Source organism: Patagioenas fasciata, chromosome 3 (assembly GCF_037038585.1).
Source record: "Patagioenas fasciata isolate bPatFas1 chromosome 3, bPatFas1.hap1, whole genome shotgun sequence".
Taxonomy (NCBI): Eukaryota; Metazoa; Chordata; class Aves; order Columbiformes; family Columbidae; genus Patagioenas; species Patagioenas fasciata.
Window position 1 is genome coordinate 74,684,552 of NC_092522.1, and position 222,609 is coordinate 74,907,160.

The 222,609-nt window shown below is 38.8% G+C and overlaps 4 protein-coding genes and 1 long non-coding RNA gene across 9 annotated transcripts in view; 3 read left to right on the plus strand and 2 right to left on the minus strand.

Moving 5' to 3' along the window:
- Positions 1-11,521: 11,521 nt before the first annotated feature.
- On the minus strand, positions 11,522-45,957 carry DSE (dermatan sulfate epimerase). Of its 5 annotated transcripts, none has more exons than XM_071806615.1 (7): positions 45,893-45,957; positions 45,042-45,111; positions 31,877-32,345; positions 20,292-20,545; positions 16,586-16,825; positions 15,240-15,447; positions 11,522-13,283 (listed from the first exon to the last, which is right to left on the minus strand). In XM_071806615.1, the coding sequence occupies exons 3-7, from the start codon at positions 32,290-32,292 to the stop codon at positions 11,522-11,524; spliced, it is 2,880 nt and encodes a 959-aa protein (XP_071662716.1). In that variant the 5' UTR covers positions 32,293-32,345; positions 45,042-45,111; positions 45,893-45,957. The 5 variants fall into 5 exon arrangements, with proteins under 5 accessions (XP_071662716.1, XP_065690757.2, XP_071662715.1 ...); XM_065834685.2 differs by lacking the exon at positions 45,893-45,957 and adding an exon at positions 45,714-45,836; XM_071806614.1 differs by lacking the exon at positions 45,893-45,957 and adding an exon at positions 45,450-45,554.
- Positions 45,958-56,039: 10,082 nt separating this feature from the next.
- NT5DC1 (5'-nucleotidase domain containing 1) lies at positions 56,040-193,683 on the minus strand. The gene is made up of 12 exons (XM_065835827.2): positions 193,523-193,683; positions 191,489-191,580; positions 189,764-189,835; positions 188,176-188,282; positions 186,761-186,840; positions 182,987-183,068; positions 106,305-106,479; positions 101,668-101,765; positions 78,468-78,586; positions 77,490-77,648; positions 70,930-71,098; positions 56,040-59,107 (listed from the first exon to the last, which is right to left on the minus strand). The coding sequence occupies exons 1-12, from the start codon at positions 193,613-193,615 to the stop codon at positions 58,989-58,991; spliced, it is 1,365 nt and encodes a 454-aa protein (XP_065691899.1). The 5' UTR covers positions 193,616-193,683; the 3' UTR covers positions 56,040-58,988.
- Positions 141,043-163,712, plus strand: LOC139827595 (uncharacterized). Its single transcript, XR_011738410.1, has 3 exons — positions 141,043-141,180; positions 161,354-161,442; positions 163,616-163,712. It is a non-coding gene; the product is annotated as an uncharacterized lncRNA (long non-coding RNA).
- Positions 170,156-177,401, plus strand: COL10A1 (collagen type X alpha 1 chain). The gene is made up of 2 exons (XM_065835257.2): positions 170,156-170,304; positions 175,360-177,401. The coding sequence occupies exons 1-2, from the start codon at positions 170,166-170,168 to the stop codon at positions 177,213-177,215; spliced, it is 1,995 nt and encodes a 664-aa protein (XP_065691329.2). The 5' UTR covers positions 170,156-170,165; the 3' UTR covers positions 177,216-177,401.
- Positions 193,684-208,858: 15,175 nt separating the features above from the next.
- Positions 208,859-222,609, plus strand: part of FRK (fyn related Src family tyrosine kinase) — a 55,306-nt gene continuing 41,555 nt past the window's right edge. Inside the window, exon 1 of the mRNA XM_065834074.2 lies at positions 208,859-209,715. Coding sequence (XP_065690146.2) covers positions 209,285-209,715 — 431 coding nt within the window. The 5' untranslated portion in view covers positions 208,859-209,284. The remainder of the gene's footprint in view (positions 209,716-222,609) is intronic.

The window sequence follows — 222,609 nt, forward strand, 5'->3', positions numbered from 1 at the left end:
CGGGGCTGGGAGCAGGGCCGGGGGTGCAGAGTGTTTTTCTCTCAGAGCAACTCTTCTTGCCCTCTAAATTAACACTTGTCTGGCTGCAACAGCTGTAAAGCATTAACTGGAAAGTGTTCAGAAAAATAGTTTTCTGTTAAAGAACCCAGAATTCCAATGTAAGGGTTGTTTTTGCAGGGATTCGCATTAAATTTTGTGCCTTGCAAGGGGGGTGAAAACAATGCCGTAATAGAAAAGATGGCCTTTTTAAGAACAAAATTATTATTTTTGTTATTTGAAACACCTTTTTCTTTTGAAATATACTTTATTAAAAGAAGAGGCTTAGCTGAAAACGAATCGACTTGTTCAATATTTTGTCAAGTCTCTCCTTGATGTTTTTATTTCTGCCCTTTCATTTACAACTGAATGAATGTCAAATATTTTCTAGCTGGAAAAACCTGTAGTCTAGTTCTGTGGTTTTATCAAATGCATAATACTGGTCTTGAATGCAGCATATGTGTGTGTGTACACGTGCATTGTGGGGCTTTGAAAGTACCCGTTGAGTAAATCTTGTTTTAGTGATGTTACTGAGTCCTCACAATATGTTATTTTTTTTTTTTCTTTCTGGGACATTTGCTATTTGTTTGAAATAGCAAAAGACCGGTTTTGTTTTTCTACAAATCATTATCTTTGTAGCTGCTCCGACCAAGGCCCATCCTCTGTCAAATTCCACTCATTAGTCTTATCAAGCTCAGCTTTCTCTTCACATTATTAATCTAAAATCTTGTACATCCGTGGATGCAATGGAAAAGAGCACCTCAGCACTGTTTGGTTTTTTTATTTCTCTTTTTTAACAACTGGACTTGCTTTTTCAAGTAAAAGAGTTGTAAGCTGCATTTCTCAGTGCCTGCTTCAGAAAGACATATGGAAAAGTCTTTTTTATTCTAGGAAAATTCTTGTGACATCTTTTGTCTCGTTCCAGGTGAAATTAATGCTAAACTAGCAGTGGTCTTGTCTGCAAGCAGATCTGCCCCCACCTTCCAGGTGGACTGACCTCCCCTGGAGGCCCACTACCTCAGTTTGTGAAACGGAGGAAGTTATTCTGACTTTACGGTTGAGACAGTCTTCTTACATGTTTGTGAAGTGTCACACAGCTCAGCAGCACCACATCAATCATTAATAGTACTAACACTTAGCAGAGCGGCAGCCTGAAAAGGAGCACTGTGACTGAGCATGTACAGCTTACAAGCATTTGTGTACATTACACTGCTGTTTTAAGGCATTACATTTATGAACAGCTTTTGGCTGAAAATGAAATGTAGTGGGTAGGGAGGAACCAGGTCTGCAAAACCAAATGCAGCTGTGAAGGAGGCTCTGATGGATGAGCTCTGGTATAGTCACACAAGCCATTGCACTAATTTTCTCTTACTACTATTTACTGCTGCTCTTTTAACAACATAGTTCCACTGCAGGTCTTGTTTCTGGATGAAGAGGTCCTGGAACCCAGTCCAAGTGTCCTACAGTGACCAGCAGCGTGAGGGCTTTCCTGTTCAGTCTACACTAATCTACAATATATAAGTGCCATAAATAAGTCTGTGCAATTCTTTAAGCGTTGTTTGGGGACCGAGTGAAAAATATTTGCTGAGATTATAAGAAAATACATTATATTTTCATAGGATTAGAAAGGTAGAAGTTGTCAGGTTTTGTGATGAAATTAAGGAAACTTAGTGAGGCAGATTATAGAGTTAACTAATTTGTAATTGTGTAAATTAGCCTTGGTAGTCAGCTAGCCAGTTCTAAGCAAAGAAAGCTCAGTTTTTTTTTTTTATTTACTGTGGAATATGAAATGCCATAAAATTACTTTGCAAATATAAGTGCATTAAACTAAAAATATTTCTGTACTCTTATTATAAATGTTTTGTATTCCATGTGTCCTTGCTTTCTTCAGGTTGTGCCATCACATCTTGCTGTCTTGGAATTGCTGAATAGCTGAGATTTGACTCTGTTCCACTCCTTTTGCGTGTGGCCTAAGGGTGTCTGATCATATGCTACAAAAGGTGTAGACATAAGGACATAAGGACAAAGCATTCCCAGTTGTCTATATTTAATGTTAGCAGTTACTTTCCAAGTCTCTGGGTCTGGCCACATTTATTCCGTAACGCACAAATACTCCATCATAATTGTCCTTTTATTTGTAAGGGGTTTGTAGCTGTATTTTATATTTTATTATTAAACATCTTCTCTATTCCTCTACTTTGCATAAAGGTGGAGTTATTTAAGTGCCCTCCCAGGGACCCTGATCCTCTGCCCATTTTCCTATTACTAACAATCTGCAATTGAGTCCACCAGAGGAAACTTTATGAGGCATACAAGGTTGTGTTTTACCAGAGTTCACCACTTCTGCTGTCAGAGCCAGATTCTCCACACAGCTTCTTTGAGGAATCTCCTACGGAGCCTTGGGCCCTCTGAGGCAAAGTAAGATATATGACATTTTAAAGCTAATCCATTGCATACTGTTCACCACTCACTGGGGAAATATGATCTCATCACTGCCAATGGGTCAATCACAGTCCCCCTCATTAACTGACAAATTCAATAAACGAAAGAATACAATCACTTTATTTGATCAAAATAAGGGCTATGCCATATAAAAAAGACAAGCACGAGATAAGTGAATATAGTTATAGACTATAAAAATCAGTAAAGATCTACTAAAACTGCTTTAGCATCTTTACTATGTCATGAAGCAACTTGGTCTTCCTTAGCATGTCCTGAAGAGTTCAGCTCCTTATCCTAAGAATAATCCCATTCTTTAGGGAGAAAAAGATGCCTATGCTGATCACCTACTTTCTCTTGCCACAGGCTGAATTAATCTAGCTTACCCTCCAGCAGTGCGACAGTCTAGTGAAGTTTCTGTGCATATCCTCCTCTATTTCCCTTCATTGAAATTTCCTGTGGGCAGATTCAATGGACCCATGTTTCCCGGCATTCCTAGCTTCCTGTGTTACAACCTTTATGAAGACAAAGTGGAAAACCAGGGATTTTATACTCATGACTTTAGAATCATTCCACCTCCTTGAAGGTTGTCTTCCAACTGGTGGTAGATACGTAGCTAGACTGAGTGTGTAATGTTTGGAGTGCAAGTGCTTACTGATGAAAAAATGTATTGGGCAAAGTAAAAAAAAAAGAAAAAAAAAAATGTATCCTTTTGATGTGGATTATTGTTCCTGGTAGCATAGCCCTGGGGGTTGGAGTGGGACAGCTTTCCTCTAGATTGTCCCAGGGTCATTTAAGAGTAAAACCAGTAAAATCACTGGTGGTTTTTGGCACGGGTCAAAGTGGGGAAAGGCTATGATGTAATGTTAATTGCCTCACACAACAACACATTTCAAATGCTAAGCAACTTTTCTCTGACTCCCTAAACCTCATCATAAATGCTATGAATGCTGTTTTCTTCTAAGAGCCTGAGGAACCTGCCAGGAAAGGTAGCATCTGGGGAAAATGCTACACTTGCACTTAGCTGAAGGCAAGGCTAGATACACTGGCAAACAGGATAACAAGATTGGGAGCTTGTTTCCTCATGGAGGCATATGACTCTGCCACAGCTCATTGCCTACAATAGGCTTATGTATGAGGAGAAAGCAAGTGTCCCTGGCTTAGGTGTCAATGTCCAGCTTTACTGTTGCAATGGGATACACTATGTATGTCATAGAGGACATACACACTTGACCCTGTCCTGTCAAATGTCTGAATGTGATACAACTCATGTGTACTAGGTTTGACACATGCCAACCTTTTTGTGGGTATGCTGTGCACATGAACATCACTATGCTGCTGCCTGCCCCTGTGTCAGAGGTTCTTAGAAATGAGAGAAGCTGGGAATGGGCTGTCACCACCGTGATGAGTCACGGAGACCCTGCTGGACTGAGGTCTTCTTTGAGGGTCTCTCATACACAGACCAGGCTACCAGCCAGACAAATGGTGCTGACAGCCCATTCTTCATGGCTATCTTTCCTAGGGGACCCTATCATGCCTTTTCTTTCTGTGACTGGTGAATATCTGCAGACCAGAAGGAGAACACTCAATGTTGGGCTGGCAAAAGTTAGATGCTGAGCTGAGGAGACCCAGCTCACTTTAACTCCTGAAACTTCAAGCTTACCTGATAACAGATGAGAAGAACACAGCTTCCACAGCATCACCAAGGCCCAGGGGGACTATAAGGAACCCACCATTTGTCTTTCAGTATAGTGAGGATTCCACAGTAACTCTGGTAGTATTGCAGGCATTTTTGTAGAAAGTACAGACATATAAAAGCATGCCAACACTGTATCTCCTGCTTTATTTCTGCCTTTTGGAAGTTTGAGTGAGAACAAATCTGTGGGTTTTTACTGAATAATCCCATTACCACAAGAACATCGCTATCACAAAGGCTGCATGATTTACATTGTTCTCTTCGTATTTTTATTAATATGAATTAAAGCAGAGAGGATATAGCTTTGTATATATGGATTCATGTGCTCCTTAGTATCTCCTCTCTTTCAGAGCATTTTTTTAGAATGAACTTAGATGTTGTGTAGTTCGGTCCAGTTTTCCTGCCTGCCTGCCTGCCTGCCCTTCCTTGAAAGGGTCCTGGGCTCTTTCTTTGAAGTGCTTTGCCATTATTTGTTCCAAGGTTGAGATAATTTAGAAAACAGTCTGTGTGCTGATGACAGTATGGACATACCCAGCACTGGATCTCATTGGACTCCTGCTGCAGAGACCTCCCGGAGTCAAATGCCAATGAAGGACAGAAGATAACATCTTGGCTTCATTAGCTGAGTCTGATTTACCAGCTTGAATTTACCCTACTGAATTTTAAAAGACTAGCCAGAGCAAAGAGATTAAAGTTAGACAAATTATGTTTGATCCCAACTAAGACTTTTGCAGACCAAACAAATGTGAATGTAATGTCCTACCGCAGAAATACAGCTGTTTTCCAAACACTCTATTCTTTAAAACACTAAGAAAAAAACCTTTTCATCCGTGGAAAATACATAGGCCAACAGAAGAATTTGATGTATTTTAGACATACAATCCTTCAGAATAAACTTTGATCTTACAAGTTTTAAGAAATGAGGTAATGTGCTCCATTCCCTTTGCTTCCTTTAGTCACAGTGATGTATATAACATACATAGCCCATTTTTAGCTGGACTCAAAAAATCATTAAAAAAACTAAGGAAAGGATTCCACCCTCAAACATACACACTGCTACCTGTGGGCTGAATTCCCATTAATTTTTGTTTGGGATACATTGAACCAACTTTAGACTAACTAGCTTAGGCTGCAGTCCTGAAATGAGGCATCCATGACTGAACATCAGTCATAGAAGGGAAGTTGAGTGAAGTCAGTGGGGTCTCAGATGAATACAGGAACCCATCCACATACACCCAGTTGTGGGATAGCCATCTTTTCCTGTGGTCAGAAATGCAGAAAATTTACATTTTTAGAAGCCAAAAAGAAGCAGAATAAGAATGGAAGCAAAGGCTTGTGCCAGAAACACTTCACTAGTGTGACTCTAAAACAGGGAGTGAAATATAACTTCACTACTGGGTACCATACAGTGACATGTCAAAAGTTGCCCAGTATACTCAATCCAGATGAAACCAGTGCTAAGTGCCTCTGCCATGGACACAGAGCTCACCGAGACTGCTTCTCTCTTGCACTTCAGACAAAGGACACAAACACATTCTCTCTTGTGTCAGGAAGTGTTGAGGAACACCAGTGTTCTCCAGCCCTCTCACCAGCCAGCAGGGCTATCTGGGCTGATCCCTTTTGTCTGCTCTCCCTCACTGCACTTTCAAGCAAAGCAAGGGCAGCTCTGATTTTTCTGTGTATGCTGCCATCTGAGGGCTTGAACTGATTCTTCATCATGACACAGATACTTTTACCCAACAGTGTGAGCTGCTGGTTGCTGATGGCATGGAACCATCTGTTCTTCAATTTGTTTCAAAATTCATTAAAAATTATCATCTTTGATAGGGAGTAGGAAGAACAAGAAAGATGGAAGCAAGGAATGGAAACAAAACTTACACGATGAGTGGAGAGGGACTTTTTAAAGGCCTTAGCCCAGAAAAGAATGAGAAAGTACACAAGATTCTTTTCACATCTGAAATATACTCAGCACAATTATAGCTTCATGACTAGCTGAAGCAAACTTTAGTTTCCCTACCTGAATCAAAGTTACATCTGTGTAAGTGAAGTTCAGTGTGGCCAGTAATGACAGTCACATGCAGGCAAATAAATTGTTAACAGAAAGGTGTCAGATGCAAACCAAGCACTGGCTGGAAAACCCTTGGATTCCCACCTTATGCTAAAATGCGTCTGGTCTCCCATTCAGGAGGACAGACTGGTACATGTCATTTCCCTTCACTCCATCACCATATGTACACTATTCAACCGAACGCTGGTCTGCTTTAAAAGCTGCTTTAAGGCCTGGCTGTGAGCATGGGCAGCTCTTGCAATTGCCTCTTAACCTTTGTGTTGCTAAAAAGGTGCAGAGAAGTGTACTGTAAATGAGAGCTAATGTGCATGACCATACTTTACTTATTAATCTCCAACTCTGCATCTTAATTTGACAGTTACACAAATCCCATGCTAGAATTCAGATGCTATACTACAAAGCAGATCAAGAAATCCAAGCTGATTGTTCAAAGCAGCAGAAAATTGACACAGGCTAAACATGATGTGAAATAAACTTGAATATTTGTATGAACTCCACTGTTGGCATTAGGCTGATAAAGGTAAAAAGCTACCACAGCTCTTCATTGTCTTGAAGGTTCATATGTCCAAGAAGAGGACATGGAGATAGAAGCACAGGTTATTCACTTGTATGGCACTATGACTCCCTGAATTACCCTAGGGTAATTTTATGGCACTGGCTACCAGGGTAGGGATGGTCCGGGCCATGCAAAAGTACCCACATCTTGATTTTTCAGCGTTTCACGGCCAATAACAGTATCACCTAATATTGAAAAAACTAACTGCGTCTTTCAAACTAAACATAACCCAGCAGTTATTTCTGCCTGTCTTCATGTCATCAGAGTGCAAAGGCAAAAATAGATTTCCAGTGATACGCAGCCTGTCACTACCCAGTCATACTTTCAGCAGGCACCACTACCACCATGGAGCTCTGCTGTGTGACACTCTCCAGGCTCAGCTCCCTCCACTTTAAGCAATTACTTGGGTAATTCAAAATAGGTGATTAACCACCCTACAAGCCTTTTGCAATTAGGGAAAAGGGAAAGGTATGTCTTGAAGGTGTTTCAAGGTCTTAGGTGGACCAAGTAGGTATCTGAAGGCTCTCTTTCTCCACTGATCCTGCATGGATCAGAAATAACTTGGAGTCCTAAACCCTTGCTTGGACTAAATGTACCAAATTTTACTGGATAAATCCAGGAGACTGCAGTAGGGCTTATGTATACAAACACAGCACTCAGAACTGGCTCAGTATCTGGAACCTAGTGAAAATCTGTTCACTGAAGATTTTAAGACAAGAAAAGCTTGTCACATTTCAACACATAGACCCACAGAAGCCTTAACAGCAGTAGTGTAGACAACAGATGATACCTAAATGGGTGTAAAGAAGAGGAAACAAATGTTTGTGGTTTGAACAAAGTCCTGATGAACAGGATTACTGTAATTATCGTGAAAAATATTTTGATCAAAGAAAAACAGCTTTTCCATAGAGACAATTAAAATGTTTTTATTTAGCAAATGTACTGGAAGAATTGTTTTTCTGTAAAGACATACAGATATGCCTCAATTCCAAAGAGTTTCCATTCTTTCAAATAGCTATGGTTTTTTGAAATCAGTTTAATGAACATAAGGGGATATATATGGAGATGTCAAACTTATTTTTGTCATAAACCACATGATTCCATTTACCACTAATCCTCAAATAATTGACCCGGGGCCACCAAGAGCTTGCAGAACCCTTGCTGGTGCTTTATAGAGAACAGGCTGTTCACACAAGTTTAACCGTCCTCTGTTTCTAGCCATATGAACAGAAAAAAACCACATTAAATACTGCCTTAATACCTGTTTTTCCATACTATCAATTGCTGAGGTTACCACAGGATCACTTTGGTTTTTTGTTTGTATTTTTACACTTGCATATAGAAGGGCAGTGATCTAGGACATTATTTTCCTACTAAGACGTGCTTCAAACTATAGAAAACTTTCGTGAAACCCTGCCTTGTAAAAATGAGAACAGACCATATAGCATTCATCTTTCTATGGCCTACACTTGACTGAAAAAGAAAGGGTTTTATTTCCTGAGAATTGTTTTCCTTTATATTTTGAGTTAGCCTCTTATTTGCCTTCTGTTGCTGCCTACTAGGCATTGTGCCTCTCACCTGGCAAGTACTGACATGATTGCCATTTCCCACCATGCCAGATTGTAAAGCATGGAAGAGACAACATGAGGTAAGGGTTTGCAATAATTATCACAGAATCACAGAATTGGCTAGGTTGGAAAAGACCTCAGAGATCATCAAGTCCAACCCTTGGTCCAACTTCAGCCCATTTACTAGATCATGGCACTAAGAGCCATGTCCAATCTCAGTTTAAAAACCTCCAGGGACGGTGAGTCCACCACCCCCTGGGCAGGCCATTCCAATGCCTGATCGCTCTCTCTGTAAATAACTTCTTCCTAATTTCCAGCCTAAACTTCCCCTGGCAGAGTTTAAGCCCATGTCCCCTTGTCCTATTGCTAACTGCCTGGGAGAAGAGACCAGTTCCCACCTGGCTATAACTTCCCTTCAGGTAGTTATAGAGGGCGATGAGGTCACCTCTAAGCCTCCTCTTCTCCAGACTGAACAACCCCAGCTCCCTCAGCCTCTCCCCATAGGTCATGTGCTCAAGTCCCTTCACCAGTCTTGTTGCTCTTCTCTGGACCCGCTCCAGCACCTCAATATCTTTCCTGAACTGAGGGGCCCAGAACTGAACACAATACTCCAGGTGTGGCCTCACCAATGCAGAGTACAGGGGAAGGATCACTTCCCTTGTCCTGCTGACCACACTATTTTTGATACAGGCCAGGATACCATTGGCCTTCTTGGCCACCTGGGCACACTGTTGGCTCATGTTGAGCTTCCTGTCAATCAGTACCCCCAGGTCCCTTTCTGCCTGGCTGCTCTCCAGCCACTCTGTGCCCAGCCTGTAGCGCTGCAGGGGGTTGTTGTGGCCAAAGTGCAGGACCCGACACTTGGCCTTGTTGAACTTCATCCCATTGGAATCAGCCCATTTTTCCAGTCTATCCAGATCTCTTTGCAGAGCCCTCCTGCCTTCCAGCAGGTCGACGCTGGCCCCCAACTTGGTGTCATCAGCAAATTTGCTGATGATGGTCTCAATCCCCTCATCTAAATCATCAATAAAGATGTTAAACAGGACTGGACCCAACACTGACCCCTGGGGGACACCACTAGTGACTGGCCGCCAGCTAGATGCAGCCCCATTCACCAGTACTCTCTGGGCCCGGCCCTCCAGCCAGTTCTTAACCCAGCAGAGAGTGCACTTGTCCAAGCCACGGGCTATCAGCTTTTGAAGGAGTATATTACGGGAGACAGTGTCAAAGGCTTTGCTGAAGTCTAGATAGACTGCGTCTACAGCTTTCCCCTCATCCACTAGGTGGGTCACCTGACCATAAAAGGAGATCAGGTTGGTCAGACAGGACCTGCCCCTCCTAAACCCATGCTGGCTGGGTCTGATCCCTGGTCCATCCTGGAGGTGCTGTGTGATTGCATTCAGGATGATCTGCTCCATCACCCTGCCAGGCACCGAGGTCAGGCTGACAGGCCTGTAGTTGCCAGGGTCAGCTTTGCAGCCCTTTTTGTAGATTGGGGTAACATTTGCCAGTTTCCAATCAGTTGGGACCTCCCCAGTGAGCCAAGACTGTTGGAAGATGATGGAGAGCGGCTTGGCGAGCTCTTCTGCTAGCTCCCTCATCACCCTAGGATGGATCCCGTCTGGTCCCATAGACTTATGAGGATCCAGATGGCTCAGTAAGCCACCATCTATTTCCTCTTGGAATACAAGGGGACTATTTGGATTCCTATCCCTGTCAACCATCTCCAGAGGCCAGTTATCCTGAGGGCCATCTGTTTGACTGGTAAATACTGAGCCAAAGTAGGTATTAAGTACCTCAGCTTTCTCCTCATCTTTGTTAACTATATTTCCCTCAAAGTCCAGTAGAGAATGGAGGTTTTCCTTGCCCCTCCTTTTGTTATTAACGTATTTAAAGAAGGACTTTTTATTATCCCTAACAGAATTGGCCAAATTAACTTCAAACTGCACTTTTGTTTCCCTGATTTTTTTCCTGCACGATCTAGCTATTTTCCTAAATTCTTCATAGGTAGCCAGCTCTTTTTTCCACAGTCTGTAAACTCTCTTTTTATTTCTGATTTCCTTCAAAATCTCCCTGTTTAGCCAAGCCGGTTGTCTTCCCTGCCGGCTAGCCTTTCGGCGCACTGGTATAGCCTGATCCTGTGCCCTCAAAACCTCCCGCTTGAAGCATGTCCAACCCTCCTGGGCCCCCTTGTTTTCAAGCATTGTTTCCCAGGGTATGCTCTGAACTAGACTTCTGAATAGGCAAAAATCTGCCCTCCAGAAGTCCAGTGTAGAGGTTTTATTGATGGCTCTCCTTGCATCTCTAACTATTGAAAATTCTATTATTTCGTGGTCGCTATGCCCCAGGCGGTATCCAACCACTACATCTCCCACCAGCCCTTCTCTGTTTGTAAACAGTAGGTCTAGCAAGGCCTTACCCCGGGTAGGCTCATTTACCAGCTGATGAAGGAAATTGTCCTCTATACACTCTAGGAAATTCCTAGACTGCCTCTTCTGTGCAGTATTCAGCTCCCAGCAGATATCTGGCAGGTTAAAGTCCCCCACAAGAACAAGGGCTGTCGATTTTGAGACATCTGCCAGCTGCTTGTAGAATAATTCATCTCCTTCATCATCCTGGTTGGGTGGTCTATAACAGACACCCACGAGAGTGTCCCATGCTGAAGCATTCTTTGGTTTGGCAAAGAGAAATGAAATCTACTGCTAAGGTCTACCTTGCATACTTGTGTCTGAATGTCCTTTTCTTAAGAGAACGTCCAGAGACATCCATAGCAGCCTGAAATGAAAACTCACTAAATGCAAACCCAGTTCTACAGAAAAAATAAAGCCCTTAGAAACAAATCTATTAAGAGGCCTCTTCTCACCAAAAAAATTAATTACAACTTTACATTGCTGTACTCTGATGAACAAAGCATAACACTCTCTCAGATGTGAGGCCCAACTCAAAACACAAAGGAAGAGTACTTATTAAGTACTTAGTTTTCTGAGATATTAATTGCTTGCCCCATTCCTCCACCCCTTCTGATCTGAAACCAATTTTTCCCCAGCTGTTTTTGGAATGTTTCAGAAAAAAAGAAGATAATCTTTGGCCCTATTAGGGTTAATGCTTTTGCATAGACGTATATGACCATAAACTGGTCGACTAGTAGAGGTCTTCTGCTAACATTGTGACTGAGAACAGGAAGAATACAGCCACAATAATATACAGCTGTCTACTAAAAGTATTGCATACAGACATCTTTGGCCATGCAGTCTCTTGGCCTTCTGAAAATATGTGAGCTGCATTGCCAACATGACAAAAAAAATAGTAATGTTGAGAATTAGAAAGAGGCGGGTATAAGAAGCTGATATTGATGGGGCACTACTTCGAGCAGTTGTCACCATCTGTGCCAGCCCTGATCGGCCTTTGATTGACACCCCAGTTTTGTGCTTTACATAAGTGATATCTGCAAAATCCAGAAGATCTTTCATTTCCTCATCTTCATCTACAGGCAGTTCTTTTTGTGCTTGAGTCTGTGCCTTTTGTCGCACTTTTCTCTCATTTACCTCAATTTGTGCAAAAATGTCAGGAACTGCATCGACAAATTTGTAGCCTTTGGCTACCTTTCTGTTTTTCTTTGCTCTGCCATGCTGCTGCTGCTGCCTTTGTGAGATTGCAAATATCCTGTCAATAGCCTCCTCTGTCTGTCTCTTATCTGAAAACCTCAGCAGGCGCTCAGCAGTCTTCCTAAAGCTGGCTGTGTTGCGTACACGAGACAAGATCTGCTTCTCAAGCTGCTGGAAAACAGGCTTGAAATGCTGCAGGTTCCTCTCCACGATCCCTATGTAGTCCTTCACTTCTGGCACTGCAGAGCTCCTAATGGCAGAGGTTCGGTCAAAGACAATTTTCTGGCGGTCTGCAATCACCTGTGCAAAGGCAGAGCGGGACCCATCCTCGACGGGCCACAGGTACACCGCGTAGGCGTGCTCGCTGGTGGTAACAAAAACGTCCAGCTGGGGAGAATCTCCACGGACGGTGAAGCTCTGCACATCAACGGAGGGCCCAATGAAAAGGTAAATGGCCCTCGTGACAGGATGCCGCAAGAGGGTTGTTACATTCACATAGTTTGTTCCGTTGTAGGGGTAGCCCCGGGGATACATCCTTGAGGCAATGGTAGCTTTCTCGCTGTGGCCAGTGTCATCCATCCAGTACATCTTATATATCCCATCACGGTGCCTAATAAAGGCCCCATGGACGTCATCAACAACTGTTTCTTCAAAAGGCACATCCACATTGTGGAAGAAACTGGTTGCTGCCTCCAGGGGGCTGTCATCTTCTAGATGGATTTGGTCCACTAGCAAGAGAAGCTGGGGATGGAGAAGCATGAGGTTTCTTTGCAATTTTCTCAGCTTCAGTTTAGGATTGTATGCACCCACTCCTTCTCCCCTGATAAAAACCACTCCGCTTCTCTCCATGGCAGCAACCACTCGGCCCTGACAGTCACCAGCCGAATCATGTTTATATTTAAGCCACTTTGAGGAACAGTCTTCTGTAATCTGCCCTTCCCATGGGGAGAAGCAGCTCTTGGACACGGCAGGGGAAAACATCAACACATTATTAAAAAAGGTATATTTTGGCCCATACAGAGCTTCTGTTATAAAAGGTACACCGTTGGGAGCAAAAGTAAAGGAGTTCTGGTCTGGGTGTTCATGGCCAGCATTAAAGTTCCTCCACCCCTTGATCCACTCTTTGTACTTGTTCTTATGAACAATATCATATATTGCACGTCCTCCCAGCTTTCCTGACTTGAAGGAAAGGAAAGGCCTGTTGATTTCAGCTGGCAAAGCACTTCCATAGGTTACCACTCCCCAGTCCTCAAAATAATGCAGCTTAGGAATTCCATAGTCAGGTGGAGGTACAGAGTGCAAACTTGCATCATACCTGCCAAAAAGACGAGGAAAACGGGTTTAAAAATCACTTGACTGATTCCATTATCAATACCTGTACAAAATTCAAAAAACAATATTTACATCAAGGAGCAAGCTAATAATGTAAATCCCACATGTATGCGTCTTGAGTGAACTAATCATACAGTTGAAATGATGTTTAGCATACTAATCCCTATACAAATTTGTTGTGTGCTTTTTACAGATTAACTGCTGAAAGCATCCACTTCACATTTAAAACAAGCAATCTTTCTGCAGTCCAAAAATAAGAGTACCACTAATTTCAAACTAGAGACTTTTTGTCTTGTATCACAAAGCTACTGACTGAAATGCAAATCTTTAAAAAAGGCACATTAGGACCAGGCTATAAACACTGTCTATTTTGCACCTATTTATTGACTACTTAACCAAGAGAAGCAGCATATCTCTTTCCCTAAAACGAGTGATTAAACAAGTCTGTAGACTTCAAACAGAATTAGCAATAAACCAAAAATTAATGAAAAGGCATTTTGAAGGATAATTTTTTATGGTTTATATCAGTTAGTGTATGTTAGTTTCCTTCTCCACCTAGGTTGAAGAAAAATTCCCATGGCTTTCTTGTATAAATTGTAAGATACAAGACATACGGTTTTAAAAGAGTTCTTCATTTCAGAAAAGGTTACAAAGCTTATAATTTTTGTTTTATTTGATCTTCGGGAATTAAAACAAACAAACAAAACAACCATGGAAAACAAAACCTAATCTTCTGGCGTTGACTTTAAGCAAAAAAAAAAAAAAAAAAAAAAAAAAAAGAAACCATCATTAAGCCCCGTAATACTTCTGTTAGATGGTTCCTCATCAGATTTGTTCTCGACAGCTAATCAAGAGCCTCTGTCAGGCCTTAGACACTCACAGCTCATGTCCTACATATGGGCCTTGGGCAACTCCAACCAGTGCCAGGAGCCTGCTCTATATCTAGTGGTTCCTGATGGAGATTCCCCTAAAAGCAGACCTCTTTCCTAAGACTCTACTGCAAATGGACGTGTTCATCATGAGATGAACTAAAGTGCTCCTAAAATACTTCTTTCCCTTTGACATTAAAAAGAATTTTGTCTCCAAGATTTCCATGGAGACACAGGAAAAAAGAAGGATGGAATGGGGTCGTAGAGGAGAGATTCTGTATTTTGCAAATAATGAGATGAAGATCCTTAAAGCCTAATAAACATGCATTGTAATGTGTATATCATAAATGTGAAAAAATATATATTCAATAAAATCTTTCTTGTAAGAGAGAGAAATAGAGCTACACTAACTCCTTGAAAATGTACTTGTTCTCTCCACAGACTGAGGGAATTTAAATGTTTATCTAAAGCCTCCTAGGTCTTTTCATTCCTTATTTTTGGAAGATTGACATACAAGTTAACAGAGATGTAAATTATAATGAAAATATAGATCTAGTAATCTATCATTATATTTTTTCTAAGCATATCTTGCAAATTAGTGCGTACAAACAACCAGTAGTGTTAATAGTCTTACTGCTTACATTACCTTTTAAAAGAAAGTTTGTATGATTACTTATAGCTTTTAAAATAAAACTACGGTTTAAATATTCACCCAATTAATTATTAAAGAACACAACTGGATTAAGAACTATTATAACAGACCAGATAAATCAAGGAATGCATGCAGGCAAATTTTCAGTCCTTTTGGAACTGCTTGTATTCTATAAAAGCAATAGACAACAGAAAGAAAACACAAAAGCAGATGTAGGACAAGATGAATTTGTTCCCTGCAGTAACACTTGCTGTGCATCTATGCTAAGTGAAGAAGTTCTTCTGAGCCAAATGACTCTCTGGGTCACACATGCCCAGCCTGATCTCAGCTTCTACAGTACAAATCTAAAGATAACGAATTATCACTAATAGCAAACAGCTGTCAGGTTCCTTTTGAGCCCACTCATTCCCTTTCATACCAGAGAAATTCAGTGTGGAGAGTGCACCACCTCTGCCCTTTGGACGGTGTCCCTGGGCCCTCCACCACTCGGTTCCTTCTGATCTGCTCTGCCAACCAGTTCCCACTGCCATTGCGCATGACAAATTTGTCAAGAAACACCAGCTGGCTCTCCGGCCCGTAGAACCAGTTATAGTTGGAATCCGCGATGGCCACAGTTCTCTGAAACCCTTGGGAAGAAAAGTGTAAAAGAATGTAAGAAAGAACAAATAAATGTACAAAGAAGTGTTTGTAGAGCATGACGGTGAAGCCAAGTGGTACAAACAGACACAAACAGAAGACGCCTTTTCAGATGTTTATAGAGCTACTTCTAAATGAGCCGTAAACAGGTTACACAGGAGCTATTTCCTTCTGCTGTAGCTCACTTGAATACTCAGTTTTCTTCTTCGGCTCTGGGCTACAGACAAAGCACTACAAAAAAAGTAAGAAGCAATGTCCCATCCACTTCCTCTCCTCACTCAAATCTGGCAAAGGTAACTTTACAGCTTTTGCCTTTCCTATGTCAGTCCAAATTCTCCAAAGCAAGAAAACAGACGTGCCCCCAGGAAAAAAGAAATGAGCTTCACCCTGAAACAGCTAGCATGAATTCACTCTGCTCTTAGGAACTTCTCCCCAGAAGATGCCTGAGGTCTCGCATGGAGTTGGCACAACTCCTCACATGCCTGTGCGGGCAAGACAAAGCTGTGCTCAGCCACCCCTTACATATACGGCTAGATCTGGGGTTCCTACAGCCAATAACGCTGTAACAATCTTCTTAACCAGGGATTTGAACAGTATAAGTTCCTAATGAATTCTTCTGAAAGACAGAATGGGTTGGGAATATTTAACTTATAACTTGTTTCATGTTTGTACATCTCCACCTTTTAGTCAGAACCGGGACTGATATTTTTACCATGGCTTCATCTTCTGCTACTCCTTTCATCTAATCTTTTAGTGTGATGATTTTTGGCAAGGGAAAAAATCAAAAGCAATCTCGAAGTATATTATTTTTCAAACAGAAAACCCCAGAAACAGGTCTGTTTCAAGCTTTGAAAACTAGAAATCAAGTACTGAAGCATTTGTTTCCTAAATGATGTTTCTATCTTTTCACTGGTTTTAAAAGCCAGAGTTTAATAAGCAGTGATCTTTCATAAGAGGTGATAAATACGGGTGCCACTGTTTTGATGGATGACGGAAGTAAAATGCAAGAAAAAGGTTATTTAAAAAAATCCATGTACAATGTTATTTTAAAATGACCTATTTCAAGTATGGCATTTACTGCAGCTTCAAGAATTAGAAGATTCATCTTCATCCATCCAAAGGACCTACCTGGCAGGACAGTCCTGTACAGAAATGCAAAGTGCTGCTTGAGCCAGGGGTGGCTGAAGTGATTGATATCAAAGTGCCTTTGGACAAGAAACATGTACTGAAACAGCGATCTGGTCGTGTAGCTGCCATAAGCCACTCCTTCATAGAGGGAGCCATCGGTGACCTCCTGCAGCAGGACTACTGACTTCTCCATGATTGCCAACACTTGCTTGGTCCACAAGTAAGCCTCCTGAAGGTAGCCTGAAAGAAATAATGTGAGATTATGCTTTCCATCTTAAAAGGAAAATTTCTTTAATGCACTTAGGACATGCAAAAAGGGAAGAGACACGGCAAGACTATTTATTTTATTGCAAACTAAAGCCGTACGAAAACAAACTTACGGTCCCCACTAGAGGGCTCCAATAATGTAAATATTCTAGACAGTAATTTTTCACTGGTATGACCACCAGTGTGACAAGGAGAACCTCAGGGTTTATAAATACAAAGAAGTTCACATTTGAGCTGCAGTTAGCTAATATTCTACTAATTCCTACTCTGTGTTAAGACATGCTCCATTCTACCTACATTTTCAGTTTGTTTTATAACCTAAGGGATTATCCAAATATAAGTTATTTTGGAAAAGTTTTGCATGGATAATTCCAAATGTAGATTCTTCAATTCCAGAATAAAATCAGTCTTCCAACTGAGTTAACTTTAAGCTTCCACATATACAAGCCCTAAACAGTTATGTTTCTTGTAAATAAAAGACTTTCAGAGGTCTTACTACTCTGGTCTGCTCTACAAAAATCAAGAGCTGGGAAGAGGTTGCAAGAAGACTTTCTCATGGCTCATCTGCTATCATGAAGGAACAAGTACAAGCATGAGAGCCTCAGCACTGCATGTGCATATTGCAGAAGTCAGCACATGGACCCCAGCAGAAGGAAGACTACGTGCCTTCTCTTATTTTCTCTTGGATTCACTGGCAAGAGAGGTAGGACTAAACAGAGACCAACCGCCTTGCACTTCTATATGGCAACTTAGTGTTTATCCAACTCAAAGAGTCTGAAGACGGATTTAACCTGACTTATTTCCACCGTACAGCAGAGCTCGGCTGGCATACCTTGCACCCCATGACGTGGTGAAGCGGTGCCTGCTGAATGAAGCGTGTGTGCCAGGCTAAGGACACATGAGCTACATTCAAACCCGCTACTGAGACTGCTCCATTTCATTGCCACAATTACTGCATTTCTACTCAGCAGAGTGATGAGTAATGCAGACGTCCTACTAGTCAAGGCTGTCAAATCCTGCTCAGTTAACACAGAAAAAAAAATTGCAATGTCTAAGTTAAACAGACAACCTGAATCTAACATGGTATTTTTATCTGCTGGCCGAGGAGACAACTATGATGGTGAGGGCCTGAGCAACAGAAGTAGGTAGTGCTACTTATTTCCACTTACTATACTCACAGCTATCTTGACACTACTTCATTACTCTGATAGAGTTGACAGCACAGCAGTCTGTCCAAATAAAATCCCAAATGCTTCTACTGATTTCCCTTGTGCACACAACAGCCACGATATCTAGCTTTTGACTACTCCTCTAACAAGAATGGTATTTTCCATGGTTCGGCCCAGTGCATTTACCATTGTTATGCATATATGTTCTGTTTACTCAGTGTATACCTATGCTATATCCCTATACTTATAGTATATTACAAGAATAATAATACATTAGAAGCAAAAAAAGTGAGAGACTGAACACTCTGTCAGGCTACACAACAAACCAGAACAAATCTCACCTAAAGTAAGCAATACCTGTATCAAGTTAGGCCCTACTCAAGTTTCTTTTTTGAATATCTGAATGTTTACTTTACTACAAAGACTTCAATATATGTGTGTGGCTGGAATTCATTTCAATCAGTTTCATTTTTCAGTCCTTTGACAATCTTTACCTGGTTTTAAAGCTGGCTATTTAGTCTCTACATGCTTCAATAGCTCAATTGTATTTAAAATTATTAGTTGGAATTTAAATCTTTTGGGAGAAAGGTCTACACTAGGATACACTATGCAATTGCTATGTATCTGATACAGGAAAAACAGTATGTTCACTCCTTTTCTCCCTCCCCCCCTCTTCTTTTTTCTCCTTTAGAAAAAAAAATTTCATCTTGGAATAAGAACTTTATACACTTTTAAAAAAATTATTTTAGACCAACAGAAAAACTCAATTTAAATTTCTATTAAAAAAAAATAAAGTCACTCTGTATTGAAAACAAATGAATTTTCATTTACACATGTACAGGCTGTTTTGACCCACCAACCTTTGGTGAAAGAAATATTTCCTGACTTTATTTGTGATGTTACCATTGCCTGACACAGAGCATACTTACGGTCCATACTCTAATGAAAAGCAGAGTCATCTTACAAACTGCCAGCTTTCTGCAGCAATGGAGGCTTGGGGAAGGACGGAATTATGAGGAATTTAGCAAAACCCAATGAATAAACAGTCTGAGTATTGAGTTTGTGGAAGACAAGATAGGAGGAAAGGGAATGACTTCCATGCATACTCTCGATGCTTTTCAGAATACGTACATCAGTGAATGCGCTTGTTTTGACACTTAACAAAAACGTGCCCCATCCAAATTCAGTAGGTGCCACACTTTTTTGTCACACTTCTTTGGGCACCTGAAAGCTCCAATGATGTGCAGATGTGCTTTTTCTTGGAAGGGCTGAACAGCTTGGCAAGGCCATCAGCATTGAGAAACTAGATTTTCCTTGACTTGCCTCAAGTAAGCAGTTCCACTGGGCATCATGTGTTCAAAATACTTCTATCACATATTAAATAATCACTTGATAAAATACTGAGGCATTCTTATAAAAGTAGGAACTGGCTCCATGACTTCCACTTCTCAGTCAAAGTACCATTCTGGTTTAAAGTCAGGATTTCTTATCTGCTCCCTCCCTCTGACGCCAAGACTCACATTCTTGTTTACATTGTGCATCACTTAGACAGGAGGAGAGGAAAGAGCCACCAGGCAGACCAGCCAAAAGCAACAGGTGAGGTTATTCCTCTGGGAACTGGGAAGGACGGATTTAAGTCTCCACAGCAAAGGAGATGGCACCTGGCACAGACACCTCTTGGAAGGCTGTGGGGTGCAAAGGCACAGTTCAGAGGGACGAAGGTAAAGCCCTGTTCATCTCCGTAGAACAGGATGCTGGAAAGAAAGGCCCTGAGCCATGGCCTTTGGGTAGGTTCAGTTACACCTTTGCAGCTGTTTCAGGGAGGCAGGACTGGTCTTTGACCAAACTTCAGGCCGTCCTGCTGTCTAGCACCCAGGTCAGAGCACGTGGTGTTTCTGACTGCTGACTTTTTCAATGCACTGTGCAAGGAGACCAAGCGCATCACTCTTTATGGATAACTACCCTGAATGACTCTGTCTCTAAAGCTGGACTAGGGAGATGATACACAAGAGGATTTCTAATTCTTTCAGTGAGGTAAGAATTCCAGGATCAGCTAGATAACTGAATTTACATACACAGATATATATGCATAAATAGTATACCTTGTAAATCTGCCCACAGACTTTTGTTCTATTCAGCGAATCACATTTTTCTAAGCGGCAAAAGAGCCAAGGCAATACAGTTGTACTCTCAGAAGCATTTGTATCAGTTCCTGAACGCTGACTGAGTTGATACACTTCAGAAAAACGTTCTTATGGTTTAGCACATACCTTGATTCATCAGAACCAGGCTTCCAGCCAGCAGAGCCACGCAGTTGGTAGGCTGGTGGTTGTGGAGGTACTGGAAGCCCCATCCACGTCTGTATGATGTTTCGTACATATATCCCGAGGCATTGGCAATGACCTCAAGAAATCTCTCCTGTTGAGTCTTGCTAAGGTAGCTGTACAAGAAGTCATAAGCAGTGGCAAAACCGACTAAGGAGTGAGCAAGAGGGACCTCATCCCATGGAGCATCCTTCACTAGCCTGTCAATAAAGAAAGATGTGAATTAATTGAGTTTCACCTACTTATTTTTCTCCATTAACATACTGTGATGTGTATATGACTTAATCTCTCTGAAGTCAGGCAATTCATGTTGCATTTTAACACAGCAGTAAGCTACTTACCAAGTCATTGAGGCCATTGCTTTTTTTTCTAAGTATGCAGAACATCAAGTTTCAAAGCTCATTAATTTTATTAGAAAGATTAAATATGAAAACAGTATCCGCAATATTCTGGGCTTTGCTAGAAGAAATAGAATATGGATTGCACAGAATTGGAATCTATTTATCTGAAGCAAGATTCACAGCATTTTTGTCAGAAAGTAATATCCCATAGTTTATACTCATCCAAAAATTTGAAACAATAATTTTCTTTTCTTTTCCAAAGAAGCCAAATGTTGATAAATTCCTGAATGGTGACTACAGGACTGACATCTTTAAAGCAACTTAAAATAACTCACAATGCTGTTTCTCCATTTCACACACATATTCAATGCTAGAAGTAGAGATGATGAAATTTACTTTCATAACTACAGTTCAAATTAACATATCTAAGAACATTAAAAAACAGTGTCACTACTCAAAATTATTTTCTAGGAAATACCTGCTTGTAGCAAATTATTATGTTGAACTTAGGAAAACAGTAAATTTGTACCAAGAAAATTCATAATGGAGGTGGAGGTAGTACAGAAAAAATATTTATCTTAAATCAAGCATATATTGGCTACTAAAGACTTTATTTTCACATTACTGACAGTACTTTCAGGTCACAGTTCTAAAAAAAAACCCATGAAGGAATACATAGTGAAAACAAAATCACTGATAAACTTAACAGTCATCAGTTGCTTTCATGTTTCATTTACTTTGCAATATATTTTTTTGTTACAGAAATGAATTTCAAGTTCTTAAGATGAGACAGTGTCCTACTGTAATCAGTGGAAATTCTGTTGCATCTTTGAAGATGACACCTTCCAGCTTCAACTATTCTATGAGTCTACAAATATGATTTAATCTTAATTGGTATAAGCAGCAGTGTGAACAAACAGATGAGGAAAAATACCAAAAGAGCAATATTTAGAAAAATCTCCTCGTTCTGCTCTAAGAGCATAATTTATTTGTATTCAAAATACACGAATGAACCATATAGAAATTCTGACGATCAACCTAGGGCACTGTAACTGGTAAAATGCAACATCTACAAGTGAGCAAAATGACCTTTAATTTTTATTTCAGTACATCCAACAGCACTGAAGAACTCACATGAATTTGGCCTTTTCACACCTGTAGGTAAAGCCTTTGTAGGCTTTTTGATTAGACAAATTTCCAACAGTTTTAAATATTTGTCTACTCTCAGCTTCAGTCCCATCTTCCGCTGAGTGAAGTTATAAATTCATTTTTAGATTTTTACAATGAAATCTCTCTCACACAGATTTTTAATTAAATACATGAATGCATTCAGCATTTACTTGAGCAGCAGGATTTGACCTTTTTTTCTGAACCAGAGTTTTTATTGGACTGGATTCTTTTGTGTGCACAATTTTGTTTCTTAGTTAACAGACAGGCATTGACAGAAAATGGTTCTGAACAATACTAAAACAGACAGCTATAAGTGTCAAAGCATCAGGAAATAGCAAATAACTGTCAAAGCATCAGGAAAAAAGTTCTAGAAATTTACTACTCATCTTCTCCGCATTCACAAGCTTCCACATGCCATTTTTTTCATTGTCAATGCTGGGAACTTCTCTGTCATTCTGTTCCTTGTTCAAACTCTAAACTTACCAGTGATGGCTTCCAGCCAGATATAATAAAATTCTTATTTACGCTTTTGCTTAATCATTGTGCAAAAAATAACAAACCTGTGAGCCAAAATATTTACATACTTTTCCTAAATGCTTGTTCTTTCCATATTTTCAGATAAACTGGAATAAAACACAGCTGAACTGGGCAATAACTCTTCCTACTCTCCAGATATATTTATACTATGTCACTGATGCAGAAAAATTGAAAATCTGTGTTAACTGATTAATTGTCAATCTGAATTCCTTCCCTGCAGCTGTTTCTGCTTTTTCATCTTTGATTATGATTGAAAAAGCTATTAAACTGTTGTTAGTCATATACCTAAAATTAAAGTTGCATTCTACACTGGTTATATGGAACACCCTGGCACTATAACTGCTGTCAGAAATCCTTTGACACATGAACACACCTTTGACCAGCTATATCATGAATCCTAATTTTAAAAGTATTTTTAGTTCTGCTTTTCACTAAACCTTTGCATATTCAAAAATTAGAGTTCAAATGGGTATAGGAAATATCACTTTAAAGACCTCTGCCTGGTACAATTAAAAAGTGATTGAGGCTAAGCTATACATAAAGAGGGAAAAAAAGAACAATGAAAGAATCTGAGTTAATTTAAAACATTTAATTCAAAGTACAGTACCCTTCTAAACACATAAAAATTGCTAATTAGAATGTGCCTAAAGCTATTTAATGATCTTAACCTGACTTCATCTTCAATGGGATTTGACAGTGGAACAGATTTATTTTAACTTTCACTTTAAGATGTACACTAACTTTATGCTTGGTTTTGAATGCAATACTGCATCAAATTCTATAGCATAAGCGTGTTTATTAGTCTCTGTGGCACCACTTCTGACAAAACAGAAAGCACTTTTCTACACAGGAAGCACTAAATCAATCAGTTATGACTGCACTTATGTTGTTGACTTCTTGACAAAAAACCCAAACTTTCGGTGTAAAAAACCTTATGTCAGGCACCCTAGGCCTAAATACTGGCATGGTTACCCACCTCAGGTTAGACAAAGTAATTTTGTCATAACTTCCCTCAAATTGCAGCTCTGTATGTTGTCTTGTATGGAATTTAACAGAGGAGATGCACACAAGTAATACACAAAATTAACGATGATTATTTAAAGACCCTCATTTTCTAAACATACTAAACCACAGCCAACATCTGTTCTTCAAGCGATAACTCTTTGGCTGATATGAATCAGTGCACCTCCATTAACTGAATTGAAATGGAATAAACAATGTACACCAAACAATGTTGAACATGATTCACGAGAAGAATGGTCAAGTAGCACACATTAAATGCTTTTTGTATCTGAATTATGCTCTCATTTTTCAAATCGCTCTCCCATGCCAGAATTGGTAAACAGCCTGGTTGACAAACTGTGGGAAAGCACAGTACCGTAGGCCTGCATTGAATACATTATATGAAGAAAGAGTTTTCAGGAATATTGCTTAACTACTCTGCTCTGGAATATTTAAAAAAAAAAAGCTTTATTCAAATAAAGATACATAGAAACATGCCAATGCTTTGCACTGGAAAGCAGCTATTTTCTAAGCCTCTCAGGAGTAAAACTTTACATCAGATAGTATGAACCTCATCTTACAAATTAACTGCATCTGAAGACAGTAAATAACCTTTACCTCAATGCTACATTAGTTGCTTTGGTCTATTAGAGGTATCACGTTAACAAAATGAATCCAAAGTAAATAAAAATGCCTATAATGGATTTTCTAGTATAGAGTAACTATTACACTTAGTTGCAAACATAAGCACATTCAACAAAAGCAACTATTCAAAAATTCTAAAACATATGTTAAAATAACTACTAAATCATAAAAGCATCCCTATGGATAGTACAAAATATATTTTTTACACTTTTATACCTATACCTGTCTTTGGAAGACTTGAGAAGGTTTATAAGAGAGTAAAAAGTGTTCAATGGGTTTGCTGCCTAACGATCAAAGTCCATAAACATCCAAAGCCATAGGCATTGTTCTCCACAAAGAACTACTGTCTGGACAACTTTTGTGAATGACACAGGACAAATAGATGGCTGGGGTGTTCTTTTAATTTCTTTTCATCTGTGTCATATAAAATATTTTTGTTACTTTGTTTTAAACATTGAGAATTTGATATAAATCCTCTGTGAAGAAACTGCAGAAATAAAGAGATCATGGATAAAACTGGTATCACGGGTAAGTCATATGGTTTTCCTACATGTGCTGAGAATTTTAGCATGGTGCAATGTGGTCATCTGTTTTAGATTTGCCATCTTCTACAATGAACAATGAATCTGAAGGTGGGGGTTAAGACCCAGTTTTTCAGTCATCAATTGATGTTGTCTAGAACCATCTCTCATACACTGTATTGTCAAAATCTAAGAGTACACGTACCACGTTCACTAAATGTGGTTCCATGCTCTAGTTAAGTATAGAAATTGTATAAAAATTTTGGATGGGAAATATAAAGCAATATCCTGTCCTCTTGAAACAAAAACAAACACAACAAATGTGGTAAGACTACCACTACATCTGCATTTCTTAAGAACATTCCTAATGCTAATAGTCTCTTCTCTCAGTAAAAATGGGTTTCTGTATTTCCCCTCAATTCTCTCTACTAATAATTGCTTTCTTAGTGAAACTAGAAGTGTTAGCATTTCTCTTAAGAAATATAAGCCAAGAGGGAGAAAACACTGTCTACCCAGTTCATGCTAGGATTTCAATCAAACTCCTCTGTTTAAGGGAATTCCCAGATCATAGTCTATGGGATGTTTAGAATCGCCTTTCCTTCACTTTGCATACGGTTCTTAAAAACAAATCGAAGTAAATAGGAAATAACACTCTCTAACTTGAGAAACTGAATACCCTTCCAGGCAGTGTGAGATCTGATTTTTAGCCTCCATGTCAACAAGTAATACGGCATCACTGCGTGCAAATTGAAGCATTAAGCACATCCTGACACATACATTACACAGGTAATCCACATCCTGAAGTTTAATGCTCCAAACTTTCCCACGACAAATAACTTTACTGCAGAATAAGTCTTGGAGGTTGAGGGCAGATTAAGCTAATGATTGAGGGAAGCCTCAGTACCGAATCTCTCACTGTCACTAGGTGGATGCAAAGGAAATGAGTTTGGGTATTTTTCAGGTGAAAATTAGTTCAAGGACAGCCCTTCAGTGCATTTCAATGCAATCCACCTTAGACATAGTAGCTAGCTAACAGCATGTTTGAACTTAATGCATGCTAAATATCAAGTGTAGATGCAAATGTGGCATGTAATAGGGCCAACCGACCTTGATCCTGAATCAATTGCGTAATTGTACAGTCTTGCCAATGCCAATACCAACACCCTGGCACTCCACAGACCCTTGATATTGTTCTGACCCACTTCTGGGGGAAGGAGCTTTAAACCTCCCATCAGGCAAAGGAGAGAAATATTATTTCATGGCCAGAGGAAGTATACGTACCAAGAGGGAGTACACTTACCAAGGGGAATGAGACCACCAACATTTGTTTTATAAACTAGACTCAATTTCTAATATTTTTCTTACAAAGCCTCCAAAACAAAATATTTTCTTGTGCTCCAATGGAATATTTTCTTCACTAATGGAAGAATATATTCCAGTTTTTGTTTTGGAGAGAAAAAAGAAAAATCCTTGAAAAAAATCTGTTTCACCCAAAACAACCTCTCAGCTTACACTCTCCCAACATTTTTCTGGTTCGCTTCCAAAACAAACCCCCCATTATCTGCACAACCTAAGTCCTCAGTCATGTGCAACAACAAAAAGATCCTTGAAACATTGATGATTTACATTTCTGATGTCTAATGTAAAACATGACAAGTTTGTCTTTATCTCTTTGCCAGTTGTGTTTCAGCAGCAGCCACTCTGACATGCTCATATTCATTGCAGCTCAGTTCACAAGAAGACAGGCAAAGTAGAGACTGAAAATAAAGGGCTACATTAACTTCATTATGGGGGAAAAAAAAACAAAGCAAAGCAAACAAACCCAACATACAGACAACATTTTTCAGAAGCTTTAAGAGCTGACAATAAAAGTAGGGTGCGTGTTGAGGAAACAAACAAAAATTTATTCCTTTGGAAACCTTCATCTGTTTTCTATCCTCTTTCTGTCTGTTTCCCCATAGGTCTATACCCATCATTCTGCCGCTTCTAAAGCTTCTTTCAGAGTCTCTTCTCTCATTTTTGTTCACAAGAGAGTCCTTTCCACACTGGGCTTGCTCTTAGTATCAATCATGATCCTTCTGTGTTGACAGATTAACAAACAAGAACCAAGTCTGGTTTAGTAGTTCTTAGTGGCATATAAAGCAGGCACAGAAATGTAGTTATGTTATTATTTCAACAGATTACCTCTAGCTCTTGTTGTAGCAAATTTTTATACGAGGCAAGCCAAAAGTGAGTTCCCTGTAGCTATCACAGAACTTCAGCACCAATTTATCTCCTAGAGATCCTATGAATTAAGAAGAAGGTATAAAAGAAACTCTTCAAAATCCACCTAGCCCTTTAATTTCACAGTCATGCACAATTTCTATTTTTAAATGCTACATATGAAAAAGATAAAAACAGCATGAGGGATTGATATTTCGCTTACTAACATAATATATATTCCAGATACCAAATTCATCCTCCTACCCTTCCTTTTTCTTCCTCCCTGTAGGAGACCATCTCAGCATCCCCCAAGCTTCTTTTATATTAACCAATATGCTGCAGTCTTATAAAACTCTCCTAAGTTTTCTCTGAATGTGACTGCTGTTTGATTATTGGGGGTCAAACAGCTGTTCTAAATTTGTGGTGTCAGCACAGAGACTCATTTTATTTCAACTCAGCACGTGTGAATTTATTTTAGTTATACATTTATCTACACATTTCGTTGTTTATATTTACATATTCTTACTTCGTAATTTATATTATTCAACATTGAGCACTATCCAGAAGCTAACAGCAACAGTCCGATAGCATGATCCAAACAGGGGCTAACAAAAGGCTTGCTAATTAATAAGAAATAGCAGAAGGGTCACAGATCTCTTATGCTGAAGCCTCCTGTCAGCCTCTTCTTACTCACTGCTACTTCCTTGGAATGTTTGCATATGCTCAACAGTAATTATCCCCCCTATGAAGCCCAGGGAGCCAGACTCACTGTCAAATCCCACACCTTACTGCACATTGCTAACATACTTGTCTTTAAAACACGTGTCAACTATGTGGCAAAAAAAAGGTACAGAAAACCCGTGTTTGGCATTTGCAAACCAGGAAACCTCTCCCGTTGTAAGAAGCTTGCAGAATTTGTGAACTTCTAAGGCATTTGTTTATAAGGTGAGATGAGTAAAGAGAGCTTTTCACTGCTGTGTCCAAAATACAGAATTTGACTGGACTCTTATTTCTGCACAATGTGTGACTCCAATTACATCACTCTGCTTGGTGCAGGAACAGGCTGAGGCAGCATATGGAAAGAATCACGAGTACAGATCCCCTCGGCCAAAAATGCACTTCTGGTGGGGAGTGCTCTAGGGGCCAGCCAGAGATAACGTGCCAGAAAACTCATCTATATCCCCTGCTCTCTGTAAAATAAGATAACAATGACTTAAATATAAGGACAAACTTTCCCTAAGATTTTAGACAGCATCTAGATATCAAATCCCAGGAAAACCAAGTCATTTATTTAACACCACCTTTTTTTTTTTAAAGGCAAAACCACTAAAGTTCCTCTATTTTTACTGAAATATTAATGCAGTAGGTTTCCCTGCTCTTGCTAGTCTCCAAAACATCGTCTGTTCCCATATTCCCATATGATTTTGAGTGATTGTTATAGTTAGCTATTAGCCATTGCCCCTTTGTTTATTTTAAAATGTAAACCTACTCCAGGATGTAGCAATTACGGATGCTCTGTTAGGAGCAGCATGCCTATCAGCAGCGGTTGTTATGACAAACAGCTCAAGCTCTGTTAGGCTACATGAATGGGAATGCAATTAAGGGTGTACTTTATTATGTGATATAAAATGTCCACTATAATGGATGAGAAAAGACAAAAGTGCTTAATTACATGCCCCTTCCATACACCTATCAGTTATCGGTAGACTTCCCTCATAATTGTATCCTGAGATTTTGAACCATAGTTGGACTATCAAGGATTCTCATAAATGTAAAGATGAAATTTAAAATGTCAGGCTCCTTAATTTTCTGACATGCTAGGACAAATAAGCAGTGACATGTTAAACTACTTATTATATGCAACTACTCCACACACTACAAAAATATACTTTTGTTTTCTGGAAAGGCTTAGATTTTGTTTAATATATCTGCAAAAATTAGAGGAAACACATCCAACTGTTTGTGTGTTTGTTTGTTTTTATTCTAGAATTATTTTAGAGTCAATGTCATGCCAGCACATCAACAGAAATCCAGATTAGACTGTTGAAAGAATGAAGCTGATGATAAGGAACCTATATGACTGCCAGATTTAACTTTCCAACACAAGCTGATGAATCCCTCAGTGACAAAATGATTTTTTTTTCAGGCAATTTACATGGCAGTATAGGCACCTACATTATAGAGGAAGTCTAGGGACAGAAAAGTTTCTCCGTCTTACTTTTCTTACTGATACTTCTCTGGACAAGCCCTCTTTCCAGAAGGTGTTTTGGCAGATGAGTGTCCTAATATTCAGGGTTCCTAATTTGGGCAACATGACAACTGCTCCTTCTTTCCACCCTCCTGATCAGAACATGTGTACCCTCAAATTATTTAATAAAGATAACATTTGTGATTTATCATCCAGAATGATCTTTTCTCCAAAGTCCAAGGTAAACTAAACATGCCTAAATAGGCTAAATAACTTTTTTTTAATATATTTCTGTTACTATGATTTTGCCAGAACAGTTAATGTACAGTCTTAAGCAGTGCTTTAGATGCCATAACATCTAAATTGCCCGCTAGTAGTGCTCAGGCCACAACTCCCCTATTTGCCATGTTTGTTCTCCAAGTCTTATCCTAAGTGTAACATGTTTTTCTAGTACTTTTTAGTTGAATTTCTTAGAAAAAGCAGATCTATGCAATCTGTCTGTTCACTCCTTCGGCTTTTGAACCTGCTGACCTATTTGAGCAAAGCCAGGAAGAGCAGTACGTGCCTCAGAGATGTTATGTTCTTACACTTTTCCTGAAAACCACAGTTGGACAAGGGAGAGGGATTCATATTACTGACATCGATCATGGAGCTATAGTGTGAACTCCATGTTGACAGCATTCAGCCATAAGTTCTCAGGGGAAACAAAAATGGAAATCAGGTCCATGTTTCTGTCACAGCATCTGAAGAGACAGACAGTTGAAGCTTATACAAAGGGCAGGTTACCCCAGCTCTATCACCTCTGGTTTTTTCCTTCTGTACCTCCCCTCCTAGGTACACTGCATCCAGAGAACAAGCAGAGAACCTTGATTAAACCTTGATTGTTTGCTGACCAACATGTCTACATCAGAAGGGAAAGACATGGAAAGCATGGCTTCTCTTTCATCAAGGTAATGCAAGATGCTTCCTTAAGAAAAACAGTAGTTTTGGGAAGGTAAATATTATCTAAGGCAAGGGGAAAGAAGGTATCTGCTCAGTTCTGATTGGTATCTGGTCAGCTGGGACAAAAGAGCGCATTACGGTAAGGGACAGAGGAACCACAGTAAAAGTAGGGCAGGAATCACTGGACAGAAGGAACTCAAACGAGGTTGTTGAGACAGTGAGTGAGACGTAGGAAACTGACAAAATGAGACACAAGTTCCGCTACTCTAAATATTACTTCCTCCTTTTTCTTATTCCATTAAATCAGATCGCCATGTAGCTATGTGTTTACACTGCTCAAAGCAAGTTAAGAAAGAATATGAACGGAAATAGGGAGGAAGATGTTGACTTTGGAGCAGTCCATAGGTCCTGTTAAAGATGGTTATACGTTCTTGGATTCATCTCTGTACAGCTATGCCCCTCTGCCAGTGTGCCAGGAGAAACACAGACTGCCTCTGGAGGTAAGTAAGACTGAAGCTTTGCATTGCTATACTTCAGTGGAAGGTTTTGGAAATTATCACCATCTTCTTGTGCCAGTACTTTTCTTCACAACTCCCATGTGTTGTCTCTTCTGTGACATGCATGCAACTTAAGCTCAGTGTATCCTTCCTCTCTCCTACCACTTCTTTTTTTCTAGTTCCTGTATTTCTGTGGCACTTTTACCACTTTAACACTCGGTACAGGGCAACCACAACACTCTGATGCCTTTTAAATCATACCCATCAGGAGAATATGAATGCCAACTTATGTGAGCTCGAATCCAGCATAATTCCAATTACTGTGCATGGATGGATGCCATTTACAGGATGCCACTAGTTGGTCTCAACCCAAAAAAGGTAGAGAATTATAGTTTGAGCAATGAATACTTCTTGAACACCTAATGCATCCTCCTGTACTAACTAGAAAAACCTGTCTCAGACTCCTGCTGAGCTGCTGTCATCATGGAGCAGCTGCCACAGAGGGGAGTGGTGCTCCATCGCAACTCCAGTTCGCTGCCCTGGGCAGAAGCCATTGTTCTGGCAAAGGCCACATTTCCATCCTTTGACCTCTTCACAGAGGCAGCAACCCCGGGGCACAGTCTGCAAGGTGCATGGAGAGGCAACTGCTGCAGGTGGGTATGGAAATGTGTCTGTCTGAGGAAAAAAAAAGGGAGGTAACTTGCTAGTGGGTATGAAAAAGGAAGGTAAGGAGAGAGACCTTGGGATCCCAATTGCCAGACTCACTGGTACAGTGAAAACATTGACTTCTGCCCCATCGAAAGAGTGTGGCACAGTGAGGACAGAGTAACCTGTGGACGACAACTCACATCCAGGTGAAGTTAATCTGGGACGTGGTCATCAACATGCTAGTTATTCAGGCAGTTCCAGTAATCAGATGAACAACTACACTTGTCATGTCCTAGTATGTCTTACGGAGAGGCCCGAGAAATGTACAGCAAAGCAGAGCTGCAGCTCTGAATGGAAGCTCAGATAGATGTTAGAGCAGACTGCAGAAACTCAGTCTCATTTTTATCTACATCTAGTTATACCTTTTTCATAGGTTCCCCTTTCCTGAAGTCTTCCTAAGGAAGAATTACCCAAACTAAAAGTACAAATCTGGAAAAAGGGAAATAAAAAAGTAACACTTTCAATGCTTCTTTCCAAGAATCAGATGTGAAACCTGGCTTCTGATTGGCAGTAGAGCAGTTAGGATGGTACACAAAGGGTCATGCACCTTCTTTCAGTATTAATTTGCAACATGGTATATTCAGTGAAGGTGAAAAACTGTGTGGCACCACTGCTGGTCCAGATGAGGGTAAATACATTCAGCAGGTTAGTCACTGTTACAGTGAATGTTAGCACAACTGAAATAATTTAGGTAATTTACTCATCCACTCACTTCTCCAACTGCAAGCAGTTTATACAGTAAGAACAACTTAAAAAAAAAGAAAGGACAAAAATCTACCAACTAGGCTGAGCCGCCATCCTCTCCATGTAATCCTTGGCCATGCTGATGGCCTCGATGTTTTCAGGGTAGAGCACACAGAACATTGCCAGGGCCCCGAGGTTGTTGCCATAAATTTCATTCCACCGAGCACTGAACTCCTTGGGGTCCCAGGGAGGAAGGTACTCCAGAGGATTCGACAGCATTGTTTGCACGGCCTCGATCAGACGAGCTGCAATGTGCTGGTGTGTGGTGGTGGCCTGGCGACGCAGAACCTCCATGTCCCCTTTGGAAAAGTAGAGCATGGGGTAGCTGTCGTAGTTGGCATTGACAAAAGGCACCATCGCGTCCAGGTCTCCCCTGGCGTCGTAGACAAAGGTGAAGCAAATCACGTGTATGAAAAACACACTTGGGGCTCCCCGTGTGTGAGTCCTCATTGTGGCATCAGATCTCCAAGTTTCAATGTCAGCCGAACCATCTTTGAAATATCCTATGGCAGATGGGCGTGAAAGAGAGAGTTAGAAAATGCATCTGTGAGACACTGTAATTCAGAAATACATTAGGAAATACAATTCCATCTAGACTTAACAAAACACCACGTATTGTCCAGATGGCTTTCAAATCTTTTCTATATGAGTACTTCAGAGAAAACATCTATTGAGCAATACATTCTAAAGAAAAACCTACACGGTTTAAAGAAAGCTCCTCCCTCCCACATCTTTCCCTCTAGCAGCCAATATGAGTAAAAGGAACACACTGACAGATCTTCTACTCTAGATTTCAAATAAGTCTAACAGTGCCTAACATGCAGCACTGCTGACTGTACTGGCAAGCAGAGAAGGGTGGGAGAGGAGGAGGAAGGGGGAGAGCCAGGGAGCTTGTGCTGGCGGCAGCCAAGCCTGCGTGCTGCCTTGGCTGATGTTAGCAGCTGGAGAGGGAAGGATGAGGAATGCTGGAGGTTTGTGCTGGGGTCATTTTATACTGTGCTCGAGGCCTCTGGTTCTGACACGTCCTCATTTCCCCAAAAAAAAAAAAAAAAAAAAAAGAAAGAAAAAAAAATTAAAAAAAAAGGTCAAAGAAAAAAAGAGAAAGACAAAGCGGCAGAGCTTTAGAAAAACAGCTGAAATACCTTGCCTTTAGGGCATTTAGGATTTTTGCATCACTATTTTTACTATTATTATTATTATTATTTTAAGGTGCTCTCCATTTTGCATGTGGAGATTTAGTGACAGCTACCAAGAAGGCTGAATGTTAAATCAAAGCGCATATTTTCCTACATACATGACTTCCCCAAATATGCTCAAATGTCAAATCTATGCAGAGGTTAAATGCAAGTATTTAAAATAGTAAGTTACTTCTTGCGAATTACCAACTATCTAGCCTGGAGTCCCAGATAAAACATGGCCGGGATTCCCCTGAGGAAAGCCAGCAAATTCCTAGAATTCTTCTAAGGGGAAAGGTTACAGAAAGCAGACCCAAGAGAGACAGTTTTATGTAAATAATGAACAGTAGTTTTCAATTATTAAAAGGAGAAATAGAAGGAAAGAAAACCTAAAAACAAATATGAAATGTTTCTTCCATGGAAAACCTGTTCCACAGGATTCAGACATAAAACTTACAAGAAGCTGAAGTACAAAGCAACCTTTTTTTTTCTCCAAAGCTCCCTACCTACAGATGCCAAAACTTTCTAACAGAAACTTAGGCTGCTAAAACCTTATTTAGAGACTCAGATCCTGATTCAACAATGTAATTAATATGTGCATAGACAATGAGGTAACCCTGATAGACCAGGTCCTTCAGCAACTACTGCGTATACACCCACGGTGCTTGTGTTCAGCTTCTAAAATTAATTTGGGAGCAAGCAAATTTGGCCAAGATGTGTATCTTTTCTTGTGCATTCCTGCCTAGGGTAAAAAGAATATTGCACCCTGTAACTGCCTACATTCATGTATCACAGTGCACAGCATAATTACTTTAAGAGAGTGTAATGAAATATGACATTTTCATAGTATTTTAATGTATTTTCCAGGTAAGTTTTTGCCCTTTTTTGGATGTAAACCAATAATTACAGGACACGTTACGGAGATCACAGGGTGGTTTATTTAGTTATATTTTTACTATATCTACATATTCTCTCACCACATACACACATACAAAGAAACATGTACCACAGTTTATCGGAACATACTCGTGTCTACGCATATTCTCATCTACAAATAAGCAAACTATACAACAGTACATTTTGAAAGGAAGGAGGCAAAACCAGCCAAACTGGTACATCATGTTTGAAATGTCTTTTTTTTTAACTGTTGAGAAGAACTGCTTTTAAAGCCCTTATGATTCTTTAGAACAAAGGAAAGAGGAAAGAACTTAAAAAAAAAATAAATCTGGAAAACAAAACAAAACAAAAGGCAAAAGATGCCTGCAACTTTTCCTGTGATCATCATACACTGGAAGAAGTTTCCTGGCTTATGCAATCAGAAAAAAATCCCAGCAAGCAGTAAGGATTAAGCACATACATAAGTTTAGGGATGGTTGTAAGAGTTCTCTAAATTTGGGTCTTTCTGACCAGAGATTAAAGAACATACAGGAAGGCTGCCCAGAACTCCCACTTTGTAAACCTGGACACACATTTCCCAACATTTCACCAGCATCAAACAACTTCAGTGTTGTCTAAAATTCATATGCTGTATTTTAAGAATTTAATAGCACCCCTCATTTTACCCTCTTATGCATGTGTGTATTTAATAAAGTAAACCCTTTTTTCAGCTTGGGCATGAGAAGCAACCACCATACCACATTGTTTAGAATAACAACAGCATAACTGGAAACTTGATCTACAGTAAATTCATAGGGAGCATATTCAGAGTCAAGATCTGGAAGAAAGTCAATATGGATTGACAAAAGCAGGGCTACAAAAATCGTTCTTTTTTATTCTTGACACCTTTCCTATGCATGAAGACAATAACCATTGGCAGCCATGACTCAATAAGGTCAGCGAGCCCTGTCCCACAACTTCTCAGGACCCAGGCTGGTGTGACAGGTGGATGGGAGGAGGCAGCAAAAGAGGCCTCCTTCCTTCCCACGCAAACCTCTGTGGAGACACCAGCCACAACCACATGGAAAGAATCCCCCAGGAAGGTCCCAGGACAGGCTGAGAGAGTTGGGGTTGCTTAGCCTCGAGAAGAGAAGGCTCCAGAAAGACCTTACTGTGGCTTTGCAGTACTTAAAAGGGGCTGATAAGAAAGATGGGGACAGACTTTTTAGAAGGGCCTGTCACAACAGGACAAGAGATAATGGTTTTAAACTAAAGGAGGGGAGATTCAGGCTAGACATGAGGAAGAATTTTCTTTACAATGAGGGTGGTGAAACACTGGACCAGGTTACCCAGAGAGCTGGTAGATGCCCCATCCCTGGAGACGTTCAAGGCCTGGCTGGATGGGGCTCCAAGCAACCTGATCTAGTTGAAGATGTCTCTGCTCATTGCAGGGGGTTAGACTAGATGACCTTTGAAAGTCCCTTCCAACCCAAACCATTCTATGTTTCTGTGATGATTCTAGGGCATGACTATGGCTCCAACTGTCCTACAGAGTGAGGAGACAGATATTGCACATTTGCTCATCTGTGATGTCCTTAAAAGCAGGACCAGCAAAAGTAATAATGAAATGTTCACAAAACTCCATATAGAACAAACATGTAGATCTGCAATAAAAACTATCACTCAGGTAGTGACAAAATACAAACTGCATGGTTCTGTATAGAGCCACAACAAACCACCCCCATAAGGATTTCAAATGGCAGAACTGCCTCCAACCATACCCCCCATCAAACACTTCGCTGCCTAGGACAAGACCTGAGCACACTGCAATGCCTTACTGACTCAACCAGGTAACTCCAAAGGGCTAATGGACATGATCATCCTTTCTCAGTTCAGTAGCTGCTTAGAAACTACACTGATTGATAAGATATATAAAAAACCACTTCAAAAATTAGCAGGTGGTTGCCAAAGAAGGAAAGTACCTTCAGCAGATGAATGTGACCAAAATAGTATCACTTAGGGACTATTCAAAATTCATTATAATGGTATAGATATACCTGTGCAGAAAACAAACCAACAAAAACCACATCCCACAAGCCAGAAACACTGACACAGAATGCATATTTAGCTGTGTTGAACGTTATACTTTGAAGTTTCCTTAGGTAACTCACTTGCATACTGAAAGCTAAAGAAACTTATAGTACTGTTCAAAAACACACATACAAACCCTGATTATCTGCAGAGCTCAGGTGAAGCCAGACGTGTAGATAACTAGCCATATTAGCTCCAACTCACCAGTTGTAAGTGAATCTGCCACAAGTTTGCTTCACGTGCAGGGCTCAGAAGAATAGGAGGTTAGGCTTTCTGATCGCTTAAAATCACATGCACAAAATAATTTTTTAAAGTTAAAAGAATTCCTTACTCTCATATTACACTACATCACTACCAGCCACATCTTCCAAGAAAAGCTCAACCTTTTCTGAATATGGGGGGTGGGTTTATTCAGCTTGGAAAACACAACCTGATAAAGTATTAAAATTGAAAGGAGGCTGAAGGATGCTTTCCCATTGAAGAAAATGCTATGAGCTTCGAGAAGGCTCTCACTTAGTCCTAGATTGAAAGAGCATTTGTCATCATTTCCACTCCATTGCCAGCAGAAACAAACAGCAAAGGACATAATTTATTCTAGAAAAAAATCAGACTAAATCTTAACTATTTCAGTTCTCCCCATCTGCATTAATGACTAGATGTTCAGCTGCAGGAAAAAAGAAATGTGAAACTGATGCCACAAACTAAACTGAATATGGATATATACAAACAAGTTGACCAAATAAACTTGGTTTAATATACAATTTAAATGAAAAAAGAGGTCCTGTGTACTCCAGGCTCTTGTGCACAGAAAGGGTGGTCCAGCGGTGACAGCAGAGGAGTGGGAGAGGGGCAGTGGTGGGGGATGAGGAAGGACAGCACCGTTAGGACCCTTAGCTGGCACAGCTATTCTTGAAACAATCTGACCTTCTTGTGGCTCATTACCAAAATAAAAACATGTAGAGAATTGTGACTTTCTGCACTATCAGTTCTGAAGAGCCGCTATGGTTTGTGGATGCTTTTTGCTAGGACACTCGTATTCTCCTGTACGTCACTGTGTACCCTGGGCAAAGCTAATGCTCAAACAGGAACAAGACTCTCCGGCCAGAAGAAGGTGGATGGAGTTACACTCTTGGTGAGAGCTGGGCTTCCCACTCCCATGCTATCTTCTCCTTCTGGATTGCTCAGGACATGCAGCAGGAAAACTCCTGGCATCTCTGCTGCAGATAGGCTGGCTTTCCTGTGAACCTCCCTGCAAAATACCGAGCTGTCTCCAGTGAAGTTAAGAGGAGTACTGAAACTCTGCTCAAGTATGAAATCTCTATGCTTGTAAGGAAAAACAAAACAAAAAACCAAACCAAACCAAACCAAACAAAACATAGGTTTTAACTACTTTAAATCTCAAAATTACCATTTAAAGACTTATTTCCACAGATTTTACAACTTTTTGTCTTCTTTTGGGCTGTTCCTGTTTTTCACAAAGGCTACAGTTCTCACTATTGCTACCTGAATTACCTCCACAAGTGTTACGGTAAGAATTATGTGCAAATATTTAATGGAAAATCTGTTCCACCATACTGACAGAAAACAAACCTTCAGGTTCAGCCTGCAAATCTTTATCTTAGACAGTGACCTCTGAATCAGCAAGGACTTAACTTTCATAAATATTTGCATCATTTCTTGATAAATTATTCAAAGTGAAACCAAGCTTTTAGAAAAAAAAAAATTTAATTGTAATGCTCAGTCAGTTCTGAATTTCATGTTGAACAACAGTGTCATTCTACTTTTGCCACAACTTAAGTTACATGATAATATCACCTTGTTAAGCTATTCAAAAGTACTAGCACTAAAAATAAAATGAGACATTTTAGCACCCAATGTTAGGAACAGCTAAGAGAGTCATAGATATCTTAACAAGAAATGTTCAACCACTAGCAACAGCTGCTGCCATACCTATACCATGAAACTAATAGGTAAGGTTGCAATAAGATGTGCACAGCATCTTGTTCCATTCAATGCAGATGGGTTTGCATCTTTTTGTACCAACGATGTTGACAGCTGCCAAAAAGTGGCTGCTTGCCACAAGGAGTACTAGGCTGGATCACAGTGGAGAAAAACAAACTTCTATAGAAAGCAACTCAAATCATTAGCAAATCTTTTCACACACACTGCAGATGACTTTGTTGCTGATAAAGAAGTAGAATCTATAAAACCGAATTTATCAGTTGGAAATAGTGGTGTTTTAAAACCATGTCATTATCAACTGGAGAGTTACTTTGTCCAACAGTGTCAGTTGTAGCATTGATCTAAATATTTTGCAAACATATTTAAAAATTGGAGAGCAGTTAAGTCCTCTAACTGAATCCCATGACATCTAAGTACTAAATAATTCAGGCTGAGTCCATAAAAACTGAGAGGTGAAAGAGTCGATAGAGATTAATTCCCATATATTGCCATTTGGTTCCTGCAGACTCACAGAAACATATCTGATATAGCAAAATTAGGCAGTAGATGGAGCAGGACCAAGAAAAGTATAAACTTATTTTTGTACTGTAACAATGATAATAAATCTACTAACCAAAGCCTCAAGCTGTATAGTTGCCACATCAACCAGCAGCACTGCTGAGTCCCTCACAAAGCTGCAGGGCTTGCCACCAGTGCAGGAAATTCTCATGTCCCCAGGCAACAGCAGTCGGGAGTCGTTCTCCCACCCCCCTTTTTGTCAGTCAGATAAAACACCAATGACCATCTGTCTCCCCAGTAAAAATGCTGGAAAGGTATAAAAGTCACTGCTCATAACTTGAAAAATAACTATTTTGACCCTAACCACCAAGGGACATGACTTCATTTCTTTCTCTGATTTTTTAACTACAAGAAATATGCCACATCACAATTATATAATGTCAAAGGTATTTAAAAGCTTAAATACTGAAATCTTGCATATAATTCAGAATTAAATCTACAATAAAATAAAATATAGCTAAAGCATAGCTCAAGTATCCAGGTGTTAGTATCGCACTTGTTCTCAAGCGATCTGAACCACCTTAAAAGAAGCTTTGGATCACCTTATATGTCTGAATAACAGCTGTGTTATGAGAATCGTAAAGGCAACCAGAAACAACCAGTTCATATAAGAATTATCAGCATATGACATCATGTCAGCAGTCAAGATTTTAACTCGTGTCTGTCCTTTGATCTATACACAAAATTCAATGGATCTATTTAGAGAGTACCCAGCAGTGCGAGACCATCATTCTGGGGGAATGGAGGGTTGCACGCATTCTCCACCATGCTACAGAGAGGACAGCAACTGCAAAGTATTTTTGTAAGTTTACAGCAGGATGTGTAAGGTATCTGTGACAGAAGCTTCATCTGCTTATTCCTTTAATTTGAAAGCTTATTTGTCTATTTTACCTCTTTATGTATAAATTAACAGGGTATATACACCTGCACACTGAATGCATAACCTTTTCTCTGCCTCAAGCAAAAAAAAGATTTAAACTGTTTGCATGCCCAAACCATAACCTGTGAATTTGGAATTTTCTTCTGTTTTATAGTTTATCCTACCGTATAAATGCTTTCGCAATAATTTTTTCATTGCACTAACCTTACTATCCCTAACCCTTACCGGGATCTTTGATTCCATACTTCACAGCATAGAATGAGTAAGAAAGTCATCTTGATATGCAGAATCCTGAAGGCAATCATTCCCAACCAGTACAGACATGCCTGCTAAGGCATCCACATTCAGTGAATGAAAGCTCAGTCACTTTTACCATCAAAAGTGTAAAACTATAAGCTAACGCAGAAAGATTTCCTTTAAATCATCAGCATTTTTTATTTTATCCTGAGCTGAAGTACTTTTAAAAGGCCATTTCAATAATTTAAAATGTAGGTTTTTCTTTTCAGAAATGTTTTCATAAATGCTAACACTAATGGAAGACAGTTTGAGAATTTTTGTATAGGCCAAAAGGATATATTAACTACATTTGTCTGTTCCATAATGGCCCAGAAGTTAAACCTGCAAATCACCCATCCATCTCTTATATTACAGCACACAGGACGCTTTTAGGGCCCTGGACTACAATTATCATGGACACTGCAGAAACACAGAATGAAAGTGCCTGTAACAATTTGGGTGGTGACACGGTATTCACTCAGCAGCTGCCAAGAAGTAGTGTAATTTTCCTGGCCCCACGCTCATGGACCCACTCAGGGGGTCTGTAAAAGTGTGAACCCCTAGGTGTGGGGCATCAGAAACCAGGCCTAGGGTCTCCTCTGACAGCAGCCTCGAACCCAAATGTGCAACCACGTCTCACAAGAGGGAGTGAGCAAAGAAAGAGATTATCCGAGGTCAGTGAGAGCCTGATCTCTGCACAGATCGGGGGGCACAACCGCAGCGCAGAGGAAGAGCTGGAAAACCTTCAGAGAGTGATTGCAATGCCCAGGAAACACAGATAAAGGGCAGAGGAAATTAATCATACATGCAAAAGGGGAAAGCCAATTTTACTGCTGTCAAAACAAAATTCCTCCCGGTGCTTAATCTGGCCTGCGCAGACTGCTGCATGCCAGGGAGCTTCCCTCACTTTTAAGGAGGCTGATTATAGCATCAGACTTCTGATACTGAAACTAGTGTTCCAATTTCTGACTTTAATTTCTATCCTCTTTCCCAACTTATACTTCTTTGTTAGTCTTGAACTCTTCCAAGTACTTGTAAATGCCATAAGTCCTCTGGCTTATTGTTCACCTCTGCTATGGATAATTAACAGCTTTAACCTTTCCTGCTTTTTGTTTTAACTGTCCTTCATTCAGTTACCTCTAAGATATTGGAAAGGAATGAAATATTCCAGCCAGAGTTTTACAAAACTAATTCTCACTCTCTGGATCTATAACGATCTACAGACTTCAGTAGCTGAAGAGATCAAAGAGATATTTTTATTTGTGAAGCACTTCCACAGGACATCATATTAATAGATGGGAATTCTAAAACACATCACATCCTTCAGTTGCTACGGGATCGAACTCATTTTGACTATGCTTCCATATCCTGTTTATGACTCAGTTTTGCACGCAAAACTGTTTTCAAATTTTACTTATTATTTATGTTAAAGTACTGTGACTGCATGTAAGAGCACCAGCAAAGCCAATGTATTATTTTAAAAATACTTCAATCTAGGCAAATTAAATCAACAGTTACTTTTATATTATCTATGTATCATCTTAAGCTGTGTGTACACAGACCTCAAATGTGTATTCGCATAGAACTACTATTTCATTTGCTACAGGATAAATGCCTCTGTGTTTGCAGACCTAAACTGCACCACTCTACCCAGCAGTCACATATCACTGCAGATAAATATGCTGTTCATTATTATTGGTGCAATTCTGTTGATACCTCTGCTGCTTTCATCTGTTATCTCTTTATTATATTTTACATATATATATGTAGATGTGGCATATAGTTTATATATCTACAGATATAATACATATGTACCCAGATGCAGATGATTTTTTTTTCAAGGTACAAACTTGGACAGACAATAAAATGTATTGTCCCATAGTTCCTTTGGGGTTATTACTACTGTCTTCACTGCTGCCCAGAATACCCTTGATAGAAAGTGACAATTACATTTTCATGGACAGAAGCCTCAAATGCAGAGTAGGCATCAACATAACCATTAAATTATAGTAAATTATGAAATTTAGAATTGTATAATCTCATTTTTGACCTTGAGTTGTGCAGGCACGGCCCTCGCAGCAGAACTGAAACCTTTGTTTTGGCAAAAAATGTGATGCATCACAATTAGAAGGATCTGATTAAAAGGCTTTAAAATGACATGACATCAACATAAATGCTTTGAAACAACGCTTTAAAATACTTTAAGAACTCTGGGCAGCCATTTGATTAGGAGACTTAAGAAAGCGTACCAGGTTTATATCAAATGTTCAGCATTTTTACTATTTCCGATTAAAAACAAACAAACAAACAAACAAAAACCGAACAAGAACATATACCAGGACAACTGTGGTAAAGGAAATCTTACGTTAAAATTATGTTTGTCTAGTTCTGAGATACAGTATCTGCCTGAGTCCAGTGACTGAGGTCCCTGCAAACCTGCTCTAGATAATGCTGTTGCCTATTTCTACTGTATACTCTGTGAATCTGGGCAAGGGGAAAACCAGAAAGAAACACCAAACAAAGGTAATTTCAGTCTGCGTACATAATGGCTGTATTGTGCCTGAGCTTTCACACCTGACTATGTCCCAAGATCAGATGAGAGCGTGATGCCAGCACCTGATGCCAGCACCTGATGCGAGAAACTATTTCCAGTGCTCTGTCCTGAATGTAATTCCCAAGATGACCAGACCCCTCCAGTCAGCTCTCTGTTACAAACACTTCGCTTCTGCTAAACTTCTACTGATAAAGTTTTAATGAGAGAGCTAAATGATTCAGCTAAATTTCCATTTTCCTAGCAGGCTTTAATTCCCTCCTCTGCTCTGTTCCCATCCTAACCAGATAAGTAGGTCCAGCCAAAGTATAGCACACAAGGGTTTGAGGTTTAGGCTAATGCAGCTCTGTCACACCTCACCACATCCCTGCTAGGCTTAGCTGGGCTAACAGACATCAGTACAACGCTTACCCGTGTAAACAGAAAAGTAGCTCAAAGGAAGGGCTCTCTGCCAAATATTGAGTCTGTTAATAATAAATACATGGCTACAGTCTTGAACAACAACCGGCACCAAGGTTTAAGAACTTTGGGGGAGTACATTATTGTAACTAAACTGTTTTATCTACCTCAGGTGAATGAAGTTTGCAAATAAGGAATAAACAGCCAGGACAAACTTGCTGCTGAGATATCATATTTACCAATGAAACACAACTTGCTAAGAAAAAGTCATATTCTCTTTCACTGTTCAGATACTTGGATACTTGGATTACCAGGAAACAATGGTTACGGAAAATTGTTCTTTATGTTTTTAATCCCTTCAGAAAAAAAAAAAAGAAAGAAAGAAAAAAAAACAACAAACAAAAAAGCCAACTACAACAACAAAACCCAGGGAAAACGACCTTTATTTCTTGCAAAATGTCCAAGAACAATAGCAGTAGTAACCAAATTTCTTTCCGCTCATTGCTAGAGTATGTTGTGGGTGCCAGATGTGCAAGTTTCCACACACAAGCCTAGGAATGTGACTCAGTTTTAGCTAAATGGAATCACTTCTGAGAGAAGGGACACTTCAGTTTCACAGACCCGTTTACAACCTCATTTAACCCTAGTTCTCACTGCTCAGACTGTCAGGTACTGAAGGATGTGACCGTTTCTCCACTAGCAAATAAGCTCACTATGATCATTCACAACCCAAAAGCTGCCTGATGATGGGAATGGCCTTCTACCACCACTTTTCTTCAAAACCATACATGCTTGCTGTTATTTTACTTAAGGGAAACAAATGGTACACAGAGACTTCATGTGTGTGGTGTCTGAGATGAGCCTTTAGAAAGTACCAAAACCAAGATGTCACTCTGAAACTGGCTTTCCGCTACTCATTTTTACTTGTAACTGTATGCAACCTAGGAAAATCACATCTAACATTTAGACAGGTAATTAAATTCCTCTCCATTGTGTTGCAGACATTTACTAAATAACTAGTTAAAACAACTAATATAAACTATAACAAAAACTCAGCTCACTTGGGCAACCAAAGTCTATTCCCTTTTACCATAGGCAATCAATTTGTTCAGCTCATATATTTCTTCCTTTGCAATCCATATTCTCTATGGCTAAAGAATAGGTTTTAGAAGAGATTGTATATGCATATGCAGTGGCAAAACAGCACCAAGTGTTTTGTGAGATGAGTCTCCACAGTAGAGGATACAGATAGGTTTTTAAACTGTCCTCAGCTCCCGCTCTTGTATTAAATAACAGCCCTCAGGTTTTTTTCATGGCAATTCAAAATTATGCAAACTATCACAATGCTTCAAACAAAACAACAACAGGCTCTTATTTTTAATAACAAGAAAAGAAAATGGGATTTTGGTAAAGTAACAGTAGTTCTGTCTCAGGAAAATATGCTGTGATTAGTATATTTTTGGTTTCACATCCTGGTGAAGTCTATGGAGAGTCAAGAATGTTCCAGTGGAGCATTGCTACTTTGTTGACTTCTACTAAAACCTTAGCTCATTTAGGTCACTTAAGAAACACACAAGAAATGACACACAGTAAAAGAACGCATAGCTGAAATAATATTTAGCGCTTCTGTAGAAAAATGCACCCAAGGATCTCCAAGTAGTTATGAAACAAATTAATTAATTAAACCTCTCATCGCCCCTGTGAAGCAAGCAAGCACATTTATCTGTCTTATGAGGAAGGAAACAGAGCCATGGAGAGGTGGAGTGACTTACCCGAGGCTACCCAGCAAGAGTCTTTCAGAGTAATAAACAGCATCTGAATTATTGATTTCCACTGCTGCCCTTCAGCTGAATTGTTCCTTTTGAGTTATAATCATTGTTGGCATGATAAACATAATGTGGCAATATGTAGCTCAGATTTTCTTTGTTTAGATTATATTAAAACTTAAGTGTCATTTAAATTGCAATTGATCTTCTTAGGGTGACCAAAAAATCTCTGCCTAGTTGAGCAATATTTCCTGTATTTCATTCACAATTGTATCTATTTCTTGTATTGCCATTGCTTATGTCCAAAAAAGCTACTCCAGCTTGAAAAGGCAGGAAAATGTCACAGCTTTATATTGTTTCAAAAGGGAATGTCTACCTTCATTCATACCAAACAATGTCAAGAGTTGGCATGAGATGCACCAAGTGATGATGCACCACTTTCATACAATAGGTAAAGGCATTGCAACTTGTCATCCTGGGGCAGAGGAGATTGAACTTTGAGAGTTAATAATTGTGGTCCCAGGGCACTTACAGCTTTTCCAACCAAAAATAAAAACAAACAAAAAAACAAAACCAAAAACAGTGGCAGGAAGTTGCATCGGGCAAATCGCTCTTTTCCTGTCTCTCAGCTTCCCCAGGTGCAAGACAAGGATGCTACCGCTTACCTTTCACACTCGCATGTTTGGGAGGCTTAACTCATTAGCAAAAGGCTCGGAGGCTCTGGCGTCAACGGTGCTACGGAGGAGCAGAAAGCTGTTAGACACGGCGCCCAGAGGTGCAGCTTTAACCGGGATGTCTCCCCGCTCGCACCTCCCCGGGAACACGGGGACCCATCCTGCGAGCTGCCCCGCACCTCCGGAAGGGTGCGGGTGTCCAGGCGGTCCAGCCCCGCAGCCCCGCGCCGCAGCGACCCGCCGTCTGCTCCGCCGGGGACAGCCCGGAAAGGCCCGTGCCTGGAGGCTGCTCCCCGCGGGACGCCCCGGGCCACCACCCCGCCCCGCTCCCGCACCGGCTGGACCAGGCCCCCGCTCCCCGGCTCCCGGCGGGCGCTGCCGCGGGGCGCCCGCCGGCACCTGGTGCCCGCTCGCTCCGCTGGCCGCAGGCAGCGCGCCCTGAGGATGGAGACGCATCTGGCGGTGTTGGGAGCGCTGGGTCCAACCTCCCCCTGCCCAAATCCGCCGGTAAACACCGCCCCCAGCCCCGCGCTGGCGGAGGGGCGCTCCCGGGGCCCTCCCCGCCGCCGGCCGCCCCGGGGCCTGCAGCGGGCAGGACAGGATGGATGGAGGGGTGGGGTCGGAGCGGAGCGGAGCGTTGCCCCGCACCGCACGGGCACTCACCGCCGGCGGCCCCTGCCTGGCTCGGCTCGGCGCGGACCCGCCGCTCGGCAGCCAGAAAGTTTCTCCACCGCAGCCCCGGGGGACAGAGCGAGGGGGGCGCGTTTTTCAACTCAGGAAGAAAATGACTCCCCCCTCCCGCTCCACCTCCCGCCTCCCCTCTCTCCGCCCTCCTTCCTTACCTCTCCCCGGTCCTCCTCCTCCCCCGGCCCCGCCGGCCCCTCACGCCAGAGCGGCACCGCACGGCCGGGCCCGGGGCGGCGGGGAGCCCGCCTGGCGCTCACGGCCCCGCCGCCGCGGCTCGCAGCCGGGCACACGGGCTGCGCAGCCTTCCGCTCCGGCCCGAGGCGCTCGTTTAGTTCTGCGTGTGCTTATTTATTTATTTATTCCTGGCGTGCACACGGATTTCACCCTTCCCCTCTTCCCCCACCCCGCTCCTCCCCAGCTCGTGCTGCACGGAAATACCCTAATTCTCTCGTTTCGCGGCAGGACTTGTTTCTCTGCGGGGAGCGTGTTGGCCCCGACTCCGGGGTGCCGGCAATTTGATTTTTTTGCACCTGGAACGTGTGGCAGCAGTACCCAGGTTCGGGCGAGGGGGTCTGTGGAGGGTAAAGCGTGCAGGGTGACCCATTCATATACAATGTCCATCTCTATTGCTGTCACCGTATTTTACGGGAGTACTAGGACCTTCCATCCAAAAATTTCAAGCCGGAAAATAAACAAAAATCCAATTTATCAATCTGCCCTTTTAAGTATGGTGTGACTACTTACATAAATGTTTCCCATGTAAAACGAAAATGTGAAACACCATGACCATTCAAGCCAATCATCCTGACATTATTTTTGCAGCCACTCGAAGATACTTAGGAAAGTCATATTAAAGAGGTTAAACTAAATGAACCTCTGGAACAGTTCTCTTTGCTTTCTCAGTCACTATAATGAAGAAAAAGCGTGAAGTGAAGAATTCCAAATGTTTGTTGGCTCCCAGAAGCTGTTCATGTTTTATCATCTTCAGACTACTCTACTGAAATGAAAATAAAAATATTTACATGTGATAGACCAGGATGGTGTTCAGCTACCTTAATTTTGCATTTCACACAGCTTATTCTTCATTCTAATAATGTGTTTACTGATGTTGCTGAATCAGTCAGTGGGCTTTGAGTGCTCAGTTCACTGGCTTTAAAATGTAAAAGCTGTGTTTTCTGAGGATGGTTTTAGACAGGGTCTTTGTGGTTTACAGTGTGATTTCCTGCTGTTCTATCAAGATTAAAAAAATTGTGGAAACTACATGAAACTAGCAACTATACATTTGCCTTCACCTCTTGTATTTCTGAGCAATATCTATTGACAGTCTCAGCATAATGAATAGAGATCCACAAGCTGTTGCTGCAAGCTTCGAGAGCAATGCCAGAGCCTGGAATGAAGCCTTGCTTTTTTACCAGTAATGACATGTCTAAAAGCACTAGGTGCTTCAGTTTCCATCATACAAACACTAGATTAATCATTAGAAGTTATGTTTCTAAACACCTATTTGAATGGTATTATGCTATACTGCATGGATGGTAGAGTTGCAAAATATTAATGTTGTGACACAAATGAGCACAAGAAGAGCTACAGACTCCCCCAGTCAGACCAGCTGTAGCCAACAGCACAATTCTACTGGAATTTCTAAAATCATCAGAATGCCTCAAGTGATGAGGAGGGAGGTGTCTGAGAATCAGTCAAAAGTCTGTATCATTAAGTATTAAAGTATATTAAGTATCTGACTCTAGGGTAAATGGAATTAGCCCTTAAAATTCTGAACAGGATAATGCCCAAACAGCTTTTGAAATTCTTACCTTAGTCTGAGGATATATCTATCCATATTGTAGAGAATCTACACTGTGCTGCCTTGTCACAACTGAATATCTGGGCAAAGCACACTGGTTCTCCTATAACCTGTGTACTTGGGTTTCTGCCTCATAGAGGATGAGCTTGGATTTGCTTGGATCTTGCTCTGGTGTGCAGTTAGACTGTGGTTGAGATACATGCGCCAAGTGGAGAGTGAAAATCCTCTCTGCCTTATGTCCTTTTGTATAAAATCGGGCTTTTTTTACTTCCCAGTACCTTATGGGGTGCTTGTCAGGCTAAATAAATAAAGTTTATAGGATGATTCAGAGATATCAAAGAGAGGCAAGATCTGTCCATTCTAGATTAATTTCAGCATTACCACTAATAATTTTGAAATGAGAATGACCCCAGTTTTAGCAAGCTTCATGCACATGGAAAGACTGAAAAAACTAGCCTAAGGATGAGAACATTGGAGGATGATGTGATAGCAGCCTTCAGCTATGTAAAAGCTGATGAAAAAAAAGATAATAATCTCTTGTCCACATCCTCTGAGAACAGCATGTAAATTGCAGTAATAGATATTTAGGGTAAATAGGGGGGAAAAAGTATCTTTGAGGGTAAATAAAACAGGAGTGAATGGCAGCTCTGTCCCTGGAGGCTTTTTAAGTACAAGTTGGACATACATTCGACAAGAACGGTTCAGGTCTAGGAAGTCTGATGGATCCTGCCTTAGAGCAAGGGGTGGACCAGATGACCTGTCAAGGTCCTTTCCAGTCTCGTTTTGTAGAATTATGTTCAAAATGCTACTTGCACAGGCAAGATTATGGCTCCTCTTTGATCTTCCTATGCCCTTCACCTCTTTAGCAATCGATGAAACCTCCCTTGCTAAGGCTGACCTTGTCTTGGTGGTTTGCTAGCCTTGCTTCATGCCAGTGAATTTGTTGCTGATGACAGCAAAAAGAAAACAATTAAACAATAAAACAATGTCAATCTGGAGCAGAAATTCTGGGTGGGATCCATCTAACCTCTGAACGTGTCATGCACTTTTGTTCTATACTTGACTGGTAACTACCTCTGATCTAGTGATGTTAGAGTCTCTTTATAACTGCAGAGAAAAAGAAATACTTTTAGGGTAGAATTCATCTGTCTTCTTTTAGACATCTTCTTTAGGATGTGGTGAATCATGTCCCCAAGCTACCTATTCTTGCCATCAACCATAAAGTTGGTTTAAATGACTGACTCCGTAACTTGCTATCATACAATTTCCACTCCCTTGGTGCTTCTCTCCCTGAAATGTCTCACTCCCTCTCTGCTCCCAAGTATCAGAACCCTATTTGATTTATTCCTTTCTTCTTTTTTTATTCAAAAGGTCCCACAGAGATAAAGAATTTTTATAGCTGTCATTTCCTTGAATTGCATCATTCGACACTGAAACATACAGCAAACTGACATTTCAGGTGGCATTGCTCCAGAATGGATTTTGGAGAAGAGCTAAATTTACCTTTTGGAGCTAAAGACCACTGACTTGGCCAGTTGTGCAGAGCATGTTCCATGGAAATTGTTTGAAAACTGTTCAGGTCAGACACTGTTCTAGTCATATATCACATGCTCTTTATTTTTTCTTGGCCTTCATGGCAAGCAACATTACAAGGAACGTGAAATGTCTGGTGTCTGTGTAACTGAGCCAAATGTATGTGGGAAATGTTGCCTGTTTCCAACAATGGCAAGTTTTTTAGGTCACACACATGAAGTCACTGCCTTAGACACCAAAGTGTACAGTGCACTTCTTGAAAACGTCCACTGCGCCAGAGACACTGTGAGCAGCCAGCTCTTGGTTATGAGGTCTTGATAACATCTGTTCTTCCCCCCGTCCCTGATAGTAAATGAAGTTTAAGAAGTGAAAATTTCCAAGAAGGCCCTGTGGTTATCTAGCTTGCACAGAGGGGAAATGCACTTTATTTTCCTGTTGCATTGACAAGCTGGGTCATGAGGATGTGAAGAGGGAGCAAACCCCATTGCTGTGCTAGGACAGTGAGAAAGGAAGGCAGCAGGGCTGCCAGTGGTGCAGGGCTTATGCTTTCTGGAGGACACACCAAGTGTCTGCTGATGCATCATACATTTTAAAGCCTTTGGTTCACAGTTGTGAAAATGGGGGGATGTTCAGTCCTTTCCACATACACAACCTTGGCTCTTTTCTTTCTTCCTGCCCAACCTATGCAACTGCATTTTTTTCTCCTTATATGTCTTTTTTCTTTTTCTTTTTTTTTTCAAGTACCTCCCTGTCACTGAAGTTCTATTCTCTGTGTGACCTGTTTGGTCTCTAATTTCCATGTCAGAGGCACTTCTACTTTTGTCATTAAGTAGTAAAATTCTTCAAATGAAAAGAGAGAAAAGTACAAAGTTCTCCAGATTCCTTCACTAATGGTCCAAAACAATTGATTTTCTTATGACCATAATCCTTGTGTTCCTTTTGTGTCCAGCTGTGAAGATTTCTGATCTTAGTACTGTGAGCTGAAATCTTTAGGGCATGACTGTTAGGCCAGTGTTGTCTTGTAGCTGAACTGCAGAACTGCAAATGTGGAGACTTGCACAATGCTTACCCTGCTCTCCTTGATCTGGGCTGTTCTGCCCAGCTCTTCCCCGTGGACTTTATTAGTGCCACATGAAGGCAGCTCTATTTTTCAAATCTTATCCCAATTCCATGGGGGGGGAATATTAGCTATCTCTTATTTTCCAGCCAGTGTGTGGACCAGACAGTGTCCTAACTTTGTTGTTGTTCCTACTACGTCCTTCAAGTTTATGAGGGTGTTGCATGATTCATACCATTTACTGCTCAGGGACTCGGGGCTCTGGCTCACTGTGTAGGCAATGGGCAGAAATATCACATCTCAAGAATCAGGTAATGAAAAGGAGTAGCCTGCAATCAGTCCTGAGAATCAGAAATAGTTGAAAAAACTGGAAATCAGGCCTAAGCTACTTAGGATACCTTCCTGGCTGGGGCACATTTAGTGTGATGTAAAGCAATTTCTCTCGAAGGAAGATCTAGCCAGCTGTTTCCTACGGGTCTGTTGGGTGCCAGGTATGTTTATGGGACTGGAAGGATGCGTTAGAGCAACAGATGCTTCTACCTTCCTTTGCTCCCATATCTACAGCCTGGAAATGCTTCTCTCCTCCTCACAAAAGCAGCATTTTACTATTCTACCTTGTGTTAGCCAAAGTGTCAGTAGGGTAGCTGGAAAGCGAAAGCACTAGATTGTTTCCTGAACAACCCTTCTTTGTATGTAAATGGAACATCTTTCTCTGCTTTACATTTCCTTTCTTTCCTTCTTTTTTGCTCTCACCATGTGTTTAGCCTGGTTTAGCCTGAGGCCAGGAGACAGAAAGATGAGAAAAAATTCCTGCAGATTTCTTCATGAATGGGAAGCTGCAGCATCAGTAACCTCAGCAAGGAGAGGTAAAACAGAGTTAAGTGGAGACAAATTGGTCCATAGACATGTCAGGAAGACAGCAGCCATAAAGCAGGTACATAGGTACTTACTGAGAAACACCAAAAAAGACATGCATCCAATGAAAAATTATGTGTATCATCTGGTCTGTGCCTTTCAACAGCAGAATTCATGACAGCGGGACAGTACCATTTTTATTGCATTTACACCACTGTAGACCTCAACTGGGTTTAGGTTTGTCTCTTTCCAGCAGCTGTTGCGTTGCCTAACTGGCCTGCTCCTTCTTTAACACTTACCCTTTCTTTTCTCTGGTGATGACCAGAACAGGTTGGAGTTGGGGGGACCCAGCAACATGTGGCTTTTCATTCAGCTGAACTGGTTGTTACTTTCTGTTCTCAAATGTGTGACCTTTCTCAACATGTCAACTTCTTTCCTTCCAAATTTCTGCGATGTTACAAACGGAGCAATATCCCCTGGAGAGCACAAACCGTTAACTCTCATGCTGAGAGAAACTTTCTAAAGACAGACTGCAGCGGAGCTCCCTGAGAGCTGATTGCCACAATCTCTCTCTGATGCCAGATATATTGCAGTAATGTTTTCCATTTGTAACACACTGTCTCCAATGACTAGAATTTTTAAGGCTGGAATGCACTTATTTTATGGAGTCACTTGATATGTGGAAAGCCAAGCAGGTAACAACTGCTGGAATTCATGGGAATATCCACAAGTTGCTTATTTAGCCCCATCCCCAATTCTTGTGTTCCATACTACTGTACTGTCTCTTCCTTCTTACACTAGAGATTTGTAAATGAAAAAGGTGCATCTTAGTAACTGTATTTGAACTTGTTGCTGACTCTCCATTTCTCACTCTTAATTTCCTGCATCCCTAGTTGCAGCCAAGACTCAAAGATGGGATATTAGATCAAACAAAACCACAGACATTAGACATTTATTCCCCTTAAAGATCACACTTACATTTGCAGCACTAGAGGCTACCATATTGAACAACTCTGCACACTTGATTCTGAAGCAATGATGCCCACCAACTGGTTGTTGTGGTTGTAATCAGACTATTTTCCCTAAAGACAGCTTCATTTTTGCTCCTAATTTTGGGGCCTTGATGAGGTTGTTGCATTAAGCTGCATCAGTAGTTGGTTATTGTGTATTGTTCTGGGGATTTTGGTTCTTGTTCCTGTGCTTTCCAGGGCACTGCTGCTATTTCAGGGGTGGCTGCAACCACCTCATGATCGTTCACTCATACACACATACAAAGACCTGTACAGTTACTTTAATAATATCAATCTAGTGATGGACATTTTAATGGTAGTTATCAAATCTATTTTCTTTGAGTCATGTACTTGTCTCCAGGGTACAATCTTTTTTTTTTTCGTTAATTTTGTGTATGCGTTAATATCAGAAATGTATCAGCTATCTCCAAATCCTACAAAATAACAGGAGAAGAGTTAGAAGAAAGAGGAAAACCCCACATAATAGATATATTTTGGTAGTTATTATTTACTGTAATATATGTAATCTCCACTCCCTGATACCCTCTAGCCATTGCCCTATCGAGCTATTAATGTCATTTTATGCTGACTTCCAACCTTATCCTCTTTGAGCTTTATCTGTACTCCATTTTCTATCATCTGTCTACTACTGATCTAGAGATTTCCCTGCTTACTGCCAGGGAGTGCCTAGTTTATTTAATTGACCTAGTGCCCCCCAGCCCCCATGAAATGCAGGTAATTTCCTCATTCCCTTAGTCTCTGCATTCCCACGTCATGGCATCCTAGCCCTTCATTGTCGCCTGTTCATGTGTGTATACATATGGGCACTCATGCCCTTTTTTTTTCTGGGCAGTTTTGAAGGAGAAAACAGGGATAGAAAAGTTCACTGCTTCTTCAACCTTGTATGCGGGAATCAAATTGAGTATTGAAGTGTTTGTACTCAACATTTAGTAGTCAATGGAAAATAGAAATACTTTTCTGGCTGGCACAATCTGCTTTGCCTGGGCTATCATAGCTGCGGTGGATGCTTTTCCCATTTGTGCTGCTGCCATTTTGTGTCTTGCACCCCCTAATTTGCGAAAAGGGCTGGAAACCATAATATCGTTTTGATGTGGCTGTGATGGTTTCTCACCTCAGTGCAAGTATTTAAAAGTTGTTACAACCGTGTGTGAGAGAACTACGTATGTGCTCTGGCAGCGTGAGTGGGCAGCACGAGGGATTTTTGAGCACAGTTCTGATTAAATCAGTTTAGCTGCAGTGGGAGCAGAAGTTAGACACGGTGCTTTTAGATGTTTGCTCCTCTGTGAACTGTGACATCTGGTCAGCTGCAAAACCTCTGTGGTCTTGCCATGCTTGCCAGAGAACTGCTGTGGCTACCCACCTCATCCTGACAAGATTTCACTTACACCTTTGTCCTATATTCAGCAAAATGATGGGTTATGCCGGCCACAGTACTAGCCCACTGATTTGCAGATAGGAATCCCTAGTTTGTAAAGACGCTGGCAAGCGTTTCGAGCTGGAAACCTCCGAGACTGTTCATCTTCCTGGATTCCATCTTATTTTGTCCCTAATCCAGGCTCTGTTTTCAAGTTAAGCATTTCTATTTATAATGCTTACAAAAAAGTGGGATTTGTTTCTTGTGCTGAAGGGGTTCAGGAGAAAACCTTTATTTTATATAAATATATTTTCTTCTTCTACTGTGACTCATGAAGGACGATTGATGTTTTCACAATTGCAGAAAACAAAATTACAGCCAACTGGATTTATAATGGCATTGAGCCTTTCCCCCGGGGCCTTCTAGATCTGCTATGTTCTTGCTGGAAGGGCTGGTTCTCGGGCAGTTGTTAGACATTTGTGGCTACACCATTATATCCATTACACCAGTAAAGCTGCCACTCTTTCCACAGATAAGGTTCCTGTAGCTTAGCTGCATGTTTTCCTTCCTAAAACTGATGCTGTGCTTCAGCTGAAATTCTATCTGCATCCAAGCATGTGTGCAAAAAGAGGCATATTTTGTTTTAAAATTCAGTCACTCAAATGGTCCAGAAAACTTGTCTTGCTCCTTCCATGCCGCTGAGGAACAGCAGCTGCCCTGTGTCATGCTCCCTTGCCATGGAAGTCAGAAGCAACATCTCCCATCAGATCGCTCGCTGTATGGTGTGGCACATGAGACTTTCACCTTTCTACAGAGAAGAAAGCTTTATTTCTAAACTTGCCTTTCTGAGAAACTCTGCTGTAAAACATCAAGGTTGTGTACAAAAGGATGTTTTACACTTATTTTTTTGTTCCCTGTGGTGGCAAATGAAAGCTGACGTGGAAGCTCAGACATTACATTTTCACTGTTGGCAGCTCCCTGCTAATTTATACATTCTTATACTCTGCTGTCATTTGCCTTGGTATGGTTTAATGCATACTTGGCCCCAGGAGGAAAAACTTAAAGGTGAAACTACAATATTTATTTGGTATGTGATTGGACAAGTCATGTCCAAACACTTTTCAAACATGGCCACTGTGAGGAATGTAAAATCGCATTTCTACTGATGGGAAGAAAGAGGATTACAAATTGTATAGTGTTCCACATAGCCAGAAAATATGACTATGCACCTACACGGAAGAGATGCACTCCAAGGCTGGGTTGGAAACCATTTGTTTTGCTGGAGCAATACATGTTGGCTGTACCCCACGCCTCTCTCAGGTTGGATTAGGACTCCTGGTAAGAGGAAAACTGAAGTTTCTACAGGATAACAACTGTTTCTCAGGAAAATACAAGTGAATGGTTTTGAATCCAGGCAATCTCAATTGTGATACATGATAACTCAGCCTTTACTGGATTATTACATGGTTTTCAGCCTGATTGTAGCCAGATTTGATCCAGGGTGCACTGGGGCCAATGAGTTGGGGCTGAGCCAGGGATTGTATTTATTTTCCACCAAACACAGATCACTGTTGTGTATTGTGTGCAGCAGATAATTTTCTGCATCCTATTTTACAATATATCAACCGATAAGTAATCTCCGACTTGCCAGTGAGATATGTTACATTTCTTCAATTTCTAAAGTATCTGTCAAAAAGATTGTTAAAGACCCTAGAGCCTGTGCAGCTGCTGGCAACAACATGACCTAGATGGACATGGCAGGTATGGTTTTCTCTTGTCATGGTGAAATGGTCATATTGTTTTCAGTTGCTATAGCCAATTGCTGTGATAATACATCACGCTAGGCAATGTGGGCAGGACTAAAGTTTATTTATTTGAACACAGATAACGTTTGGAGCATTTCAGGTCATGGCAGGGGATTGGCGAGACCAGTGGTTACACAGCATCTCAAGCCCTAGGACACTGGAGGGCCAGTCCAGACACCCTGCCAAAGAGCCCTCCTGCATCCCAAAAGATCTGCTAGTCACACATCTGTGTATGAACCCACTTTTTCATGTCACTGTGTCCCTGTTTTGTAGCTGTTTTTTTTCCCTAGGTAAATTGTCATACCAGGCTGGACAATGGCTGGTTGCTACTTACGCAGATTTAAACCACTTTTGGGAGTGCTTGTTCCTGGTGCCAATCATCAGACAAGTTTTCCTGTGAATTCCATTAGGAATCGCCCCAGTGCTGCTGCACTGTCACACACCTGAGACTCATACGAGCTGCAGAGCCCCAGCAGCTGGGGAAGCAGCAGCCTCAGAAAGGCCTGTGTCCAGCAGGGCCCTGTGCCTACCACGGATGAGCTATCTGCATTTGTTTATTTGGCTTTTACTCACTGGCGATTAAGAAGCCTTTAGTTTCCAGGAACAAGCCCTATTCAGGAAACACTTGCAGTGAGTTCTGCTTTGCATCAAAGCTGACTTTCCTATAGGTATTAAAGGTATTAATTTATTAAAGGTATTAATTTATACTAGTTTTTGTTTGATTTATATATCTTTTATTCTGAGTGGGTCAAGATTTGCTTTGTTCAAGACTGTAGCATGAACCGCTCCTTGCACTGCTCCGTGGTAACCTTGTCCCCCTTTTTTCTCTTTGCTGCTCAGCTATAAAATAAATTTAGAGAACAAACTTTTTTTTCAGAAATAAACTCTCTTTATTTTAAAATTCAGACATATATGCTTTATACCAAAACAGATGCCAAAAGAGACTTGGTATTCATCTCTGGTTTTAAGCAAACCTGTGGCTTTCAGGGCTATATAACCAAACATAGTGATTTTAATCTTTATGACTTTACGTCTCCCTGCCAATACTCAAGATAGTTTTGCAGGCACTTCAGAGATCTTTCTGCTAATGGCCTCTCACAACAGAATCCAAGAAACTTCAGAGATTTTCAGGAGTTTAAAAAAAAAAAAAGAAAGAAGGAGGAAGCCAAGTTGGTGTCTTTATAGCATCATGTTAAATATGGCCAGCTCTTTACCGGTTTTCTGCCACGTGCATATCTTCTCCCTGGTATCCAGGCCACCTCCATTTCCAGCGTCTCTCATCACCACAGCAGTGACTGCCTTCCTAAAGTTTCTCCACCGCCAACCTCCACTTCTGCAGCCACTCGGGGCAGCCAGGCCCCGCCATCAGTACTGCTGAGCATGTGCAACACGGTGGCTGAATTGACAAATACTGGTACTGCAAGTCTGTTTGGAGAGACTGCAAAAATTGCCCGGATTTATGAAACCTTTTCATCCAACCTAAAAGAAAATGCTCTGCTTTATTTTGCAGGGCTTCGTAATAAGACCTGCATAATCTTCGGAGACTCTTGACTAAGAAGAGTCTTTAGTAAGAGTCGTTAAGTCCTGATTTCACAGGAAATCTCTTTTTTGGGCAAACGCTTCCATTATTTTTCCTAAGTCTTCCTGCAGCCACAAACTGTGGTGGCACATGGAGTGGCCTTCTGTGGTTTACTTCTTTCTCTGCTACTGTGTGGTCCCTCTGGCAGCAATTGCAAATGGCTGGTGACAGCCTTTGTCAGAAACAGGTACTGTCACCTCCCAGCTGGGCAAGCCCGTAGATGTATTTGTTCTGGTAAACCTTGTGCTCAGGCTGTCCTTGAAATCAGTCACTCTCTCATGAAAAGAAAATTACGTCTTCTTCACTAGGATGCCAGGTACGAAGGGCTGACTTAGATAATTTTCACTCTAATTTCCATTAACAATTCAATATTAATTAACTTTCTTTAAAAAGCAAGAAAAAACCTCCGTAACCTACAAAAATCAGATCCAAATTCAGAACAACAAAAGCGTGAGGGCACAAAATATTGTTTTGTATCGTAATGTAGTTAGAAATTATTTGCAGAGGATTACTTGATTCAGGTCAGAATTTCAAATGATGCTGTAACCAGGGATCTGAAATTCTAATCTGGGTAGCTCCTTGCTTAGTACAAATCATACCCTTATCATGAGCCAGATTTGCTGCCCAAGACATTGACGCTAATTTAAAAATTTCAAAATATATTTAAGTGTTACTTATTGGTACATTCTTAAGTAAATATTTTCAGCATATAGTTTACAAGGAGGAGAACAGCACTTTCATTTTCCTTCCTCACCCATCTTGTTTTAGGCAAAGCTTTTCTCAATCTTTTCCTCACTTGTTTTATTTCTCCCTTAAAAAAAAATGCTTACTGTTAAATTGGAAATGTTGCATTTTACTTGTAAATATACTGGATCACAAGAATGTAAAAATAACATCCTATGCAAAGGTAAGAAAAAAGTGTGGAAACAAAAGCTGATAACTCTGAAATGAGGTGGAATGGTGTCTGTGTCTGATTCTGACACAAAATATTTTAACTGGTGAAACTGCAAAAATATAGAGTGACCTGTGGTGACCCAAGTTAAATCTTAACACAAGTTAAATCCATTCTGATAATTGTCTAGGCCTAAGAAAGTAAAATATTTTTCTTGAAAATATGAAAAAAAAAGTTTATTTTGATTGTTCTTTAAACTTTGAGGGAAATTTATCCAAAATTTTTCCATTTTAGACTGACACAACTGCTGACTAAACAAATGTCTTTGATATGTTTTTGCATGTGTTAGTTACCAAAGGTTCGCTGTCCAAAGCACTGGAGAATGGGTCTTTGGAAAGAAATCTGCAGAGAACAGGATGCCCGTTTGCTTAAATTAGTCAATAAAAATGGGCATATTCAGCTCATGTCTCAGTCTTGCTTCTCATTTGGGCTGAGGCTGTACTTAGCAAGGATGGCTCTATATAGCTGGGTGGTATGTCCTTCCCACTCTTGGAAGGATTTCCCAGGAAGGTGGAGAAACAGGGGTTCAAATCCACTCAAGCTGAGAAGGGAACTGTACACAGGCTTCCCTCCTTCTGCAGAAGAGCGCTGACTCTTGAGGTATTGAAGACTAAAGGAGGAAAAGGCGTTGCAGGGAACCTTGCTGTTGAATAGTGGTTAGGCACTTTCAGGAATACAAAGCACGTGACAAAAGCTTTCAAGACTGCCAGTGTGCATTTAGCTGCCTAAATCCCATTCAAGTCTCTTTTTGGATATGATGCATCTTCCTCTTTCGGCCTCAGTCTTTCTGTATCTCCAAGAACAGCAACAGTGACTGAATAAATTCCTCAAAGCCTGCAAAACACTGATCATACTATGGTGATAACCTGGGCAGTCCAAGGTAACTCTTAATGAAGTATGGCTTAGGGTCTGGTTCATGGCTTTTCTGGGGCTTTTGGTAGCAACAGCATCACCTTAAATAGGGATAGTACTGAAAACATCCTTGAAAATGTAGAATGTAACTTGGGACGAGTTCTTACTAGTACATTTCTCTTGAAGGATGTGGGCAGTGCATGGAAAAAGCCAACAAGCACATTGCAAAAAGTAGTGGTGGTCAGAAGACTTAGATGCGTTGCTCACCTGTTCTGGCTGGACCAGAGCAACACGTGAAACACAAGTCTACACAGGAGTCTGCTTTAATCCATCATTCTATTTTATGAAGCATCACACAGCATTTTCACCAATTAGCCTTTCATAGCAGTTTAAGTAATGGCCACAGGGTTATTTAAGGAAAAAGACGTCAACCTATTTCATAGTCACTGACTCCTCAATTGGCAGCAGTGCTCTTGGAGGGCTTGGGTAGTACCCAGCAATTGCTGAGTTATTTGAGGAAAATCGTGTAAATCTATAATCCAGTGGTAAATCTGAAAGACAGAAACGTAGCACATCTGATTAGCAACACAACCCATATCACATCAAAGATAAGCCTGTGGTGAATAGCAGTACTTCTTAAGCCAGCATTAGAACTCAATCAGATTGTGTGATTACGTATTTATTTGACATCTTCAGCTGTCTGACAGTCTGACTTTCAGAGTCTTCTCAACTGCAATAAAGGATATTCAGTTGATTGTTGAAATAATGCTAGTCATAGAAAACCATTTAATTAATGCTTAAACAAAAATCTCCATTGAGCCTAGATGGAATTTTCCCACTAGAATGCTTTCAAGTTCATTCTTCAATTTGTCACCTTTCTCCTTTGTATCAGCAATCTACTTACAAAAGGGCTATGTTTAAAACAAAGAACTCAGTTTCTTCTTTCTTTCTTTCTTTTTTTTCCTTCATGCCTATAACAGCAGGATTCCCCAAAGGCACCCGCTCTTAGGCCTTCTTGCAGTCCAGTGTCAACAACATCATTTTGTACCAAGCATTCTTAGAAATCTGCACTTGTAACTTGGCGTACTCATCACTTCCAGTCTGTAAAGAACACTGAATGCATTAAAATAGTTCTGAACAGTCAGAGCTTTCTTTTCTGTAGCTTCTTTAAAAGTCTTCACTGCCAGCTGTGACCCACCCACCCTCACGCCAGAAAACTGATACTTCCCATGCTCACCTCATATTCAAAGTTCAAGAAACCAAATTAAAATAAACCATACAAATGAAACTTCATTCAAGAAACAATTACCCTTCCAATAAATGGAAAAAAAACCAAACCAACAAAAGAGGGTTAGCTCCTTCCCAACTTGTGTTTAGAACCAAAGCAAAACATTAAAAACTATTACTCAGCTCATCTTAACAGTAAGTTATTAATGACAACTTCTAAATTTTTTTTTTATTTTTGGATTAACTTAGAGTTGATGATATCCTGTCACTATACGCTCTACTTTTTTTTTTTTCTTTTTTTGTGCTCAGCAACTTTTGTGAAACCGAAAACCACGATCTGAGCAGTTTTGGCACAAACAACAGGAAGCTCAGGTCTGTCTCACGAGTGATTCACAGGCCAGCACTAGGGCAGCATTCAAGTGCGCAGCTTTAAAACCATATTAAAGATAACTAAAGCAAGCAAATTAGTATTTAGATCCAGCTGAAAAATCAGATAGAGGCTGGAATAAAGTAAGAATGGGAGGAGACCTGGTTGGAAGTGAATTACACTTTAGAAAGTGGGTTAATTCAGCTTGTCAAAGAAAGACATTTTCTCATTTTGTCTGAGTCAGGGAAATTTCTGGAGCCTGTTGTGAGCACGGCAGAACAGGCAGATGTTATTCTAGTCTTCAGGGGCCCAGTGGATTTACTGGCTGCTGAGTCTATTTATGACAACTCTATTTAAAACAAAAGTTTCCAAAATAAGTAATAGTAATAAAAAAGAAAACAAATATTTCAGAATATCTTTATGAGCTATAAAAGTTAAACGCAACACAGTTAGTTTCATATAAAAGCTTTCACTAGTTTTTTAGCCTAGCATTCTGGAACGTCCCAAGACTAGTTTAAGCAAAAAGTAGTACAAATGGGGTAGACTTGCTTATGCTGAAGAATAGAAACAGTTGGATCAAAATGGCCATTTGTTTGATGTTTCCTGGTAAACTAGCTTTACACAACCAGCTTAAACAACAAACCCATTCTATATACAATGCACAAGAGTCTGAAAGAGAATAATGACTTTTTTACTATTCAAACCCCAATCTATCCATTTGAATATTGGTTTTATCTGAGCAAGTTGACTTTGGAAGATGATTAGAAGGTGTCTATATGTCAAAATGTTGCCCAAGACATCAGTGAAAGTTGCCTGAAGCAAATACTATTCTTCACCCATTAAGCAGACTTCATGTATCACACATAAAGTAAAAATCCTCCTCTACTTCCAGTTGTTTTTCATCAATGATTTCATTTCCTGCACCTGCTTTGCCTGGAGTATGCAATATTCTATATTATTGCTTTATTTGTGTGATATATTTATGAGAAAGCTCTGGATTGATCCAGAAAGGCATATGTGGAATCTTAGTGGCTACATACAGTGAGGAAAAAAAAAACAAATACTAATGGAAAGAGAAATAAAGACGTTTTTTTCGAGGGAATGCAAAATCTGTGAAAAAATGGAGATCCAGAAAATGTCATAGATGAAGACTTCTGTAAGTTCATTCAAACTAAGTTCTGTGAAAACTTTGTAACTTAAAATAAATCACAGTTGCCCTGGATTGCAGAGGCATCATGTGAATTGACCACCACAGCTCGATCCAACTTCTTTTGATGTAAGTGGTAATGGTATCACTAGGTCCAGCAATACTGACCAATCAACAAACAACAATGATACAGGTCTGGACTCTGCCTCCTGGACACTGCAGTAATTAATTTTGTATCTGGTCTTATTCCATGTTAGCATTGATGACCCAGGGAAGCTATAAGCAGCTCTGTTTCACTAAACTGAACTGCTTGCACAGGCCACAACTTGATGCAAAAGCATGTAAAAAATAAGGTAAAGTATTTGATAATAAAGCCAGTCTCAGGAAAAAAAAAATACTTGCTAATTTCCCAGTTGTTTTCCTAGCATTTTTGCGAGAAAATTTCTTCAGGTTCTGCTACTGTGCATGCTCACAACTGCTGCTGTCTTGGCAGATCTTTGCATCTTGGCACCCACTTCTCACCTAATCCTGATGGAGAGTCATAAATTAAGGGAGGGGACAGATACCCAGTCCTCTCTGAGATATTTCACAGCGACTCTCTAATCAGTTCTAACCAACACTGATAATGAATTCAGCACAAAATTCATCCTTTATTGCACTCTGCTAAAAAAACCCCAAACAACCCTGAACAAACTGAAGGCAACCCTGAACAAACTTGAGGCTGGAAGAATGAACTAGATGGCTCTATCAAATTGCTTGAGGACCACATACTTGGATAATTCCACCTAGACTAATTTTGTTCCCAAGACAAACAGCATATTAACTTTTACAGTCAAAGACTCCTAGAAGTCAGACATGAAGGATCGCAAAGTCTATGTCCCCTTCTAGATCTACAGCAATGTAGGTTAGTAGATGCATCCCCCTGAATTTCTGTCCCACTTATTTCTTTGCTCCCACACCAGAGCCTGAGCGTGAGTGACGAAAACCAGTTTCCTTTGCAGTGACCATTTAGCATTACCAGTGTTTCCCAGTGGCTTGGGCAGCCCTCACGAGTTACAAGCCTTAGGGTGAGCTCAGAAGCAGGACTCCTGATCTGCCCTACTTTGCCTGCAGGACTCCACAGCCCTGGTGTAAATAAAACGGAAATGAAGATGTTTGAACAGTAACCACTATCAGTTACTGTGTTTCATTTGCCATGTGCCAGTTATCCAGATCCAGGTATTACACAACATTAATTAAAACATTGTGCTCTGATGTTTATGTACACACGTATCTATGCATTTAGGTATTACAGCTGGATTTATTTCGTAGTTATTAAACTGACAACATCTCAGTGTCTCTATACATTCAGTCAGTGTGAGCAAACTAAATGAAAGCCACAAGCTTTTATCAGAAGAAAAACTAGAGTTCCAGGCATAAGGAAGGAAAAAGAAACCACAAGAAGTAGGGAAAACGTAATATTCTCGATGAGTGATCAGGAAAATATTTGAGTAACTGAATGGAAGACAATTATAATCTAATCCAGACACAAGCCTGCTTGATAAACTCAATACTCATGTCTAATCCTTTTTTGAGATTTCCTTGAACAAACCAATACATTGAACAAATATAATCTTAACTAAGCTCTTTAGATGGAAGGCATGTTTTTCAATTAAAAGCACAGTCTAAGACCGAAAGAGATTTCTCCCAAAATACACAGCAGAAATGTCAGGAATCATTTTGCAGTACTGACCAACAAAAGCAAAGCCAACATTTTTTAATCATGACACCCCAGCAGCATCCCAGTGACGACTGCGAAGCCCTGCAGAAAGCCAAACTCCCCTCCCCTCGCTGAGATCTGCTCCCTGGCAGTCATCAGGGCTGGAGCCAGATGCTGCAGAAACCTCCCAGTAAACAGCAGGGTTGTGTTCTTAAGGGAATCCAAATATATCCTCCCGATTATCACCAAGGAAAAGGCACAGGGAGGAAAACTAAATCCTCATGAGCTATATCCAAGTTTTAACTTGAAAAGTCTTCGAACTGCTTAATTGTGGCAAATCTCAGAAGACACAGAAAGAGTTACGTCTTACAGCTCAGCATCCAGGTGGTATAACTACAGAGGCAGATTGCCAGCCAGTATTATCTCTTTAGCTTTTACAGGAATTCCAGTAATTCGCATTGGCTTAGAACCTTTGCCATGAATTTTTCATGGTATTACAAAGTTGCTGTTGAAAAAAAAAGGAAAAACTTAATTTTGTAATGGTAACAATATCTAACAATAATTCAACAGTGGAGAAAGCACAACTGCTGCAGGGGAGCTCATCAGTTTGGCTGAGCTGAGTGACCTGACTTGCCAGTCTGCACGTAAACTGTAACAGGTGTTGGTTTTCTTTTAAATGCTAACTGTTTTTATCTCTTGACCCATTTATATTTTGTAACAGTCAAAGCAGCACTTGCAGCAAGGGCTCAGAATGTGAAGGAGTATACTAATGGCAAAACCAAAAAAAAACCCTCAAGGTCACAAGTGGATTTATCTGAAAGCAGTTATTTATAGCAAAACTTCTGATTTTCCTAAACAGGAGATCAGATGTTTGCTGTACGAAAACAAAGCTCCTGAAATAGTGAATTCAGCACAACAAAAGCATTCCTGTTATCAGTTAGATGAAAGTCATTGCTGGAGGAGGAGGAGGATGTAGCTGGCACTTGGAGTGTGCTATATGAACCAGTTATCAGAGGGCTGGAGCCACCTCTCCTATGAGGACAGGTTTGAGAGAGTTGGGTTTGTTCAGCCTGGAGCAGAGAAGGCTCCAGGGAGACCCTATTGCAGCCTTCCAGTACTTAGAGGGACCTATGAGAAATATGGGGCCAGATATTTTAGCAGGGCCTGTTGTGATAGGACAAGGGGTAATGGTTTTAAACTAAAGACAGGCAGATGCAGGCTGATCATAAGGAAGAATTTTTTTATTATGAGCATGGTGAAACACTGGCACAGGTTGCCCAGAGAGGTGGCAGATGCCCTGTCTCTGGAAACATCCCAGGCCAGGCTGGATGGAGCTCTGAGCAATCTGCTCTAGTTGAAGATGTCCCTGCTCATTTTTGGGGTTGGACTAGATGACCTTTGAAAGTCCTTTCCAACCCAAACTATTCTATGATTCTATGATTCCTGGGCACTTAGGAATAAAGACTAAAACTAGCCTCAGCGAAACTGCAGGTTTGCTCATTTAATTGCACCTATGTAAAAGCTTTTGCCAACACAGGTGTATTGGTGGGAGATCACACCTGTGGCTCTGACAGCAGACATCTGAACTTGTCCTGAAGAAGAGCCTTCCTGCCACTGGGGTCCTTTACTGGTTACCCTGCTGCCATATCTAACATGGAAGAGGGTGACATGGGGGAAAATCCAAGTGGCAAACTGCAGGGAGATATGGAGCAGCAGCCTCGCTGTCAGAGTTTTGCAGAGGGATGAGTGCCTGGGGGATGGAGAGCCCAGCCCATCACGGCTGTTGTGATTGCCCATGGTATGTAGTTTCACCACAGTTATCTTGGCAGTAACAATTCACGTTACTTTGGGTGTACCCTATGGCCAAGGGACTGCTGGCCCCGGCTTGTACAAAACAGCTATGTACTGAACTTGCATCTGAGCCTGACAGAGTCTGCAGTGAAGGAAAGCCTTAGAAATTCCTTTGCTGTTTTGTGTTTATATGAGAAAATTTGTACAAGAGGGAAATTTATCTCTTTTTTTGTTTTAGTTTAAATGGTCATTTTTGGAGGTCCCTTGAGAAAATAGCCCTATATGGTTCTTTGCTTGATCTGGAACTGGTCAAAATAAAATATTAGACTGTACTATTTAAAGATATTTAGATGAAGACTTAATTCTAAAAAAATCCTAAGAGAATGCCAAGATCCCACTAGCAGGTATTATTCTTTCAGGAATCTGTCAATTAATATCTGAATGATTCATCCTGGATCTAAGAGCAGTGGGAAGGGCTTCTGAGGTAAGGTGAAGAAGTTAGCCTGAAAACAAGAAATTGTTTGAGATTACAGGCATTTCTGACTGATTAATAAAAATAAATAAGTTGCATTTTGAGACTTTGAAGGAGCTGTATTAAGACAAATGCAGTGATGATATACCCCTTTACTTTCATTTTCAGGTAGACTCACCAAGATCAGTCTTACTCTCCGAACTTGGGTTAAATTTGTCACGTTCCCTTCTCTTGTAGAACAAATGTTTTCTTTCCCTTTCCCTATTCTTTCTTCTGGATGAATGACAAACATTGCTTACCTTAAGATGAAAAGCCACACACAGTCACACATTAAGCTTTTTAAGCAGTGAAGACAAAGCCTACATTGTTTATTGTGTGTGTTTTACCATCTCAATTCAGAGGGAATATGTTAGGCACCAATCCAGAGTACATAAATGCTTCCAGCAACTTTTTCTTATACATGTGACATTGCAGGTTATGTAAAATTCCAACCTGGTCAAATAAATATTTCCAATACTTGGTGACTTACTTACTTTCACTGTTTTTCACACTCAAAAATTATCAACACTTTGTATTACCACCAGGGTTTTTAAAGAAGCAATCTAAACTCACCCCGTAAGTCTACAATCTAGTCAAAACCCAATTATAGCTTCAATTACAGCCTGTAAATGAAATTATGCTGCCTGAGTTGAAGGATAACTTTAAAGCAGAAATGTCTGAGTGGTTCCCCCTTTCTTAATGAGTTGCTCATGAGTTCTCCCTTTAATCTTTCAGAGGTGGCTGTACTTTGACATCTCACAGAGCAGAATAACGATGGCAGGAACATTTCTGTCAGTTACTGGCCAGGAAGTAATCTTTTGGGTTCTGCATGATTTGACATGGCCTTCACGGGCACAAGTGAATACACCTTTCTGGAGGAGGAAGGAGAGGCTGAACAAATTGTAATACACTGAAAGCTGTCCTTTCTGTGTTGAAAATTACTACCAAGTAGTCAAATCCTTTGGGAAAGTTGGGGTTTCAGACCCTTTGGGAAATAACTGCGTGCCGAAGACTTTTTACAAGCTAGTTCTGTTTTATTGAATAATAATTTGTTATGGCTGAAATGAAGTTTATTGTCAGTTTCAGTTGTATTTTGCAGCTGAAAAAAATAAATTAATTATATCTGTCTGTCCTGCTGAGCATGTTTTTCTTTCTCTTAAATTAAAAACACTGAAACTGGTTTCTTGGGAACAGATGAATCAGATCGACATGATCTGATGCTCTTCAATTTACACACAAAGATGCTGTTCATACATTCAGAACACGCATCATCTCTCCAGTCAATTATCTTTGCTACCTGTGTCAAAAACTCAGAACCAAAAGACCTCAGAAATGTTCCTGCTGTATATGTATACCAATTTTTGAAAAATCCATTTCTTATACCAAAAGTTTCTTTATCAAAATGACCTCTTTGGCTTTTCAGTAGCAACTACCATTTATAGCAGCTAAGCCCCAAAGCAGGTAAAATCCTCAAAGCAGTCTTGAGCTGATATTGTATAGATACATTTTTACACTGAAGCTGGTAAGTAAAAGCGTGGTTGTAAGGTAAGGCTTTAAATACAAAAGATTACTGTTAATTAACAAGTAATATATAATATAGATAGTTCTGTACATTTAAGGAAATTATATGCTATTATTGTATTATTTGAGTAAGTTAGAGTACATAATTATCACTATAGTTACAGGACAGACTAATTTAATTTTAATAGGAGCTGGATTTGAATTTAAATGATGGAATGTCAATGAAAAACCATTGACTAAAGTATTAAAGTATGGAGGATTTTCTTTTTCACTTTAGCAGTAAATATGAATGATATTTTTCAGGATATATAAGGGAGTACATGGCTACCTGCTTAGTGAAATTCATGACTTTTACGGTAATAATTGATTCTTCAAGGGCATTCACTTTTAAAACACATGTTGAAGAGTGTGAAGTTTGCAATTTGTAGTTGATCTGTGACGGGCAGACCCGTGTATCTGAGACCCACACGTGCCCCAGCCACAGCTGCTGTGGGTTTTCCATTGTGCAGATAATTTGCCACTCTAAGCAGAACCATGAACTTCTTTGGCATGGTTCACTGGCAATTTCATCATTATATTTATACAGCAAGCAGGCTGATGACTCAAACTCCTGCAGCAAGTGGCAGGGTACAGATCTGTAGGGTCTTTAAAGAGACAGATTTGGCAAATTATAACAGATTTTTCTCTTCTACTAGCTAATTGAAATAATAATAAGGCATGAAGAAAAACTCATGCACCAATACCATACGGGCAAAGCATGATCAGATTTCATATAGCATGCAAGATTTAAAAGAACACATTATCCTCATGCATGACACAAGCTTGGTTATCAAATCTCTAAAGCATGAAATTAACTCTGTCTCCATAAAATATTTATATTTGCACTAATTCTTCTCTGAAATGCAATTTTCTTGAGTTGCAACATCGCTCAGTCTTGCTTGTAGTAATTTTTAATCCTATGACAAACCTCACCATTCAGAGGCTATAAGACACGTTCAGGAGATTAGGTTAACAATCATGAAGTTTAAAAGCTTCTTGGGTTCTCTTTTCTAGGATTTATGGCCCTCTTTTTTAATATTTTATTTGCAAACAAGAAACAAAGCAAACTCACCAAATTCCAGCATGAACCCTAAAATTCCACAGCTACTCATAATGGAATATTCTGAACTGGGACTTCTATAAAAATACCAACCATGATCTGAATCAAAGTAAAAGCATTAGCTTGAAATATGAATAAAACTTTTAGAATTGAGTAATTGTTAAATATCAACCTAAAATGCTAGCACTGGCTAGTTATTTTAGTGAACTTTTCTCCAAAAACTTGTTTAGTAAATAAAATGTTATCTATCTTTTATGTTCTCAGTCAAAGTGACCTTCTGCAGTTATTGTTGGAATGCCTATGTGAAATTTGATCAAAAGGCCACACACAAGTGGTCACCTGCTCCTCGCAGGTAAAGTTCAGGTTATGCAGGTGTGACAGATTAAAGTACCTGCCTCTACTTGGCTTATACCAAACTTCCTGAAGTGGAGGAGGCTGTATTAGAAACCCTGGTTTATGAAAAACACCATTTTTCAGACAGACCCCTACACCTTTTCATTTAAATGTGTGAACTTGAATGTAACATTCCTTTGGTAATGGATCCTGGTTTGGAAAATCTGGCTTCCGATATTACTGGGCTTGAAAATGGTCAAAAACTGTAAGGGAGCTGCAAATGAGGAGACATTAAATAGCAGAAAAGTGAAGAAACAGATGGACTTGTGAATGAGGCATTTAGAATAGGAGGAGGAGTATTGCGTTATTCTATCAACCATATACTGTCAACATAATCATGAGCACATCAGCTTTTTAATACTTAAGAAAAACTTTCGAGCTTACTGAAAGTGGGTAAGGAGAATTACCTCATACAAGACCTACGAAATGTTTAGCAAACTTCCAACTTAACTAATATTTTCTTAATATTACAAAGATATAACCATAACAGTGCTCTTCAGTTAAACCTTTTTTTGATGTTGTCTTAATGTCAAGGTGATAATGTCTTAAATGAAGTGGGTTAATTGACCTTTATCTGTTCTCCTCTCCAAACTGAGGAAAGTACAGAGATGGTATTACAGAAGATCCTTTCTGTTCTTTGGGAAATTTCAGTGATAAACAAAGTGTCCTTTTTCATGCACAAGAGAAATGTCAGTTCCTCTTCAAGGACGGCCAGGGGAGCTGAGATGACAAGCTGTGATGCAGTAATCTGCAATCTCACTAATACTTTCCTTGTCAGAGGTGAGATAAGGATTCAGGATTTCTGATGCACCTTTGAATGCAAACCCCTTTTGAGTCAGATACTGCATTTTCAACCAAAGATGAGGACAGAAGTGTATTAGCACAGAAAGCTACTTAAGGAGGGATTGGATTATTTTGTCACCAAGCGGTTGTTTTACTAATTATACATACAATCTGTGTCTATGGTCTGTTATTTTATACTTTGAATGCCCAAAACCTGCAAGAGCAGCATTCTCTGTGAGATCCTTTCCCTGCAATGCTCTTTGGTAAGTATCAGATCCTTCCCTTTAGTTCCATATACAAATTCTTCAGGTAAAACTATTAGAAGACATCTGCACCAAACATAAAACATGTTGGTGAAAAAAGAGAACTTTCAAACTTGCTTCTATTCCAGCTTATTTTTAACATTCTTTAAAATATTTCCTCTATTAAAAAAAGAAAAAAAAAGGAAACAGGCTTTTTTATTACCCGAAATGAATTTCTAATAATGGTCTCAGAAGAGTTTTTATATGGACTTTGATGAAAACTGAGTTATTTTGTAAAACACTACTAGTATTGAATAATGCTGAATAATTTTTGGAATAATCTTTTTCAATGAAAAATGTGTCTTGAGAAGCAAACCAAGCTGTTCTTTCTGCACAGACATACGTTGCAACCAAACAAGAATCAGTTTTATAGTTGGAGCAGCAGTTGTCTGCCTTTCACCAAATATTTTTGCAGATTGCAAGCTGTTGGGTTATTTACTTATACGTGGCACTTACTATTGCTTGTGTAGATGCACAAAGGCCAGGTCAGATATTACTAATAGTGAGTCCACAACTCAGTGGAGGGTGCAGGACACCTCCAGGGAAGGCCTGCTTTTTTGCAGCTTGGCAGTGGAAAGTCCTCTGCTGGTAATTAAAGTAGATGAATGGAAAAGGAAAAGCTGGAGCGCATCATACTCGCATAACCCTGTTGAATCTCTCTAGTTACTTATTCCTGAATAGCTGCAGCTAAGCTATGACTACAACTGCAGACAAAAACTTCAGGGCTTGGCAAAGCAGGGGCTCTCACAGCTTGCTGTGACAGGAGTCAGACAAGGTATTCGAGAGGAGTCAGGAATTCCTCAACATCCATAATAATGAACATCTGCTCTTCTGCACAAACAAACAAGAAAAAACTCTCTCTCTGAGAAACCAGAGATGTTCTCCTACCTTCAGCTTTGAGTCTGCACACAGCTGCAACTTATAAACATCATTTCTCCCCTGTCCTTTAGCTCTGGGGTATAAGTCTTCCAGACGCCAGCCCCTGCCCCAGCATTGGTCCTACACAGTAAGGGATGGCACACAGTGTCCCTCCTCATGGAGGAACAGACTCTGCAAGGGCTCCACCACCGATGACAGGCAGCGATACTACTCGCTAATTTATACAGACCTGCCTTTCTGGTTCTCACACCTTCATCTGTAGATGGAAACTTCGTGGCATGTTTGTGGTCTAAAGCCTTTGCTGGCCCTGCAAGAGGAGCTGTGGTTGGGGCAGGGTTTCACAGAGTGTGGCTGACCGATGTGCTTCGCTAGGCCAACACTTCCAAAGCAAGCCACAGCATGGCTTCTAACATAAGAATAAATTCAATATCTAACATGTGCAGAGACAAACAAAAAACTGGTGTTATCAGACAACTTTAAAAGCACAAACATCAAAGTACTTAACAGCCACTAGCATTAATGGTTGTGTGATATGAACAGAGTATTTTTGAATGTCTTTTGGATACATGTAATCTCAAAAATAGATCTACAGTATTACAAAGTTACTATGAATACTACATGTTCATTAGAGAAAAAAAAAGCCATCTTCCTTACCTGCTATTGCTTCAAGACTAGGGATTGCAATAGTGCTGTAAGTGCTTATACATTTACAGGACCACGTGCGAACTAAAGTTTCCTCTGCATTTTCCAGCCCTGGCAATCTGTCCATGAAGTAAGAGCCCCACTGTTCAGATATAAAGTAAGGAGTTTTCAGCTGGTCTCCCTGAAAGAAAAATAGAGAAATATGTAATAGAGAAAAAAAAATCTCCTTTCCTTATCCAAACACAGCTATAATTTTAAGGAATTCTAGTGTTCCTCTGATTTTCTGGGAAAACTGTATTGTATCTCAAGAGCAATGTGACTTTAAAATATTATAAAGAAAAAACAATATCAATCTTCATCCCATATCTCCCCAAGCTCTTGTTTATGCAATTTGTGGATTCCCTAAGACATAAAAAGTTGTCTTTAAATATTTTTCCCTGAAAAAATCTTCTCTTTTCCCAATTTTCCTGTTTCTGACAGTGTGAATGGCCTGCTGCCTTTCTCTGCTGGAGAAGCTGGGTAGCAGCGGCACAGCCCGTAATTCCTCCCGGGAGAAAGGAGTCTCCCAGTGCTAGACGGAGTAGCTGCAAAGAACACATCACTCCACCTGTGCCGTGCTAAATCTGAGCTGAAGAATGAGTGAGAAGAACACAGACAGAGGACCCATGGAGAGCCATACAATTGCCTAGCAAATTGTGAAAAATGGATTTTTTTTCATGTATCTTTTCGGACAACAACATGTTGACTCATTATATTTTAAAGAAAGCATTAAAGCAGCATTGGGAAAACTGTTTTTTTTAGCAGTTTATCTTGAAACTTGCTATATATTACCATGAGCAAACAGAAAAAAGCTCCAGGAGGCCTCTACAGAAAGATGAAAAAATTAGAAACAAAATTGTGAACTACACTATAGAAAATCTGTTAAAGTAATTTGTGTGCAAAGTAACTTTTCAGGCCAGCACAGCACAGAAGAACAGATATTCTAACATGTGCCTCCAGATCTGTGAACTTTTGTACTTTGTTTTCCATTTAACCCCTTTCTTAATAGTTTTGAGAATCTGCTGGAGTAATTTGTGTTTATCATAGAGGTCTGTGGGTTTTGATCACAAGAAAGGTGTTGATCCAGCCAAACAGACCACGTCAGTAAACACAGAACCATTCTTTTTGTGATTCTGCATAACAGTTTTTCTCTGAGCACAGTTGGGGGTGGGGAGGAAGTACTGACTTGGACAAATACAGTTATTGGTTTCTGTCTTCTGACCTAACTAGGTTGGAAAAAAAACACCCCCATATCTTTTGTTTCAAAACAAGTAGTTAAGAGCTGAGCTCTTTTTTTTTTTTTTTCCTTCCCTTCACACATAGGATCAGCATCTTAGTTTTTTTTCCAAATCTTATCTCTCCATGCAAATCCCAAGACTTTGCATCAGTTATAATTAAATGTAGATGCTATGCTGAATTAGAATCTGTTTGCCATCTGGACAACACATGCAGAAAATTCTGAAAGCTGTTACAGCTGTTCAGGTGATTAATCAAAACAAGAACCACAGTACTGGCTCACATAAGCATTTATACAAAAGACAGGGCCTTGTTTATTGACAAGAGAAGAAATATGAGGCTTCTGCTTTTTGAAGTGTATGATTGGTTCAACAGGCAATTTAAACTGCAATCTAAGGAAATGAATTGATTTTTTTCAGAGGTCTGATTTTCAGAGTGGGAATTTTTTCCTTGTTAAGGAAGGAGGAGTTACATTTTGAATTTACAGTCCAAGCGCTTAGTAAAACCAAACCCAGTTAGATATGAGTTGTCATCAAATCACCTGGTAGAGAGCTCCTGTAATTTTGTTACTGGCTTATCTCCACATGACAGGGGTGGTTTGGTAGGTTACATCTTGATCTCAAATCTGAAAAGAGCTGGCAAAACTTTGCCCATATCCTTAGGAAGTATCAGATATCACTCCCCCTGCCATCCCCAGCTGATGCCTAGAAGATGTCCATATGTCATCTTCAGCATTTGTAGCCTGCAAGGAAGGACAGACTATGTACCACGAATCTATAAATCTATTAAAAAAGAGGCACAAGTCCCCTGTTAACATCTCACATGCCTGGAGGCACACATTCAACAGTAGAGGTGAGGAGCTCTGGAGGCTCACCAGACATCCCTCTAGTCCCCAGACAAGAGGTTTGCTCTTGCAGCAGGACAGTAGATCCTGGGAAGTGCTGAGAAATCCCTCTTTCTTATGCAACCCCCCCAAGCATGCAGTTTTGCTCCCAGGCATATTGGTCAGACAGTAGCAGGTCAGCTGTTGAAAAGCCTCAAACACTATGGTTAGACTTCAGAGAAATGAGATGGCACAAACTATTCTCCAAGTCCCAGGACTTTTCATTAAGTTGAACCACCTGGAATATTTACTATCACTTTTGCTTTATTAACAGCAGACAAATAGGGTCTGTTAACAGAGCAGACAGAATCTGTTAATAGGACCCTTGGGTAACACTGATTTGTCAGCTTACAAATGACCTTTCTAAAATACAAATAGGAAGGGAGCTGTGCTCTGAAGTTTTTCTACATTTGGTAAAGAGATGAAAGAAAGAAGGATGTAAAGGAGACAGGAGTGAAAAATCAAGCTGTTAGTATTTTTAAAGGCATTATTTAGGTTGAGATTTGCGATTTGCATCATCGTCTTTGTATCAAGTGCAGATCACTAGGATTACTTTACCGCATCCAATATGACGGATGGTACTGATGACTGTGTGCTTTGTGCCAAGGTAGCAGTAACAGCAGCACCACTGACCCTTCGTGCCAAAAGAAAATCAATGCTCAAAATATGGTTCTTCCAGTATAACAGCAAGTATTTGAGGTGTTTCTGCTAGGACACCTGTGCTGGTCACAGCAACCAGGTGCACCGGAACAACACACTCATGCTGGGTGTGCAAATAGGAAAGCCTGCCACTGGTCTAAATTTTGCACAGAATGTGTCCCCCACAAGTCATGTGCAAATATAAAACATTTCACCTACGATCACTGTACCTAAACTGCAATATGAATCAGTATAAGCAGACTTTGAAATAAAATAATAGAATAATGGAATCACAGAATAATTTTGGTTGGAAGAGACCCTCAGGATCATTAAGTCCAACTATAACCTAACTCTAGGACAAAACCATGTCCCTAAGAACCTCGTCTAAATGCCTTTTAAACACGTCCAGGGATGGTGACTCCACCACTTCCCTGGGCAGCCTGTTCCAATGCCTGACAACCCCTTCCATGAAGAATTTTTCCTAGTATCCAATCTGAACCTACCCTGGCAAAACGTGAGGACGTTTCCTCTTCTCCTACCACTTGCTACTTGGGAGAAGAGATCAACACCAAATGCATTTCCCTTCAGGATGTTGCTTTAAGGATATTGCTTTAACTCACCAGGCTTCACAACAGCCCATTGGGTTGTTCTTGAAAGTACTGTCAGATTTGTGTTAAAGATAAATGGGAACAGAGACCAACAGAGCCAAAAGGCACAGAGTAATTAGCCTTGTCTATGGTGACAGCAAGGGAAGCCTGGAAATTTGGGGCACTGAAGGCTCTGGTCCCCTCCCCCACAACGAGTCAGAGGCAATACTGTAAGAAGTAGCTTTTCCTTCTAACTGCAAAAATATAATCTATAACTGTGAATAAATTCTTCCATTTCTGCTCCATTCATTCCTATAGCCCAAGGTTTTTACAAACTGACTAGCTCCTCTGTAATTGTTTCCCTCAAAATCCTGGGACAAATTCCAGCTTTTCTTCGAGTTTTCATTGATGGAATTGATCACACATTTAAAGAACAGAAGGCAAAAACAAAGCCTCCAGCCAAGCAAACAAACCCCCAAATCTGGGGGGAATCTTGTTTCAACACAATCCTTGGTATTTTTTTCCCCCTGCATGCTGCAATTCACTTAGGAGCCAAGTAATTGCATGAATAGCTTTAGTTTGCTATTCTCTTGCTCATTTGGTTATGACTCATACACTTGAAAGAACTGCAGTTGTTACCATAATTTCACAGTTATATGTATCTGGTTTATATAATGCATTTAATTGAAGGGAAAAGACAAAAACTAATGAAAATGGAAATTACTAGCCTTCCAGTTTTTGTGTGAGGATGTTGTTTTCTTCCCCTCTGTTAGTGATGAAATACCAGTCAAACAATTGAAAACAGTTTTTTGTAACTTCTTTCTGAAAGATGCAATTGCAAATTAGAATACTTTATTTCTTTAATAATATTTGGTAAAGACTGATAGAAGGGAGGATTGCAACTTGTATTCAATTTTCAGTTTTCTCTCTGCACACACAGCATGGCATTGAAAATCTGCAATAGTAGTGTATTTTTTAATTGCCAGTGAATGAGAAGGCTGATGAACAAGACTACATCTAATTTGTTGGCGTCTAATTTTCCAAGAACACCTGACTTTGTACAATCCTTTGAGTTGGCTTTTCTCTCCTCTTAACCAAAGGATTAATGGGAGAAGTTGATGAAAATAAAACTTTCATAGGCCTGTAAAGGGAGTCCCTTTGAACTAGTCCTGTTAAGTTAGTGGTGTCCAGTCAACTGCAGAGATATGGATGTGACCTGTTGTTCAGACTCCAGTGAGCAGCGTGGTAATGAAATAACACCACTGACCTGGCAGGGCTCCCCTGGTTCAGGTTCCTTTAATCAGCGCAATTCATTTCTCCCTTGCTTACTTGCTGTCACTGGTAGCGGATGTAAACTGAACAGGGGTTGTGTGTGGCAGGGGTGGTGTCTCCCCAAGATACTACAACCTCTTATCAGGAGTACTACAGTGTTAGTGAAATGCCAAGCACCTGTCTAAGAGTCTCAATTTCCTGCTTGATAACTGCAGTGATAGAGAAGATAGATCTTGTGAGCAGTCGACCAGAGATATTGCAGTAAAAGAAAAATGAATCGTCATCAAGGGCTTAGAAACACATCACTCAATAACTTTTTCTTTGTACTTCAGGAAAAGAAACATGTTCTGGCTGTTTGTTTACATATGTGTGCTTCAAAAGTACATATTGAACATGTTTAAGAAACCATGGTTGAATAAAAAACCCCAAACCTTGCAAGATGTTTTATGCAGCAATGCTCCAGTCAGAGAATGAACAAATTCATGGAGGAGAATGAATTATTTTTAAAGCAATAATTAATTAAGTCAAATCAAAATACATTCACCTCTGCAACACTACTGCTCACTCTTCCTTCCACCCCCTGCCTTTCTTATCATGAAATACATTTTTCTTGTTAGGAGGCTTGAGTTTGTTTGTCTTCATTTTTATTTTTCTACAACCCAGGAAAAAGCCTAAATAGTAATATATATTTCCTTTCTTCAGTGACACAAATGTCCTTGTGTGACCTTAGTTTAGAAATCAGGATAATGGCGGAAAAGAATATATAAGTCTACTACAAAAGTAGAGAAATAGATGTCACACCTATATTGTTTTAGTCACATTGAAGTAATTCTTTTCTCCATAAAAAGAGCGGCTTTTAAAGCTCTTCTTACTCAGATTAAAAATATCTCTAGTATAAAAGCAACCCACAAAAAAAACTTTCTATCAGTAAGTTACCTTTTTAAGCACAAAGAACAATTATTTAAAAAGAAAAAAAAGTTACATGCTTATCAAAGCAAAGTGCAAAAAGCATACATATAGATATCCATATATATATATATGCAATTAGAAGAAAATTACCTATTTATTTAGGAACCTAATAAAAGAAGAGAAACTCCAAATTGAGAGTGAAGCTGCACTGTAGTTTCTACATAGGACACGCTGGAGGTACAATCGATGGTGCTTGACCATCTGAGCACCATTGTCTCTCTACTTTGTTCTTCAGGAGCAGAGAGAAGGATAAGCCACAGTAACCTTCCAACATCTGTGGGAGCATTAAAGTGTGGCAGTTGTGGTAAGGCCCTGTTTCCCAGCTGCAATCAACCTGAAATTCACATTATTTATCTGAGGAAATTATCAGTAGTTTGCATTGGACCAGACTTCAGAACAGTCCCTCTTATCTGAGCGCAGCTGTCACCAAAATAAACAACCTGTGAGGGAAGCAGCAAATTAGAAGTTCTTTGTATATAAGGAAAACACAAGCAAACTGTATTTAACACAGAGGAAACAGAGCTTTAAAGCAACCTAATTAAAATTCCTCTGTGTTTACTGTTGGCCATGACATGCAGGGAAACATCATGAACTCATCAGAGTTCAGGTGCTGGACCTGTGATAAGCCACCATGAAATCTCTCCTTGTAGGGTGCAGGGCAAGTTATTGTTCCTGAAAACATGACTATGTTTTTGGTTCAGGGACTGCACATACAGCTGTCTTTCTGAGTCCACAATTTAGCTTTGGATAGAGGTTCTTTGTCACCCAAGCAATGCCAAGCTGGGACAGGATGTACCTGCTATGGCAAGGAGGGTACATCTGCAAGGGATGCTGATGCTGTGAGCAGCCTGGTAAGATAAGTAAGCTCATTCTCAGAGCAGGTGGCACGAGACTTTTTTGCAACTTACTTTCTTCTCTTCTAGTACACATCTGTAAGGAACCCTTACCTCATATTTTCCTTTCTTCTCCAAGGGTTCAGATTCAGTCTCTGCAGGCACTGTAACTTTGTCCCCTAGAAGCTCCTCTAAGATGAAGACGGTTTCCCAGTTGCTATAGTGACGGGCTGGGAAAATATCTGAGTGCATGCTGTCACCAAAATAAACAACCTGCGGGGGTAGCAGCAAATTAAAAGTTCGAAAACACAAGCAAACTATTTCCCAGAGAGAGAAACAGAGCTTTAAAATAACCCAATGAAAACTCCTCTGTGTTTACAATTGACCATGACACATACAGATATTAATATCACAGTTTGGGGTTCTATCTTCAACCAGCTCCATAAGGAAAAGTCTGGCCCTGCACACGCTCTTCACTCTCACCCCCCAGGGACATTGGACAGGGATACCCAGCTGGGACTGGCACAGGGGACACTGCTGAGATTTTTGACTGACAGTAATAAACTGCCAGGAAGCATTGGAAAAGGCTACTAAGAAAATACACTACACAACAGGGTTGAATTTTGGACAACTTTGGAAACATGAGAGAACATAGAACATCTTTTGGTGACTCAGAACTCTTCTGTGCTTAGGGAGTAGATCACCCACTAGGGAAAATATGGTCCCATCATCTTCAGTGGCATTTTCACCCATCCAGACCTGTAATTAAAAAAACCATGATCCTGGTTTTCACTGATGCCACCTTTTCATCTATTTGACCTGTTTCCTCAGGAAGAATGTTTTTCTGCCCAACCTGCTGAAATGCATGACCATGCACATGGAATAAAACATCTAGAAGTTTACATATTCTGCTGATAAGAAGACTAATATGCTATTTCCAGTTCTGGACTGCAGTTTGTTAGACAACAGCAAACATAACCTGAGTAAAAATTTGTGTTGGATCACATAAATAACTTTAAGGAAAGCTTCTCTGGTGAATATTAGATGGAAACAGGGTATTTTCAGAAAGATTTACTCCCACTTATAACACACCTTGGGATCCAATTTGCCAGTCATTTTCTTCAGTAGTTCATAAAGCTGGATAGCGTTGCCTTGGGAATACCATCCAGGCTTGTCCAGTGACAGCAGAGCCTCCTGCTCCTCGTCATTCTCTGAAATCACCAAGCAAAATCACCCACTGTTAGTAAGAGCAGCCCACACTCCTGTATTTGTGAGACATGTGAGAAGCTGCCTGTGCACAACTTGGAGATGATGGTCTATTTTGACACTAATCCAGCTCCAGTGTCTGGCTCAAGTCCTGGAACTGACTGCAGGTTCAGTCAAGGTGTTTGGTAGTTGAGGGTAGGCAGACATTTGTGAGAAAAGAAGCAGCTGAGCTTCGTCTGCAATGGCTACAGAAGAGCTGAGGAATCAAAGTCACAGGCTTTGCAGCAGTGAGGGCAGGAAACCACAGGGACCAGACTGATGGAGGAGCTGCTGCAGATCTAAGGCAAAACCATGAGAGAAGACAGGCTGTAAGAGCCGTGTACCTTTCCCCACAGATTACCTACTGCTTAAACATTGACATAAATACAACAAAACAGACTGAGGTAGCTCTTACAGCCACCACCAGCCTTAGATCAGCACACACAATAAGCAGTTCCAGTTATTATCCAGTTTTGAAGAAATGAGGAATGGACAATACCGCTGCTGGTGGTGTAATCCACATTGTCATATATCCACACTGGCAGCTGTCAGTGAACCAAAAAAGTCTGCAGAAGCTGAAACTCCCTGGTTATCACCTAACTGTGCCACAGGCTTAATTCCTAGCTGGTCCCAAAGCAGCTGTATCTGCCCTGGTGTCCATGTAACCTTATTGCTCATTCAGATGCATGTACTATGGCCAGAAGAATTCCTTTTAGCTTCTTGCTGGAGCCAAAATACTAGCCTTAGTAAAACAATAAACTAGAATTTCATCAGAAGTATGAATATTAAGGTCTTCTGTCTATTGAAGTGGTTCAACAGAAGAGTGATTTTGTTATTCAGCCTCAATCAAATACGCCTTTTTTTATGCTAGAGGGTTGGAAGCCAACACAGTACTTTGATCTAACTCAGATGGAATATCAGGACTTCAATTTTTCTTTATAGAATTTCTTGAACTACTTAAAATGTGTTATGAAGAAGACTGAGACAAAGAGAGCAAACTTCCCTCGGTTAGAGACTGCTAAAAGATGAAATGCAAATTTTGGAAGAACAGCAAAATAACAAGACAGCTTTACATTTAAGAGCACTGAAGAAGTACATGGACAGTATATTGGTCTTTGAAGAAAAAGAAAAAGAATCAAAAAGAGGGAAACAGGTATGTGGGGAGAGGCAGTAAATAATTCTTCAGTATTATGAATCTATTACTTTGAATAAACACAGAATTTATTCTTAGCCAAAATGATTGTATATTAAAGGTGTTTTATAAACAAAGACAAAACAACAAAAAAATAATAGTTGACACTAACAATTCATGTAGAACTTGTGTGGAAATGCCTTCTCCTATGATTTTTTTCAGAATCCTAATGATAAGAATAAGTATGATAGCATCCATTGAAAATCTCCTTAATTTACTGTTTTTTAAAATACTTTTGACCAAATAACTTTTGGTCAAACAGAAGTTGTCAAACTTCAGCAAATTTGTTTCATTTTCCCTGTATTTTAAGACATATTTGTAAGACTAGGTGAACAAGTAGACATGATCTTCAAACAATAGAGAAATAGAAAAAGAAACTTAGGAAAACCATTCTTTTGAGCTGCTATTAAGAGTTTCTTGAAATTTGTGAAGATTTGTATAACTATTATTCTCTCCATTCAGCCAATCAGGAAAATACTAGACAAAAATGGAACTATTATGAAGGTGATTTTCAGAGTAACAACATTGCATTTGTGAACAGGAGCCTGATGTATTGCAGCAGTATCAGAAGGCTCCGGCAAAGAGCATGACCCTGCTTTGCTACATCCATGGAAAGGCACGAGGGACAGTCCTGACGGGAAAAACACGCTAATTACAAGGTAGAAGATCTGTCAGTCTGTGAGATCTATTACTGTCACCCCTAGCGATGGGATTAATCTCACTTAACTTGATGCATCCGGAATTCAGGCTTCTATTTTGCAGTTACAATCCGAACTAGTTGGCCAGGCTCCCTCGGTAGGTAAAAGAGAGTGCAAGAAGTACTTTCTAGAGGTGCCAGGTCTGGAGAAGGAAAGGGTTTAATTAAGTTTAGGCAATGAAATGAAGGGAAATTTCAAAGCCTGTTTTCTTCCTCTATTGGAGGCTGCAAACAGCATTGATATGCCTAATTCACTGTGGGAACACCTTGTTTTTGAAAGGAGCTCCAGAAATCTCAGGAACTAGGAAAGGTTCTTTATGATAGCTGAGTTGCAGGGTTAAAGGGATAATGAATCTGGACTGGCAAACCTTGTCTCCAACCATCTTATATGGCTGCTTGTGCTCACACATTTAGGGGTGACTGTGTCAATTTTCTCTCTGTAATCTGAAGTGGGAGAAAACGAATGGTATTTTAGTCATAGTAAGTCATTAATCAGAAATAAGGGTTTTTAATCCACTTTTCCTGTGGCAAAATTTAGCCAAGAAAATTATTCTTCAATTCTGAATCTTAAGAACTCTTGTAGTAGTTCTACCATGTAAAATCTGATACTCAACAACTTAAAACCCCATTAATGATACCGCTGTCTCTGGCATTGTAATGTATTCTTCAGATAGTAGCTACATAACATGGCTGAAGAAATCTGCAAATTTCCTGCAAAAATGCCGCATAAATGTGATTATGATAGTTCCTAATATATTTTAGATATTCCAAGCCTAACATTAGCTACACTTAGACAAAAGGAAAACTGCTGCTGAGTTTCCTTCCACTTTGCTGTTTTTGATTCATGAAAGTTCATTCGAAGGTCAGAAATGCTATAAATATTCCTTCAGCAGGAAGCAACACATATATAGGCAGGGATACTAATGCTTCAGGTCTTATAAGCTGGGAGGAAGAGGAAACGTCCTGACAATTTCAAACAGACTGGTTAGCCAAAAAGAATTTCTCAGATGATTTAGATAGAGTGAATTGTTTCCTTCTGAAGTCTAATACATCACAGCTACCTGGATTCCTGGCCCTAGACTGAAAACGTGCCATGACAAGAAGCATAAAGGTAGCAAGCAAGTAAAATTAAAATAATTAAACCCAGAATATCTTTCTAGTAAAACACCCAAACCTCAACAGTGATTCAGAGCAATTCTCCTGAAAAGAAGTTACTGTTTGTTTTTAAAAACAACAAAAGCTTGACTCATGCTGGTGCAATATTAATATTCCTGGAATGGCAGTTTGCATATTGGTGTGTCTAAAACCTTGGGAAATGTTTTCTGATTCAGAAATGTACTCCCATCACCATTAGCAGATACGTTATTTCAGATAAACCAACTCACTAACAAGACTCAATATCCTTTTTCTTGTGAGAAGTTTCTTCCCTGACTTTAAATGTGAGTTGCAGGTTTAATAGCATGGTCTGGGGAACATCTGGTTTCATTCTGAAAGAATATGCAAAAAGTAATCAGTGAAGCTTATTCCCCTTGAAATGACAACTGATGGTAATTTACTTTAGCACAGAGGTGCTCCTTGGGAAAGACTCTGCACACGCTTGCTTACTGCCGTCTGCTTTGCTGCCCATTTATGGATTATACCCACCGAGATGGAAACGTGTGGTGCTGAGGCTGTGTCCACACTAAATGTTCAGCCCAGGATTTGAGCCTGGAGCTCTATCCTTAACCTGGCTTGTGTTTACACTGTCAAACCCCAGCCCATGGGAAGGGGCTCTTGTTTGGGAAGCCCGAGGTTAAGAGAGAAGCTAAGAGGTAAGGGTGCATTTATGCTTTGACAGTTACTCGCCTATGCTCAGCCACACTCAGACCGAGGTTTATTTTCATCAGCTCACCACCCCGGAGGCCCCTACCCTGCGCTGCTCCTCCAGTTGGGTGCCCTATGGCGAGTGCTGGTTACGTGCCGGCGCAAGAACCCGCCAGTGACTCACCTGAGAGCCAGAGGACACCTTGCACCTACTTGGCTGGGCAGAGACGGGGTAAGAAAGCAACTCCAAGTGCCCGGAGGCCATGCCAGCCAAAGATGTGCTAGGTTTAACCACAGTGAGTGTGTGTACATCTCCCCAGCAGCCCCTTCTTCTGCCTTCCTGTCTTTCTCCTGACAGCTTTTTACTCATTTCCATACAAACCTAGTTAAACCAGTTATTTGGATTACCGACATTTTTCGTTCCTTTGAACTGTGCAATAGAATAAAAACATGTGGTGACTCTGTCACTGCTCGTGCGGGTACCTGCTCCTGCCTCTTCCTACCCCCAGGCAGCTCTTTTGGGCTCTCACCCTGTGCAGGCATCCATGTGCATTCAGCACACTGCAGCTCTGGTTACCACCTCTGGAGGCTATTGTAAACCAAGTACACTTTATAACCCACAACTATCATACTAATATGCCTCTCTACAACTTAAAATAATGTCATTTCAGGCCCTGAGGGCATTAACATAAAAGCTGGGTTCTCTTCCAGCCTGGCCGCCAAGCAGAGTCTGATTCTAGATGGCATTTCAAGTTCAATTGGGAAACACAATCTCTCTCTTCCATAAGGGGACTCAGGGCAGAAAACCACATCATTTTACAGTTGAAGCAAAAGGACCTGCATAAGAAAAATCCTCCTGGTGGGTTCTTCCAGTTTTAAAGGTAATGGGATGGGATGACATAAGCTGTAGAGTTCCCCTGTGGGCATGCCCACCATGAAGATGGTAAGTACTACAAGCTGACTGGAGGTAAAACTTCACACCCTGTGGGCAACCTTCTGTAGAGTAGTACCCCAAATTCCTATGTATAGACCAACCACCTTTCCTGGGTGGTTTCCAGGGTTCACATAGCTATTACTGTCTGTTTTTCTATCACTGAATTACTTTTGTGCCCTGGAAGCAGCTCTGAAACCCATTTGCCCAACACGTGGACCAGCGCTTGCCAGGCTCGTGTCTGACTGGATGACTGCAGGGAAGTGACAAGGAACAAGTTATTCCCTTAGCGTGATGTGCTGAAATATAAGGTTAAGGCTTCCCAAACTGACTAGTGATTTTGGCCATCTCCATTTCTGGCTGTCCAATCTGATTTTTTTTCAGAAAAAGCCTGAAGATCAGTTCCCCTTCCTGCTGTCTTTAAGGTGGCTTATCATTGGTGAGACAAAGGCTGAACCAATCAAAATTAAAACTCACTTTTGAAAACTGCAACATTATTTTTAATTTTACATAGGTAATGATACATCTTTCTTATGCTCATCTACCCCAACATATATGTGCTAATTTGTATGGAGAACTAAAAAACAGTACTACTAAAAGCTGGCAATATTCTGAAAGAACACCAGAGATAAAGCTGAGAAAAATACAGATACCATCCTGTGCAAAAAGTAAACTATTTCATAATAGTTCATAAAAGCTGCTTATCCAATTACTAACACTTCTTTTTCTCATGGTGGACTTCTATTCTTCTGCTCCTTTATAAGGCCTGGTAAGACCAAAGTACAAGATAGTGCACTTTCAAATTGTTCTGGGCATATAAGAACCACAAACTTCTTAAGAGAAGAGAAATAAAAATAAGAATAATAATAACAAAGTTTTACATGTTTGATTTTACTTAAATCTTTTTAGTTTTATTAAAATACGCCTTACTTCTTAATTGTGCCAAGCAACAGGATATGTAGAGACAAGGCTGAAGCTTTACTTGTTTCAGTAAGTTTCTTCAGAAAGTTTTGATTACTGTGTTACAGGAACTGAAAATAACAGCTCACTGCAGATTTAGTAATTTGTTTTCAATTCTGTCAAAGCATTACCTTTATACCTTCCTGGGAATGGCCTGGCTAATGAAAAGTGTGTTTCTATTTACAACACTGATATGATGAAACACAAGTAAAGTTTTTTTACTTGGAAAAAGGAAAAAAAAAATCACTGTTTGGAAAATGATTCATCTGCGTGTTCATTTTTCAATGTAGTTTACATGCAGATTTGGTGAAGCTTTTTCCATAATTTCCTTTATCATATTTATAACTCAGAGAACTTCTATTTTGGAAAGGTAAGAAGGATATAAACAGAGAACTTCACTTCTTCCTTGCACATATTTTGTAATTGGGATCTCTGGAGAGGTACAAAACAGCAAGATAAGAAATATATTTCCTAACTAGAACTGTTTTATTCTGGACCTCACTAGTTTTGTAAGAAGACTCTAGAGTCTTATAAATGAGGACTTCAAAATATCCAAGCAAATGTCCCCAAATAAACCTATCAATATTGATACCATAGTCATGCTACAGATTCATATATAATTATGGGGAGACACGGGTTTTTCCAGAAAGCATTTTAAATTCAAATAAGCTAAGAGAGGTATGGTAATTGAGGAAAAAAAAAAAAGTGATCATTACAGGAATATGCAGATCAGTTCAAGCCTTTCTTGTTAGGGTGTGCTTCACCACTGTACAAAAATTTGAAGAGTGGATGAAAACAGAAGATGGATGGAAGCACAGAAGATGAGAAGAGGGCCACCAGTCAGTTCTGTAACTTGTCACTTCGGAAAAATGTCTCAATTAATTTTTTGTAATTAAAATAAAACTGAGACACACAAAGCTGCTTCTTTGCACTGTGCAGACTGTAATCTATCATCTTATCCTAACTGTCTAAATCATTCTAGCAATACCTACTGAAATAAGTTACATTGGAATTTGCTCTTGGACCACACTCTTCCACACTGAAAACTGACACTGCAATGTGGTGGGGAAAAACTTCCTGCGGTTCATTTACTTTGGCCTCAGACATTAAGAAAAAAAGAACAAAAGTTGTTTAATCCTCAGTTACAGAAAGACTTCTTTTTTTTTTTTTTTTTTTTTTCCCCTACATCTTAATACTTTAGGTTCAAAATAAACCACATAAACTAGAATAGTCCATTTGATTCTGAACAACCATTTCTCCACTAAGCAATATGTGTACCCTGCTGCAATGGGCCTTTGTTTTTTATTTCTCCAGTTCCCTAAAATATGTTATTTCAAAAGGCATAATAATTGTGAAGTAGACATGAGCATGCATAGTTATTGCACATACTCACTTGCCTGGAACATACAATAGACATTTTCATAAACTTTTATATGAAAACTATTTATATGGCCAAATTGAGTTATGATTTATGAGAAAGCTCCATTCTTTTTTCCTAGCTTACTACACTATGTAAAATCTCTACTTTAATTTGATTGATTAGTTCTGTCTGAAGTTCCATCTCTCCAAATATCATCTGCCTCTGAAAGCAGCAGTTTTACATCAGCCTTTAAAGACTAACCTAAGATCCAGAACTCCACAGGCAAAAAATGAAATCTGGGAATTAAAAAAATAAAATCCACCCCAGCCTTCTGCCTGTTAATTACCACACAAGCATTCCACAGCTGCAGATAGCGGTTATTAAAACCTTGCTCAGACTATCCCTCTGACTCAGTAATTAAAAAAGCAGAACCCAAGCCCAGCCCACCACAGTTTCCTCAGCCCAGAGCTCAGCAAGCAGTGGTGGGAGTGTTCCTGGAGAGGGCAGGGGCCCGGCCGCTGGAGCCCAGGCATCCCCCTGCTGCTGTGTTGAAGTTAAAAAAATTGAACATGTCTTTTCCCCTGTTTGAAAAGGGGAAATTTCTCACCCAAAAAAAGAGACAACTTGAAAATGGCTTATTCTCTCAGTTCTTCACAGCTATTGTGCTATTTAGAAGTTGTGAAGTGTGCACATTCCCACCTAGAATAATAATTTTTTAATGGAAATAAAAGCTAACACCTGATGCTACTGAGAGAGGGGTTCTGGCTCCTCTTGTCCCAAGACTTCTTTTCATCACGTGGCAGAAGAGAAGCATTACATTACACACTTAAAAATCATACCGATACTAAGACCATTTGAACCTGGCTGTCAGGGAACAGACTACCTTGGCACTGCTTCATGTATGTACTGAATTGTGAGGTTTTTTAGAGGTTATTGATAACACTTAGCACTTCAAGTAAAAATAAAAGAAAAAAATCTTTAATTATAATCCGAATATGATGGCATTAAACAGTTAAGGACCACTTTCTATTAGAAAATATAGAAACTGTGACTAATAGTTTAAAATTATAGACATGACAGAATATCAACACACCAGAAAAGAGTAAAACAGTCAAACAATCACAGTAGGTGGTCATGTTCAGTAGCAAATAGACTTTTTCTTTTTTCCTGATACATTTTTTCCTCATATTTTGCTTCCCTTTCCTTCAGAAAATGTTCAAGAAGCACCAAAAGCTAGTTCGGGACCTAACACTGATTTTAGCTTCAGCAAATCTCTCCTTGGAGACATATATCATGTTCATGTATCTTCAATAAATCCCAATGGGGATTTTGCAACAAGGAGGACTCTTAGATGCTTTTACTATATTCTCTACCATATTTGATACTATTACTATCCCTTCTAGAGAAAAAAAGACAGAACTTAAAAAAATTGGGGTTGTGCAGTCCACCCTTGCCATGAGCAATTAGGATCCATCACTGGAAGCCTTTACCAGCAAGTGTTACAGAAAGAGAATTGTTTGGAGTTGAGCTGGTGAGTAACTAGGTGGCACTGTGCAATTTACAGCTTAACAGGAGGAAAAAAGAGAATGTGAACTAGGGAACTTCCCCAGAGTACAGGTGTGCTGGAGTGTGGGTCAGATGGGGAGCAGGATGGCCAAGCTGCAGCAGCCTCTCGGGTAAGTTCCTTGCCAAAAGGAGCTGTGACTGAGGATGTCCTTGGGAAGGGTGCTTGTCCTTGGGGGTACAGCAGGGAAACAGCATCCTAATGCAGCTAGTGTTTGGGTAATCTTAGTTGGCTACATGTAGAGAGGATGCTGCACCCATGGTTTGATCTGGGTTAATCTGGCTTATGGGACAGGGAGTCACCAGTTCTGCCACAGATTGCCTACATGACCTTGGGTGCTTTGTGTGTGTGTAAATGGAAGCATTGAAAGCTCCCACGTAGCATAAGTCCTGTGAGTGTTAATATATTAAAGTTCATGAAGTATTTTGGTACAGTGGCAACAACAGTAATTTAAGTGGCTTAGGAGGGCAAAGTGAGATGAAGATGAGACAGGTAGAAGTGGATTTATGTAGACTCTGGATAAAAGAAGAAAAAAAAGGTCCTATGATGTTGCTCAGGCCATGAATGCAGAGATGAGGGAGAGCAGAAAAACTTCTCCTGGGGGCCAGACAAACTAAGAAATGTTGTCACCTTCCTTCCAGTGGTCTGTGCCTCTCCTGCCCTTCACAGCTCCTGTCTATGCAGGGTGTGCACACTGAGCTCCCTGTTGAGGCTTATGACCTGTGGCAGATGGGGAGCAGAAGTGGAAGGACAAGGTGTGTGTGTGTGACAGAAGACAGAGAGGTGATGGGAAGTTCAGTCTTGAGGCCTGGGTGCAATTTCATGGCTCTGTGGACCATAGTCATGGATAAATTCAAAGGAGGGACAGAGAACATGACAGGGCTTGAACAAGATGCTTTTTAAGCTCTGCTACAGGGTCAAGGCATGTGAGGGTGCACTAGAATGAAAAAGAACAAGAAAATCTCTTCCTATTGGATCTGTTGAGATATAGTAGAACTTCATATTTAATAAAAAACCAGGAAAATGCTAGGAAATTAATGTTCTAAGAAAGAGCAAAAGTCATTATGTGTGAAACACTCACTGTAAATCTCAGAACAATGTAACCAGGCTGGAGTTGGTAAGGAAAAATGTAAACGATTCCTTTCTGGCAAAGTACATTTAGTTACTCTTCGATGGGAAGACCGACATGAAAGATTTGTAGTAATGAGTTTTTTGAAGAGGTAAAAGGGATATGATCCCTGTCACACTTTCTGTAATGCTTTTCAAGTTCCTTATCTGTGCACTTCATGTGGTTTGCAAAATCTCTTAGTGTCTATGTGAAAATGTGCTTTACCTTCAGAACTAAGAGCATTGTGCCAGATCTCCTTATGCAGGAATTTCACAGATAAAATCTCTCGCTACTATAATTGCAGAAAAAATAATCATATTGGAAAGCTCAGCCTTAGTTTGGCAGTATCATGGAGACACCTGGGATCTGTGGAGAGTAATAATATATAAAGTGGTTTCACAGCAGATAAGAATCAGGTTAGAATGAATATGTTTACTAATGAAGAGAGATTCTTGGGGTTGCCAACTCCACCTAGAAATATATGCAACATACATAACATACATATTAAAGTTTAAGACATCTAGAGTACTCTGTGAATAATAAATAAAAACTGAAGAACAAAGAGAGCGAGGAAGAAGATGGCATATCACTTTTACCTTTTCCTGAGCTTTCAGCTTCTGAGCATCAGCTGCAGAGGACTTGCTATTCATCTAAACAATGCAGTGTACCATGATGGCTTGCTATCTAATAAAAGTCCAGTTCTGTGTTCTTTGACCTTTTTCAGTGGAAGAGGTAGAGCTGCTGGTGAGCTAGGTAACTATCTAGCCACCTAAGATTTCCCCTATGCACAATCTGCTATTTGTTGCAGCTCTCTACCGCTGACCCCTTTGCAGTTCTCCTGGGTGTCTCATAAACATTAGCTAAGCTTTGGTCTTCAGAAACCAGGAAACTGAGGTAGAGATTCAGTGTCGTATCACAGTGAACCAGATGTCGGCTCAGACTTTGGTCACGGTTCCTCCTCATGTACCCTGCTCATTTCTAGGGCTTCCTAACCAGCTCATTTCACTACTTGCTTCCAATAGCAGATCTGATGCCTGCAGTACAAAAATCAACATGTGCTTCCTGTGAAAAACAGTTCTGCAGACTAACCTTAATAAAAGCTTGACATTTTGGAAGAACACACGAGAGAACTCTAAAGCTTCTTAATGAAAACCAGCACATACAGATTCATGGAAACTATGCTAAAGGGAAGCTTTCTGCAGTGGTTGCCAGCCCTCTTTCTGCCAGGAATGTACTATACACGACTCTTTTATTTTTGCTCTACTACAAACTAACTCAATCCCAATTTCCAAATTAATTAAAAATCAAATCACAAGGTAACTCTTTATAAGGTTCTCTAATAATCTACTTATTTTTGAATCCTACAGAAGAAAGCAATTACATGAAGAACAAACATAAATGAACCCCCCCAAATTCCAGCACTTATTGCTTATACCTATGTGATCTGTACCAAAGAACAATTTTTCCCTGCAAAGTCATACTGATAAGTCCTCCTGTGACATAGGTAATATTTCTTTCTTCCAGAAATTTTTTGTGGATTTTGACAGCTGTTTAAGAACTATAATGTGAACTTTAAATGAAATACCCACCAACCTAGCTCACACAGGTTTGCACTGAATCTTTGTGGAGTGGTAAAGTTTATGAACTTGTATTGAACCATCCTGTAGACAGGCAGACCTTGGTTGCTGTAGGCACAAGAGTAGACCTGCAGAGATCAGAGCTTTCTACTCAGCAAGCAGACTGGTTCTACTTGGTTGCTAATATACTGGTGCCTAGAGACATCTGAGATGCTCTAAGGTCCTGCAGCACATTTGTCCAAATTGGGAAGGCACAGGTCTTCCTTAGGTCCTGTGCCACTTCTGCAAGACATGTGCTTGCATTCCCTAGGGCTCTTGATTAGCACCAGAGGCCTATGATTAGGCAACAAGTCCATCATGGCTGAGACTAGCTCCACATGCAGAAATATAATGTAAAGGGTCTACAATAGGAAGCAAAGCCACTGCAGGTTGCAGCGCTAGGTCAATGTATACAAAAGAGTGCAGCCTAGGCCCTTGTGCTGCCCTCTGCTCACCATGTTGGGCAGCTCTTCATTGCCTACAATGGGAGATCGCTGAGGAACACCAAATCATAGGTAGTCAGAGGAGTTTGTATACACTGTTGTTTCTATATCCTTTCCTGGTACTTATTTATTTATTTCAAGATAGACCTCTGTGACTTCTGACATATGGCATCACGCTTACTATGCAGTTGTGAGTAGATTCTTGTTTAAGGGAGAGGCTTGCAACTTGATGGCAAAAAATAGCTTCTGAAAACTATCCATCTCTCTAATACAGGTTTGGCAAGAAGAGAAGCCATCTTTTGAACTAAGCCATCAAGGGCATGACATCCTACTTGTAAACAGCAGTAGAGTCTGGTAATGATCTGCATGAGTTCATGAGCTTTCCAGGGGGATCTTTTTTATTCTGTGAATGAAATCAAATGTATTTGTTTAACCATCTTATATAAAAAACGCACAAAACAGACAAAAAGGAGATACGCATTCTCTTCATGCCAAAACAGCTGCTGACTTGTGCATGGTTTGTTTCCCTACTGTTTCTTTCAGTCTTTTGATATTTTCAGTTCAGCTCTTCTCCCCATGTCATTGGTAGACACTTATGTATGCTGAGAAACAGAATGAAATGAAAAAAGTGTGAAAAGAAATATTTAATATCATCAGAAGCAATACTAAAAAAACCTTAGAGTCTAGAACTCTGGGTGTTAATTATCTGCTAGACATTCTTCAGGTATTATATTATACTAGTCTGAGCTCTCACGCACCCAATGTAAAGGAGCCACAAACTTCTTCATCATTAAGACTACATTTTAATGTTCTCTTCAATAAATTAAATTGAACTTCATGTCCCTCAGACAAACTGCTTAGCCAAACCTTTCAAACTTTCAGCATTTCTATGGAAGAGAACTGAAGGAGCGTGAGAGCTCAACGTATTATTAACAAGAGTTAGTGGTGCAAGTCTTGCTCGTGTATGGAAGATGTGCGCTTGCTTTTGCCTTCCACACAGAACTGGGTCTTCATGTCAGTGAAAAATCTTCCCTAAACCCCAAGTCTTTCTCAGCTTTACACATTATTAGAGTATTACCACACTCTAAGTGTGAACTATGTTGAGTGCTGACCGCACCCCTTCTGAATCTTGCATAGCATTTGGTTGTTTTCTCGGGGACTATGGAGGAAAAAATAATCACCTCTTAATAATCTTTTCATGTGTTGGAGGCGAATTCTTGTAAGCCAGAGAACAGAGTTTTGTCTGGAATGCAAACTGTTCATTTAGGTATTTTTGCTTCGGTTTTGAAAACACAGACTAGGATATTCAGGTTCTGTGGGGACTCACTACAGAGAGGACGGGGTTGACAGGTCCTTAGCAGATCATTCTGCTGTAAAAAGAAGCTGCATTTTTTTGGATGAATTGGGTTTCCTAACTGTAGGATCTTTCATGCTTTGTCTCTCTGGTACTGCAGGTACAATCCAGACTAGACTGTATCAACTGTTCCATTCTCTGCTAATACCCTGAAATAAAATAAAATAGCGATACCAGAAGGTGATCACAAAACTATGATGGAGGATTTTCTATACATCCTGATTTTTAATGACCTCCTTATCACATGGTTTATGTGTTTAAAGGCCATTATTTACAGCTACTATAGTTAACTCTCCTTAATTTCAATTTATGTAGTTACTAAATATTGTTGTTACAACAAATGTTACTTTTCAATCCTGATGTCACCACTTTGGCAAACACATTTAAAGCATCATCATGACTTACAGAGTTTGCAACTTATTCCACAGAAATAGGTTCTTTGATAGAATACTTCTAAGTACACAGGCTTGGAGAACTTAAAATAATTCACCACATTGAGAAAGCATTTGACATGCTTCTCTATGAAGAAAGTTTCTTCTGTTAAAATTAAACACAAACATGATCTGATAACCAACAGCTATTTTTAAGAAATCATTGGTATGGAACTGTCTTCCAAAACAAACAAATTATTGCTTTCAATAACTTGAAATAATTATTTAATAATTTGAATAATTTCAGTGTAGAACACATCAAGTTAGGAGGTCCAGTTCCTTAAACTTATAAATGATATATCACTAAACCATAAAAAATAAATCCAGTAGAATTAATTGCAATTACATTATCTTAATTTCCGCATTATGAGAAATCTTTGGAAACGGCTAAAAGGATTTTCACAATCAAGACTCATGGAGTTCTTATGCAAACATAGTTTACAGTTCTTCACTGTTTCTGGATTAGAACATAGAAATCTTAGTTAAATACACAGATCTGCCAGAGATATGGTTATGGGTAAGTCATTCAGTCTTTTGGTGTTTCAGTTCCTTGGGTCTAGCAGAAAAGTCAGTGCTTTGTTATTTTACCATTTGTTTCTCTGGCCTGCCTGTGGGCTCCTTGTGGACAGAGAACGATTCCTACCGTGTGCTTGCATGGTACCTTAAAGAACTGTATTTTGAGTTTTAACCAGGTCTTGAACACAACCTAATATAATCAATAACTAGGATTTTGCAGTAGTGTTAATTAGTACAACTCTTTTTGAAAAAGAAAATACACTTTCCATGCACAAAAAATTCTGTTTTTCAAATACTTGGCAATTATGCTAAACTTGTTTTCCAGTTTTAACAAAAGCAATATTGTTGATATCCAGCTTTTGAAAGCAGCAGCGTTAGCTTTCTTTGAACTAGCTTTCTGTAATATTCTTATCAGCTTTGTGCCAAACACATGATTTAATATCAAAGGTAATCAGCTGAAGCAACCCCTGCTGTCTTTATGTAGAAGCACTTTGCAATTTTTCACTGTTTTGACTTTTAGATGAATAACTTCTTATTCCTTTTATCCTCTGAGGTTTTTTGAGCACTATGCAAACATATAAAGAACTTGGCTCAACATGTATACTTACTTTTTTTTTCTTTTGAAGAAGGATAGGCATTGGAGAATGCGTCCACAGTTCAGCATTCATCTTGATATTCAGAAACAAAGAGATGCCATACTTCAAAGACTATAGAATTTTTTCCTTTTTTTTTTTTTAATAAACAAGGAGTTGTTATGAACAACAGTGGAAATAAGTGAGCTGATTTTCCTATGAAGTTGTGCCTTGCACTTGCATTCTCTGAATATCTAATAGGGTGCAAAGTCTCACAGATCCTCTGGTAGGTGGATCATTTGTGGCCAGGCTCTCCTGGATGGATAGTCCGGCATCAGCAGTGATTTTACACTGTAGCCTTTCTCTGAGCTGCAGTGACAGACCCATTTTTCCCCTCCAGCCTGCAGAGGCTGTAATATCTCTGAGAATACCAGGCCACACTCAAATGTGGATAAAATTGCATTACTGACAGAGGTTTGCAGTAGGGGATGGGCAGAAATTCCTACCCACACAAGCCTTGTGATTACATAAGCCTCAATATTTAGGAAAACAGGTACTTCCCAGGACAGTTAGGAGGGGTCATCTGCTGAATTCCCAGTGTTTGGCCCATATTCCGGGTTTATAAAGAATTGCTGTGGTTAGGCCAGTGCTGTGACCCCCTGGTAGAAACCGAAACTGTCCACTCAACCTCTAGCTTCTGACATGCTGTAAAATGCCCGAGACCAGTCATCACTGATGCAACGAAATTCTAGCCTCCCAAGACTCCTGACCAAGTAGCACTAAAGCCCATTCCAATAAAAACAGAACAAACCAAAAGCGCTCCATTTCTTTCCCTAGAAGAAAGGAATGGCTTCTCTGCTCAGATTGCCTAAAAGGATGTACTGTAAGGGAAAGTTTAGCTTGCTCCTTCTTTTGCTACCACACAGCCTAACTACTACAGAGTGGCAAATTGCAGAAATTATAGGAGCTTAACTATGTCATTGTATGATTGGGTCTTTGTACCATCACTGCAAACTGCAGAGTGACCCATTGCACCATTTTACGAAAGGATTATAAATGATACACTGCTAATTAGTAATAAAAAAATGTCTGTCTGTGACTTTAAGTCTACTCTGCAAAAGCATGCGGGTATGCGCTGGTCCAACTTTATTTTGCTTTTTGCATCTGTTTTAAATACTTTCACATAGACCACCATACTGAACATGTAAAAAACAAAATCCAAACTGTTATTGTGAACTAACTCTATGTTTATCAAACATGAAATAAAATCTAACTGTTAGAAAAGAGGTCCTTAACTACAGTCTCCCATCTTACCTATACCATGGCTTAATTACAAATGTTGATGACATGATAGGAAATGATTACCTCTGTTCCCAAATGATTCCTAAATGGTTGATTCCAAACTACACACAAGTACTATCTAGCAAACTATAAAAAGATTAATTGATGGATCTCTTTGATTACAAGGTAACATAAGCTGATTTTTTTAATGGATGTCTACAACACATAAATAATATTGGGAAACCAGAAGTCCCTGAGACAGCTGTTTACACTGTAAAAAACATAATCTGTTGAGTGGCTGATATTTGTGCAAACACAGTACATGAAGTGGAATGGTTTTAGACTAAGATAATTTAAACAAAGGACAGGAGGTGATATCAGGCCCAAGGAGCCTGATATTGTAGATTTTTGGAAATACCCTCTGAGCTTCTTCGGTGGATGATGAAAACAAACCCTGTTACATGAGATTAAATTTGTTTGTATGTGTGACCCACTGTCAGCCCTCCTGGCCTACCCTAGGCTGCTTTTCAGAAAGTGGAATCAGGCATTGACCATGCTGTCAAAGAGGGTGTCACCTGAGAAATCAGCTTTATAAGGCAGTTCCATAATTGTTATGGGTTTCGATAATAAAAAAGGTCTGGTTCTATTACAGAATATGAAGATATTTCCATATCATCATCCATATTAGCATCATCCAATTAGTTGCTTAAAAAGAAGCAGCTTCTTTTTCCAAAAATGATGGATAAAATGAAAATCTCTGGCTCAGATATGAGTAGGGAATTATATCTCATTGGTGGCTTGGGTATAGAACCAAATATTTTATCTCTTAAAACAGTGGACCTGCTACTGCTAGCTACATGCAGAACCTGTTTCTGATACTTAAGAGTTAGAAGACTCTTGATCTTAATATCGTGATCTCAAGAGGCACAAAAACATCTAGTTTTGAAAACTAGTGTACAAAATATGATTACTTATTAGTTATAGCCCTTCTTTTTCTTTCCTAAATAGCATGAAAATACATAAAAAAACAGTGCAAACAGACTGCAAAGAATTGCTACACAAGATTTCCTTGAAAAGTATGGCATTGCTCTCACAGACTGTATGGCACTGTGGGATGTTATAACAATATAAAGCCAGTCATTTTAGAAGACATGCGGGAAACAGTTATGGACATTATTGCTCCTGAATAATGCAGTCTGCAGCCAGTGCAACATTTATATGCCATTCTGTCACAAGCTGTCAGCATATATGCATTATTACGTGGCCTGATGTTATAGAATATTTCCGGACAGGCTGATATGAAGAGGCACCATGTCCAGGAGAACGGCAGCAAGCACAGCTGCGTTAAATAAAGGCACACCCCAAGTCATTGGAGGCTTAGGTTACAAAGGTCTCCTCTGTGTTGTTATTCTGCTTGTGTCTTCTGAGAAGCAGGAGAAGAGGCTCTTTGTGGGCTTCTCCCAAAATGCTTCTGGAGGTCATAGAGCCCCTGGGAGGGCAGCACAGCATCCCCTCCTGTGGCTGGAGGGCAGGCTGGGAGTGCCAGTCTGCGTAGTACATGGGTAAACCTGTTTAAGATATTGGTTTGACACATTAGACTTATTTCAAAAGTTCTCCAAGAGGCAATGGTAGAAGTCAAAAAGCAAAAGCTTAAAGTGCAGAAAATCCATTCACAGAGTGAAATGTCTCCTCTGTGTGTTTATATGTTTTGCTCTATCTCTGCCTCTTCCTGTGCTCTCTTTTCCCATCACCTGGCTCCCCCTACCACTCTCATTTATCTTTGTCTCACACACGTGCCCTTGTGCATCTCTGCCTTTACACCATATTTTCCTTCCCCCCATGTCCTCTGCTGCTAGTGGGGGAAGCAGTGGGCATCTGAGATTCAGTGTTCAGTGATAAAGATGTACCAGAGATCCACATTAAATGACGGCAGAAAAAGTCCTGTTTAATCCTAGCCATGACTTGTGGCTGGAGGAGCTTAGTGCAGGCCAAAGCTGTGGAAAACATGACAGACTTTGCAGACTGAGGACCACAGCCCCTGCATTTCTGTAAGGATTCACAGGTGCAGCAAAAGCCCAAGTTCCTGTTGGGAGATTGAGCTCTCCGCCAAATATCAAGTCTCTGCATAAAAACACCAACAGTTGTGCTGCCATATCTGTGAGGAGCTCAAGACTAAATCTAAAACTACTTTTAAAGTCAAATTTGAATATCCATTTAAATATGAAGATCTGATGATCTAAAGCAAGACAAGATTGGTAAAAGAGATGACTGAAACAACTATCGTAGCCAAAAAGACTACAGAAGCTCTCTAGAGTTTAACCTCACAGGCTGATGTGAAAGAAAAAGGTTTTTTTCTTATCAAGGTAGCCTTCGCTGTAGGAGTAGCAACTGAGATACCTATTACATAGCAAAAACTGAGCTATATTGTAGACTCAATTCAGTGTGCTTTGGTTGAAAATTTAATCAGAATTTTCTAGACATGGCATTTATGATCTTCAAATAAGTGAACAATGCAAGACTATTTAAATGATATGTTCCCTTGTAAAGGTACAACTTCATCTGTTTCAAAACTTCCATATTTTTTATAGATATCCTGGTTTTATGATAGGTCTTAAAAATCTTTACCGTGTAGTATTTTAGTATTCTTCTGGTGGTAAAGACACAAGTCTCAAACAAAAAGAATGAGCCAAAAAGAAATTACATGGCTTACAAATTTAACTTCCAGGAAAATGAATGAACCTCCTTCCTGATTCCACTCCTCAGGTCTAAAAGGTCTTAGAATATAAATGTATAAAAATAGTTATATAGGCTCAGTCCTGATACTCCACCTGGTTCTCTCTTCCATTTCTGAGAACAGTCAGGCCCAGACATCACAGAAGATGGCAGAAGAAAACTTAAATGGCAGACATAGGATCATCTCCTTCTTCTGAAGTGTTGCAGTCCCTAATTATCAAAGACTGTCTTCAGCCCAGAAATACGTCATTTTATATCATGTCCCCTTATTTTCTTTTCTAATTCGTCCTTTCAGTTTATAGCACTTTTCCTGTATTTTTAAAAGGATAGAGAAGAATGACTGAAGGAGGAAAAAAACTTTTGTGTTTGAGTTCTTACAATGGCGGTTACCAGAGAATTGTGAAAAATTGGAGGACTGAAAGAGTTTCCTAAATTGTGGGCTACATCAGGAGCAGAAGCACCAGAAGCTTGAAAGAAATTCAAGTGCAGGAACAAGGCAGACAGCCTGAAAATGCAATTGAAAGTGGGCTTTGAAAACCTGAGACTCTCTGCAGCAGAAGGAGAGCGGGTTTCTTTCTTTGGGCACTGGATAAGCACACAGAATCTCACAGAAATATGGCACACAGTGCCACTCTATATATAGGATTGTTTTCAGCCTGTGCATCTATGTACACATATATATCTCGATATACATACACTCTTAAATACGCATTGTAAATTCAGACACTGAACAATCAGCAACACATTTTCCATTTATTCAAAATACCAGAAAACAAGAAAAGACAGTAACTGTTCCTGAGCTGGAAATCAAAGATACAAAAGTCTTATTCAGGACCAAGTGAAAATTCCCTGTGCACACAGGCTTACAGAAGGCGTTCAGGGAATTTAAGTTTATCTGTAGCATTTCTATTTTAATTTTTCATTCTAAAAAATATATTCCACAGTGATCAAAACTGGCAAGCAGGCTAGTAACTGAATGACATTAATGAGTGATGTGATAAAGGGAAAGCTCTGTTGGCAAATATTACAGAAATCTTGGTATACTACAGATTATCAGATGAGTCACAACTGTATTTGCTACCAGTATTCCTTCAACTCCTTAATGGAGAGATATATTATTTTAAGCTGGATGTAGCTGTAGCAAAGAAAGTCCTACATTCTCAACATAGGATTTACACAAACATTTTCAACCTGATCCTTGGATCCAATAGCTCAAAATGCTACTAGTATTTTCAAGAACTATTTAAAGGAATTTCCCTTTGTATGAGAAAATGTAACATTGTGAATAACAAGCAAATTATGGGGTAGTCGTATTATGGGAGTAAAGTTTTTTTTGCATAGCATTGTTCTCATAAACTATGTGCATAACTACATAAGCTACTCCTAACTAGAAAAATTATTATACAAGGTAAAAACAAATGTGGCTATTCTAAAACCTCAAAAGATATGTATAACCTACTCCTCTATTTAACAAAATAGTATTTTGAAAAAAAAAAATTATGCAAATTAAGTAATCATTTTACTTTTAGTGCTCCTGTTCAATAAAAAGCTGCCACACAAATCTTTTAAGATTTCAAACAGTGTTTCGTTCTTTTAAATGATGCATGTCTTGAAACTCAAATGAAGCAGTGATGCATCTTTAATTGCACAATTAAAATAATTTGTCATGGTTTCTAAATGGATTAGTTCTAAAATTATTTGTCTGCTGAAAAAAACATTTCTGCAGAGCAGTTATCCAGTATCACATTTCTAGACAATGTCTCCTTTGTCCTGTTTCTCATTCTCCTTCAAATGTTTATTGAACACAGTCACCTTTTTGAAATTATTCACTGGAAAGAATTTATCTGTCTCTTTAGTAAACTTCAAAACCTTTCCCTTAGTGAATCTGCAGCAAAAATCCTGGTATCTATAACTGAAATTTAGCTCTAGTACCCAATGCAACACTTGGGGTGTTTGAAATTAAATACAGATTCTGTATTTTGTGCCTTAAGTCCATTTATGACACAATTCCCTTGGAAGATTTGGGAATAAAGTATGATTAAGAATTTATTGTAATTCAGACCCACTGATGGATGGAAGAACATGGCTGAAACTTAGCCATGGAGAAATGGATAGGATTGATAAGCAGTTACTTCAGTTCATTTTCTGAAACAAATTTCTTCACTTACTGGAGCTTTTTTCCCTAAATGTCACAAACAAAAGCTTACTCTTTGTGCTTTAGGAAAATATTTAGTATGATGTCCACTGCTATTTTTTTTTTCCTAAAGCAAAAATAAGGACATTTTTTCTCCCTGATACAGTAAGTCTGGTGCTCTCAAAGAGGTTCTTCCTCTCTTCCCTGAAATCTATAATGATAAAAGATAGGAAGTATTAACTGAAATGTTGACTTTTCAGTGGTTCTGATATTTTAAAAAGCCTTAAAAAATTTTGGAAACTGGAAAACCACCCCCCTTAAAATGTGTTACAAAGTCCTCTGTATGCTGTTTCAGAAATGAACTGTGTTCCTTGTTATCTACGGTGACTGGGTTAAACTGTCAGTGTCTACCCTGAAGCTTTATGTTTGTTGTGAGGAACACAGAGGGAGGGCAGCAAAAAATGTATTCTAAAAGTATATGTTATTATTTTGGGCATTTTCTCATACAATTACCCCTATTTTAATGGTTTAAACTTCACGCAGTTTTAAACAAGCTCTTCACTACTTCAAAACATGTCTCTAAAAACCTGTCCTGTATGCATAATTCTTTGCTTTGAATGTTCTGGTTGGTCTTTCAGAAGAAACCACTTACTTTAAATTGAATACAAATACACTAGAAAAAATCCACTTACAGGTTAGTAGTTTCAGCAAATTATTTATCTGATAATTGTTTTAGTTCTATTTGTGTTCCTTATCTATTTAGATAGTGAAGTCTCCATAACATAAATTACATTTTGTTCTGTATTAATAAGGTTTTCATGTAATGAGTGACCAACCCTCATTTGAGCCTCTTTGCAATGCCAAAATATAAAGTGAATGAAAACTAGCAAGTCTGTAAGAGGACTCCAGGGAATGCTGCTCCTGTTTGAACGCATGAGAAAGGAACAGCTTCAAGAAAATTGGTACTTACAATCTAATAAGGTGATTAAACTACACGGTATTCTCAATGGAGACAGTAATTTCTAGTCTTCTCCCTCTGTTTTCTCTTGTTTGCACAAAAAAAGCCTTGTCAAAGGGTCTGGGAGATTTTTGGCTGTCTATTAAATTTACTTAAGCTGGCCAAGAGATTCCAAAGTTGCTGGCTGGATTACTGACAGAGGGACACAGCAGGATTTCCTTAGGAAGTCAGGCTAATCAGATTGTTTAAAAAATATCCAAACCGAAAAACCAAATTACATTTTATTTTCAATTTGCTTTATATGAAACTAAATAAAATGTTTGCAGAACTGAGCCTTTCTCACCCTTTATATTTTTGCCTCCTCCCCCCTTACTTTCATATAAATAGTTTCAATTTCCCTTTTGAGCTTATTTTTGTTCAAATTGTCAACTTGGCAGTTTACTATTTAAATTAATGTTTTAAAAATCACATTTAAGATATTTCTTACTTATTTTCCTATATAAACCTGTGAAACATTTAAATGCAGTTTTAATATGTATTTTCGCTGCTCATTTTAGTTTTACTGTAAAAGTTCCACAGGCAAAATTTCTTTTGTGTTGGAACAGCTGACTTTCCTGTCATAAAGTACTAAAATACAGTTCAATATATGTTGACATGATATTTTGGATATAAGATTAATTTTCAGGTAACAGTCATAAAGGTATTTACTAAAATATGGAAAAAATAACTGTCTTCAGCCATATTACTATTGTTATTTGCAGTTCAATGAAGTCCTATAAACCTCTTTTGTTACAGCCTTAATTACTTAACGGACAACATTGCCAAACATTTCAGATTGTTTTAGTTATGTTAAGTGAGTACAGGGGCACTTCCTTCACACCTGCTCTGTCATTATGTAGCCAAAGTACACACATTTAATACTGTCAAACTTCCATCATAAATAATATCCTTCAGCTTTGCAATTTTATTTGTACTGTTGTTTGAATTTCCTTTAAATTCTTGACATATTTCTGCTATGCTTTTTCCCAGAACTAGATTTCATTTACTGTGTACGACCTTGTCAGCACAATAAAGAAAAGGATTCTTAAGTCTTTCATTAATGATGCAATATTTAGGCCCATTTTTAATTACTGACACAGCTCTGCCTTTCCATTGTCCTCAGAAGTGTGATTCTTAATTTCTCAGTGCTTCTCAGTCTGAAGATAATTTTTTAGTATTTTCTGTGGAAGAGTCTTGTATAGGGTCTATTTTTCTTCCCATTGCTAGATTTTCAAAATATGCTGTCCAGTTCTCCCGTTCTCAGTCCTCTTTTATTTATCTTATCCTAACATTTTTTGTTTGTTTGTTTTGGATAGAGGTAAGCAGATGAGAAAGGAATCATGACTGCAACTTACCAAGAATTCGGAAAGGTCTTTGGTTTGGGGTATGGGAGAAGAAACCAGGTTTCAAAGCGTTTGTGATCACAACATCAAAATACTCTTCAAAATCATTCCTAGAAAGCAAAGGAAATTCAATTAGTTAAACTAATGAATTAGCTAAGATGCCACTAAATACTCTTTAAGACTTAAGAAAACAGTAAAACCTTCTTCTGTGACTTTTTTTTTTTTCTGATGCTAGTTCAGTGTCACTACTGCCCTTCTTTTCCTGAGACTGTCAAAACTGAGAAGACAACTGGCTGAGAACAAACAGTGCTGGACCTTCAGGATCAATCCTGATTTGCAAAAAAGATGTTCCTTGGTCCAGGGACTTTTTAAATCTCAGGAGAACATGTTACAGATGATATACTTTAATTTTAGATGGCAGCATATGCATAGACAAGTATAGAAAGGTGTAAATGAGGGAGTTTCTTTATAAAGCAGAATATATGAAATCAAGTGATGGGGTAGGAAGTAACTGAAGACACTTAAACACAGGTGCTTATATAGTTGGTATCTGTACAGTATGTATGCATAGGCCTAATGGGTGTCTAAGATGACTCTGTAGTCAACAGAGATCTAATTAATGCAGCCAATGAAATTTATGGGGTGGTTTCACATACCCTAAAGCTGAAATGTCATTTTGTTAGTTGAACTCTCTCATCAGAGTCGACTGGCTGCTCTGACTAAATCCCCGTTGGTTACAGGGAGGTTAGACATATGACTCACAAATAAACACCTACCAAATATGAGTCTTAATCTGCCAGGCAAATCCCACCACCAAATTAAGATTTTTCAAAGATCATTAGCTCTGTAAGAATACAGATTGATATCTGAACTGTGGAAACCCCATCAATTTAAATGAGATTGAATGTTTCAGCGTGGTATGTAAGTGGGACTTATTAATATCTATCTATTTTTAAGAGACCTATATACAAGTCAGTAACATTACAAAGCAAATGGGAAAAACAGGCAACCTTGGGGAACATTCATGCCACCTGTCCTACCATGAGATGGGCTATTTCTGGAGGTGCCAATTATTCCTGCTCTAGCAAGGGTCTTCCTTATTTTAAGGAATCTAACCTCACTTATTATATCGTCAAACGGAACCATAGCAAAAAATAATAACAATAATGCCTACTGACAAGTTTTGAGGTTACTAAAATATAAAATTAGACAAGTGTTGTTTAAAGAGTGTTTTTTCAAGTATTATTTTTATTATTTATTTATATTTATTATTTTATTGGGAATTGTAAATATTCCCCATCTGTGAAGTATTTTATTTTATTAGAAATGTTTCTTTGCTTAGGTGACTTTATTGCCTATGACAGCCAAAAAATGACAGATACTCTTGCACAGAACAAAGAAACCATAGATAGAAAGTCCAGGATGGGTACAGGCAACTAAAATGCTATCGACAGTAGAGAAAGTTTAGCAGAAGTAAACTAGCTGACTCTGTCATTTTCAAATAATCCTCAAGCTCCCATAAGACTGAGATATCTTAACCAAAATACTGAATTTTCTCCCTATGAGCTTATCTTCAAGCTTTTATTTTATGTTCTAAATTACATTCCAGACTTAAAATGGAATGTCTTTAAATTTCCTTCCTCTAATGAAATTTTAGCTTTGTCTATTTTTCTTCACTTGTCATCATATGCAAACTTTGACCTTTTTAAAAGAACCAGTATTGAATACGACAATTGCGTGTTTTTAAAATTAGGTTCTGCATGGAAGATTCCAGAAGTTGAGCCAGCAGGCATGGCTCTTCTGTCCATAGGTGAAAAGTATTGGTAGAGGTAAATATTTCAAATGAACATACTGTGCAAATAACTATTTCACAGGAAAGTTAACCACGAACTTTTTAAGTAAAGCCAGCACTTCAGGAGCACAACAAAGACTCATGGGAACAGTGACGAGTGCTTTGTGTAAAAAATTTCTAAATGGAATGAACAGTTTTCACAAGATTCAGTTAAACTTTTATTGATTTGTTGAAGAAAATAATATGTTTTGTGTGAAGAGAGGTGTTATCTATGGTCTTTTTTGAATCATACTAAATCTCACGTACAAAGTTACTGATTTTATGAGAACCTGTAACTTGTGTTACATTATTAAGTAACATTATACATGAGAAAATCTGTTCCCGTTACTGCTTGTGCTTGGTATAGTGGCCTGTGGTTACAGTAAATGGCCGAGACAAAGGGTAGGATGTATCTTGCATAACTTCAGCCATTTAAAAATTGCATGTTGAATTCACAACTAGTGACCCACACCACAGACAGAGCCAATGGAGAAACATCCACATTCTTAGAAGACAATTCATCCCACTTATTTCAGACATAATTCTATGGTACAGAACAAATGGCCAAGGATGATGCTCAGTGTTTTCTCTCCACTAACCACAGAGAGAATCAATATGACCAGCTTAAAAAAATTCCTTGCTTTTAGATGGCTAACACACATGAAAAGGTGAAATGACACTTGGCTTCAGTGACCATGTGATGATTAACCTGTCTTCAAGTGTGCTCCTGCTAACTGGAACTGGAACACGTATTCTCATGGTAGGTAAGGCTGAAAAGTCCCACCTTGATGTGGCAACTTGTGTGAGTGAACTGGCATTCGTTTCTGTAGGTTTACACACCTTCTACACTGATCCCAGCAATACGTGTGTGCCCCGGCTGGGAAATGGTTCTCATTTTATTTCAAAATGAGATTTTCTCTTAGACTTTCTCTCTTCCTACTAAAATGTCTCTCAGTTAAGGACAACTTGGTCAGATGAACTCAAATGGGATAGTTTGCTCTTAAAATAGCAAATGATACACTTGAGCATGAATTTCTCAGTGCTGATTTTATGTAGACAACAATTTCTTAGCCAAAAAGGAACTTCTTAAATAAAGCACAAAAAGGTTAACAGTTACAAGGTAAGGATATTAGGAGTAAGAGGCTAAAACTTCATGCACATCTCAGCTTGTCATTTTTATCCTTGCTTTTTTTTTTTTTTCATGCAATACTGTACAGTTCTGAAGTCCTCAGTATCATATTGATTAACTGAAAGAAGTAGGGAAAAAAATTAGCAAAGGACTACATAGACATAATTCCTAAGGGCTTATGTAAAGAATAAAATGCAGTTAGCCTGGTCAAACTAAAGGCAGAGGTAATAGGTGTGAACCTAGACTACATTCCAGTATTGCAAAAGCAACATGGGTGTGCACAGTCTTATTGTCTGATACAAGAGGCATAGAATACACAAAAGCAATAAAAATGTTTAGAATTATTTTCACAAAAACATACTTCAGTAACGCCTAATGGACAATGGACTACTCAGTTCTCCAGAAGATGTCTTGGAAGCTACATTGCGTGAATCACTGGAAAATATGATTGTAATAAACACTGTAGAAAGTCCTACACATTTGGAAAGAGAGAGTAATCCAGTATCCTTCTAGCAGAACGCCTCTTTTCTGTCTTTTGAAAGGCAACCAACCCCCTCTCCTACCTTGCTTACTGTCATCCAGCTGGATCTCCACAGCTGCCTTAAACAGCTGAAACTTTATTCACCGAGGAAAACAAAGCCAAAATCATTGCATGTGGCCAAGAATTTAGATTTATACCAAATTTTCATTCAGAAAATAACTACGCAGACCTACACAAAAGAGTTAATTCACAGGCATCTTACTCATAAGAGAATTTCTTTTTGTGAGGTGGTAAGATTTTCCTCTCAAATGAGCAAATATAATGTTCATGCGAGGCAGCAAGACCTGGCACAGCGGATGCTCCATTTAGCATTTAGCCCAGAGAGTACAAAAGAGAAGTGATACTGGCAGGACTGGTTTTGGAAGGCAGCTCTGTTTTTCACCGTACCCATGCTTTTCTTACCGTGTTGCTGTATTTGCTCTGCTGTTCCCACGTGTATCCAGATAGCTAAGGTTGGCTCACACTGCCCTACTTTGTTTCTAGCCATTTACATCACTGATTCATTTGCTTCTAGGGGTGTAAGCGATGGTTCTGCTGAATTTCACTGAATTTGACTTGACCAGTCCTGTTCTTAACATTACAGCTAAAAATAGCTGTGTGATCAGCAACTACGATCACAACCAGTTTCCAAGTGCAATGAACTACCTGTTTTGCCTTTTCTCCTGTGACCTGTAAATGCACATTTCTCATGCACAACAATCTCTTGGAAACCACCATTGGGAAGAAGCATTTGTGATTTCTTCCATGCAGATCTGCTGCAAGGAAATGAAATATTACTACTACTTGCACTCATGATTGGAGAAGTACAGAAAGGAGGTGGCTTGAATAAGACAGTCCAGGAAAAAATTATGATAAAATTGGGATTCAGATGATGTACTGGGTGTTGGCCTGAAAAATATACCCTGTCACCTTCAATCCCATCATGATGCCCAGAAAAGATGCAGGATATAAGTGTCCTGTGGGTCAGATACAGCCCATGGGCTCATCGATGGATGACTTTGCCTGGAGTACCCTGTGACACTCTACTAGAGAGAGGCCAATCTGAAACCTCAGATCCAAATAACTCACAACACATAGAGAAACTCAACTTCCAACTTATCTACAGTTGCTGTCTGGCAGATATAATTTGAAATGGACATTGCACTTACCCAATAGTATGTTCACACAGGAGCCTGCAATAGTCACTGTGGGAACTAGTAATTAATAGCAGAATCTTCCCAGCACTCTTCAGTTGTTTCAGCCACTTTTTTACAGACTCGGGACATCTTTGTAAATATTTGTCTGGGTTATTTTTCACTTCTGGGAAATACATCCCACAGTCTTCTAAAAAATTAAAATGTAATTATGTATTATCCAATCCTGCTCACAAACCACTTAATCCACACAACAAATATCCTTTTACGTGCAAACAATACAAAATTAAAAAGGCGAAGAAAAGTTTAAATTTTTCCCTGGGCTGTAACTCAATATAAAGCAAAAAAACAGTCAAACTAAGAGGATACATTGTAGCAGAAATAAGTTTGTATGACTTTTTTATTATGGAATTTTCATAGTTATTTTGTTTGATGTTCTTTTGCTTATAACAGAAAATGATACATAAATTACAGATTATAGTCTTACACAACAAATAATGACTTCCTGTTGCCTTTGCTCAATTTTTGGACACTTAATTTGTGATTTTAAAATGGGTTTAAAGTTTAGAAAATGGTAAAGTACCTGAATTTCCCAAGAACATCTGCTCAGTTACTTCTGACAGTTTAGGTTAGCATTGTCTGATGAATAACATCCACTTTAACATTTTTGCCTTTTTCACAACTAGCACTGTATCTATGAAAGGCTGACAAAACAAATTGGCAAAGACTCACAGGTATGTGGAATACTAGGAACAAATGCAAAAAGCCCACCCCAAATCCAGCTTCAATAATCTTCTTTTGCTGAATATAACATATACACTTTGCTGAATACAAGATACACACTTGGAATGTAAGATTTTAAAAAGTGTGCAATAACACTAAGTTGGCAGTAAATGTTACCTAACCGTTCAAGTCACCAATAAATATCTACCTTGACAGAATGCATAGCTGCTTTACCAAGACATCAAATTAACATTAAACTTACCTTTTTATCATTTCCTTGATCTAAGACTACATATTTCCTCTGTGCTCAAACCCTCTATATGCAAAAATGTTGAGCTAGTTAAAGGTCGAAGAAGAAATATAATAATTGTAGAGACAGAAATGATACCAAGCGTTTGGCTCTCAGTCTGTGTCTGTTATAGGATAATGAACATCCTTATACAAGATTATTTTTCTTCCAGCATTTGTTCTATATGCAACTGTCTGTGGTCAGCTTTGCTGAATGATTTAATAAATCCCAGACATTACTTAGCCTTCTGGTATGTTAGTAATGCTATTCTCTAGTTTTAAAAAGTAAGATTTAAACCACTTGAACTTTAGCTATTTAATGAAAGAGAACATGTATGTTTGAAACAGTATCAAAGAAAGACTGAAATGATGCTGGGTGCTAAACATAACACTATTTCATAAATTACACATTCAAACATCTACAGATGGAGGGAAAAATGTCTCCCAAAGGAAGTTTTGAATTGGCTGTTATCACTGCCACTAGACAGGAGGCAAAAATGTCTTCTTCTGTACTGTGACTTTACAGATTTCTTCCCAAAAGCTAGAGAGTGAACTACTATATCTGAGGAAAGCCTCTGAAACAAAAGCTCCCAACTCATAACCAAGTCACTATTCCAGCTCTTCGTAGTATTTAGGTCAGGTTGTGTAACAGCCTGTGCCAGGGGAATAGGAGCATGTTCCTGCAGCCAGCATTACAGAACACCATGACATTTGCCTTGAGAGCTAGCCAAGTCCAATGATTTTTTTTTTTTTTTAATTAAATGAAGCAGATTTATGAAATAAGCTTTCCTGTAGTGTTTTTCCCTCCTCTTTTCTGGGGGGTGAATATTGTTTGAGCTGAGCAATATATTAATAGTTTTTCGAGCAGAAGCTGCATAAATTTTTTCAGTATTGTCATTGGTAATGATATTTCATATGCTATGCTATGACAATTTTTCTTTGTTGTTTTGGAAAAGGCACAACATTACCTGAGAATGAAGTGGGACACAAACAAAGGAGGCTTGGCATTAGCTCTCACAGGTTCAAACAATTAAAAGAAAGATAGCAAAGTTCATTTAGATATACAGTGATCACTCTGTTATGCTAAGGTAAAAAGGTCTGTTTTATATGAACTTTATTGTTGGGCACTGTTTGTTTTTCTTTCTTTATTAAATGTCTTTCACCCTCCATAACCTTTCTTTGATGTGAAACTAATTTAAATTAAATCAACGCTGTCTTCTTTGTCCACACTCTGTGCAGTATCTGCTATGTGATAAACCTATGATATTTGGCCTTTGAGTGACATCTGTATTGGAAAAGGTCAACAACTCTAGATTAAACATATGAGCTGAAAGAGAGTCTTAGTCTAGTTTTCTATCCAGACCCTGAAGCTCAACTGTTAATTGCAGGCAAGCAATAAATCAGTTCTTGACATCAGGATGTGAAGTTTGCCTCTGGGCTGTTTGCCACATCAGGCAGAGGTACCTCAGAAGAACCCTCATTAAAGCATACTGTACTGTAATTAGGCCGACATGGCCCAGGAAAGTAGTTTTTAACTTAATTCCTGACATACTATTGCATCTGGTGAAAGTACTTTGGTTGAATATATACTCACACCTGTAAAGGAGTTTAACCACCAAAGCTTGCAAGATTTTATTGAAAGACAAACAAAATAAAAGCTGAGAACTTTGCTCTTTATATCAGAGCAAGAGCCGATTTTGAGAAGGACAGCAGAGCCACAGGCACTTTGTTGGCAAAAAAGAGTTGTGAAAGTTTTAACATGTAATGGAGAAATAGCATAAAGTCAACCCTTCACAATCAAATGGAATGATCTGACAGTGAGAAATGAAGCATTTTTTTTTTCAGAATATATATAACCATTATGCCATATGCTGCACTTTTGTTTGTCTAAAGCAGAAAAGACATACAAACAATAAAAAAACTCTACTGAGAAAAGAGTCAGTGAGAAATAAAAAAAGAACTAATTTTACCAGAGCCAACAGAGGAAAGGAGAAAGTGAGTTAATGGTAGTAAGAGTGATTTTATGCAACTGTCACACAGCACTGTTCTTGAAAAAGAAAAAAGCAATTCTCCAGACAAACACTGTTCTTGAGAAATAAGAAATGTCTCTAACCTGAAGTACCTTCCTCATAATAGTTATGGGCCATCCAAGTTTCTAAATACTCTTAAAAATGGAACTACAGGCACTCTTTAGAGAGGTTTTGTTGGTCCCCAAATTAAGTATAACAAAATGGGAACTGGTGGTCACCACCAGATCTACAACTAATAGGCTGCTATCTGTACACTGCCTAAAATAAAATCTCTATTTTTTTTCTCTCTCTTTTATGAACATCACTTATCATATAGCTATGTGGACATCGATGTGTGTACCCACAAATCAGTGAAAGCAAAACAACAAACAAAATGCGTACACTAGTAACCTCTGGCTCTTTGGCAGTGTAAACACTTTCTGAAAATAGGAGAAAAATGGAAAGAAGAAGACCATGACAATCAACATATTTATCCCCTGTGATTGTATGAGAAAACTTAATCCAATGATGTGGAACAAGAAAGCAAACAACTAAGTGTTTTGTGTACAGCTGTGTCATTTATGACATGTATGTTGCCACGGAGAAAATGCAGTTTTTCGATTTCCATTCTTGCTATTAAACAGCCTGGGACAGTGAATTAACAATTAGCCTTTGTAAGAGTTTATTATATAATCACCTTCCAAATACACTTTCAAAAATAATAATTGCATTTGCAGTCTATTAATTATTCCTTCAGCAAATATATTTCATTTTAAGCAGAAGACAGAAATATAAGCAATTAAAATGATTTGTCTAGAACTGTCACATACTGAAGTCCTGACAGAGCCTTTTATCAGATCTATGTCCTGTTGTATTTTCAAAGCAATATAATTTTCTCTATATGTGTTTTACCAGAGGTCCCTTTAGTGTCTAGTTTGGGGTTTGTTTTTTCTTGTCTCACCTGACATTATAATTTGATCAAGATGTTCTTTGCATCATCTTGTCTTACAGTTTAATTGCTTGTAATGCAGCTGTGATAGCAAGTGTGATGGAAATTATGTATAGCTGGAAACGCTGAACCCCCAGACCAAGCTCAGAAAGAGCCTGTACAATGCTTGCCATGACTGGCAGAAGTCCTCCAGCACAAAAAATAATCCAGTCTTTAATCCAACCGCCCTCCTTTACTACAGCCTCAATTGCTTTAATTACTTTACTGAAGTATGCAGTTTGATGTTCTAATATTATACCTCCATTTGGGGAAAAAGCAATTGTGGATTTCTCTTGTGCTCTTTATTACACCACTTCTCCTTGGCAGGGTCAGTTCACACCCCACTGGCTCTGGACTCCTCTGGATTCAGTGTCTGTGCATCTGCACTGCCAGGACACAGCAGTTTTCATCCCTAAAGTGTTATTTGGATTATAAAAAAGGCAAATGTTCAAGAGGCATGTTTCTGGCAAGGTTTCAGTCCAGAACTAAAACAGAGAAACATAGTGTCTCTTTTTAGTATTGTCACTGCTTCTAAGGGGCACCTACTGGATTGAATTAAAAAGAATTTAACCACTATTTATACGATTTAGCTAAGCAGAGAGGTATGAGGCTAAAAAAATCCCAGGAATTCAGCCAAGAAAAATAAACTTTCAGCTGCCAATTTGTAGCCTGTATTTAGCGGCTTTACCAACTAACTGTATCTTACAACGAAAGCAGTATTTGAGAATGTGACTTTTCTCTCTTTTGAATTCAAAGGCAACTTGATAGCTTAGCCATCAATACCCATAGCCAAGTTCTCTGCAGCTCTGATATGAGTAAGAAATTATATTTCTTCCCTATTTTTGAACGCAGGCTGGTAGGTAACAGCTATTAATTTGATGAATAGAGCAGAGCTGAAATAAATGTTACTATCAACAATGATGCAGACAACTATATTCACTCTATATTGCTTTCCACTGTAGTCTTACAGTGGTTCAGGTTTTTAGAATGAACAGAGACAGTTCTTTGACCATTGTTGTTGTCCTCTTCTCTTGTCTAAATAAACCTATCCAACAAATATGAGCATTCAACAGAAACACAAGGAAAATACCTTCATTACAGAAGATTTTGCAAAAGAATTTACATTTCATCTAGTTGAAGCAAGTAGAGAAAAAAGGGGGTGATGGTTAAAATTACATTAGACAAGTCATCTTTCATTTCCTTTCATTTAAGCTCAAGTGTATATTCCAGAAGGAGCAGCAGAAGCAAAACAAGACACAGAGGGAAGGAAATGTTAACATAAAGCAAGATAAGAAAGTAGAGTGAAGCATGAAGTAGGGATGACCGAGTAAAATACGGTTACATTCTGGAGGGCTGCGTTCAGGCAGATATCAGGAACAGGGAGCAGCAGGAAGAGATAAATCATCCCGTTCCCTCCCCAGGAGATAAAGATGTTTAAAAACAGAATAAAAGGATGAGAGTCCAGGAAGGTAGGAGGTTAGGAAGAGGCAAATGTCATAAGAGCAAAAAAGAAGTGTGACGGATGTAAATGATGTATTATTATGTTTTCTGCAATTGTCTCAGTTCCTTACAGTGCAGTTTCTTAACAGACCAAACCGTTAAGGATCTTGGTCCAGCTGACCCAGGAAGAATAGTAGCTATTTACACCTCTTAGTTAACTAGGAGCAGACATGAAAAGAGGACAATGAATTTGGAGAACAAGGATATTTTAGTATTATGATACCAAATCTTTTGTTCTCACATGGAAGAAAAGAGAAAAGCAGATTTTCTGGGAGGACAGAAGGGAAAAAAAGGAGTATAGGTGGGTTGGCCAGTGAGACCAGGAATTCAGAATGACACCTCGATGAGTTGTTGTGTGTCACAAGGCTGAACTTGGCAACATGATGAACCTCTGCTTGTCGCAGCTAAGAATTAGCTTGTGCGCCTTTATATATGGGTGGTACCTACAAAGCAGAGTATCTTTCAAGCTACTCTTGGATGTATAAGTGGAATAAAACGGTAAAGAAAAGGGCAAAAATGACAGAAAACCAACAGAAGAGAGGAGCTAAGAAATATGAACAGAATTGACAAATAGACCAGTATTAAGGATAAGTTGTATTCTACTAATAGTGTATCCCTATACATAGGGAAGATGTATCAGTGTGTTAAATCAAAGACAAAACTTTTCTTCCCATGTTCTCAGAAAAGTAAGGATTTCTATGATCAGAAAGCATGTGGCACTTCAGTTTTGAACAGACTATTTTTTACTAATGGAAATACAGGATGATCTGATGCTCCATTTGCCTCTTCTGCCTGTGTATCTGTTAAAGAAAGCATATACAGTTCACCTAACATCAATCTTCTCAATATTTTTAGCAACATCCAGCTCTGGTCAGGCAGACATAGATCATGTTTTCTAAAATAATAAACTGTTTTCCAGTGATGACAACTCTATGTTCACCTTGATTAATTTTAAGGGGGTAACCATAAGGTAAGGATTCACGGTGGGCTAGGAAAAACATGACTGCTCAGATTAATAGTGATTGCATGGCTATATAAATATTTAATATACTGAACGAAACACTTCAGTAGAACACACACAAAACATCACCTCTGCAAATATTTCACGGTTCACTTCCTCCTCTACTCGTTTTCTACTCCTGTGGCCTACAAGAAGCTTACAGCAAAAATTAAAATGCTTTCGTAGCTAAAGATAGGTCTCAAACTAAAAGGAGACTGAACAACTAGAAATTCTTTCAAGGAAGTCAGGAACAGCTGTTGTTTATTCTAGTCTGATATAACGAAGCAGGAACCACCACACTACCTCCCACTCTCACGTTTCTGAGGTGAGATTCCCACATCCAAGGTTGTCAGGAACAGCACAAGACCTTTAGCTATATTTAAATGGAAGTCATAATGTCAAAATTAGAGGCTATTGCTGCTCTGACATCTGAACATCATCCCCTCTCCCCCCTATCTGAGTTTCACAGTGGAACGAAGACCTAAGATGGCCAGCCCAGAATGTCAAGGCTGCAGGTTTAAGGGTTAGTCCCAACCAAAGTCAGCTTTAAGGGGAGGCTGTATCTGTTCTTGAAAATATAACTTGTTAACTACTTTATCCCAAAAGCCTTTCAAACAAGCTTAAAAACTACCATTTCCTCATACTGCCCCCCCTTCTTATCTTAAAGAACAAACCCATTCAGTCTGCCCCTAGCCTTCACTCTCTTACTTCCTAGTCCTGCCTCATCTCCCATCGCATCAGCAGTGTCCTGTCTGCAGAATGGTTAAGGCTCCTAGGAGTGCAATGCCACAGCCAGATGCTTGCATGATTTATCCCACGTAGAGTTATTCTTGCTTCTTGTTGAGGTCTATGGACACCAGAAGAGAAAGCCAGGTTATTTTCCCATGTTATCTGTTCTTGTTAGTGTTCCTAAATGGCTGAGAACAGCCCAGAGCAGTTCTACCTTGCTGATACAACTGCTCCCACTGCAGGAATCAGCCTGACTCCACAACACTTGCCCTGCCTCACCCCATGTGTACAGATCCCTTTCTTTAGAAAAGGGTAAGAACACAAATTAAAATGTCATAAGAAGTACATGGAATGTGGCAAAGTTTGCAGCCTGATTTCATGAGGACTGCTAACACATGACATTTGTTAGAAAGGGGTCTGGATGTGGTCGGTTTGAATGACCTTCTATAGTTTTTTATACACAAAACTTGGAAACAGCATTTCTTTCTTTCCTTGTGTTTTCTTTTCCTTCTGGTTTTATGTAAATATTTACATCAACATAGAAATGTTTCCATAGCACACTACAAAGCAGGAAGGATGTACTTTGAAGGTAGGACAGGATCTGTTGCTATGTTTTAGAGGAAATTATTTCTTTCTTAAAATAATTCACTTGCTTGCTTTACAATATTGTGACAGTTTGCAGTGTAATAGACGAGACTGATCAAGGTGTATGAGATCAATTAATTTGTGATGACACCCTTGAAACCCACGGGCTCAGCACTAAACCTATGTAGAATATAATACAACTTGTTGGACAAACATATTCAGTTAAATCAGTCTGATTCTCCAGAACTTCACAACCTATACTGCAATGTTTGAACATCTAAAGTGAATATTCTGCAGGTGAAAGAATATGTTTTGTTCCATGGTCAAGAATGTATTCTTACAGGATTCATGCAACACACTGTACCTACAACTGGAAGTAAAAGACAGAAAGGTGATATTAGTAATTACTCTAAGCAACAACATCCACAATTTTCCTCCTGTTAAAGATTTACATGGATGATATATTTTATAAGTATTGCCTTGGTGTTAATATTTATAAGGAGACAACATATCAATGGGAAATTATCATAAATATTCTGGAAATCTCCATCTTCATCTATACTTGTATTCCTGAAACTACCAATTCTTACATAGTAATTTGTCATACAAGCTTGCTCTTTGCCATAGAAGTATGTTTGAAGTTATTCTTCCATATACATTATAACTATTTACACTGAACACCTTATTTTCCCAACAAAATTTGCCTACTTAAATGCCTGTTAAACTCTACCTGGCGTCAACTCACACACCTTTAAAATACACCCCCAGTAAATACATCACAAAAAAAAACGCAAAGCAATTTATCATAGAAGGAAGAAACTATTTTGTTAAACTGAATACAGCTAAAAATGTGGGAAATGGGATCTGTTCAGGATGCTGCTGTAGTCTAATAGAAATGCTGGAACTTAATTTGACAGGAAGTCAAATACTAGAGTACATTTTTATTTATACATCTGATGAGGCTTGAGTCCATGGGCTTGCATTAAGCATGATGTCATGTTTGGTTTGGAAATGAAATGCATAATGAAGAAATAAAATACGTTCCATAGATATTTTGTAATGACACACAGCTACAGGTTGCTAATAAACTAGAAGTCCTACTCAGCTGTACTGCTCTACCAAGAAGACACTGCAGGTCTTTTTTTGTAGATCTTAAATAAAGATAGCTCAGTGGAGGAACTGACACTCTTTTTGAAGCACTGAACGCACCAGCTACTTTAAGGTACTCGTTGCAGTAAAGAGTGAAGTCAAAGTTCTCAGAAATACTTTACCAGAACCAGTAGCATCATGTATCTCTTACATATGCTTATGTACATACTAACACTAACATAAACACAAATACAGATATATAGATGTATACACATTGTAAAGAAAAAGCATATTTTTTCTTAAAACAAGAAATAATCTTAAAAAAAAAAAAAATCTGTCTTCCAAGGAACTGCACATTGACAAAAACAAATGCTGTTACTTTCAATCTCTGGGTCTAGAGTTGCAGACTTTCCAAATAGGTACAGATGGACCAAGAGCTGTATGTAGACTCCAGTTTCACTTGCTATTAACATTTCTGTGCAGATGCTACATTCACACTTCAACAACAACCTGATGGGCAACAAGGGAACAGTAAGCAACAAGCACCACAAGAATGGCGTAGGGGGAAGAACTATGTGTAAGATGAGGCATTTTAAATTGTAGCAGAAAAACATACCAGAAAATAAAAGCCAATACGTAAGAATGTAAGAATAAGAGAGACTTGTCAGCTTTCATCTTTATGATTATCCTCTATATCCAGAAAACTCAAATTATGACCTGTGTGCTTTCTGTGATCTCATGAGTTTTCTAACTTATAAATAGTGTTGAATAACAACTACTTCTGCTGTAGGTGGCATACCACCTTCTGTTAAGCTTATTGTCATATTTTAGTACATAGCACATATAACAAAAGTCTTACTCTTCTTGCCTGGAATCTCCCACTGGCCATTGTGTTAATACAGCTCTCAAATCACATACTTTTCATGGCTCTGGCCTACAGAGCTTCATAAACCAGCTCCTGGATGAGACTGAGGAAGTTTATTTCCAGTCCCCATATGTTAAAGAAATATTAACAGGAATATGTACCAAGAAAGCCCATTAGGATAAGACCCAAAGAGCCTAAATGATGAGAAGAGAGTCAGGTTACATTTAGACACCACAGTAAGACATAGTATAAAGGCATTCTTTTATCTCTAAGAAGCCAGTGCAGTTAGAGGAAACAAAACCTACACATACCCGTATTTGCCATATCAATAGTTCAGCCATACAGCACTGGAGAGAGAGCGAGCAACTTCCCTGACTGGAAACCCACCCTTTCTGGTGGTATTTCTCCAGATGACATGTGAGTGACGCCATCTGGTGATCAGGGGACCTTGTGTCCTGGAGACCTTGCAGGAACACCACCCCCCAGCACCCTCAGCCCTGGACGGTGGGGAGGAAGATGCCCTCGGGTGGGGAGCTGCACCATCAGCCCAAAGCACCACAGCCCGTTATCAAAAACCATCAAAACATATGCATCGAGAGGGCAAATCCCTGCCATTTCTCGGCTGTTCATTTCTTTATTTTCTCTATTTGTTGGCCTCCATGAGAGCAGAAGGGCTTTAGGAAATCCCCTCCAATTTTTGGATAAAACTTTCAAATGACAGAACAGAACTAAAAAAAGGAGCACCACCAAAATGACCCCAAATGGCAACGATCCACAAACAGCAACCATCAGAGATCGGGATGCGGGTGTAAGGGAAAGGCTTAGTGGAAAAGACTGAGTGATTTGACAGATTAAAGATAAATCTGAGAGAGAAATAATAACAGTCTTCAAACATGCAGAAAGCTCCTGCTTGGGGAAAAAAAGAAAAAAGGAATAATCTGTCCCCTGAGACCAAGGCCAATGAGTCAAGAAGCAGTGAGTTTACGCTTCTTCAGGCAAGTCTAGATTAAAAATAAGTTTCTAATTTTAAGGGTATTGACGCACTGGAAAAGCTGACTAGGAGGCTGTATGATTTTGTAAGTGCGGGTCTTTAAAAAAAGAAGTGAACACCTAACCCATCCCTTTTGTAGTGGTGTGCTAAATGGAAGAGATCTTCTATAGTTCCTAAAGTACTATGATTACATATTACAGATGAATATGCGCCCCCATCTCCACCCACTGCTTTCATGAGTGATGCTGCTGTTCATATTTATTCACCTCACCTATGGATAACGATACCTACAATCAAGTGAGAAACAAAATTTCCTTGTAAGCAGTAAAAGGAATCAATTCAGCAAGGAGCAGCAGCACAGCTTTTGACTTCTTGCTATTAATAACACGGTTTTCACCACTCTGAACAATACACAAACTAGAGATCTGACAACTTCACCGAAACAAAACAGAGAGTGTTGATTACATGCTACTTTCATTGCAGACAACCCCTCTCCCATTTGCACCACGTAAGTTGCCACAGGAAGACTGAGAGAGGAACATTCCATTCCTAATGCTGTTCTTTTGAATACAAAGACCTGTATATTCTAATTATAGCACTATCAGCTTAAGAACAAAGAAAAAAAGGCTGCTTTCTAGAAATTTAACACAATGTACGGTCTCCATTAAAAATGTTTTACAAATTGCATAACTAAATTAACTAGTTCTATGCAAAGCCTGTGCATTGAGTTCATCGGTCTTTCAGGGAGAAAAGAAGAAATTATGTTAATTTATACTTAAAGCACTGTTGGAAAAGCCCTTGCTGGTCAATCTGTGTACAATAATTTCAGAGTTTAGAGCTCAGGGAAATCTGTATTTAAGTTATTAATTCTTTTATCTCAAAGTTTGAATATTCTGTTTTAACATAATGCAAAGAAGGGCAAACAGATGAAAACTAAATTTGTAAATATCACTTAATGTAAAATAGATCCCAAAGGAATGGTGGCTAGCCCAGTTTTATTCCAGGAGTGAGCATCAGGAGGAAAAGGTGTTTCTGTAAGCAGAATTGTGCAAGAAACAATTATTTTTAGCTCCTGAACTTCTCTGGGATTCCAGATACTCAGGATTAAACAGAATGTCTTAAAAAAAAAGAAAAAGAAAGAAATAAGGGAAAAACACAGGTGCACATGGACTGACAGTCACCTACTGCACACAAGTGTGTTTTGCAAGCCAGGCAGACGCCCTGTCTCTGCCTTGCTGGAACATGGCTCCAGTCAGCTGCTGATGTGATTTTGGTTTTGTGCTTTAATCTCACTTATCTGACCCTCTCTGCTTCATATCACAACAGGGACTCAAACTTTACAATACCTCTCTGCGTGTAGGTGTCCTAATCATCCAACCTGGAATTACTCTCTGGCTCTGCATTTCAAGCTCATCCTTTGGAAATCTCAGTCCAAAGTTATAGCCTAAATCTGGTGGAACAATGTGAACACGGGCCCTCTTACATGCCATATAAATATCTGGCTAAGGATACCTGCTATGTTTGATCTCTCTTTTTTTCCTCATTCTGATCAGAAATTGTTAATGTGAGATCATGTACCCTCACAGCCAGTTTCACTACCATTTTCTTGTGAGAAATCTCTCAACTTTTTGGCAGATTTTGTTTCTGTGAAGGAGATGCTAGATGGACAATTCAAGCTGAGAGCAATCTAGCATACAAGCTTGAAGAAACTTGCATGTTAAAGCAGTTACATTTACAGCTAGGACAGTGGAGTGCAAACTTTTTTGAAGGTACATTTGGGTTCATGTCCAAGTGTGCTCTGGCTTTAAAAGAGACCTCTTGCGGCAAGCGGATAGTAACATACTCTGGATAAATCATATGTATTTGGGTAGAACACTTTGCCATTTCAGGTCACATACAGCCTCTATCAAGTGACAACTCTTGGCTTTCTAAGGCCACTTTTGCATGGCTGTCCGCAGCTCCTAGCAGGAAATATAAGGCAATTTATGTGTTTGATGAAAATATTTGACCACAGAATATCTCCTTAGAGCACTGTTGAAATGCTGTTGCTGCTCTTGTTGATGCAAACATTACAGGACTCAATCTCTCAGGTCTATTAAAGTCATATAATACTTATTTTTCGAGCATAATATTTGAAAAAAACATTTCTTTATTCCTCTATAACTAATCTGTTAGTGGTTCAGCAACTGTAACCGTATAATACATCCATTTTACTGTTGGAAATAATTCCTTCTCTTGCTAGTCAACAATCCAAACCTGCTTATATCTAAAAATCCCACTTACAAAGTATGTAGACTAAGGTACATATTTTAAAAATTTCTATATTAATTGCAGAGCTATAAAAGCACTAAAAATGCATGGTGTCCTCTGATCAGCAGATGATAGCTGGTTGATCCTGGGACTCTCTTTTCTACATGGTGACAGTGCTGTAAAGCTCAGGGCTCCTTTCTGCCTTGCGCTGATGAGGAGGAGTCTCTTCCTAACTCACACCCAGGGAGGCAGCCAGGAACAATGCCGATATCACAGCACCTCAAACTGCAGGGGTAACAGGAGAGGCCAGGGGACGCACGTGGCTGAGCCACAGCTGGCAGCCTAGCATGGGCTGGCTGAGAACACAGGCCGCTCATTGCAGAACTAAGCACTTCTGGGCACCCTCTCGCCACTCTCCTGCATGGGTGGGCTGTGGAGCACGAGGGTTTTTGTGGACCTCCACTCCACCAACAACAGCCCTGCTCCAATTCTCTTCCCCTCACGCTACACCCTCAATGAAACCCTTCTTTGATGAGGAAAAGAAAACATACAGAAGGTGAGAGCCTGCTTACCACTTGCACCCTCACTAGGCTGTGAGGAAGAAAGTCCTGCCGTTTTAATCCCACTTACATGGGACTTATCCAAACAGGATGGAATATTTATGAAAGTAAAGACTGCATGAACAATCCCTATTTATAAATATGGTACATTAAAAATATTTGTAGAGGTAGCTTCCATAGAGCAACAAAACTCTTCCTTGAATATTTATAAAGAAACCAGGTGCCACACAAACAGCTCTTTTGTTTACCAGACTGCAGGACTGGTTATTTAGTCCCAAGAAAACAGACATGTAAGGAGTTCCGCTTCAGCTTTAGGCTTTAAATTACCATTCATGCCAAAGGCAATGACATGTTCACATGTAGCTCTATATATTCTGCAATAATGAGACTTAACATTTTAATCCTCATTCACTTATTTTCTTGGACTGATATCTGAACATTACTGTCAGATTATTGTCTTAATATCATGCGTTATATGGGCTTTCTTTTATCACTTCCTTTCTGCTAAGAAGATATGAACTGAATGTGGAAAATGTATCTGTAATTAATGCTGTTCTCAGACTGTTTATAGTGATATAGGACATAAAGTAAAGCTTTCTATTTTTTTTCATTAAAATGCTTCTATCAGCACCAGTCTTTAACTATATTAGCAATAGTAGCTACCTCACAATTGCTTTTTAAAAACAATTTCCCTGCTGTATAAGAAAAGCAAAAAGAAACAGAAGTAGAAATAAGGTTTTCTTCTTTCCTTTTAAATGGAAATTATCAGTCATCTGAAACGATGAGAATATCAAAGACATAACTCTGTCTGATAACACCATACCAGATATATGCAGATCTTTTAGGTATTTGTCTGCACCTGTATTCACTGTTAAAGGCTCCTATAAAACAAAATCTGTATGTGCACATATTACATATGTGAGTGTAAGATGTATTTGTACAGAAAGATACATCTACGTTATGGAAAATACCATTATACCATTATAACTACAAATTTATGGGCTAGTGGATGGAAAATATCAGGAATTGTACTTAAAGAAATCTTAAATTTTCAGGTTTGTGTATTCATAAAGACTTATAGAATCTTTAGAGGAAAGGCTATAATTTTCTATGTGTTCATGTAATTTGTAGATATTTGGATTAGTTATGGCTTTTCTATATGTAAAATTTCTAAAAACCGTATTGTTACTACTAATGGAAAAAGGAATACAGAATATAGTAATATCAAAAATTATGCATGACAAACTTGGAGACAAAATTATCTTTAGTTGTAAATAGAGATAATTTTCCTATAGGAGTTCAGCTGCAGGAAATTCCTTCTCTCTGTAGGCAACAAAGAGCTAATGTAATGGAAGTCATAGAAGCAAATCTATGTAAGAACATATGAAATGAATTCAAGAACATCCTGCCAGGAGATAGACAGTTCAGGACAGACAGAGTCAGACCAGTAGATAAGACAAGCATTTTGGAATGCCATAAATGCATTAGAAAATAAAAAAGAGTAACTAGATGAACTTTAAAGGTCCCTTCCAACGGAAACCATTCTGTGATTCTATGATTCTATGAAGCTGTGTGGTGCTTCAGTAGTATTATATAAATTACCCAATTGCCAAGGCTGCATGTGTAAGTTGAAATCATATTTGTTTGATAACATGTAATATTTGATATTATTGCTTACAGAAATGTATTGTTTTGTGAAATGCGGGCATACGCTTGCTTATTCTCTTATAATGAAACAGTATTAAAAATGTATATATAAAATCATCTTTGGATTTCTATTTTTACCTTCATACTCTCTTCCCATGTTTAGACAGCCAAAGTCAATGAGATAGTAAAAGGTGATGCTACTTTTCTCTGAAAATTCAGAACTTTTGGCCTATGGTTTATTTCAGCATCCTGGGATAAGCCAGGGAATCCAATTTAATGCTGTTAGTGTTTATTCACTTTGGTAGTGGTACATAAGAAACAAGGTCTTCAATAAATCAAAGATGCAAGTGTTTTTACTGGCAGTATGTTTTCCATATTAACATAACGGCATATAAGGTGTCAAAGTGAGGACGGACACACAATGCCTGCACCCAGCTCTTACAGCATAAACCTGCCTTTCACAGAAATTCAAACTGCGGTAACACAATTTTACTGCTGGCTAGAATGACTAAGTGTGCAATAAAAACTATACTAGAAAATACAACAGACGAGGGTATGAGATGGCAATTTCAAGATAGTCAAGCGAAAAAATACGTGATAGTCTATAGGAATGAAATATGTCCTTATAAGTGAGAACAACTGAAATCTATTAAAGAATAGTCTGTTGTGGACAGATTTGGTACAGGCAGGACTGGAGCAACAGTCAATATTTAGGTAAGTTGCAACATGACTGGAAAAATTAGTCAACTCTGAGGTGCCTTGATGTCAGTAGCTATTCAGATGTCAAAGACTAATGCTCAGTGTGTGATTATAGTATGACTGGTTGCTGTTCATGGAATCAGTAATGTGGATGCATTTATAGACTATAGTAATTCATCTAAAGAAATGCATTGTTGGAAAACATGAGGACAACAGCACACACTGTTATGAATGGAAACATGTAGAAGGGTTATAATACAAATTTTCTTGGAATTTTCCTTTAACCTCCTGCTCTTTCATGATTAGCTCACTACAGTAGTTGTGACAGTAAAAGTCTCTGCTGGGTTATCCTGAATCTATGGTTGCATTCTTGCATAAATATTTGTGCCCAAAGAGTGTGAGCACCATATAGAAACATAAGATATCGTGCTACAGGCTGTTTAAATAACTTCTATCTGATGCTTTCTAGCTTTATAGAGTTTGATGTGTGTGTAGCTGTTGGTACTTGACTGTGTACTACTAAGAGATATTTTACAGATGAACAGAAGCATGCTTCTTAAGGATTTGTTCACATTCTTATGACAAAATTCACACTGACTGCAATGGGGTAAGGGTCTTCAAGGATTTTACTCCTCTAAATATAAGAGGCTGAGCATCAGTTACTGAAATTTTATACATTCAAAAGACACAAGCTGATTTTGCTCCTACTCCTCTCGTTTTAATTTCTGTGTTGCAGATGATTGCAAGTGATCAAACAAGTAAATCTAAGCAGTTGCCATCTGGCAGCTGAGAACTTGTACCCACACACCTGCTTCCTTTGCTCCCTTGTTCACGCTAGTGTTTTATTTCACTGTGGGGACAGGTTTAATGTGCACATATACGATCAGTCACTCCATCTCACCTGACAGGCAGTAACTTTTTATGCCTTTTGCAAGCCCAGGAACATGCCCCATGTAAAATGTCAATCTAAAACCACCTTTCACAGTGCTCATCTGGGAAGTTTAAACTCCTTCCCAGCTTCTTTAAAATGCCCTTTATGTAAGCCAAACAAAACGCATATAGAGATGACTGCAGGAGCTCAAGACTGGAAAAGTGCTCTGGCTTATTAAGTGCAGAGAACAAACCCAAACCCATGACAATATTTCCCCACAGCGCAGTAAGTTTGTCTGAGTGAGTTACAATCCTTGGCATGCAAGAAGCATTTCAGTTGTTACATACAAAATTTCGGTACACAATGTCTCTCATGTTACTCAGTCAATCTTACGTGAGTTGTAAGCATGTATCCAACTTCTAATGTAGCATAACTGCATCACTCCAAAATACAGGAAACTGGCTTATTCAAAGTTTTCTACCATGTTAAGGTAGAGATTTTTGTTCCCCAAATAATGTCATAAAATGAAATATCTAGTTCTTGTGCAGCATGTGAGAACTGAAGGACCATACTATGTCTTATACTGCTCAGTTGAAGCAAGAATTCATTTTTACAGAAAGTGTTTGTCCAAGTTCAAGAGAAATTTCAACTTGATTGTTCACCAATAATGTTTTTAGTAAGGATACCTTTCTGACCTTGGTGAGAAAGCAATTAATGTACCTAATAATCCACAAAAATTGATACCAGATAAATATTTTGGATAGCTGCAAGGGAGTTTGTAATATCTCTGCCATTCTCTTTAATCTGCCTTTCCCAGGCACCAATGAATCTCTTGCTTTTTCAAGTATTTTCTACCACCTCCATTGCTATCCACATAATCTCTTCCTGATGGTCTGGTCCTGATCCTTCAAGGAGTAAGGGCGATTTGTAATATTAATTTCACCAGGCGTAGGATTAAATTCTTGAAATACCTCATGTCAGATGAATACAGAACGTTCCCTTCACTCCCCTATTTGGTATTCTTAAACATAATTCCAGTCCAGTATCAAGGATAATTTTATGTTCCCAAAATAGGTTTTCTCGAAATATTCTAGGAACAGTTTAAATTAGAAGCGTACTTATATGTCATTTTTTTCTAACTTGATAAAACCAAATACGTTTACATTATAAACAAAAACCAAGTGATGCTTCTACATGAGGGTTCCAAAATGAGACTGCAAATTGTTTCTCTTTAATTCTGAAAGCATAAGAATTAGGAACACAATGAAAACATATAATAAAATGGAAGGATTATTTACAAGGAAGACGGAATTCAGAGCCATACGGGAAGGTACGTGTATTGCTTTTATATTCACTTCAATGCCACCCAAGTGCCTCTGTAGACACTGAGTGAATAAAATCTTAATTCACAATAAGATTTCAATACAATAAGTTTTTAAAATATTTTTATGAATCTTGTAAAGAAAATATTTCCTTATTACTCTGATGTAATGAAATTATAAGCCTGGATTCAAGCACCACCAAGCACTGGCTCTGCTGGAACACCAGAGGGAGCAAGTTTCACAGAGGAGTGAATACTTTTATTGAGACTTTCCCAGCTACTGACAGCGTTTCATCATTTAGTATGATGCAAAATAATTTAGTCAGATTATCTGGAATGGCTGAGGATATGCCAGTGAAGCAAAGCCTTTCAACTTGTGAGGAAATGCATAACAAGGGGCCACAAAAGAGCAGAAAAAGTGAGGACATGCTTCATTTGGACAACGGCAGGTTTTTACACACAAAGTTTAAAAATGTGTTACAGACCATGCAATGAAAAACTAACAGCCTTTTTAAGTCTTTGTCTAATAAAGATTATTTTGGTACAGACAGGTTTTTAAAAATTGACTCACACTCCACAGCACAAAGTCATGCCTTCTCTAAAAGAAGATTAATAAAAAGCCACTAAAATGATGAAAGGTTAACCCACCTATGCAATGAACTGAATTGCTGGAATAAAAACCCCTATTCTCTTGTACTCTATTAGGGACTAAACCTATGCAAAGCTCAATACAAAAAGCACCCTCCCCCCCCCGGCCCCCAGCAGTTATCTCTATGATGATTCACATGTAAAAAACCTAGACATGAATCAGAGGTGACCTTGCTGTTGAATCCTAACTCTGAACCATTCAGCTGCTCTTAACAATTGACCAAGTGAAAGTGTATGCCTGCATCTTTAATATTGTTTAAAATTTAGCAATGATAAAAATCCTTCTGTGTCATTATATTGGGCCCAGAAGGCACTGCCACCCACTATATGGTGAGATCCCAGGGGATTCGCATCACAGCTGCTGTCCTGTTGCTGGTGGGACCCTGCTCCAGACAGACCTCTAAAGTCAGGAGTAGTCTCTACACTACCACTACTGCAAATTCTCCTCTTTGACATTTTTTCAGCCTTCTTAATTTTTCAGCTTACTGGTGGTCTTCCATTTTAGCTTAAAATACAGCCTCTTCATTTTAATTCCTATTCCTTCCTGAAATTTATCATAACCTGTGGCCTCTCTTTGCCAAACCACAATAATTTAATCCAAATCCACAATTACAAAAAATTTATGTGTCAGGATATGTTCCATTTCCATAAAAATGAACTTCCAGGCACTGAGTAACAGGTTTATATATAATGCAGAAAATAACGTTTGTTTGCTGGGACTGGGTGGACAAGAGCTCTTTCCTCAAGTTTGTAGCATTCACAGGGGCAGATGTAATTGTTGCTATACAGGAAAGATTACTCACCAGTTTAACTGACTGTGTCACAAACATGCCTGAAAATTAAAGCTTGATAATATTTTATAAAGCCTCTCATGTCTTCTAGTGGCATTTCCCTTAGAAATCCTGATATATGTGGAAGATCTTTTAGAAGTATCCACATAGTTCTCACAAAAAACCAGGCTTGAAATAATATATACTTTTGAGCAATCAAATAGCATCTAATAGTGTGGGATACTGAATTATATGATTCAGAAGCTGAGTAATACATTACAAGAAATCAAATGTTTCACACAGTGAAGCAGACTAGGATACCTTCAATGATCACACTTGTTAAAATCCTCATACCTGTATTATGAAGCTTTATGTCTAGCTGTTTGCCTGACCCAATAAATAGGAGAATTAGAAAGAAAGCTGTAAGTAATTCCAATGTTTCATGCTTGTCAGATAAAACATCACATGAGCAAGTATTTAGTGGTTAGGTGTCAAAACCAAGCCTTACAGTGTTAGCACCTCAGTAACTCTAGGGGAAAATAATGTAGTTTTGTTAAACTAATCATTCCACTGTTGACCATGGTTATGTTCAACTTCTTAAAGAATGATTATCCATACGAATTTTGCCAGATGAGAAGCAAAACATTTATCTGGTTTGTGATTTTTAATTGAACCAAAAATATTTGAAGAAAATGTCCTCTGGTGCTTTTACACTGGCGGGACCAAGGGAATGACGTGCATGCACATCATTTATTCTTTCCTGTTCTCTCTGGGGAATGGTGCCCGATCCACACTGCTAGCAAGTCATGCTGTATATACAGTATGCACAGGAAGGGCTGTTTCAAAGAGAAGAAAAGGGTTTGTGGTATTTTTGAAGTCTGCTTTCAATCTAAGAGCAATGACTTTTGGAAAAGAGGGAGGAGGAGTGGCAGAAGTCACAGGGCCAGGACTGAGAAGGGGAGGGAGAAGGGAACAAGAGCTGCCTCTTGGGTGAGTCAGGTTTCTGGTCAGGAAGCACCAACAGCAGCAGAAAGCGGAATTCATGACAGGTTTTTTGGAAGCTGATCTAAACGCTAATGTAGCAGCAAAATAGCTCATACTACCTTCACTCCAAACACCTTAAGACCACATAAGAGAAAGGCACTAATCATCCCAGGGATTTGATCATCTTAACTACTGCAAGAAGCAAAGATCTGGGTACCAGGAGCAAGCAAAATGAATAAGTAAAAGACAGTACTTTGCAACATGCCCTGTAGCTGTATTTAAGTCAGTTAAAAGTCTGTCAAACAAAAAGAGGATGCCCCTAGCCACTTTTAGGCAGCATTAGGAGGATTTCTAATGCCTACACTCAAGGTATTTTCCTGCTTCCAAAGCACAGGCTGAAAAAAGGAAAACTGTCATGGTATCTGGCAATGTGAGGGCTGCTGGGGTGCACTCACAGTCTCATAGCTAGGGCTGCACATGACCCAGACACATGCGTGGAGAAGGTCACACTCTGTCAAGCCTGCCCTCTATGACAGAGAGATCTTTAGAAGCTGATCCCTGGTGTATGTGGCATGATTTACAACCTCTTCTCCAAAACCAAGCATGAACACCTCATGGCTGCATCATTTCTGTGCTCAGGCTACATCACCACTACATCATCCACACAGCTGTTTACAGACTAGAGAGGTCCTGAAATGAGAATTTAAGGAACCTAATGTGAACAGAAGTCATGGCTTCTTGGACACTGTCCACAAACTACATCCTTCTATCTCCTTCCAATTACTTTGTGATTCGACAGCCTTTTGTTTGGGCAATATGCTGTGAAACACCGCTGAACTTTTTCTTACAGAGTTGCCTTCATAAATAGTTTGAAGTGTTGAGTTTTACTTCACAGCATGTAAAAAGAATATATGGCTCTTGTAGCCCCGTGACTGCAATGTTTCAGCTCCCACAAATGGCATGGTAGCCCTTCATTCTGGATGTACCTTTTCATCTAAAGTACCAAGCTCAGGTGTTCCCAAGGATTGATTCAGTGCAGTTATGTGAATTTAAAGTTTCTATGAGAAATCACTTGATTTCTCTTTTTCTTTGGATCGTTGATATTTACCTTGTCCAATTGGGGCTCTTTTGTTTGCTCATAGATCGGACACAGTGGCAGCTTGTGGTGAGAGGGCTCCAGGCCAGTGCTATTAGAAATCTTCAACCAAATAAAGGCCATTCATACCATGACAGACACTTCTAGGTGGAACAGCCTTGCCACACGGATTTTTCTAATGCATCCTTTTCTCAGATAAATGATATTGTGACTATAGTTCGCAACCAGTACAACTCCATCACAGAACTGGTATATCAGGTCTAAAGAAGAACAGTGAGCTTTCAAAGACTGGAGGGTGCATTTGAATGAAATGTAACTCATAACTTCATAAACTCAACTGAGTGTCGTAAGTAGAGAGGTTACTGTAATTAGGGAGTTTGTACTTCACCTGAAGGTATTGGAGAAACCTTCTCGCTGTTGGATCACTTCACTTGCCCTCTTTGAAGTCCAAGGAAGAGGCCGCCTAGCACCTACACTGACTACTCAGATCCATCAGCGCTGTCAGTGCGTCCTTGCTCATCACAAGCCTTTCCAGCCCTCTCACATACCACACAGGTCTCGTAGTTCCAGTTGCCAAGCTCCCAGAGACCACAACATATTTGGCAGTGCAACAGGTCTAAGAACTTTCCTGTTTGGTTTTGCTCAGATCTCTATAAGGCAAATAGCTGGTGCAAAGGCACAGGAGACTCAAAGGATTTCAATAGTGATGTTCTCCTCTCAGCGTTGGTTTCCCTTCCTCTCCGTGCAGGTAGCTTGGCTGGTATCCTCCAGATGTTTGGAAGTTAGTTTCACTCTGAAATAAACATTAATGCCACAAATTGGCTTTCATGCTGGCAAGTAGATGCATGCCATATCCCAGTGACTGGACATATTTCACACTGTTTTCAAATTTACCGGCAGGACAGTTCAAGTCATCTTCTAAGACTGATGTAAGGTACCAGACTGATAATTCTGTATTGAAGTAGTTATCTGGCTTCCTGACAGATTTCTTTGACATTTATAATTGTCCAAATATAGCTCATGATCATGTACAATTTTTTATTTTTTAGTTTTGTCAGAAATATCAGTTACCACCAGTATCAATATTTAGCAGACACTTAGCTGCTTTTGATGGAAAATGATTTAAATTTTTTTTTCAGCCTACCAAAACTGCACACATAACTTCCAGTTCCTTTTCCTGTCTTATCCTTTTCTAAGTCTTCTGCTTTTTTTTCCTATTAAAATTCAGTTGATTCTTTTTTTTTTTTTTTTCCTTGAAGTTTGATAGCAGTTATAAAGTAGCTGGCACTGTAAAGAGAGTCAGATCCCATACAGAGTTAGATTCCATATCTCATCTGTATTCTTTCTTTTGTTTTTAAACTCATTAAAAGGTAATATGGTAACAACACTGTACATGCAATTTCAAAGAACTTTATACCTTTGACCATGAGAATTCACTCCAGGTTTATATTTAGCAATCAAGTTTGTATTTAGCAAATCTCTGCCTTGGAGTTATAAATAACTTCAAACTCTGTAAATGTAAAAATAAATGTACCTCTTTGATATAAAAACGTATGCAAATAATATATTAATTTTGTTTTGCTGTTTATATTTCTAACTGTTCGAAAACAGTTTTCTTAATTTATTAATACAGAGACTGAGGCACGTCAAGGTGGTGATTTAGAACAAGGGTTTAATGCAGGTGTTAAATCTGTAGCAGGAACATCAGAGAAGGCTCACTGCTAGTGTTCTACTGGCAGCTAATTTCTTCTGCTCACACCAGATAATTAGCAAACTGAAGTATACTGAATAAATAAATTAAAAATATTTTAAAACCCTAAACAAGTCACACATTAAATTACTTCATCCATCCCAAGAAATCCTGAAACAATTCACTGACAAGACTTACCCAAGGAGAACAGAAAATATTTTCCAGTTCATCAGGTCAGGAGTAAGTTGTTGGCGATCAAACAGACCTTTCATTATTAGTTTGTGGGACATAGTAGGTATTTTTTTTTCTTGAATGCTTTTCTTTTCCAGAACTGGGAAGTATTGGTTTCCTTCTCTCTACTGCTAATGACTAAGACACAGTGGCTCTGCTGGGCTGGTCAGAGGCAGGGAGGCAAGAAGAATGCACGATGTCTCCCACAGAGATTCTTTTCTCCAGACAATTTAAATGTGGCATGAAAGCAAGTGCTGTCCAGGTCAGCTTTAATAGGAAAGAGAATTCTTGCCAGGGATTGTGGTTACCCTCAAGACAATTTAAATCTCTTGGGAGCACAAATATAAAATTCCATTAACAGTTTGCTGTATTTTAGCTTTGAAAACCAAAGCCCAGGTGTGCTTTGTAATGTAAGAGAACAGCTAGGATATTGAAAATATTAACTTTTTTTAATTGATGAAATCTACACTAGCAAAAATTTGGAATATCGTTTGAACCACAGAGGGGTACTAAAGGCTCAGTAACTCCACTGGTTTATTCTTTTAGTCTTTTTTTTCTACCAGAGAATCAAGAACTGAAAATGAATAAATCAAGCATCAACAGTGTTGTCTTATTAAAATGTGCTTTTTTCTTTATTTCTTTTTTTTTTTTTTTAATTGCGATAAGAATCTCCCCTTGTTGTTATGCCTCCCAAGAACCAGAACAACATTCACTAGGGAAGAGACTACTAGTGCAGTTGCAATCAAAGAACCTTTGTCACCCTAATACCTTCACCAGGTGGTTTCTCTTTTATCACTCTCTCTTTATTCTCAGAATAGGCAGGTAAGTTCACAGAAGTGTAACAGGATAAAACCTAAGCTCCAAAGACATTTATATCAGAACTGTACTCCAGCAGATCACCCAATTTTGCACCAGATCAAACATGGACATAATCACATAACTTTCACATTTCCTAAAGAACACCATAATAAGCTGCTCATGCTGACATTACGAGTTCATGCAGGTTTTATGTTAAATGGAGAGTAAGTTTATGAAGTTTAAGTGGCAGAGGCTTCAAAGAAAGCCTGCTGAGACAAAGTTAACCTGATGATATTTCTGGAGAAAAATCTTATCAGCAAAGTGACTTTACCCCACACCAGCACTTTATGTCACGTGGTGTTCTGGATCAGGCATTAGGAACATCAGGCCAGGTTCATCACTGAGTCTAAGAACACATGCAATCAGGTACAACTCAAGAGACAGTGACTGAAGACGCCCACACTCAGACACTAAGGATGTTCCTAAATGCGCTTTTACAGTTGTCCACATTTACACCAGTTTTAGAACATCTACAATGTTTTCTACTTACTGCAAACCCTGTCTCTGTGAAAGATTTGAGTTTTCATATCAATTAACATACTCTGTTTCCCTTTGCTGCAGGAACATTTGCAGGTGCAAGCAGAACACTGGTAAAGTTCTGAAACTACATCAGATCATGGAGAAGAGCAGCGCTGGGGACTCCTCTTTGCCCCTCAGGTCTTCTGAGGCAGATTTTTATTGCTTTCATCACAGTGCCATGAAGAAGAGTGAGAAGCTCCCAAATGAACTGATGCCAGCACTGACGGGTCACTTCTGGGACCAGTCCTAAATGAGAGCTCTCCCCTGAGGTGCACATGTGGTCCCAACTACACGACACTGTAATTGTGGGGTGAGCAAAGAGGGAGAATGAAAAGTTTCTCTCTGGAACATGGAAATTTCCCAGCTCTGCGAGAAGGGGAAAGGCCTTCTCCATGAATCACTGCTTTGGTAAAACCTAGCCTAGCACAAGAACAGTCCTTAAGGATGGGAATCACCCCACCTAAGGCTGACAATCTCTGAATCTGCACAGGATGGCAAGGCTTCTTTTATAGATGGTGGAGACAAGCGGGTGTCTCTAGCACGCTGCTGCTCCCATCCCAGTGTACACAGTTGTCTAAAATAGATCATGTGAGTCACACAGTACAAACGCCTGTTTCTTTCCTTTGCTTAAAAAAGGAATCTAGACAACAGATGCCTAATTGTCGATGTCCAGTGCTCAGACACATGAAACTCAGCCTGGCTGGAAGGATGAGATTTGCTCAGCTGGGCCAATTAAACACAAACATCTCTAAAACAGGAGATAGCAAACAATGGTTAGGGAAGAATGAGTTGGATTAAAGAATACCAAATGACTAGGGGCATAGGACTGCCTGAATATGAATTATCCCCTTTTTCATACTCTTCTTCCTCTCTTTCATGAAAGATGAATTTTGATTATGCAGGTAAAAAGGACACAACCCAAATCTCTGCTGTTTTCAGCAAACACCCATAATTTGGGGAAAACGAGATGCCAGCTTGAATATAACCATTGTCAGTGGGCATGGAGACAAAATAAACATTTAAACCAATATTTATGCTAAGCGAAGTTATGTGGGTTTACTCTTTTTACTTGCATTCACTTTCCTCATAAAACTTTGCAACGATGCTCTTTATTGTAAATTCTGCAATTAGTTTTCTGTATTTCATCTTAGCTTAAGCTAAACTGAATGAAAAAAAAATCAGGGTAACTAGCTGATCCCAAGCCTAAATATCAGGATATAGCATCAGTATCCAATGGGAAGCAGCAAGTGTTTCTGCTTCATTCCATAACCTGGATTAAGAACTTGGTATTGTGAAGACTTTCGAAAAAGGGTGTCCCAGTGACCTCTGATTGACATGTAGAGATGGAAAGCCTTTTGCATACAGCAAATAGTACAGAGTATTCCTGATGGGGCATATAAGAGCCTCCTGTCACATTTACCAAGGAGAATATCTGCCTCTGTATTTCATTAGCAACTTTCCAAAACCTCATTGACTAAACATTTGAATAAACTAGCTAAATAATCCTCTTTCTCTGAGCTAAATAAGCCTCTTTCTTTCCACTGAATACAGTAGAAGAATTTTTCAGCCAAGTGTCACTGATGGTGAAGTGTTTTGATTTCATAAGAAAATACTCAGTTGTGATATTTTTTGTAACTCCCTTGTTTATTGAACTAGGTTGCTAGTTCAGAGAAACAAACGAAGGAGCAAACATAGCAGCTCCAGGCATTAATCAATTGTATTTCTCCTTTCTTGTAAAGCAAATGGCTCAGCATGTTGGCCTCTCAAAGCACTTGTAAATCTAGACAGCCAAAGGTCCCATACTGTCATGGGAGAGCCATATTCTGTGGGGCACACGTCTAAAGACATTTGGTCTTTTTTTCCTTTCCACATCCTTTTGGCACTTATAAGCACAATAATTCTGTAATTGTTGTTGAGCAATGTAATGCCACTGCATTATCTTCACAAAATGTCTTTTAGTCTACTGTCTTTTAATAATACATTTATAGTTGTTTGGTCATGAATATAAAATCCTTTTACTTTCTACTTAAGCAATGATATAGTCACTGAAAACAAGCTTTGATAAATCAGAAAGTCTCTTAAAAGTGTGCAAGTAATAGATTCTTGATTTACTATCAAACAGGCATAGCTATTTATTTTACCTGTAAAATAAACTACTCGTCAGAGATTACATACTTTAAAGCACCTTTTCAAGAGCGCCCTTGAGATGTATTTGAAAATATCAATCTTATCAGACAAAAAAAAGTTGCTAAAAAGACCAACACATTGATGAAGGACACTTGCATTTCTCTTATATCAAATATTCACATACTAATTGGAACTTGCATCTCAAGAAAAGGGAAATCCTTTAATATAATGCCTCCAGATCCAAATGGACAAATAATGATATTTTAAAAAGCAGAGAGCCTAAAATGGGAAAAGAAAGAATTGCCCAAATGGCTCTAGGGAAGAAGTAGAAATACCATAGTAGAAATCAATATATGATCCCCAAATTAAATGGAAGTCTTCAGTGAAGACAATGTGCTCAGTTAACTCAGTCCATAATCCTAGTCAAGGCAGAAGCAAAGCTTAAACACCTTAATGCACCCGAGCCTACTCACAAGCCCACTTTCATCTCTGAACTCTGAAAAGTGGTCACATAATAATGGATCCAATAGAAAGGATTTTTAACAAAAATGTTACGTAGGTAGAACTACAAAATATGCTCAAATCATAACAGGATTTGTGCCAAAACTAGAGGATAAAAAGTGACTCAAAACTCTATCTGTTCACACCTCAGGCTCTATGTTATCTTAGGCTAAAAATTGAAGGAAAGAATAATGGCTTGAAGGTAAATGGACAATAGAATAAAACGTAACATGGCTTTAGCAAAGGTAGGTCATGTCAGACTATCCTGATTTTTTCCTTTGATAGGATACCTGATTTTTCAGACAAAAGAACTGCACGGGGAGATTAGATTTTATCTGAACTTCATCAGAACATTTGATAAAATGTCACAATGGAGATTACTAGGTACACTGGAAAAAAAGAAGATTAGAAAAAGACAGTGAAGGTGCTGACTGAAGTGACTGTTGCAGAGGTAATGCCAATGAACTGTGCTGAAAGGGGAACCTCTGGGCTGAAAACAGATTACTCCACCAATAGTGCTCCTTCTGGATTAGTCTTGGCATTAATTTTGTTTACTATTTTACTTTGTGATTTCACCCCTAAAATAGGAATGAATGCAAGAAGTCTGAAAAAAAAAATGAGAAGCATTGCCAGCTTGAAGGGGGGAGAACATCACGTGAAGGGAAAAACGGACTGAGTAGTATGCACGGGATGAAATGTAGTATTATAAAGTACAGCATCCCGCAGTTAAGGTGGGATTAATCTCATACAGTCCCTGTGAAAACTTCTTATCTTTACAGCTTTCGAGTCTCCTTGTATGATCACTAGAAAGATGTGAATAAGCCTGCTGGTAATTTTATCTTTTCTAGTTTAGACACATGTCTGAATGGGATGAATTGAGATTCTTTAGAGATTCTTCTCTCTTTCTAACGTCACTCATAAAAGACATTTGAAAGTCTTACTTAAGTGCCTAACATTTAAACTTCTGAACTGTATGAGAAAAATGTCCCCAAGGACTATTACACATTTTCATTACAGTAGCTCATCACCCAGAAATCAAACAGGAGGAAAACGTGTTTTTTTGTGTGACCCAGGACTCTGTAAAACACAAATAACTTCTTCAGACATACTACACAAGGTAAAGTTAATTGAAACAGCGAAGAGTTAATACAAATCTACAAAAGCGTAGTGAGATCTCATCTGAGTAAATATCTGTCTGTCCACGTTCTGCAAGAGTCTTTCAAAACCCAGACAACCTATTTTGAAAAAAAACACTGCAAGGGCAAGAATCATGTAAATGGTTAAATACACCATATGATTAGACTCACCTCTGCAAAGGAGAAGGACAATTTAATCTTAAAAAATCACAAGGGCAACAAGCTACAAACTTGCTACAGACAGATTGAGGCTGGAAACTTTCTTAACCATCAGACCAAGAGGTTGTGGATCTGCCTTCCAGAAGAGCTACTGAAGGCCATAAACCTGAGTTTTAAAAGTGAGCTGGACAGTTTTATGAAGTAGATTACATGATGCAGGGCCTGAAAAGAAGACACTGTATGTGTTGTTTTGGGAGGATCTTGCTAGTTTTATATTCGCTTGAAAGAAGACTCAATACATTTAAATCCTGATTGCAATTTGGAAATGGCCTGAAATGCCCTAGAAAATCTTTATTTTAAACTTTTGTAAAAAACAAAACAAAGACAAAAGCCATCTCCCAAGCTCTTAAAATGTTTTCCCAATGCACCTTAGCATGTTTATACAGGTTTCCAGAGGGTAATAACAGATTTGTCAATTCTGATGACAGAAACAGAACCAAATGTCAGAATCCAAAGCTGATGTTTTTCTTCATGAGGGTATGTTAATCTAATCATATCAAATATTTGGTTGTTGTTTTTGTTAATCTAACCATATCATTTTTTTAGAAAGAAACAAAGAAATTGTGATTTGAACAGTATAGATGGGTCTTCTCTTGAAATATGTTCAAACACACTATTTCTTTACTTTTTTTTTTTTTTTCATTTGGACAGATCAAGCCCATGACATTTTTATTAAAGAGCTTTTTCCTTTGAAGCAAACGTATGTTACCTTGATTTTATAAGGGAAATGGAAAATGGAAAAGTTTGAGTGGCTTATGCAGAATCATACAATAAGCCTTCTGTAGAACCAAAAATACAGGTAAGATCAAGACATCTCTTGATTTTTCTATGTGCTGTGTCTTAAACAAAATAAGTTCAATGAAGTCAGGAATATCAATTACATTATTCACTGGGATATGTATATCTTAAAAATAATTATTTTAGCTGTACTATCCGACAAACTATTTCCATCTGGTCATAAAAACCAGAAATCTGTTAATTTCTGTCTTTATCACGGATCTTGCTCACACTGCCTTCCTGCTCTAACGACATTCCCATTTCACACCAGTAATATGTCATCTGGCATTCAGAGTACGATATATTACAAAGCTTTTCCTAGCGAGCTTTGAATCATAGAATGATAGAGTACTAGGTTGTAAGGGACCACAAGGATTGTCTGGTCCAACCTGTCTTGGCAAAAGCACCATCTAGACCAGATGGCCCAGGACCCTGTCCAGCTGAATCTTAAAAGTGTCCAATGTTAGGGAATCCACCACTTCCCAGGGGAGATTATTCCAATGGCTGATTGTTCTCATCATGAAAAAGTTCTCTCTTGTGTCCAGTTGGGAATTGCCCCAGGAATAACTTGCAGTCATTACCCCTTGTCTTTTCCATGTGATTCCTTCTAAAAATTGAAGCTCTATATTCTTCGTAGCCACCCTTTAAATATTGAACTTGGTGATGAGATGCCCCCTAAGCCTTTTTTTCTGAACAAGCCCAGTTCTCTCATCCTTTCCTCATATGGCAGCTTCCCAGTCCTTTGATCACCTTTGTGACCCTTCTCTGGACCCTCTCCAGCCTGTCCACATCATTTTGTGTAGCAGGGACCAAAACTAAATATAGTATTCCAGGTGTGGCCTGACAAATACTGAGTAGAGAGGGATAATGAGACTTCTTTGTCTCTGCTAGTGATGCCCTTGATATACATACTGGTTGTGGGGTTTTTTGTTTTGTGTTGGTTTTGTTTTTTTCCACCACCACCAGCAGTACCTGTGATAATGAAACAAACTCTTGTCTCCTTAACAGTGGTGTGAGCTCCATGCAGGTATTTTTAATGGGTGAAAAGTTTACCATGCTAGTACTATGTTTTTCAAGAAGGAAGTATTTTTTTTAAGCAAAGCAGAAAGTCAGAAACATTTTGCAGTATTATTCCCTCTTAACAAACTTAAATATAATTTCTACCGTTTTGCAATTGAAAATGCTGAAAAGTAACGCTCACACTAAGGTAACAGTTCATTTCTTTTATTTTGCTCATTTCAGACAAGTTGCAGATACGTGTTGTGTATTATTTCATTCCTAAACATGACACACTCCTCCCCCAGCTCTGTTTATCTTTTCAGAATTAGTTTACATTTTTATAAGGCATAAAGCCTCAAAAAGCTGCTTAGGCCAGGCTAAAGCCTGTGATCAGGCTAAATCATTTTAAGAAAAATCTAGGAGTATCTAAGGACATAAAATATTTTTCCAAGGTAGAATTTATTATGCATTTATAGCTTGGTGTCTGTTCGAGAGAGATGGCTGTATGTGAATGAAACAAGAACATAGATACAGGAGAACCGTATCTAATGGATCAACGAATTTTAGTCTTGAAGTGTGTGGATGAAAGATGTGTCACTTAAGTACAGGAAAGTGGAGTTGAGGACAAAATTGAAGCCAGAGCTTTTGATAGAGCAAAAGCTTTTCCACTGCTGAAGAAAGACACGGTTCTCTTTTCCACAGAACAGAACAGAACATTAAAGAATATCTTCTTCATTAAGATGTCATTTTAACTTTTATGTAAAAATAAAGACTCTCCAGTGAAACGAAGAGTATACATACCCAAAAATATATGTATCATGATTCAAAAGTTTAGTAAATCAATATGGCATCTGTTTCATGGTTTTCTGAGATGTTAGAAATAAATAGTTCATAATGTAATTTCTAAGATCAAATCTGTATTGGAGATAGCCTACTGAAAAACATATAAGTATTTGAATGAATTATCATCTACTTGAAACAATTACCTAAAGTTGAGTTAAGACTGTGGACAGCAGATTTTATTCCAGTAACAAGTCTGATGATCAGTTTTCTTGGATTAAAAGCAGATTTTTGGCTTGTGTTTTATTTATACCAGTACTGTAATTGAAATTGTATTAATAACATGATGACAGTGAGTTACTTTGTTTGACAGAAGAACTACCATATAGACTATGTATGAAAACCTCGTAATATTTGGTACTAAAGACACCAAATTTATGTTCTGCTTAAGTGAAGAGAAAACTGAGGAAAGGAAAGCAAACAAGTGGGAATCCACAGCAAATAATATGAGGAGTCTGGAAGTCGCTTAGAGGATCTGGTCTGTGCAGAATGTGAGCCAGGCTGCAGATATAACCCAATCTACTCGGCTTCTGTTGTAGTGCAAGTACAACGATTGGCGCGTTCTGACTTGGAACGGGGCATTCGTAACTGACAGGACAGGAATCATCCATGTACTAGCAGATGGAGGCAACAGAGAAAGTCACACAGATGCACACAGAGAAGAATATCCAGTTTGTATGTCAATAGTATTGGAGATAACTAATCAAGAGCAATATTCCACAGGATCAACACCAGTGTTTCTACTTTTGCTCAGTGGAGTACAAAAGATACTCACGACACCCACATGATATAGTTGATATCACGTGGTATGTGTGCCCCGCATAGATTCAACATGCCTTCTGTTGTCTTCCTGAATAGTATACACAAAATAAACTATGATGAAGGAATAGGCCATTAGTGAATACTACCTAAGAGTACCACCCCAAGTCAAAATAAACACAGCTGATGGCATAAGTAAAAGACAAATCTGTATACTTGAAGAACATACATTTGTGAAAAAACTTCTAGGCGTAATCTGGTTGATCTATCATATGGCAGTGTAAATAGGTGTGATGCAAAGTCTAATTAATGAAGCAAACTTGAAACAAAGAAACAAAAAAACCCACAAAACTAAAGAACAAATGAGTTCTTAAGCAAGAGAAATGTAACAGAGAAAGAATAAAGAATTCTGGTATCTGCAGAAGACATGTCTACAAATGTCTTGTTTTGCTTCACACTAGTTTGCCTGGGAATCACTTAGACACTTTAAATGACAGACATTATAGAAAATTCATGAATAGCTTATATAAAATGCACATCTGTAAGATGAGATAGGAGGGAGAACTTATAAGCAAATGGTTAATAAGGATTAAAACTACAATAATCATCAACTGAGAAAGCAATTAAATATTTTAAAAGTGGATTTATGAATTACAGAAAGGCTTTTCATACCAGATGGCTGCATCATGACAATTTCTTTACCTTTTGAGAAGAATTTTTTTGTAGAGAGTTTCAGGAAAATGGTTTGGCCAGTGCCATGAATGCAAAGGACAAGAAAAAGTTGGTTTACTCACACATAATACTAATATTAACAACAGCAGCAACAACCACCACCACCATCTAAAAATCATATTAATAAGAAGCTTACTTTTTATAATGTAAGTCCTTGAAATTTATGTAAAGGCATAGGCTGTCTCCTGGTGTTGAAGTGCTCTGTTTTTACATTTCAGCAACAATCTAAAATACGCACTTCTGAAATTTGCATTATGGATTTAGGCAGTAAAATTCTTCAAAGATTCCATCTTTCCTATGCATTTTCTATTCCCATGTAGTGCTGCCATGCCAGCAGGATTACATAATTTACTATTCCTGCCTAGAAACTCAACGTACCCTGTTCCAAGTCTCCTTAGCACAAAGAGGACCAAAAGCTGTAGACAAACTAGTCTCATAAGATTTTGCCTACATGCAGAAAAGAATCAGGAGAAAAATGTATTTCCCATATTGTTGCACATTAAACTCATGGCCATGGAGTCACTTATAATTTTGACATCTAAATTCTGAAGTATTTTGCACTGAATTTTGAAAAATGGTTTGATATATCTCTGAAACTAAGGTGCAGGGAACGTGACAATTAGTCTTGTCTCTATAAAATAATAGAAGTATATAAATTGTCTGATATTGCATTTTGAAATAGCACAATAATGTAATTAATGCTGTTTCAGAAACACTCTTAAGATGTAGTTACAAGTCTCATATCGTAGAAATGTCATAATGAAAGTGACTGTAAAAAGATTAATCTGCATCAGCCAAGGTATATGATGCATTGTCATAATCAAGATTTACACCTAATACTTTTTTCTTTATCCTAAGGGCTATGGCAGTGAATGAACATACTGCAAAAGCAACGTTTTCTTCCTTTGATAACAAAGTGCTGTCTATGCTGAATATAAGTATCAGCATAAGAGATATCTTGTATCAACAAGACAAAAACAAGAAAACAAAAGATAAAATATGGATTCAATAAGGCACAGCATAGTCATCTTGGAGAGTGTAGTATGGGACTACCATAGCCATGAAACCAGCGTTCAAAATATGTAATTTTCAAATCACTCGAATCCAACACTTGAATGAACAGATTTAGAAGTGGTAAAGGAAAGGAAGAGAAGATCTTGATTTGAGATTATTCTCTTCAATTCCAGGAAACACTAATACTTGGAAAAAGTATGCACACTACGGAAAAAATTCACAGATATTGTATCTGACCCATACATTCACAGAAGCAGAAAAATGGATAACAGACATGAAGGCTTTTATAAGATCCTCTAGGAAGCTTGTCTCCCCTTTCTGAAATATGAGTTTTGCTACAAGCATATAAATAGAGTAACAAACATGGCAAAATGTTGTAACATTTTCTCCTAAGAAGTAATTATTATTGGTTAAAGAATAGAAAAGAATTTATTTTCTACTGTCCAAAAAAGCCCATCCCATTAGAGAGACATGTCAAATAAATTTCATGCTCCTCTTTAACACAGGCAAATAAGAACACATGGGTTAAACAAGTGAGAATCCCCTTCCACCTCTCATACAGAGACATTTTCTGCTGGGAAACAAAAAATTATTCTCTCTTGGAACTGAATCAGAAGGCAGACCCGTCAGTCGGTAGCCAGCATATGATTCAACTCAGCTTTTCAATATGTTAAAAAGTCCAAAAGCCACCAAAAAAGGGGTTTTTGACCGAGAGGGCTGCCTCCTTCGCAGACTTCTGAAATGCCTGCTGAGCACTCCTGTGAGCCGTGCCTGCTGCAAGAGGAGCACCCCTGAGTTAAGAGAGCAGGGACTTGCGGTGACAGCTGGCAAGCAGATACTCCCTCTATCGAGGGACAGCTTTCATTCAACTAAAAGGTAGGACAAACACAAATTCCTGTAGCTGGACACTGAAAAAGAACTAGATGGATGATTAAAATACATAGTAATTACAACTGTCCCCCAATCATAGCGTTTTTAAAGAAAAAATCCAATATAGTGTTTTCTAAAAATAAAAATATGTTTATTATATAAAACAAGATGATTCATAAAATATGCTGATTTTTGCTTATGTTTTATGATTATACTAGCAAGCACAGAATAATTGAGTAACAAACACTACTGCAAGTCGGAAAAAGACATTCCATTCAAGTCTCAGGAAACGATACAAATGTTAAAATAGCACTAAGTATTCCACTCAGTGCCTGGATTGCAGAATGATTTAGCTGTGCCTTCAAATGCATTTAATATTCCTTCATGCAATGTACACAATCAGAAGACTATTTCTGCTGCAATTCACTCACATTTCCAAGGGGACATATTTTGAATGGGGGTTTTGTCCTACTCATTAAACTAACTGAAAGAAATACTACTTGTCTCCCAGATTAATCATATATTAGATTTTTACTAGCCTGATAATTTAACAAATTACTAACAATGAGTATTTCCTGTGTGTTCAAAAGACTTCGGTTTAAAATATTCCAGAGCAGCCTTGTAGCACTTACAGTAGCAGCATGCAAAACTGCCTGAGCTTAACAAAAACATGTCAGTTGCACAGAAGTGCTGAAAAATTAGATTGAAAACAGATACTTTGTTTTTTTGTTTTTTTTTTTTTTTTTGCATCTGTTTTGATGCCTGCTTTTATGTATCTACGTGAAGAAGTGTAACAAGGGTTACAAAAATTATCATTTTTTTTTGAGAAGCAGCTTATCACAGCTGTAAAACTGAGGATGCATTAAAAAATCCTTTTTTCCTCCTCCTCCCTTCAAAGATTTCCTCTCAACTGATGCCTGTTTTGGGGCCAAAAGGGTGGAAATACTTCAGGTATTTTTCAGAGTCTGCCCAGAAATGTTTGATGAAAAATTTTAGCCCATAATCCTATTTTGAACTTTATGCTCCTCAGTAACCAATTGTGGTGTTGGCCTTAATTTACTTGAAAGTTTAAGATCTGAAAACTGGCTTTTGAAGGGACAAAAATTAACTTTCAGTGCAGATTCCATATGACTCTCACTGTGGGAACTGTTACAGCTCCACTCTATGGACACAGTTAGACTAAGCTGCAACATAGCCTCTGATCTTGACTCTGGGTTCACTTTGCCATAGAACCTCCCATATCTTCTGTCATCCTCCCTCAGACTCCTCTCCCCTAAAGCCCCTGGCTCTAATTACCTTTTCCCAGTTCCTCCCAAATCTAATCTTCCCTATGCCAGACTGCCAACGCTTTGCCTACCAAAGTTCAGCTCTCCTAAACTCTGGCCATTCCCCCCACTGCCACTTCGAACCAAACTCTATCTCCTTTTCCCACAATGTCCCCTAAAAACCTCTTGCTTTCCCCTGTCTACTTCCAATTACTTTCCAATCCTTTTGGAATAGAATTAGAATAGAATGGAATAGAATTGAATAGTTCAGCTGGAAGGGACTTAAAAGGATTAGCTAGTCCAACTGCTTGATCACTTCAGAGCTGACCAAAAATCAAAGTGCATTATTAAGGGCATTGTCCCAATGCCTCTTAAACACTGACAGTCTTGGGGCACTGATCACCTCTTTAGGAAATCCCTTCCAATGTTTGACTACCTTCTTAATAAAGAAATATTTCCTCATGTCAAGTCTGCATGTCTCCTAAAGTTTTACTGCCAAATCGTCTCTCACTGAAGCTTGTGTCATCCAAGTACCCTCCCAAAATTACTGTTTTGATCCCCTCCTTCAAGCCCCACACTGCACTGGAAATCTGCTCATATGAAAACCCACCTTTCCTCAGTCTAACCCTGTACCTCCAGACACTGGAATTACTCAGTATTGCTCAATGTGCTCAATACTTCCTGTGTTTCTGTTTCTTCATAACAAAATAAAACCACTGAAGACACTTTTAGACAGAGATCAGCTGATTCGGGGCTCAAGACTAACATTTGTGCTTCAGGAAAACTAATTAATAGTCTTTCATTCCAGGTATTTGCAGTTATATTGATAATAAAAGCTCTGTAATGGCTCACCAACTCTTTAAGGAGGTCTGTTCAATCAGGTCATCTTGCATCCCAGCATGTTCTTAGGGATTCCTCAAGTGTGAAGTGGAGGATCTGGAAGGTCTCCTGCAGGTGGTCATCAGCTGCAAAGATCTGTGCATTGGCTGTGAGACCTACCCCTACACTCATCCTCACCTTTACCAACAGGAACAGTATTAAAATGGGAGAAAACTGGAGAGCACCCCAAAGAAAATGTCCATCCTTCATGCTTAAATTGGTATTGTCTTCCAATAGCATCAAGAATCTAAAAGCACTTACTTTTTAACACATTTTTGCATATAAAGCAGCCAAACGTATTTTTAAATGTAACATCATATCTTACTTGTGCAGAAGACCTAAGCAGCCTGTTACAAAGAGCAGAATGCTCTTCTTTTTAAAATGAATGTGCCAGAAATTCCCCTATGATACAGCACATGCCCTTTCTGAAATTAAAGACTTGAGACTTTGTGATCGGTAAAAGAGCTTAGCATAGCTTGCCATGAAAATTGATAATTATGCCTGCTAAAAGCAGCCTGGAGAAAGAAAAGTATCCATTTTAATAATAATTACTTTGTAGCATAAATCAAAGGAGAATATCCCTAATAATATAACATGGAGTGAGAGGGAAATGTAACAGTATTTTTTCCTAAACATAGCTGGTGTTTATTGAGCTTTATTTTCCCATAATAGTCAGTTACTGAATGCAATTATTAAAGATTCAGTATATCTTCCAGTGGTAGCCTAAAGGACCTCCAAAATGTGTGAGTGTACACATCAGTTAAAACTTAAGATTTTAATTTATCTTTCTGTTCTTCCAGGAATTGACTTATTTGCTGTGCACTACACTACAACTTTGGGTGATTATCTCAACTTACTTTAAGACATTATCTGAGGATAAAATTAAGAATATTTTCTAATATATTTATGGAATGGATTAACATAATAAAATTTAGCTTATATGGAGATGCATTTAGGAATCACCACATTAGTATCATTCTATTGAATATTGTTCGGCTTTGGACATATTTCTAACATGACAACATTTTTCATTAATGTACTCAAAATTTGGTGTCAATGTATTTTTTACGGGTTGCAGAACATTTTGGTGTGTTTTGGTAGTTCTCTCTCTACCTCGCAGGCCGGGAAACTGAGAAGGGCCATTGCCTGCTGCTCTCTGGCCCTGAGTACAACTGGCACAGTCTGGTCATACATACACTGTAAGAAATCAAGACATACCAAGAAACTAGATTTTTATCATGAAATAAAAAGGAGACAGCACGATAGGTGTACTTTGACACAGAAGTATTGTAATCTCCAAGTATTAAGAAACTGTGACTGAAGGCCCAAGAAACATGAAATGAAAATCAAATTGAACAGCCTACTGACCTTTTCATCTTTCAGGATGCCAAGCTTGTTCCTTCCCTTCCCCAAGCATCTGCTAAGGACTATTTTAAGTCAGTACACTGGGCTTGACAAAGTACGTCATTGCATTCTGACAGTTTCTTTGTAGGGTCATCTACAGCCAACATTCAGTTTTAAATACAGATTTAAACACGTTGTCTGTGTTTCAGGGAATACACAGATGTTGACCTTCCCCTGTGGCTGAGGTATGCAAAGCTGCTGTGCTATTCTTTCTGAACAATGGGAACTCGTTTCCAGATTTTTTGTCACTTCTATACTCCGTTTTTTCTTTTTCTCCTATAACGCTTATTATACGACAAACATTCCATAAGGTGACCTAATTTCTTTTCCCTTGAACAGCACAGTCCATCTTTGTCAAGGAGAGGCAGGGAAAATGGCAACAATTTTGCAGTAAAACCAATGTCATGAGTTTAAAGGCAGGAACTAAAAATTAATTAAAATAATGAAAAGTTGAGAGATTCAGAATAATCAATTTAACTTCAGGGAGTCTACTTTTGTATTTGAATTATATAAGACATAGCTCTTAAAAATGCTTAATATTTCAAATAATAGTGAGAGGTACAACCATAATTGTTATTTACTAAATCAAATGCCTATTATATTTTAATCTTGAACCTGAACCTTTCAGAACTATTCCAACATGTAACCTAGAGTTCACAGAATGATGTGAAATAGCACATATGTTTTCGTTCACATCCAAATTTTATATAAAAGTCTGTACAGTTGCTATTGTACTAATGGAAATCTCCTGGTTTCATTCGCACTTTACTTAGATTAATACGTTCTCGCTATAGGTTTAGAAAAATGACATGGACCCATCAGAGAGGGTCCAGAGGAGGCCACAAAAATGATTAGAGGGCTGGAGCACCTCTCCTGTGAGGACAGGCTGAGTTGGGCTTGTTCAGCCTGGAGAAGAGAAGGCTCCAGGGAGACCTTATTGTGGCTTTTCAGTACTTAAAAGTAGCATGTCCTGTTGTGATAGGACAAGGGTAATGTTTTTAAACTAAAAGAGGGGAGAAGCAGGCTAGACATGAGGAAGAAATTTTTTACAATGAAGGTGTTGAAACACTGGAACGGGTTTCCCAGAGAGGTGGTAGATGCCCCATCCCTGGAGACATCCCAGGCCAGACTGGACGGGGCTCTGAGCAACCTGATCTAGTTGAAGATGTTCCTGCTCATTTTGGGGGGTTAGACTAGATGACCTTTGAAGGTCCCTTCCAACCCAAACCATACTATGATTCTATGATGTAACTAAGAAACAGCTCTCCTTAATATTTATGAAGTTGACAACTCCTGCAGTCTCTAGGACAGGATAACATCACAGCTTGCGCTATTCCCCTGCTGTGGCATGAGCCACACACAATAGGAGTCCAGCCTTGGTGGCCAGCTGCTGAGCTGCCTCATCCAGGGGAGCCTATCAGCGTGGTCCACCTGCAGCTCCCTGCAACCAGCTCTGACCAATTTGTGGTCATGGGCAGGAGGGTGGCCACATCCTGGGCCCCTGCATGTTTGCACTGGAGGGCTGGCTATCTGATTCATTCAGATGCTGCTGTCGTGGCTATATATAGTCATGGATGTACATGGGAAAACAGGAGCTGGGCCAGAGGAGCACTGGACCCCTTCCTCCAACATAAACTCGCCAGCATGAACCAGTTTGAAATTACTGGCTGTCATAGATCTGAACCCAGATTGGTTTGATTTCCTGTAGAATGCCATGTTTTAACTCAGGATGCCCCAAACTATTAAGTAATCCAAAAGGATTTCAAATATCTAGAGTGCACTGATATAATCAACCTTTCAAAGTCATTAAAGATAAATTGCAACACAGCTCATTTTCAGGAGCTCCGTGTACTTCTAACCATATAAGAGAACAAATGGTTCTGTTTTGCATACAAGTTGCAAAAAATTCACACTACTCAGCTAAACCATAGTAACTGTCTACTGTGCTCATGGCCTATGAAACACGCGAAGTGATTTATGGACCTGTTCCTCCTCAGCTCACTCCTTCCATTCAATGCTGATGAAACATCTCTGTAATGTTCTTTAATTTTCTGAAATGGGAGAAAACTAAGCCAGCAAATAAGGTTGGTTAGTTTTAGCTATTTCAGCTAAAGCAGATATCAGACGAACCTGACAATTGCCACACATGGCATAAGGGAAAGAGAAGAGCATAGGAGGGGAGAAGAGGGCAGAGCAAGGGCAGAGACACTGACCTTTTGGTGGCAGCAGTATACTAGATGGGCTCAGCTCTAAAACTTTGGCTTAGTCCTTAAAGAATATCATTAATTACTCTCATAATTTCACATTAACCACAGGCTACTAAGTCCATATTCACACATTGATGTTTTAATGCAAGGTAATTCATTACATGACTTGTCCCAGAAACAGGGGGGTGACAGTTACCACATGCTGGTGGCTTATTCTCCTGCCTCCAAATTACCTTGAATTAACAGACCACAGGAGCACATATTATGTGAACCTACAAGTACCTACCCCTGGAAATACAAATAAACCATTCCAATGGTGCTGACACTTTAAGGGAAAATAAAAAGTGTGGTGGGTACTACTGAATGAAAAAGAAGTACATATCTTGCAGAAATTCAGCGAATACAATTGACGAAGTATAAAAACATGCAGTTAGTAAAGATGTTGTGTAATACATGTGAAATTATTTAAAGTCATTGCTTAAAAATAAGAGACAAATGTCAAATTTGGAATGAAGTTCTTCTCTTCACATTTCAGATGTTAAGGTCAACTTTTGCAAAAATCTCTCAGTGTTACAGTTTTCTTAGCTTTATTCCAATCATTTGTTAGGCCAAACATTATCTTGAAAGTTATTAAATTAGGAAGCAGCATTATATTACAAAGAAAAAGAGCTGGAACACTTTTGAAATATGGAAAATAACTTGCAAATGCCACAAATGCTGAAGATATGATTTCCTTTGGTTTCTGTTTTTCTCTTATTAAAGAATTATCTGTTTTGTGAAACAACTTACACTGCTGTGATGTAAGTTGAGAGCTGTCTTTCGCCATCCATACATCTAAATGCAACTAGTTCTACTCATAAAAATAGGTACTACTGGTAAATAAAAGGGCAAGAATCTCGTACGCCAACAGTTGAGGGCTAAATTTTCTAAATACAATCTCTCCTGCCCATGCAAATGACATTTCCCGTGTTAGATCAAACACTTAAACTCTTGCAGAAAACACATAGGAAATTGTAGGCTGAGTTATTAAAGGTAACCATAATGTTATATCTGTGGGAATTACTCAGAGACATCTTTAGTTTTAAATAGAAAAGTAAGAACACTTTCAGCAGTCAGGTATGTATTCTTTTTACTCTTTACAAATGCTTTTTCCTTTAAAAGAGTTTTCTAGTCTGGAAGCAGGAAGATTGACGCTGACTTGTTTGCCACCCATGTTTGTCTTATCTGTTCATTTCTCTTACTATAACAAGAAAGCATAATGCAAAAGAACATAAGGAAAAATTTGTATGTTGAATATGAATATAGAGATGCTACTGGCTGGTGCTGAAGCTGCTTTGAGAGGACGTCTGGGATGTGCTGTGATAAGTAAACAGTTCTTTTTTGACGATGGGAGTTCTCAATCCACTAGATACCTTTGTCCAGCTCCTCTGTCCTACTGAAACAAGGAATTGGACTAAAGTTGTTCAAAAGGTCACGCAAAGAAATTTTGTTAAGATGAACCAGCTTACAGCAAAATTTTGTGTTGGTTATTATCTCTCACAATCACACTGATCCCCCAGTTTTGGAAAAGTGTTAGTCCTTCTGCTTTCATCAAGAAACAGTTCCAACGAGTTGCTATTTTCATTTAGTTCTATGGAGCCAAATGGATTAGAAACACTATGGCTTGTTTCCATTTTATACTTAAGCATACGTGAACCCACATTGCAATAATTACATATGTAATTATGTGATACCATACAGAAATATTATTACATTTTCGAAATGAGGAAAATAAATTTAGATTTTTTAAAAGGCTATAATAAAATATGTTGGTTACAGAAAAAAACCCCACAATCTGAACTAGATCAGGAAAACCAAAAGAAAAAAGACTAGCAAAAGATGGAAGGTATGTAACAGTGACAAAGATGTGCAAAAGAAGAAGAAATAGAAGGGGCAAACTACGTTACTCAGTTTTAGATACCAACATATGCCTTGTTTCATTTTACATTTCAGTATTTTATCATATCATTTTTAAAAATCTAATTTGAAGCTCAAAATGCAATGAAAAAAATATTAAGTTATACATTAAGTTTTACAAATTAAAAGCTATTCACAAATCAGTTGACCTTCCATAATTTGTGGAATTAACTCCTCAGGCAAACATAAGAAAAACTGCATTCCAGCTTCAGAAAAAACAGTATCCTTCCAAGCTACACTCAAACCACTGTTAATAATTTAAGTATTTTCTCTGTCTTCAGTATTACCATGAATTTTACTCTTTTTCTTTCATGAACTGTTAAGTAAACAACATAGGTCTATAGAACAGGATAAATTCAAATAGTTCTAGCTATAGTAGAAGGAAAAAATACGCTTCCTCTACTGCCACAGAAAGCAGTGCCATGTTTTAACACTGTTGAGGTCAAATAAAAAAGTAGCACTGTTCCTCCTTGCCCACTTTCAAACTTTTTAATAGACCTTTCAACTCACTGGGCACTGTCTGGCTCCCATACCACGCCTGCTCAGAGCTCCTGCAGCCAAAGTAAACATGCGTTTCATGAGCAAAGGCCAGTTCAGAACGAGAAATTTACTAGCTGACCATCTATAACTAAGTTGGAATAACTAAATTAGTGATGGGAAAATATTTGTTAGTCTTCTGTCACCTTTTCCAGGTTGAAGGTTCTCCTCCTTTCTCACTATAAATACACACACACACACGTACATACATATAAAGTTTAATTTGCTTTTAGTAAGAGAAAATGAAGACCATATGAAACTGAGCCACAAACTTCACAGCCTTTCACAATATTATTTAGAAGAAAAAAGGTTCCAGAGAAAAACATATTACAATGTTTTCCCAACAAAAGATTATTTGAATTAAGTGCTTTTAAAAAGGAAACCCAGATTTTAAACCAATATTGAGACAGAGAGAATTTAGTTACTGAGGAATATAATGACATTTTCTAACAGCTCACTTCATCAACCATGTCACTCTTATCTCCATTCACACAAAACCACTCACATCTTGCATGTAACTGCTTCCGTTACTCTTTCAAAGCATAAAATCTTGTTTCTAACATTGTATTAGTAGCGCTGTAAATCAACATTCGACATTTCCCTTAGGCTGTTTTGGAAGCTTTAACTAATCCATTACAGGATGAAAATTATGCGTAGATTAACTGGAAAATATTTTTCAGAAAAAAACCTTTAGCCCAGTGATTGAACTGGGTATTAAGTTGTAGCAGCACTAAACAATTTGAACACTTCTTTTTTTTCTTTAATCAATACATACTTTGGGCAAATCCAAATTCCACTGAATTAAGTCAGGCTAGTATACAACACCTGGTTGTACCCAACATCACAAATACCAAAGCTGTAGTTGGTCTCAAACAAGGCATGTTTATAGTGTATCCTGTTCCTCTGCATTTTTTGAAGTATTTATACCTATTTATCCAACTGTAACAACTACAAAATAGTTTAAAAAAAAGCCTTGAGGATTGATTAGCACAGATTTTTTTTTTTTTTTAAATTCTTTAGAACCCCAAAATTTGCCTTTTATAATAATGTTGGCTGATATAATAATAGATAATTCTTCTCCTAATCCATGTTTGGAGGCTCCTCCTGCCATAAATCAGCCCCAAAATATTGCTTCTAGCAGTAAAGCATCAAACATATTTTTAAAAGATAAATTAAACTATCTTCTGTGACTCTTGACCTTCTTTATGGCAGAAAAAAAAGCACCATCATACTAACCAAAAAGATAATTGTTCTCTTAATCATGTGAACAGTTTGTGCGCCTATATGGGGCTGTTCGTGTGCTGTAAGCAGAACTTGTTCAGCTGAATCAGTAACTAAAAGCATGAGTCAACTTTTGAGCTAAAGAAGGTGGCTCTTATACTATTATCTAGACGAGCCTTTTTAGGAGACAAAGACTAATGCTACCTGCTGTCACTTACACAAATATTTAGCTGTTCACATTGTGTGGTGTGTAAAACAGGGCTTTTGACATACCTACATTTCCAGAATACTAACACAAACTACATCTATTTAAAATGAGGAAAGACAACAGCTCTAGAGTTCTTCTTGGGGATGAGGTTGTGGGGTTTTGTGCCTTTTGTGTGTATGAATCTATGTGAGTCATGGAGGTTACGATAAAATCTCTTTTGATACAAAGGAAGAATTTATTTTCTCTATAGAAGCGGACCTTTAATTCATAAAGACTCTTGTCCTCTTTTCAATCTCTAATATTTGTAAAAACTGCAGTAACACAGATTTCTCAGTGAAAAGGTATTTTATATAGGTTTAACAACAGATGTTCTCTGCTGAAAGGAAAATATCTGCTTTTCCAATGGGTGTGGAAGTATTTATCTTTCACTTTTTTCTAAAATCGCTCAATTGCCAAGTGAAGTTCTAGGAAAGCAGTGTCACAGACACCAAACCTGTCCTCCCTGGATCCACTGCTCCATAGCATGCTCCTTAATAGGTTATGCATATTTGTTAAAACCTTGCCATTTGCCACACACCAGCTACCACATTTTGCAGTTCAGAACGAATAAGTTCTTTGGTTCAAAATCATAAGTACATACAATAGGATTTCCAGCCTCCCCACTTATCCAGCTCCAAAGCCACTTTCCACTAAGCATCTAATAGAGAACTGCTGCATGGAGGAGGCTCCTGCCAATTCCCAGTTTTGTATGCTCTGGCATTTTGATGGAAATAGCTTGGTCTAAATGAAAACGTTCTTTCCCCTTTCCAGCAGCATTCTTTTTCCACTCTATTCATATTCTGTAACAGTACTATTTCTTTATGCCGTAATTTGATAATTCATTTTTAGGTGACAAGAACTGGCAGTTCTACACAATCTGTTGGATGCAGCAGAGACATCTGCCCCAGGCAGGTGCAACCAGACTCTGTTCACACCCTGGCCTGGCTGTATGTGAAGAAACAGCAGTCTGGTAGCAGTTTAGTTGCATTAGCATGCACGTTCCCTTGCTAACAGACCCATCAAGTGCTCAGGCACTGCACCACTCCAGGATGATCATGTAGCATCTACCTGAAGCCTGTTTTCCAGCCAGCCCACTTCTGCAGAAGTACAACGGTTTGGTGCCAGCTGCACAGATGTGCCCAATGAGCCCAGAGGTCCAAATATCAAAAAAAGCAGGATTTGCTTGGTGCAGCTGGCCAGAGGCATGAAACACACTGAGGAGCACCCTCCTATAAAGGTGCAGCTGTAAGAGAAGAGGCAACTTCCCAATAATTCAAAGGAAAGCTCAACAAATCTAATAGGGCCAACTAGAAACTAGCACTTAAAGATGTGAGGAGTGTGAATGCGAGGAGTGTAAATGTGAAATTAGAGCTTGTGAAAGCTTAAGGACAGCCAGAGGAAAAGTACAACCTGCTACCACAGTCCCAAATAGAAATCAGTGTCCCTAATTTATTTGTGTGCATTTGGCAAGTCACAGAAACGGTTTTATATCCACTCTTCTGGATGAAAAAAAAGGCAGTTGTTGGGTGCCTTTCAGCAGAACTTGCTAGATGCAAGTTCAGTGAAGCATCTGTCAATAGAAACACTGTAAAATGTTTCTGGTAGGTCATGTAGGCTTTGGGGCTGCCAGGCTTGAGAGCATTCCTTTATTCATTTGTATTTGCTACCACAGCCTTATTTCGACCTTACCATTTCCTGTTTAAACTCATTTTCCAGATTGAAAGACACACTTCAGACTAATTTAGCAGACTATTCTAATAGAAAACCTTCGACGAGGGCAGGACTTCAGTCAATATGGACAAAGTCAGGATCCAACAGACTCTACTTAAGAGATGCAGGGGGCCAGTCTAGATGTTTACTCTGGTGAATAGTTGCCTGTCATACTGCTTCTCAACATGTGCAAAGATGAGTTTTAGTGTACAGAGCCTGAAATAATTTTGAAGCTACTCATAACAAATAATTAACTGAGCTCTAAAAAGCACAAAATAATAATTCTCAAAGTATGATTACGTTTTTGAAAGCTGTTTGGGGAGAGAGAAAGATGATACTTATAAAACCAAAGATTTCGATGCACCTAAGATTAAGTGTCAAAAATAGTTTGAGGAATGTTCCTCCTATGATACGGAAAGAATAATGGTAATATATTTTCTGTGTAATTTCATAAACTTATCAGGATACATTTTTTAAATCACTTTTCCAAAACTAATGAAGATTTTGTAAACCCACATCCTTAATTTATGATATTTATATGTGGTCTGAAATGGTGCTGGAATCAAATACTGAAAACAAGATGATACTAGATAACTTTTCATCTCCATACACACAGAATATGTCTTTTATAAAAATACATACTTGTAAAGTTTATTTGGGCAAGTCTGTATACTTACATAAAGTATATGTAGATATATACACATATTATGTAGATATTATACACATTTATGCTGCATCCAAAATACAGAATAGGTATCATATCCAAACAAGTAGCAAGAAGGATACAAATCTGATTAGAAGAAAAAGATGTGAATGTAGAACTATTGAAGTAATTTTTAAATCTGAAATTGAGAGAGAAGGAAGTGTTCTGAAAATACTAAACTAAGAAAAAAATTATGTTCCTTTGGAGATATAAGACTGATTGTGTCTGAAGTAGCCATCTATGATAGTTCCAGATGCTTAAATTCTCTCAAATCAAAATAAGCCTGCATTGTTTAATGAAGTTCATTTTCCCTTGCATAGTAAAATAGTATTGCACAACACTTTAATAGAGAATTCACATTTAAAAGTAAAAAAAAAAAAAAAAAAAACCAAACAAACCAAACCAAACCAAACCAAAACTATCAAAACAAATTCCTAACAAACATTCAGAAGATGTGATCACAAATCATCTAAAGGGAGCTCCCCTACAGCGTGAATTTGGAATTCTCCTCCTGAGAATCAGGAGCTCCCTGTGAAGCAACCAGAGTAACCCACAACTAAATTAAGACTAGGATGTTATGTCCTTACAGATATACTTTGGGAAGAAACAGAAGCAACTGGGCAAGCTTCTTTGGTTTGTGTTATGACAGTCGGAATGAATTACTGTAATGACCCCATCTCACTTTAGCCACTGAAAATACTTAAAACTATGTTTTGCTCAAGGAAGAATAAGCTGGAGACACATGTCACGACTTCAGAGAATTACAAGGAAACCTCATAGTGATTTCTCAGATAGCAAGAAGGCTCTTCAGTCTTGCCAAGTTTAAATATAATTGAAGAAAACAAGTGACTGAGCAACTGCGAGAAGGAACCTGAAACAAGTAGAGTATCGTAAAAATATCCATATATTTTTTTCCCTGCTGGATGAAGATCCTGCAAAGTTCAATAAAATAAAAGTTCCCTGAATGGCAAAGCTGACCTGATGGAGCAGGCAGCATTCTTGGGCTGTTGTGACAACAGAGACATTTTATCACAAGCCTGAGGTACTCTGCAGCTTCTCAGAGCTAAGAGCCAGGGAGTAGGTTTTTCTTTTTTGAGTGCATACAAGCAAAAATAGCGTGTGTAATGTAAAATTTCATTTTCACCCAGTACATCCAGCCTAGCACTCAAATTCAAATGACCTTCAGTTCTGCTGAATGAGAAAGATGCTATTTATGATGAGACAGAATGAAAATTCTGCTCTAAGACAGTATGACAAGAAGTATAACAACACTAGAAAATCCAAAGCTTTCACCTAAAGTAGATGGTGATTTCTTCTGAAGATTCAGGATTGCTGGCTTTTTTCTCAGGAATGCATTTTAAAGTGAGTCAATGGACAGGTCTGCATTGTCAGTACTCTCATGTTAAATATTGAGTTTTGGATACAGTGTTTTTGAAGGCAGGATTAAATAGACTAAAATATTACCTCAACTATGTGTTAGTTAAATTACACTATTTAAAATCAGTGATTCAATATGGTCAGACAATTTGAAAGAAGAATATAGTGTATAATGCAGCAGTTTCTTGCTATCTAAAGCCTCTATTGTAGCAACTCAAAAAATGTATTTCTGGGCCTCATTTTTCAGGAAAGGACTCTTACCTTACTTACACTGCTTGGTTCCAAGGAATCCCTTCTTGATAATGCAGCAGCATCAAGAGCTGATATAAGGAGTAATGAGAAATTCCTTCACCCATACCATACTGAATGGCACATACAGAGCACAGCAAATAGTAGGAGGAAGCATCAAATATATGGAGGAGCAGACAGCAAAGTTGAAGATATGGAAGATGGAAAGAAACGCATAGAAGGAATCACTGGAAGGCAGAGATGGGCTTTCCTTTCTAAAATTTATTGCTTACATGTTTTAAATGTAAAGCATGCAGTGTTGACATTTCCAGTTAAAAGCTAACTGTCTTCTCCATAACACCCACTTCCACCAGCCCAGAGAGTCTTCAGATTAAATCCTTTTCCTTTAAAGGGAGTAAATACACATCCTGACATGCTTTGTGAAAGAGGATAGCCTGAAAGCAAAATAAGTTTCCTTTATTGTGCCCTTAGTTCAGATTTTGCCTTTTCTAAATTTTGGAAAGCAACATTCAAGAACTGACAGGCTTTGAAAAAAATCAACAGTAGAGCAGAGGAAAGGCAAAGGCGGAGGTCTTCTTAAAATGCATTTTTCCCTATTAGTTCTATTCTGCTAAAAACAAACAAAACAAAAACAACCACAAAGAAAGACAAATCAACAAAAACCTTTGTTGCTGTCAAGAATATTCATCTTGACACAAGACATTTTTTACAGTGGGAACAATCCAACACTGGAACAACCTCCCCAGGGACGCGGTAGAGTCCCCATCACTGGAGGTTTTCAAGATGGAATTGGACAGGGTGCTAGATAATCTCATCCAAGATCCCCTTCCCACAACAGGCTAGACCAGACGATCTTTGGAGGTCCCTTCAAACCTGGGCTATTCTATAGTGATTCTATTGTATTCTATTATTCCATATTGGAATCTTCTACTGTTGTAATATGTCCCTCTATGCTCCCAAAACCAATAGGTGAACAATCAGCATGGATCACAGGTATGAAGGCAGATAAATTTACCTAATTGTTAGATGCCATTTAAATTACTTTGTATAACAGAACACTTCTGCAATAAGATCTTACACTCTGCAGCAAGATTAATATTTGCAGTACAAGCAAGATGTTATGCAAACATCTTCTGTCTTTCTCAGTCTTTCAAAGGAGATCCAGCCTAATCAGAAACAGAACAGAACAGTTACCTCCAATATGGTCTGATCTATATCATGGGAATTTGGAAAACATCCTGGGGAACAAGAGAAACACTGAAAAAATGGGTCAATCCAAAACACCTGCCTATCGTAATATCTTGTCTCAAACAGTAGCTATAAGCAAATAACATGTCCCAACAGTCCAAAAAAATAAAATTAACACCCCCATCTTCCAGTGCCTAACTGTTCTAAATACAAACTATAATAAAAATGTGGTGACCTGTGTGATCTCATCCTCCTCCATCAATGAAGGTACTTAAAACTGCATTTTAGGAAGGTTTGCCTTAAAAGTGGACAGCATCCTGCTGTGATTGAGTCCTTTTGGGTGGTTCTGCCATCACGGGCACTAAGCACCAGGCTCAAAGAGATTAAGGCATTTTAGAGCATTCAGTATTGAAGCTCACTACACAATGGACAAAGAAGAGTGAGATACTTAAGGATAGAATTATAATTGCCAATATATTGAGTGGCAAAATGCCTCAGTCAGCCACTTGGAGAAAGTCATGCATCTGGAATCTTACCTCCAGCCTCATCTGACAGCCACAATTAGTTGCCTCTATAAAAGTGGTATTCAGAGCACAAAACTGCCTCTGCCACTTAGGAGTGAAGCTGTCTGGGGCATGAGCTTAGATCTCTCACTGCCTAGACGGACGCAATTTTGAGTACTCAAGCACCTACAAAACTCAAATCAAAATGCGTTGTGCCTAACAAGGCATGAGATTTTAAAGGGTAGCACGGAGGGTGTTGGTCTCTTCTCCCAAATAGCAAGTGATAGGACAAGAGGAAATGGCCTCAAGTTGCACCAGGGTAGGTTCAGATTGGATATTGGGAAAAAATTCTTCACAAAAAGGGTTGTCAGGCATTGGAACAGGCTGCCCAGGAAAGTGGTTGAATCACCATCCCTGGATGCGTTTAACAGGTACATAGATGAGTTTCTTAGGGACATGGTTTAGTCCTAGAGGTAGGTTATGATTTTATGATCCTGAGGGTCTCTTCCTACCAAAATGATTCTATGATGCTATCAATTTACTGCTATTGAAACAGGAGGGGTCATATGCCACTGGCATCCAAGATTCCTGGCATGAGGGCACTAAGACAAGCTAGAAGGCTGTATAACCATGAAAATCCTTAGTACCTGCCTAACCACAATATCTAGGAGGAAACAAAGGGCAGGGAAAAACAAACAGAAACAAAATTAAAATAAACTAATTTTTTTTTTTTTTTTTTAAAGGCTATTTTTTATATTCTGGTTACTCTGAGAGATGAAGCCGAAGAGTGATCACTTATGCATATATGCAGAGCTTCAAAACTCTAATCTTCTCACCATATTAACATGTTGTAATGATAAACCTGTTTCCAAAACTATCTTACAATTCGCTTTCACCAAGGAATGCGCCCCAAAAGATGCATTTGTATTCCTAGCCATATTTATAGTCCTCTACAGATTATTCTGATATATATAGAAGGACAGAACATCAATAGACCAACCAGCTCCAATACATACAGAATAAAGAAAGCACTTCTAAGTCCTCATATTGAAGGACAATAACTAAATTTCAGAGCAAACATTCAGTACTAGACAAAAGAAAACAAATGCCAGACCTTGGGAAAACAGAATTAAAAACAAAACAAACCAAACAACTTTAACTACTTTGTTGCCTTTTTCTTTTATATACTTCAAAAGTAAAACACACTATTCTTCAAAAAGAGTCAGGAACATTGCAATACTCATCTCTAAAAGGGGCAAACTTCATAAATGACTGGGATGAAGAAGAGAAGAAATTCTAGTGAGAAGAGATGGCAAGCCTAAAGGTAGTATAATTGAGAATTTAAACTTTGCAAAATCACTAGTTTCTTACTCTTTGGAACTATTTGGCAAGAGGTTCCAAGGGAAGGCAAATATCAGTAAAGAGAGAGAATGCAGAGATAAAGTGATCATGTTTTTAATTATACAATTATAAAGGACACATAGGAAAGACTTGTATTCTTCTGTGTGTGTGGTTTTTTTCCTTTCTTTCGAAGATTTATTTTTAATTTGTAATAATTTAGTTTTAATACACAGCACTTGCAACACCACTTTTGGTAGATTAAACAGCTTTTAATAATAATATTAAATGTCATTAATAGTAACACTAATAAAACGTAAAGACTGTGAAAATAGTTCTAGTTGAAACAAAAAACTGTTGCCCTCAATTGTAAAAGCATAAAAGAGCTTAACCATTACAATAATTACCTGAGATTATAATGCATTTTGCTTCATCTTTAGTGGGAAGTGTGAGGTTTCCTCATGATAGCTTTTCAGACGATTCAAACTTTGCTACATTATCAACATTCCAACTCCAATTTCTTACACCTCAGGCTATAAGGTAACTCCGAACACAAAATATAGTCCTCTTAACAATCACTTTTTTGCAGTTGTATGCATGTAAGTATTCAAAATAACTGCCCACAACTATTAGACACATAAAAAGACGTGTAGATGCATCTGAGGTATCATACTGGCCCTACAGGTATCCCAGGAATGAGGGACTCCAAGGGCAGCACTAACAACTCAGGAGAGAGGCTTCTCCCAGGGCTTTGAACAAACAGTTCAAGTCAGTTTTCTACCAGAACAACCAGATGGTTGTGCTGCCTGCGCTATCTTTCAGGAGAAGGACAGTTTAAAAATATTGAAATGTTAACTTGCTCTCTAGTCTGGAAGTTGCAGAAGTCAGTTCTCAACCAAAACAGATAATCTGATCCTTTACTTCTATGATTGCTTTTTGACTTTTCACTCTCAAAAGACTAAGATTCTGAGTTCTCCTGAGCCCGTTTAGCCCTAACTAACAGATTCATAGACTGTGACAGCTTCTCTAGAAACTGCAGACTGTTTTCTTAGAGAATACGAATATTTACAGTGAGGCCATTCTCTCTGATTCTAGAAGATGATCCAGCATATCAAAGAAATTCCACTCATGCTCCTGCCAGCACTCAGTTTCCCAGCAGTGTTGACACTCCCTGCACGATGAGCCTAAATATATTTTCCCCTAAAGTACCTGCAAACTATTGGTACACAAACAAAAAAACCTGTTCTAAATGGGATGAGTGACTCAGGGACAGAGTACTGCACGAAGGCCTTGGAGAGAGAAGTCTGCCAGAAGCTCAGCCCAGTTCACATAAACATCCTGCGGTCATCAGCACAGCCCAAGGTGGAATCCAGCTCTGAAACCCAAAACAATTTATGTACACAGGACATACCAGAAAAGATCTGGATTTAGACAGGTATAAAAAGTAACCAGGAGAAAAATATGGTACTAATGTTAATTTTACTTTTACGTACTAATACGTAGGTAAGCAAATACATCCCACTATAGGTTACACAGGAGGCCTATTTTCTGAAACAATAACCTCTCTCTGAATGACCCAACATGTTCTTGGTGACCCAATATTTCAATGGACAAACAGTGTTATGTTTAGGTTCTGAACATCTTTAAACGTTCTGCTTTTTTTCAGCTTTATACAGAAATATTTCAAACTAGTAAATGAAAGTTTCAATCCAAAAAACAAATTGCAAATCTCATTCCTTTAACTTCTACTCAACTTTCAGGTGGATCTTCTGTATATAGGTATTCTTTCTGATTCTATTGCATCTACTTCTAATACAGAAGTCTATTTCTCACTTAGCCAAAAAATGTGAAGTACCTTCAAAACAAAAGCGCTAGCATGCAGAATGACACCGCAAATATAAAGAGAATTTTGACTTGTTTCTAATGCAGAATTGGATAACCAGATACTGATAAGCCATGCAATGGCAATAAGGCAATGTTGAACAGACTCTACCAGACTTAATGATAACGATGTCATGAAACCAGCATAAATGAAACACTTCAAGCAAGTAACAACATTCATTTTAGCCTTAGCTTCCCAGATTCCACACTTGTTTTTGTTGAAAAATAATTTAGAGTAACATGGCAAACAGTCTCAGAACTTCCAGGGTACAAATACATCTTCCCTTTTTACATGTTAAAAAGCCCTCCAAGTCATCATATGATATTTTTTTCCTCTGCATACAAATAGTGATACTAGCTTTCAAACTAGGGTCTACAGCTTGCGGGTGGCCAAATCTTTGCACCATTTGAACAGTCATGAATACGTGCCAGGGCAGACAGCCACTTGTTTAAGTTACATTCCTCTTAATTTCTGTCTAAAGTGAAACCATAGACAAGTCCAAGACACTTGGATTAGATGTTCACTACAGATCTTGATCAAGTCTCATTCCCTTATAATTCAGTGATATGGATATATTCCCCAGCCAGCCAAAATACATTCAAAAAAATTACCATTTTAAAGCTCTAATTGGAAACACAGAAGTGATGTGAATTTGGACAACAGACTTCCTTTGCCAAAGGTTTTTCTAAAGTTAACTTTCAAGTGCTGTAAAGACCTACTAAATCCATTCAGTAGCAAGAATAAAATGAAATAAAACTACGGCAGTTTTATATTCAAACTACAATGAAAAACCTCAGTCAAAACAGTATAATACATAGTTAAATGAACATACCCACAAGTATGCCTAAGATGCAAACACACAGTAGACCATCACAAGCTACACATTGATGATGATTGCTCCTTCCTACAACAGCTTGGAGCACAGAGCCAGCTGACCACAATGCATTTACTGTGCCTTTCCCTCTGTTTTTGTAGCAGCTCAGCACAGGTTGCAGCCAGGCTGCTAAGTAGAGTAAAACTGTTTCAGCTTTTCAGCACTAGGGTCCAAGAGCCTGCACATAGCCAGACAGGATGGGTTCAAACCCAGGTTAAGGCACCGACATGTAAGACTGTTTAATTTCCAGCTCAGCTGTACCCAAACACCATTTTTTTTTTCTCTTGAATTTCCATATTACATGGGCTTACATTCACCTAGTACAGTGAACCGCTCACATTTCTTCTCCATTTCATGAAAGTTTGGTCAGAAAATCGTCAACGATGGCTAAGTAAAAGTGGAGCACCAGGAGCATCAGCATCCTCCCTCCTCTTCTTTTGTTACTGAAGAAACCCATAGGTTCTACACAATTTCTCAAGGAAGACGTTGCATGAGATAACCATGAAATTCAGACTACATATCACAATCTAGACTATGTGACACAGATAACTGACTCCCTCCATATCCCCTTTCCTATCATATCTGACTCTCTTGCTAACCCCATTTCAAGGTCCTAACTTTTTATCCTGGTTATTGCAGATTTGTAGAAGACTTCTTCCACTCCAGACCTGTAGCAATATCGACATCTCAGAAAATCAAAAAAAGTTGTGACAACTATGAAGTCAAAGGTACAGTCAATTTACTGTCAATGTCCAGAAAGGTTTGAGGTCTTCAGTGGAACCTGCACACCTAAATCCAAAAGCAACACACTCAAAACCTCAAGCAACTTCTGCTTGCAAAGTTCTGTATGCATCAGAAATACATCAGACTCCTATCTGTTAACTCCATGGAGATCCTTGCTTACATCTCACCATCAACGGGTGCAGAAGTCATCTAATGTCACCTCCAGCAAGAGTTGAATTTTCAGTTTTATTTTTCTGACATTTACTACAGCAGCAGCAGAGTCAGTAATATCACCATCGGAAACAAGCTGGCAGTTCGGTCAGGTTGATTGTCATGAGATTAGTAGTGCTGATCCTTCCGCCTATCTGGATCATTTTTTGCTCCTGTAGTTTAGAATGTATTTACCTTCTCCACATATGAACCGCTTCTATGTAACTATCTTTCAATCCTCAAATCTTTGAATGTGAGAGCCTACTGGTTACAGTACTTTAAAAATTCTTCATATCGATATGATTTTTCCCCTATGAAATGGAGAGGACATTGACATAGCATCACCTATAAAACTTTGCAGCCCTGATGCATTTTCTGTAATAATAAAAGCAGCCACTTCATTAGGACTTCATTACAAGCAGGTAATTATGACTCTCCTTTATGACAGTATAATGCTCATAAAAATCCAGTCTCAGCTTAGTGAAACTAGAAGTAATCATCAGGAACAATTAGGCTCCATAGATTCAAGTTTATTTTGCATAAGGGAGAGAGAGTATAGAACGTTTATATGCACCCATCAACAGAACCTTCCTAAGTTAATTTAAATAAATGAAAAGGAATCAGCAATACTTAAAATGCCAGACTTATAAAACAAATCCCTTATTTTTAAAGTGAACTCAGACGACTTTTATTTGTTCTGGCTGTACAAGTCTGGATTTCCCCTACCACCACCACCTTTGGCACCTGTTTTTAAACGTGAAAGTTTAAAAACAACTCTGTGCCAATTGTCCAAACCACAGCAGGTAGTAAGGTCAATGAATGAGACTATTCAGCAGGCTGACTACCTGCTCCAGTGGGTACGCTAGAGACAGCAGCTGTTAAACCTATTTTTCACCAACTAATTGGAGGATTCTTCTAATTAAGTAACACTTGAGGAACCGCTTGAACTTTTTCACCCTTGGGAAAGTAGGGTTGGTTCCCACCCTTCTCTTACAATGGTTTCTACTTTATCCACTGTGGTCCAGAGGAGTCTGAAAGCAACCTTGAGTCCAGCATGCACAGAGGGAGAACAAGATGTTAAATACACCAATATAAGAGAAAAATAGAGAATGAATTAAAGAAAACATAGTCATTTTCTTGAGATGAAGCAGGGCTGTTTCTATTTAGCATTTTTGTATGAAGGCTCTTTCTGCTGTTATTACCAGGTTTTTAAACCAGAACCTCAGGAACTTACTAAAAATAGAAAGACTACTTGCAGTAATCTTTAAAGACCAATTATATATTTCGGGTGTTTGAAATCTTTAACACATCCTGTGAAATGATCTGGACCCACAGAAAACAAGCCTCCCTCCTTCCATTACTCCCAGGAAAGTTTGATTGCATTTTAGTCCAAATAATTTTCTTACTTACTCAGCTTACAGAAAAGCTTCATAAACCATTGTACTGACACAACTGAGAGTGCAGTCAAGATCAGGCAGAAGGCTGAAAATGAGCAATTTGAGGCAAAAAGAACTGGAAACCTCTTCACCTGGTTACATTTAAGCAGCTCCAGAAACAGTTTTGTGGAATCCTCTCCTAAATATCTCAAGTCAAATTTTTGTATTTGCTTAGGCTCTTCAGTGGTCAGGCCATATGATTTTTGCTTTCTTTTTTTCCTAAATTGTGCACAAAGTTACTTGGACATTTCTGTTCTCTTCCATCATAAAGATACAAGTCCTGCCATCACCTCCACACTTAGAATTTTAAGCAAATGTAGTGAAAAATCCAAACTTTAAAGATATAAATAAACATTTACGCTACTTACTCAGAAATGCATTTGTGAGAAGAAGAATGAATATCAATATATAAAAACAGCTTTGTGTTTTCAATATCTTGAAAACTGCTCTGTTTTCATTTAGAGCCACACAACTGATATGAGTTTCAAATTAATGCATTCATTTGATCAATATTTCTTCTTTTTATTTTCAGAGGCAGGGGAAGAAGGAAAAAAAATGAGAAAGGAATGAGGTCAGGCCAGCAGCATACCCAAGGTACTGGAAAACATCTTTCCTAACACCAGTACTTCTGCTCGGTATGTTTTGCTCTAGTACCATAAATTCTCTAAGATGGGTGAAGATTACCTTATCTTTATATAAGCATAATGAAATGGGGCCACAAACAACATTGTATTATTGATGAATGCTTTTTAACAATAATATCTGAAGGAATGTATAATCAGACATTCACATCAGCCTCAAAGCTTTCTCTATAACTGATGCAGAACACATCTTTTCCTGATGTTTCGGCATGGTTATTCAATGCCTCTGCAAGTTAACTTAGTCAGAATACAACGGTAAATATTTAACTGGGTGTCATCTATTTAAATATACCACTATACTAAATAGAACTCTTGTGATCAACAGTTACCTGAGCTGAACAGAACAAACTGGCCAGCAGTCAGTCAGTTTTGCAGTGCCAGAATAAATACAGACTATCTTTCCATTACTACTTGAAAGTAGGACTTTTATTCAACCACAATTACAAGCGTTAGAAGTACAAGGGCTCTAAATCTATAAAAAGACTAATTCAGGACTGTAGGAGTAACACAGTTTATTTGTAGAGAGAATTGTTTATTGTATCACGAAGTATGAATACGGATGGGACTGCACAGCCCCGCAGATTACCTCAAGAAGCATCTATTAATTACAAAAGATGACATACATTCTGAAACTCAAAAGAAATCTTATTTATTTTGCAATTGGCAAGGTAAACATTTTCTTCAATAAGATGTTTTGCCGTCCCATGCAGCCCAAGTGGCTAGTGTTGGAAGAAAAAAAACCCTCCATGTAAATACAATGTAACAATAACTACAAAGCAAAGAAGCAACAATGAAAACAAAACAAAATCCCCCAGATTTCCCACAGCTATTGAACTTATACGTTTTCCTGCTTCCTGTTTCTTTGGATGCATTTGACTGTGAGCAGTAAGAAGCTGAAAAACCCGTGTTAGTTTTCCCCATTGAGGTACAGTGGAACACTTTGTTCCCTTGCGCTCCCATTGAGAGCTCACCCGGCTGCTATCGCGGGAGCATGCAAACACTCCTCAGCATTGTGTGACGGAAAGGGAGAGAGGATGGTTTTAAACCATGGAGGTGAGATGATTTAGGAGTTTCCAGAGCATCATAAAGTGCACCACAAACTAGGAAACCCACTTCTTTAATTTCATGGCAGGCTTTCAAACTCACACTTAGAAACTCCTAAGTGCCTTTCTCAAAGAACTTAAAATTGGAGACTGACAAATTTCTTCACCAAAGATGGTGCTACAAGCTGTTAAAGTACCCTTTAGTAAAAGAAAACAGACTAGGGTAGAGCCTTCAAAGTTTGCTTAAAGCAGATAACAAAATTGGAACCAACAACATCAGGAAGCACCAGGCACAGATACGGAACCAGAAGTGGCAAAATAATTGTGTCCTCTTAACAGTGTTGAGATTTTATGCCATCAACAAAAAGTTACTCCAAATTTTTCAGACTTCTTTTTAAACTACAGGAAAAATCTCCCATCAACAGATTCTTGCCTCTTCACAGCTGAGATTACCCAGCCAAACAAAAGGAGTAAACAACCCCTTGAGGTTCCTTGGCTATTATATTGTAACATAAGTAATAACTACAATAAAAGAGAGTCAGGATTAAGACTAAAAGCTAATTATTAAAAATAACACAAATTGAGTTAAAGCTGTGAATTATTACTTTCAGATAACTCACAGTTCTTTGAAACTACGCACACAGTTTATGCTCAGATGGTGCAAAAAGCAAGATCACGTACTCTAAATGAAAACAATAAATCTAAGCATATTTACACTGAAAATCTTCAGCACTGGGAACATATTTAGCCAATTCCCAACTACTGCAAGGGCTTAGCCCAGCCTTTCTCTGAGTTTCGCTTCTCATCTTTCCTTTTTTGGGGGGGGCAGGTGGGTGAGAGTGGGGATGGGGTATGTGACAGGGAAGTTGCTGGTTTTATTAATATTTATACTGAATTAAGGTGTTCCACACTTCTTTCTCATAGCAGTTGCTTATTGTGGGACTCGTTCAAGTCACTTTGTGAGTAACTTTCAGAATCGTGGTGAAAATCAGTTCCGATTTCCCAAATCATGGTGTCATTTCCATGTTACTTATGCATGTGTTTTCACTGACTCTGTGGGAGTAGGACACTGCAGCAACAGGGGGTTTTGGAAAGCATGTGTGAGTGCCTGCTTTCTAACAACATTAAACAACAAACTGAACATGTAGTCAGCAAATATGACAAAACACTGTAGACTGCCGCAAATGGCATTAAAGACTGCGATTCCAGTACCTATTTCATATGGTCCAGAGAAACTGTATTTTAGAGTGTTTTCATTGCAGTTAAGCTTAGGACTTAAGCTATTACACTGCGATGGAGAGAAGCAGCCAGCACATAACTAAAAAGTACGTTCTGGGGTGGTGCAATGGATCAAATGTTATTCCTGCCTATTATAGTAATGGGACAGGGGGAGCAGGACAGGATGAAGACACCTTCATTTGTAAGCAAAAACAACTATAAAACAAAAGTATCTAAATGTTTCTGTTTCAAAAAGAGGTGAGCAAATAACCTCTTGTTTAAAATGTGCTATTACTGTAAATAGGTATACACAGGTATGTCTGCTGCATGTATTTTTACACATGCAAATATATACCAAAGTCTAACTTTCATATGCATATCCACAGCAACAAGGAAAACATACAAAGGCACTGAATTCCAATTCTACCTCAATTTCCCATACCCACAAAAAACAAAACCTCAAACCAAAGAAGCAGCATAAGACAGCACAATAGGGTGGAGCTTAGGTCAAACACAGGGACAAGGATTTTGCCTGTATATACGTTTTGACCCCACAATCATTCCTGTTTACACAGAAACACAGAGATTATTCATCTTCCTGCCCAGAAGAAGCCAAGGAGGAAGTGAGGCTGCTGGTCAAATATCAGTGTACATTATTGGTGCTTTTGTACCAGGAGTGTGCCTGCTTTGGGGGTATTTATGAATTAGGTTAGAAATTAGCACGAAACTGTGTGTGCATAAAACTATTGCCTACTGTTCTTAACTTTCTTAACCAAATATTGTCAATTTAGCAACAACCACACTTCCCACTAAGGGCTGTATATTTAAATGTTTTAAAATCAAAAGCTATTTTTGGATTTATGTGAACCCAAAAAAGGAGCTGGAGTTGTATTTCTTCAAGAAGGATATAAATTCTATGCCATACATTTCTGCCTCTGTCAAAAGTGGATCACTGGATTCTCATTTGAATTTATAGAAAATAATTTTTAAATTAAGTACCTTGAAAAGTTACACAAACAACTTGAGGACAAAGCTTCCTTCTTAAAAAGATTTAAAAGAACTGAATGAACATAGCGGGAGTAGAAACATCATCTCAGACATGCAAACATTCTCTGAAAGCCTGTGACCAGATTGGACACGCAAGCTTAATGGGGAAAGCAGGCTTCATACTGAAGACCTCCGCAAGTGGAAAGGCTTTATTTACAAAAAATGGAACACAGTGTTGTTTAGAGGATGGTTAGGAAGAAGAACAGAAGAAAAGAACTGGTCGACAATCTATTAAATAAATGATTGCAGCAGCCTTTAAATCACAACATTAGTAGAGCCCTCTAGTAAGCAAAGTTATTAGCACAATTCTAAGCAGAACAGACTTGATGGTCCATTGGTCTCTTTCAGTACAGTAACTTGTGTTCTAGGATATTTGCCATAATACATAAAAGCCAAAAAAGTTGTTACTTGAAGAATGTGGAATTAAACAAAGACACAAAGCAGGTAAAATTCAGCCCACGTTAACCTGTCATTCCACAGGACAGCCACACAGTTCAGGGCCACCAGCTCAGTCTTTTGGCTGGAACGGTAACAGGTGTCCCTTCTGTACCTACCATGCATGAGAACTCACAGTAACACAGGTTATTTATTAGTATTCCTATAATATAACATGCTAGTACCCTTGCCTGATTACAGTATTTCTACAATTGGTACTAGGATATGGGTGCATACATGTTCTTCTGCACAGATATAGTTTGTATCTCACCAGAAGGCTCCCTAAACAGCTTCTGCAAATGGCATAAATTAACTTGAAAAATAAGTACATTCACACAGAATCAGGACACCAACCTGTAGCACACACTCAGCTTCCTTTAGTAACACAAACAGCATTCATCTTTGGTTTTGCACTAATTTTCAGTGCAAAGGAAACAAAGAATTTCAGACACATCCAAAAATCTAACTCCTAACAATGTGAAAGAGGTCTGCAATTGGCAAAAGAGTTTTAATACATAGTTAATTCATAGGTAGGTATTTTTGCTAAGAATGTTTGATAAAAGCGAAGTGCACTAAATATTTAGTTCTACAGATTCATCCTAAATGAGAAAGGTTTGTTTCTTCTCTCTTATTTTGCCCTTCAGAGTCAGAAATAATTCAAGACTGAAAATAACTGCCTATTTAGTACTGAACACTAATCAAAATGATGCTGAAACACTGTAACATTCCACTATTGATTAAAATAAAAAAAGTCACCGTGTGGATACAGTATATTAAGCAAGATTACTTTAACAGACTTTAACACCTAAAACCAGTTTATAATCTGAAGAGAAAGTAATAAGCTGCGAAGTTTGATCTACCAACAGTAAAACAGCAGTAGTTTAAATTCACTAAACTGAAACTTTTTTCTAGGAAAAAAAACATGCATCTAGTAAAAGCACAGCAACAGGTGCATTTGACTGAACAAACCTTAAAAAAGTCAATTGCTGAGTGCAGAAAAGCTCTACCAGCTCCAAATATCTGTCTGTATAATACTTGCAAATTTAAGGATTATGGATTTAAATACATTTGTTACAACTAGACACAATTATGTTCTCATTGTGTAAGGCAAGCTTGCATTTCCAGAGTTCATAATACAGAAACATCACTTGCAGATTACATCATATATGTAGTACTGTACCTCCAGCATCAAAACACAAGTCTAGAAATACACTGTGAAGATAAACTCCTAAAACAATAAATGCTTGAAAGTAAGCTTCAGGTTCTCATACAACTCCCTTATTAACATCTTAATTGGTTGTAAGTTCTCCATTCATATCCCAACAACAATTACAAGTCATCTCTACAGACTTTAGTGGGGTGACTCCTGAAAGTAACAGCTCAAAGTGCAAAACGTGTAGTTCTTTCCTTAAAACAACTACAGAGAAATCCAAATGAAGAACTTAGAATTACTAACCTTACAAGTTCATGATATTTTCCCCATGTTACCTTTCTCAGTTCTAAAAACCAAGGGGCTGTAAAATTTTAGAAAATACTAACTACAAGCAATATAAGTTCATCAACAATAAGAAATCCTAGGGAAGAAGAAAAAAAACCAAAAACACTCAACAGGATCTAGGGTGACTACCCAAAATAGCTTCCCCCACCCCTAAGAAACACACATATACACACAGATAATTACTGCTTACTAATTTTTGGGGAGGAGCTTATGCACAGCAGTCACCCACCTAGGGAGAAAATCGTATAAATACTCAAGGGTGACACTTGAAATCATCAGCTTCTGCTCACTCACCAGTGGCAGAAGAACTCCTCACTTGAGGAGGATTCACTGCTCTACTACTCTGCATTGGAGCTCCACAACACTTCTGGTATGTTATAATTTCATTCTCTTTGGTTTGGAAGGTAACTTCTACAGGATGCATGTTTTCTGGTTGGGAAGGGAAGCAGGGTGATACTTAAAAGCAGTGAGAGCATCCTCACTGCCAATTTGAAAGGCTGCAGATAAAAGCCTGATTTCAAGCAAGGCAGCATGAGATTTTTGCCACTGATGCTGAAGGAGCAAGGACTTTGTTCTTTATTTGCTACAGCATTAGAAAGAGGCAATAAGATTGTGGTGGAGTGTTTATGTCTTTCCACTGAAATCTTCATTTCAGGAGTTTTGATACATGCAACTCATGAACTTACTTTTGGAGTCCTAGTGTAAACAGGAAAATAATCACTGTTTCTGAAGACAGAGGTTTTAAATAGGCTGGCATCCACTTCAAATGATTATTTCCCTAAGAGTGAGACTATTGCCTCTAAGCTATCTGTACCAGAGCTCTATCATTCAAAGCAATAGTCATAATGATTTCCTTTTTCTTAGAAGATTTTTCACAACTAGTGAAAGCATGAGGAAGTAAACATGAGGAAGTAAAAGTAATGTTAAGTAAAAGTAATGTTAAGTAAATGTTAAGTAAATGTTAAGTAAATGTTAAGTAAATGTAAAAGTAATGTTAAGTAAATGTAATGTAATGTAAGTAATGTAATGTTAAGGAAATGTAAAAGTAATGTTAAGTAAAAAGCATGAGGAAGTAAAAGTAATGTTAAATGCCAAAACTTTTGGAAAACACATTTATTCATGCACAAGAAACAGAACTGAACAACTTTTCTCTATAACAAACTTTTTCTCTCCTTTTTAACACAGAACGGATTGGGAAACATGCATTTACAAATATCCTTACTGCTGCTGTTTTGTCTGAACATTGTCCATGGTAGTGATGGATATTTTTCCGAGAGATACCAGAAACAATCCAGCATCAAGGGGCCACCTTTTCTACCATTCAATGTGAAGAGTCAAGGTAAGTTTACTATTTTTTTTATAATAAATTAACACAATTATTCCTAGTGGGTCAACACATGAACAAAAGCTCTTTGCTTATACTATTGGTATTCAACTTTTACTAGCATTTTAGGTTTATTAAAATAATGTCATCACTGCAAAAGAAACTGGCAGTGACTCTGGCAGTTGCTCCCTATTTACGAAGACGCACCCTTGCCACAGACAATTTCTTTTTTTTTTTTTTTTTTTTTTTTTTACACAATAATCACTAAAAGCATATAGATCACAGCTACAGATCTGATCTTCAGTAGTGGGAATAATACAACATGATTGTGTACATAATTATGTATAAGATGCTAATTATCCTCAAATTTTTTTATTGAATACTGGGGTTTCTAACAACAGAGCTATCATCTACAATATTCAGAAAGATCTTTTACATATTCTGTCATGTTACCTCTACTCAAAACAGACCTTAGGTGTGAATTTAAGTATATATCTGATATATATGGCCAAATGAAGACCTGTTTAAGTTCAGAAACGAAAAATACATTGATATATAATAACGAAAGTATGACCTACCCCTCTACATAGTTTTTTTTCATGTGTGATTTAAGCCTATACTTTCATTATCAGACTAATTTTGTAGTAATATAACAATTCTAGTTCTATTATAAAAAGTTCTCATTTCATAAAACACTCTTACTGTATAGGCAGATTGTATAGGCACAATATAATTGCGATGCTAAACATTGTGACATCTTATTTCTGGGTATTGCCTCTGTCCTTTTAAGTCAAATGTGTGGCTATACTTAGTGTTTGAAACTGTGAGTTGTTCTATTTTTCCACAGTTAGGCCAAAGCTCTTTTTTTAAAGTCTTGAAATCAAAACTTCTCAGCTTCCTAGGTGCTGGTTTTATTTCTGAATTGTCCCCAAAAGGCTTATCAGTAGTCTCTATTCAAAGTTATCATGAGTACAATTACGAGAATTGCATCTTCCTCATAAACATCCCCTTCCCTCCCCACCTCCCCGAAAAATATTATTTTCTTTCAGACATCAACAGGCTATTCAGAATAGCTTTCAGTTTTGCTGTATCCCATCTACTTTTAGCTGTAATAATAAAACCTGGGCAGAAATGAGGAAACCAAGTAAGGGATGCAGAAAACAGGATCTGCAGCTTCTCTTCACCAGAGAAGGAACATTTTAGGCTACATCTGCATTAGAAAATAGGGTAGCATAACAGAAGTAGATTTGGAGAGCAGAATAGTTGCTGCTCAGGATGCAGCATCCACATTACCTTCCCTTAGGAGGTTTCACTTCAGAATAGCCCTAATCTGATCCTATGGATTGGATGCCCATGGTAAGCACACATTGAGTCCCAAGATGCACCCTCATTTCACCCCAACCAGCTCCAGCCCACGTGCTCCACGAACATTCTGCAGCAAGAGCCAAGGGAGAGTAGCATGGCTGGGAAACTTGCTCCCAAAACTGTTCTTCTGGGCTGTACCAAAGTATTGCCACAGTTTCATCCCTTGCCTTCAGCACAAGAGCTTTCTGGAACACTAGCAGCACTCTCAGATTGAATTTAGGTACATGTACATAAACAGCTACTCTGAGAACCTACTAACTAGAAACTCCACTGGGTTAGAGTTGCATTTCCTCCCTCTCCCCTCAACTTTTCATGGTGTTTTCCCTTGACTTTATTCAGATTCATTCACATATTTATATTATTTTTTTAAGGAACGAGAAGGTCAGACAGAAAACACGGTGAAAAGGGAAATTAATTATCCTGATCTAAGGTTTCATTTCATACATTAACACAGAATCTAATTTCCATGAATCTTCACATTTAGAATGAAAATCGATTAACATGTGAGATATGCAAAATGCTGTCTATCTATGAAGGGTAATAAAGACTATATACCAGACATTCAAAGCAGGAACAGCCTACAGTTTTACAGATGTGGGAGTCCAGTCATTCAAAATTGCATGACAAATCTTCATTTGGGGAATAAGCATGAAAATGGAAGACTGGAAAACCACTGCTGTTCTTCTAGTCTGGAAAATAAGCATCCTATAGAGGGTTTTTAGAAGAGTGTAATGAGGGCAGACTGTTAGAGAATATCATTTCTAGTCTGAGATGATCAAGGAAGAATAAAACAGGAGACTACAGAACCAAATACATCTAACTGTATTGTCTCGTGAGTTCTTCCATATGCAGGTAGCTCAAGTAGCATATGGCAGGTTTTATTATCCTAGTTTACTTTTCCTACTTGGCCACCAAACACTGAAGCAGCCTGGAACTAAAATTTCAGGTTAGGCCCAAACTTGTGACCCAGGACAACATATAACAGACCATACAATTTCTGTTGGCAATTAAACCCTATCAAAGCTTCATTTGATTTGGTGAATTTTTTTAAGAATCTTGTTCTTGACAGCTCTCCAGTCAGAATATACTTTCATTTTCTCTATGTATTTAGTGTCATCAGATTTTCCATATACCAGGACATAATTTTCAAATCAGTAGCTCTTTGGCTTGAAATCTTTGAAAAGCCCTAGTTGAAAATCATCATTGAATCAAGCCTGACTGCTCAGCAATGCTTAAAGAAGCCATTATTGCAGGTTATGGTAAAGTCTTCATAATTAATTCAATATATAAATAGGATTTTACTGCACTCAGAGAATACAAACCAATTTTGCATCAGGATATCTGCCAAGACATATAAAAGAGTAGCCAGCAACTACCTGAATTTTCCTGATAAAAATCCTACTTCATTAATGTGTTCAACTGTTCTTTCCTCAGAGGACTTGCCACTGTCTTTAGACAGTATGATTACCAGACACTTTAATCTAAAAGCAGTAAAACGTTAAAACAATATAGCTCCTCACAGAAAATCTGTATAATAGTATGAACACTGACAAAGCCTTTAGTATCTTATTTTAAAAACCAGCACCCACCACTTTGTGAACCTAGGACTGATATGAAGGTGCATCTAAAACATGGTGAAAAGCGAGAAGTATCCTGAAGCTTAAGTCTGATGCAGTTGACATAAAAACCTATTTGTATTTTTCTCCTAATGCTATACAACTGAAACAGCATTAGTTCAGGAACCTGTTTAGGTATTTGTATTGAGGCTTTGATCTGACCTATCTGTATTCTCGAGTGTAAATATATAGTTTTTGAAGTTCTATCCATAAATAGAACCTATGAAATAAATTCTGAGTCCGCCAGTTCAGTAAACGGTTTCCTCTGATGGCAGTTCTATTATCTGTGGTGAACAGAAAATGTGTAAAGAACTTTTACCCACCATGTCTGCTGCAGGGGATATGTTAATTCTGACAGGCTTAAGCCTTTCCCAAATGAATTTTTCATATGACATAGTTCTTAAAATTTGCCATATCTTATGTCTTTTATACAAGAAAACCAACTTACAATTGCACCGTACTGAATCTACAAGTTTGGTAGTAAGAAATCCAACAATATCAGTAAAATACTAAAGACTGCACCAGACTTGTCACAGGTACTCACAGATTTCACAGCCTCCTTTGCAGCTGAGAAGGATGTGTATTTTCAGTTCATCAATAAATCAGAGATGTTGCTTTCTTTCTATGTGTAGGATTTTAAAAACGATCTTCCTTTTCATTGCTTTAAAGAGGATAAGATAGGAAGGTGTACAAAGTAAGGCGATACACATCTGTGGTGATTTTACACACCAGCAAAAAAGAAAATGCACTCTTTATACTTGGTAGATAAAAACAATTTCCCTGACAACAGAGGAAGGGGGCAACCTTACAGATCCAGTATCAAACAAAAATATAATGTATTTCGTATCCACATCTCTATTATTTCTTAAAATACAATATGTACAAGAGTAGTTTTCTTCCTTCATCTCATTTTCAGTTCGCAAAGCCTAGCCACAGATTGAAAAAAGAAACTTACTATGTAAGAGACAGCAGAATAGTCATTGCATATACATATATATATATATATATACACAAAAACACATGGCTCTTTTTGTAAGAGACTGAAATGTAAATTTATCTGATCAATTTGTTGATCAATTACCAATCTTTTTTAGATAACCGTAAAACAGAATATGTTGCCATTACAAAAAGCAGAATCCAGGCTACTCCTATATCCCAGTTTTTCTTTTTAAAATTACTTCTTGAATTAACATTCATCATAGGTATGCTATTTCATTCTATAATGCTGCCAGATGCTACAAACTACTGAAGTAGTTTCACAATATCCACGTTAATCTTATCTGCAATGTCCTAGAAATCAGCATCCCAATTCCAATATGAAGCTGCAAGCTCCCCAAAGTGCACAAAAAAACAAGCAGTGAACTTGTTTGTTTATTTCTCTGTGTGTGACACTTGGTTAAGTGGCTCCACCTGCTGTTTTGATAACTAAGAAAATGAAGCATTATATTAAAAAAAAAAGCCGTAATTTTGACTGCAGTAAGATGAATTATCAGTTGTGACCTTGCCACCACTGTGTGAAATTTTTATGACAAACAAAAATCTTTAAGACAGTTTTTGAAAATGTAACTTTCCTGTGTTTGCCAAAAAAAAAAAAAAATCAGATCCATGGCCCACTTTTGGAAACGTGAGAGAAAAGACCAAAAATCTCATTACTTAAATGTAGCACCAAGTAATTTCAGAAAAGAAGCTACACTTGCACAGGAAGCTTTCTCTGGTTTTGTTCATCAAGATGCAAGTCTGATTACGTGCTCAATCAGTTACCTGTTTTTTTGGTAATAGTTTGCATCTACTTGCACAGCATGTTTTAAACTTTCTGATGACCCTATACATATTGAAACCAAAAAAATTTCTAGAGGCCTTGTAGCTCACAACACAACTCTAACACACTTGCACTTGTTACTTATTCATATATGAGTTCTGAGACACTTTTACTTTGAACATCAGGTTCTCAGTGACCAAATACAGTATTAGAAACTTGACTTCTATGAGGTTCAACTTAAGTTAACCCCTCATGCAATTCACTGCCATGCTACAAACCTGCAATTCTGTCATAGCTGCCCTGGTTGACCTGTTTTCCTCTCTCTCACAGGTGTGCAGATAAGGGGTGAACAAGGACCCCCTGGTCCCCCAGGCCCTGTTGGACCAAGAGGACAACCAGGTCCCGCAGGAAAACCAGGGTTTGGAAGTCCTGGTCCCCAAGGCCCTCCAGGTCCCCCAGGACCACCTGGATTCTCTGCAGTTGGAAAACCAGGCTTGCCAGGTCTACCAGGAAAGCCAGGAGAGAGAGGACTAAATGGTGAGAAAGGAGAAGCTGGACCTATTGGGCTCCCAGGTGCAAGAGGGCCACAAGGACCCCCTGGCATTCCCGGCCCCGCAGGACTGACTGTTCCTGGCAAGCCAGGACCACAAGGCCCTCCAGGAGCTCAAGGGCCAAGGGGCCCCCCAGGCGAGAAGGGAGAGCCAGGTATCCCCGGTATAAACGGACAAAAGGGAGAAAATGGGTTCGGCGTTCCAGGTCGCCCAGGTGGCAGGGGTCTGCCAGGCCCACAGGGGCCCCGTGGCCTTCCCGGTCCCGCTGGAGTGGGGAAGCCTGGTGAAAATGGTCTTCCAGGTCAGCCAGGTCTGAAAGGTGACAGGGGTTTACCTGGCGCACCCGGAGCAGCTGGTATCCCAGGACCCCAGGGTCCTCCCGGAGAACCCGGAGAAGCCATCGTTGGCAAGCCTGGGCCAATGGGACCCCCAGGAGCAGCAGGCATCCCTGGAGCCAAGGGACACCCTGGACCTGCAGGCTTGCCTGGATCCCCAGGTCTTCCAGGATTCGGAAAGCCAGGATTGCCAGGGATGAAGGGACACAGAGGGCCTGAAGGTCCTCCTGGTGTTCCAGGAAACAAAGGAGACCAAGGCCCAGCCGGCGTGCCAGGAGAACCAGGACCTGCTGGGCCACCAGGAAACATGGGCCCCCAAGGACCCAAAGGCTTGCCCGGTGAGAACGGCCTACCTGGACCCAAAGGAGACATGGGTCCTGCAGGCCTCCCGGGAATCCCAGGAGCCAAGGGTGAACGAGGTCTACCGGGATTAGAGGGAAAACCAGGATACCCAGGTGAGCAGGGTCTTGCCGGTCCTAAGGGACACCCAGGTTTCCCAGGTCCAAAAGGCGACACTGGCCATGCTGGGCTACCTGGCTTGCCTGGTCCAATGGGTCCACAAGGAGCTAAAGGAGTGCCAGGGATCAACGGCGAGCCGGGCCCCAGGGGACCTTCAGGAATACCTGGCACCAGAGGCCCCATTGGCCCCCCTGGCCTGCCAGGAGCCCCTGGTGCAAAAGGTGAGCCAGGAGCACCTGGATTGCCAGGCCCAGCAGGTATTACTACAAAAGGCTTGAGCGGACCCATGGGACCACCTGGACCCCCTGGGCCTAAAGGCAACAATGGAGAGCCTGGTTTGCCAGGCCCCCCAGGTCCTCCTGGTCCCCCTGGCCAAGCTGTAATCCCACAGATGCCCGACAGCTATGTTAAAGCAGGAGGAGTAAACCAAGCTCTTACAGAGATGCCAGTGTCTGCTTTCAGTGTCATCCTCTCAAAAGCCTACCCTGCAGCAACAGTGCCCATAAAATTTGACAAGATCTTGTACAATAGGCAGCAACACTATGACCCCAGAACAGGAATCTTCACCTGCAGGATCCCTGGACTGTACTATTTCTCCTACCATGTACATGCAAAAGGAACAAATGTTTGGGTTGCACTCTACAAAAATGGTTCCCCAATCATGTACACTTACGATGAGTACATGAAAGGATACCTCGACCAGGCTTCTGGCAGTGCTGTCATCGATCTCATGGAAAATGATCAAGTGTGGCTCCAACTGCCCAATTCAGAATCTAATGGTCTCTATTCCTCTGACTACGTTCACTCTTCTTTCTCAGGTTTCCTATTTGCTCATATCTAACAGCATCCCACTTACACTCTTCTGACACTCTCTCCCTCAGACCATTTTAGCTGGGTGCTGATCTGATTCACCAGGCAACTTCCATTTTGAAACAAAAATTGAGGAGGGAGTGAGAAAGTGGAAGATATTGGTTCAAACATAGTAGAATAATATTGTATTTTAGAGAACTGGCATAAGAAAGTTGTTTCAAATGATGATCAATTGTCTAACTGAATGCAACATTAAAATTTTATGAATTTATATAATGCAGTCTCTCCCTTTTTTTTTTTTAAATTGAAAAATCAGAATTTCTAACAATCTATTTTCATAATATGTAAAGTAGCCATTCCAGGAATCTAGATCATACTTCACTACACCTGAAAAAACTCAATGTATCATTCAAAGTAAACAGTCTCAGAGCACAGTCATCACAAAAGCCAGGTAATAGACTTCAGTAAGATTGTCTGCTGACAGCTTCATCTATAAACTATCAAACAGGAAGAAAACATAACTCCAATATAGTACATAACGTGTAACAGTTTTTAGTTCCATTTTTCTTATTAATGAATAGCTACTTTGGAGAAAGGTAGATTAATGAATTATTAGCTGTTACTGAAGGTCTAAGACTTTCACAATACAAAAAAGCAACCAGACTTAAAGCCTGGGAATCCACTCAGCTTTCTTTGATACACATGTAGTAATCCACAGCAACACAATAGTTCATTATTTTTTATGCTCTTAACGTTCTGTAAAACTGTAATGTTCTGAGTACAATAAAAAAAAAAAAAAAAACCACAACTATCACCATCTCCAAAAGAGCATACCTTCACAAGCATGCAGGCACTCTCAAAAATCTCAACAGCTTCACCACCCCAAACTGGAGACTGTTTTTGCATTGTTTTCCCCTGAACAGTTCATGCCTTTAAGACACAACTATCTTGGGACTATACTTTACTTAAATGGTAAATGTATCAGATTATGACAGTAATTAGCCAGTAGACACAAACACTAGAGATTACATTAATCTGTTACAGCACTATGAGAAGTTATTGGTATTAAGTAAACTAGTTTAGTAAAATTAGTGCTTACAAGTTATCAAACCATAATAGTTTGGTAACACATTTCTTTCAATGACAGTTACCATTCAAGTGCTTTAAAAGTGTCACATCCATCAAAACCTTATAAACCCTTAAACTATTAATTCTAGCTTATTTTTTTAAACACAAGTTCTTAATCACTGGAACCAAAAGCACATAGGCCTATGAACAAAAAAGTTCATAATAAAATAATACAGTAGGCAGCACCACATTTTCTAAGTAGCAATCCTGTGACATTTTTCTTTTGAGCCAAAATAAAACTCAATACACTTGAACCTGAATTGTCTATCCCCACTTGTCTACCCTCCTGGCTTAGGCCAAATATTAATTACAGACCTCCTAAGAATTACTTTTTTTTTTTGGTACGAAAAAATGTTTTCCTATGCAGTCACTTGCATTAGTTCAACAGCACTTTTTAATATTTAAACATAGGCTGTGCTGCTACCCATCCTGTGATTTCAGTTAACTAGTCTTTGCACAAACTGGGCCTAGACAGTATTCTTAAAAGCATGATTCACTAATCCTTTCTGTTCATCCACTTTGAATCAGGTTTTGTCCTTTAATGTATTTGTTCCATGAATACCCCTTCAAAGAAGTCTACAGCTTAGTATCTCAGGACCATTTTTTGAAGGCCTTTCATAATTGTTCAGACACTGAAAAGCTAGAGATTACACACATCAGCAACCTATCAAAAGCTCTTCCAGAAACCACATCTTTTCTGCATCATGGGCATTAGGAGAAAGAAAATCCAATACAACATTAAAATGAAAACATAAGAGCCTGTAATAGTACAAAACTTGTTTCCAAAAGCTTAAAAAAGATTTCCGAGACAAATTTCAGTAGTTCTTGAGTGGTAAAACACAAAGCACCCAAATAATCCCTTTTGTATTTAGGTGGAAAGACAGCAGAGAAGTGTAACAAATTTGTTTGATTCTTTGTTGCCATTTTCACACTTAAGATAAATAATGACGTCTCATCACTGAACTACAATCGACATTAGGAAATTCCTGATGTTTTGCAGAATTTTTGGAGGATTCTTTCCTTCTGGCCAGAAAAGCACTTTTGCTTTTTTGTTGTTGTTACGTTTGAAGTTGCGTGTTAAGGATAAAATATCACAGACATCCAGATCTACTATATTCTGCCAAGACTACAGGGTAATAACAAACTTGTAATTAAAAACCTCTATATGTGTGTGTGTGCGTGCTGTGTTAGAGAGAGGCTGGAGTAGTTCAGAAAGTTCCAAAATTTCCCTCCCTAAAGTAACACTGCCCACACATCAGCATGCCACTTCAGAATACCGATCAATCATGTAGAAGACAAAATGTAAGTTACTAAAAAACAGGTTTTAAGTCTAGCATTTTCTTTGTCTGATAATTTTCTTCTTTGTGAAAAATGGTCAATTACAGATTTCTAAGATGCATCCTTAAAACCTGAGAATAGACACCACCAAGCCTTTTTATAGGCAATTTATGAAGCTGCCACATTGGCCATGATATTTTTATTTCCAAAATGAAATATAATCTTATAAATGTATTGAAGATACTACAAATATATCATTTTCATTATATAACTACAGATTCTACGGTTTTCCAAAGTGTCAGGGAAATTACAGGGAATAAAAATCTTGTCTTTCTTGTGTGATTGTCAAGATGACATTTTAACACAGTCTGCTTTAAGAAGATATCATGCAACTTTCTCCTACAAAAGCTATTGATTTTTCTGTCAAAAAAAGAAAAAATATCATCACCCAATCTGAATATTTTCAAGTAGAATAAAAATATAGTACTCCACGCCCTTGTTACTCCTCTAAAGATCAAACTTTGTTTCCATAGTATCTTGCGGACCTTTGCCCATATATTTTTACAGCGTAAAATACATTGCCACTTGTTATTTCTTTTAAAATTGCTCTTTACTAATTTATGTAGAATATAGCCAAAGTAAAACACAAAGTAATGTTTAATCACTTTAGAGCTGCAAAATATTCCAGTAATAAGTTAAACATTTATGAAAAGGATTTACTCAAGTAATTTAATGCTCAATGTGAATATCAGTTGCAGAGGCAGTTCTTGCAGGTATTACCAGGTAAGAGATCACAATTTTGAAAACACAAATATCTGTGTTCGTTGCTATCTGACATCATGTATTTCAGACAGTATTGTTTAATAGATTTTCCTCAATTTTCTTTTAGTTACTCTTCACAAAGGAAGATCTGAATAACACAAGATTGTTTTAGAACTCTTAGCCTCCCTCTGTAAGCCTCAGTTCTTCACTTCTTTACAAGTAGAAGAGTGGGTTAACACCCTGTATTAAGCTGACTCAGGACAATCCTATCTGAACGAGTCATCCAAAAAAAATATTGTACGGCAATTATCTAAGGCAATTACCATAGCTAAGACAATGAAAAGCAAAACCTACCAGACACCTGATTATGATCAAAGAAAACACGTGAAAAAGAAGGGACACAGAGAAACAAGGGCATACTGACAACAAATCGAAGTGACTTGCAAACACCTATTTCAAAAAATAAAATGGTCAGTCGTTCTGCTCCATCACTGACAATGGCACTACTCAGGTGGCATTTCAATATGGGACCTTTGCGGCTCCTTAACTGACCACTTAATACGTTTGTTTTTGAAATTTTACCTTGACTGACTGTTAACGAGCACTGCTTTTCTCTGAAGGGTTAAACCCTCTACAAGGTACCAGGGGCATGGAGCTATAGCAAGAGGCTGTGGTTTTCAGGGCAGACTCTGGGCTAAGAAAGATGGTGGGACTTCCTGGGATGTAGACATTGGGCTGGAGACAGGTTTAAGAGTTTCCTCAAGAAGTTATGTTAAGCTTACAGCTGAGAAAAAAACCCTAAAAACTTAGGCACAAACTTGTGACAGATTAGTACTGCTATTCTCATTTCACAGAGGGACTTTAAGTAAAAAGAGATACTCTGTGGGAATATCAACTGCTGAGTGATGAAGGAAGAAATTATCTCCGGTTCTTCTGACTCCCTGTTCAGTGCTTTATCTACTGGACCATGTTATTAAAATGAAAATACGACCACTCTGAAGCCTTTCAAAGCAAGGCATGACAGAGAATAGCACTTTTCATGTATTAGAATGTTTAAGCAGTATATATAATCTGCATTGTTTCACTTCTGGATTTGCAGAGCTTTATCCAAAATAACTCATGCCTGTCAGTTATTTTCAACACTGTTGTGAGTGTGCCTCACGAGAATGAGGTGTATTAAATTACATACCAACTCTGATAGGATTAAGTCAAATCACATACGTGTTTGCGTACAGTTTCTATACTGACATGCACAAATAGGTACCTGATAGCTATGTATATGCATAAATGTACACATGTACACACAAGCAGACACTCAAATAAGACCAGGCAACTATTTATGAGTTCAAAGATCAGACTTTAACTTTTGTTTGAACTATTTCCAAAGAACAATTTTTTTTTTTTTTTTTTTGTGCCATATGCTGCATGATCCACATCTTGTAAAACAAAGGCCTTTCATGATTTGAAAAAAAAAACCAAAACAAAAATGCTAAAAAACCAGTTACAGTTGATTAGGATTTGTTTAATATCAGCAAAAAACAAAGGATACATTTATTTCATGTATGAATTAGTTCCTAGAGGAATTCTTAACTATCAATCACACTTAAGCTCCAATGGAAACATGGTAACAACACCACATAACATTTTAGGAATATCTTGGTGTCTTACAATATGCATCCTGACATCAATTTCTATTTTTGTGTGGAACCTAATACAACTTGGTCAATTACATTTGAAAGGAACACATCAAGTAGTACAGCTCTGGTAAACAAAAGGTAAGAAGAGGGACCAAAGTACATTTGAACCTAATGAATGTTGCATTAACAGCAGTAATTCTATTGGAAAATATTACCAGCAAAATGATACAGAATTCTGAACTGAGCTGCAGATAAACTTTTTGCAAAAAAAAAAAAAAAAAAACCAAACAACAAACATAGCTACAAATAATTTCAATTAACTGTGTGCACACACAAAATGGTTAACCTTTATTACCAGCTTACTATGTTATATGCTTAATAGCAATCCAGAAGTATGTGGAAGAAGGAGAATTTCTAGCTGAAAAGTATCCAAGATGTTTTCCAACTCTAGCTTAGATTACAATATTATAAGGTTGGTTTTAGGTGGAAGAAGGTTATTATTAAAATAAAAATTCCTCTGCAATTGTTATTTTGTTATAAATACCCTAAAAATCTCCTCACTATTGTGTCAATACTACATGAGGAATTGTAGAGCGTTAAAAAAAAATCAAATATTATTTAGTACTTTAATGTGCTTCCCAATGCATTTCTGATTTTATTTATGATTAGAAGAACATAAGGAATAGAATCAAAATATAGCTCAAAGATGTCCATATTACCATACCAATCACAGTAAAAATCTATTTTTCCTCCAAATTCAGTGAAGTAGCACAAGTGCTATTAAAGATAGCGAAACAGTTTCAGCCAAATTACATAGAAATAGTAATAAAGATGCTTTATTCTAGGATAAACAGGTGTATACTATACAACAATTTCTATATCTGAAAAGTAAAAAGCTGTGTTGAGTAGCTGACAATGTATTTGCAAATCATTTTGCTCTGGCAAGCACATGTAATGTTTTCAGCTATTACAGTAAGTTTTCAGTGAACCCACTTACCTTTAAAAGCTGATATTTTATAATTATGCTGGATAGCAGCCACCATGTCCTTCCAGAAGTCATATGTTTTCTGACGATCATGCTGTAAGTGTCAAAAGGAACCTAGTCATTATATCAAATATCAGCTGTTTTGAGCTTTCGTATTGAAACAGTGACAGGAATGGCATTAATAAACAAAAGTATTTGAAGTAAAACAGTCTTAGATAGTAGGATTCAGGACACCAGGACTCAGTAGTACCCAGCTTAACTTGTCTGTGGTTACCAAAAGTTATCTCCCTACTTCAAAAGGTTATGTTGGAGGTGGGGGGAGGAAGGGGAAATGAGAAAATATTCATAGTTGTGAGGAACTCTAAAATGTTACAGCAAAGGGTAGCATTAGACCCAACAGCATCTTACTGAGTGAGCCATCCCACTGACATCTGAGAAAAAGAAGTGCCTAGAGCTGCAGATACTGTACTTAATTAGCAGTTGACATTATTTACAGCCTGGTACTAATATCACCTTCCACCCTCAGCACTGGCAAAACCCTTTGCTGTAATTTAGAGGTAACATCCTCCTGCCAACAGCTCTGCCCCAAACACCAGACGCCAGGCTGTGCAGCACTACGTTACATTGCACTCTGAAGGCTGTCAAAGCCCAGCTCTGGCAGAAGGACAGGGGAAGGCGATCTGCACCTATGCACACTCTCTCAGCGTTCCTAGAAAGCCACCCAGGCACAGAAGAGCTCCTGTTGCCCTCAACTGCCCTTTCAGCATCTCACCATGGGAGAAGAAAAACTTACCAACCAGCACTCTACAACTCTGAAAATTTTAGAAGCACTAAATTAAACACAGATGCAATTATGCAGCCAGACAGTATTACAGAGCAGAGAATTATCTATAGAGTTTGTAAGGGGTCCTCAGGGTTACAAAGTATTGGGCAGCAGTAAAACAGGTGGTACAGTCTCTTGGAGTTTCTACACCATAGAAGGTATCGTAATGTTACAGGCTTTCCACACCTAAATTAGGATAAACTCCAATGCAACTGTTAACAGATTTCAAGGCACTGCCCTCTGTGTCCTGACCTCTGCATTGATACCTAAATAATGACCCATTTTGTAAGCATAAGGCATTTTCTAGAGAGGGAAAAATTCAGAAACTGAAGGAAAAAAACAAAACAAAACAAATCCACACAAAACACCAAACTGAACAAACCAACCCTTAATGCCAATCAAAAACATGTAGCTTATAGGTACTGAAGCAAGCTGCTATTTCAGGTCTAATCTGCCATGGAGGCTTCTAGAGGAACAGCCTACCCTTAATTTCACAGCCAGCAAGTCACACAACCAAGGTCTTCTGTGCATGACTGGTAAAGCAGCACAGTGGTCTGCTTATCATCCACTGGCTCTACAGGTTAAGAGCAGGAAAGAAAACAATGCTGTGGCTTTAAGATTTTTTTTTTTTTATCCATTCCTACAGCAAAATACTGCAGAGATACATAGAAGGACTAATACAAAGTTTCATATATGTCAATCTTCAGTTAGCTGCTAGTCAAGTCATTATTCAAAGCCATGTTCAGGAGATGCTGGGGAGCACCTATCTGACCAGTGGCAATGGCACTAGCCTACAGTAGTAGCGCTAACCCCGAGACAGACAGAATCAATGGTCCACCCCCTTCACATCGCAAGTGGATGACTTGCTCCTTAGTTTGGGGGTTTAGCTTTTTTTTGTTTCTTTTTTAAATAAGATCAAATAACTAATCAGTGCAATGAAGTAACTTCCTTAAAAGCATCATTTTGAGGATAGATGGGTACTAGTTTAAAAGTGAGTACACTACCTTCAAAACATTTGACCTCAGAGAAGACTAAAACAACTGACAAACTAATTCCTTGCAAACCAGCAGCCGTTGCATGAGACGTACAAGAAAAGCAGCAATTCTCAGAAAGCAGAGAGAAAACTGCATGCATGCTCATGCAGTCCACCATGATTTTGGTAGTGATTATCAAATGTGATTTCATTAGCTGAGGTACTGGACAACGAAGTATTTTGTAAAGACCTTCAGTGCGAAGATCCAAAACATCAAGAAGCTCCTCTGCTTTGTCTGAAATTATGAAAGAATCCTGGTCTCAGGACACAGCAAAAGCAGATTCACTTGTAACAGTGTAGAACAGTCCAGCATCCAACTAATGTCTAAAACCGTCTTGCATTCAAACCTAGAAGTTCTCCCATCTGTTTTCAGTAAGAAGCTTTCCTGATCCTAGAACATGGTCTAGAAATGGTAAGAAAACAGCCCTTACTGAACAGGCTTCAAGGACATGAAATAGAAGCCTTTACTTCCTTTTAGAAATGTGGAGGAAGAAAATGTGATGGTTTCTAACTCTTAGGATGCAGAATGTTGCAGGCATGAGTGCTGGAAAGCATCTCCTGCCTTGCATCCTTCTCATCTGGTTGACGCTAACCTTCCAGGGAATTCCTGTAGCCCCCCTGTTGAAACCGGGCCAACATCTGTTAAAATATTCAGGAACTTCTAGCTGATAAAAAAGGTGCACAACCTGCTTCTGGTAACTCTCTGGAGAAACAGCATGGGTTTAATTCTCTCTTGCTGAAGACGGCACTGACCCAAGTGCTCCAGCTTGTGAACTAGCAACCGAACATGCAAGCTTATAACACACATGCTGTGACATGCTTTCTCTCCCAATATGTAGGTGATTTGTGCTGAGTCTAAATATAAACTGAAGTAATACAGTACAGATGTCACATCTGAGAAAGGTTCCTAAACTGTAAACAGTAGAGGAAGGGGATTAATCAGGCACAAAATTATGAGTCTTATGGTGCACCTGTCCTCAGTGTTTCCTGATAAGCCAGCTTTAGCTGACTCTTCATGCAGCAGTTGGACTTAAGCAGCAATCTACTTAACATGCTATTCTGGAGTGGAGGCTAAAGCCTCAAGTCAGCTGATATCCAAAGGGATCCAAGATACCCATCTCACAGCTCTGAATTTCACTCTGCAGACAAAGCTTAGTATTTGCAATTTTCAGTGCTGCAGTGTTTGGTAATTTTAGTCAGATTACGTCAGTACTCTTCTGACACCACTATACTTACTGTATGAGAGGAAACTTCTCTTACCTGCAGCTGCACCCAAGTCAAAGAGTCAACATTTAACACAATCAAATCAACTAGCATAAAGCTTCAGAGGCAGGATTTCTGACATTCTACCTATCTAAAAAGCACTGAAAAAGGTTGAAGAAATATTTTCTGCCGCAAGAATTTAACATTGTTTAGCAGAGAAAAAAAATCTGGATATTATTCTAGAGGTGTATTTACAATCTGTGTACACAGATCAATGAATTTAAGACAAAAACAAGTTTAAAAAAGAATCAAGGTAAGCTTTCAACTCATTAACACCTTGCAATTTATCAAACTGTTATTCAGAAGACAAATTTCATTCAAGTATCATCGAGTATTTTTAAGAACTTTATTTTTAAGATATTTAAGAACTATATTCTGCATGTTACAGAGGAAACTAGAGAAAACAGTGCATTTCTATTCATATCCTAGTTATTTGTGCCCTCTGGTGGAAGCACATTTAATTCAAACATGCCATGTAGCTCACAATTATCCTAAGAGACAACTTTAATACGCTAAGTCCAACATGAAAAATTCTAAACATGAAAAAAGCTAAAGACCTTGATTTTGTTCAATATACTATTTCTATGCATTCAATAATGCATGCAAGAATTGTGGTGGGGGAGAGAAAGATAACGCAATACTTGGTTTCAAACCACCCAGCTCTTACCTGATCTAAGCTGTCCACAACCCTTGCACACAAGAGAGCTCCTGGCAGGTCAAAATAATTATCGTACAAATAGTATTTAGCTAGAAAAATAAGAAACAACAATTGTATTTTTTTTTTTTAGAAATCTGAATTGCATGCTCTAATCACAAATAAAAAGACATTTAAATAATAGTATAAGCTCTGATTTGGATTTTACTGGTAACAAGCATTATCTGCTTCCTAATCTTTGTCAGCCTTCATTCCCACTTCTGATGCTCATATATGTGAACTGAAATTTGTTCACATATATTGGGGCAGTGAGATTTTAAAACTACATTTTAAGGTTCTAAAATTTAAGGTGGAAGAGATGAGGGAGAACCATGAGTTCTAAGTTAGGACAGTATCACTCAACTCTTCCAAAATATCTATTTCCCTAGCAGTGGAAACACAGAGTTTGAGAAGTTGTTTCACAACCATTTGAACAGGTCTTACACACAGTCTTGTCCTTTGCACACACATGCTGCAGACAGTACCTTAGCCCAAGGGCAAGCACACCCACATTATTACGTGAGCCTCCAAAACATAGCAAAATCTGGAGGGTGCAAATGTCCCCCCAGACTGAAATCACATTCAACAATTCCCTCCTAGGCGTGAAATGACTCAAGTAGTGCACTTTTTTTTTTTATTCATGATCTTCTCTGTGCTCTCTCTTAGGTATTTTAAGGAACATGTCAGCAAAACAGGAATTAACATTCACAAGAGAGACCAAGCACACTTCCCAATGAATAAGAAAGGCACATTTGCTATATGACCAACAGAAACTTTCCTACCTTGTTGCAAATGATTATCTGCAGTTTAGAATAATCATCATAAGTTTATGTCAGTGAAATCTCAAGGAAAATATCTCCAGTACACAGGACAATGCAACTTAACTGAGCATGTTACGTGTATTACTCACAATTACCAAGTTCAAAGCAGAATAGAGAGGAAGCAAAACCAAGAAACTTCAATCGCAGGAGAGGAAGTTTTGCTTCCAGACCTGCTCTGTTCTTTGCACCTGCATCTAGTCCTCCAGCAGCAACACGGACAGTCATAAGTCAGTAATTAAGAAAAATTTAAGATTTACCTACTACGTCTGAAATTATATAGGCTGGTAATCTTAATCTACTTCATCAAGGAACAATGTGCCCATCTCTATAGCTAAAACATGCCTATCATGTCAGCTCATTTGTCCTATCACTGGTGACCTAAATTTAAGTTGAATTGTAGTATTAGCAGTTGAAAATAAAAAAAAATAAAATAAAAACAACTCTCCCCCAAAACATTTACCTATTCCAGTATACTCAGCTCAGGTATTTTTAAATATTTGTGGTAAGAACTAACACTATGAGGCACTGAAGGGGCCAGAAGAATTTCAAAGAAGAGGACTTGCTAACCTGAGCGGGAAACCATTCCACTGACTGTACTGAAATGCTTCCACTCCCTCCTTCCAAATGTCTCCAGGATCTCTTCAGATGTCATGCACTTTGTACCATGGCTTGCCCTATTTGATGCATTAAGTTATTTATATTACAAAAAAAACACACAAAAAGAGAAAAGAAAGTTAAAAACAGTCAAACTACTCTTAGAGCAAAGTAATGCACTGCAACTGAATATGGAGGTGCATGCAAGTTGATCAGAAGTAACTCTTTATATTATAATTTCAAAGCTTCCCAGGACCTAAGCCTTTAACATATACATTACAGTCCTCAATAAAAGCCCTACTACACAGAAGTTTGGTTGGCTGGGGGCAGAGCTACTGTGCCTCACCTGCTAACACAATCACTCTGTATGGGTCGAACGTTCTCAATTGTGTCAGGACACATGCTATACTTGAACCATCCATATACACTGCACAATAAAAGACAGTGCAGAAAGCCTATACATCATTCTGAAGCCTGGGAACATTCACATAGCACAGGGCAGAACTATAGAAAAGTGCTAGTTTGAGCCCCACAAGCAGCTGCATAATACAGAAGTAAGTACAAGCCATTTTAGGAATTAGAAATCAACTAGTTTGACCATCAAATCGGGCCCCAAAAAGAAGACACAGACTCCAGATTTGAAGCAAATGCAGGCAATGCTAGGAGAAGCAATCTTGTATCACTCTTCCTTTTACTGTGGTATATCCTCCAGCCTTGAAATCTGTATTTAGTACTCTGAAATTCATGGCACTAAATGAATTTCAGGATACACAAAGACCTACAGATATTTCTTTCTTTCTTTCTATGAGATCTGATTTTCCCTAGCATCTTCAAGTTCCTTCTCCCACATACTTTTCTATCTTAAATACTGAAGAGATTTTTATTTCATAAAAAAATTAAGAGGAAAACAGGATTAGGATTGACATACTTTAGATATATTTATTTTTAAGATTTGTGATTCAAAACAGAAGTCTTCTTAAAAAAGAAAAGAGGGAAAGAGCAACTAAAGATGAACTGAAATGATGACTGAAGGGAAAATATAGCTTTTAAGAGAAAAAAAAACCAGAATTTTGAAAGCAAATGTATTGGTTTCTGTGTTTAGCTTACCCCAGGCTATTTAAATTATTTTGAATGTGTACAGTAGAAAGACAGTAGTGCTCTTGTCATTAGCATTAGTCATCAGCACTGACTCTGAGTCAGGTTAATCATGATTCAGTGAAAAACCTCAACCTGGATCTTAGCAGAACTGCACAAAGAGTACATTGGCAGCCACTGAAAAAGTGAGTTTACTTGCAAGATCAGTATGCCATCAGAGTGTTAGATGTTTATGAAAAATGAGATATTCTTTACTAGCAGCTAGTATGGAAATATTATGAAAAAAATGCGTATGTAACATTAATAAAAACTGAGCACCACATTACCAAAGAGTATTTAAGCTACAACTAGTAAATGAATGTATGCCGAAATTAGTATTTTAAATATTTAATAAAACAGCAAGATGGCTTTCAGAAGGAGGAAAATTTTTTTGTGTTTAACAATATAAACTTATTGTCAATATTACCTTAAAACTGTTCCATCTTCTGCTAGTTTCAGGAAGTTTCCTTCTTCTATGTCCAACACCAAGCCTTTACAACTAAGAATAATTTTAGTTTAAGGAAGAAACAAACATTTAAAGCTTTCAGATCAATGCCTTGCTATAGATCAGAATAGTGAAATGCAGTTACAGAAGGTATACAATGATGCTACACAAAGGCATCAAAATCACAGCTCTTCAAATACAAGAACAATGCTGTATATATGCAAATACATATTACCACAATGAGGACTGGATTTCACCTACAAAGCAAATTCCTACTAGACAAATCCAGTTCCATTGTTCACTGACTATTCCTATTGATAACATTGGAAGATTAAGGCCCAAACATATACAACTAAGAAATGTGATATTTAAACCACTTGTATTAAACAAATATATTTTTTTTCTTGGTGGCAACTCCCCAGCTTACTATTACTAAACTGATAACACCAGTTATTAAGGGGAAGAGGGGCAGAACATAATTTTGAATGAGACAACTGAATATCCAAGAACACGTAAATCAGAAACATTGCCAAACTAGGCAGTGCTAACAAGGTGAAGAATTGACAGCATACGAGAGTTCCTAACTCTCCTAGTAAATCTGTACCTTACAGATAATTGAATCTACATTCACTTATGTTGTTTGAAAAGCTAACTCCGAGTTCAGTGGCCAGGATAATAATGAATAAACGAGACTGAAAAAGTAATGCCACCTTCATCTGCTGATATAAGGTACCCAGAGGAAAGAAGATGTGCCATGAAGGCAGCAAACGGACCCCAGCCTTTCACAAATTATATCTGGGTGAGTAGCACCGATACACTGGCTACCAGCACTGTGGGCTTGCTCATCCACATCCCCAGCTCCAATAAGGAACTGAAGCTGAGATACCTAGATTTTAACAAAGAATTTAATCCATCAGAGGGCTCAAAATATGAGAAATACAGATACATTGCTTATCACACGAAAGTTGAAATCAATCTGGTTTGAAACTGTCGAGTCAAATACTGAATTGCAAAAACAACTGATCTGAACTGGTCCCACAGTAATGCATACATTACTCGAAAAACACTCCTGTGTTTCTTCTAAAAAAATTTAGTAATTATCTGCCCATCAAGCCCTCACCCCACTGGCCTAGATAATAACCTGTTAAAGCTGTAAGAGATTAATGTTCAGGCTTCTCCTGCTCAGAGGCCACTGAGCTCAGAGCAGCAGCTTGCATTTCAGCCTTTTGCATCACGGATTTGTGTCTGACGTGTCATCCAGGTGCTACCTCCTGGCACGCCAACTTTCCTCAGTTCCTCAGAAGGTTGTTGGGATTATTCTGCCTTACACAAACAAAACCACACCTGTCCAGACAAAAATTACTGAATTCTGATGGTTACAGGATTTACCAGTTGAACTAAAGGTAGTTTATACATCTCCTTTGTTTCCTAAGAGAGTAAGTCAGACTAAAAGCCTTGTGCCTAGTCAGCTAGAAGCAAAAAGAAAGCTTGGATGGTCATTTCTCTCTTCAAAATACCACATTAGAATTATCTCATGACAATTATTTGTTCGAACAAGTATTTAAAACTGTAATTTTTGATTTATCTATTGGGCTTGACAATGATAACAACAATGACCTAATAAGAGAAGCTGTTTTCCAAGCTTTGTAACAGTTACAGAATAAAGGAAATTATGAAGAAAGTTTGTGTTATTTTCAACATACTCACCAGAAGTCCAAGCTATCTGGAGCTAGAGTCAGCAAGTCCTTGTCATAACCCTTCTCCGTTACCAGATAGTGGGCAAAACTATCATATATTAACTACAAACGAAAAAATAAAGGCATTAATTTTATATTGAATAAGTGAGACCAAAGACACTGCTTCCCTTGAAACTGGCAAGATACAATGTTAGTGCCTCCTATGCAAAAATCAAACCAGGGACCTTGGGGCCCTGCCCCGCTGCCTCCACTACTGGGGGGATAGTGCCTGAGGGTGTTTTTGTCATGGCTGGAAAACGGATAAGGATGTTCATACGACAGTTCTGGTGCAATGTGTCCAGCATAACCAAATTTACAGTATTCTACCTTATTGTCTTCGTGTTTCAAGGCTGTTGGGAAACAGAGATGGTACATACCTAAGACTAGTCACTACTCACCCTTCCCCAGTTGTTTGTTTGTTTTCTTTTTTTTTATTTTAAAGTGTCATTGTTGCCAATACTCAAAAAGTGGATTCTGAACCAGTAAACAAATATCTTCAGGGGAAAATTTTAAGCTATCCAAAGGAACTTATTTTGAAGAAAACAGGGAATTAGTAAGTAAATTGTTACTGTTTATAAGTTCATAAAGAAGAACACTGTTAAAGCCTGATATGTCAGTGATTTATTAATGTAACGTGCTGGTAAAGTCATACAAAATCATTTACGAAGATGGTACTAGGCCCTTAAAGACCACATAAAAATAGCAATTACTCCCTTTTTCTCATTATTCTTTAATTAAACCTGTTGCCTGGCCTTTTTTTCCTTAATTACAAAAGCCGCTCTTGGAATGAATATGAATAACATCTGAGAAAGACTAAAATGAAGGCCAACACTGAAAGAATAGGAACTAACTGCATCTTCAGCTGTGCCTGTCAGCAATGGGCAAGTGTCATCCTCTGTTCTGTGAGAAGATGAAGAGAGAACTAAGTTCAGTAAATGTTTTTTGGGTTTTGCTTGTTCGTTTGTTTTTCCATTTTGTTATTTTTATTATTTGTTTTATTTTATGTCTTTATAGCTTTCAACTCTCTAATATATGCCTTCATCAGACAAAATTCTTACCAGGAAGGATGTGCCTGTGCAAGATGTAATGTGCGTGGCGTAACAGAAAGAACATGGAAGGTAAGCCTAGAGCTGTATACATTCCAGCAAGATCTTAAGAGCTCCTACATTGTATAACTTGCTACTATCGAACCCTCTTTTGTACAAAAGAGGCCTCCCTACAGAAAGTGACCCACAGCTAAAGGAAGCAATGCAATTTTTCAATGCAGGACACACTGATTCATACCTTTTTATAAATGGGACATCTCATAAACATTTGTTTCTATACCAAATTCTGAAGCATCTTGCTATTAGTATGAGAGTCCCATGCAGTATAAAATGTATGGTAGGTGAATGGAGGCAAACAAAACGGGAGAGGGGGACACCATGAGCATCCATGACAGAAGACAGCTCCGTGGCAAAGTCCTGACATCAACAAAGGAGGACGCGTCAATGAAAGATTATCAGGGAGCACATGCCAGTACAACAGCGACAACAGGGATAAGTAAGAGGTGCTGAGAGCCCTTAAGCTCGACGTCTTATTTTAAGCACCAGAAAGTTCGCAAAGGTCGCCTGTCGAAAGTGCTGCGGGCTCCTAACTCTGCCTACAGCATCTCTCCATTTGGTGGAGGGAACTCTACCTTCTCCTCAGTGACGCTAAATTTAGGAAATATTTCAAGAAGCACCATTTTAAAGAGAGAAGACATGGCTGTGTCCTTTGCTCGGGCAGAGGCCTGCCGAGGAACGGGCTGGCAAGACGTGCACTTGGGTTCATCATTTTAGGTTTCTCCATGGGTACCTGAGCCAGGCGGCTCGGGGCTCCCGGCCCCCGCACCCCCCGGGACCTGCCGCCCCGCTCCCCGGCAATTGCCCTTTCCCTTGGGCAGGCGGTAGCGAGCGGGACGGAGCGGGGGGTGGTGAGGGGGGACACTCGGCTCCCAGGCCGTGCCGTACCGCGCCGCACTCACCCGTGCGCTCTGCGGGAGGTGGTATCGGCAGAGCGTGTGGTCCAGATCGAAGCCCATCACGTCGCAGTCAGCCAGGGAGAAATCCCCCTGCATCGCCGAACCGCTGCCACCGCCGCGGGGACGCGGTTGGAGGAGGAAGAGGAGGAGGAGGAGAAGGAAGGGGAGAGGGCGGTGCTTCCTGCGGCGCGGGGCGGGGCGGTCGGAGTCCCCCGCCCTCGCCCCGGCGGGGCCGCCGTCACCTGCACGGAGCACGGGGCCGCGTCGGAGTGCGGAGCCGGATCATCTCTCCCCTCCGAACGGGCTGGACAGCCTGGCGGCAAAGCCCGCGGCGAGGAGAACGAGGTTTGGATAAGGCGAGCGCAAGGCAGTCTGCCCGGAGGCGTGTTCGAGCGCTCAGGTTTCAAAAATAACGTTTCCCGCCGAGGCTTCGTGCGCTTGGGAACAGGCGCGGGAACGGAGGGGTCCAATTGCGTCCAGCTGCAGTTCATCAGAGGTGCAAGTCAACTGGAGGGTGCTCTGCCAAACCTGGTGAGCAGGGCACAGGTGGGAGCGGAAAAAAGGAATTAGTCTGGGTTAGTGTGAGGGCTGTCAGTCAATGCTACACTCCAAGTATAGAAACACTACTACTACTACTTCATTATCAAAGTCCCCGTCGGGTATAAGCAACACTGTAAAGTAAACAACATCGTTAAAAAAAAACAAAACCTCAGAGGTAATTAACTACCTTTTAATTTCTTGACAGCTTTGGTAATCAAAAAACGTATGACATTCAGAACAGATCAGAACAGTCTGCATCCAGATAATGTAATCAAATGGGTATTTTGATAGGTGTCTGCCCAACAAGTGTCGCTGTAGTGCAATTAGAAAGAAAGTGCTGTCTGCAAAGAAGTATCATATTTGCAGAAAAGGAAACAGATGTGAATTGCATTGGCTCAATTGTGTTCTCCGTGGTTGAACTTGAATCTGTTATCTAGTTAAGGTCAGACTCGGGGTGCTTAACAGCAGGGCTTGACAGGGCTTGTTTGCAGGACCTTTTCATTCCTCTCTGCAGTTCTAGTGGCACCACCAAAACTTTGTTTTGATCCAGAAAAAATGAAGTCTAGTTCAATTACTCTGCAAATATTATTTTCAATTCTTGTATGGCTATAAATAGAATAATATAAAAATTATTTGAATTGAGAGCAATTGTTACAAATCATTTAATGCAAGCCATCTTTTCCAGCATTGCCTTCCTGTGCACAGCTGTAGGCATTATGCTTTGCAGGTGACAAAGTTGGGGTGCTTAATCACAGCAGTAGTGCAAAACAGCAGTTTTGATTATATGAGAATAATTATGTTTTGATTATATAAAATTATTATTTGATTTTTACAGGATAGCTCAATGATGATTTGGTATTCCAGAGTGAAATGCTTTTGGAAATATACTCAAATAGCTGAATGAGATACAATGTACTTACGTATTAAAATTCAGTTTGCTATGCTCAGGTAGATACAGATGAGAGAAATTTAAATAACATGACCTATCAGATATGCTTAAAAATGCTACAGAGAAGTTCAGTATCAGATTAGAAAATGGAATAGACAGGAAAATATATGGAAATTAGGAATAAAATTCACTAATGCTGGTAGTAGGACAGGATGAGCACTTGAGGTGTCACAGCAAGAAAGAAATGGATTGCATAATTGTACATGACACCATTGCATAGCAGCTTCTTTCAAACGCTCTCAGTATTTTTCACATATATTAATATATTTTCTAGTGCTGTTGTGCAGGTATACATATGCACATCACCTATATCATATGCACTATACATTATATATACATATCATAAATTAGATAGACATAATGATACATACATATGTTTTAGATAGATGTTAAATATATACATGCATGTATGTATATATTTTTGAAATTAACAAGTGTGAAACCTGAGTGTACAGACATCCATCCAGGGATCACAACTATGAAGATGAGACAGCAGCCTGGGAACTCTGAGAACAAGACACTTTATCTTCCTAAAGCTGCCCAGTTTAGGAAACATGGAGCAAATTCCTGCGCCACTGAAGTCAATGACCACAGTTTCAATTGACTTCAGTAGGTCGAAGTGTTCACCCACAGCTGCTGTTTCACACTATCGTCACATTAACTTAAAGTATGTCTGACTTGCAGATTATATCAGTAAATTTCTCTTATTCCAGATTGACAGTTTTTTTCCACAAGGGCTTATGCTGCTTTCAAAATTGTGTTTAGTTGATGGCATTTTAAAATTTTAACTTTGCTTGCTATGGCTGTAAAACATTCTGTACAAAAACTGCCCACAAAAACAACTTAACACACTGTAGTATTGAAAAGTCTGGACAAATATTTGCAAATTATATATTCATTGATAGAATTATGGGGCAGTTTGGTTTGTAAGGGACCTTTGAAGATCATCTAGTCCAATCTGCGGGCCACTCTGTTCGCTGTCAGATGAATGTAATCTTGAACATCCGGATTTTGTGAGTGCTGCACAATTATATTGCCAGTAATGAGAAGCTATCTTAGAATTCACAACACGAAAGTGCTAATCATATTCAATCTTGAACCACTTTGTGTGAGGAACAATACTCGCCAATGGAGAGATTCATCAAGTAAAATACCAGGTGCACGAAGCTGCAGATTAAATTAGAAGATGACAAAAAGAAATATTTAAAATGTTGATGAAGAGAATTGGTTTTCAGTTCTAAGAAGAGAGAAAATAAACAAGCGAATATCACCTTTATCTTCAGTATTCACAGCACAAACATGATAACAGGAAAGTATTGGCAGTTTACTTTCAGCCAATAACCCCCCAAATTTATTTCTTTTTCACTTGTCTTAAAAGTGCTGCTCTGTCTCTCAATTTCTTTCTTCCTTTCAGATGAATCTTTTAAACATACTGACATCCCCCTCTAGGGCCTTTCTCAGAATGGAGCTGCCTTTAATTGAAATCCTCTGTAAAAACTGAACTACCTTAATATGTTAACAGCATCCTTTCAAATTCCTTTCTCAGCTCTGTCTTGCAAGTTTGATAGTTCCATGAGCTGCTCAGAAATGTCTGAATCACTCAGTTTTTTGCATGGTTAACTTACGCATCATAGTGATTACTTTTATATTGTAAATATGTGGTGATAAGCCCCTGGGAAAAACTGTAAATCCTGTCCTAGCAAAGGAAGTTTCTAACTGGTCATGCTGAAGGAGAAATTCTGTTTTACTGCTGCAGTCACCTCCCTGTGATAGCTGGTGGGAGAAGTCATCCCATCATCTGCTTTTTCAAGTGGTCTAGAGTACATGTGTGAGTAGGCTCAACTTCAAAACCCTCTGCAAAATTTGAGAAATAACATGTCTTAAAATGCTGATCCTGACGAAGTTTTGTTTTTCATCCATTAGACTGTTGGAGGGTCCAGAGGAAGACCATCAAGATGATCAGAGGGCTGGAACACCTCTCCGATGAGGACAGGCTGAGAGAGTTGGTGTTGTCCAGCTTGGAGAAGAGAAGGCTTTGGGGAGACCTTGTTGTGGCCTTTCAGTACTTAAAAGGGGCCTATGAGAAAGATGGGGACAGACTTTTTAGCAGGGCCTGTTGTCATAGGACAAGAGGTGGTGGTTTTAAACTTGAAGAGGGGAGATCCAGACTAGACATGAGGAAGAAATTTTTTTATGATGAGGGTGGTGAAAGACTGGGACAGGTTGCCCAGGGAGGTGGTAGATGCCCCATCCCTGGAAACATTCAAGGCCAGGCTGGATGGGGCTCTGAGCAACCTGATCTAGTTGAAGATGTCCTCGCTCATTGCAGGGTGGTTGGTGGTCCCTTCCAACCCAAACAATTCTATACTTCTATGATTCTTCTATGATAATTGCTTGTGGTGTGGCTCACCTCCTGCAGCTGCAGCATCCCTCAGGCTGAGGGTGGAACTGAGAGGCTGCCCAGAGGGAGCTCTAGTTCCCTGCCCACAGTCCCCCCAACCAGCATGGCTGGGCAGTGGGGCTGCCCACAGGCACACAGACCTCCATCGAGCGGGCAGGACAGGGCAGGGGGTGCTGCGCATGCTTGGTGCTTTTAGCAACCTGTAGGAAACACGTGTGAAGTGCAAGATGTGATGGGTCAAAGCCTGTTACAGACATGAAGAGGGGCATTTTGGTTTTCATCATGCCTCATGCCTGCTTTCCATGCAGAAGATGCTCCTACCACTGTGTAATTTTAGAGCACGGGAGCATACTAACATGGCCCAGAGAATGAAAAGAACGTAAAAGAGCCCAGTAACATAAGTAAAGGTGCAAGAACTATGTCAAAATCCTTCAAACAAAACTTAGCTTTCACACAGAAGTTGTAGGCCTCTGAATTAGTCAGGTACAGCAGCTCCTTGCTTTCTTTACCCTTAAGAGGGCAGCATTACAATACAATGAAGCATCCCTCGGAGTTCGCTTTGAGTCATCGGAACCTTCATCCATTGTACTTACCTTAAACTTCGTTTTTGCTTTCCTAAGGCTGTGTAAGTTGATTTTTTCAATTATGTTTTGTCCCAGATATACAGTTGCAGCCATTTGCCTATTTAGGCAAATGTTATAACAATTAAATTTAAAAAAGGAAAGGGGCCCTTGGATTGCTATGGAAAATAAAAAAAGAATTTGAACAAACGTGAAGCATTTTCATTTTAGACAAGCAACACCTTAACACAAAAGCAAGCCCAGAACATTCTAGATTTTTATGTGTTTGTTTTTAAAACAAACTAAAATACTTTTGGAGTAGAATAATTCAAACTGAAAAGTGTTGTTGCTGTTTTTTAATATATATTTACTTTAGCACACTGGTAAGAGCTGGAACCTCAGGTGTGCACTTGATTTAGCTTTTAACCTATGAAGTTTGTCAACGCACGGGTAGAAGAGTGAATCACAGCCCAGCGTCCCCACCCTGCACTGACAGAGAACCTCCATCCCCACTGAAGCATAATGCCCAATCTCCCCACTGGGATAATTCCCTATACTTCACTGCACAAACTCCCCATCTGAGAACTGTAACTACCATTCTGGTCTGACAGGAGGATGGACCCTGTGTCTCAGGCCTAGCCAAATGGCCCAGCTCAGGGAGCTCTGCCTACACATCTCCTGAGACCTCCCTTTATCCTCCTGCAGTCTGAGGTAGCTCCCATACAAACAAAAAATGCCGTAGCTCTAACTTTGCTCCCATCTCAGGTAGACGCACGAATTAGACCCACAGCACACAACTACACTTAGTGACCCCTGGAAAGCCACCACACAGCTCCCATCCTACAGACAGTTCCTGACAATGCACCACTACCCTTCTGCTTCCTCTCTCATGCATGGATCAACAACCAGGTTCAAATACAATGCAATTGCTTTGACATTTGAATGCAGCACTTATTTATCTCAAAGGGCCCAGGGACCACAGAGCTAGCTTTGTCCCTGACCCCACAATCACAGCTTGAAAGAAACACAAGTAATCAGTGATGGTCACACAGGTACAATGTATTTCTGGGATTTAGCACGAAATTATACTTTCAGTGGGATTATTCACATGTTTAAAGTCGAGCAGGATTGCAGGATTTGGTACCTTTTTAAGTATAGGACATTTAGAAGGAAATACTTTTGTTTAGGAACCATCAAAGGAGTAAGCTAAGAATATGCAAAAGCAGGCCTCTGACTTTTTACACAGTGGTGCTTTAGTAGACATAGATCTAACAACACAAATACATTTCAAGGATATCCTGGTTCTCAGAGAATTAAATCTGTCGAGAGTATTTGCTTGGAAAAACAGTCACTAGCACTTACTATTTCCTTAGTAGACCTTTAAAAGTTTAGCAAAATACTACATAATCTTCAAGACATCCCTCTATGGCACATAGGGTGCCTTGTTACTAGGTAGAGAAGCCCTGTGGACTTATTTCGCTATTGATTAGGATTTAAGATTTGATTAAAATCTAGTGATTTCACAAGTTTTACTGCTTATTGTTTTTTTTTAGTAGCCTTTTTATATGGCACAAAATATGGACACATTAACTTTTTTCAATCACGCACATACGATTTACAGCATCCTGCTGGGAGTGGGACATCTGATTACATCTGACACCTCAGTACTATATTGGTTACGTTCTGTGTCTCATCAGCATAGAAATGAGACTTGTTCTGCTAAAGAGACAAGATTTCCAAAACTAAACCCAAGAGTTAATTAAAAGGTTAAACAGATAGTAATCCACTAGGTGCTCAGAATCTCTCAAAAACCTGCTTATTGTCCTTATCGCCTCTCTCAGATCTTGTAATCTAGCTCAGGCTGTTCCCATGCAACACGAAAAGAAGGAAATGAAAATCAATGATTTTGTCAGAGTGATTAATAGCCAAGACCGATTGCTGGGCCCTTAATGAGCATATATTTTCAAACTCTGAATACTTGTCTAAAGATACTTCGAAAGATTTTTCTTTTTGAGCTGGATGTATGCTACACTTAGTCAAAAGAAATTTTACTGGAAATATGTACTTTTTGGGAAGCCATACTTCCAAAGCAGATCTGTCTGTATTTTATGGTGAGAGAACTGTGCAGTGTCTGTAATCTATAGGACATTGCCTTATTTCTTCTGAGTTTTTTGTGAACACACCGTTATTTTATTTTTACAATTTAAAGCATAAAATGCAGAGCAGGACTCCTAAGTTCTCAGTCTTCGTTTTCCCTTCATTCGTGGTGTGTTCATGTGCGGGTAACTTAATTGCTTATGGCTTTAATTTATTTGTGAACAAAATTGGAATATTCAGACATTCTGAGGATTTCTGAGTTGTTCAAGTAGGTTACAGGCTTGCATTTTAGGCCCTACGCTTGCTAATGCTTGCATAAAAGACAAATCTGGTGTATTTCAATAGGCAGTCTGCATAAAAGAATGGAGCTATCGAACAGCTGGTGGGGAATGCCACAAGTATAAAAGGATAGACTTCAAGATAACAAAACCATGAAAGGCCTAAAGGCAGTCATCTTCTTGCCCTGGGGCAGGATCAATCCACCTACAAACGTCCTTATTAGTCAATTGTCTAACTTCTTCTTAAAAAGGATCAAAGAGTCACTGAGGCAATTTCTTCCAGTGTTTAACAGTCCTTACACACAGAACACACTGAGTTTTCTCCCCCCTTCATGTCAAAATAAAGTCTTTATTGTTCTAATGCATCTATTTTTTCTTGTGTTGTGTCCTATTCCTGACAGATATGAGAACCACGTCATTGTGCACCCACTTTCTATCTGTTTGAAAGTTGCTGCTATATATTTTCCCACAGATTCTTTTTGTTTGGTTATTTAAAATCCAGGCTGAGGGGTCTCAAATCCACTTATCTTTCCTTCTCAATCTGGCTGATATTCATTCATCACTCCTTCATTATCAAATTGTTCCATACTTTTTTTTCATTTTCTTCTGGAATACAGGACCAGAACTTTGACACATTGCTCCAATTTTGACCTCATTCTGGCTGAATACGGAAATAATGAACCCACAATAATGTAACTCAGCAATCTGTGCTGTTAAAGTAACATACAAGTTACTTAATTCATTACAATCATCACCATCTTAGGATTTTCAAGATCAAATTCTTTCTATAACTGTGATGCATAGAGAAATCAGGGTTTTTTTTCTTTGTTTAGAAATAAGTCATCATCAAGGAGTGCTTGATCTTCTATTTAAGAAATATTTTCTTCTGTATGTGTTCATTACTGAGTATACTGAACACTGAGACTGATGTTACTTGGAGCAGCAATAATAAAATGCTTATTATAATACTTATAAATCTTTAATAGAAGAGCTTATTTTGAATATAAATTGCATTGGATATTTACTGTTCTGCTTCTGTCTCTAGAGGGTGTCTAGTAATGACCTGATGAAAGGGTATAAAGAAGTATGCTGGATTTTGGTAAGAAGAAAGTGATCTAGAGGAATATATTCTTAAACTCTAAGTATGTCTTAAGCATAAAGAAAACTCCAGCATGCTGATCCAAGATCTGTGCTTTGTTTCTGTGTAAGTCTGTGAAGAAGCTCAGAGATGCCTCTTCTACTTTTAGGAAAACAGTGTGTTCACATTTACCTGTGTTGTTGTGTTGAGCCTCATGCAGTTCTCAGGGAGAGGGGAAATTTGGGTACGGCTTAAAGCTGTGGAAACAAAGACAGAGGAAAAGGAATTTGGGAAAATTCTGTCAGAGAAGGTAAGTAACTTATTTTGTCTACAACAACAGAAATCTCTATCACAAGTACTCACTGAAAGTATTGCTAAAGGTGCTTGCTTCCTATTCCCTTTTCTTACTCTCATGAGGACCATGTCTTTCATGTTGGGTAATGTTCTTTGTACAGCATCTTACTGCACACTTGTGAAAGACAGATACAGCAGAAAGAAAACAAGAGGTAGGAAACTATATAGAAAATATACAATGGGAGAGAGAGATCTAGTCTGGAAGGTGGATAGACAGTACACAAGGTTCATATAATCACAGGAACTGATCGTAGACCCAGCCCTGTTCCTACAGAGAGATTTTAGCTGTATAAAATACAAGTGTGTGCATAATTTATAGGAATATGGAGTGATTTCTATAAGTATGGTTTATGTAGCAGGAAGAATAAAAGCCAAATGAAGTAGAGAGGGAGGTGCTGAGTTCTTTTCCCTGGTATTCAGTGACAGGACATGTGGGAATGGTTCAAAGATGCACCAGGGGAGATTTAGACTGGGCATTAGGAGGTGTTTCTTTACTGAGAGGGTGGTCAAACACTGGAACAGGCTTCCTGGAGAGGTGGTCAATGCCCCAAGCCCGTCAGTATTTAAGAGGCATGTGTGAGCCAACGCAGGTAGGTTGCAGGAACAACCAGAGGCCACAAATACAACACAAAGAGCAAATTCATTTTTCTTATCTTGCTATAGGGGGATTTCTGGAAGAGCACCTGAGCTGCCGAGCGGAGATCACAGAAGCAGAGGTGCAGGCACTGCAGAATTCAGCCCTTGATGAAGATCAACAAGCCTGCTTACTTCGACCTGTATGTGGGGAGTCACACAGGCACAGTATACCACACTACTTTGCCTGAAAGAATCTCAAGCGTGTATGATAAGGTGCCTTTATGACTTTTTTCACAGGCCTATTATCTAAACACAAAGGTTCTACTTGTGATTTATGTGTTTTTCTAAACCCCAGCTGCAGTCACTTGAGCATATTTATAATTCTCCTCCTTGCCATTCTTGCACTACTTGCACACAAGGCATTTGGACAATGCCCTTAATAACATGGTTTAACTTTTGATCAGCCCTGAACTGGTCAGGCAGTTGGACTAGATGATCATTGTATGTCCCTTCCAACTGAAATATTCTTTCTATTGTATTGTATTCTATTGTATTCTATTGTATTCTATTCTATTCTATTCTATTCTATTCTATTCTATTCTATTCTATTCTATTCTATTCTATTCTATTCTATTCTATTCTATTCTATTCTATTCTATTCTATCCTATCCTATCCTATCCTATCCTATCCTATCCTATCCTATCCTATCCTATCCTATCCTATCCTATCCTATATTCCTCTCCACTCCACTCCACTCTACTCTGTTCTGCTTCGCTTCATTCCATTCTCAATATTATGCTATGCTATTCCTATTGTATTTTGAAATTAATAGCTAGTGTTTTTCTACTGCTTTTACATGTAATATTTCAGTAATTTAAAGTCACTAAAAAGATTTGTTTCTTTAAAAGGTATATTCTAATTGTAAAATTTAGCTCCTTGTAAGATGCTACCTTTCGCACGTGCACAGGTCAGGAGAGAGTACCGATTTAATTTTTTTGGAAAAACACCCAACCCAAACCAAAACGAACAACAAAACAAACAAATAAACAAAGAAATCCACCCCACTTTCATTCACAGGTGAAACAATGAGTACAGTGTTTTGATACACTACTCCTTTCCATCCATCTCTCTTTGGACTTCTGTGCTTCTGCTGATGCAATTTCAACTTCTGAAGATAAAGACGGTAAATAATATTCCTAAGTCAACCATGGCAGAGCATGCAGACTTTGGTACAGTAATGTGAGAAATTATCTTGACCCATCATATAATCTTCAAAAACATATACACTTCCTAAATGTAAGAACTATCCATAGTAAGGTCAGTTTTGGAATACATTTTCTTAAAAGAATGGCGAAGTCATGTTTGCTAATAATTCTTTGTCATCCACATACCGTATTTTTTCCCACCCAGAGCCAGATTCAATTAGAAGTATTTTTCATGCCTTAGAGAGCTACAGCATGGTTTTATTCAGAAAGGCTGCTTCAGAGAAGGGAAATTAACTTCCAATTTTTAGCAGTGTGTGCTGTATATAATTTAGGATAATGTACGATAAAATGAAAAATAATGGCTGAGTTCTGGTCCCATTGCATATAATGGCAAAACTCGCATTAAATTTAAGCAGAGTGAAATCTGATGATTTTGTACAAATGGAGAAAGTCTCTATTTTGTCACTCCCTGACAGAGCCTTATTCCTCTGTGTTCATTTGTTGTCAGACATAGCCTGGTTTAGGCCCAAATTCAGCTAATAAATAAGCAACCTTCATCACTGAAACACTTGAAAATGTGCTTTTAATGCTTTCCAGAGTAGAGATGGATTAGTGGATCAACCTTATGAAAATAAATACTCAGAGTTTTCTCATTACAAATGCAAAGAATTTAAGGTTGAAAAATGTCGAATCAAATATAACTCTATGTCTTTGTAGATTTATGATTTAAAACAATATATAAAACCAGGAATGTGATTAATCAATAAGAGTAAACAATTCTGTCAAGAGTAAAATTATGCACATAGTTTATTTTCAGTGAAAAGAATGGCAATTTGCAAATTACAGAAACAAAATAGAAGTGCTGATTAAAAGGATTATAAAAAAGCTACAAAGTGGTGGTAATGTGTTCCATTCTAATGTGCAAATGGAAAGAAATACAGCTGAAAAGACAGTTGTAATAAAAAATCACTGTGCTTCATTTCAATTTGTTACTTTAAAAAAGAACAGCACAACTTTTAAAAATTTAATCATTTAAATTATTTCCCAAGCAAAGATTCAGACCAGTATGCATTTGCTTTTCATCTAATTTCTTTAAAGATCATATTATTTTAATATTTTACTTTGCTGGAACATTCAACTTGCTTTATCACAATGTGTTAAGAAGTTTTTCTAAGCGAGGTGTATTATGTCAAATATTTAAATTAGCATATATTAATGCAGCAGTGTCACTACTGACTTGAAAAAGATTATACAATGTAGAAAGAGATGCTACAGGCAGCAGTTTCATACATTATTTAATTACGTTTATTGTATTTTATATCTTAATTTCTCATTTTCCCATATGGAGTTTTTTCCTGTTTACAGAATTAGAAACAATTACAGAGGAAAATCTTTGTTTCTGTTGTGATCTCATCTTATTATTAAGAAAAAAACATTCTCTTTTTCAATTTCCAGTTTGAACTGACTCATATTTCTTAACAAAACTGCTGATTTCCTCAGCAGAATACTGTTGTGACTGTAATTCTTCTCCGAATGGCATAGGGGAATTCTTTCAAACATCATGTATCATCAGTGGCAAAGCCTGATGCGCAGTGATGTTCACTCCCTGCCTCTGAAATACGGAGCTACATATTTATGTGGTGGAGGAAGGTTCATTTTTCCTGAAACTGTAAGGTTTTATGTAATTATACCAATAGTTCTATACTGAGTGCATTCAAATCAATAAACATCAGAAATACCTGTAAGGAAAACTCATACAAAGTTGTTTTTGAAAACATGGAACACAAATAAAAATTCTATAGAACAAGACTTCAGAAATATTATGGATTCAAATCTTATCTGTACTTATTTAACATGGCTCAGTCGGATACCTTAGTTCATGCAGTACCTCATTCCAAGATCACTTCAATTACTATCAGTGTTGCAGCTTAGGTTTGTACTAGGCTTACTAAAACATAGCATATTAACGAGCTATTTTTCTGTCCATTCAGGCGATGAAGAGAAATATTCTTCACCACCATGTTTAAACATGATTGTATTGTAAACAAAGCCTAAAGAATATTGACTTTATGTTAATTAGAATTTGATCTAATGGATTTAGAAAGCTGCAAATTAATCCTTTAAGCGGGGGTAAGGCTGCTTGCAAGAGTCTTACTTATATATGACTTTTTAACCAACATAAAAAATAAAAAGTAACTTCAGATATCTGCCATCCTCAAACCTATAGCATCAGCGTGGACTTTTTTCTCTATGGAACAAAGAAATACATTTTAAAAGCAATGGAAAATTACCTAGTTGGAAGGGGAAAGTACTACCTGATTGAATAATTTGTTTCCTTTTCTAAACTCTAAGTTTATATGATCCTGTCAGACACAGGTTGTAAATGATCCACCTTTTTCAAGGTGTTGCATATTTCAAGAAACTACTTGCAATATTAATGATTTTATTTTTAATAGTATAGGACCAGAATGCTAAATTTCAGTATCCAGACTGTAAATGTGCCATTCTGGTCATAATAAATTAATCTTTCTCCCTAACTATTGCTGGCTCTAAGAATGAGGTGAGAGTCTTGTGTTCTTCTCAAAGCATTTTAGCTAATAAAATTAATCAATATATATGATTAAGTCTTTCACAGTCACTTTACATCCAGTAGCTTATTTATTTGGACAATTTCTGGTTTGATACTTAACATCCAAGACTAATTAAGTGAAGATACAGAAGGCCAGTTAAGCAGTACAGATCTGTTTGGCCTCCTTTTGCAGAAAGAAAATATAGTGGAATACAAGGTAAAAGAGGTAGATTAAGACCAGAAATAGGTGCTGCAAAGATGATCCTGGTAAATTATATGTATACCAGTGCAGAGGGCTCAGACAATAGTTTATATTGAAAAGCCCCTGAATATGCATGATTATCCTTATTTGTTCCAAACTGCAAGCATGAAAATTAGGATTATGGGATTTGTCAGGTTTTATTTTTTCCAGTAAAACCGGCAAGAACATTTTTATTACATTTTCATTTTTTTTTTCTTACCAGTGATAAAATTATATAGTCTCTGAAACATAAAGAGTACTGTTTTATTTTCAGAAATGCAGAGAATCCTCAATAAAGTCACCAGGGTGGGAAACAAAGCCCCTTGCAGAGACACTGCTGCAGCATGGCCACCATAGCTCAGCCACGGTCTTGCCCTACATGGGCTCAAGAATCTGCTCAGCCGTTCTCAGCAACCCCACTCCTATCCCTTTTTGAGGAGTGTTTTGAATCTGATTAATGAATTTCATGGTTATTTGTTTAAGTCTACTGTTTTTTAAAAATGGAACTGATCCTGAAGAGTTGGTTGGGAGGAAAGTAGTCTGATTTATAGTTATTGATTGTTCCAGCAAAAGTCTTTCTGGTCTTGTAAAGCCAAGCAGGGGCATAAATTGGGAGAGAAGATGAATTTAATGCCTGGGTTTATTTGATATAAGATATTCATACACACAGGCTTAGGCTCCTTTCTAGCTATAGTTATAAATATTTATCTGAGTGGTCTCAATGAATGCAGCCAGCTTTCTAATGTGTTTGTATATTGGTACTTGAGTATAAAGATGGGTCTTGATCTTGAAAAGAGCTATGCATGAAATTGATTCTGTCCAATGTCAGTGGCTCCGTTATCATGATGAAACTATTCTGTGCAGTAAATGTGTGTGCAAATCTTTGCCAGGTTAATGCTCAAGTTGCTAGAACCACAAAACATTATGGAAAAACTATCAAGTATGCAAACTGAAAAAATTCAGATTATTTAAAACTGCTTTTCTAATAATCTCTGGTTTCAATAAATGTAGATAATTCTTGAAGCAAGATCAATTAAGATAGTTTCTTTTTCAACACAGGCCTTTCCTGACTTTGGATATTGACTATCAGACCTAAGAAAAGTAACTATCTCTTGGATATCTGTATTCTTATTGATCTGAGTAGTGATCATCAGTTGCTGTGGGGAAAAATCTCCAGTGATGCTTGAGAAACTAAATACAATTTTCATAATCTGCAAAATCAACATGCCATTTTTTTGATTAGGCCTAAACAGTTCACTACAGATTATGAAGTTTAGTGGTCACTCAATGTTCATGGGACTTTCTCCCTTATTCAGTCCCCTTTGCAACATTACAGAAAAGGACTGAGAAAGCGGTTCCACATCCCTCTTCAGAGGAGGTGGACCTGATAGTGATAAACTTTTAGTGGAGACTTCTTTCTGTCATCCCACAGTCCCTAGACCATCAGTAGGCTTCTGCCTGTGCCACTGGTCTCCTCATTTAAAGAACTGACTGAGACATGGTGAAAGCAAGTCGCTTTGTTTTTTTAGTTGGGTATTTTTCTGGTTAAAGTAAAACAACAGAAGACAGCAACTCTAAATGCAGCTGAGAGACATGCTTAGGAAGACAGCAGTTAGTCCTGACCAAGAAAATATGGGAGCCAGTTTTGTCTATCACCAGGAAGATATAGGTCCATGTGTGGGTTTTGTTTGACCTCTTCTCTGTAAGAGTTTAGCTCTTATTGAAATGCCACCACATGGTGCAGACAAGCTATCTCCTGTGCTTCCTGCTTCAAACATTACATGTCCCCCAGGCTGTGATGCTTTCCAGCTGTTATAAAGTTTGTGCTGCACTGCTGGGATGTGGCCAATGCCTCTCCAGGCTGCTTTGCTGCATCTGGATCCAGACACCCATGCTCAGTCTGCATGCTAGGTTACAGGTGCTTTACAAATGGAAATATACTGGTCAGCTTAGTTTCATTGGCTTACTTGGTGACTGGAAGACAGACATTATTTTTATATGTGGTTGTATAATTAACTGATCAACTAGAGCAATTGTTTGGCTTGTGCCTTTGTTTCCTTAAAATGCAGAATAAAGAATGAATTAAATTCTATGGAAAGAATGAATTAAATTCTATTGATGTATTACTGTAAACTCCATTGATTTATTTTTCCTTCTAAGAAGTGCCAAACCCAGCTCAAAACAAAAGAAAACAAAAAAGCCATAGGACTGGTTTGAAGGGCGGGTGCTCAGCAGGGAAAGCGCCAGGGTGTGAGGGAGAGCAGAAGGCGCAGGTGCGCTCCAGGTGAGGGTGTTTGCCGGCCTCGGGCGAGCAAAGGCTTCCCAGCGGGAACCGAAACCAGCTCATACCAGGAAACAAAAAGAAATATTCAAGCTGTCCACGTCGGGGATTGCTAAGGAAACAGGCAGTTTAGCTTGGTTAATCATTACCTAGACAGAATTTACAGACGTTCACTGCTGATCATATGACAGGACTACACCTGAGATAAGAAAACACCCATCCCAAGCGGTAGGAGTTCAGAAGCCTCCCCTGCTTACGTGTTCTGACTTCATTATTTTGCTGTGGAATAAGAGGCTCCACACTCCCTTGTTGTTCCCAGAGCTCAGCCCAGCGCAGCTGTTGTGTTTCTTTCCTGTTCCAAAGAGGAAGTGAGAAATTCCCTGCACATGTGCTCCGGCATTTGGATACTCAGGTTTCACTCCAGATCCAGGAGCTGCCTGTAATGAGCTCTCTGTGGGACTCAGAGAGGAGCTCCCAGCTGTGCCAAGAGTTGTTTCATTCTGTCCCAAAAGAGGAGGAAGAGAAGAAATCCTACAAAAAGCTAAAATGTTGATGCTGCAAAAATTGATCTAAGAGTATTGCAACTGGGAAAAGCAAAAGAAAAGCAGACATAGGTGAAGGCACGAGGAAACAGGATGGGAAACTTTTGTCAGAAGCACTGCTCCTGTTTGGAGCCCTACCTCCCATGTTTCTTCTCAGAGACAGATGGTGAGCAGGATGAGAAAGGTGGCCAAGTCTTCGCCAACATTGCTGTGGTAAAGCATGACTTCCAAGCAGGACAGAAAGACAGAGAGAGTGAGATAAAAGGAAAACCTTTACCTCCACTGCCTGGCCAGCATCTGGTGAACATTTGCAAATTTGTGGCACTCTTTGACTATGAGGCTCGCACTGAGGAGGACTTGAGCTTCCGAGCTGGGGATAAGCTTGAAGTGCTTGATGCGTCCCATGAGGGCTGGTGGTACGCGAGGCTCCTCCTGCCAGCAGGGTCAGTCCGTCCTGGCTGCAAGCTCCAGGGCTACATCCCTGCCAACTACATAGCTCCTGACCAGAGCATCGAAGCTGAGCCGTGAGTACCCCATGTACCACACACTACAGTCTCTTTCCTGTTAGGTTAAATAGATTTGGGACAGGAGGTTATGGCCTTTAATCTTTCTGTGTAGTAATTCTGCCACACTCGACTTCTGGTGGTCTTACTGGTGATAGCACCAGTTGGTATGTGCAAGAAAAAGACACTGTGGTCACAAGAAAATAAATTATTAAAAGCAGAGTGTTGAGGCTTTTGATTTGGTTTAAATAATTTCCCACACCGATATACCCCAATCACCTGTTTAAGAAGCATCTGGGAATATCAGGTGGATATCACTGTGGTGGTTCATTATTTTTATTTGTATAACAGTCAGTGTGTGTCAGATGTTTCCCAGAGAGTGAAAAGATATGACCCCTGTCCCAAACAGTGTTCAGCCTGACCAGCTGCAAAGTTATCAATTAATTTGAGTTTCAGGAAGTTACGTTTACATCTTTACCTCATCTTACAATTTATCTAACAGATAAGTTTTTTATGGTTTCCTCCGAATTATTTGTTTCTGCTCTGGAAACAAATCTCTACTCTCAAGACAAACTCCATTGAAGTATGTACTGCAAAGGGCAAAAGAGTGGATATAGCAACGGAGTACAAATTGAAATTGTTAAACTTTTACAGAGTTTAATTATGCAGCCCATGTTTTTCTGCTCTGTCAAAACATGTCCAATCTTATTTAATATTAAGAACTAGAGCAGAAATCACACAAAATCATTTACTTGGCTTCCTAGTGAGTGTGAGTAAAGTCTGAGTCAGCCTGGGATGAAGGGTTACTTATGTGTGTTGCAATCAAAGGCAGCGTTTGCTGAAGTAGGTCTGACCGCAGTTCCAGAGGTATGTTTTGGCAAAAATAACCAGTGTGGAAAAAGACAGCAGAAATGGCATCCATTATTAACCTCAGAATTAATTTTGACTTTAGAGGGATGATGTTGCAGCTTTTCAGTTAAATCTCATTTGGACCTGAAATACCATCTCTGATATGATCTGCCCACTGTACTGCCAAGGGCTAGAAAAATTGGATCAGATTTGATTACGTCAGTCTTTTATCAGCTCTAGGATTTGTGCTAGAGGCATATTAGGGCAACTGTAAGATTCCTCTCTAACCTGAAGACCCTATTTCTGGAGTCTGATCAACTGTTTTTATTTCTGTGTTCCAGCAGACAACCCTTTCAATGATCATGTTCAAAAGAATTCCTCCAATTGCTGAAATTAATCTGCAGGGAGGGCATTTTTTGAACCACTAGAGAAATGGTGGTAGGTTCTAATTCAACTCAGCTTGGCCTTTGCTCTCCTTCAAGAACTAGTTTTATTACAAGTCATCTAAGATTTCTGCTTGCTGTTAACACTTTGAAAGTAATTTTGCTCAGTTATAAAACAAAGCCTCAGCTCTTAAGGTCCCTCATATATTTCTATGCCTACAGCATCAAAGATGGAGTTAACTTTGCCAAGTACATTGTTGCATAACCTCTGTTTTATTCTTGTTACAGAATGAGTTTTATTTTTTTTGACTCTTTTAACATAATTTTCTCCCTTTATTAAAAAAGACTAAGTTTCAGCAAAGGGTTATGCTTTATAGATTGTTAACAGAGGAGGAAATTGAGAGCTTTTACAGCTTAAATGAAGTCATTCCTCCAAAATGTTTGACAAGATTTTAGTTTTGTACCAAGAGTGATCTGGCGAAACATGCTGTCTTTCTTCAGATTTCCTCCTAAGTCGGTTGGCTTTAGTGATCTTTAACAAAAATAAATATAAGAGACTGCCTGCTGTCAGGCCACACAAATATCCTTTCCTATAATCATAGACTAAGTTAGAAAGGACCTTTGAAGGACAGGTGAACCAGTTGTCCCAATCCAAACATACCCAAAATAAAGTTACACCCATTTGCTTAGGGCCACTTCCCATTAAGTTTTTCATCCTTATGGTAAGGATTTTTTTCACTTATATACAACTGGAATATTCCTTGCTATGATTTCCTCCAAGGCTTCCCTTTCACCCACTCTCTACATTTCACACCTGTTATTGCAGTGAAACAATAAGAGCAATAGTGATGGTGGTATTTTAAAGAACTAACCCTTGTTTTCCCTGCAGCAAAAGAATGAGTGTGGCAAAAGTTATTTTGATGTCTCTTTAATTAAAATTCAGTGCTTTAATCATATTATCTGCCTTAACTTTAAATTCTGTCATCTTTCTATTTTGATTTTAATTAGCTCTCTCCTTTAGTGTTGGTCAAATGCTCATGGCCATAATATAGACATGATTGGAAATAAGGAAAATTTTTATTGCATCCTTCTGTCCTTTATATCAGTCCTTTACAGTCATAGCATAGAATGGATGAAGAATGGAACTCTTACAATCTTTGTCACATGTTCACCTGCCAAGATGTATATATACCATGTGTTTACAGTGTATTATTTATGCTTTGCCAAGCACAGCTGATCAATGGTCTGTGAGCTAGTTGAAGGCACATTCCGTAGCACCAGCTAGCTTCTGCATGCCTGCAGAGACAATGGGAATTTTAGCTTATTTCTGGACTGTATCTCCAACTCATTAGATCAATACAAACTGTCTAAACTGTTCTAGGAAACAGACTTGATTCATAGTATGACTCTTAGGAAGTCTAGGAAGAAAAACCAAACTCACCTTATTTCTTTAGTAGTTGATTTCAGCATCGTTGTATATAAACTTTTTTTAAAAATTGACATTCATGTGCATGCATGGATGCCCCATAAATTCGCTTAAACAAAGGGATAGAGGGGCATGAAATATTCTGCATGTCATGAAATGACTTAGAGATGACAAGGCCACTACATAAATTTAGCCAATATATGCTTGAAAACTGCATGCAGAGCTGTCTAATTTCTTTTGCTAATCATTTCAATTTGGGCTGTAGCCTTCAAGATGATTAACAAGAAAATATATTTAGGCCTTTTTTATCAACATTTTGACATCATCTGCATTGCAGAGACAGTCATAGATTGGTAAGTCCATCTGGATCTGTGTTGCGTATTCTGGCAGATGATAATGCAAGATAATTGCTTGTTCTCTACAGATGCTGCAGCATACCATTTTGTCTCCTAGTTGAAGTGTCTGTGATTTTTTTCAGGGATAAAGGCTTTTTTAAACTTTACCTTGGTAAGAACGAGAATGAAGTAAAGTAAAAAGGAAAGTGAGAAACAGTTTTTCTTCCTAGAAGTCTCTTTGACTGCCTCCAACATGACTGAGGTAGTGCTGATAAGGTGGATCAATAACTGGATGAAAGGGCGGAAAGGACTTGCACTATCTCCATTCTGGGGAAAACAAAAAAATAAATTAATACTATTTATAACAAAAGGAATTTTTGTGTATCCTTGGCTATCAGAATGTTCCAGCACAACAGAGGAAGAATGAGGTTTCTTTACTGTGTTGCTTTCCTCAGTTTATTAATAGAAATTGTATGTTAAAATTTAAGGCACACTTTTTTTGTATCATATTTTGTTAGTACATTTATATTATCTAATGTAACTAACTTATACCAAAAGTGAAACACTTCCTATTTGTGCATGATATTTCAAAAAAGTTTCTCTTGGTTGCTTTCTTTGGCTTGATTGATCCCTTCCAGTGTGAATTACTTGGATAAAATCACTAACATTCTGTGTGATTAGGGGAAGGAGGGGAAAAGGTAAATCCGTGGATTTGGTTCTGCCTGCTGCAGAATATATGCTGCAAAAGATTAAACACATCCAAGAAATACTCACCTGCTACCATGAAGGCTGAGGAAACAAACTGAGGAAACAAGGCCCTTCATTTTTGTATTTACCAGTAAAGCACCTTTTCACTGCTGACCATTTCTAGCACCTGCAGTACTTCCCCTGTCAGGGTGGAGCGGTTGTGAAGGGGTTGGGCCCAGTGCCTCTGGAGGCAGGTGTGCACTCCTGGCCCCACCTGGGATAGGTGGGACAAGGGGGGGATATGGGGGCGGAAGCATTTGTATAGCAAACCATAGTTGTACAGTGAACTTTCACTTCATGAGGAATTAAATCTGTAACTAAAAAATGTTATTTTACTGAATACCTGATCAAAAGCAGACATAGACTGTGCTAATGATAAATCAGCAACTGTGAGAACACTTGGTGCTTTACCTCTTTGTGCAACACAAGTAGCAGTCAAAACCACAAGCCAGATAGATTTTTAGTTCCTAAACAAGTTTGAGTGAGGTTGGATCTGCTGCATCCCATGATTTTGGAATGCTCTTCTTTCTGGGTTTAGACACATAACATTTAGAAAAAGGAAAGCAAAAACTGCAATTGAAGACGTGGTCACATAATTTACCTTGTATGTCCAGGAAAGGATGAACAGAAAGAGCAATTCAACTAACAACAAATCTGGATTAAAAGATATAAATTTCCTTGGCAAGGAGCGTGACCTTCCTGTCTCTGTACTCTTTCTGTACCTGTTATTCTGCACTATAAACAAGAACCGTAGTAACACGTTCACCTGCCCTTATTGTATTATTGCCAGTTGTTTTAACTAAACAAGAAAGTGACATAGTGAAAATTGTTATGGACAACAAATACAACTCAGCTGTATGGTTAATTTTAATGAAGTAAAATAATAATAATTAAAAAAACAGTGTTAGAGTGACATGAAATCTTTTTTTTCCTAGAGGAAAGGTGAAGTGTGCTTAGAAGGCACTCTTGCTTGCCATGCTGATGGACATGTTGACTGTTTATTGAACGTCAGCTTTATTCCATGTGTTCATGTCAACATTATTGACCCAAGATTGCTGTGCTGAGGGAAGTAAATTCACACAAATTCCTAGTAGATTAGATTAAAGAAGATCACAGCAATTGCTTTTAACTTTTGCCAGTTTCAGAAACATTCTGTATTTCAGAGACGTTTCTTATGTAGGTATTCCCCAGCTGGTGGAAACCAAGCACCATACCTGATCAGTGAAACATCACCAGTCAATTCCACAATGAGATTTTTAAACAACCCTTTGAAAGCAGAAGTGACTTCTAGGTTGTTTTTGCCTGTCTCAATAATTCCTTCACCTTTTGTGACCTAACTCATCTTTAACTATTTCACACATTGACTGAATCTGAGTTTCTGTACGTGAACAATAAGGCATTCCCTGGGCTGACCTGTTTCAGACTTTCTGCAAAATCAGACTTACGGGGTTTCTTTGGTTCATGTGGGTCATTTTTCAAAGCGGTATTTAGAGCCAAAATTCTAGAGCATCTTTTTAAAGTGAAACCTTAGATTCTGCTGAACACCTCAGAAAACTGAATGTAATCCACTGTGGTCTCAGTGCGGTCCTTCTCTCCCACTCTCGTAATTCCTCTATTACAGTACAAACTCTGGAGGACACCACCAGACTCAGCAGTAACTCTTGTACTGAAATGAACTTGTAAAAGCTGTTCATAGCTAACATGACTATGCAAAATAATAGTAAGTTGTTCTTGGAACGTGTTAAGTATGAAAGCTATTTTTGTATAGTTTTTAGTAGAAAAGGTTACTGTATCACCAAAATCTGTATTTTATAAGTATTGGTACATTAACCCGTAAAAAATTCAATTTTTTCTTTCAATGAATATGTTTTATGTATGCACATGCATATACTTTATATATGTCCTTTTGTGTGTGCATACAAATGTATGCACAAATTTTAGAAGGCTGATACTTTTAAGACCATGTAAAACAGCCCTGTGAGACATGATGTCTATTGCAAAGCCTGAAGATTATGCTTGTGTTGATTTTTGACCTGTTCACAGCATCTGAAGTACCCGAAGTTTGGAAATGCCATGAGTGTTTTGGAACACTTCTTTTGAATTTAAATGATTGAATACTAGAATAAAATTGTTAGTTCAATCACTTGACTTTAGTCATGATTAAGCATTCCAGTGCTGTCTTCAAGCACATCTCAAACTTTGTCTTCATTTCTGTTGATTTCTTAAATATGCAAAGATACGCTGAACACAAAAGGTGATGGTTTACAGAACTGTGAAATGTCAGATTTCATCAAGTGCCAGCAGTACTTGCACATCCACGTGTATACCCATGTCCAGAAAATATGTGCCTCTGCTCAGAAAGGTGGAAGGGATTATGACATTGTAGATGAACAATGCAGTTCATGCAAACTTGTCTAATCTAAGTCACCTCTTTTCTGGCAATGTGGTTTTCTAAATATGCAACATTGTCTATTCAAACTCGGAGAAAAAAAGAAATTTCTTCCTACCTCGTCTATTTGAACTTAGTGCGTATGTTACATATTATACATTATAATCATTATTATACTAGTTTCCATTACCCCTGTTATGAAAGATTTGACAGTGAATTATGTGAAAGCCAGAAAAACCTGCAAACAACTGGCTGGCTTTTCTTACAGCATTCTGAAACCCAGGTGACCTTTACAGTACCTCTTAGAAAAATAAAACGTACATGCTGCTCAGAATAACTCAATGGTCCTGTTTGATGTTTTTTCTTCAGATTCAGTAGGAGTGTGTTGTGCACTAAGCAATGTTGTTGGCAAAAACATCTGTCAGGTATTGTACAATGGTTACTGTTTCCTCAATAGCTGTCTCTGAGGTCTCTGTGCAGGACAATGCAGAGCTGTGCAGTGCTGAGTGATCTCTGAGCAGTTTTAGAACTGGAAAATACCAACAGTTCCACAAAGCTAGAAAGTCCTGAAGCTGGGCTGATTTTAAACAAAACTCAGGTATCGCTGTGAAGAATTATTTTGTAACATGTAAAAAGCACTGTTGGTTATAGAAGACTTTGGGGCTTTCTTTGTGTAGGATCATATCTGTACTGAAGAGATTAAGCCATAAAAACATTAGAGATACCCTATGAGGTCAAACCAATGGCCCCTTTAGCCCCGTTATTCTGTTTCAGAAAGGATTTTATGAAAAGTGCACAGGCCCATCCACTTTCTTTGATCTGTTCCCTTTGTACTTTACCAGAGGCTGGAACTGTTGTATAAGCAATGTCAGAGGGTACATCACTGCCATGTCTAATTACAGACCTATTGTCAAGTCTGTTTGGCAAAAGTGTAGGTGTTGACGCTGCACAATTCTTTATTTCTGTCTGCAGGCAAAGACCAAGCACCACAAAAAATCCTCTCCTCTCTGCAGAAAGTTTTCTATTCCTAAACAAGTGTTTGACTTTTTTTTTTTTTATTTCTGGCTTGATGATTGCCTAGTCATGAGTTATAAAAACAAACAAACAAACAAAACCCCACAACAAACAAACAACAACAGCAAAAACAAACCAGCAAAAAAGGCACAAAACCACTACTACCAAAAACCTAAAAACTCTCAACTAGGCACTAAAGGAGATGGCAGCACTGCACAGGTCCCTGTGAAATGCACCCGCCTGGTCCATTAGAGACCACACGTATCTGGCCTATCTACCCTAAAGCACTCGAGTCAGCCTGGGCTGCAAACCTCAGTGTTTTCACCCTCACAGATAAACTCATCAGTTCATTTTGCTTCCTACCAAAGGTGTAGAACTGAACCCAGGATGTTTGCAGTTATTATCTTACAGACGTTATCTTCTAACATGAGGCTACAGCAGAGACGCCTGTGTAAACCTTACAATAATGATACAGCCCTCCCATAGCCTAGTTTAGATAACACAACATTTACTTGCACTTTAATTTTAAAACAGATTAGTAGAAAAAGATATGATTAGTCAGAATTCAGATGTTTTTCTCTAATCAAATGTTTTGTTTCTTTTCAAGTTATGCAAACAATGTGCACATAGCAAAGAAAGAATGTAATTTATTAAATCTTATTTAAAAGAAGACAGAATATTATTCTGTATTTATTACTACATGTAAGAAGAAAAAGCATTTTTGGTGATTTTTAAATAGTGCTATATAGGATATATTTGAAGACCCTTCTTGCGTTAGAACTTTAAAAATAAAATATTAAACTTCTTGGTTAAGCTTATTCTTCATGGCGGTTTTCTTAAATGTTGGCATTCATAACTGTATAAGAAAACCATAAGAGTTATGAGAAATTAGAATGGAAATCTACATCTTTGCAGTTTTCAATTCTCCAGACACGCTTAGAATTCATCTGGAACTAGCTTTTCAGATGATCAGACAAAATATTGATCATGAGTACATTGCTTTATCACTTGAAACAGATAGAAATACAGTTTTTCTGTGCTGGTGCAATAATCTTAATCAATGAAAACTGGAAAAACAAGGAAGTGAATTAATAATGAATGACGGTTCCAGAAAGGATTGCACCAATTGACATTTTCATTACTTCTATGCAGACTAGTCTGTAATCTTTATTATTTTACATTATAAATTTATCTGTGGTAATTTTGGTAAACATTTTCCCTTAGCTTTCTCTCATTAAAGCAGATAGATTGCTAGTTTCCTGAAAAATTAATAACATTTTTCTGAATTTATAGCACAAACAATTTGGTAGCACGCTTTTCAAGCCTCACTACAAAAGAAGATTAAAAAAATATCTGAGACTCACATGTGGGAATGAATATATACCATGAAATTCAGAAATGATGAGAACTCACAAACCCCTATCTTCCTTTTGAAACTATTGATGTTTTAATTTAGTGGAATTCTCTGTGAGGGTATATGGAAGGATTCTCTGCTCCTCTAAGGATATCTGGTCGAAGAAGCCATACACAAGGACATGTAGGGACCAACCTGAGGGACAGGTGGGAAGGGAGGTGATGATGAGGACAAACCTGCCAAGTAACACTCACTGATAAGGGTGTGTGGACTGTGGGAATGTTTGTTTTTCAGGGAGGGAAATGGAGGGAGACAAACACACGCAGGCACCAAACCTGACCTTACTAGTATTAACAAAGACGATAATCAGAAATAAACCTGGTCAGCCACACTAGTTGATGGGCTATCAAGAAACAGTAGGCAAACCCGGACTTTGCAACTAATAAGGATGTAAACCTAGGTGTCCAGGATGTTGGAGGAGGGTCTGTGGGGCTATGTCAAGTGACAAAGTGATTTTTGGGGAAAAGGGATTAGGGAGGAACAAAGCTGGGGTAGACAGAAAGGAGCGTAAAAGCGACTGTTGATGTGTAAACCAGGGCTGGTCAGTACGCTTGTCTGAATGAACCCTGAGTCTGGTCAATGCACTCCATCCTGTATTCTCATTAAATCCTTTCTTGACTATTTCTGTGCATAATCTTACCCTCTGTCTCATGTGTGGGTGCTGCAAAGGCCAAGTCCCAACTACTAGGGGTACTGGTGTGACTGAGTACTGGGCCAGCAACTGGAGTTGGAGCTTATTTCCCCCTGGTCCATACTGTCAGCTGCTGGAGCAAGTGGGGTCTCAGTGCCAGATGGTGGAGCTGGGGGGGTCTCAAAACCAGCTGTTGGGGCCACCACTGTGTGTGTGATGAGAGTGAGGGTAATATGGGCTGAGATCAGGGCAGGGATTCATGGTGGAGAGTGGGACTGTACTGGTATTTGAGAAGGGGAATCCTCAAATGTGTGTGTGTTTGGGAGCAGCAGGGATGGATAGAGATAGAGATAGATAGATAGATAGATAGATAGATAGATAGATAGATAGATAGAGGTAGAGGTATAGATAGAGATAGATAAAGATATAGAGATAGAGACAGATATAGAGATAGAGATGATAGAGAAAGATAGTTCAGTAATGACCTTCTGGCTCTGCTGGCCAAAGAGGAGGAACCCTCATCTGAGCCCTGTATGTGTGTGCTGTTGCAGGCAAAGGCTTCTCTGTATCAGTCTATGTGACTGGATGTGTCTGTGTGTCTCTGAGATGCGTGTGCTCAGCTTCACCACTGGTTGAACCTGCAAACAGGAAAGTGGCAGCTGCATCCTCTGGCCTGGTCAGGGTCCCTGGGTCCACAGGCCGGGCTCTGGCAGCTGGCCAGGAGGTTCTTGGGCTGCAGCAGCTGGAGGAGGCAGCTGCTCCTACTGCCCCCTAGCAGCCTCCTTTACCCCTACTTCAAAAGGAAAATCTTGGCTTTCTGTTCCTTTTACTGTATGATTTTCCCATATACCTACAGATTCATGAATGTTTAGAAGTGTGTATATATTCTCAGCCACTAACAGGGATGAACCAATATTATTTTTATACATAAAAAGTCACCTGATTTTTTTTGCTGTTCCAGAATGACAACTTGGTTGGCTTGGAAAGATACTTATTAGTTTTCTGAATACTTCCAAACAAAGAGGAAATGAGATCTTGTTCTTACTACAGAGTTAAAACTTTTAACTTCCTTTGATACTGACATACCTTTATGACATCGTGTTGTGATCTCTTGCAAAATAAACCATGTGTGTGGATCTTGGGCGGGTAATATACCCAGATTTCACAGGGATAGAGAACTGAGTATGCTCTAGGAAAAAATTCTTCACTGAAAGTGTTGTCAAGCCCTGGAACAGGCTGCCCAGCAAAGTGGTTGAGTCACCATCCCTGGAGGTGTTTAAAATATGTGTAGATGTGTAGATGTGGATTTGTCAGTGTTAGGTTTGTAGTTGAACTATATGATCTTAAGGGTCTTTTCCAACTTAAATGATTCTATGATTCTAGCTTCGCTTATGAAAGTCAGAGGTGTCTTTATTGTGACACCTTTCCCAGGTTGCCCTGAAAAATGGGAGACCATTTGGTTAAGAAAATTGTCCCCATGTGAACTATTCTATCGTTTGGCTTGGGGTCACCTGAGGGTGCCAGACTGCACTGTGACTTTCCAAGACCCCTGGGGGTGGAGTGGTGTGGGTGTTCTCCACTGAAAGTTGACCTGACAGAGGGCACAAGTGTGGTCAGGCTGCTGGGAACAGGCCAAGGAGTTACATGCTCAAGTGAATTTCAAGGAGAGAGCTCTGTGTAAAATGGATGGAGAGATCTGCTCTGCCACCAGCATCCTGTGCAGCCAAGGGGAGCTTTTTGTTTCCAAGGGTTTCTGTATTGCTTCTCTACTAAGCTGAGTTTCCCTGTGAGAAAATAAAACAATTTCTCAGGAATGATTTTCTCAAGAAAATCAATTGAGCTTTTTTTGGAAGCTGTAATGGTTTAAACGAATATATGATTTAACATTTTCTTGTCCTTTTGAGTTTCCCTTAATGTTAAATCAATTGATGTTATTAGTGTGCTCTGTACCATGCTAACATTAAGACTACCTCAAGGTTTCAACTTTGTTTCTCAGTTGTTATGAATAGCAGAGTTATTGCTACTTTTAGAGTATATTATGGCAGTATATCAGGACTTTTGTTCATGTATGTGTTAACAAATGCATGCAGGTACTGACGCAAGATTTTACAATGCTATTTGGAAGACTCTGTGCAGCAGAAGTAGGGCCTGAGGAACAAATTTTATTTTATTTTTTAAATGAGTGATTATATGGCTATATTTCACAAGCAAAGTCCCAAATCAATGGCCTTTAAAGCCAACGACAGACTTTTATTGTCTCCAAAGACATGCTGTTTTAGGACAAGTTTTAAATGCAATGAAGTCTTTATCCAGGTACAAAACCACTACTGGGAACAAACTTTGATGATTTACTCTAGTCTCTTAAGTTGGAGGAATATCAGGGATTTATGTAAATAAAACACCACAGAAAAAAATAATAGAATATGACTTTTCTCCTATAGAAGAAGAACCTTAAAGCAGATTAAATAATACAACATGCAGATGACCAGTATTGTGGAGAATGAATGAAAATGTTGAAATTAATTATGAAATAATGAAGCTTACAGGATGAGATATATTTATGGAGATTTCCTCAAATTAACTCTAACTGATTGTGATTTGGTGGCTGCTTTATTATCTTTTATTCCTATTGTACAAAGAAACAAGTATTGGATGAGCTATACTAATCTACAGAGCTGGTGCACTAGTCTTTTTAGTGCTGTCCCTACAGGTGAAATAGTCGCTTCCCAATCACTGTAGAGTAAGAGTAGCCAAAGGTGCAATGGTTTGCCATCCTGAAGCAGACTCAGAGAAAATTCATTTCCGTGTTTGCAGCACAGTCAAGTGCTATTATCAACTACTGAAAAATTAATTATGCATAATCCCTTACAACAGAATCACATGACAGTACAGGTATGGCCTACTGAAGTACTTACTGAAATGTTTTATGCACAGTGTGTCACAGATTTTTTAGGCTAATGCCCAAGTAATCTTTGTGCTTACGTTTTCAAGACAGTAAATTTGTTCTAGACTGTAAGAGGAAATGTCTATTTCTGTGGTGGGTTTTACCACACTTACTCATTGTTGAATGTTACCTTATCCAAATAATCCCACACAGTTACTTACTGTAAAAGTCCCTGAAGCCCTGACAGGCCCTTTCTTTATGGAACGGCTTATTATTTCTAACAAAAACAATTGAGTAACACAAAACAGAGCTATTTCTTAGACAAAAACAGACTTTAGAGGCTTGAAGTCCTTTTTGACACGTCTGCTGCCCTCTTCTGCAGCTTCTTCAGCTGGGATCCTGCAGACATTTGTTAGTGCAACCTGGGGTCTCTTTTGGGTCTCAGGTATACACAAAGCCCATCTGCCTTGGTAGGTAGGTGTTTCACGTGTTTTCTACAGCTACATTGCTGTCATGGGGCTCATGTAGGGTAAGCTACTGTTCAGCATTAGATTCAGGTTTTCAACAAGCAGTAAATTGAAACAATTTTTCTTAAGGTACTATGCAATATAAATGTGGTAAATCTGGTCCGTGAGTCTAGTAGTATAAATATTTTTTTGTTTGTTTCTGTCAAAACCCTGCAATTTCTTATCTTCCTAAAAATATATGGTAGCAAAAGTTTTGCCTGCTTTTGGTGGTAGCTCAGCTATGTTTATTCCCAAGAGGATTACCTCTGTTGTAACAGTGGTACACACTCCATATTACTGAATGTAAATTTTTATACATGTTATGTATTCCAGAAAA

Bases quoted from the DNA above. Each gene is read 5' to 3' on its own strand.
- DSE (XM_071806615.1), bottom strand. From the start codon at position 32,292: ATGAGGACTCACACACGGGGAGCCCCAAGTGTGTTTTTCATACACGTG. The intron at 15,448-16,585 runs GTAGGTCCTTTG...TTTCTTCCCAAG, and splicing joins GTACAGGACTGTCCTGCCAG to GGTTTCAGAGAACTGTGGCC. The intron at 13,284-15,239 runs GTATGAAAGGGA...TCTTTTTGGCAG, and splicing joins CTCCACACTGAATTTCTCTG to GTATGATGCAAGTTTGCACT.
- NT5DC1 (XM_065835827.2), bottom strand. From the start codon at position 193,615: ATGCAGGGGGATTTCTCCCTGGCTGACTGCGACGTGATGGGCTTCGAT. The intron at 188,283-189,763 runs GTAATATTGACA...TGCATCAAATAG, and splicing joins GAAGATGGAACAGTTTTAAG to GGCAAGCCATGGTACAAAGT. The intron at 101,766-106,304 runs GTAAGTGCAATG...TTTGCTTTCTAG, and splicing joins CTGTGTGAACATACTATTGG to GAATGATTTTGAAGAGTATT.
- COL10A1 (XM_065835257.2), top strand. From the start codon at position 170,166: ATGCATTTACAAATATCCTTACTGCTGCTGTTTTGTCTGAACATTGTC. The intron at 170,305-175,359 runs GTAAGTTTACTA...TCTCTCTCACAG, and splicing joins ATTCAATGTGAAGAGTCAAG to GTGTGCAGATAAGGGGTGAA.